Source organism: Syngnathus typhle, linkage group LG17 (assembly GCF_033458585.1).
Source record: "Syngnathus typhle isolate RoL2023-S1 ecotype Sweden linkage group LG17, RoL_Styp_1.0, whole genome shotgun sequence".
NCBI lineage: Eukaryota > Metazoa > Chordata > Actinopteri > Syngnathiformes > Syngnathidae > Syngnathus > Syngnathus typhle.
In genome coordinates, this window is record NC_083754.1 from 3,141,536 (window position 1) to 3,385,523 (window position 243,988).

General features: G+C 43.1%; 20 protein-coding genes and 1 long non-coding RNA gene across 42 annotated transcripts; 10 read left to right on the plus strand and 11 right to left on the minus strand.

The window, feature by feature from the left end:
- The first annotated feature begins 2,281 nt into the window (after window positions 1-2,281).
- Window positions 2,282-17,538, plus strand: bptf (bromodomain PHD finger transcription factor). Its single transcript, XM_061304178.1, has 29 exons — window positions 2,282-3,010; window positions 3,585-4,407; window positions 4,719-4,939; window positions 5,014-5,199; window positions 5,312-5,461; window positions 5,827-5,997; window positions 6,104-6,189; window positions 6,266-6,618; window positions 6,708-6,839; window positions 6,949-7,078; window positions 7,196-7,331; window positions 7,417-7,611; window positions 7,809-9,123; window positions 9,212-9,537; window positions 9,645-9,795; window positions 9,927-10,047; window positions 10,122-10,380; window positions 10,458-10,585; window positions 10,661-10,909; window positions 10,995-12,015; window positions 12,095-13,386; window positions 13,449-13,531; window positions 13,671-13,896; window positions 13,984-14,528; window positions 14,596-14,772; window positions 14,850-15,042; window positions 15,474-15,558; window positions 15,628-15,814; window positions 16,822-17,538. Exons 1-29 carry the CDS (start codon window positions 2,497-2,499, stop codon window positions 16,856-16,858), a joined length of 9,492 nt encoding a protein of 3,163 aa, XP_061160162.1. The 5' UTR covers window positions 2,282-2,496; the 3' UTR covers window positions 16,859-17,538.
- Window positions 17,539-17,852: 314 nt separating this feature from the next.
- kpna2 (karyopherin alpha 2 (RAG cohort 1, importin alpha 1)) lies at window positions 17,853-21,299 on the plus strand. 2 transcript variants are annotated; one of them, XM_061304181.1, is made up of 11 exons: window positions 17,853-17,998; window positions 18,237-18,353; window positions 18,440-18,580; window positions 18,958-19,046; window positions 19,168-19,436; window positions 19,517-19,611; window positions 19,776-20,039; window positions 20,234-20,467; window positions 20,559-20,741; window positions 20,845-20,994; window positions 21,086-21,299. In XM_061304181.1, the coding sequence occupies exons 2-11, from the start codon at window positions 18,297-18,299 to the stop codon at window positions 21,173-21,175; spliced, it is 1,572 nt and encodes a 523-aa protein (XP_061160165.1). In that variant the 5' UTR covers window positions 17,853-17,998; window positions 18,237-18,296; the 3' UTR covers window positions 21,176-21,299. The 2 variants fall into 2 exon arrangements, with proteins under 2 accessions (XP_061160165.1, XP_061160166.1); XM_061304182.1 differs by having other exon boundaries at window positions 17,951-17,994.
- A 176-nt stretch (window positions 21,300-21,475) lies between these two features.
- Window positions 21,476-47,573, plus strand: smurf2 (SMAD specific E3 ubiquitin protein ligase 2). Its single transcript, XM_061304179.1, has 19 exons — window positions 21,476-21,976; window positions 34,819-34,857; window positions 35,419-35,527; window positions 36,852-36,985; window positions 38,676-38,741; window positions 38,908-38,992; window positions 39,080-39,163; window positions 39,231-39,445; window positions 40,126-40,210; window positions 40,313-40,471; window positions 40,574-40,621; window positions 42,929-43,130; window positions 44,175-44,278; window positions 44,374-44,488; window positions 44,652-44,830; window positions 45,116-45,374; window positions 45,449-45,650; window positions 45,788-45,863; window positions 45,986-47,573. The coding sequence occupies exons 1-19, from the start codon at window positions 21,925-21,927 to the stop codon at window positions 46,083-46,085; spliced, it is 2,313 nt and encodes a 770-aa protein (XP_061160163.1). The 5' UTR covers window positions 21,476-21,924; the 3' UTR covers window positions 46,086-47,573.
- A 580-nt stretch (window positions 47,574-48,153) lies between these two features.
- ddx5 (DEAD (Asp-Glu-Ala-Asp) box helicase 5) lies at window positions 48,154-53,282 on the plus strand. 2 transcript variants are annotated; one of them, XM_061304137.1, is made up of 13 exons: window positions 48,154-48,329; window positions 48,951-49,131; window positions 49,258-49,354; window positions 49,449-49,582; window positions 49,653-49,718; window positions 49,903-50,044; window positions 50,125-50,285; window positions 50,367-50,539; window positions 50,621-50,731; window positions 50,801-50,862; window positions 50,933-50,992; window positions 52,222-52,443; window positions 52,591-53,282. In XM_061304137.1, exons 1-13 carry the CDS (start codon window positions 48,277-48,279, stop codon window positions 52,962-52,964), a joined length of 1,836 nt encoding a protein of 611 aa, XP_061160121.1. In that variant the 5' UTR covers window positions 48,154-48,276; the 3' UTR covers window positions 52,965-53,282. The 2 variants fall into 2 exon arrangements, with proteins under 2 accessions (XP_061160121.1, XP_061160122.1); XM_061304138.1 differs by having other exon boundaries at window positions 52,222-52,456; window positions 52,591-52,770.
- Window positions 53,283-53,774: 492 nt separating this feature from the next.
- On the plus strand, window positions 53,775-66,097 carry evplb (envoplakin b). The gene is made up of 23 exons (XM_061304136.1): window positions 53,775-53,887; window positions 54,757-54,942; window positions 57,256-57,355; window positions 57,427-57,581; window positions 57,820-57,943; window positions 58,016-58,147; window positions 58,240-58,281; window positions 58,353-58,514; window positions 58,914-59,021; window positions 59,097-59,192; window positions 59,252-59,362; window positions 59,657-59,803; window positions 59,940-60,094; window positions 60,172-60,269; window positions 60,341-60,513; window positions 60,580-60,758; window positions 60,831-60,969; window positions 61,066-61,259; window positions 61,446-61,596; window positions 61,676-61,759; window positions 61,832-61,972; window positions 62,059-62,151; window positions 62,315-66,097. The coding sequence occupies exons 2-23, from the start codon at window positions 54,908-54,910 to the stop codon at window positions 65,786-65,788; spliced, it is 6,093 nt and encodes a 2,030-aa protein (XP_061160120.1). The 5' UTR covers window positions 53,775-53,887; window positions 54,757-54,907; the 3' UTR covers window positions 65,789-66,097.
- Window positions 66,098-67,942: 1,845 nt separating this feature from the next.
- LOC133170286 (serotonin N-acetyltransferase-like) lies at window positions 67,943-69,857 on the minus strand. The gene is made up of 4 exons (XM_061303072.1): window positions 69,739-69,857; window positions 69,206-69,390; window positions 68,953-69,107; window positions 67,943-68,807 (listed from the first exon to the last, which is right to left on the minus strand). Exons 1-4 carry the CDS (start codon window positions 69,807-69,809, stop codon window positions 68,439-68,441), a joined length of 780 nt encoding a protein of 259 aa, XP_061159056.1. The 5' UTR covers window positions 69,810-69,857; the 3' UTR covers window positions 67,943-68,438.
- Window positions 69,858-69,996: 139 nt separating this feature from the next.
- Window positions 69,997-93,676, minus strand: LOC133170284 (myosin-10). Of its 2 annotated transcripts, XM_061303069.1 has the most exons (42): window positions 93,387-93,676; window positions 92,075-92,452; window positions 90,094-90,250; window positions 84,377-84,404; window positions 83,248-83,350; window positions 82,976-83,005; window positions 81,252-81,344; window positions 80,908-80,971; window positions 80,680-80,778; window positions 80,428-80,571; window positions 80,194-80,289; window positions 79,802-79,920; window positions 79,564-79,716; window positions 79,305-79,478; window positions 79,050-79,223; window positions 78,140-78,254; window positions 77,031-77,224; window positions 76,719-76,840; window positions 76,577-76,646; window positions 76,330-76,490; window positions 76,131-76,239; window positions 75,924-76,055; window positions 75,647-75,853; window positions 75,369-75,506; window positions 75,171-75,294; window positions 74,928-75,099; window positions 73,982-74,194; window positions 73,778-73,922; window positions 73,499-73,705; window positions 73,309-73,413; window positions 73,078-73,230; window positions 72,753-73,001; window positions 72,470-72,682; window positions 72,197-72,409; window positions 71,962-72,123; window positions 71,757-71,885; window positions 71,591-71,679; window positions 71,355-71,478; window positions 71,073-71,281; window positions 70,899-71,007; window positions 70,632-70,804; window positions 69,997-70,554 (listed from the first exon to the last, which is right to left on the minus strand). In XM_061303069.1, exons 2-42 carry the CDS (start codon window positions 92,417-92,419, stop codon window positions 70,398-70,400), a joined length of 5,973 nt encoding a protein of 1,990 aa, XP_061159053.1. In that variant the 5' UTR covers window positions 92,420-92,452; window positions 93,387-93,676; the 3' UTR covers window positions 69,997-70,397. The 2 variants fall into 2 exon arrangements, with proteins under 2 accessions (XP_061159053.1, XP_061159054.1); XM_061303070.1 differs by lacking the exon at window positions 82,976-83,005.
- LOC133170287 (uncharacterized) lies at window positions 71,362-77,325 on the plus strand. 3 transcript variants are annotated; one of them, XR_009718543.1, is made up of 4 exons: window positions 71,362-71,499; window positions 72,103-76,463; window positions 76,590-76,880; window positions 77,059-77,325. It is a non-coding gene; the product is annotated as an uncharacterized LOC133170287 (long non-coding RNA). The 3 variants fall into 3 exon arrangements; XR_009718541.1 differs by having other exon boundaries at window positions 72,103-76,880; XR_009718542.1 differs by having other exon boundaries at window positions 72,103-76,819.
- Window positions 93,677-93,814: 138 nt separating the features above from the next.
- On the minus strand, window positions 93,815-97,102 carry ddx47 (DEAD (Asp-Glu-Ala-Asp) box polypeptide 47). Its single transcript, XM_061303071.1, has 12 exons — window positions 96,928-97,102; window positions 96,649-96,742; window positions 96,346-96,534; window positions 96,205-96,276; window positions 95,942-96,060; window positions 95,746-95,817; window positions 95,552-95,668; window positions 95,194-95,340; window positions 94,909-95,046; window positions 94,752-94,822; window positions 94,555-94,684; window positions 93,815-94,403 (listed from the first exon to the last, which is right to left on the minus strand). The coding sequence occupies exons 1-12, from the start codon at window positions 97,063-97,065 to the stop codon at window positions 94,236-94,238; spliced, it is 1,455 nt and encodes a 484-aa protein (XP_061159055.1). The 5' UTR covers window positions 97,066-97,102; the 3' UTR covers window positions 93,815-94,235.
- Window positions 97,103-97,393: 291 nt separating this feature from the next.
- Window positions 97,394-101,439, minus strand: LOC133170695 (WW domain-binding protein 11). Its single transcript, XM_061303808.1, has 12 exons — window positions 101,246-101,439; window positions 100,807-100,892; window positions 100,677-100,708; window positions 100,495-100,588; window positions 100,215-100,411; window positions 99,973-100,106; window positions 99,735-99,892; window positions 99,467-99,655; window positions 99,166-99,288; window positions 98,818-99,084; window positions 98,546-98,728; window positions 97,394-98,444 (listed from the first exon to the last, which is right to left on the minus strand). The coding sequence occupies exons 2-12, from the start codon at window positions 100,868-100,870 to the stop codon at window positions 97,789-97,791; spliced, it is 2,097 nt and encodes a 698-aa protein (XP_061159792.1). The 5' UTR covers window positions 100,871-100,892; window positions 101,246-101,439; the 3' UTR covers window positions 97,394-97,788.
- Window positions 101,440-102,384: 945 nt separating this feature from the next.
- bglap (bone gamma-carboxyglutamate (gla) protein) lies at window positions 102,385-103,777 on the minus strand. Its single transcript, XM_061303465.1, has 4 exons — window positions 103,617-103,777; window positions 103,132-103,401; window positions 102,841-102,922; window positions 102,385-102,712 (listed from the first exon to the last, which is right to left on the minus strand). Exons 1-4 carry the CDS (start codon window positions 103,672-103,674, stop codon window positions 102,610-102,612), a joined length of 513 nt encoding a protein of 170 aa, XP_061159449.1. The 5' UTR covers window positions 103,675-103,777; the 3' UTR covers window positions 102,385-102,609.
- Window positions 103,778-104,893: 1,116 nt separating this feature from the next.
- On the minus strand, window positions 104,894-107,212 carry mgp (matrix Gla protein). 2 transcript variants are annotated; one of them, XM_061304184.1, is made up of 5 exons: window positions 107,056-107,212; window positions 105,880-105,991; window positions 105,773-105,802; window positions 105,551-105,653; window positions 104,894-105,472 (listed from the first exon to the last, which is right to left on the minus strand). In XM_061304184.1, the coding sequence occupies exons 2-5, from the start codon at window positions 105,968-105,970 to the stop codon at window positions 105,283-105,285; spliced, it is 414 nt and encodes a 137-aa protein (XP_061160168.1). In that variant the 5' UTR covers window positions 105,971-105,991; window positions 107,056-107,212; the 3' UTR covers window positions 104,894-105,282. The 2 variants fall into 2 exon arrangements, with proteins under 2 accessions (XP_061160168.1, XP_061160169.1); XM_061304185.1 differs by lacking the exon at window positions 107,056-107,212 and adding an exon at window positions 106,390-106,933.
- An 11,957-nt stretch (window positions 107,213-119,169) lies between these two features.
- pde6hb (phosphodiesterase 6H, cGMP-specific, cone, gamma, paralog b) lies at window positions 119,170-120,398 on the plus strand. Its single transcript, XM_061303819.1, has 3 exons — window positions 119,170-119,388; window positions 119,914-120,062; window positions 120,214-120,398. The coding sequence occupies exons 1-3, from the start codon at window positions 119,323-119,325 to the stop codon at window positions 120,329-120,331; spliced, it is 333 nt and encodes a 110-aa protein (XP_061159803.1). The 5' UTR covers window positions 119,170-119,322; the 3' UTR covers window positions 120,332-120,398.
- Window positions 120,399-121,655: 1,257 nt separating this feature from the next.
- Window positions 121,656-125,167, plus strand: LOC133170703 (G-protein coupled receptor family C group 5 member D). Its single transcript, XM_061303818.1, has 4 exons — window positions 121,656-121,912; window positions 122,966-124,118; window positions 124,417-124,472; window positions 124,634-125,167. Exons 2-4 carry the CDS (start codon window positions 123,008-123,010, stop codon window positions 124,721-124,723), a joined length of 1,257 nt encoding a protein of 418 aa, XP_061159802.1. The 5' UTR covers window positions 121,656-121,912; window positions 122,966-123,007; the 3' UTR covers window positions 124,724-125,167.
- A 1,836-nt stretch (window positions 125,168-127,003) lies between these two features.
- LOC133170357 (RNA binding protein fox-1 homolog 2-like) lies at window positions 127,004-153,548 on the minus strand. Of its 12 annotated transcripts, none has more exons than XM_061303208.1 (13): window positions 152,569-153,547; window positions 146,025-146,075; window positions 141,816-141,965; window positions 141,269-141,442; window positions 140,859-140,912; window positions 140,595-140,687; window positions 134,853-134,940; window positions 134,651-134,707; window positions 133,538-133,691; window positions 131,803-131,845; window positions 130,119-130,228; window positions 129,829-129,904; window positions 127,004-129,477 (listed from the first exon to the last, which is right to left on the minus strand). In XM_061303208.1, exons 1-13 carry the CDS (start codon window positions 152,821-152,823, stop codon window positions 129,433-129,435), a joined length of 1,350 nt encoding a protein of 449 aa, XP_061159192.1. In that variant the 5' UTR covers window positions 152,824-153,547; the 3' UTR covers window positions 127,004-129,432. The 12 variants fall into 12 exon arrangements, 9 of the variants coding, with proteins under 9 accessions (XP_061159192.1, XP_061159190.1, XP_061159188.1 ...); XM_061303206.1 differs by having other exon boundaries at window positions 134,651-134,704; window positions 141,765-141,965; XM_061303204.1 differs by lacking the exon at window positions 131,803-131,845 and adding an exon at window positions 131,393-131,435 and having other exon boundaries at window positions 141,765-141,965.
- A 1,016-nt stretch (window positions 153,549-154,564) lies between these two features.
- zgc:65811 (uncharacterized protein LOC393524 homolog) lies at window positions 154,565-158,289 on the plus strand. 2 transcript variants are annotated; one of them, XM_061303213.1, is made up of 9 exons: window positions 154,565-154,716; window positions 154,895-154,983; window positions 155,415-155,514; window positions 155,673-155,770; window positions 156,219-156,293; window positions 156,378-156,479; window positions 156,722-156,817; window positions 156,897-156,980; window positions 157,310-158,289. In XM_061303213.1, exons 2-9 carry the CDS (start codon window positions 154,918-154,920, stop codon window positions 157,496-157,498), a joined length of 810 nt encoding a protein of 269 aa, XP_061159197.1. In that variant the 5' UTR covers window positions 154,565-154,716; window positions 154,895-154,917; the 3' UTR covers window positions 157,499-158,289. The 2 variants fall into 2 exon arrangements, with proteins under 2 accessions (XP_061159197.1, XP_061159199.1); XM_061303215.1 differs by having other exon boundaries at window positions 157,640-158,289.
- LOC133170356 (uncharacterized) lies at window positions 157,531-164,678 on the minus strand. The gene is made up of 8 exons (XM_061303202.1): window positions 160,567-164,678; window positions 160,327-160,473; window positions 160,145-160,263; window positions 159,904-160,066; window positions 159,715-159,833; window positions 158,739-159,615; window positions 158,383-158,528; window positions 157,531-158,316 (listed from the first exon to the last, which is right to left on the minus strand). The coding sequence occupies exons 1-7, from the start codon at window positions 161,015-161,017 to the stop codon at window positions 158,443-158,445; spliced, it is 1,962 nt and encodes a 653-aa protein (XP_061159186.1). The 5' UTR covers window positions 161,018-164,678; the 3' UTR covers window positions 157,531-158,316; window positions 158,383-158,442.
- Window positions 164,679-166,409: 1,731 nt separating this feature from the next.
- Window positions 166,410-170,289, plus strand: LOC133170359 (epithelial membrane protein 2-like). Of its 2 annotated transcripts, none has more exons than XM_061303216.1 (5): window positions 166,410-166,553; window positions 167,771-167,882; window positions 168,667-168,775; window positions 169,084-169,224; window positions 169,298-170,289. In XM_061303216.1, exons 1-5 carry the CDS (start codon window positions 166,489-166,491, stop codon window positions 169,456-169,458), a joined length of 588 nt encoding a protein of 195 aa, XP_061159200.1. In that variant the 5' UTR covers window positions 166,410-166,488; the 3' UTR covers window positions 169,459-170,289. The 2 variants fall into 2 exon arrangements, with proteins under 2 accessions (XP_061159200.1, XP_061159201.1); XM_061303217.1 differs by having other exon boundaries at window positions 166,473-166,553; window positions 167,795-167,882.
- On the minus strand, window positions 170,028-174,197 carry LOC133170360 (germ cell-specific gene 1-like protein). The gene is made up of 6 exons (XM_061303218.1): window positions 173,361-174,197; window positions 172,515-172,814; window positions 171,745-171,792; window positions 171,500-171,664; window positions 171,307-171,418; window positions 170,028-171,124 (listed from the first exon to the last, which is right to left on the minus strand). The coding sequence occupies exons 2-6, from the start codon at window positions 172,810-172,812 to the stop codon at window positions 170,677-170,679; spliced, it is 1,071 nt and encodes a 356-aa protein (XP_061159202.1). The 5' UTR covers window positions 172,813-172,814; window positions 173,361-174,197; the 3' UTR covers window positions 170,028-170,676.
- A 142-nt stretch (window positions 174,198-174,339) lies between these two features.
- On the minus strand, window positions 174,340-187,304 carry tcf20 (transcription factor 20). 3 transcript variants are annotated; one of them, XR_009718564.1, is made up of 7 exons: window positions 186,776-187,304; window positions 177,143-185,059; window positions 176,940-177,033; window positions 176,702-176,751; window positions 176,322-176,377; window positions 175,344-175,685; window positions 174,340-175,044 (listed from the first exon to the last, which is right to left on the minus strand). XR_009718564.1 is itself a non-coding variant. In XM_061303200.1 (6 exons), the coding sequence occupies exons 2-6, from the start codon at window positions 184,025-184,027 to the stop codon at window positions 175,658-175,660; spliced, it is 7,113 nt and encodes a 2,370-aa protein (XP_061159184.1). In that variant the 5' UTR covers window positions 184,028-185,059; window positions 186,776-187,304; the 3' UTR covers window positions 174,340-175,657. The 3 variants fall into 3 exon arrangements, 2 of the variants coding, with proteins under 2 accessions (XP_061159184.1, XP_061159185.1); XM_061303200.1 differs by having other exon boundaries at window positions 174,340-175,685; XM_061303201.1 differs by having other exon boundaries at window positions 174,340-175,685; window positions 176,297-176,377.
- A 10,635-nt stretch (window positions 187,305-197,939) lies between these two features.
- grin2ba (glutamate receptor, ionotropic, N-methyl D-aspartate 2B, genome duplicate a) lies at window positions 197,940-238,455 on the minus strand. Its single transcript, XM_061303570.1, has 15 exons — window positions 238,261-238,455; window positions 223,463-223,606; window positions 222,701-222,971; window positions 219,648-219,818; window positions 217,564-217,573; window positions 213,340-213,454; window positions 211,834-212,042; window positions 211,485-211,656; window positions 208,097-208,250; window positions 207,566-207,691; window positions 205,526-205,755; window positions 205,287-205,447; window positions 204,758-204,945; window positions 202,513-202,751; window positions 197,940-200,144 (listed from the first exon to the last, which is right to left on the minus strand). The coding sequence occupies exons 1-15, from the start codon at window positions 238,453-238,455 to the stop codon at window positions 197,940-197,942; spliced, it is 4,590 nt and encodes a 1,529-aa protein (XP_061159554.1).
- Between the last annotated feature and the right edge of the window lie 5,533 nt (window positions 238,456-243,988).

The following is a 243,988-nucleotide window of genomic DNA, read 5'->3' on the forward strand; positions in this document are numbered from 1 at the left end:
ATCCTGGTCTGAAAGTCTGCGTGAGAACAAAATATTTGGACATTTGTGTTTGGTCAAGTTGAATAATTCTCTGTCAATTTTATGGATGTTTTATTTCCCCCTCTTGGATGTTGACCTATTTTGTCAAGATGGTGCATGTTAATTGTACCTTGTTGCCTGCAGGCTGTTTATTATATGTTGCATCCAGCCAGTATTTTAAGATGAAGGATTTGCAAGGGACGAGGGATTGAGGTTCAAGAGATTATCAAATGACCTGCTTATGGAATTCACATTATATATTTAACCTTTTTCTTTTATTCTAAATAACAGGTGTCATACACATTCCTGGGGGCCATACCTTGCATCACTAAATCTGAAAAGTGTGTTTAGTTTGTGCTCTGTGCTAAATAAGCAAAAACAAACAAAAAAAAATCCTCACTTGAAACATTTTTTTATCAATTTTTTATTTTCATCAGTTGTTTGTAGTGAGGGTTATTTGTTTGAATGAGTTTCTATTTGTGAGTCATCCTTTGGTCTTTTGCAAAATCATGGATGGATCTAAAATGCAATGGTGAAGTTTAAATTTGTGCGAGAGGTGTGCGGTGTGTTATTTGCTGTGGACTGTCCCCTCAGTTTAGCTCTTATTTTTCTACCCTGGTTAGTGCTGTTAATCATACTGGAGTTAGCAGTGAGTTGAAGTTGAACTCTTCCTCCTCCCCTGTAACATATTAAATCAAGAGCCTGTGGAAAAGGTCAGGTCAGGTCATACACTTGCATTGAAAATATTTATCTGCCATGCAAAAGGTTACCAATTCCCGCTTGCTTCCCAGTGCCACCTGTTGGGTAATTCAGTTATACAAAATTAAAATATGTATTGTCAGCATGGTGAAATAGCGGTTAGCATATCGCAAGTGACTGTTTATTGTTTGTTGGGCACTTGCTTTAGCTTACATTAATTAGTTAGCCGGCTCGTTAGCTACGATCGACTTCCGCCACTGTTAATAGCCAATCTGGATCTTTTGCTGATTCATCCTGCAGTAGCGGTTCTGAGGGGGCAAAAAGGGCCCCCGATAATCTTAAATCTGTCAAGAGGTCACTCCTAAACACAAAGATTAATCAGTAGTATAAGTATTAAAATAATTATATAACATATAACGCAATAGGTGAATTTTTGATATTTTATAGAGAGAGTTCAATAATAGACTAGACACATTTTACAATATTTTTATTAGCAAATTGAATTAACAAGGCAGGGAAATATTGACATTTTGTGAGGTTCAGCTTTGAAATAAAAACAGCAGTAAAATATCTAACAGTGAAGCCACGGGATCCTGCGGTTTATTGCACCACTGGGAACGGTGGTCAAGAGTACGTTTGTTGATATACGCAACCAGAGGTATAGTTAGGACTTGCAAGAAAAACAATTATGATGAATGATAATGTATTATCATAAGCTAAGACTCCTGGGTCATTTACAGGCCTAATAGCAGCCTGCCAGACCAAGTTTGTGTTGATTGAATGCTTGGGTAGTTAACCTTCCCTCCATACAGCCTGCAATTGTACTTTTATTATATTCTGTACCGTACGTTATATTCTTTGCTCTTAAGCTTGACCACACTCACATGTGTGGTTTACTAATGTGAGCTAAAAGCAGGTTGGCTGTGCCTCACTGGGAAAAATCTCGGTCAAACTGGTTTACAATCACCAGTTTCATCTTGACATTACCACTCTGGCTTTCTGACCTTCTGCAATCTTCCATCAAACTGCATGTATATAATATATGGTCATTATGATTGCTAAAAAGACAATTGTAGTCCATGAAGAAAAAAATGATTTTTTTTTTTTTTTACAATGTCCAGTCACTGCTACATTTGTTTCTCCTAAATTGCATGTGATTTTACTGCCACCTGCTGGTTACACATTGTACATGATTTAACATTACGGTGTTTAAATGACTAGATTTAAATTTCTCTTAATTACACCTCAAATGTGCTAATTGAATTCATTTTGTTGCTTATTATGCTGAGCGTATATATGTGGTTAAATGTGCTTTGATCATTTATTGAATAACGTACAATAAATATAATATAAAATACAATACATTGCATAGCATCAATGGAGGATCACCCGCCGTTGAGAGGATAAAGTGAAAAACACAAAATGAATTAAATTGACATGAAATTATGTCAATAATAATGTCAATATTACTTGTAATAATAAATAAACATTTTTTTCTCGGTTATTGTTACCACTCCGGAGCTAGCAACTGTACCACGTGACCCGAGTGGTAGGGGCCTGTAGTGTTTGTTGAGCCAGAGACAGAAAAGAAAAATGGCGGCTCTAGGCGAACCCGAACGGGACGCCGGGCTAACATTTTGAGCTTTCACACCCGAGGATTGCATGCTCAGCGCCAAGCCCGACAGCTCCGGTACTGCGGGGGGACCGCTTTTCGCTCGCTTCCTCGTCGGCTAAGATCACGCAATCACTGGGATTTGAAACTAATAGCCTTTGCCTATCATGAGAGGGAAAAGGGGCAGGCCGCCCAAACCGCTAGCAACCGAGGAGCAATCGCCAGCTCCGGCTGCGACGAGGGGCTTGAGGCCGAGGAGGAATATTAAACCTCGCTTCCGAGACAGTGGGGACGAGGACGTGGTCAGTCCTGTCCGGGAAACACCCAAGCCGACCAGAAAAAAGAAAGCGGGATCTGTCATCTCGACTCGAGGTAGGGGACGACGAGGCAGAGGTGGCCGCGGAGGAAGAGGGGGTCGCGGAGGCAGGAAGACGCCTGGCTACAAAGCGGTGGTATACGACGACCACGAGAGCGACGAGGACGACGACGCTGTCAGTTTGAGATCGGAGGAAGAAGAGCCGGTTGAGGAGCCTCAGTCCGAAGAGGACGAGGCCCTCAAAGAAGACTCGGACTGCCTTGATGATGTGCTGGACGAGCCGGAGGAGGAGGAGGTGGAGGAGGATGCCAGCTACTGTACGGAGAGTAGCTTTCGGAGTCAGAGCACGCACGCCAGCATTCCGGGTAATTCAACTCCAAATGTAACAATTTTGCGTTCTCATGAGTGACGTGGCTCTTAATTTAAGCCGTTCCCCATCAAAGGCTGCTCTAAGGTTATTGTTCAAAATGGAGAATGCACAATGTATGCAACACAGGCCGCACGCAGTTATCGCAGGCAGGTGGATTGGCAAGTTAGCTTACGGGAGCTACTCTTTGCATGTTTACGTTCTGCTCACATATTTTGTGTGTCCAATTCGAAATATACGAATTTGGACTTGCGTATTTTTGGACTCGTGTGAGTCGTAGATTTGAATGCTAATGTTAGCAAGGAAAATTAGCACATCAATACATACAAGTTAGATGTACTGGTTCCACTCTTGTACTTGAGTAAAAGTAAAGGTACACTGAAAAGTATTCAACTGTAAAATAAAGTTAGCTGTCAGTGATACCGTAGCAAAAAAAAAAAATCATATTTGAACTATTATTAATTTAACTTTGTAGAAGGGCAGTGTGAAGATGAGGTCACCAACAGAAGCTCAGTAACAGCAAATGTTTATGAGGAGAGCATCATTTTCTAATGCCCATGTGTGTCCTACAGGGAGGAAAAAGACCCTCGCCCCCCGACCCCGCACCCTCATCCTCGAGGAGAAAAACATTCCCCCTCTCGAGCTACCCACATCTTCCGAGGATCTCCTGGTGCCTAGCGAAGAGCTGCTAAACGCAACCTCCATCTACGAGGTGCTCCGGAACTTCAGCGCTGTCCTGCGACTGTCCCCCTTCCGTTTCGAGGACTTTTGCGCAGCACTTATCGGCCAGGAACAATGCACTTTAATTGCAGAGACCCACATTGCTCTGCTGAAGGCCATCCTTCATGAAGAGGAAACATCCAACACCAGCTTTGGGCCCGCCGACCTTAAGGACAGCGTCAACTCCACACTGTACTTCATCGACGGCATGACGTGGCCCGAGGTGTTACGGGCTTATTGTGAGAGTGACGCAGAGTACCACTACGTCCTGCCCTATCAAGAACTGGATGATTATCCTTTTGGTCCTGTCGAAAGTAAAATCAAGGTGCTTCAATTCCTGGTCAACCAGTTTCTCACCACCAACATCGCACGTGAAGAACTGATGTCCGACGGCGTCATGCAATACGACGACCACTGTCGGGTGTGTCACCGCCTCGGTGACCTGCTCTGCTGCGAGACCTGCTCTGCCGTTTACCACTTGGAGTGCGTCAAGCCGCCACTCACGGAGGTTCCGGAAGACGAGTGGCAGTGTGAGATCTGCGTGGCGCAGAAAGTACCCGGTGTGACCAACTGTGTGACGGAAGCCCAGAAGAACAGGCCCTACATACGCCAGGAGCCTATCGGATACGATCGCCATCAGAGGAAATATTGGTTTTTCAGCAGAAGGATTATCGTGTAAGTCAAGACCACTTTGGAACAAAGGGAGGCACGATTGGTAGTTACAAGTATTTTACACGAGTTTCTGGACCGGTTTGGTCTGGAACGGGGTCTCCACACAGGCTGCGTATGAGCTGCAATGAAAGGCATCGATCAACATGCCAGTATAATATACATATATATATACACACACACACACACACACACACACACACACACACACACACACACACACACACACACAAATATTTAGCAACAAAATAATTAAACGCTCACCTGTAATGGTTTTATCAGCTTGTCTAATGTTCTTGTTGTCAATTCCTTGCCAGTGAAGAGGACGGGGAACACGAGAAGAAAAAGATCTGGTACTACAGCAGCAGAGCCCAGCTTGAAGAGCTCCTTGAGTGTCTGGATAAGGAGTACTGGGAGATGGACCTTTGCGCCAGTCTGGAGGAGATGAAGGCCGAAGTTCAGACTCATATGGATATCACAGAGGACCTCACTAATAAAGCTCGTGGAAACAATAAAGCCTACCTCACAGCTGTCAACGGTAGGATATTTTTTTTTTTTTTTTATGAAGATTGACATGCCGATGACAATTTGTCCGTGTCTATTTTGTGATAGAGATGGTCACGGAACGTTTAAAGCTCAGACGGGAAGCGCGGAAAACAAACAAGCCAGCAGAGGAAGCGAAGCCGCAAGCAGAAAAAAGTTCCGGACCGTCTGCGGAGGATTCTACCAAAGTCTCATCACAGCCTGGCGACGGAGAACATCAAGACGCTGAGCCCAACGAGGCGGTTACTTCGCCAGGTAAACGAGAAGCGAATGATTCCATGCGCGTGACTTTGATCACCACTCATTCAGATGCAGTCACCGTTCAAATATATCGAAAAACCTGTACATGTATTCTCACACGCCACAGCCGCCGTCATCCCCATTGATACCCGGGAGAGCTGCCTGTCTGATTCTAAGTCCAACTCAGCCCCCCAAGATTCAACTGAAATTCCCGATTCGAATATAGAAGCCGAGGAGGGTCGGGAATCCCCTCCAGTGGCAAACCGGGATAGGACAGGTACTCCTGAGTCACACTGACCCACGCTCAGTAGCCACGTGTAGCCATCTTGAGCATTTGCTCCTCCCCTTATTGTGCAAATGCAATTGCCTGCCCGCTAATATAGGGCAACTAAACCTTTCCCAATGATCCCTTTGCTAGCTCCACTGCTTATTATCCCATTAAGCTTCTTCTACACTGTCCAATATCCTTCACCTGTGAGCCCATTCAAGCAATACCCCGCTGTGCAAATGAAACATATTTTCCAAACCTTCTCCTCAGCCCATCTAACCAATCTCATCAATCTTCAACCTTGCAAATAAATTGCCTGTGCACGCCACTCGGTTCACCAGACTCGAACTCACTGTCACTAACTTTTTTTAAAGACGTGAATGCAAAAGCCAAGCAGAGCAACGAGTCCACGCCGGCACAAACTCTTGACGAGCATCCCGAAGCAGGTTGTGAGGTCACCGACAGCGCGACTCCCAGGAAACCAGAGCAGCCGGACTTGTCTGAGAGGTCCTCTCGCTCTTCTTTTACCAGCCAAGATGGGACAGGTAAGTGATGATGCAAAACAGTAATTACATTTTTTGCCAATCAGAGATGCTTTTGTGGTTTGTTATTGTACTGAAGTAGTAATTTCATTTGCTCTCTGATTGACAGAGGAGTATAATGAACATCTGAAGGGCGGCAGAGCAACCGGATCAGGACTGGACTCTATGAACCAAATTTTCAGAAAGAGCAAAGAGGTGACGCAAATGATTCAATGAAACGGACGGAAATGATTTTTGTCATTTAGCCAACAAAACTTCTCCCGTGTTACAGTCGTCCCCCGTGCGCTCGGAGGTGGAAACGTCACAGTCCAGCTTCTTCAAAAGCGACCTTGCAGTGAACTTGAACAACTTGTTCAAACTGGGTCAGGAAGGTAAATATAGAGTGTACCACAACCAGTACAGCACCAACGTCCTGGCCCTCAACAAGCATCAGCACCGGGAGGACAACGACAAAAGGCGCCACCTTTCCCACAAGTTCAGCTTGACGCCCGCATCGGAGTTCAAATGGAACGGCTCCATTTATGGATCCCGCAGCCTGACCATCACCACCTTGCGTTTTAACATCATCCAACTGGAGAGCAACGTCCCGTCACCATTTATGCACCCTAACTGGGCCTCACACAGGTTAGAACGGGTCAAGAAGATAACAGTCCAATCTTTGTGTCTGATTTTTTTCCCAATATTCTTTTTTTTTTTTCTTTCTTTCTTTCTAGAACCAACTGGAACAAAGCAGTGCAAATGTGCAGCAAAGCCAGGGAATTTGCTCTGGCCTTGGCCATACTGGAATGTGCCATCAAACCAGTCGTCATGCTCCCCGTGTGGAAAGATTCTCTCGGACACACAAGGTGACGTTCGGAACACTATCCCCGAACCGCGCAACTGACAAATAATACGACATCGTTTGTGATTTTTAGCCCTCATGAGATTTTAAAGTGAAATTTCTCCTATCCCCAGGCTACATCGCATGACCGCCATGGAGCGTGAAGAGAAGGAGAAGGTAAAGAAACGGGAGAAAAAACTGGAGGATGAGGAGACGCTGCAGCAGGCTACGTGGGTGAAGTACAGCATTAACATCAAGCACCAGGTAAAATAAAAGTTAAAGAATACAACTAACGTCGAAGCAGTATGTGTGGTAATCTCAATGACAAGGTGGAAGAAAATAATATATCTGTTTTTATTTGTAATGTTTTGTTCTGCCTAGGTATGGAAACAAAAGGGTGAGGAGTACAGAGTGACGGGCTACGGTGGCTGGAGCTGGGTCAGTAAGACTCGAGTGCCACGCTTTCTTCCCAAATTACCAGGAAACACAAACGTCAACTACCGAAAAGAACTGAAAGGTAAAGAATAAAGTAGTGTACCTAACTATTCAACAGACGCCAGCACCTACAACTTGCATATCTATTTTTTTCGTCTTCATAACAGCCAAGGAAAACCGTGCCGACACGACTAAAGAGAAAAAGGCAGAGGATGAAATGCAAACGTCTCGAAATTCCGACGAGGACAAGCAGCAGGTCTCCATGAGTGCCGCAGTGAAAGAAGGGACAGAAGAGGAACAAGAAAAGGTAGAAGAGAAGGAAATGGAGGTTGAACCCAGTCCGACAGCAGCAACAAATGAAGGTAATTGATAGATTTGTAGTCTCGTTATTAAAAATAGTGATGCATCCATATTAGAACAGTGTCTAATTTAAGCGACCCAGTAACTGAGCTTAATTTTTTATTTTTTTGCAAGTGTGACTTTTCATACGCCAATATTTATGAATGATTGCCTTATCACTCTTCAGGCATGACTTTCTTTTATTCTCCTGTTGTTCTAGAAAATATTGAAAACGAGGACCCTTCCTCGCCTGCCACGCAGCCCGTAAAAACCGAGCCCATCCAGAAAGTTGACCCACCTGAAGAGGAGACGCCTTTATACGACGTCGTCAATGTCAGCGAAGGATTTCATTTGCGAACCGCTTATAAGCAGAAGGTGAAGCCTTCCAAATTGGACGGACTCTTGGAGCGGCGTGTCAAACAGTTCACCGTCGAGGAGAAGCAGAGACTGGAACGCCTGAGACAGGCAGCGCTGCTGTCAAAAATGGTTTCCGCAAGGTCCACTTCTGTCGTCAAGACCGAAGCCAAACAGCTGCCCGCTTTGACTCCGTGCGTTAAAAAAGATGACAAGCAAGTGAAAGACGGCGTCGCGAAAAAGCTCCACTTTGATCAGGAACCGAATGAGCCGAAAATAAACCCGGGTATCAAATTGGAATCCGCAGCGGTCAATCGTAGCGGAGGTGCCGAAGTCAACGGAGGAAACACGGGGCTCAACGGTAAAAATCATTTTAAATCGGAAGCGCTGGAAAGCCAGGAGAAAGCTCGCAAACCGGAGGCGTCCAGCGAGAACGCAAAGAAACGTAATTACGAGGAAATGGAGCAAGGCGATAAGCAGGCTGACCAAAGCAAAATCAATGCGGAGCAGGTCAATGGAGACAGTGGACTCACTCTTCCATCAAATTCAAACCTAAGCAATCAAGAGAACAGAGAGCCCGCCAAGCCGCTGATGAATGGAAGTCTCTCCCAAAACGACGCTCGTCCACCTCCCTCGAAGATCCCCAAATTAGAAAATCATGTGTCTGATACAGGAGAGCCCCCAAATGTAGCAAGTAAGAAAAGTTCAGACGGGGCCGTGGTTGCCCATTCCCAAACTTCCTGCCTTAATCGTAGCGAGTCATCCACGCAAGAATCTCAAAACGCCCAAACTTCAAATAATACAGTCTCTTCCACAAAGCCAGTATCAACCGTCTCCCAAAGTTCTAAGCCCGTCAGCGCAGATGTGACCACTACAAAGCTGGCCACCACCGCTAACAGCTCCATGATGATCAGCAAAGAGTATAGCACTTGCGAAAGAGTCAGTCTTCTCAAATTCACCAAATATAAGAAGGCACGCTCCGGCACAGCTCTGCCATCCTATCGCAAATTTGTCACCAAAAGCAGCAAAAAGAGCATCTTCGTCTTGCCCAATGATGACCTGAAGAGGCTGGCGAGGAGAGGAGGTTTCCGAGAAGTTCCCATCTTCAACTACAATGCCAAGCCAGCTCTGGATATATGGCCCTACCCCTCACCTCGCCCTACGTTTGGAATTACATGGAGGTTGGCATCACACTAGATGTTTCATATCTTATTCTCCAATGCTATAAATAGATTTTTTTTTTTGGTGTTCTATTTTCTCCCTACTTAGGTACCGTCTTCAGACAATGAGATCTCTGGCAGGAGTTAGCCTGATGCTCAGGTTGCTCTGGGCCTGTCTAAGGTGGGATGACATGGCCGTGAAGCCGACAGTTGGTGTAGGACTAACGCGGAAAGGTGGGGCTGCTCCTTTATTTGAGAATGGGATTGGTGGATGCAGTGTTCCAATGTATTTGATACATTTTCCAGAAACGACAGACACGGATATCACCACAACCGAGATCATAAAACGCAGAGATGTAGGACCTTATGGCATCTACTCCGAATACTGTATTCGGAAGATTATCAGTCCGCTTGGAAACAAGGACACGCAAAAAGGTAAGGTTTTAAATGCGGGTCGGTAGCTAAATATCACATTTGCTGAATTTGAGTAGTGTGTGTGTGTGTCACTACGTAATTAATGTTCGCGATTGTCCGGTTCACAGAAACTCCCACTCCACAAAGGAAAGGCCTACGATCAAGTGCCTTGAGGCCCAAGAAACAGGAGTCAACAAAGCCAACTGGACCTATTGCCGTGGAGACGTGGATTCCTGAAGAAGATCTGGAGCTGTGGGAGATCAGAGCCTTTGCAGAAAAGTGAGCATCCGAGTTGAACTTTGTGTGTTATTTTGGGAGCTAGCACTAGCATGTCTCAGCTAATAAGGCGTTGAAGTACCTCAATGGAAAAATATTTTATAACCCAATTGCCCTTTTCCCTGCGCTTACAGATTGGAGAAGGAGAAATTACAGGGAGATTCCCCGAAGATGGTCAGTACCCTGAAAAGTGCGGAGGATGTCAAGGCTCATTTGGAGAATCAGCTTAAACAGACTAGACTAGCTGCCCAGCAGGTGAGAAGACAGTCAGGAGAAGACCTTGATTAGATCGGTAGTACAATAACGTTTCACCTAATGTCTCATTTTAGAAACGCTTTGAGCAAACCGTATCCACAGTTGCGACGACGACGACCATCACCACCACCGCCGCCGCCACGTCGTCATCCAGCACTTCAAGTTCTCTTAGTACACTTGTGTCCACCGGCCAGAGGGCAAATCAGGTCACATCAGGAACCAAGATGGTCTTGGCCTCCAAATTGGGCTCTTCAGTCTCCTTGCAGCAGGATAAGAACTTCCACCAGTCTTTTGCTACCTGGGTCAGGCAGGGTCAGACCAGTAGTAATGCAGGTAATCTGTCTTTTGATATTTTCTTTATTTTTTTATTTATTCTTTTAACTATCGATTTGTTGACTGCTTATGGACAGATGAGCAGAAATGCACCAGCATATTCCCATCCGGACCACCTGCAAACCTGAGAACCTACAGTACGCTCCATCCTACAACTGGCAACCTCAACCTCAGAGCTACCAACTCCATTTCATCTGTGCAACAGGTATCGTCAACCTCCTTCAAGCTAACCTCAAGCAAGGCAAATGTGATCCAATCCTGACTATTGTTTTTGCTCCAGATGGTGAAAGCAGGAAGCCAAACACAACCCAAGTTAGCTTCCCAAGGCCAAGTTGGACCTGCAGCTATGTCCGGTCCTGTGCAGACAACTGAAGGTCAGAGAGCTGCAGGTCCTGCACCGTCATCTTGCGCTAGCAGTGCAGCGCCCGGGCAACGTCCGGTGACTCCTTCCTCCCAGCCGAGTAGACCGCAACAGGGTCAAGTCAAGCTCACTATGGCACAGCTCATGCAGTTAACACAGAGTGCTGAGGTGAGGTCGCAAAGATTTTGATGTACACATACATTTTGGGTGTAAAAAATTATTTTTATTTTTTTTTCCCCATGCACCACCTTAGGAAGGAAATCCTGGTCTGACGGTGGTGATCCAGGGTCAAGGCCAGACCGAGGGCCAGCTGCAAATTGTCCCACAGGGTGTAACAGTCATCCCTTCCCCTGGTCAGCAGCTGATGCAGGCTGCTATGCCTAATGGCCGGGTCCATCGCTTCCTCTTCACTCCCATGCCGGCGCCGTCTTCATCGGTTTCAACTTCAGCAAGCACGGCAGCTGTCCCCGCAAAGCCCGCTGCATCGCAGAGTCCGCAAATAGCAACTCCTGCTCTACTTAGGTCCAACGTCCAGACCGTTTCCTCGGCCCAGACCCAAATGGCAGCTCCTATTCCAACTCCAACGCAACCCATTTTTTCGCAAGCGAGGCCAGATTTGGTCACCACCACATCCTCTCCCCAAGTGACACCCTCCGTTCCTACGACTGCGCACGTTTCTCCACCGACTCTAGTACAGTCCCAAATTCCGGCGCCATCATCGCAATTATCCCCCGTCGCAGCCCAGGCTTTGTCCCAAACGCTAGTTTCATCATCCTTAGCAGGCTCCGCCCCAGTCCAACCTGAAGTGGCGACATCTGCGCCTGCGTCACAGCAAATTATGATTCATGCACCCGTGCTGGACCAGAATCAAACGTCAATGGCTGTCGCAGGGCAAGTTACACCCCAATCCCAGATCCCGACCCAAACCTCCGCCACCTTCACGTCAGCTCCAGTCCCGATGCATGTTAGTACCCCAGCTTCTGTTTTTGTCCCCCTCTCAGGCAATTCTACTGTCCAATATGTCAACTCTGCCCAAATGCAATGCATTTCTGCCACTCTACCCTCACCCGTCCAACACCAAGTTCCGACATCTGCCCTCACTCCCGCCTCTGGGCCAGTCATCGCTGTGGTATCCAATCAAATCGGCGTCCTGTCCCCGCCTAAAGCAGTAACCCAAATTCAAAGCGTAGCTCCTCGTCCTCTTCCTGCTGCTGCTGCGGGGAACGCTGTGGTCACGCCGGTCACAGCCACGTATACAACACCTTCAATTCCAGGTAATAAATCCGCAATCACGATTAAAGTTCTTGACTTTTGAAAACATTCATTTCATCTTTTTTTCTTGTCCTGTTACAGCGCTAATTGAGCAGAGGGCTGCTCAGCCCCAGGTTTGGAAAGCGTCTTCATGTGAAGCCCAGGTTCCGGTCCATTCTGTTCAACAGGCAACCATTCCCAGTCCCTCTTCCGTTTGTACCGTGGCATCAGGTGCCACAACGGTTTCCCCGCTGCCTCCGGCGTCTCTTTCCTTGCAATCTCAAGTCCAACACCCAGCGGTGGTATCCGTGCAGCAGGTGTCTCACATTCCTCTTTCTGCTGTGCAGCTTCAAATGAAGGCGTTACCTGTCTCCTCTGTGGTGAGTACGGTTCGACAGCCCCAAGCGTTCAATCAACTGCAGCCCCGACCCCCAAACCAGATCTGTGCACAGATTCAGGTCCAACCTTGTGGCCAAGTCCAAAAAATGCAACACATTCAGTCGCCAGCTCATCTGCAGGCGCAAGCGCAAATCCACCCCCAGATCCGAGTTCAGTTTCAGCCGCAAACTCAGCCGGTATCGCAACCCCTGGTGCAACAGCTTCCTCAAATTCAGCCCCAGGTGCAGTTTCAATCCCCAAAGCCGACCTCGCCCCAAGTTCAACAAAGAGTCCAACCCCAGTACCAGTCGCAGGTACAAGGTGCACTTCAACCTCAGGCTCAGCAACAGCCCAAGGCTCCAATCCAAGCCCAGTTGCACCCCCAGGTTCAGCTCCAGCAACAGAACCAGATGCACCCTGTGCCTCACGCTTCGCAGCAACCTCAAGTTCAGAGTCACTCGCCAATTCCAACCCAAAGTCAATTCAAAGCACAGTCGCCGAGCCAGGCTCCAACTCAAGCGCAGGTGCAAGTCCAGTTCCAATCTCCCACCCAAAGCCACGTTCAAGCTCAGCCCCAGCTCCACGTCCAGCCCTCGATTCGACATCAGCTCATCACCGTTCCGGGTCTTCAACAACCAGTCCAACTATTGTCAGCTCTTCCACCTCACGTCGCGGCCCAGATCCAAGTTCAGATCCAAGCGCAGGCGCAGCAGCAGCAAGGCGGCGCTCTTCCCCAGCAGATCAAACTGCAGTTGCCTATCCAGATCCAGCAAACGGCCGCTCAGATTCCCACCCACCAAATCCAGAACATGGTGACGATACAGGCACCGACGAGCCTGCAGGACCAACTTCAGAGGATGCAGCAGCAGCAGCAGCACAGAGACCAGCAACAGCAGCAACAGCAGCCGCAGCAACATCCTCCACCACCAAAGAAGAAGAAACACCAAGAGAATAAAAGGGAACACAAGGATCATAATCAGTCGGCTGTGAGCGCGGGCGATGGTGTTCATAAACAGGTGAGAAGATCAAACCATCTGCTGCCGCACATTTCTGCACTGATATTTATTCGTGGCGTCAGGTGGGAGCAAAGCAGAGTGTTTCGGCGGAGCAGCTCAAACTGAGGAAAACTCAAGCTGCTGCTGAGCGAGAGGAGAACCAGAGGTTTGGGATTTAAATGTTCACATTTGTTTCTGGTGGCCCCAATGACTTCATTTCGGTTAAAAAAAAAAAGAAATAAAGGATGAAATGATAGCGCCAAAATTTACCCAGAAAATAATTGGCTCTCGTCTACTTCGTCCAGAATGATTGTGTGCAACCAGGTGATGAAGTACATTCTGGATAAGATCGAGAAGGACGAGAAGCAGGCAGCTAAGAAGAGAAAGAAGGACGAGGTGGTCGAGCAGAAACGCTCCAAGCAGAATGCCACCAAGCTGACGGCGTTGTTGTACAAGCACAAAGAACAACTGAAGGCGGAGATTCTAAAAAAGAGAGCTCTGCTGGACAAGGACCTTCAGCTGCAAGTGCAGGTGAGCAGGAGAATTAAAAAAAAACAACAACTTTGACATCATGTCATACTTAATCAAGTTTTCTTTTTTTGTTCTCGTCACACACAGGAGGAGCTGAGGCGGGACATTGCCCGGCTCCAGAAAGAAAAGGAGAAAGCCCGAGCCGCCATTGCCCAGGCTGCGGCCGCGGCGGTCAAGTCGTCCTCCCACTCCTCCCACGCCTCGCACTCGTCCCACTCCTCACACTCTTCTCACCACTCTCACTCGGCACATTCCTCTCACAGCAACCGCGCGTCGGGAACCCCGTCGTCATCGCACAAGCGCAAACGCGAAGACGAGCGAGACAAAGACCGAAACAGGGCGAAGGAGCGCCATCACGACAAGAAACGGGAGCGCGAGCGGGACAAAGACCGCGATCGCTACAAAGACCGGGAAAAAGAACGAGAGCGCGATCGAGAGAAGGAGAGGATGAGAGAGCAAGAGCGTACTCGGCCGCTGGACGCGGAGAAAGGCAGAGAAAGGGACCGAGACAAGGACAGGGATCCCTTCTCGTTAAAACACAAGAAGAAGAAGAAGCTCTCGTCTACCTCAAAGGATCACAAGAAGGACAATAAGCTGTACTGTATCTGTAAAACGCCTTACGACGAGTCCAAGTAAGATCTCGGCTACAATGAAGACTCGGGTGAACGCTTTTGCTACAATTGTGTCTTTTGCGCTCAGGTTCTACATCGGTTGTGACCTGTGCTCCAACTGGTTCCACGGAGCGTGCGTGGGCATCACCGAGAAGGAAGCCAAGAAGTTGGAGGACTTTGTGTGCAGCGATTGTAAACGGGGCCACGAAGGAGGAAGCAAGGAGGAGCTCTACTGCATCTGCCGGACGCCGTACGACGAATCGCAGTACGCCCGCTAGTTTTTACGCTTATCCGCCGTTGGCAAGGCAAAGCCGGGATTTGCCCAATGAGCCGCTTTTTCAGGTTTTACATCGGCTGCGACCGTTGCCAGAACTGGTACCACGGGCGCTGCGTGGGCATCCTGCAGAGCGAGGCCAATCACATCGACGTGTACGTTTGCCCGCAGTGTCAGTCGACGGAAGACGCCATGACCGTCCTCACGCCGCTTACCGACAAAGACTATGAGGGCTTGAAAAGAATTTTACGTTCCTTACAGGTATGCAGCCTCCACGTGTTGACATTTTTAATACTGCCGTATAAGTGACATTTCATCGCCGAATGAAATCGATACATGTCGGGCAATAATGCCAAGTTCTTTTAATAGTTTGATAAGTTGAAATCGTGTACATTTCAAACGGCATGATCCTCATCGACACTTAAGACTTCAGGAAAGTTTTTTTTTTTTTCTTCAATCTTATCCTACATTTGTTGGTTTTGTGCTCATGCCAACTTCATGACAAATGGCGCCATCTTGTGGCATTTGTTGGTAATTATGAACATTTTGAATAGTTCAGAAAGCCTTTATCCTTTGATAGGAGAAAAACAAATATTTCCATTGATGGTCTCCTCATGACGATCACTGGAATGCAGTGAAACATTTTTGTCGGACAGTTTAAAAGCAACTTTGTTTCATATTCCCATTTTCAGTCTCACAAGATGGCGTGGCCTTTCCTTGAGCCAGTGGATCCGCATGACGCGCCTGATTATTACCGTGTCATCAAAGAACCAATGGGTAAGAACCAGTTTCACGTGTTTGCTAACCATCCCCGAAGAATGCTAACGCAAACATTTTCCCTGGCAGACTTTTCCACAATGGAAAGCCGCCTCCAAAAGCGCCATTACAACAAGGTCACAGAGTTTGTGGCCGACGTGACCAAAATATTTGACAACTGCCGCTACTACAACCCCAATGACACGCCCTTCTTTCAGTGTGCCGAGGTGCTGGAAGGCTTCTTTGTGCAGAAGCTCAAATGTTTCAAAGCCGGCAGGTAAGCTTTGATGATTTTTTTTTTTTTTTTTTTTGCTGCTGCACCATTCTTGTTTGCTGGTTGGTGTCACTACTCGGTTGCTTCCATTGCATCACTTTCACTCATTTGTGCCCGCATGAATTGAAAGTAAGACATGCTGTCCTCGCTGCGTTTGGCTAACCTGAGCTAACAGTCCAAAGTTGATGTGCGCATGATTTGCTTGTTTACAACATCCGCCATGTTTGGCTTTGTTCACGTTTGCTCTGCATGCTTTTGATTTATACCATCCCATTTTCTTCTGTCTTGCAGATTGTCAGATTCTTAATTGGGCCAGTCTCCCTGGGAGTTTGGATTGGATGCTTGTCTCTAATAATAGTGGCAAGAGTGTTCAGTAATCACCATAAAGCAGCAGCCGCCGTGTTGACTTGACTCCCATCAGTTTAATGATGACTATGCTTTTTGTCCAATTTGCATGAAGTTATTAGTCCTAATCAAAGAGCGGACCCATTCATTTGCTTTTTTGGCGCAGGGTTTTAAATGCATTTTTACCCATTTTGTGTTTATTCCTGATATACTGTACATCTTGGATTGGTTTTGAGTCAAGTTAAAAGTACACAAAGCTGCATATTTTATTACAGAGATATTTATGAGAGGCATCGCTTGGCTCCACCTCTTTGGTTTGATCAGTGTTTAAGGATAATGCAGGCTTTTATCATGTACAGTGGTTGTAATATATCTTGATGTTTTTTTTTTTTAAACAAATAATGTTTATGAGAGAGAATGTGGGCAACATTTATTGTCATTCTGTTCCCCGGCTTCACAAAAATAGTGTAGTCAGCAAAAAATTACCAAGGAAAAAGGCATTCCCAGTACATTAAATCCGACATGGCTGTCGGATCATCTTCCAGGGAGGCCTTTTTGCATCCACTGTGGGTGTGTGTGTGTTTGTGTGATCACTGTCCACATTTTGACAACATCTGAGATCATGTGAAGGCCTTTCAACTTCGCCCTCTCTCCACGTGTCGTAGGTCTCATAACAACAAGCTACAGTCTTCATCTTCGTAGAGCGCTGAAAAACAAAATGCACTTGGCCAAGACGTTTGGCTTTTCTCGACTGGCCCTCTGTGACACACGTCCTGTGTTGGGGGATGTGCTTATTTAAAGTGCGCAACCAACCACTGCTGCTTTCACAAAGTTGGTCAGGCGCACCTCCAAGGGACCTTTTTGTTTTGTACCTGTCTTCAGAAGCGGAAGCGAATGCAGGAGCCGGCATTTCACAGGAAACTTTACCTCGGAGAACAGACTCTCACGGAGCTCTCATGTTTCCATGGACTTTATTTTTGGTCACGTTTGTTTAGCTCTTTTTCTTTGTTCTTGTTAAAGTCTCTCTGGCCATCCAGATGGTCAATTTGTTCAATGAGAAGTAGGAAACTGAATATAAATGGCTGAGTTTTAATGAGCATACTAAAATATTTTGTCTCCATTTTTTTGTACCATTTTCATTGTTCACTAAAGTGGCATGAGAAAGTTCGGGACTCAATGTCTAGACGGCAGGAGATGCTTGCGATGTTCCTTACCTTCCTCTGCAAAAGTGACAGACTTGAGAATGATGAATCTGTGTATTTGAAGGTTCCTATTATGTTTGTAAAAAAAAAAAAAAATTGTCAGATTTGGACTTACATTTTTTGTATTACAGCTGAGGAAATATGGATGTATATGGAAGTTATTAAAATGCAGAAATATTGCGTTGTTGTTTGGTTCACTAAAATACAATTGCTAGCTGCTGGCAACCAGTTCAGATATAAAAAATGAATGCCACATGTAGCTAAATATGTCATTGTGCAAAAATACAGATTTCATCCAGGAAATTTTGACACCATTTTATTTTTTACCAAAATAGGTGTAATGTGGTATACGTATGGTGTTGGCAATAGTCACAAATTAGGCTAATTTGGTTAGTTTAATTTTTTTTTTTAGTGATTTTGTTACATGTTCTCAACTTCCTGGCGGCCGCGTTCATAATTCTCGCGATAATTCGGTAGTGACGCAACTTCCGTTGTGCGAGGTGTTTCGATTCAAACAGTCCAATGACGGGAGGCAGTTGGATGCTTGTACTCAAACTGTCCAATCAGAACAATTTGTTTCAGCAATTTAAAGGTCTGTGCGTCATTTTCCGCACAGTTTGAACCATCCCGCAAGAAGTAGGTAAGCTAGTGCTCCGTTCTCGTGACATTTTTGTTTTAATTACCGTGTTATTTTACCGTAATTTTTCCTCCATGATTTATATCAAAGTCTGCTTTATTGTCGCTTTGCCACATTTTCACTGCTGTTTTTGTTTAGTCTGTTAAATACTATGATTAATACGTATTGTGTCGTCATGCTAAAGTGTCACGAGGCGTCGCCGAGTGAAAGTTAACTTTTTTTTTTTTTTCTTTTACGGCAGGCTCTTTCAAAACCCAACTTTTTCCTCACTGCCGCCCAGCTTTGTGTAAAATTGTGGAAAATGTCTGAGAACGTCGACCGTCTGAGTAAGTTCAAGAATAAAGGCAAGGATGTCAATGTAAGTAAGCCCTTCAAAGGTGAAGTCGATTGTTCGTTTACACAATGGCGAGACCTTTTTGGTTTTGTTGTACAAATCGCACACAGGAGCTTCGACGCAGGAGAGTGGAAGTGAACGTCGAGCTCCGCAAAGCTAAGAAAGATGATCAGATGTTCAAAAGAAGGAACGTGGCTGCATTTCCCGATGAGCCCACATCGCCTCTTCAAGTGAAAAATCAAAACGGCCAAGTAAGCAACCCAACGCCGTTATTGCTACGTTTTTAATAACTGCTGATCGTCACGTACGATTGAAAAGTCGAAAACACAGCTGCGTTTTTATTGCTGCTTTCTATTTTATTGTTGTTCTAAAACTCCATATAGGTTAGAAACACTTATTTATTTATTTTTTTGGTAGTATGTCACGTAGATTTGTCTGTTGCAGGGATTTCCAACTGTATACCTGAAGATCATGTTATCCAATATCAATTAATTAGTTAAAGTATTAGATTCAGTGTCAAGTGACATGCAATTAAGTTCTTGCCAATCATACTAAGCACAATTGTATTTGTAAAAAAAAACATTAAATTGCCTTTATCCTGCATGTTTGTCCTGTATTGTCAATGAAGACTTCCAGCCAGTGGTCGGTCACAGAGATTCTCACTGGAGTAAATAATGCTAACATCGAGTCACAGCTGCAGGCAACACAAGCAGCAAGGTACATTATTATTATTTTTATATTGTTTGCCTTGTTGTAGTGTGCACCCAGGTCAGCACTGCAAAAGAGAATGTGTTCTCAATTATTCGTGTGTATATATTTTTCTGTATTCTGATTGCAGGAAACTGCTGTCCCGGGAGAGGCATCCCCCCATTGACCAGATCATCAGTGCTGGTCTGATCCCCAAATTTGTGGCCTTCTTGGGACTGTCTGACTGCCCTCCCATCCAATTTGAAGCATCTTGGGCATTAACCAACATCGCCTCGGGGACGTCTGACCAAACGGCCGCTGTGGTCCAGGGCGGGGCCATTCCTGCTTTCATTCGCTTGGTCACATCCCCCCACCAGCACATCAGCGAGCAAGCCGTCTGGGCTCTTGGAAACATTGCTGGTAATTGACATTCATTTTTCAAAAAAGATGCCATCAATCGAATTAGTGTTGCAGCATGATTATTTTCATATTCTGTTTAGGCGATGGCTCGGGTCTGAGGGACAAGGTGATCAAGCATGGAGCTGTGGCCGCCCTGCTCCAACTGCTTGCAGTGCCTGACCTCTCTGCACTCAGTGTGAGTACCTTGGTTGACAATAGAGCAACACCAGACATTTTGAGGCTATAATCTAGTTTTGCACTTGAATAAATCAGATTTATTTTCCAGCTATTCCTTTTGCGGCCACTAGAGGGCAGCCAAACTTTAAAAATAATTCTAACTGATTTGATTATTTCTCTCAGCCTGGTTACCTGAGAAATGTGACCTGGACAGTCTCCAACATCTGTCGCAACAAGAACCCTTCGCCTCCTCTAACTGCCATCGAGCAGCTCTTACCTGCTCTCGTACGTCTCCTCCACCACGACGACAAAGAGGTGCTGGCGGACGCCTGTTGGGGGATTTCGTACCTGACTGACGGTTCGAACGATCGCATCGAAGTGGTGTTGCAGGCAGGCCTGGTGCCTCGCTTGGTTGAACTGCTTGGCAGCGGAGAACTGTCTGTGGTGGTGAGTACTCTAATGCTTCGCCTAATTCACGACAGCGTCATAAATCAACAAATTTCCCGGTTCTATTAAAATACAACTGCACATTTTAGGTTCATCCCGAAATATCAAAGAGCCCTTTGTCAGTATTTCTTTTGTGGCCCGGCGGTTGACACTTTGAAAGCATGTTAAAGTGTCTCGTTTTGTGAACCCTCAAGACCCCCTCTCTGCGTGCACTCGGTAACATCGTGACTGGCACAGACGAGCAGACTCAGATTGTGCTCGACTCCGGGGCGCTGAACATGTTCGCCCCATTACTGTGCCACAACAAGGCCAACATTCAGAAGGAGGCCGCCTGGACTGTGTCCAACATCACGGCGGGAAAGGACACCCAGATCCAGGAAGTCATCAACGCTGGCCTTGTTCCACATTTGGTCAATGTGCTTGTGAGGGTATGCCATCGCTTGTCTTATCATCTGTCCTTTTCCCAACGTCTACCCCAGGATGCGCTTTTCACTCACTTGCTGGCGTTTTTTTCTACAGGGTGACTACAAAACCCAGAAGGAGGCAGTGTGGGCTGTGACAAACTTCACCAGCGGGGGCACTGTGGAGCAAGTTGTGTTCCTGGTGCAGTGCAATGTGCTGGAGCCGCTTATGAATCTTCTGTCCTCAAAGGACAGCAAAACTGTACTTGTCATCTTGGATGCCATCACCAACATATTTTTGGTTGGTGCAATACATTTTCAAATGACCATTGTTTTAATTGCAAAGGAATTGCTTAAGTAACTTTTGACTCATCTTCCCTCTTTTTTTTTTTTCTTCCTCCTAGGCTGGTGACAAAATTGGAGAGTCACAGAAGTTGGCCCTGATGATTGAAGAATGTGGTGGGCTAGACCGGATTGAAGCTCTACAGCATCATGAGAATGAGATGGTCTACACGGCGGCTCTCCAACTGATTGAGAAATACTTCTCTGAAGAGGTAATGGCCTTTTTAAAAATAATTCCCCCCCCCCCCCACCCCCCAACCTTCCTTCACTGTTCTCACTTTTTGCCTCCATTTGAATTACTAGGAAGATGAGTTGCAGTGTGTTGCCCCAGAAGCAACGGCCGACGGTTATGAATTCCAAGTCGGTGAAAACCAGAGCACTTTCAACTTCTAACACTTAGCTATTCCATGCTCCCCGCTACAGTTTGTCCTTGTTCATGTCAATGTACTGTTGTATGTGCTTGTACGTACTTTTAAACACTTAATGAACCACTCGTGTAAATAAAGATGAGACTGTGTATGGGCCTTTTTTTTGAAAATTTGTTTCCAGTGCACACAAAAAAAATTATGACACCCTTTATTCATGCAAATTTGCGATAATAAATAAAAACGCAAACAATTGTAATTCATGATAAACCTGAAAGGGGCGTGGTTACGTGTCCTCTTAAAGCGACAGTAAACGGGGAATCACCAACCTTGAAGACACGCTCAGGGGTTGGCGTTGTGCGAGAAGGTTGGAGGTGTTGTGCCACACGCCAGGGGAAATGTTTGGAGCGTTCTCGGCTCTCGTCAGCTCCCAGCAGCCCAGGCAGAAGAGGCAGGGGCAGCCTCCTCAAGTGGGCTACACGCCGGAGGACTCCTCACTTCAACACCCCGCCAGAGGAGAGGACGGCTCCCAGGATGTAACACCGCCTTAAGGAGAACTCATCTCTTTGCAACAGTGCTCCATTCACGATTTTTTCCCCCCTATTAATTTATTTCCTTGACATTTTTTTGCAATGACAGTTTTGTCGACATCCGGGCCACAATACCTTGACTCCATTCTTGTCTAAAACTGGCGGAGAGACTGATAAATCTTGTTCTCCCCCCCTCCCACCTAACGACTCTTTTTGTCCGCGCCGTGAAGGCTGGAACAAAGAGGTGATGTCTAACCAAGGAGTTCGGCGGAATGGACCCGTGAAGCTGCGATTAACAGGTAGGTGATATTGTTTTAAGCCCCGATAAAGTAATGCCGTTACACACAAGCTAGGAGGGCTCTGTCTATTTCCTGGATAGGTGGAACAGTTCCCATGGGCCACGGAGTTGGCTCATCGCCGCTTCACTCTTCCTTTATTTCCACGACATCCGCTCCAATATATTTGAATCTGACATCCGTGCACCCGTTTTGCTTATTGCTCCATTTTGCTATAATTGTTAATGGCAATTGTCGCCACTTAACCAAGCCGTAAGTCCGAGTCGGGTCCCGCAGGAGTCGAAGTCGCTGTGTTGTCACTATTAAGCAAGTCGTTGTTTGGTCATTTGTAAAAATGGGACGATATAAGTTTGAATAAACAGTTATCACATTCTCCGGTGCAGACAGGCCAGCCGTGCTGTCAAACGAGCTCATTTAAAGTTGACTAGCCGGCCGGCATTAGCTTGCTAGTTAGCTCGCTGTTGGCTTTACAATGTTTGTGACATTTAAATCAGTTGTCACCACCGAGGCCCGCATTTAACCCATTTCAGTAGAGGAAGTTAAAACTGGAAATAAGGAAATCAAATGGTTCAAAACAGCATTGGAAATTTAAAAATAATTATAAAAAATAAAAAGTATTGACATTTATATTTACGTTTAAAATGTATGTAGGCCTACCTGTGGATGAAATGAGGTGGATACAACTTTAAATACGGAATATGAGATGTTTAAAAAAAAAAAAAAGTGTTGATATAATCCCACTCACACTCTTGATCACCAACTCCAAAAATGTTGACCCATTTTTGCCTGGTGATGATGTAGTTGTGCTTCCTCCTGCAGACCTGCACACTCTCCCAAAGCTGTTTGGTTTGTGCCTTTTCAACACAAACATCAACGAGGTTTACATGGGAGCTCAGTGTTTTGACTGCGAGAAAGGGGCTGACGGCTTGTCCTTTTTTGATCTACTTCCAGGACCCGACTTGCACCGCATTCCCTGGGAACTGTGTGTATACGTGTTGCAAGTGCCAAGTGAAATATTTAAGCGATGGTGTTTTGTGATCGGCGTAAGTGGAGACAACAAGGGCTGATCTTAATGAGATGGATTAATGACTTGCACGCGTTTGATTGCCAAGTTAACTGCAGGCGTTCGCTTATGTTTACGCTTGTCATAAATCACGCATGCGTAATGAGAGACCTATCAAATATTTGTAATGTGATATGTAGTTTGGAGTGGACTCCAATGCCTTGTTGTTTTTAATACGGTAGAACTTCCCAGGATGGAAGATTATGTAGAAACAATCTATTCCAGGGTGGCGCTTTCGTCATAAAAAAAAAAAACTTTTAATAAATGGATTTACACTGCATGATTGAAGTAGGATAATTTAGATACGTGTCATGGCAGCGTAAAAAAAAAAAAATCAGATATCCTCAGGTCGGAATTGGAACCTATGTCGTGAAAAAGCCCCAAAAAGATCAGTGTTAATTTCTTGCTGCTTGGGTGCTAAGTGGTTTCAGGAGATGTCATGATTCTGATCTCGAAGAAGAAAAAACATGGTGGCATTCCATTCTGATTTTGTTATTAAGGCAGGCCCTTCAGCACAATATTTGAGCAAGCAAGAGCCATTTTACAACCCCGAGAAGTCCATTGGACTGTGAATTAGTTTGTCACCACCGTTGGAGACTGCAATGGTCTCCTGGAATGCCAGGAATGTTAGCCCGCTGTGGAAAATAGAGCAAGCTGGACCTCATAGACCAGCTTTGGTCCTCCTCCTCGGAGTGACACTGCACACCCCGCCACGCTGAGTAACAATACGAACTCACCACCTTTGCCAACTTTGTCTTGTCATCCTGCTGGCGAGCAACCGTGTCGCTTATGCGGAGAAACGCACTGCAGGAAAGGAAGCGCGATGGGAAGGACGACGTCTGGCGCGAAGAGCCAAACCGTGGCCGCACACTGTCATTATGTGCGTCTTTGTTTAGCGCTTGCACAGCTGTGTATATACAAGGTGGATCACACTTTTTGCGCTCTAGTCATGAACCCCGAAAGAGTGTCACTGCATGTTGATGACTCGCACAAACCTGAATTTGTTTCCAACCTGAATGTGAAGGATGCCTCGCTACATCCAAACAGGCCCGTAGCTGTTTGTGCTGGAGGCGGACCTCCTTGTTGACAACCCCCCCCCCCTTCCTTCCACATGTCCATTTCAACCAGATGTCTCAGATGTTTGTCAGCTATTTAAGGGAGGAGATATGTCAGGCAAGCTGCTAAGACAAACAATTGGGGTGAGGTTTTTCTTAAGAGCAGGCTGCCAGGACAGCTGATCACTCCGAAATCATCGAACGGATTAAAAACGGCACATAGGCAAATGTTATCAATCTTCGTGAACTTCTTATCACTGTTTGGTTCTTTTATTGTCACCAAAGATATAGGCCCCATGAGAAATTTAACTTTGGGGATGAATTAATGGCGCTAATTGACTATATAGTTGAAATAAATGGATGAATCGCCAATTATCCAATTCATCGTGTTAAGTTGCGATGTTGATGAGTGGCAACCAGGCTCGAAGTTGTGTAACAAAAATCTACTTAAAAAAATGTGACCGCTTCAAATCGTCTTTTATCGTGTTTTTTTTTCTCTGATTAGCTCAAAGAAATGCCGGAATGTTTTTTAATTCCTAATTAAGATATATGAGAAGTTTTATTAATATACAAAATGGGGATAACATCAAATGTTTTGTAATTTTGGAGGCTTTATTTTTATTTATTTTTCTCGTCTTTAACCGGGAGTCACCACGTGACTTAACCGGCATATGGTTTGCTCATCGGAATTCTTTGGTGTGGTGTGGATCAGCGCTCAGTGCTCCAATCTCAGTGGGATTCCCTTCCCTAGTATCCTCCACTCGCATTCCCACCTCTTCCTCTCTGACTCACTTGTGTTCTTTCCGATTGGAAGCTTCTCCCTTTCTCCAAAAGCGTTGCGAGGATATCAAAGTCTGGTCTGACAGACAGCTCGCAAGTTTCTGCGTTTAGCGCTTCATTCAAGAAGCTAATCTGTTGTGATGGAAATTTGGTTTTAGGATGAAACCCCAAGAGTGCGGCCCGGTCCAAGCGCATGACCCTTCCGATCAAGAGACTTTTGATGTGGTTTTCAATTCCATTCACTCGCTCACAGCTGTATGGAAGCCATTTAAGATGATGCTTCGGGTTCTTCAGACAGGATTCATGCGCGGTGACTGCACCGAGCTGTCATCAACGTCCAAACATTTCCACATTTGCCTTTAATAAGCATATCGTGCAGCGGATGAAAACAACGGAATAATAAAACGGCAGGCTAATGAGCGCCTATTGCACGCCATTTGTAAACATTTTCCTTCTTCCTGCTGAGAGACTCCAGTAACTTTTTAACATTGTTCCATCAATTAATGGACTCTTTTTCTTTCCACCCACCTGAATGAAGACCGCCTCTGTGCTCACACTCCAGTCGCCCTCTAATGTGGCCATTTTTTTCGATTTATGTTAACCCAGAGCGCTGGCAAACTTCTTTAATTACGGCTTATGAAAAATGCAAATGAATATTATACTGATTGATGTAGTGAGTCAAAGAAGGATCGTTATGTCCGAGTCTGCTAATGTGTCTCTTGTCACTCAGTGAAGTTTTATATTTTTTAGTCGAGTTTCAATTTAAGAAGATCCTACGTTAAAAATATGTGACAGTGTCGGAAGCTTTGCCGGTTACTGATTGATCAGTTGAGATTTAGTCGTTTGCTATCACAATCTTTTTACAGCATGGGGCATATTTGATTATAAAGCAAATATTAAGTTCAGAATTTTTTGACATAGAGCAAGTTCTTGCTTCCTTTGTTTACCCAGACGCATTTTATTATTGTAGTCTGCCATGGAAGGTTATTTCACGAACAGTGACGAGCTCCCAATCTATAATTTCAATTTGCCAGCGTGTCCGGTTTGACGAAGGAGAGAAATGTGATATAAATACGTGTGCGTCTGAAACCTGTATAGACGGAGATTGATTCAATTAACTCTGACTTGCGTCAAACAGACGGGGGTCTCTCACGTCTCCAGTGTTACTTACTGGAAAGTGTGCGTGTGCACGCGCGTGTGTCTACGTTGGCGTAGAAGCCGCAAAAAGGCCAACAGCTGACTGGAGACGTCTGTCTGTGTCTGGGGCCCGACGTTTGAGCCCCTTCAGTCGCCAAAAAAGACGGGATCAGACGAGAGTTGTTTATATTCACACCAGATCACCTTTCAAATGGCAACTCTGCGAGAGTTGAACAAATACACTTGCGAATTCCTGCACACAGAAGCAAACGTTAGATTAGAACACTACGGTTTTTTTTTTTTGTGCTCCAGATGTGCCAAAATCCCCAAATAAGCACTGCAACTCATTGCTCAGTCTGGTTAAACGCTCTGCTGCACAGAAAATTGAGAAAAATTTCGTTTTAACTACTATATATAAATTGTAAATTATATGGATATTCTTAATTTGGAGTGTTTTCACACTGGAATGTGCTCATATAGGAGCCAGCGTTGCTTACTACCGTAATTTTCGGACTATAAGTCGCACCGGAGTATAAGTCGCACCAGCCATAAAATGCCCAAAAAAGTGAAAAAAACACATATATATGTATATAAGTCGCTCCTGAGTATAAGTCGCCCCCATATGCCCCTCGCTAGCTCAGCCAGTGCCCTGGAGCCGTTAAAGTCTTATCACTTTTTGAGAATGATGTCAACGGTTAAATTCCGGGCACACGCATGATGTCACGTCTTGTAGCTGTGTGCGATCCACTTCACGCCATGTTCCTGACAACCACCTCCACACTATAGCGCCATCCGTCTATCTCAGTGAGACATCAAACACTAATTCACATTGACTGCTGGTGATGAACACCTCATATCACACAATGACAGGAAGGTGCAAAGGAAAAAAGTCGTGTTCCTCCTGCCTTTGCCATTTGTTTCCTCATCCATTTTCCATTTGAGGGGATCTCTGAAGCTTTCATCTCCGATTATGACATAACTGTCCTGATTCTTAAAGTCTAACACATTCGTTGGCAGTGTAGACAGTAGGAAAGGGGAGAGTGGAATGATGTCATTTTTATTTCTCGAAGAAGTTGCGAAATCATTCTTTGAAACCCAAACTTCCCGGCGCTGGCTCCAGACGGGGCAGTGGCGCGCTCGCTCGGCTTCTGTGCGATCCGCCCTGGCTCCATGACATCAGCGGGGTCAGGGGGAGCCAAAAGTCCAAGAGAGCCACTCAGCTTGGGTCCCGAGCAGCGGCGCAAGCTTGCAGAAGCCCCGAGGCCCCGCTGGGTTCTTCTGCTCGCTGTTTTCGACTTCTCACGATAGCGGCAGCGGTGACGGCACCGTGGAAGACTTTACTCGCCCGGCTGACTTTGCGTTGGGCACGTCGTCGTGCACAAAGTGGAAAGAGAGATTGAAGCAAGAATGCCAATGTGGCATGGTTTCCCACTATTTGGAGCTGAAAATAGTTGGGGCGGACTCCCCTCTTATGCAATGGCAGAGGACTGAATCACAGAGGGGAAAAGGTGACGTGAGATGGGTGAAATGTTCTCACACTAAAAATGTTGCCAGTCGCTAGTCCTCCCCTTATGTGTGTGCGTCGTGAGTTTCCTCGTGTAGTCCAACTGGTTCCTGTTGAACTCCTGAAATGCCAGCATTGTTTGACTTGCGCACCACTTTGAAAACTGGTTTGTTCACAAAGACTTTTTTTTTTAACCAAAAGAATGTCACGTGAAAATGTAACAACTTCCTGCTAATGCTAGAAGCTGGAAGAATTATTTTATATAATACTGGAGAAAAAAAAAAATTAGAACCTCTGAAGTCTTGCATTCAAATTAGGGGTGCTTGATACCATATTTCTTTCGGACCAATACAATATAAATTCTCAAATCTTGAGTCGTTGCCGATACCGATACCAAGTGTCGATACCGCTAGTAATTCAAGCATAACCCCCACCAAAACAATAACATTTTAAATAAAGACCAAAATATTTAATACCGCCATTTTCCTTAAAAATGGCGGCAGCATTAACCTTCTGTATATCCTTAATGATGGATGAACTGAAACCAAATCTTGACGTGGCATTAAGCAATCTCTCATCGGTCGTTTGCTCCACAAGAAAGTCTTCCCAGACAGAACTTCTGAACGTGAGGCCCACAAACTGTCAAAACATCTCCAAGTAACAGCAATGACCACCGTGAATGAACCGCACAAAATGGAAAGCGTAAAATTACAAAGTCATGACGTCGCTGGACGACCATCGGGTGATTATCCGATGCATTTCGCTTGACATTCGATAGCTGAATTTGAAAATATATAATTCATATATGAGAACACGTGTCTGCTTGCGCTTCCCGAGATCTTTCAACACTCCAGCAGGTGCGGAGTGTAATGAATGATGATGATGATTTATGGCTTCTCTAAGTCATGGCCTTTTGCCCTTTGACCTATGATGAAAAGCGATGTAAGGCTATATTGTGTCTTTTCTACGCGACTAGTCAATGTGATTTTGGGCAGCAGATGTCCAAAATATTTTTTTTCCTCTGTCTTCCTTTACATCAGTCTCGGAACGTGTGAGATAAAGCGGCGTCGGATACCTGAGTAATTGTTTGAAACTAGATATTTTCCCCATTTAAAAAAAGAAAAAAAAGATTCTCCCTTTGGTTGCTCTTTGACCAAAGTGATGCATGGCAAGAGTGTGTTACTCTTTTTCCCTCTTCCTGAAGTTCTAAATCTAGCAAATGGCTGATTTTAGAAGCATTCGAAAGTTTCCTGGCACTTAAAAGTTCCATGATGACTTTTGTATATACTCTATGTATGCTCGGAGATCTTATCAGGTTTGCGCATTTCCATGAGAGGATCTGCGAAGAAAGCCAGGTTATTTCCCCATGTCAGTTTGTCACAACCACATTTCCACAGTCCAGTGAAAAGCTGGACAAAGTTTCTGAAATTCTACCCTGTGTCCTTAAGCTCAGCTTTTTAAATGCAGACGGTGTAGGCAGGTCTTTAAAAAGCAAGTCGCTTTTTTTTTTTTTTTTTTGAAGGACCTTCGCACTGCTCCGTCAGAATGAACTGGTGCAGAGGATTTGAGCAAGGTCCTCCACGTCAGTGAAATCTGATTTATAATGTTTAAAATGTAAACAAATTCCCAGACACCATCCTTTTTTTTTTTTTAGATTTCGTGAGTGGAATACGTTTATTGCTATTTAAATATTTTTACTGTGCAGGCAGTTTAGCTAATCTCAGCTGCACTCGCGAGTTTGGTTTTAGCTTCAAGAAAAATTCACAAAATAATAAAATTAACAAAAATAATATTCATTCAGAATACTTGAAACCTCAGCTGACCAGATCGTAGAAAAGAGTACGTTAAAGTTTCTGGTTTTGCCAAAGAAAAAAAAAAAACTGAGCAGCCGTGTCAAAATGAGACGTCGTAAAAAGTTGTCTCCCATCCACCGATATGAAAATCTCTGGATCATCTTCAGGGTATTTAATAATAAAAAAGAATATTAAAGTCCAATATCTATTGAAAAGTTCATAGTCTAGGTTGTCAGCATACATTTAATTCCTCTTTCTGCTTCACAGCACACTGCAGACTAATATAAAAAAAAAAAAAAAACTTCGTTCTTTCCATTTTGATTAAACGTGAATATGAGCTGTCGCTTGTGGCATTAAATTTAATTTCGATTTTGGGAACTCTTGACAGGTACTTTGACTCATGCTTTTACTAGGATTACATTTTGGTCCCAGCAGTTGATGATTTACATTGTGCAGTCTTCAGGATTAAACATTACTGCCATAGGAGATTGATTAGAAGATGGTTTGAAGATTAGCAACAACGGCTCACTCACACAACCATCACTCTCCTTCCTAAGGTAAAGGGAAGTCTTTTGTTTTTAGCTACATGCTCCAAGAATTGGAGTCAAAACATGGACAGAAAAAGAAAAACAGAGGAAAGGTAGCCAGAGTGTGAAGGAGGTGGGAGAGTAATCCTATCCAAAAATGTGTCAGACTGTCTGGGGTGGGTCATCATCACACTGGACCGGAGGAACCAGGTGGTCAGGAAGGGAGGTTCAAAAGGGGTTCAACCTGAACTGGAGATTTGTGTCGTCTCCCACATGAACGCTTCCTCGCAAACACAGGAATGTCTGACATTTTCCAAAAGACCTTCTTTGCTCTCGTTTGACTTTTAGACAGGGAGGGGAATGGTGGAACATTACCAGGCGGGCGTCTCGGTTCCCACCCCCCCCCATTTCCTCCCCCCTCCTAGTCTCCGGTGTAATGGTTAACCACAGAGACTGGAGGCACTTTGAGTCCACTTTTCCTCCCCACTGTGCTCCTCTCTTTTTTTCCCATGCTTCTATGTTAGCGTACAAATGGATTCCCCTGTCTGCTTATATGACCCAAAAAAAAGACTTTTCATCCTTCCGTCTGATGGTTACCATGACAACGCTGACTCCTTTCCAGACATCACATGACCTCTCCCTTCCCAGGTGTTTGGCTTGCGTCTGGCCGAACGCATTGATTTGCCCGCACAGTGGAGGTCTTTGTGCGCCCGTCTAGGGGTGGGGGGGTGGTGGGGGGGCTCAGGCCATCCTCTCCCCACAGGTGGAACTCGGAACTTCAGCCCAAAGGCCCAACTGGAGTGAAAGTGAAAAGCTTTAGCTATCAATCAGTTTATTCCGTTTTAATTGGCTACAAGAAGAAAATGGCTGCCATGCTCGTTTTTTTAAATTTTATTGCCTTATCGTGAATTTCTCACTGGTGCTCATCCCGTCTGGGTTTCGCTGCCTCTTCCCAGTCATTAGTCGGAGGTGCAGTGCGACCGGAATGAGAAACACAGGCAGCACAGAGACACCCTTCTCTCAGTTTTGCTTGGATACTCGCCGTCGCTATGACGACAGAGGATTTCAGATGGGCCGAGATACGAAAGGGTTATTTGATGCTCTTCCGGAGTGTTTTTTTTTTTTTTTTTTTGTGAGAGAAGAGTACGGCGACCTGTGATTTAGAACATCTCGTTCCGAATATTAGGAACCAATATAAGGAAAAGATACGTTGGCTAATTATTGAATACAATTTGGAATTAAGGTGGTCCAATCCCACAAGGTTCCCGCATGTCCTTAAAAAGAATCTTAAAAGTCCTTAAATCATGAATGTAAAAACTCTGACTCACTGTTAATAAAGCACAGACCCAAGAGATGATTGCCCGAGTTTCTTCACGGTAAAATTAAACGTTGCTTATTTTCCTAGTAACGCTCTGTTCTTGACCTATTCGAAAAATTGTACAGAGCAGCCAAGACAGCTGAGCTTGTATCGCTTTCCCGTTTTTTGATGTGCACCATTAAAGGTTTACCATCACGGGTACTCTCTTGTGGCGCCATAGAAACGTGACATCATGCATGACGGCGGTTTTGGAGGTGGATTTTCCCCCTTGGAGATTTTAATTCAATTCCAATTTGTAAAATGTCATGGCTGATATCATTTTTTTGGGTACTCATGTTTTATGCACTCCAATAATTTGCTGCTATCAAACCTTTTGCTGACATCATGTAAATTAAAAAATCCCTAAATAATGACTTTTATTCAATTTGTATTTTCTTGGAATTTTTTTTTTTTTTTTTTTTACCGCCTTTGAACTGAGGCACCATTCTCAGGCATATTTATCAAATGTTCCCGCTGTCTCTTCTTATTTTCTGTCTCAGCACTGTTTTTCTTACGCTGCATGCCCAGACTGGTCACATGTTGATGCTGTAACCCAACTAGACACATTTTTATAATGGATTGGCTCTTAACATATCACTCATGGCACGCTCCATTACCAATGGGAGTACGCTCAAAGCTTTTCCCATGCAAGGCAGGTTTTTTTTATTTTTTTCATGCCACTTTGCATTTGAACCTCACTCATTGCTAAACAATATTGTGATGATGATTAATATGCTGATAGCGCATGTTAGCATGTGTCTGAAATTCTTGTCAACTTAGCTACCGTCTGGGACAGTAGAACCTCACGCCACTCCTCACTGCAGGCAAAAATGCGCAGCCAGTAAATCACACAGCAGAGGCTGTCTGTGTTTTCATTTTTCCTAGATTTCAGTCAGCAAATTCTTTTTTACTTTTATTGCCTTGTAAACTCGCAAGTTCATCTGCCATATAAAGTCCAATCCTGTTTTTGTTCATGCTCAATAATGGTTAAGTGGTGAAGCAAAGTCAAATAATCCAAATGAGGATAAACCTTTGAATGTCTGACGGACATTTTTTTTTTGGCGGTTCTGAAGTTTCAGACTCCCTGCTGCCACTTGTCTTCCTGCGTCGCCCAGTCCGGTGGTTTTCCAGTTCTCAGCTGTAATTCAGCCCTTTATGTTTTCCTAAGAATCCTATATAGGTATAATTTGAGTGTTCTCTTCCTGCGACGTGGGTTGCGGAGGACTGCATATGTTCTCATTGAAGAAAGCAGCTTTTTTTTCAATCCTGACATTTTTTTACATCCACTCCATCCTTCCAATTTCAAAATGACAATGCGACCTGTATTATCGGAAGAACATATTACATTTATTTGCTTAGAGGTGGTTTATTTATGAATTCACTCGAGCCATTCACGCCCCAGAATGAAAATTTCACGGCCCTTTGGTTATGCTGTGTTTATATTATGTTCCCAGTGTCCACGGCAGGCTTGTTAACCCGAACTTTAGTGTGCTGTGGGACCCGGGCCATCTTTGTCTCGATAGTCCAGTATTTTTTTTAAAGTTTTTTTTGTTAAAGTTTTGTCACGGGCTATCGTGTTATTTGTGATGCGTTTTTTGGTCAGCCAACATCTGGGTCTACTTTACACCTGCTGGCACCATACTGACAGACTTATTAGCAAATAAATCTAGATTTATTCGAGACTTTTTAATTTTCCAGATAATCTGACAAAAATTCTGCTCGCCTAAATTCGTCTTTATTGATTTGATCGATGTCAGAATTTATTTAGCTGACTCAGCTATTGCTAACACAAACAAATTTGGCAATTTTAATCCAAAATAAAATGTCATGCTTGTTGTCAATTTATATTTAGATCTGCCTGCCACCTGTTACCTTACCTACACCCATTCGACTTCCCCTCCCTCAAAATCCAAGTGGTTCATTTCGACACACAATCGTCTGTGCGCCTGGTAATAATTAGTTCGATAGATGGAGTTGGATTGAACAAGTCTCCGGCCGGACCGTGTGTGCTTGAGCACGTGCGCGGCTTGTGTGTTCAGGCCGACTGGAAGCAATGTATACCAGATGTTGCAGAAATGAGTTGGTTTCTATGGAACGTAACACATTCCCAGGGATGTTTGCGGAAAGAAATTCTTCCTCATCTGTCGAGCATGTTCTGCGCACAGCTCCAAGAGGTTATGCCGTCTAGTTTAACTCTTCTTTATGGTTAATATATTAACTTAGTCTCTATGTGTATGCACAGTCTGGGTCTTTTTGATGCAGGAAAAAAAAAAAGTCTTGCGCAGATTCCTCAATGTTTCAACTTGACCTCAAATGCAGGCTGATGTATAGTTGTGTGCGTGTCTGAGTATGTGCGGAATGGGATGGAGACTTAGATAAATATGCAGTGGCTGCAGACTGCATGGCTTAGACTGTAGTCTGGCACTATAGGTGTGCCCTTGACTATTTGTGTGAATAAAGTCTGAATACTCCCACCTGCGCATGAGTCGAGCCAAAAAAAACGTAGAATCAATTCACGGAGCTTGTGAAATGGACTCGTCTGGAATTATGAGGTCTGTTAAATGACATACTTTTAATGTAATAGTACAATTTTTTTTTTTTTTGTAAAAATCAAACTTCATGCTAAAGAGGTCGTTGACCTCTGGGCTAAAGGGAAAGCTATTGGAAAGCTATCTACAAGCACATAGGGTTGGTATCAGATAATTCCCTGCTAGCTTGCAGAGGCATCTGTTAGAAGTGCGCTGTTTATTTATTTATACGGATCGTGATTCATCGGGGCACTTAGGGAGGTGCAGTCATTAACAGCGTGTTCACATTTCACATTTGCTCGGGTTAAAACAAACTGTCTTAATGTGATTTGTTTGGGCAAGTGTGAATGCTATCATTTGTACCCTGGTGTGAAGCAAACAAATCGACTCAAGAGTCTTGGTGAGGCCGATTAAAAATTGAATCGACATTTAATACAACACTTTTTTTTTTATCCATCATTGTACAAATAAGGGCCTAAAATGTTGAGACTTATTTTACAAGCCAACCATGATATACTGTTACATTTCTTTGGAATGGTCCTCTGCTTGGTGCCATCGTGAATAATATTTAGTAGGAAATAAATCTCAATCAATGCCCTCCAACGTTATCAGCTCGTTGCGCTTTACAGCACAAAAGTGCCATTCGTTTCCAGACCATTCATCGCTAATAGAAACTAAGCTTGACTCACTGCCCGTAGCTGTTAATCCAGATGCCCAGGTGGTGACGGAGCTTCCTCATTCGTACACACACACACAAGCCCACACACACACATCCCTCATCACACGCCTTTATTTTTTTGTGTCGTCATGGATTTGTGTCAATGTGCCAAGTTCGTAGCGACGTGCTATATCGATTGTGTCCATCTTGTTTCCTGAAGTCTATGAATGTAAATTTCTTTTCTTTTTTTGACTCGTTTTATTCAAGACTGACCGGCGACTATTCCAGAATGATCTTGCTGATTATCACTGTAGACATTTTAGACATGAGTTACTGGCTAGGATTGTAATGATTGTATTGATATACTCAAACATACTATTCGTTATTTGCATTTGAGTAATTCTTATTAATATGCAATCCTCGTTTTTTTTTTTTCATTTCAGTCCTCTGTGCCAAAAACCTCGTCAAGAAGGACTTTTTCCGTAAGTATGAGCCGAACACATCTTTTTTATTTTCTATTTGGTGTTTATTTATAAATGTGATGTTGAGCTATTTTGAAGTGAGCAAATGTGGGTCATGCTGCTTTGATCAAATTCCTGCTTTCCTAAAAATAATTCCTAGTGTCTTGTAACCACTTTTTGAACTACCTGGCCAAGAGAAGGGGGAAAATCTCCCTGGGAAATTGTGCATTTGTTGTCTTTTGTTTTGGTGTGTTTGGGTCAGGCTGTCATGGTGAATGCGCATGTAAAGGTCCAGTGCTCACACTCAGGTGGTTTCTGTGGTCCTCATTCCTGCCATTCCAATACTCCGGAACTGAGCAAACATTGCGTTTTCGGGAGTCAGTAGAGAGCAGCACTGATGAGTTTGTCATCGCTTTTGTCCTGCGATTGTGTGTGTGTCATCATTGAGGGACATTAAATGTCGACTGAAAATTAACGGGACCTGTCATGTGACCGATGAGGAGAAAACTGTCATTCGGATTTCAGTCCTGGTACTTTTCTGACACATGTATTTAATTTTCTGGTCTTTTCCTCTTCCTGTAGGCCTCCCCGATCCTTTTGCTAAGGTGGTCGTGGACGGTTCGGGACAATGCCACTCAACAGATACTGTGAGGAACACACTTGACCCCAAGTGGAATCAGCACTATGACCTGTGAGTTACATGTCACGACCCAAATGAAATTGTAATTTAATGACTTGGAAATTTCGGGCCGTGTTTGAAGTTTCACAATGTTTGTTTCCCTGTTTTAAGTACAGGTCAGTATTCAAAAAGTTCCAGCTGTAAAAGCTCACACGGTTACGACAAGCGATCAAACGATCTAAAAATGTCCCTTGGAAGTGTATTTCATACACAGAAATAGACTGGAGTAGTATTTTCTTCCAATGACTGGAACACGTGCATGTCCACTACATTTACCCTGATCTCCTTTTCCAAAGATGGCTTGTCCTGTGAAAGTAACCTGGAAAAAACACAGGCAGTGAATGTAAGAGTGAAAGTTTCCAATGTTTATCCAACCAACTAGCATAGCCAGCTGCAGAAGAAGCGCAAGTCAAAGTTTGTTTGGTTGCTCGGGTTACCCGCCTTTTTTTTTTTTTTTTTTACATCGCTGATATATTATCTGCTCATGTCACATTTGACTTTTAGAGGGGGAAAAGTCGTGTGTATGTATTTACATTTTAAGAGTTGGAAGGAGACAGACACAGGCTTAGCATAAATCCGTTGGGATTTGCTGCCAATGGTTATCTTGAATATACACCCTCTTAACTCTCATCTTTAATCCCAATTTAATGGAGGAGAGGTTTTATTCAACCGATCAGCCCAACGAGATCTGCGGCCTTAAATTATACTCCCACCTGTTGTCCTACTTCAGTCTGTCTGTCATAAAACTACTGGCACAGTTCAATCTGGCACAAGTACACCAATAAGTCTCGTTGCATAAATGTCAGTCAACCTGATTAATCGAGGGCTGCTAAATTTGCCACGGGATTCACTCGCTTAATTCAAAAGTCACAGTCTGTCACTAATGCTGCACTTTGTCATCATTACAATTAATATTTGTGTTGTAGGGCATAAATATAAAATCAATCATATAATTGTGTCGTTAGATACATGGCTGTATAATATATCATTTCATGATATGTTGCGTATGACGGAGACTTTACTGTACTTCCCTCCCGCCATGTGTGTGTGTGACCTCGCCGCACTCTCACATCGCACACCAGACAGGCATTTGGCATTGACTCAAAATGTCCAGACGTCTTACTCACAGACCATTGTTTCATATCCCTTTTGGTAACGATCATTATAGTGGGATCCCCTTCTGTCACTTCTCCAGAAGTTTTATTTAGAAGGGGTGTCAAAACATGTTTTAATCTCATTCATAGCTTCACCTGATAAAATAAACAGTCAAGTGGTAGCTGGAAACGAATACAAGGTGATGGAAAGATATTTTCGTGTATTTGTATTTTCGTCTCAGATACATCGGGAAATCGGATTCCATCACCATCAGTGTGTGGAACCACAAGAAGATTCACAAGAAGCAAGGAGCTGGTTTCCTGGGATGCATTCGCCTTTTGTCCAACGCTATCAACCGCCTTAAAGACACGGGCTGTAAGTTTTGATGATGTCATCCAAAGCAAATTCCTAACCGTTAAATCTGCTCCATTATTAGCTAATCAGTGCTAACGGGAGTGCGCTGTTAAAACAAGTGTGGACGTAGTTGCCGTTACAAGTCAACTAAAATAACAACCCCAGGTTAAATGCTACATAGAGCGCTGTCACGTCTAACTCATTCGCTCAGACAAAAGCCAGACCCGGGTCTAAATGGGGGCCGACCTTCAAACCACATCACCCCGTCATTACGCTGAAATTGGCTGGTCAGAAGATGCTAACCGGATTAGCTTTGTTTTAAGCGATGGATCTGGAATGGAAGTCCAATATAGTGTTTCAACACTACAGTAAAGAAGCGCAACCCTAAATTCAGAGCGACTGTAGTCTCAAATTGAATTGAAAGGGCTTGTTTTCCTCGAGTGACAGACGAAACCCGAAGCTTGTCTTGCAGCTGTGAGTGGTTACCTCGACTGCATTTCCTTCTCTTGGCCTAATCCTCAACCCCCATTAGTTTCCTCCGCAGACTGGCAACATTGAAAGAGACAAGGAGAGTGTGGGGACTCGCCTCCCCTCATGTGTCTGCTGATCCAGACAAGCGGTCATTTCACGCAGACTAGCTCTCTTGTTTTTGCTCGACATGCATTTTAAAAGAATGCTACGTTTGTCCCATCCCTCACACCGGGGCTGTGAAACTCTGTCACATCGTAGTCGTCGTTTCCTTCAGAGGGCCATGACTGTCAACGTCTTTACAGTAAAAGTAAAAGCAGTCAAAACTTTTTCAATTTTTTTTTTGAAAAGATGAATGGTACTAATAAGTTTTAGAAGTGAAAACAATTAGTATTGACACATGAAGTCTTGGCGGGCCACATAAAATGATGTGGCGGGCCGCATCTGGCCCCCGGGCCTCGAGTTTGACACATTGGCTTCAATTTAACATTTGCGTCAAATTGTCTCATTTGAGTATAATCTCAAAGCATTCTTCCTGTTCATTAAAAAAAAAAAAAAAAAATGCCGCAATGTGAATGAGCACATTCCTGCAAACATCTTTGTTTGTGTCTCTGTGGCTGCTGACCTCCCGCCAGCCTTGTAATGGTTTGACCATTGCCTGTTTTGGTCCTTGTTTAGTCTAGACAGACATCCTGGGCTGATCTACATGACACCCAGACAACAGAGAAGAGATAGTGGCCATTTTCATGTCTGCAGGCAACATGGACTTTTTTTTTTTGTTTGTTTGTTTTTTCCCCCCCCCCCCCCTTCCTCCCTTACGTGTGTGTGTGCGTGTCGCTGTCTCTATCTCAAATTCCAGTCTTGAAGAACTTCTGACAAAGAGTTTCCAGACTGGGCAATAGTTCATACCCGTTCTGCGACTGAGCGGAATAGTGCAGGCTTTGTATTGACATTTGTCAAATATTTGACCTTTGCATTTGAACTGATGCCTGCTCGGTCCGATTTTACAGCCTGTGGCCATGGGAGCATCTGTTTCGGGACACCCTCAATATGTGGCCTGCAGACAGATGGAGAGATACATTTCATAAGCCTGTTACTGAGATCTCGAGGGAGACGATGACGCTTCTTCATTTATTACTGTTTACATGTATGAAAGCGATGAAGCGTCGTCTCCTCTCCCATCTGATCTTTCCAACTCTCATTTCCTGTTGTCTCTCTAATGCATTTGTGTCCCCTTCCACAGACCAGAGACTAGACTTGAACAAACTGAGTCCAAATGACAGCGACACAGTCCGAGGTCAGATCGTGGGTAAGTTCACAAGGAACCACAAACAAGGATCAGATCACAGAATCAAATCAAAATGTGTTTTCGTATTGGCGAAGTCTGTGTGCCGATATAACGTAACTAGACTCGCGCTATAATTTGTTGTCTACTAATTCCAACATGTGCATCTGTCTGCCATGTGTCGCTTCAGTGAGCTTGCAGTCCAGAGATCGGATAGGCACAGGAGGCCCAGTGGTAGACTGCAGTCGACTTTTCGACAACGATCTTCCAGACGGGTGAGTCTCTTATCATCCGAGGAGACGATACATGAAATGTGGAAAGTCACATCGCTCACCGCTGCGCACGTATGTTTGTGATGCCAGCTGGGAGGAGAGGAGAACGGCATCTGGACGAATCCAGTACTTGAACCACATCACACGCACCACACAGTGGGAAAGGCCGACAAGGTGAGGTTTCATTGAAATCCTCGATAAGCTTTTTGAATTGATTTATTTGCTCTGTTGCGTCTCTCAGACCCGCATCCGAGTACTCAAGCCCCGGTCGGCCGCTTAGCTGCATCGTGGATGAGAACACACCCATTAGCACAAACGGCGCCACGCCCACTACGGCGTTGCCACCAAATGGCGGTGACCAGCGGGCCCAGGAGAGGCGCGTTCGGTCCCAGAGGCACCGCAACTACATGAGCAGAACACACCTGCACACACCGCCAGACCTCCCGGAGGGCTATGGTAACAATTCTTCAATGGATCGACAACTCATCGGAATGAATCGGCAGCTATTTTATTCATCGGTGAATTGTTGAGAGCTCTTAAAATGGTGCAAATTCATTTTCAGACACCAAACTGAATCAAAATCTATTTATGTTTGCGCATTTCCTCTTCCTTTATATTGTCATGCTCTGGTATTTCTTTTGCACTTCTACGATGAATCCAGTCGTCACGTAATTGTATTGTACTAATTGCTCCACTCCTTCCTCAGTAAAGCCGCCAGTCTGAGCCCTTCATTCAATCCACAATCTCTCACACAAGGAGCCTGCAATACTGGCTCCATTCTAATTGAATTGATCTAGCTGTTGAAGTCTGGCTACTGCAATTTGCTCCCCTCCCCACATCTTTTTTTTTTTTTTTTTTGCACGTACTCCAACAATCGCACACATTCATATAAAAAGTAAACATACACAGCAGCTGCAGTCCTCCACACATCTTTGGGAGATTTGTTTATCCTCCCGGGATCTTTCTGCACCGGGGCTTTGGAGCCAGAGCTGTAGAAGGATATCGTAGCCTTGTGTTTGAGATTTAAGAGGCTTCCTATCTTCTCTGGGTTTGCCTTATTCTCCGATGAATCTTCAATTTAGCTGCTTTTGGATACTAATTGAACTGACCGCTTTTTTTTTTAAATCATTTTACAGAACAGAGGACCACGCAACAAGGCCAAGTGTACTTTCTTCACACTCAGACAGGTGTCAGCACATGGCACGACCCCAGAGTACCCAGGTATGTGACCTCTGGGACTTATGGCATCATCACGTCAACATGACAGTCGAGGAAATAGATTTTTTTATTTCGGCATGTGTTGTTGTTTTTCTTCTGTCACAGAGATTTGAGTAATGTGAATTGTGAGGAACTGGGTCCGCTACCTCCCGGATGGGAGATCCGCAACACGGCGACAGGGAGAGTATACTTTGTGGACCACAACAACCGAACCACACAATTCACCGACCCACGCCTCTCTGCTAACTTACACCGAGTCCTTAAGTGAGCTTTCACCTTATTATTGTGAAATGATTCAAGAGTTATTTTTCAAATGTGGTTTTGTTTTCTTTCCTGGATTCAATTGTCTTTGTTTTGCATTTACAGTCCAAGTCCGAATGGCTCACGAGGAGGCATTGAAAGTCAGAATGTGAGGTAAGATTAGTTTTTTTTCTTCATTCCAGGAAGCACCCCGTTGCACACAGCCACTCATTCGCTCCATTTTTTTTTTTCCACTTCCACACTAACATGCGCCTTGTAGCGTTTCAGATCATAAAGGCATTTTTAGCAGGCTATTCGTCACGTCGCTGGCGTTGGCTAGTCATCTGACGAACAACGACTATAGCTTACATCCAGGAAATAGCACATGAATGTAATACCCAAGTCTGTTAATGAATTGTGCGTTTGAGTCACTCTTTATGCATGGGGTTTATGGTCCAAGTCTTTGAGCAGGGCCCAAACACATGTTCAGAATGTCTTTGCCTACGCAGCTGTCCAAACACCTACTGTGCTGTTAACGGCCGGAGATTTTGCCCAGCGGCCTTTTGCTTCGCGAAGATGGAGCGAGCGGTGGACGGGTGCCTTGAAGGGCCTCCTCTGCCTGACCTCATTCCTCCTCTGTGCAGGGACGGAATGCATTGCAGAAAGAGATCCGGTTTCTTCTTTTTCCCCCTTTCACAGGGATCAAAGAACATGCTGGCATTTTCGACTTTTTTTTTTTTTTTTATCTGCCTCCCTATAAAGTTTTAAAAACCTATTTTGGATTATAAAAAATATCTTGGAATTATTATTTTTTTTAAATTATTATTATTATTGAATTGTGCAGTTAGTCGCTTATTGCATTTTGCTCGAGATTACCAAATGATTGATTCAACCTTTACTTGACTGCTCAAATTGGTGAAGCGGTTATTGCAGAACACAAGCGTTTAGAAACGTTACGATATTAGGAAATATGTGATATCTGGAAAAGATATCAAGCGTCGTGGAGTTCCATCAAGACATCTGCCTTTTATCAATTTAGGGATTCCACCCCCCTCCCCTCCCTCCTCTTCCGTCATACCACAAAAATGTTTGATATACTAAGTCTGTCAAATTTGTCGTTTTTAATGCTGCTTTTTATTTCAATGAGATTTTCTCTGAGCATCCAGCAAGGACTTTTTTTTTTTTTTTTTTTGCTACAGCTTCGATTTTCCGCATAATGTTACAAACTTTTCAGTAACTGAATATACCGACATCAAAAGTTATCTCCCACAAGGGTTTAAATTTATAGTATAGCGGACTGTGAATGTTTTTTTGGTGACGTGTCGCAGAAGCAATTGTCTGCAGAGTTCTTCTCGCTAGGAAAAAGAGAAGTCGGAATTTTGTGATGAGGAGAGTCTAGAGGTGAAAGTGCAGGAGTCGTCGAGACGCTTTGCGACTTTTCTCATCCTTCCCCTCCCACCCTCCGAGATGTCTACTCAATTTTGAACGGTGTCAGGCGAATGCCCTTCCTACTTCCCATCCCTCCCTGAGAGTCTAGTCTGCAGGAAATAAAAGGGATTGGAGAGGAGTTGTTGAAAGTCCTTTGGGGCCCTGTGGCTTTCTGGGCTAACAGGAAGTGATTGAAAAGCCTAACTCAATTCAACTTGGCAGACACTACAAACTAAGCAAACTTGTCAATGTGATTATGGATAACGCAGGCCATTAGAAGGATACTTGAGAGCAATTGTGGGCCAATTTTAACCTCTGTCAACTGCAGCCTGTCTGAGTTTGTCTTGAACTGTTATGAAAATATTTTTTTTACGACCTTCGCAGTCACACTGAGCGATGAGCTTTTTACGAGACTGCTCAGAGTTCTGCTTGCTTGCTACTACCCCCCCCCCCCCCCCCCACAGAATTGCAAAATCCCATTATGGAAATGCTTCTATCTCACAAGGTTCATTTGATTTTAGATGTAAGGCCTTAGACTAATTCCAAAGTTAAATATCTTTTATTACCCCACTTTGCATTCATCGGTCTAAAGGTCGGTCATTTTGAAATGGGGAAAACAAAGCGATAGCGTTCCATAAACGTTGTGGATCTATTCAATTTAGGTTCAAGAGGTAACTATTGATCAAGTGTAGCGGGCATTTCCATTCAATAATTTCAAATATCACCACTTACAAGCTGTTTGTAGCTGTGGGTTATTATTTAAGAGACATTTGTTTGGGAATGTTTGTCTACTAAAGTTCCAATTCAGCATTTAAATTCTGTGCAAACTATATAAAGACTGAAATAAAAATAGATATGTCCACTATAGAATTTTCACTTTATACGTCCATTTTTGTAGATTACATTTTTATTGAAAAGTGTCCTGTTTAGGGGTTGTAGCACCACCTCTTGGTTCGGCATGGAATTACGTTGCCATCTGACCAAGTTGCACCCTAAATGTGTCCATAAAGATACACAAGTCTTCTATAAAATTGTCTTTCTTGTGCCCATTAGTCGTCAGAACCCGTTGAAGGATCAGGTCCAGCAGACTCTGGTGTCCACAAGTCACCTCCAAGAGGAAGCAGAGTGTCTCACGGTGCCCAAGTACAAGCGAGACCTAGTCCAGAAACTCAAGATCCTTCGACAGGAACTCTCTCAGCAGCAGCCTCAAGCTGGGCATTGTCGCATTGAAGTATCCCGTGAGGAAATATTTGAGGTGAGGGAATAAGATCAATTATGTTGTCATTATCATATCAGCTCACAAAGGGATTATAGGAAATGTTGACATTAATTAATTATGATATTTTTTTTTTCAACGCAAGATCTGCTCTTAGTTAACTGTTCCAAGTTATTTTTAAATTCACTCGAGTTATGTGAATGTTTTACCTCCATTTTTTGTGTACTCCCATAAACATTGCCCGCTGGCAGTTTGACTGTGACACACACACACACACACACACGTGAAGACTTTTCTGTTTCCAATCTAAATCCGACCTCTCTCCCCCAAGTTGCTCAATGTTTCTACGAGGTGCGGGGCCTTTATCAGCGCAACAACACCTGCAACAGACTACACGACCCTCATAAAATATGCACTGGAATGTGCTGGAACAGCCATGTCTGTTAATCTGAACCAAGACATTTTTGTTGGCTGATCTCACACAGCGAGACAGGCGGGCGGTCGGTCGGGCAAAGGATGTTTTAAGGTTGCGCAAGACTCCAAATCATCTCAAGCGCTAACTCATGACTGAATGGGCAAGTGTTATTCCGTGGGCTGTCAGAGCCTTCTAAATGTGTATTTTTTGGTGTAGATAAGATGCTCCCCCTCACAGCACCTCTAAGCCTCATCTGAAGGCTAGAGTGGAACGTGGCGGTGTTATTACAGCCTTCCGACTGTGTTTGTTAGAACTGCCCCTAATCCACTTTTAATGGACCCTGCCCTTAATACGTGAGCAGTCTGCACATGGGATGAACACCAATTACACTGGAGCGGCAATGAACTAATTGGTCTATACGGGAGAGTGCGACAGTGCAGGACTTTCGGCCTTTTCAATAGATTTTTGTTGGTCTTGTTCGTTTTAGTTGGCCAGTAAAAAATAAAAATAATTTAAAAATATATATATATATATATATTGTTTAATTTTATTATTTTTTTATAAATTAACAACCCTAACTGAAGTGGATGATTAACACATTTTTTATATTATTTTAATGTCTTTTTTTTTTTTAATTTCCTTAATGAGATTGCGTCATTGCATTACAGGAATCCTATCGACAAGTGATGAAGATGAGGCCAAAGGACTTATGGAAAAGGTTAATGGTGAAATTTCGGGGAGAAGAAGGACTTGATTATGGTGGAGTGGCCAGGTAGGAAAGATTAAAAACAAAAGTGCAATACCAGCCTTGTCCCAAATATAAGTACAATATGTTCTTGACGTTCTTTGTTTTGTTTCTCTGCCCAGGGAGTGGCTCTATCTATTATCGCACGAGATGTTGAACCCGTACTACGGCCTGTTCCAGTACTCACGTGATGACATCTACACGCTGCAGATTAACCCAGACTCTGCAGTCAACCCTGTGAGTCATGCACAAAACATGATTTAACCTCTCGCTTCATTGCTACTGAAAGAGTGTATGTAATCTTTGCAAATATCTAAATAGTACCTTTAAATGACACTGCAAGAGATAAGGAAGTTTCCATTTGGTAAAGATATGTGTGTGTGTGTGTGTGTGTGTTTAGGAGCACTTGTCGTACTTCCATTTTGTGGGCCGTATCATGGGGATGGCAGTTTTCCATGGCCACTACATTGATGGAGGATTTACCTTACCATTCTACAAACAACTCCTCGGTAAACCCATCACCCTGGACGACATGGAATCTGTCGACCCGGACCTCCATAACAGTCTCGTCTGGATCCTGTAAGACACAATTTGTTGGAAAAAGGCATCGCTGTGAATTAAAAGTTGAATTCAACTCACTATAAACAACATTTTTGCACACATTTGATGATATGAAACAAAAGCCTTGACTAGCCTTGTCTGCTGGATGACAGCACCCCCTAGAGTTTATTATGGAGCAAAGTTTTGGAATCTGATAATGAAGACAAAATGAAGCAATTTGTGCCATAGTTTTGATGTTATATTAGAATAACTTCTTTCTGTGATCAACTTTATATGGTAATTGAATCTGTCATGGCTCCTCAGGGACAATGACATCACAGGCGTGTTGGACCACACCTTCTGTGTAGAACACAATGCCTACGGGGAGATCATCCAGCATGAGCTCAAGCCAAATGGAAAAAGTATCCCCGTCACTCAGGACACAAAGAAAGAGTACGTCCGCCTCTACGTCAACTGGCGCTTCCTGCGCGGCATCGAGGCTCAGTTCCTCGCTTTGCAGAAGGGCTTCAATGAAGTCATCCCCCAACACCTATTGAAGGCTTTTGACGAGAAAGAGCTTGAGGTACTTTCCCATCGTCATGTCAGTCAAGTGGGAGTGGCAGCTCAAAAACTTGTAAAATGTTCTTCTTTCCACAGCTGATCATATGTGGCCTGGGTAAAATTGACATCAATGACTGGAAGTCCAACACACGGCTCAAACATTGCACTCCAGATAGTAACATTGTCAAGTGGTTCTGGAAAGCTGTGGAGTTTTTTGATGAGGAGCGAAGAGCCCGCCTACTACAGTTTGTCACAGGTTCTTCTAGGGTTCCACTGCAGGGCTTCAAAGCTCTCCAAGGTAAAGTAAGAGCAATGATGAGAAGATTGGAGTGTTTGTTTTTGAAACATTTATGTTTCAAACATCTGGTTGATTGACTCATATGAAAGTCAATAAAAATATCACATTGGGTCCTCTTGGGTTTTTTTTCAATGTAGGTGCTGCTGGTCCACGGCTATTCACCATCCACCAGATCGATGCTAACACCAACAACCTCCCCAAAGCCCACACATGGTGAGAAAAATATTCTTAATATAGAATAAATGTTGACACGGTTTGAAATAGCCAACGTTGCAATACTCCTCTCCATTCACAAGAACTTGCAAAGTTAAAATCATCTTCTCCTGTTTTGCCAGTTTCAACCGGATCGACATTCCTCCCTATGAAAGCTACGACAAACTATATGACAAATTGCTGACCGCCATCGAGGAGACATGCGGCTTTGCTGTGGAGTGACACAGCGCAACAAACAGCTGAAGTTTGATCCTGCCTCTTTTTTTACACACACACACACGCGCGCATCAAACACTTTTTTTTGTTATTAGCAACGACAACAAAAAATATCTGCAGCTGCTAATAAGTCAGACTATTATACTAACTCGTGGAACATGCAGGATTCTCTGGCTCTTCCTCTTTTTCTATGTTAAGCATTTTTTAAAATATCGACTATTCCATGTAGCAAGGATCACTCTGAACTGCAGATACAAAACTGGTGTATTAGCTACAGTACAGGGTCATTTAATGAATGGTTACCGTAACCACTTAAATCTCGATATGGAGTGTGCCTTGGACTGATGATGCCCGGCCAACGGGGAGACCGCGGATGCAACCATGAGACTGAATTTGGCAGACAGATTTCTATCGCTCTCCAAAGACAGCAGCAAGGACCCCAATGAGTCGCTGCACAAGCTGCATTCCCATCGTCTCTCAGTTTGTTTGAACGTGTCAACATGAACAAAGTGCTTGCAATGTGTTATTTTTATATAAGTAACGGGGGAAAATGGAGGAAAAGGACATTTCTAATATATCTAATTTATTGCTGATACATCTCCCCATTCTTTTATTTCAGGAAAAAAAATGTTACTGTTTAAATTATTAAAAAAAAAATAGTAGAAAGATTATTTCCATGCAAAGATGACAGTATTTTAGTTTATTTAACACAACTCTCATCTTAAAGGCTTTCCAATCGCAAACACACAAAATAGCTTTTTTTGAATTTTTGTTAAACTGAGCAGACCCTTTAAAATCCACTCTGGCATAACTGTTGCATATCTGAATACTCGGTTGGACCCTGCTATACTGTTCTATTAATAATGTTCCATTTGTGAAGTTGTTTTCAACCATCCAGCATAAAATTCTTGAATGTTTTCTAAAAGATGCTGTATAGCAATCCCTCTGACCGTGGACTGTTCTTAACATTTGCATAAACTGAAGAAAAAAATAAATCAACTGTTGTTCTTTATTGTAAACAAGTGTATGCAAAGTGACAAGTGTCCTCACATGGTGCTTTGTACAGTCAAAATATATTGTTCATATGTGGATCAAACAACCTGTAATTTATGTTTAATTTAATTAGAAATGGATTTTGTCAAAATGGAGGGGGTGAGTTGCACAAAAGGTTGCATAAAGGGCATATTCATCCACTGAGCAGTCCAGTGCACAAATGGATAGATCACTCTTCCTTTCGTACTTTACTCAATGCCGTCTCATTGCTGCCTCTCACTGAAGAATTGAAGTTCTTATCAAACCAGAAAAGGTTAAGCGATGCAGCTCTTTTTAGATTTTTTTTTTAGCATGATCCACTAGGACTATTATCTCTCCTGGCTGACTGATGCAATTTGATGTATGTAACACTACCATTTTGTAAGAGTATTTTATTTTTGTGTGTAATGAGTTGTAATTAAACTTGCCTTTGTCTAACAATGTAGGGCCTTGTACAAAGAAGTACTGTCTTTTTTACTTTTTTTTTTTAACTTTTTGGTTTTAATGGGAAAATTATTGACTATAAATTTAGGTAGTTTGTGTTACGCAGATGTGAAAACAGAAAGCAGATTTACCCACCCTGTGGTTAACATTTTTTAAGGGTTTGGATTATTTTAATTACAAAAACCTGACATTTAAACAAGGGTGTATTTACTTTAGTGAGAGTAATGAATAATTCCAAACCTAAACAAACAAATAATAAAACTGGTATAACAATGCCGTAACGTTGACGTTTGGGTTGGTCCTAGTGACGTCATTTGTGGTATTTCATGAGGAACCGCATTACGGGACTTTGTTTGGAACATACTCATCCGCCATTTCAGTAGTTCTTTTTGCAAACAGCAACGGGTGGAAAATAAGTCCATAAAGAAATTTTGTCTTTCAACTTTTGGTTTGGTTTCATATAAACACATATTCAAATTAAACCTTTAGACGTTAACAAGGTAATTCACTCTGCTGCTCTTTCATGCCGCTGAACGTAAACAGGAAAAAAACTGCGGATGAATACAGTGGAGGTCGAACTTCCGCTTGTTATATAAGCCGGACCTTCTTTTTCCTTAGCCGGCATTTCATCACCACTGCCGGAGCCATACAAAAAAATCATCGCCGACGAAGTTTAATTATATTTTAATTTAGGTTTAACATTACACAAATACTAACAAACATGCCAGGATATTCCGATAGAGATCGTGGCCGAGACCGGGACAGAGATAGAGGGTAAGTACATTTTTGTCGTTTCCTAAAGACGTTTTTCCCTTCGTGGAAAATGGCCGACCAGGCCTAACCAAGAAAAGAATTCGAATACTGTGCGAACGTGTTTCTTTCTGTATTTAGTCGGAAATCATATATTTGTGTTAATGACAAGATCGCCGGTCAAATTGCCGCTGCCACGTGTATTTTTACAATCCAAGGAAAAAGCTGCCTGATGTGGTTGGCTTGAGGCCTCGCCTGGCCTCGTGCCTAATATGGCGGCTGTTCCTCAGCTTCAAGCTAGCACTTTTGTTAGCTTGTTCGACGTTAGGCGTAGTCTAATTTAGTTTAGGCTTTAGACGCGTGTACGTATTGAATAGTCCCCCCAACACGCACACATGACAAGTGTTGAATTAGTTGTGATTTCGCCCGCCGTTGTTGCGTATTGCTAGTCAGGGTTTTTTTCCGCCACGAGGCAATTGTAACGAAGCATGTCCAAAATGCCAACTGTTTCCATTGTTCCTCATCTGGCTAGAAAATATATGACAAGACATTTTATCACAACAGTGAAGTTGTGAGGATTTATTCATTTTTTCCGCCGATGCGCTCGACCGATTTGCTTTTATTGAGCGACCATGTGTATTTTAGCTACGGTGGTGGCCCTCATCGTTTTGGAGGTAGCCGTGGCGGCGGTGGCGGTGGAGGAGGTGGACCAAAGTTCGGCAACCCCGGTGACCGTCTTAGAAAGAAACACTGGAATCTGGACGAGCTCCCCAAGTTTGAGAAAAACTTTTATCAGGAGCATCCGGATGTATCAAGGAGGCCTTTGGTAAGTCCCCGCGTGGTCCATGTGTTATGCAACACGTGTGCGAGTCGCCTGCACGTGCTGGCGTTATGTAATCGGCATTGCCCCTGTACTTAATGTTTTTTTTTCCCTCGTTGTTCCCACTTGTAGCAAGAAGTTGAAAATTACAGAATGACCAAAACAATCACAGTAAAGGGGAGAAACTGCCCCAACCCGATTGTAAATTTCCACGAGGCAAGCTTTCCAAGTAAGTATTGTCTTGTATATAGTTGATCTCTCTTAAACATGATGCGTTTAAAAAAACATGCCTTTAAATGAATTTTCCCTCCTCTGCAAACCAGCCTATGTTATGGATGTCATCAACAAGCAAAACTGGACAGACCCAACCCCCATTCAGGCTCAGGGCTGGCCTTTAGCCCTGAGTGGGAATGACATGGTTGGCATTGCACAGACTGGTTCTGGCAAAACTCTGTCGGTAGGTTTACATGATTTGAGCTCAAACTGGTTGTCCTTGAATTTGTTGTAATTATAAATCTTCTGTCCAGTATCTGTTGCCTGCAATTGTTCACATCAACCACCAGCCTTTCCTGGAGCGCGGTGATGGACCTATTGTAAGTATTTTTTTGTTTTTAATTTTTGAAACTTTAGATTGATAACAGGCATTCATCTTTAATCATAAACCTTTGCTTGCACATAATATTCCTCCTTGACAGTTAAATTGCTGAAATGTTTATTTTCTTTATGCAATTTCCATTGCTGCTGGTCTTACCGTGGTAACAAATGTTCCCGTTACAGTGCTTGGTGCTGGCCCCAACTCGCGAGCTGGCACAGCAGGTTCAACAAGTGGCTGCAGAGTATGGCAGAGCTTCTCGCCTGAAGACCACTTGTATCTATGGAGGAGCACCCAAGGGACCACAAATTCGTGACCTTGAAAGAGGTAAGCTGTTGAGTAAATTGAAAAATTGGTTTTGTATCTTTCATTCACATAGTTGCATTTGTTAATGTTTCTTTTCAAAGGTGTGGAGATCTGCATTGCAACTCCAGGCAGACTCATTGACTTCCTTGAAGCGGGAAAGACTAACCTGCGCCGTTGCACTTACCTCGTATTGGACGAGGCTGATAGAATGCTGGACATGGGATTTGAACCACAGATCAGGAAAATTGTTGACCAGATCAGAGTACGTTTCTCCCTGTTCTTTGATACCAAATCCCATTTTGCCTGTTAGAATTTGCTCAGTGCTATATTTTTTTTATTGCAGCCTGATCGTCAAACACTGATGTGGAGCGCCACCTGGCCAAAAGAGGTGCGTCAGCTGGCCGAAGACTTTTTGAAAGACTACGTGCAGATCAATGTTGGGGCCCTGCAGCTCAGTGCAAACCACAACATCCTTCAGATTGTTGACGTGTGCAATGATGGCGAGAAAGAGAACAAGTTAGTACATGACAGTGGCATGAAATCATACATCTGAACTCGTGTGAATTACCTTCATTTCTTTTTTTAATTCTTCTAAAGACTCATTCGCCTGCTGGAAGAAATCATGAGTGAGAAGGAAAACAAGACTATCATCTTCGTGGAGACAAAAAGGCGATGTGATGACCTGACAAGGAGGATGAGGCGGGATGGGTAGGTTGGGACGCAGCGAAAAAGCGCAACTACTCTGGCGGCACATTAATGAAATGCTCTTGGATTTAGGTGGCCAGCTATGGGAATTCATGGAGATAAGAGCCAGCAGGAGAGAGACTGGGTTCTTAATGGTGAGGTTAATTTTCTAACAATTTCACAATTTACAGCCCGGGTGTCATAACATCTTTTTATTTGTTTCAGAGTTTAAGTATGGAAAGGCTCCCATTCTGATCGCTACAGACGTCGCATCGCGTGGTTTAGGTCAGTATCCCCCGTAAAGTGCAAAAGTTTGCATTTTTAGAAGAAAGTATATTTGCTTTCTTTAACTCTTCTGCTTCTTTCTGAGTCTCTCCCATGGGCCAAAGGAGCAGTGTTTATGGCAGGGCCTTGGCATGACAAGCCCAGGTGTCCAGAGGGGGAAGGAGGATTCTTGGAGATGTCCTGACTGTCGAGGCACGGGTCTCCCAGTCGTGCACATAAGCAGAGGTGTCAAGGTCCGAGTGCAGCATACAACGCGCTGGCCTTTCTAAAAGTGGGGAAGACCACAGTTCCTCCCCTACACGCTCGACTGTTCTCTGGCAACGGTTTGGACTGCGTCACACACCCAGGCTCTGTAACTGTCCCAGCTGAAAGCCCCGCCGCATTGTATGGACACAAGCGAGTCCCGAGTCATTCCTAAGGTGCTTTCGGTTGCGCAGACGTGTTGTAAAGCATGGGTGGCGTCGCTGTTGCAGTTCAACTTGCGTCGGATGAGCAGCGTCTAAGATCGATTGGAATATCACCTCTGCAATAACATGGCTACTGGCGCTTTTGGTGACAGTGGGACATGATAGTTGGACAAATTCCAAGCTCACACTCCTCCCTCGCCTGCGTTACAATAGTCATGTCGAGACCTGCCAACGAGAGACTGTGATCACTGGGATAAACTTGCCCTGGCGACCGGGGTGCGCTGTTTGTAGGCATCCTGCAAACCGGTTCACATCTCCACTGGGTTGGCTAGGGACTGCCTTGTGAACTTGCTAGCACCTTCTCAACAGAGTGTGTTGACAAGTGGACTTTGAGAGTCAGTCACTGACACTTGGAGGCAGTAGTGTGCATAGTAGCCCTACTGTGTGAATGTGGGGGGTGCGATGGGAACGGACTAGTGAATGCACGCTCCAATGAAGGGTAAGGCTTGTGCTGCGTTTTTGTTTTGTTTTTTTGAAGCGGTCGGGGTTGGTCTCAACTCGGAGGACACCTTGTTGCTTTTCTCCCCCCTAATGCCCCTCGATTGGACGCGACTGGAGTGTGCATTTCCTCTTCCCACTGTAGTCTCCCCCATCCGCTTGAATGCAGTTTCCTATTTAGTTTTTGTGGCCTCTCATGCCTTCCCCACCCCGTGACGCTACTAACGGTGCTCTGTTTGATCTGGTTGTTGTGGTGGCGCTGGCGCACATCTGTGTACCGTCCTCCTCCTCCCTTTTGCCACACCGCACCACACAATCTTACAGATGTTGAGGACGTGAAATTTGTCATCAACTTTGACTACCCCAACAACTCTGAGGACTATATCCACCGAATTGGCAGAACGGCTCGTAGCCAAAAGACTGGCACGGCCTACACCTTCTTCACGCCCAACAACGTGAGACAGGCCAGCGACCTCATCTCTGTTCTACGTGAGGCCAATCAGGCCATCAACCCCAAGCTCCTCCAAATGGGTGAAATCAGAGGAGGTAAATCAAATTGGTGAGATACGGAAACTGTGCTGTTAAAAGCAGCCACTTTTTCTCTGCTAAGAGTCATTTTTACAAGTTACATTTGATTGTGGAGTTCATCATACCCAAGGGTTCTATTAACGTTGTTCTGTGATGGCTTTGCAGGTCGTTCAAGGGGAGGCAGAGGTGGTGATTTCGACCGTAGCCGGTATTCTTCTGGAAGGCGAGATTTTGGCAGAGACAGGGATAGCTTTGACAACGGACCAAACAAAAGCTTTAGCACAAATACTCAGAACGGAGGATACGGCGGGACCGGCGCTGCTACTAATAGTTTTAGTGGCGGCTACAATGGCAATGGACAGCCATTTGCTAACCCGGCGGCATCCTTCGCCCCGCAGAACAACTTCCAAGCCCAGCAGAATGGCGTAAGTCACACCCCATTCCCCTTCCCCCAACCACAACCCCCTCAGCAGCATCCGCCCCAGCCGCATCCACCCGGTATTGCGCCGTACCCCATGCCACCACAATTCCCTCAGTAAACATGCAAAATAATTTATTGCTTTTTTTGACGTTAGTTATACCTTCCTAATACAGGTTTTTTTCTTTATTTACAAAACTGGGTTAAACATCTTTGACCCAGTGAGCATTTTAAGATCTGCAGTGCAAACAGCGTTGCAACCCCCCCACCCCCTCGCCACTCTTGCTATTTAATTTGTTACATTCCTTGGTAATGTTAGTTATGTTTTGTACTAAGTAATTTCAGAAGTATTTTCTTTTCATGCGTATCCTTGAAAGTGATGTTACCTCCTATCATGGAAGTGCACTGCATGATCTTTACAATAAAAAATAAAAGACTACCTTGTGTGTGTGGTTTTTTTTTTTTTGGGGTGGAGCTTAGAAATGATTGTGTTACAATGTCTGGCCACTGGATGTCATGACACTCTTACCTTGAGCTAATGCAATACAAAATGGGAGTCTGTGTTGACAAAGCACTTGTAGCAGTCACAAGGTGATGCTTTAATGAAATTGTCCACCACAAAGGTCAAGTTCCAGCTTACAAAACTTTTTATATAAATTACAAACCTACAATGATCAAAGCAATTACCGGTATTTCTTTACATAGCCTATTCCAGCTATCATAAGCTAACATTTGGGGTACAGTCCAAAGATAGCAATTGATAAAAAAAATTCCATTAAAAACCAAGAAATTCTCGACTACACTTCTAAACTACTGCTTAACTAGAATACCACCACGGGTGTGATTCTTTTCCTATTTTTTTTGTCCTCCCACGGCAAGATATGAATGGTATTGGTTTCCAGAGAACTCGTTGGCTGGGTGTGAACGAGACACACCTACAGTAAGCATGAGCCGGAGCAGCATGGCCGGCCGGGTCGACCCACTGAGGCTCGAAGTCGCATTACGGTGCTTTTATCAGCCTGCTCACTTTTTCAACGCCAACATGTGCGTATTTGTGCCTTTACGTCTGCTATTTTGTTCGTGTCGTTTGGGGGTAAAAATAGTTCCATGTATACCTGTGCTCCTGGCTCGTACCGATTAGCAAACATTTGTTGTCGTGCCAAAAATTCTCGCCATTCCTTCGTAGCGAAAGGCCAGTTAATTAGACATACAATAGTTTGACTACAATATCTATTCAAGTTTTGAGAGGCCTCTTAACTTATTTCGTCAAGGAAGTCTTTTATACTGTATAATACTGTGCCCTAGTATGTAAAATATTCTTGTATCTGGGTGGGCTTGTGTGGAGCAACATTAGTATATAATTGAAGAAACGAGCACTAACCTATGAAGCCTCACAAAAAAAAACTCACTAAGGTCCACAGATGAGCTTTCCATATAAACAATTATGTTCTAATGTTTATCAAAATTAATATAAAAATACAAAGGCCATGAGCTGTCATGTCATCGCTGATAGCAATCCTTTCATTTGTCGAATTACTCGTTCTTCCACATTCCACAATGTTTGCATGCATGCAAGCCCTCATCTTGTGTCATCACATCTCCACTTGAAGTCATCAGGGGCATGTTTCGTCTTTTGGAGGCTCAGGGCAAACCCACTCAGAAGACCTTCCACTGCTCTTGACTTTGAATATTAAAACCCCGTTGCATCAAGAAATTTCCTGTTACCCGCCCCTAGAACTCTTAACAAGTTCAAACCGAACCTACTTTTGTTTCCTAATCACATTACGTGTGATTAAGAAAAAAAGAAGTTGCAGACTGGGGATTTCTGTATGTGACAGCTCGAGAAGTGTGGAACAGGTCTGCCCGGTCTGCCCCTCACTGCTGACTGCTTTTTATTGGTGACACACCTGCAGGCTTGGGCGGAGCCAAGAGACGCACCTTAACTGAGGGGAGACGCCGCCAGAGACACGGACGGAGCTAGAGGAAGGAAGAAAGGAAGGAAGGAGGAGCACACCGACACACACGTACTCCGGTTACACAAGCGGGCCTGAGCAGCTTTCCGTCATGTCGAAGAATCACGAAAGTGTGAAGTTCAGCAGGTGAGTTGGGCCTCCAAGTGTGTATTTGTGTATGTACGTGTGAGTGTGTGTGTGTGTTGTGTGTGTTCGGTGTCTCACTCTGCTCTCACTGGTCTAACCTGTCATGTTTTCTCGTGCATGGTAATACAGTGCGTAGATGTAAAGTACAGTATATAGTGATAATGAATCAACCGACACACATGGTAGTTGTAAGTGTAATCGTTTGTCGTCACGCCAACAAACCAGTTGATCTTAAGTGCCGCGATATCATGACACACTATAACTTCATTGCTATAAAAGGCGTGGGTCGATTCTTGCAAGCAAGGGGCACATTTGATTTTAAAAAAAAATGAAAAAAAGCAGATGGGCCAGTTTACACAGTAGATGAGGTCATAAATAAGTAAATACAATTATTGTATGTAGTCTATTGCGCCAATCATTTTCAGTTTTACATTCATAAATAATAATGAACTAATAGCACATCAAATGAGCAATTAACCAAATATTTCATGAGAAATGGGCACAAAAAATGTAGGTTGAATTTATTAATTCAGAATTAATGATGGTTAAACTCATATTATACATGCACACATGTTTATTTTCCCATTGGATTTTCAATACAAGAGGAAGAAGAATTACATATTCACTATTACTAATTTTATGAAAATGACCGGATTAGGAACAGTTTGGAGTGGTTAGCACATCTGCCTCACAATTCTGAGCGTGTTGGTTGGATTTATAGGATTCCTGATCATAGAAATGCTCATAACGGCCGTATACCGTTAAAAAAAAAATACTACAAGCTTGAATCAAAGAGCACTTGGCCATGACATTGTGTACTTGCTTTAGGACTAAATCACCATTTGCTTACTTAACAATCACCAACCATTCCAGCCTCGATTGAGGCGCCGCGCCGTACATGCCATTTATCTGCACGTTCTTAGTGTGACCTGTCACTCAACTCGAGGCGTAGGTGCACGTCGGAGGTCCCGGTTGTGTAAAAGAGGTGTGACGTGCGACCCGACCCGTAAGATTGAAGCCCGGGCAGTTTCAGGGGTCTCCGATGGAACATGATTAACAGCCCATTTATTTTCATCAACAGCAGTGCTAATGTTTAAAAAGCAGTATGTACACATGTTGGACCTTTGCAGCACTGATAAGAGATTGAGGAGCAATAAAATGAGGCCACCATGAGTCGTCGTGACTCACTCGAGGCGGCCCGAGTCACCGTGGGGGCCCCTGGAGTTCTGCAGGACAAATTGATTATTGACCATTCATTGTGGGTGAATCACTTGGCTGAAGTTGCGCAACATTCCAAATGATCAAGCACTCAGTTGTATTTAAGATTCATTCATTCTGTGACTAAGCCTTTATTTGCAAAACAACTTTTCTCATAGAAATGAATTGAAATACAATTAATCCATTGCAGCACAGTAAAAAAAATAAACTCGTTTTATATCGCGTAATTAACATTGTACTATTATTGTCCGTGCATTTTAAGGGGGCGTGGTCTAGAAAGTGAGCCAATGAAATGTGACTGGCCATAAACCACATATTATACCACCGAGTATTATTAGCAAGCAGGTGCTTAATTAACTGGCTTATGACCGACTTTTTATCTTTCCACGTTGCTGCACATGAATGGCAGCATTCATGTGCATTTCGGTCCGACAACATTCCGGCAGGCGACAGGGGCGGCGATGGCGTACCCCCCCCCCCCACCACCCCACCCCTCCCGTGTCCTGCTACGGGTGTGTCAAGGCACATAGTTGCTTTTCATATCTCAGAGGTGAAAGAACGATAGAGCAAACAGGCCAAGAGCGACAACAGGTCACCGCTTCATGAGTGACGTGCTGATAAAGAATCTTCGTGTAGGCCGAACATTAGCCACCTCGTCTAATGACATCTCGTTTAGTTATAAAAATGCATTGTGTACATACCCAACAAGCAGCGGTGAATTCTTTTAATACCTCAGGCTTATTGTTCAGTTCATACCATTGTCAATCATTATGTCATTAGGTTGTGTAAGTGTGCGTCAAGAAGTGGCCAACAGCAGCAGGCATTTTTATTTCGATAAAGTTCAAAAGCAGGCTCTTACTCTTTTAAGGACCTCAAACAAACCGACTGGTTTGTTCTGATGCTGTCAGACAGTAATTGGTACCTTCCAGCACAAATTTATTCCAAACTAATTGCAAACATGTCAGTTGCACACTGCAGGCTTTTAACTCATTGAACAAATTACACTTTTTTATTTCAATTTGACTCAAAATGTTTTTTTTTTTTTTAATCGTATTTGCCTTGATTTTCATTTATTTTTTTTGTTGTGCTCCACAGGAGCCAGGCCACAGACCTGGCTGTGGTCATTGCTCGCATGCAGAAGAAAGCGGACCAAGTGGAGAAAGACATCCTGAGTGCGGAAAACTTGCTAGCTGTGGTATGAAAGCCTCCGTCGCGCTCGGCTTTGTATACACAAGACTTGTGAGATTAAAGCTCGTCGCTGTGCAGGACACCGAGCGTGATCGAAAGAACCAGACCCTGATCCACCAGAAGGAGAACTCAGACAACCTGGCGGAGGCCGAAGGCCTGTTGAAGGATCTCTTCATGGACGTGGACAAGGCCAAGCGTCTGCAGCACCCCCAGGCCAACGAGATAGAGCGCGAGTGAGTTGACTGGCGCCGGCCGGCTAATGGTTCCTTCCATGCGTGCCAAGTAGACACACCTCGCATACCACATCAAGATAAACCATCACTTCCACATTCCCTTCCACTCTCCACCCACCTCGTCACTATCAAGGACATCATATCTGTGTTTTTGTTTTTTCTTATGATCTCGATCTTCCATCGTAATGTTTTTGATCTAAAGGCTAATAGATAATGAAACCTTGTAACCGATTGGCAGTGTGAAGAACCTTCACGATCGCTGGGTGAAGGACTGCGCCACCTACAGGGAGCTGTATGACCAAGTGCAAGACTTGGCGCCCGTGGCCAGGATAGACTGGGGTCCCGCTCTGGATGAAAAACAGGTCCGAACCTTAACAACCACGCCAACTCCTGGCAACGTGAAAAAAGTCACTTTTTTTCTGTATGCGTTGCAGAGGCGTATAGACACCGAAGGATATGCTCACAGTCTTTCTGACATGGAGAAACAAATCGCAGCTCACAACATCCTGCATAAAGAAATTGAGGCTTACAGTGAGCAGCTGACGCCCAGCACAACCTCTTCACAGGTACATTGCTATCAAATGGAGCCATTTAAAAAATATATATATATATTTTGGAATAAGGTTAGAACCTCCTTTGACCTCTTTATTTTCGACAGGGCCAATATGCCACACTTAAAGAGAAGTACGATCGACTGTTGGTGAGTGGCGTCTTTCGTCCAATCTGTTTCCGTGCGATGGGCTTGACATTTTCCGTCTTGCGTCTTTGCAGGAGAGCTCCAAAATGAGGCGCAAGCACCTGGCCTCTCTGTACGAGTACATGCAAAGCTGTAGAAAAGAACTGGACTACCTGTCTCAGCAGAAGGACCGGATCCTGCAGAGAGACTGGAGCGACCGCATGGTTGACCCGCCCAGCGTCCGCATGGAGTATGAGGTCAGTCTTGTTTTGCAATGGAGCCTTAAGAGATTTCTATCTTCAGTCGTGTGCACACGGCCTCCCTGCTCCATTTGACTGTGCACATTTTCCAACAGGTCTGATTGGTTGATGAATTTGTATTTTGCATGTGCTGTCATTCTTGAACAGCTTTTTTTTTTTTTTAAATTCAAAAGACAATTATGTTTTTCAAAATCAGACAAGATTAATTGAGAAGACACTTAGATCGCATTTAGTCACTCTCAGATTCACGCCTGAAAAATTTGTCTCTTGTTTGTCCGTTTGCCTCGGGGGGGACTTGCTACAAACACGTACAACCGGTGACTAAATTAGCCGCTGGCTACGAACACGACACGACTGCTCCTTTACATATTGTTTTTACTCTTTGTTTGCGTGCAGAAATTCAAAAGCAATGGGCTGCTGTCACATGAAGGTGAAGTCAACCAGCTTCTGGAGGAAGGAGATCGCCTGTCAGTGTTGAAACATCCTGGCGACTCTGCGATCATGGTACGCTTCCACGCTGAGTCAACAGGTGTCATTCTTGTGATTCTTCACACGGATGACTGTAAACGTTGCTGACAGGCACACAAAGAGGCGGTGCAGAACGGATGGCAGTCGTTCCTCAACCTGTGTCTGGCACAGGAAGTCCACCTGGACGGCGTTGAAGACTACAAGAAGGTAAGCCACCGTCATGTGACATTTTCCTGACACTTTTAACCACTGACTGCTTGGTATAGTTCCAGCTGGATGCAGAGACCTTATCCGAGTCCTTAGACAGACTCACTTCCAATCTGGACCCAAACTTACTGGAAGGGAAGAGCAACTCGGAGGCCCTCTTGGAACTTCAGGTACTCTGGCTTCTATTACACTGGGAACTCAATGTAGCGATAAGATAAAACAGGTCAACACATTTTTAAATTAGAGATGCAAGTAACCTTTTGTTTTCGATTTTTTTCTTTTTGCATATCAGGTTTTAATATAATAATGATCTTTTTTTTTTTTAATTATATTTTCAGGCTAATTTTCATACAAATTTTAATATAATAATAATTTCTCAAGCTCTACGAGGATGCATGCAGATATTTGAGTGGCATTTCAAATATTGTTGACTCCTCTGACATGTAAATCCTTCCCCCCCCCAGGGAGATGAGCCAGCAGTAAAGAGGAACGAGCAGCGTCTGGCGGCCCTCAGAGAGCTCAGTCGCAGAATAGCGCCGCTGAAGCTACGCCGAAGCAACCTCACCAAACCCATGAAAGTCGTAGCTCTTTGTGACTGGGACGATAAAAATGTGAGGAGAATTTTACAAGGATGACCATATGAGATAACACCACTTAGTGTCTTTTATTTACAGTTTCCATTACATTCCTTTGGTGAATTTTTAACTTCCTGGGTAATTCCTATAAATTCTTCTGTGTGTTCTTTAGGGAGCAGTGAGGCGTGGTGACGAGCTAACATTAAAGTCCATCTCTGATAATTACAATTGGGAGCTGCAGGATAGCAGCAGGAGAACCAAAAGGCTCCCCGGGGCCTGTTTCATGATGCCACCACCTGACGACGAAGCTCTGGAGAAAGTAAACAGGTGCATGTTGAACCATTGAAGCAATCAGCTTGTAAGAACCAGATGGATTCCAATGAAAAATGTCTCTTCATGTTCAGTTTCGAGAAAAGGCTGGCAAATTTGAAGAGCCAGAGATCGGCCATAATGACCTCACTGAAGAACCCCACCGTGGAAGTCGATCACCCAAAGCGTGCAGGTGAGAAGGATTGCTTTTGTTATTTTTTCTTCTTTTTTACTTTAAAATTGGCTGTGATCGTTGCACCCTAGTTTCCGTACAGAAGCCTCCAGAAGACACCAAAGCTCCACTGCTGGCCCGACACCTAGATGAGCTCAACCACAATTTGGATCTTTGCAAAATGGACATCCAGAAACGACAGAGGGCCCCTCTGGACAACCGCAACCCGGCACTAGACCTGGAAAACAGGCTGCAGGATCTCAAGGTTCAACTTTTGGAACGATGAAATGTCTTTGACTCCCATGATTTAAATGACATGCTTCCACTCTAGAAATCGTCCCTGACGGCGAGGAACCTCGAGTCAGAGAAGGCCGTCGTCCAGAGAGAAATGGACCCCATTTTGGTCAAGAAATCACTTGGATCCACCGCCTCAATCTTGCCACTCAAACTCGCGGCTGCCAACACAAAAATGGATGACATCTACAGTCTTATTGATCTTTATGACAAAAAGTAGGAGGAGCCAGCATGAAGCCGCTGTTGCATGAGAAACATTTTAGTAACAGGTTGCTGCTTTTCCCGCAGAGCTTCGGCCTCCATGTTCTTGCAAAGGCAGATGCAGAAGGTCGAAGGCGTGGTGTCTGGGTTCGAACAGGAGCTCGCGAAAGATGGCGTCATTCCCAATCAAAAAAATGCCCTGATGAATCGCAACCGTCAGCTCCAGGTGCAGTACGCTTACTATATACAAAGGATTTGTTTGGTCAGAGCAAACCGTGGTTCCATTTAAGCTAGAGCACAACACGTTCATGTCATCAAACAGGAAATTCGTCAGGAGCTTTCTTCGAAGAAGGACGAGTTGAACACATTAGGTCGAGACCTGGACGTGACCAAGCAAGCGTGCAGCGCCTTACAGCAGAATTTCAACGAATACTGTCCTGACATTCGCCGGCAGGAGAGTGAAGTAAAACATCTGAAGAACCGCTTCTCCAACGTCAGCAGTCAAGTCCAGGACAGGTGAGGGTTACCAACTCAGTGAAATGCTGAAACCAAAACTGATGGGTTGAAGAATAAAAACATTCCAGAGCCATTTGTGTTCGCCATGTTAAATTCCACAGTGTGCCAGTAATGTCATTGGTATGTGCATGTGTGGTTTAATGACCTCTTAAAAATGCTCTTAGTAATTCCAGTCCATTGCTGTAGGTCTACCCTCATACAGGAAGCCAGCAATAAAAACCAAGACTTCCAGAACGCTGCTCAGTCCTTGGATTTCTTTTTGGTCAATCTACCAAATAACACAATCAGCCCGACCGATAACGTGGCCGAGATAACGGCCAAGCACGACTTTCAGAAGGTGAGCGCAAATGTCCTTTCTCAACGTCACGGTGAATTTTTGATTCTGCTCGGTCTTATCGGTTGTTCTGGATTTTTAGAAAGTGATGGACGACATCAGCAAAAAGTCAGATGATGTTCGTCGGATCAAGGATCTCTCCCGAGAACTCCAAAACGGCTTAATTGTAAGTTGGGATTAATGTTGTTTACTATTTGCACTCGACCCCTGGCCCTTTCTTAAACAAATGAACTTTCAGGAATACGAGATGAAATCAAAGACATACCGCGGCATTTTATACGGCGAGGATGATGTCGACGACGATGATGATCAAGACGACGACGAACCTGTACTGAAAAAGCACCAATCTTCAACGATGGCTCAGGCAGTTCAGAGGAAGGTACTACAACATCGAATCGTAATACATAAATAAATGAGACTTTGACGCTTCGTGCTGACTAAACTTGAGATACGTTTGCCCTACAGGAAAAAGATTTACTGAACCGTTTCGCTGAGGTGTCTGCACAGAATGAGGAACTTCTCAATCAGATGGGAAGCGCTAAGAACATCCTTCTCAGGGTAAAACTCTTTTATTTGGCTAAGAGAGAGAAGAAATGGCTAGCTAAACTGAGAAGTGGCAATTCTAAGAAACATGCTTCTCTGTTTGAAATATGATTAACCCCTGACATCTGCAAAAAAATCACAATTTCTCTCTCTCTCTATTCTTTGATAATGTGGACAGAACCAAGACAATGTCAGCCGAGTAGTCGTCACTCAACAGCTTCAACTGCAGAGCCAAAGGGAAGACATGAAAGAGGCAGAGGAATTCTCCAAAGAACTGAATGAGGAGAAGTCCCGTCGCCTTTATGCTGAAAAAGACTTGGAAACATACAGACAGAGATACTTGTCCTTGAAGACCAGGAGAGGCGTGGAGAGGTTTGAGGAGAAGGAGATGGTGGAGTATTACCGTGATCCCAAACTGGAAGGGGAACTGCAGACTCTGAAAAAAAGGATTCAAGATGAAGGATATAAGAGGTCAAAATTCCAGTCAGATATAGAGATGATCAATGAGAAAATAATCCAAATGGAAAAGCAGCTCTCTGGTGTTGAACCTAAACTCTTAACCAAAGAAGTCACGGAATATGAACGAGACCCACAGCTGGATAAAGACATGGAACGGATCCGAAAAGAGATGCAAAAGCTTCGAGCGGAGATCCAAACAAGAGAGTCTGAGATCATTCATGTGAAGAAGGAGCTCAGCCTCCTGGCTCAGCAAAAACCCAAGTTCCGAGAGAGGGTTGTGAAGAAGGATGTGTTCAAGATGGAAAAGGATCCAGAGATGCTAAAAGCGGTTTTCACATTCAAGAAGGAAATTGCAGCAGAAGAAGCCCAATGTGTGACCATCAATAACAGCGTTTTCAGAATTCGAAGTCAGATTAACACACTGGAGAGAATCATTCCCACCATTGAACCAAAGATAGTCTCCAAGGTGGTCAAGAAAGTCCAACAAGATCCAGAGTCGGTAAGCGAGTCACAGAAACTACACATGGCTTTGGAAGAGGAGAAGGACGAGAATGTTATCTTGATGAAGGACCTGACCAAGCTTCAGCTGAAATACGGAGAAGTGGAGAAACTGCGGCCTAAATATGAGGTCAAAGAGGTGATCAATGAGATTTTCAGCGTTGACCCCGAGACGGAAGTCCATTTGCAACGTCTGAGGAGCGACCTGCAGGACTGTAGCCGAAAACGCACAGCGGTCGAGCAGCAAATCGACGTGGTGATGACCACGCTGACCACGCTGCGTAGTCAGAAACCCAAAGTTGAGTACAAAGAAGTGACCCAGGAGGTTATCAAAGAAGAGAGAAGTCCCGAGGTGGTCAGAGAGTTACAGCGGCTCAGCAACCAAATTTCACGTCTCAAAGTCAACTACGACACCACTCACGAGTTGCTGATACACCTACGCAAAGAAAGAGATGAGCTGAAAGCTGAGAAATCCAAAGTGGAGACCAAGGTTGTGAACAAAGAGGTCATCAAATATGAGAACGACCCCCTCCTGGAAAAAGAGGTGAACAGACTCCGAAGGACTGTGAGAGACGAGACTCAACAGCGCCGCACTGTTGAAGAATCTCTCTTTGACCTTCAGAACCAATATATTGTTCTAGAGCGCCAGAAGCCACAGGAGAAGACAGTGGTGCAGGAAGTGCTGCGTCTTCAGAAGGACCCCAAGCAGATTCTCGAGCACGAGAGGTTAAACAAGTCCCTAGACGAGGAGGTCAAATCCCGTCGGAAACTTGAAATCCAAGTGAGGCAGCTGAGAGCCCAGATTCACGAAATGGAGAACACTGTGGCTCAGATGGATGAACGCCAGAAGAAGATTCAGATCGAATCCGAGCTGCGGCAGATCAAAGCTCAGATCCATGAGCTTGAGACGTCTCCAAAACCTGTTGAGGAAAAGATTGTCATTGAAGAAGTTTTGAAAGTCGAGAGGGACCCAAAGCTAGAGAAACTCATGGGTAAGGTCCGTGCAGAGATGGAAGCAGAGGCAAACCAACTCACTCGCCTCCAGAGGGAAATCAGCAGCCTGAAGATGAAGTTGGAAATTCTGGAAAAGGAAAAGACGACAGAGAAGGTTGTTTACAGAGAAGTTCTCCGCGTGGAGAAAGATCCCGGTGTGGAAGCCGAGAGAGACCATTTGAGAGATCTTGTTGTGCAAGAGAGAAATATGAGACGCGACAAAGAAGACAACCTTCAAAGCTTTCGACTTAAAATCACCCATCTGGAGTCATCCATATCTGTTATTTCCAAAGAGGAGACCACTCTGATTTCCAACAGACAAAACCTCCAGAGGGAGAAGGAAGACCTCCTCAAACAACTCAAAATGCTTGAAACTCAAAGGCAGAACATCAGCATCACCTTCCAGCAACAATCCAAGATGATGAGCGAGAGAACCCAGATGGCTCGGCAAAGAACTATCAAGGCAACTTCTGAGAGCCAACGGCTGGAGAAGGAAATCTTGAGCGAAAAAGGCAAACATCACCAGATGGAAGTGATCATTAGGGAGCTGAAAGAAGCTGTCAGGCATGAGGATCAGGCTGAAACTAACACGAGGGAGACCAACCTTTCGACAAGGGTCACCATCATGGATCCCGACACTGGTGTGAACATGTCTCCTTACGACGCCTATCTGAAAGGACTAATAGACCGCACTCAGTACATCAACCTGTCGGAACTGGAGTGCGATTGGGAAGAAATCACATCCACTGGCCCCGATGGGGATTCAACCATTCTACAGGATCGGCAGACTGGGATGCAGTATGCCGTCAAAGACGCCCTGAGAGAAGGCCGCTTGACCCAGTATGATGTCATGCGCTATAAGGAAGGCCAAATGCCCATTTCTGAATTCGCTCTCCTTGTGGTGGGAGAATCCCAAAGATCTTTCATTCCACCTCCACCAATTACCAGTCCCAGATCCCCCATCAAATCAGTCCCGAGCTCTCCATTCAAATCCATGCCTTCTCCCCTGATGTCCTCCCACACTAGTCTTAACAACCACAGTGACAGTGTTGAAAACCTCTTTGGTATAAGTGATGAGCAATACCCTATCTCCGGTATTTTTGACACGTCCACGGAAAGCCGCATGTCCGTGAGAAGCGCTTTGACCCGTAAGCTCATCGACGCCGATACGGCTCTGAAGCTGCTGGAAGCTCAGGCGGCTTCCGGTGGAATTGTCGATCTCACCAAAAAGGACAAACTGTCTGTCCACAAAGCGGCCGAACAAGGTCTCATCGACAACGCTCACATGTACAAGCTTCTTAACGCTCAGAAGGCCTTCACCGGGATTGAAGATCCTCTCACCAAAGAGCGTCTCTCTGTGGGAAAGGCAGCGCAAAAAGGATACATTCCCGAGGAAAACGCAAAGTGGTATATTGAAGCTCAATACCTGACCGGAGGCTTGGTCGATCCCACCAAAGCCGGCCGCCTCACTCTCCAAGAAGCCGAAGCATCCAACGTGATCGACAGCAAGAGAGTCCAAGAGCTGAAGAACGAGTCGTCCTACCCAAAGGTTCTTGTCGACCCCATCAGCAAAGAGAAAATCTCATACAAGCAGGCGATGGATAAGTGTAAGGTTGACAAAGGCACGGGACTGTTGCTCCTTCCCGCAGCCTCGGGTGATCAAACCGATTCACCATCATACTCCAACTTTCGGTTTAGTTAGACTAACAAGAGAATCTAGATCGTGAGTTTAAGATGAGTGAAATGGTTGCCACCAGATTACACATTGAAATATTGCAATAACACACACATCTTGTTTGGTTTGAGTATGATTTGGGAATTTACTGTAAAAATCAGGGTCATGTCTGTTGTACCGTTCAGCATTCTAAAGTCACACACCTTGAACTGCTTTTTACAGACTTGTTTTTTTTTTAACAATATAGTATTTGTATTTTCAAAATGTATGCATGTATATTGCATAAATGTGAATCATACTTTATATACATAATAATAAATGACTCTCATAATAACATCTCCATGTTTTTGTCCTTCCACCAAATACATATTTTGGTTCACAGAACATGATATTACCCTAATAAAGTGGCCTGTTTTAGGTACACTTGAAAATGGCGGTGTACCTAATAGAGTGTCCGTGTGATTCGCTCGTTAAGTCAGTGCTTCTCAAATAGTGGGGCGCGCCCCCCTTGGGGGGCGCGGTGCTATTCCTGGGGGGGCGTGTGTGACCCTGGGGAACAGGCTTTTTTTTTGGCAGTACTAGAATAAAGTGTAATTGCGCGTTTACTACAGCAGGGGGCAGTGGCGCTCTCATTGTTACTTCTGTCACGTTTGCGACAGTGCAACATTTTACGACTTACAAGACAAGTTAGGATAGTCACGGTGGGGAGGGGGGGCGCGAATAGTTTTCTTCTTGCTAGGGGGGGGCGTAACAGAAAATAATTGAGAAGCACTGGGTTAAATAAAGGTTAACCTAAAAAAAAAAAAAAAAAAAAAAGTGAACCCTGAACTTTGAACCCGCGGTGACCCGTGGTGACCCGCGGTGACCCCGTGGTGACCCCGTGGTGACCCCGTGGTGACCCCGTGGTGACCTTTGAAAACTGAACTTTTAACTCTAGTTAAAAATCGAAAATGTGCACATGACCCCGTGAACTTTGAACCGACCTTTGACCCCTGGGTGAACTTTGAACCGTAAACTTTGACCTTTGACCCCTAGCTAATTACGTTTTTTTTTTTTTTTTAAACCGGCATAGCAGAACGATCCATGGTCTTCAGATGCCGCGCTGTCGCCATCTCCTGGTCAGTTAGTGAAATGCTTTTGCTGATGTTTTTTTTTCTCTCAATTAAAACAAATCAATTAGCCAGTTGGTTTTCTTTATTTAATATCTATTATCAGACAAAACCAAATTGTGAATCAGTCACCTAGGCTATAGCAGAACAAACAATCCATGGTCTTCAGATGCCACGCTGTCGCCATCTCCTGGTCAGCTAGTGAAATGCTTTTGCTGTTTTTTTTTCCTCTCAATTAAAACAAATCAATCAGCCAGTTGGTTTTCTTTATTTAATCTCTGATATCAGACAAAACCAAATTGTGAATCAGTCACCTAGGCCAGTGCTTCTCAAATAGTGGGGCGCGCATTCCTGGGGGGGGGGCGCGTGTGACCCTGGGGAACAGGCTTTTTTTTGGCAGTACTAGAATAAAGTGTAATTGCGCGTTTACTACAGCAGGGGGCAGTGGCGCTCTCATTGTTACTTCTGTCACGTTTGCGACAGTGCAACATTTTACGACTTATAAGACAAGTTAGGATAGTCACGGTGGGGAGGGGGGGCGCGAATAGTTTTCTTCTTGCTGGGGGGGGCGTAACAGAAAATAATTGAGAAGCACTGCGTTAAGTGCACCTGCGTGAAAAGTTTTAGCTCCTGTGGCACGTGAAAGAAGCTAAAAGTTTTCACGCAGGTGCGTTTAACGAGGTTAACTTAGAAAACATATTGGAACGCGGCCCCATGGACTACAGCTTGGCACCTGTGACCTTTGACCATGATATTTCCCTAATAAAGTGGCCTGTTATTAGGTACACTAGAAAATGGCGGTGTACCTAATGGAGTGTCCCTGTGATTCCCTCGTTAAGTGCAGCTGCGTGAAAAGTTTTAGCCACTTTCACGTTCTGCAAGCGCTAAAAGTTTTCACGCAGGTGCGTTTAACGAGGGTAACTTGGAAGACACTCCATTAGGTACACTGCTGTTTTCACCTTCTGATTGGTTGTGAGGTCTATCGATCTTTCTATGGTCTTTTTTTGTTTTTTTTTAAAGCCTACTTGATCATTTTTTCTAGCCTCATTTTAAAAAAAGCCTTTGAACCATATCACTCTAGCCTCTTATTTAATATCTTCAACAAAAAAAAAGATAATTACAAACTGAAGGAGAAAGCACTTTATACAGTAGAAATCATTTCATCTGAATTTTGATGGTAACATATAGACAAACAGCACTACAACAGAAATGTTGTATTCATGTAGTGACAGGAGTGTAACTAAATCGGTGGCTCTGCTAAATCCTTTCGTGTTGACGGTGCTAAGGAGCTGCAATTGAGCAGCTCAAGCCTGTTTACTGACGCACGATACGGCTTATCATGGCTTACAAAAAAGAAAACAGCTTCACACTTGTATGTTTCGACAGACTGACTACCTATGAGGTTTGCCTGCATGAGAATCAGTGCAAGACCTATTTATTCTACTTTTACTTATTTGACTTACTTTTTAGTTTTAAAAAAAACATTTTTAAATAAAGCCAAATGGTATCTTTTAAAGAAAACTAAATGGGTATGAGGATGACATCGATCTACATGTCAAATGATGACGTCATACGTCCATCTGTTGGTCGCTGTGGGCAAGTGGCACAGTCAAGGGAGCATTGGGGAAGCGGATGGCCTCGCTGTTACGCCTCATGTAGGCGTGGCCGCTGATGGGGTACCACATCTCCATAAAGGTCAAGGCGCCCACGGTGATGGCGCAGCGGCCCAGCGGCTTGAAGCCCATCTTGCGGTAGAAGGGGACCAGGGAGTCCTCGCACATGAGCACGGCCCGCCGCACGTTGGGGAGGCAGCGCAGGTACTGCAGGTAGCGCCACATCAAGATGGGACCTTTGCCCTGCTGCCGGAAGGTGCGATGGACCGCCAGTACGTGGATGTGGGCAGTGGAGCCTTGCGGCTTGTGGAGCGTCAAGGCCTCCTATGAAATAAACACATTACAGTGGCTAGAAAAAGTCTACACACGCCTGTTTAAATTCCACTCACTGACATCTCTTGACATGACCTCCCATCACACATGCATCTATCCATCTATCCATCCATCCATTCACCTATAGTTGGCTTACAGTGGCGAGACGGTCGCGGTCCCACAGTGAACTGATGATGAAGGCCACCAGCCGGCCCTCCTCAAACCAGCCCATGGAAAATTCTGGACACAGAGTGAGGAAGTGACGCACCTCGTCCAGGTGCAGCGGACACTCGCCTGACACGGAGATGAACGCTGGAGTGACAACACACAAATCGAATCAAAATTTGGACATCAAAACTGCCTTTTTTCAATGGAGGATGAGCAGGAAGGACATAATGGTGACATCTTACCTTCTCGCTCAATCTCAAACACACTGATGGCATCCTGCGTGTTGAGAGGTCTGACTTCACTGGCGGGAAGTGTGTGTCTCCTCTGGATTCCAGGCGACACCGAGGGCTGGATGGCTTCGCCCGATGGCTGAGCATCCGCTGAGGACATCCCTCCAAAAAACCTGCAGGAGTTGCTCTGATGGACCCTGCATGAATGAAGCAGACCTGCTTTGAGTTTTTAAAGGATGCCTGTGAGTCACGGTCTCATTTGCATTTGAATATTTGACCCCGGGTCAAAGGCCTCAGCTGGTTGTAGTCTTCTGTGGAAGCCTGTAATTTTTGGGGGGTACTCACATGGACGCCATTTGGGCAAAGCATATAATCATCAGTCCCTTCCGCTGACATATTCATTAACGTCCACTTACTGCAGGCTCACATAAAGCAGCTGTTTATAGATCGGAATATACGAAACAGGAAGGAGCATAATACACAATCCTTAAAACAACAATAACACACAGCAGCCTCCTTGGTGGAGGTAATAGCGGCTCACTTACTTGTAAGGTTTTGGATCTTGAGGCGAAGCACTTTTCTTTGTCCGTCTGCCTGCCTGCCACTCTAGCAGCATGCACGTCAGTATGGAGTGATTATTACTAGGAGTCACATGACGGGAGGATTACAGAAGTTGTTTCCACAACTCGGCGCATTAACAGACACGTTATCTCGTCGGCGACAAGACAAAAGCCTGCAAGATGAACAATAGAGTGGCAGCAGACGCGCAACAATTGGAAAACAACACTCATTTGTCTCTAAAATATCATTACATGGATGTTTTATTAAAATACATCTTCACAAAATGATGCGTATATGAACAGTACACGTGGACATAAATGTATTGGAAGGCACAGAAGACGTACGCGAGATCATTGTAATAAGTTGGAGATGTCGTTGAAGCTCTACTTTCTTACACGAGCAAAGCATTCTTGCACAGGGCTGGAAAAATACTCTAAAAAATAACTTATGTATCTCAAATGTACGCAATGGGATTTAGGGATGAGATGAATGCGCTCTACGGGATTGATGTATGTTGCCAATGTTGGGATACCAACCGCTGGTGTCTTCATGTGATGAGGAAAAAGCGTTCATACTCAAGAAGCTGACAGAGTTCCTTTTTTTTTTTTTTTTTTTGAAGGCGGAGCTTTCAAGTTAAGGCATGTTATTCCTGCTGCGGGCTGGGCGTCTCGTTGGCGTTGTTGTCCGTGACTTTGTTTTCCGGCTCGTCGTCCGACAGGAGGTCCAAGGACGACGATCCCTCCGCCGGCAACTGGCGTCTGCCTGAGCGACTGGAGGAAAAACTGATGGGGCCGCCGCGCCTATCACAGCAACAGGAATTTTAGAAATTCAACTTGGTTTTTTTCCATTCTCACCCAAAAAATCTGAGCAAGAGTACCGGAGTCGGTTCTTCAGCGTGTGGACCTCCCGGCTGAGGCCCTCGCTGGCCTCCGTGGCGTCATCCAGCTCCCTCTGCAGCTTCCTCCGTGACGCGTTGGCCCTCGTGGCCTCCTCTTCCGCCTCCTCCAGCTGGCGCTTCAGCTGCTTCATACGAGAGTTGGACTTTTCCAGCTTCGCGCGGACAAAAACAAACACAAAAACGACAAGGTTGTGTAAAAGAATACAAAATATATTTTGACAAATGCAAAATGAGAAAATAACATACTTGTTCTTTAAACTGGTCGGCATGGCGGCGTTCATCCTCCACCTGCATACAAATCTCTTTCAGCTTCTTCTCAGTCCTCCTCACTAACTTGTTGGCTGCTCCGCGCTCCCTGCACAGAACCGAACACGTTGAGGGCTTTGACATCTTCTCATCTTGGTGAATTAAGTATCTTACTTGGCCTCCTGCTCCAGCTGCTCCTCCAGCTGTGCTATCTTGGCCTCCAGCGCCGTGATGGACGCCTTGAAGCGGCTCTTGACGGAACCTTCCAGTTCGCTCAGCTTGGCCCGCAGCTCCTTGTTTTGACGTTCCGACTGCTGCCGAGCATTTTCGCTTTTCTGCGCCGCGCTGCGCTCGGCGCTCAACTCTGTGGTCAGCGTGTCGGCCTGCGGAGACCAAAGGGACCAAATGCAATCCTCTTCTTCAGAACCCTTGAGAAACTTAAAGGTGGCGCCGGACCTGCATGGTGGTCTTTCTGAAGCGGTCGTTAAGGAGCTCCATGTTGCCCTGCTCTTCTTCGAGCTCTTCCTCGAGCTGAGCGATACGAGCCTCCAGCCTCCTCTTCTCATCCATCAGAGCAGTCCTTCAGCAAAAGAACAAGAATGTGAGATTCATCTATTATGAAAATTATATTAAAAATAATAATAAAACACACACACACACAAACTTTGAATGATGAAATAAAAGGATCGTACTTTCCAGACGTGCTGTTGGAGATTTCATCTTGCAACTCGTCTCTTTCTTGCTCGGCGTGGCGTCGTCCTCTCTCTGACGCCGCCAGGTCCTAAATTGTGCAAAAGACCTTCATGATGCCTTCTTTCTTTTTCAAAGAAAATCCCTTTAAGAAAAAGCGCTTTGTACCTCATGCAGCTGCACAATCTCAGCCTCCAAACTCTTGAGTTTCTTCTCGTTTTCCTTGGATAATGCGAAAATATCGTCTCTGGAAGCTCGAGCATCTTCCAGTTCCCTCTGGTAATCCTTCATTTGTGCCTGGAGACCAAGTGTTGGTGTTTAGACGCTAAGCAGGCTGGTGAACGAAGCACAGCGATGTAACCGAAACGTGCACCTGTAACTTGCGCAGCTGTTTGATGGCTTCATCTCGAGCCTTGGTGGCACCTTCGATCTGACCCTCTGTGTTCTTCAAATCCATTTCCAGTTTCTTCTTAGCTGCAGTGGCTAACGCTTTCTGCTTCCTCTCATCCTCCAGCTCCGCCTCCATCTCTCGGACCTGAAAGGAGGAGCCGAGTCCATTTGATGGGCCACTGGGTGTTTGAAGGTCAAAAGCGAACCGGACGTCGCACCTGTTTAACGAGGGCTCGCTTCTTCTCGTCGTTTTGGTCATCACGGCTCTGAAGATCACGCTCGTACTGAGCCTTCATGGCCTGCATGTTGACCTCCAGCCGCAGCTTGGCGTCCTCGGTGGCCTGCAGCTCGTCCTCCAGCTCCTCAAGTTGAGTCTTCATCTCCTCCAGCTGCTGCTCCAGAGTGCGCTTGGATTTCTCCAGCTCGTGAACCTGAGGAGCGCGACGGATGTAAAGATGGCAAATGGATTTTACGGGTTCGCTAAGACTTACATTCTTGCCCACGTCGTCCTTGGAGTTCATCAGATCTTCCATTTCGGCACGGAGCTGCTTGTTGACCCTCTCCAGCTCGTCTTTGGCCTCCAGGGCTTCATCCAGCGCTCTGGTCATGGACAGAGCTTTGGTCTCCTTCTCCCTGGCCTCAGCTTCCGCCCGGTCACGCTCTTCAGCATAGCGAGCTGAAATGCTCTTCTCCTCAGCCAGCAACTAGAGGAAGAACGATATTGATATTTGGACATTAGCAAAATCAAAATTGGCTCCCCAGTGGACGTCTCACCTGGTCAAACTTCTTCTGTTTCTTCTCCAGGTTGGACACACTCTGCCTCTGATGATCCAAGTCAACGGTGAGATCATCCAGCTCCTGCTGCAGACGAGTTTTTGTCTTCTCCATCTTCTCAAAAGCGATGGTCTTCTCCTCCAGACGCTGGCCTGACATCTCCAAATCCTTTTGCAGCTTCTTCTTTGCCTCCTCCAGGCCGTCTATTGTCCCCACGTCATCCTCCAGCTTTTTCTTGCTCTCGGAGAGCTACGGGCAGAAAAAGGAAAGCGGAACTCAAATTCAGCATCGACCAGCAATGTCAGAGACGATTGATCTGACCTACCTGAGCCTGTAAGGTCATCAACTGTTTCTCCAAATTTTTGCGGGCCACCTCATCCTCCTCTTGCTGCTCCTGGATGGCATTCTTCTCCTCCTCTAACTGGCGCATGCGGCTGCTGAGGTTCAGTTTTTGACGCGTCTCCTCTTGGAGCAGCTCCTACGAGAAAATATGATCCATCCTCTGGTCAAGTCACATTTCATTTTCCCATCCATAGTGAAAGTTATGGTGGAGCACCTGTGTGTCTTGGAGCTGACTTTCCAGTCCAGCGACATCTTTTGTCATCTTGATGCCTTTTCTCTCTGCATCTTCCAACATGGCGGACACATTGTCGAGCTCAGTCTGAACGAAGAAATGATCCGTTTATTGGTCGGAACGTCGATTACGAAATACCGAGACCTGGACGAAGCGACACAATGAACTTCACCTGCAGTTTGTGCGCGCGTTCGGCCAGCTCGGCCTTGGTCCGCTCGCCTTCCGTGTTTCTGGCAGTGACCTCCTGCAGCTGAGACTCCAGTTTCTTCCTCTTGTGCTCTGACTCGGTTTTTGCTTGTTGAAGGCTTTTGACCTCGCAAGCCATTTCCTTGTTGGCGCTCTCCTGGCTCTGCTTGGTCTTCTCGAGATTAGCTTTGAACTACAGAGGAAACGTTAGTGTTCAAATTTTTAAAAATATTTTTTAAATAAATGTTCAGGGAAGTCACCGCACCCTCTTGGCCTGTTCGAGCTGCTCGGAGATCTCTTCCAAAGCAGAGGCATGCCTCTGTCGCATATCCTGTATCTGAGCCTCGTGGTTTTTGGACTCCTCCTCAATGGCCTTCTTCAGCTCTGCAACTTCTTGCTCTCGCTTGGTCCTGAATCGCACCAAAAAGTTGAAACCTTCTCCATTTCTGACAAATCCAGAAAGTGTTACCTTAGCTCCTGCTGAGCAGCCGTTGTATCCAAGGTGTCTTCCAATTCTGTCTTTAGGGCCTCCAGTTCTTCACTTAAATCTCGCTTGAGCTTCTCAGCCTTGTTCCTTGCCTGTTTCTCCAACTCCATGTCCTCCTGCAGCTCGGACAGTTGGGCCTGGAGCTCTCGCACTTGTTTCAGGGCGTTGTTCCTCTGGTTGACCTCATCTTCACCCCTGCAAAACATCAGGCAACAATATATATATTCAAATATATTTAACGTTCCAAACTTGTAATAATTACAAATATTGGACAAATAAAATACAAGATAAAACTAGCAAAGATATTAGACATTTTTTTAAAATAAAAAAAATGTATATTTAACATCCAAACTCGTAATAATGACTAATATTGGACTAATAAAATATAAGATAAAACTATTAACGAGCATTTTTTTTTTTAAATAAAAAGAAGTGTATTCTGATACGTCGCCACTGGGTGGCAGCAGAGACAAAGCTACTGTTCTACATCAGCCACATGTGCATTCTTTTATGATGAGACTTTCGCTCCAAATCCCTTCCCTAAACCACTTCAGTAGTTATTTATGGTGAATAAGTGAGTCATATTGATAAGTTGAAAATTGCGTGGACAGCTTTATGCAAGCCATTTTCCCCCTTCCAATTGTTTTGTCAGAAGCTTTTTGCAGTCGTTACATACAGACATATCCTGATGACGAGGTCACCAATCACACAATGACACATTCCAAGAGAGGAAGAATAGGAAAATAAATACTTTGTTGGGTTAGAACCAAGTTATGAGACTTGATGTGTATTCTTATCTATACGCTGTCAGTCCAATAAAATGCAGCAGGTGAGACATGTTAAATATGGCGACGGTGACCGCCATCGTGACTCACTATTAAACTTTAGCTCCGGCTCGGGTAAACAGTATTTTGTCTTCATGCCCTACCTTGCCTGAAGCGTTTGCTGCTCGTCCTCTTTCTTAACAATTTGAGTTTTCAACTCCTCTATCTGGGCCTGGAGCTCAGTGATCTGGTCCTGAAAATCTGTTGTTTCCCCATCCAGCTTCCTCTTCGCCTTCTCCAGCTCCTGACGGGTCTTTTCTTCCTTTTTAAGCCTCTCTGGATTAAACGTTGGACCATGTTAGAAAGTGATGAACTTCATTGACATGGCTAAGGTGGAGCTCCTTTACCTTCCAAGTCGACCATCATGATCTCTTGCTTGTTCTTGACCTTTCCCAGGTTCTTAGCCTTCTCTTCTTCCTCTGCAAGGAAAATGGTCATCTCATTGATACGATCCTCCAGTGACTTTTTTTCCTAAAAAAAAAAAAAGGACGTCTTAGGTTGCTTGTGTCATCAAAAACCCTTTGAGCATCTTTGCTGTCTCTCACCTTGACAAACTTTGTGTTTTGGTCCTCTAGCAGCAAAATGTCCTCTTCATATTTTTTCATTTTGGCTTCAGCCGTCACTTTCTCAAGCTGCAGCTTTTGTCGAGCTGCCTCCTCCTCATCCAGTTGTTCCTCCAGGTCCTACCAAATGTTTATTTAGCAAAGTAGAATATAACATTTTGGAGTAAATAAAAAAAAAAAAAAAAATGGACACGGCACAATATTTAAAGAGGAATATGAAAGAAAAAAATATTTTTATTTCTGTATTGTCACAGGCTTACCTGGATATGCGTTTGCATCTTCTTCTTCTCGTTGACCATGCCCTGTGCCCTCTCCTCTTCTTCCTCCAGCCTGGACTCAAGGTCATGAAGAATCTCCTCCAGTTCTTGTTTCTTAGTAGCCAGGCGAGCTCTCATTTCCTCTGCCTCTGCAAAGAGCTCAGTCTCTGCCTGCAGCTGCTCTGCTAAGATGGTTTTCTCCTCTGTTAACTACACAAAGACAAAACACTGATTGAGCAGGGCAGAAAGTCGAAGTATTATTTACATGAGCATATCTGACCTGCTGGTGTTTTTGTTCCATCTCTACCAGCTGTCCCACCACTTTTGTATGCTTCTCCTTCACTTTGACCAGCTCTTCATCTTTAGCTTGCATCTCCTCCTCTTGTCTGGTGACCTGCAGCAAGGGCTTCACCTGTATTTGGATTGGAATAGAAAGTTGTCATATTGAAGTTCTCCATGGGTCGTTAAAAAAAAACAAGAAACGCACCTTAGTGAAGAGTCTCCACCACTGCCAGTGACGAAGTTTCAAGTAGGCGGCACAATTTCTTTGGAGAACCTTTAGCGCGCTGAGCTGTTGCTGCTTCTTGGCGAAGGCTCTGAAGCAACGCGCGAGAGAGGATGAAACGTAGTGGCCATGTGGTTGCCACAACTCATCAAGCAGAAAGTGGAAGAGATGCAACCCTTACTTGCGTGCTAAATAGCCACGACAAGCAGCCTGGAAGTAAATAATAATGTCCGTGATCTTCAGGTCCCTCTCTTCCTCCAAGTGGGCCAGCACTCCCGCCCTGAAGAAGATTTTACTCTGGCCGATGCGAAACAGGTTGTTGTCAAGCTCCAGTGATTTGATCTACCAAAGAGGGAAATATTTGGAAAAAAAAGTTTGAGTCCACAATTAATATCTACTGACAAGTTTGTAATTGTCTGTTTGCTGACCATTCTCTCGCAGGCCTGCTTGCCGTCCATAAAGCCTTTGGGGATGGCGTTAGGAGTGAGAATCTCATACCTGGACAAATTGGATTGAATTAGCCACGCTAGCTCCAATGGAACACAAGCGATGAAACTGAAAGTAAAGTACCTCTGTCTGAACTCTTGAAAGACAATACGGTTGGGGAAGCCTTGTCTGCAGATACGGATCCCTTCCAGGACTCCATTACATCTTAGCTGGTCCAGAACCAGGTGAGGATCAAGTTTACCAGCCTGGAGGAAGCAGACAAACCAATGCATTATTCATTTGGAGGTAGAGTTTATTAATATGATTTTATATAGATATAAAAAATACTAAATAATACATACATAAAAATAATACATACAATAAGAAATAAATAAATATTAAAATAATAATTATATATAATATGATTAATACAATTCAATAGACCATGTGACTTACTCTTTTCTCATGGTTGGGGATGATGCAGCGGACAAAATTGGGGTTGGTGTTCCTCAACGTGGCCATCAGCTTGGACAGCTGCTCCTTGTAGAGCTGACCCACCGTGCGGAACATGCCCTTCTTCGTTTTGTACGCGGCGCCGAATGCCGTCTCGTTCATGCCGGCAACTTGGTCCAGGCCGACGATTCGGTCCACTGGTGATGCCAAATGTGACTTTGTTAGCAGGAAATTGAGCATCAAGCTGTTTCATATTATGGTATAAATGCAGGATATTGTATAATGAAGATGACATGGAGTATTTGTGTGTGCAATTTCTTTTCCAGTGTTGCAACCACCAAGTGAGACCACAAGCCAGCACCCGCTTTAACCTCAAAGCTGTCATAATACCAGCTAATACTCTGCAAACACAACTTTTGTCTTCCCTTTTTTTTTTCCTTGGTCTTCCCTTTTTTTTTTCCTTGGAATCATCTGCCGATTTTGTTTTTAAACATCGATTTACTATGTTACTGTGGTAAAAGCCGAACATGACCTAAAAAACATTGACAATATTCCTTAAGTATTTTAAGAATTTAAAAAAAGAAAATGTTTCGTACTACGTATTTCGGGAGGCTTAATACTAGAAATAGTTCTAGAGGAGGTCACAAGTAACAATGAAAGGATGAGGAAAATAACAGTGATATTTATAAAATAAATAAAAAAAAAGAATAGGCCATGCCAAGCCAAACAGGCTTTAAAGCGAGCGCGTAGCAGTCAGTGAGGAAAATATGGAGGATGTGCAGTAGCTAGGAGGACAAGTCATCAATCACCTTGAGGATCATGGAGCACAGACACATTGTCATAGAAAGAGGCTCTTTGATACATCTCAATTTCTACAACAACACAATTGCGTTCACACACACACGCAAACACACAGAAGACAGTGGAAGAGTTATAAAAAAGCAACAGAACATCGACAAAAAAGGATTAGTCCGGAAAGCAACACAGACAGTGAGTCTGTCACATTAAGTGTGTTCTTAACAGTGTAAGCATGCTCAGCTCATGAGTAAATACCGCAAGTATTCTTTCATCTCCAAAATGAAGCAGAAAAGGCTGTTGCGGAAACATCTCACCATCTTTCCAGAGTTCAGCCACAAACTTGTCAGTGGACTGATGCAGCAATGTGGCCACGTTGTCATTTAAGGGATCCATGTTCTTCATCAGCCATTCATCGGCTTTATAGTCCACCTGAAGAGAACACATTTGTTTTTCATTTGATTGACAGGTCCCCTGTGTCCATCCCGTGTCGGCTCGTGTTCGGTCGTGCTATGATAATTGGATTAGGCCGTAACACCATGATGTCCGACACACTAAAAAAAGAGCGCTGGATCACAGAGCGGCATTCCGAGTAATTGACACGGTGAAGGAACCTGAGATGTGGAATGCCGGTTCCCCATCTGGGATTCATCAGAATCCCGGAAAAGCAAACTCGCACTGTTTGCGCATATTTTCTCTTCGGTCTCGGAGGATTTATCTGAACGAGTCGAAATGAAACGCGTCTCTTTTCTGTTTGACATGGCAAGCTCGACTTAACAGACCGATACTCATCATTGCGTTCGTACAGATCAATTGAAGTCCAATTAAAACTTTGGAGACTGTCAAATCAACCATCCCTGACTGACGAGCTTCCACATGGGAACGACGAACAGCCAGCTATAGTTTTCTCTGCCCGCTGCGCCAAGGTGAAAACGGCCAACCTCGCTTATATAACTATCGGTACACGAAGCCGTCAATCTCGCGTCGATGTGAACCAGATGTGAGAATCCTCCTCCGGCGGCGGCGGCGGCAGCGGTCTAACAACCGGGCTATTGTATGAAGGTGATGATGTCATTCATCCAAAGTTTCAAACATTAGCCAGACATAGGCCATGAATAACTCTGACAGCTATTTTTAAGTAGTAGTCATACGATACTTTTTTTTTTTTTTTCCCTCTTAGCTATCGTAAAATATTTAAATATCAAAAAGCCCGACGGAATGACGTACCCTCCCTGCGTAGTGGATAATGCAGAAGTCAGCTTTGTCCTTGAGCTGACGTGGTTTTTGGAACTTAGTGTGGGTGCCTTGCTCCTGGAGCACTTTGTCCACAAAGGTCTTGTCTGTGGCTTTGGGAAACCAACATTCTTCATCCAGCAGAGCCAGAATACCAGGAGGGTTATTCTGAAAGGGACAAAGCTTGTTGAACATAAATAAACACCAACGAGTTTGGACATTCCGTGCATACAAACGAGGAGCACCGACCGGCCTCTCGATGAGTTCGATGCAAGGTTGCAGGTCGAGGCCAAAGTCGATGAAGCTCCACTCGATGCCCTCCCTCTGGTACTCCTCCTGCTCCAGGACGAACATGGTGTGGTTGAAAAGCTGCTGAAGCTTCTCGTTGGTGTAGTTGATGCACAACTGCTCGAAGGAGTTCAGCTGGAAATGAGGCGTGAAGGCAGACGTCCAGTTAGTTCGGCAGCGCAAGATGGCCGTGCGCGCCGGGCGGGGGATCCATTTCCACCTCAAAAATCTCAAAGCCAGCGATATCCAGAATGCCGATGAAAGAAGCTCCCTGACGTTTGGTCCTGTCGAGGGCCTTGTTGATGCGATGGACCAGCCAGCGAAACAGTCGCTCATATGTAGCCTTGGCTAGAGCTTCCACGGCAAAGTCAGCCTGTGCAAAGAGCGAAATGATCCCATCACAAGGTGAAGTTAGAGCACTCCTAATTTCTCGCGAGTCGTGTTAAATAACAACATGCCTGTTCCTTGGTCTGCGCTTTCTGTACATAGTCTCGTCCTACTTTTATCCTCGGAGTGAGGATAGCTCTGGTGAACTCCATAATGTTCAACCCGAGCAGATGGCAAAGCTTCTGCGCCGCTGAAAGGACAAAGAGATTTCAGGACAATATGTGAAAAACAATTATGCGGTCAACGACGAACGCGATATTGGATCACGCTGACACTCGGATATGCGGCCTGTCCACAGTTGAATGATTGATCAGAACAAATACCAAGAAGACAATCTAAGTTCTTGTTTTAGTTTTAGGGCTAGGAGCGAGATGGCTTCGACCATCTGTTGTGGTGAAAGGTGAGGGTTGAGTGTCGTTTCATTTTGGAGATTAGCAAACATGAGTGTTGAGTGCGTGCTCACCTGTGTTCTCGGGCATGGAGGCCTGATCCGTATTTCTCTCTTTCTTGAAGACAATGTTGCCAAATTGCAGCACAGCTGAGACTATCTTCAACATGCCTGACAAGAAAAAGACAAACACTCGTTTATTTTAGAGTGAAGGAACATAAGACAAATAGTCAAAAAAAATAAAAACATAAAATTATAAACTAAAAATAATAATCAAATAAAAATAATAATAAAACAACTAAATCTTACAGACAATCTCATCGTGGGAGAAGCTCATGATGTGCATGGCCTCTAAAGTCTCCTGGAAATTGTCTTTGTCTTGCTGACCAGGGATGGGGATGTTACCATTTGACAGGAAGCGGTAGTTGTTAAAACCTTCGAGGAGCAGGTCCGCTGTAACGAGAAAAGGAAGGTTGCTATTGTATTTTCAACTGTTGGGGCAAAAAAGATGGACGTAAATAAATGGCTATGACTGTGATGCTGGCTACAGAACAAACTCACTTTTGAGATGCTCTCCGGCTCCTGCCAGCAAGCGGTAGAAAATGTGAAAAGTTCTTTCATCTTTGGCCTGTCTGATTGCCCGGGACTTCTCCAGAAGGTCTGACAGCAAAAGTTAAGAAGTGAATTGGAACAGGACTCGAGTTTCCGCACGTTGTCAATGCTATAGCAACTACCCAATCATTGTCAAAGGAAACCAAACCGGATTCCAACCAGCATTCATAAGGATACACGTTTCAATATTGGCCCCGACGATGTAGCCGGCAACATCAAAATTGATTCGGATGAACTTGCCCTGCAGGAAAAAATATGATCAATATTTTTGTTAAAAATCACAGATGAATCTTCAAATCCCACTCACAGCTGCTATTTTGTGTAAGTGGCTGCAAATGACTGCTGACAGTGAGAAAACTAAATTCCTGTGTTGAGAAAAACACTCGCCCACATATTTGAAATAATTGTTGTCATCCCTGTGAGTCTCGTGACACGATGGAACATGACAGATGATATTTTCAGGATAACGACAATTTAGTGCTTTATTTGCTGTTGCGCAAGATGCTCTGTGCAGAACTCACAAAACGGGAGGAGTTGTCATTTTTCACTGTCTTGGCATTGCCAAACGATTCCAGGATAGGGTTAGCCTGAAGAAGCTGGCGTTCCAACTCGCCCTGTGGAGAGAGAGAGAGAGGTCAGAGGTCATCTAGCTGGCCAATGACAACAATGCTTTCACCAAAAATGAAATCTTAATTGGCGTTCAAATCAGAAGGAAAAACAATTCAATGGAGAATTGCATTGGTAAAGGTCGAGGGTTAAATGTGTGGATTCAGACGAAAAGCATGCAACATCAAAATTCTGACAGGATACGGTAACTCGCAAGGATAAAAGCTATGAAATAAAATTGACATCAGATCCAAGACCCCCTCTTGAGGTTCTTATGTGGTTAAGGGGGTCCAACGAGCGAAATTGTCACGATAGAAAATGTTTTGCTGACATTGCAAAATATGTTGATTCTAACAGCAGAACTTCTGGCTCGACTTTCTTTCCTTTAGTCAGCATGATGTGATTTTTGTCAAGGGAATTTAACAAGTGAAGAAGGCCAAGACATTCAAAGAGTTGTGAAGCCAAAAAACAACAAAGAATGTATTCCAGCCCATGGTAGTTTGACTTTTATTCCCTTTCCCTTGACATTACAGTAAAAAATGAAATATAGCTCTTTATAGTACTAGAAAAAAGGCTACTCTTGATAACATTCCCTAAAGCGTGCCTGAATTTCATTCACAAATTGTGTTTTCTACTGTGATTCCAAAACAATGTGTTCTGGACATGAAAAAAAAGAAAACAAAAACAAAAAACAAAACACTGATGGACAATAAATCCAGTGGGTTACACTTATGGGCTTCTTTAGTAAATTGAAATGACAAATAAGTCAGTCTGAATGGCTGGTTGCTTTTGAGTGTTTTGAGTCAACTTCTAAATATGATTAAAAATAAATAAAAATAAATACATGCGACATGGCGCATAATTCAGCCACAAGCAAAGCAACTATTAGTCTTTCATGCAGCTATTACTGAAGCTCTTTTGAAGCCGACAATGACATATAATAAGTCAGAAATCAGCACATGTATCACTTCAGAATAGGCAGACATTCCCAAGTGATTTGGTGTGTTTCTCCACTACCTCATATTTTCTCCCCCTACCATGTCTACATTCCTCTGGCTTTTGCTCAGAGGCATCCATAATGTACTGCAGAAGGAGAGCGAGCGGTATGATGGAGGTCAGACTGATGGCAGGGGCGACTACTGAGGCCCGAGGTTTACAGTTACTCGTCATATGAAACGATCCTGTTTGCAAGAAGTAGCAGACTAGGGGACCCTTCCCTCCAGCGGTTTTATAATTACAACAGATCTATTTATTTTGGGATGATTTGGGGGTTAGCTGGATATTAGTCAATTGAGACAATAAAAGCAGTAAGGCATGCAGGGAGATTTATGGACTATCCAGTTCCATGAACCAATTCCCATTTTTTGTATTTGTTGTCCATGCAGCAATAATGTGACCATTGGAAACAAATGTGAATATTTGGTTCTATTAATACCTCACCAGTGAGTGGACATTGTGATTTCCTAGGAACATTGTAGAGGCGATCATTTGAGATCTATATAGTATTGCTGTTTATGTTTCTTACCATGATCAGTTTCTTCAATTAAGCATGCAAAGTCATTTCGGACATTAGAAAATAAGGGCATGCAAACACGCACAAATAAAAATACACATTGAGATAGCGGGGAAATGCACTTGCCTGAAGCTTGAATGCTTTGGGAGATTCTGGCTGTTTGTTACGGATAAACAAATGTACCAGTTATGTCAGACACAAGCCGAGCCACCATGAACATGGCCATGAAAGAAGCTACACACAAATGTATTACGTTAGCTTTTGATTAGCGTGGGACTCGGCAAAATATTCAAACCAGGTTATCAATTTCGTGTCGTAATACGAGGGTTCGATTTTGAGGTTAAGCGGAGAGGATGGATGACAGAGGAAGTAAGCTGGAGTAGGGGTGAGCCTCTTACTGGAATGTTGTGGTCTTTGCGTCCTTTGTGTGAGGAGGCAACGTGGGCCAGGTACTGGATTACTTTTTTGGTGTTCTCCGTCTTCCCAGCGCCCGATTCACCTCTGAAAACAAAAGGGGGGGGGGGGGGATGAAATTGTGGGTTTTCAACTTGAACTTGAAAAAAATAATAAATGAAAAAAGAAAAACAGGATCTTCAGCCATGTGTTGTTGTTTTCTATATAATCACCCATCTGCCGAAAAGGTTTAACTTCCCACCATGTGGTTTTGTGGGCCAGTCTCCAAAGTTTTCCAGTTTCTAATGATAGCCGTGTTGAGCGAGGACCATCGGCACTTCCCAGGGCCTGGAAAGCCACGCTCGCCAAGACAGAAGGCAATGCGGCACTTCAACATGCGGCAACATACCGGTGGCTTTAGTCGAGCTGCTTATTAGCTTCTCTGCACTTAGATGCGAGGGGTGAGTCCGCAAAGGCAGGATACCGACATGGCCAATGTAGGTCATCGCATCCGAACTTGGCTTCATGTTTTCATAGTTATGCGTGAGTGAGGGAAAATATCATGTTGGAATATTTTTCTGGAAATAACCGCCATCCTTACGAGGCTTTTCGACTCCGAAGATTGTAAGTCCGCATTATAAACGTTGACTCATACTCGTAGCTGGATAGAATTCATAACTTCTAAGTGAGAAATTCTACGAGTCGTTCATTTCAAGAGCCGCTCCCCCCGTTGTCATGTTTTGAATCGACAACAAGGACGCGCACAGCTTTTTTTTAATGTATGGGATGACCATCTGGAAGGCTGAAAGTCAGATTTACTGCAGTCTGCAATTTTCGGCAAATCTTTCTTTTGACTCCTGTATGGAGCCTTGGGAAGCTGTAAAGGAGACATCCATCTGTTTGTCATTCTCAACGAACCAGGAAGCAGTCTGCTTGCTAAAAAAACAAGGTCATTTTACAATATGAAGAACACAGAGTACGATCTGGTGAAATTCCCCGACAACGTAAATGATAACGTTCTTTTTAAGAATGCGAGTCTCTTTGCAAATTGGAACAGCTGCATACTTGTTAAATCCAGAATAGGACAGCGAGAGAGAGGAAAAAAAAAAAAGGTCAAGGAGTCACAATACTCACGTGCAAAGAATTGATTGGTCCTCACGATCTGTTGAGATGAGAAAAGAACAGTCATCAGAAAAAAAGCTTAAGCAAACTCAACTTTCCTGCTGGAACCAAAACCATTTGTAAACAATATTGAAATATACTGCGAGTTAACAAGCGGGCTGTTAAACGCTGCAAGAAAATCTTGAGGCCAGTTCTCGACACGTCAACACTGCAACAACATCCATACATGCCACCAAAAAAAGAAGTCAATTACAGAAACCCGCAAAGTAATCTATTCTAATAAGATCCTTCGGTAGAAGTGCCACAACCGCGAGCCGCACGTAAAACAATTTTCCTCCCTCAAAATTGAAGCTGATGATTAAAAGCCTCATAATACAATGACAGCTGTCAAGGATTGCAGTTACCGTGTTTGCGCAACAACCAAAATAATATCCTTCAAGAAGTTTGAAAATAAATGAAAGTTTGTCTAAGCAGTATAAAATAGGCGCCAAAATGGAGCCAGTCTCCTCTTGGTTCCAATATAAACTTGTGACCCAACTGAGGTTTGCTACATGACACTTAAAACTTTAATTGTTGGGTAATACGCGAGAGTCTTAATCGTGCACTAGTTTATCATCATCCGATCCGTTCAATAAAACTTTGGTTTGTGTAAATCGTAAATATACTGTATCCATCACAAAAGTGCCAAGCTTCATTTCTCCATATAGAGTCTCGGTGATTTCGAGTGTTCTTTCTGCTCCCTTCAATGTCTGCTGGAATTCTCACGGCAGGAAGTGAGAAGCTTTTTCATTTCCTGAAAGATAAATTCAGAAACACCTCTCCAGACTTTCATTCCAAAAGCTTCCACATTCATCATCTTACACCGCTTCTGCTGCTGTGTCTATTTGTAGGATTTACAAACCTGAATCAAGTTTACAAAAATAAACATCATGAATTTGACTTTCGTTCACAGTGCTCCCTTCTGCTCATAATTTATCCTCCAAGAGGATTAAGCAAACCTTAATTCTTCACATTCCAGAGCATTCCCACTCTCCCTCCAAGTTTCCCCTTTTTTTTTTTCATTTTGGCATAATAATGCTCCTCGATGGGATTTCATATTTTATTTCATCTATGTTAAGCAACTGAACAAACAAACAGTACTTTGCAGGTAAACAAGGTTATAAACATGTTTTTTTTTTCCTTCCTCTTTGTCTTTGCAACTGGGTACCACATTTCTTCCACGCCGCTGCTCAAGCTCACAATTTGCTTGATAAAAGAAGTTGTAAAATGGCGCTGAATGCAGTGAAAGGTCCATTACCGTGGCAACCACTTCACACGCATCAGAAATTCCCCAGCACTCACGCTACTCATCTCTATTCGATTCGCTGACATTTACCCACAAATACAAACTCGTCAAAAAATAAATAAAAAATCATTCTCCCTGACAAAAAGTTTTTCCACATTTTTGTTTGTTATAACAGCAAAAAAAAAAAAAAAAGAAGCTACAAATGACATAATAAAATGTTTGCAGTTAATGACTAGTTTGGATATTTGCAAAGCTCTCACTTAAAACTCTTTTGGAGGTAAAACGATGCATGTTTCATTAGATTCTTTTTTTTTGTAACCACTGAATGACTAAGCATTAGTCATTCCCATGCTGTTGGACCAGCTGCCAGTTTGGCATTCAACGGCACGCACGAGTGTATGAGGAGCAGGCCAGACAACCCCGCAGAGCTGACTGGCCATTTGTGTGGACCAATTTATGCGTGCATGCTGGAATTCAGCGCTTCCGTCACAGCGGGCGTCATTTTTGGGAGGTTTGTGGGGGGGCAGGTGAGTAGAAGACAATGCGCTGACCGTTTATGTTGCCACTCAGTACCACAAAAATGTTCTGAAATGTCGAGCGGCAACATTTCTGCTTGATGAACAAAAAAGGGAAAACTTGCAACGGGGAGGAATGTGGCACTCTTTCAAGAGGTGACGGATCACAGGGCAAGCGACCCGATTGTGGTGGGAAAAGTCCAGATAGGAGAATGGACAACTGGAAAGATAGATTAGCAGTAGGGAAAGTGGCACATTGGAGGCAAGGCGGAATTGCACAGGACATAAATGTGCTATATATAGAAGAGTGTCAGCCGCTGATCTTATGGCTGCTTCTGCATTGATGGGGACTAGTGACGCCGGTTGGCAGCTGAGATCACAGACCAAAATAGTTTGTCATCAGGGGTTAGGCAGTGAACGTCCACGCCTTCGCGGAAATGAGCACAGTGGGTTTGGGACCCCCCCTGGGTTGTGTGTGAAGGCTTCTAGACACACTGACAAAGAGGAAAGAGAGGAAGCCATTCACACCTTGGCAATACAATTACTGTCCATTTGGGTTAGACAGTTACGATTGTGTGTTCTCTTTTGTTTTTCTGAGCAGTGTGTAAAAAAAAAAAGAAAAGAAAAAAAGGGGGGGGGGGATGTAGCATTAAGTAGAAGATGAGAGTCACATCACAATGAACCGGAGGTTTGAATTAGAAAAGAGGAATTTGTGAATTAGAAGTTTGTTTCGCTTTCGTCTTATTACTTGGCACACTGTGCGCCAGTTTAATTGCACACGGAGAAGGAGAAAAACATTAGACATCCAAAGATAATAATTTTGGAAAAGACGAGTACTACCTGTGGGTGATGTATAGCTTATTTAAATGGCAAGCATGAGTGCAGAACAGTAAATAATGTCACTGGAATGCTAAAATTGAGTTGTGTCTCGCCTTCAATATTTTCTAATACTATCCACAGTTCAGGGAAAATTCAGCCAGATTTTTTTTTCCCCCACAAAACATATTTCTTAAATGGTCTTATATCATTATGGAGGTGAAATAAGAAAAGTCTGTGAAGGAAAAGGAGGAGCTTGTGGTGGAGAAAATCCAGGCCCCACATGTTTTTCATGGTGATTTGGAAAACATCATCGGGCTGAAGGATAAAATCTTTCAAATGTAATGCCTTTATTTCGTGACTCATGAACGAGCCACAAAAAAAAAATTGGCAATATAAAAAAAAGAGCTGAAAAAAATCCATGGCTGCACTTTCTTGTCACAAGTTGAAGCATTTGAGTGGATAACATCTGTTGAGAGGGGGGGGGGGGGCAAGAGTGGAAACAGACGGGATGATGTCACATTTTGGTCTGGACCGTTGATTGTGTTGTTCCTGCCTCACACTCGGGCTCGCTTTAACCACTCGTCGCTATTAACTCTGGACATATGCGCTAACCGGTTGGAACATTAGCTAAAACCATCATCAGCCATGTTTTGTGGTTGGCCAATGAGGCTGTCGCAGGAGATACGGCAGAAAGCGTTTGGCAAAGTAATCGATTGCAGATGGCATGCGTTGGGTGGCTTGTCATTCCACAGAGGCTCTTTGTGGCCCGCCCGCCATCATCCAACAGAACAAGGCTGTTTTCATGTCCGTGCATGTGGGTTCGTGTTGGCACCTTTAATATCAGAGCACGTAACTCTGCAGGGAACCAATCACAAAGGAGAGTGAAGGGAAAATGTTAACAATGATCACTGCAAATGTATGGAATGACCATTAGAATGGATTTTCGAAAATTAATAAATAAATAAATAAATTTGCAAAATTTTGATCTACCGTGTTTTGGTCTGATGTTATATAAATACTATAGAAAGTGATTTAAAAAAAAAATTAACACGAGTAAGTGTGAAGTCTCACACTTTATGACATCCAGTGAGGCAGTGATTGGCAGCCAGGCAGTTTTCTCGCCTCGGGCCAATCGCTGGCTGTCACTGTCGGGTAATTTTGGGTCGATTTCCCTGCCGGCCACCTCCTTTTGTGGTGTGCAAAGCCAGCATTATGATAATACAAAAATGAAGCCGGTGGCAGCCTTTAAAAATGACTTTGGATGCATGCACAAAGCAGGGAATGCCTTCTTCTGAAATCTGTGTTCAAAAGGAAGGCTAATGCTAGGGGAAACACAGAGTAAGCGGATGCTGAGGAATGTGGCTAGCACTGAGGCTAAGCTATAAAAATCACTGCAGAAATACAACTATATGCTGTATGATTTCCACAGCTGTCTGATCCTGAAAGCTGCATCTGCCAATATGTATTACAGTGTGTGTGTGTGTGTCTCACATTTGTCATCTCCTGCAAATTCTCAGGGTACAGCGAGCGTGAGATTTTAAAGGGTAGCCCTTCCTTCCACACACCTGTTTTGTCACTCAAATGAGATGTTGCCTCTGCTTGGCCTCATTACCCCAGACCAGAGAAAGGGCCCGGTTTCCAAGGGGCGATTTTCAGGAGTACCCGTCTGCATCCACAGGTCCCAGCACCCCCCCCTTCAGAGTGCACAAAGCCGCCATTGTGCAGCACAATGCTGGCTGCCCCCTCTGAATTTCCCATCTACCCTCTGCTCTAAGGGATGACACTAAGAACCTCCACCATGCTTAATTTGGACCTGATTTATTATTCTAAGTAATATATCAGTAATTTAGCCGGGAATATTCATAAATCTTTCAATGAGAATTCAAGGAAAGTCACACAATGCATGTGTTCACCTCACCAAGCAACACTGCTGCGAGGTTTTCTTATAAAAAAAAAAAAAGAAAAAAAGAAAAAGAGAAGCTACAACAATTCGAGCAGATTTGTAGTTGTATTTTTCATGCCAAGCAAGGGGGGGGGAACCAAAATGCCTTCAAGGATGTGGGAAATTCTTCTCTTCCAAGCCAGACGGTTTTGTTGTAGGAAAAGAAGAATAAATGAGGAATGGAACAATTCTCAAGTGAGGAGGACCGGCTGTTAAGTCAGAAAACGAGGTAAAGTCGCCGTTCCAAATAAGATTAGGATGAGAAAAAATAAATAAAAATATATCAAAATAAAAAAATATATAATATAATAAATAATAATATAATATAATAAATACAAATAATATATATAATAATACAATACAAATAAGATTTGGATGAGAAAAAAAAAATCTAGACAAAATGGTGGTTGTATTCAACAAATATAAGGAGATTCAGCACCACTAAAGTCCATTTACACTGTCACGCAGCAAGTGACACCTCTATCCGAGTTCCCTTGAGATGGTTATTAGGGTTGGCCACACGTGACACGCACACACACGGTATCCATGGCAATGCACTCCTCCCCAAAGGAGTCCCGTAGTAGCTAATAGAGCGCTAGAGACAACTTGACCGTGACTCAGCGTGTAGAATTTAGCACGACGGGGTATTTATCGAGGGGACGGTGATGACCTCATTCCACTGCCTACCCTCTGTGTGGGCCAGGGGGCTCAAAAGAAAGAACCCCAAAGAAGAATGGGGCCAAAGAAGAATGCTGGCACGGGACTTGTCTCATACTGAGGCCGCACGCAAAAGCGCTGCAGCTGTGGAGTGTCGACGCAACAAACAAAATCCATAAACACCTTTTTAGCGTGCATGTGACTAAGACGAGGGATGACATCATCATTTGAATAATCATGACTGGTCAAATGGTGATGGGATAGGGCTGAAAACACATCAGGTTGATGATCCCTTCAGATCGAATTAATAATGTCACATCCTCGCTAACCTTCTGACCTTTCACACACTTTCTCCGTACACTAATCACCTGAAGTATGCAGCAAAAACCAAATGCTGCTTGCAAGTGAGCTAAACTCTTGAAATGACTCTTGGTGGAAAAACACTTCACGCATTCTGGCACCGAGGTCCAGTTCTGAAAGTGACGGAGCAAGAATGTGTCAGAAGCGGTACCTTGAAGCATGCAGCGGTACGCCGCCTCCGAGATGGCGTAGATGTGAGGTGGCATCTCGTGCCTCTTCTTGCCCCGGTACATCTCGATGATGTTCTCGGAATATATAGGCAAGTTCTTGTAGGGGTTGATGACCACGCAGAATAGGCCAGAATATGTCTGCAAAACATCAAAATGGAGTGAGAAACATAATATTGAGCAGCACTTTAACTTTGTTCTGTTGCCATCTGGAAGGAATCATCAAGCTGTTACAATGAAACTGAAAAGGTTTTGGGAAATTGTCCAGGGCTATTTTGAAGGCATCCATTTTTATCTTCCTCCTTTTAGACAGCCTGCTTTCCATTCATTGGCAAGAGTAGAGTGCAGCCAACCGTTCATTGCCCAACCAACCCGTCACGCCGCTTCACATGTTGACATGTGTATATCATAATTAGAGTCGACTGTGACAGAACTTCGACAAGCAAGCAAGCAACCAGGAACCAGACAGCATACTGAAATGGTTATATAATAGCTCAGTTTGGCGCCCATGGACCAAAAACAAGAGGATGTTCTGTACAAATGATGAAGAACACTAGAAAGGAGTTGATGAAGCATAGAAAGGTTGGGAGAAACCAAGGAATGAGTTGGATGGCTTTTCCAAACGTCCAGTTCAGTAGATGTGAAGCTCTTTGTGACTTTTCTGTCACAACACCAAGATACTAAATGGCGCCTTCATTGTCACTAGTGGCAGCAGACCACACAAATAACTCAACATCATGCCCAGGCCCATCTAGGAAAGGCTAGGTGATATTTCCACTGTGAAATCAGATCCCGTGGCCTGGTAACAGCTGAGCAACAGCGGACGCGACAGCCGACCCCGTCTGCCATCTCTGGACAGGACATGGATACGCCGTCTCCCCGCCGCTAGCCACCCAACGTTTGCTAGCTAAAGTGGCCGGCAAAAGAAAGACACATCAGACGGATGGACACCATGGAAGAACGCTGATGCTTTCTGACAGCTGAGGCTTATCGTTTGATACAAAGGCTTGCTTGTTTCCAAATCCAAGCTACTGTGGTCAAGCCCCAATTCGGAGTTCTGATTAGCCTGTGACGCACCACCTCGTCAAAATAAATCCTTTCAATCGGATGCTACGACGGTGAGCCACAGTTAAACGATGCTGTGCGTCAAGCGTCCACACTATGACCCAAATATGGAAGTCATCACCTAACTTTTAAATCCTCCGCATGAGGAAGGCTTAGAGGGGCTTTACCGCATGGATATAGTTCAACTCCGAGGAGGTAAGTTAAACAAGTGAGCTAGGAAATTATCTTCCTGTCAAAAAAAAAAAAAAAAAACAGTGAGGACACATGCTTGCAATTTGTTTTAGCCAAAATCCAAATTAACAAGATCCGAAGCTGAACATGAGCCATGACAAAACATGGACTGAGCCAACTTGGTAAAAGAAAAAAAACAAATAGGAACTGGTATTAAAAGAAGATCTGAGAATCCGGCTGGTTGTCTTTTATGAAACTTTTTACATCTGAGATTTTTCAACACGCCGCGAATAATATTCCCTCAGGGGACAAGCAACCTACATTCTATTTCTGAAAAGCAGAAAATGGGTCACAATCAGAGATACCAACCTTATTTAACGGTATCGGTACTCATAAAGAAGGCCGATACAGCCACCGATACTTAAGGTGAACAAAATTTGACATTAAATAAATCCGTGAATGAAATGTTATATATCAAAATTCGAGCGTTATCGGTACTTGGAGTACTCAAAGAGTGAACACTGTATTGACATGTGTGGTCAGGAAGTTCAATGTCCCATCCTGTCCCAAACACAGAATGATAAATATTAGATGAAGCGATTGCATAGTAAACGGCTAAAGGTCAACTGCGGTGTGCAAAAAAAACACTGAATACGAGATGACCTTCAAGGTTAATCATCACCCTGTGAAAAAATATACAGCAAACACAAAACCTCCGAAGTTACTCACATAAATGAGTCCAGAGTAGTAGCGGTCCTTCAGGTTGTGCAGCACAGAAGCTTCATTCAGGCAGGTGAGCTCAGCCATGTCCTCCACCTTGCTGAATTTAGGAGGGTTCATCTTCTGGATGTCATCCTTGTTAATCACCACCTTTTTGCCATTCTCGGCCAGCTCCACCACAACCTCCTCACCGCGTTCCTCGCGGATACTGGCCCCCTCAAAACCATGGCGTTCTGAGGGAACCCAAACCAGCTTCTTGGCTGTCCAGTCGGCCTGTGTGGCCGGGTTGTAAACCACGGCGCGATCCACAAACAGGTACCGCTCAGGGTCTTCTTGTCCACTTCGATGCGACATAGTGCGTTGGCTTGACGAGAGCAATGTGGGCACCTAGATGAGACAACAGAATGAATGAACAACAAGTCAGTGTGACTAATAATGTAACCAATATATATGACATTGCTGCCAGTGCATTGGCATCCTATTTATCTATGATCCATGACTCATCCAGTTCAGGGTCATAGGGAGCTTAGAGGTGGGCTGGTGACCTGTCAATCACTTTGGAATCCCAAACACACCCAGGGATGGGTAGAGCCCACACAAGAGTGTCTTGATTGATCAAATGAATCCTGTATATGCTGGAAATTGATCGATAAGCCAGTTAAAGTTGTCCACAAGGGAGTTCAGTGGAGAGTGTGCAGGAGCCGCAGTGTGCGGTTATCATTTTTATTGCGCATTGTGCGTAACTGCGTCGCTCTGCGCACAGTAACGGGACACGAGGACGTCATTAACGGCATAAATAAACCTCCACTGATCAAACCTTAGTCATTTACAACACACAGAAATTAATTGAAACACACACTAATCATTTATACGTGAAAGGTTTGTGAGAGTAGATGACTGCAATGCGTAAACAAGCGACAGAAAACTTGTAAACACAAACAAATGTGTGGCAATAACATGACAAAGGAAATTAGAAGTTGAATAAAGGGGTAATTAATGGCACTGCGGTTGTGAAAAGGGAGCAGTTAATTGGGTGATAAATGTGCTCCCTGGTTGTTTTGTTTCATCCAAAGTACACTCCTGCAGCTAGCTTAAAGTGCTAATTATAGCGCAGGCTGTGGAGTCTTATTCGAGTTCATCTGATTAAACAAGAGGTAGGAAAACAATTAAGTAAGCATTCAAATCTGCTTTCTGAACTCACGTCACACGAATAATTAGAATAGTCCAAGTAAGTTTGGGCAAAACTCCCTCCATCCCGAAATCAGCAGCTCCCAAAACATGGCTATCCGTCCATCACCTGATGGTGATTACCAAAACTCACCTGGTGTCGTTCCGAGAAGCTCGAGTCCGGTTCCCCACGCAGTCCACTGTGCCACTGATGCGCAGCCTCTGTGTAACGTTCTGCTCCACGCACACAAAGGAGATGCAGGCATGTGTTGGGGCTCCGGTATGCACCACAGAGGCAGGACTGCTGCCTCGACAGTGGGGCCCCTCCTCGACCCCACACTTGACCGCCCTAGCCCCCGCCTACGACCGACACCCAACTTCCGACGTACCCCATCAACTGAGGAGCGTGTCACGTGGTCTGTAAAGTATAACTAGTGGTTGATTTGATTGCTTTTCTTACAACTTTTTACTTTCACGCCGCACATTTATTTAAAAGCATATCTATTTTCTTCTTTTTCAAATAACCTTGTTACAGTGGAAGACGCAACATAAAAGATTAAAAAAAAAACTCCAAAAACCAACAGCAGTTGAGATCTTGATTTATTGGTATAAGTAACTTTTGGAAATTGTTTATTATTGACCAAATATCAACATTAACGACATTTGTGCCAGTTTAGAGGGTACATTTCAGCCAACTTAACGGTGCATTCTGCCATCTAGTGGAGAAACATTTATTTGCTCCGCCTGTCACTAGCACTGATGACAGGTGAGCAAATATACATTATATTATTACATTTCACCACAGTGACCCCAGTTTGCTTTCGGGTATGCAGAGAAAGACACATTTTTTAACCAACATTTCAACTGGAAAAATTTTACTATAAATGGAAAAATGCAATGACAAAACTCAAGCTAAAGACAGGAAAACCAGGTATCATCATAATCCAGTTTTGACATGATAAACAAGATATTTTATGTACAGTCTATAGTAAAGTTACAGGCCTCAGCGTCCGCCTCTCCAGGCAGCTCCGCCCCTCTTCTTCCCACCTCCTCGTCCCACTCCCGAGCCTCCTTTTACCTTTTTCCTCACCCCGCTTGCTTGTTCTGTGTCATCCTCGTCTCCGTCTCGGTCTTTGGGTCTTTTCCGTTTCTCACCATGTTCCCTCATTTCCTGAAAAAATAAAACCATATTAATCTGAGGAAATCCAATCATATTAATCACACTGTCTTAAAAACAGAGCCTTTATTATTTGCTAAGTGGTGAAAAATGAAATGCATGCTCGATTCACGCCTTTTAGCATTATGCAACATCGCTGACTCACCAGCCTGGCAAATCGCTGGGCCTCGCTGACCCTCTCCACCAACATCATCACCTCCTCCTCGTGTGTGGGGAAGGCAGGAAGTTTCTTCCCAATCAGGTTTTCAATTCGCTGGAAAAGCTCCACGTCATATCTAAAAAATAATAAAACAATTTATAAAAAGCAAATAAAATCTGATGAGACAAGCAGGTAGTGCTTACTGGGTGACAAATGTGATGGACTTCCCCGATCGTCCTGCTCTGGCTGTCCTCCCGACCCTGTGGATGTAGTCCTGCGTGGGGGTCCAAAGATGCGAGAATCAGCTAAAATCATGAAATCTTGGGACTAAAGTGGAGCAGACTGACAGCACCACATCACCTTGGAGTGCGTGGGGATGTCGTAGTTGATGACACAATCAACGTGTGGAATGTCGAGCCCTCGGGACGCCACGTCAGTCGCCAGGAGCACTGACCGCGACTTCGCTTTGAATTTATTTAGCGATCCAAGACGTTTATTCTAACAATGGGGGAAAGAATGACATATTGAAAATACTGCACAGGAACTAGGCAAATTGCACTTTTTTTTTTAAATACTGTGATTAAAAATACAGACAAATTTTTTGAAAAGCTAACTTATTCAGTGCGTGATGGTATGCCAGTCTACCTGACTCATCTGACCATGAAGAGGGATGGCAGTGATGCCAAGGTTCCTCAACAAAAGCGCCACCCGCTGGGCATTGTTGCAAGTGCCGCAGAAAATAATGAAGGAGTTGCCTGCCAGCTCGTTCAGGATCGACACCAGGTAACAGTCCTGCCAAACACACAAAGCACAAGTCACCTTTATATTCCACCATTAGATGCTTGGAGTGACAGAAAAACAGGATGTGTACACAAACCAAGCGTGCTACCTTGCAGGGCGGTCACTAAATCGAGTATTTTTATTGTATCGATTAGTCCATCGATTAATCTTGTAAAATTATATTTGCAATAGAATATAATAGTACTTTTGACACCTCTACTACCTTGTACTTGGATGGTATGAAGACGTAATACTGCTGCAGCTTTTCTACTGTCGAGTATTTGGTAGAAACGGCACACTTGACCGGGTTTTTCAGTGCGGCTCTCTCTAGTTTCTGGACCTGTAGACAATCAAAAGGATAGTCGATGTGGGCTAGTGCGTATCACTCGCCAACGCGGACCATAAATGAATAGTTACCTTTTTGGTCATGGTTGCAGAGAAAAGAAAGGTGCGCCTCTCCCTTGGAATCACTTTCAAGATTTTATCCACCTGGTTAAAATCAGTTAAATCATGTCATCATGACCCTCTTTAACTGAAACATGAATAGTAGCTGTATTTGCATTACTGTTGAACAACAACAAATTCTGCTTTCGGGAGAAGTTTAATGACCCACCTCAGTCTCAAAGTCCATGTTGAGGATTCGGTCTGCTTCATCCATGACGAGGAACTTGAGCGCTCTCAAGTTGAAGCCCTTTGTGTTCTCCAAGTGATCCATCAGTCGACCGGGTGTGGCTGCAAAATTATGTTTGTATTAGACATTATAACATTTAATAAATACATTTATTGATTCTCAATAAAGTACAGTTTGACAGCTCTATTCCAAAACAAACTGTGGGCACATAAAGCCTTTTTTAAAAATAATTTGACTTGACTTACCAATGACAATGTGTGGTTTCTTGGCCAACACCAAAGACTGAGACATCATGTCAATTCCTCCAACTACGACAGCTGCAACAAAAACATCGGTTTAAGACATAATCATTGTCTATGATTTTGTGGCCTTTGCAGGACGCCTACCACACTTGACGCCAATGCTAGAACCCAGGGCCTCAAACTGCTCCGAGATCTGAAAAGCCAATTCTCTGGTGGGAGTGAGGACGAGGGTATGAAGCCGCTGGGGTGAGGCCAGCAGTGACTGGAGGATGGGCAGAGCAAAGGCACCCGTCTTTCCTGAACCGGTTTCAGCCAAGCCAATGACATCTTTGCCTTAATATCAGAGAAGATAGATTAAAAAAGAACCAGTATACACAACAATATTGAATAACGTAATTTGGTAAAGTTAGGAGAAAGACAAAAAAAGATTTGTGATGTTTCTTTCACCTTGAAGGGCCACTGGTACAGCTTCAATCTGAATCTTTGTTGGACTCTTCCATCCCAGCAGATCACAAGCCTCGCACAGTACGTCGGTGACACCCTATCAAAATTAAATGTGTAAAATGTTGGCTTTAATTGAGGTAATAATTGGTTAACTTTATCAGACATCAACTTTGGACGAGCACTCCCAAAGAACGTTCACTTAAAGCTATCCTGGACACGACTGTTTACTGTCATCCGGGACACCAATTGTTCGGTTTGTTAATTCGCTTCAGGTAAACCTACCAAGTCTCGGAAGGACTTTACCGCCTCACGATTTTCTCCACTCTTGTCATTAGTGTCGTTATCATCGTCACCACTCGACTCTTCGTGTTTTTCTTCGTCTGTGTTTAGCTTGGAGGTTCCCTCGCTGTCGTCCGCCATGCTTTTCGCCCGTACAATCAACGTGCCTTTGTGAGGCTCAGTGCGCAGATGCGGAAATACCTTCAAGATGGAAACAGCAAAGATTCATGGGAATTGGTGTTTTTGCGCAAATGCTTTGCAAACTTGTATTTGATTACATGTTTCACTTTTAAAACAAACAATAACTGATATAAAAATATTTTAAATCTATCATTTGTATTTTCAAATTAAGAAAACGACAAATCACTTTTTAACTTTGCAGTCTGCTAGGAAGAGGCATCTTAAAATTAACTGTAATGCCATTTATAAAGTGCTTTTACTTGCATCACACAGCTATCAAACAGAGAAATGAGTTGAAGTGTTTATTTAGATGCAGATCAAACAGTTTGAGATATCGTTGCCAGTGCAATAAAAAATGTAGATCCTAGCAAAGTTAAAACAACAGTAACTGTCATTCCGGAGAGCAGAGTACAGAGGAAATCAAAAATTTTTGGGGGGGTTGCAACCACTCAATTAGACCTAATTGTTTCAGATTACTCACACAACTACATATTTTATGTTTGGCTGATTTGACCATTAGCATTGCAGATTGAATGAAATGAACATTTAAGACCACGCCGTCATAAAACATAGCAGTCTTGGGTTCTTAACAGAAACAACAGAACCAGTATGGCCTTGAAAATCACTACCTCTATTATGATGCATACAGACAAAAACATGGTTTCAGTATGACCTTGGTGCATATCACAGGAGTCCCTCCATCTCTCTCATGAAGGCTTCATACACCTGGTCCTTGGTCTTCATGCTGGGCTGAGCTACAGCCCCAATTTGAGCTGAGTGAGACATGTTCACAGAAGCAGTGGAAGAGTGATGATGTTTGTGACCATGGCCACTTGCCATACCGTCAACTCCCCTTCTCCCCCCGAAAGCACCTCTGTCCAACGGACCAACCACTGGCCCCGGCGCCGCACCACTCTTGTCCCTTCGCACTCGCAGTGCAGTGGGCACAAACCGTGTGACTTCCGTTTTGGGATTGATGATTTGTGGTTTGGCAGAGATAGTGGCCCCAGAGCCAGCACCGACTGCCACGCCGCCTGCCCCGGCGACAGAGGTGAGGTTGGCCCGTTTTTCAATGGTGGCTGCGTGGAGGTGGCTGACAGCAGAGGCTGCAGCGGTTCCTGGGGGAGGGGGCATTTGCATGACACTGGAGCGCATGGACATTGACGGCGGAGGCATGTTGCCTTGCGGGCCATCCTGGCCTGATCCTGGGCCTTTTTGCCGCTGGACGAGGCTGGGAGGAGCACTAAGCACGTTGCCGCTGAGAGGTGGTGGAAAGAGTGAAAGAGGTGGTGCCATGGGACGGGGAGGCCCTCCTGCTCTTGGGGGAGGAGGTGGGATACCTGGAAGGAGAAGCAAAACATAGACATTGATGAACTCTTGAGCATACATGACTGACCCACCAATTTGCCTGGCTATACTCTATCTGGACCCGTAAGCTTACCGGGAGGAGCTGGGGGCGGTAGCCGTGGAGGGGGTCCACGTGGTGGTGGGCCTGGAGGAAGACCAGGAGGGGGACCAGGCGGAGGACCAGGCGGGCGACCTGGTGGAGGCCCAGGGGGTAGAAGACGAGGTATTGGACCCCTCATGCCAGGAATACCCAATGGCCTTAAGAACGGAGGAGCACCTGAACACAAGATGCATATGATACAAATCACGATAGCTAATGAGCGACGACAAGATTTCAATTAAAAAGCTACATAGATATGACCTAACCTGGTGGAGGTCCAGGTGGTGGACCAGAGGGTGGACCGGGAGGCCTTATAGGTGGAGCTGGCGGAGGACCCATAGGTGGAGGCCCGGTCATCGGAGGACCCTGTAAGGGTGGGGGCTGCCCCAGCGGCCCACTTGAAGGAGGAGGACGCTGACCGGCAGCCAGTTGGGACGTGTCTCCTGGTGGTCCCTTGTCCTCATCGTCAGAACTATCTGATTCATCTGAGAACTCTTCCTCAACTTCTTCGTCCTCTTCAGGAATTGACTGACCTGAGCAGAAATAAACACCATGTCGCAAGGTTATTACATTTGAGAAGAGAACATCCACCCTCACAAGTTCAATACACAAACCTGCCATCTTTAACATCATCGCCTGAAGAGGCGTAATGGCCTTTGTCTTCTTCCCAGACTTTTTCTTTTTCGTTCCGTCACCGGAGGTGTCTGAAGGCATGTCTGCAAAACGTACACTGCGACCTAATTTACAGTAGAAAAATCAACATATTAGTATCGGGACACAAACTTACAAGCAACAATTGTGAAATACCTCCAAAGAATTTAAACATTATCCTACGACACTTGTTTGATTTCTTTTTGATAACTCGAGCGGAACTGACAATGGTGGAGACGAGAGTTGAGAGTTATGTTATATCACCTTTCTCCTCAGCTCTCTTGTCATGTCTGTCTCCCTTTCTGGAGTCATCATCTTCATCCCGCTCGTCATCGCTGTCTTCCTCAGAGTCGCTGTCATTGTCGTCCAAATCGTCCCTGTCGCTCCCACTGCCACTATCCTGATCTCTTCCCATATCAATTAAGCCCTTTTCCAGGCCAGGAATTGAGGGCTCTAGATTGAGGGGGAAAAGGTAGAGCAATATAATTAGTATAATAAAGCAAACATCCGTAAGTTACAATTGAAGACTTACCCAATTCAGTGCCATAAGGCCGCCGTGAAGGAATACCATACAATGCCAAGATATGTGGTGGTGGGGGCCCAGGTGGCGGCCCAGGGGGTTTCTTCCCAGGGGGTAAGCGTGGCACAGGTGGCAACGTAGGCAATATTGGGACAGGTAGAGGTGCCTTCCTGTGGGCCACACAAAAATGAATGGCAGCAATTACTAATTTTGAGCTAATCCAAATCACAAATGAAACATGAAAACCTACCCAAACAACGAGCCCTTCTTCAGTATTGAAGGAGGCTGAGCCCCTGGTAGAGGGATGTCTTGGATGTGGATATTGGATGGTGCATGGGGCATGTCTGGTAAAGGAATACTGTCAACCTCCACAGATTCTGCATTCTGGGGAAAAAAATGAGCCTTTAATTAATATACATATTTAAATAGGTTTTTGACCTTGTGGGGGAAAAGCATCGTCTCATTCACAGGTAATAAAAAAAAAACGCAAACCTTGACTGAATCAAAATAGAGTGACAGCTGGCCCCGTTTACTCTCATATTCTAACTCCAGTTTGCGCAGATCCTTGTAGGTTTCAGGATTCTCCCGCTCATACAGACGAACAATACGTTCAAATGTCTCCCGTAGCTTCTTCCGCTTGTCCCTCAGCACTTTCTCATTCAGCATGGGTTGCTGGACTGGATTGAATTCTATAGGAGAGATTAAATAATATCGTCAGATTTGATTGACTATTGTAGTTGGAGCATTGTGAATGTGAATGTCATTCTCTTACCCATCTCATCCAATTTCTCCATGTCTCTGATGATCTGTCTTGGGTCCTTCATCTTAAGCACTGCAGCTCTCACCATCATTCTCTGCTTTTTGTTCTATAGATAAAATTAATAATAGTAGACAAATGTAACTGGCAACCGAATTGTCTTGCAAATCTTTTGAAAATACAACAAATAATATTACCTTTTTTAACTCCCTTTTCCTGGCTTCTTTTCCTGTTGGGTAGGGGGGTTTAAATGTGTGAATTATTACACTAATATGGTTACAACTGATAATTTATATGCATCAGCATATTCTGCTGGCAGCTACTTACTGGCCTGATCCGTGGGGTTCATGAATTTCCCACTCTTGGTGGAAGAAGTTGAACGTCGTCCCATTGTGATGCTGTGCTCTTTTAGCCTGAGGAGACAAATCCGTCAGGGATGACATAAAACAATTGACTTTTGAAAGCTATACACACAAACAACATTTGATCTTTCCACACATATTACACAGCGGTACATCACAAATTCCACGGCAACAAATGAATGGATTAATGTGTAGCGTAGCCTATAAACAAACTTCGCAATCGAGGAAGGGGTGAACATTTTAATACTATTTATATAGTATAATGTGCTAAAAATATTCTAAGTAGAGCATATACAGATTATTAAAAACAAGCAAGTTCACAAAAACGATGCTAGCAATAAGCTATTATTAGCCTGCACTTGTAGCTAGGGCCGCGTTGGCTTCAACAACAGATAATACATTACCTTATAAAGAAGAAAACCAGGAGAAATATCCCCGAATACGACTGCAGGTCTCAAGGTTCAAATGGGGTAATTTACTCTTATGCCATGCAACTGAAACTAAAAGCCCCCATGACTGAATGGAATTCAACGACTTTTAGCTAGCCGCTCGCCATGTTAGCAACCAGCACTGGTAGCCGCGAGCAAGACCGGAAGTAGATGAGCTGACGTCATAGAAATAAGAGCCGAACGATAAAATACATTGTTGTTATTTTATGTTAATGCTTCTCCGTTTTTTTCATACTGTAAATTAACTTCTTTTCATTTCGGCCGACAGTTCTATAATTAATAGTCTGAATGTATTTGTTGCTCAAGTGATGATACAAATTAGTGCATGTGAAGAAAATACACAGCAGAGGGCGACATTTCATCGTTCCCCAAAAATTGTTTGACAAACTATTTTCCTTTTTTATTGTCATGAACCATTTTGCACTGCACAAAACCTGATGACTTATATAACCAATCACACAAATAAACACAAAACAAAAATACAAAATGATAAACTAGGATAGGAAAATGGGCAAAGATATTCCTGCGTCACCAGCACCATATAATTAATTACAACATATTAAATATGAAAGTATATTTGTAAGATTGATTACGCTACAGAGTTTTCTGATTGCAGAATATCAAGAAACAAGATTACAATAAGCCTTTTCAGTCTAGCAATTCCTGTTGTCGCAGAGATATTTAGGTGTGGTAAACTAACCCATTTTATGTCAAATTCAACATCACATAGTTGACATGTTGTGTTTATAATTTAATCCATTAGCAAATGTTTGGAAAGTTAGATACGATAAGCAACAGACTAGATGCAACAGCATGATGCTCTTGTTGTGAAGCCTTCATGTGTGGAGTTTGCATGTTTACCTGCAGGTACTCTGGGTTACTCCCACATTTAAACGTTTGTCATGAGCCCTCTGATTGGTTGATGACCAGTCCAGGGTGTTACCCTTAGACTATATTGATGCGTGTATGTATTTTAAATATACTTTTTTAGAAGGGGGATAATATCTAATAATGGTATATTACATTGGCAAACACATAGGATGATTTCTGTAACCTTCATTTCTCACACATGAGGAATAATGACACAACACACATTTTGATTTTCATTATTTTTACTTATTCATCACACTACTCTACAGGCTGAAAGAGGTGATAGAATCATAGTACAGAATTGGGAAAAAAAATCTCATGGCAGTGCTATCCCCCGCAGCACTGCTCCACAATTTGATTAAAACATTTTTGGAACTTTTTTTTCTCATGTTACTTAGGTAGAAAATGGGGGATAACATGGGTGATAATAAAATGCAATGTGAAGACATCTAATAAGGGATTGGTCCGTAGTAAGCGTTGTAGGCAGCGACGACTCCATCGGTATCCATCATTTGGTCGCAAGACACGTTGCTCTCGCAGACTTCTCTCAGGCTGATTGAAGATATAGAAGGTATACAACATAGTCATTCCCCAAAGCTGCTTTGTTAAACTATGGTGATAATTATACTGTATGTGACTTTTCAAAACCACTAAAGCAAGTAGTGAGTATGATACTGTACCTCTCAACCTGGGTCAGGGACAGCTCCACAGTTGGTCTTCTGGGTGGCACCACAGCAGCGGCCTGTGACCTGTCCATGAAAACTGCAGCACACCAAGCACATTTAAGCCAAAACTTTTCGTATCGACAATAATGAAAAGACCTACTGAGCAAACAAACCAAATCACCATAACACACTTCATCAATTACAGTGGAAAATAGTTTCATTTGATGTTAAGACAATGGTTGATTCGTAGACACAAATATTGTCATCAAACAGCTATGACACTCAAATGTGACCTTATGACCTTACCATGATGGCGATAATTGTCACCGTTGTTGTAGCCATTACGGTCGCCGTTATCGTAGCGTCCGTTGTCACGTCCGTTGTCGTAGTGTCCGTTGTCACGTCCGTTGTCATAGCGTCCGTTGTCGCGTCCATTGTCGTGGCGACCGTTGTCACGTCCGTTGTCGTAGCGTCCGTTGTCGCGTCCGTTGTCGTAGCGGACGTTGTAATTACGGCGGTGGTCATCACGGTCGTGACGGTCGTCTTCGCGGTCATCACCATTGGAATCCATGGAGTCTGTGTAAAATACAAGACAAAATAATCCAGTCAAGCAAGATTAAAAAACAATTAGGTAGTAAGAAATAAATAAGATGAAAGGTTAATCAAGGACAAGGTTTTGTCAAAGTGATATGCTTGGCCTTAAGTTTCTTTGTCAATGCTGATCTTCTGAAAAAAAATGTCACAATACCCGTTAGATAATCAAACACCAAGCCTATATTTGTATTTCTTACCTGATGACAGACAGGCAAGAGCCAAAGAGGCAAAAACCAGGATGGCCAAAGTCTTCATCTTGAGTGTCAGGCAATGATAAGGCTTGAAGATGGGAATGGCTCAGTTCTTCTATCTGCAAATGTATATGCCAACAACTCGAATTTATAGACGTGGCGCTCTCGATATGATTGGTTAGGGAATCATATATCACACACACACGCACAAACTCCAAAAAGAGAAAAAACATTAACTCTCACATAACTCTCCTACTTTCAAAAGTTGCTCTAAATCAGTGTTTCTCAATTTTCTGTTATGCCCCTGCAGGATGAAGAAAATATTTCACCCCCTTCTCATATCACCTCAGTAACTATAAATAGTATGGTTTGTCTATTAAATTGGAATAAGTACACCTCTGAATCATATTTGATCCTAATTAACTTGTTCCCTGGGGTCACATGCGACCCCCCGGGTATAACATGGAGTACCCCCAGAGGGCCCCGCCCCACTATTTAAGAAGCCCTCCTCTAAATTAAGGCAAACGTGAAATCTAACTGGATTAATTTGGATATAGGTTTTTCCAAAACACTATTTTCCTTCTTCTGAGATTTTGTATTGCATATTTGTTGGTCCCTAAATACTTTTTGTTTTTGTTGTAAAATCGTAATATGAGATTGCTGCAGAATTCTAATCTGCAGGATTGTGTCTACTTTCAGTGAAGACTTTGATGACGTGTCAGTGCGATGATGCCTCAAGAGCATCTTTGGCCATATCAGATAGACTTGCTGCACTGTACTTAGAGGTCACATCAAAGTGCCCTTGGCACAAATAAAACCCAAGTTGTTGCATAATTCTTTAAATTTCAGTCTATGTAACTTATTATTAACTTACATCATTTGGCTGTAAACTCAGCAATGTGATTCTGAAGTCCAAGTCACTACCCTTGCTAGTTACGTAATCCTGGATGTAAAAACTCAAATAGCTTATTCTCTTTTGCTATTCTTGACAATCCCGCTTCTATTTGGATTAGATTCTGGATTGGTCCTGCTGAAATAACACAGGATGTAATTTTCACCGTCTGGGTCAATGTTGGTCCTCGGGTATATTTCGGTGAATGACTTCAACTTTCTTTCAGTTCCATTTTGGGACATCTTGATTGGATCATTTGTGGTGCATGCGGGAGTCCAGAATACAAATTCATTAAAAGCTTTTTAGGCTTTGTGGTTGTATGTTATAGCAATAATCTGTAGCGGTACTTTTATACTCCAATGAAAAGGCCAAAAGAAGATGAAGACGTGCATAAAATAAAATATTTTTATTTTCTCACTGACAGCAGAGCTGCGGGTGGATCAGGAATAGTGATGACATGCGGTTAAAGGAGTAAATGGTTAATATATATATATTAGGAGCAAAACATTAACGCACACATCTTAAATTGGGAAGATGGGATTGTTGGATAAAGCCGTTCTTGCTCCACTGATACAAACAATGAAGCGTGAATAATGATGGGTTGTTATGTACGGGGGAATTCATCATAAAAATAATGACCACATCCTGAAGAGGCCACCATTCTAATTTAAATCATATATAATAAGTCCCTGTTGAAATGTATCTGTTGGAAATGTCGTAGAGATTTTTGCATTTGTTGGTTGACTGTTGTTTGTGCACGGGGGGGGGGGGGGAGTGTGTTTAATATCGACGAGATGAAGATGGTCTCCTCTGCTGTGAAACGCGTCTCGCAGTACTCGGCTCTGGAACGCGGGTCCCAAAGTATCTCCGATAGGCCACCTGGTAACCATGGTGATAGGCGAAGTAGCGGCAGGGAGAGTAATCCTCGCAGGTCTCTGCACGTCTCTCTGCAGGAGTCTTTACCCTCCGACTGAGGAGAGAGGCATTGCGGGTTATTTTTATTTTTTTTCCTTCCTGCTTTAATGACTGCCACTGATCTTAATGTTACCTCATAAAGTAACTGTTGTAGCCGTTTCCTCTGGGTAAATTGTATACGGTGTGTCTCTGTGGCGTGATGAAGGAATTGGCTCGTCTCGGAGCCACAAACACATCTGTCATTTAAGGTAAAAATAACATTTCACACGAGTCGGACGAGCTTTCGAAAGAACATTTTTAATTCATTTCCAGCACGAGTGAAATGCAATTTTTAAGCCTCTGAGCATTGATTTACCTTCACTGGATTCTGTGCTTTCATTGGAGTCTATTAGAAAAGACATGGGAGAATATTAATCATAAATTCTTAGCCGGATATATAAAGAGGTGGCGTGAGTATCGTACCTGAATTTGACCCGGTAGTTCTCCTCCCGTCAAGAGAGGCACACAGTGAGAGCAGGGCACAGAGTGCAAGAAGTTGAAGAAGGCTCTTCATCTTTGGGACTCTTGCCTTGGCCTGGAACATAGGAAAATGTTATTTACAGGGTTCGAATCTTTGCCACTGGTAAGATTCTTTTTCTTTTTTTTTTAACCAGTAATCGATTGGATCTGACTTCAGAGCATCCCTCAAAAACTTCTGCCAGTGTATCTGCATTCTATAGCACGCATCATATATAAACTTCTTTTCTCACGCAGTTGAAATGTCTAAATGGCATCAATATAACCTAAGTTGTATTTATAAAAACCAGGCTGAAAACCCTCAAAGCCAGAGCCAATCCACAAGAAGGGTTTTGGAGTTCAAAATTCTATTTGTGAGGAAGAACCATAAAACAGCACTTGGTGTTTATCGCCGCCACTACCAACTGGAGGAGAAATAAATTATGGTAATAAAAAAAAAAAAGTTTGCACACACACACAGTCACCGGGTACAGTCGATTTGTCCGTCAAGGAGCTTCTGTGAAATCTGCTATTCCTGTACAAAGAAAATTATTTGTGTGTTTCTTCTTTTTTTCCCCTGTATTCTCGTGCAGGAGCTTTTCCTCCCTCCTTCTCTGGGATTTGGATAAGCTTCAGCTTCAGCAGCCTCCCCTTTTTCACTGTCAATAGATGCTTTCATGATAGTGAGCACACCCACCCACCCACGGGATGGTTACACACACTCAGAATGTTTATAACACCAACCCCTCAAGCATATCTTGGCCCCACTTAAAAAGCCACAGCAGTGGGCACAGAAACAGCAAAGTCTGCAGGCCAAGGTTGAAAAAGACGCCACATGTTTGCGCATGTGTGCGCGTGTGCGTGTTTGGAATTGCTGACAACAGTTTTTGCGGAATTTAACAGTCATTTAATTCTTCACAGGTGAGTTTCGGGGGTCTGCTTGTAGTTCGAATGTGTCCACCTCAGTGGAAAATTGCAAGACTATTACATAATACATTTTGCAATATTACCAAATGCAGAGCAGAAATGGATTTTCTTGATATAAAAAGTCAACAAAAACAAATAAATACCAGAACAGCAACAACAATATTAGTCGCAAACAGGACCGGCAATTAATTCAAATATATTCTGTAATGTACTCACCTTGGATTAAGTATGAAGTGAGGCGATATCAGTCTATTTTTCCTGAGGAATAATTCCTAATTCCTCAGAGCAAGTCTTATATACTTACCTCTCCTCCCTCCACCCTTTCACTTCACCCACCGACTCCCCCCCCAATTGCCCTCTCTCCTCCCTCCTCATATGTATCAACCCTCTTTTTCCATCATTTATTCAGACCAGAGTATTAGCTCACTCGCTCCCCAACTCCCATAATTCACCAGTACGGTTGGGAAGAAAAACATTCAGAGGGGAAGAAAAAAAAAAAAACAGAAGCGGGTTAGAATGAAGGCCGGCCTGGCAAGAAGGACATTAAACCTGGCTCATCGCAGGTATATGATAATATTCACTGACGTTCGCCAGCACGACAGCAAATTATATGAAACGCACTCGTCACCACTCACTCCACTTTTAGGCCCCGTAATTCACATGTGGGAAGGCATGGGCAGCAATTTTTGATGATGGAGTGATTCACAAAGCAAGCCACCAAAGATCTACTTGGAGGTGGGGGGGATTTTGGAAAAGTTCCTTTACATTCACGAAGGAACGATGTGTTCTCGTACTGGCACTGATGTCTGTGATTGTCAATAAACGTCACTTTATTTTGGAGAAGAAAAAAAAAAAAAAGATCCCACTGATTTATTGCTTATTGGTGAACATGTCGGAGGTGTAAAAACGTTTCTGCGGTGGCTTCACAGCCAAGCGCACCAACATCGCAACGGTCCAATTACGCTGAGGTCGATGCAGGAGTTAAGATTATGGTGTATATCTGAGAGTTATGTAACGCCAAATCACATTTGGCTCAAGGAGAATAGCTGAGCCAGAGCCGAGCGCTGCCAACAGTAAACAAACGAGAATAGGAGGCCCACTCCATGCCAAGGAGACGCAGACGGCCAGATCAACATTAAGATGGAGATAAAGGTTGCAGAATTTATGAGGAGGGGCTCCGATCGAGATTATTTTTGTATCGCTCGAGTTGTGTTTTGACTCATATGTTGACTCTGGAATCACTGAGTTGATTATTGCCCAGTAAAAATATCTAATGTCCAAATTCAACTCTTCTGAGGGGAAAAGGGAGAGTACCGAGAATCGATCCAATGATACCACATCAGGTTTTCATAATAATAAAGAAAAACGAATAAATACATAAAATAATTCAAATAGATTTGCCAATTATGTCACCCTCTGTGACGTTTAAAAAAAAATTTGTACAAGCAATAACAACATCTAAGTTTCCTATGCCATATTAAAGGCTGGGCCCATTTAATTCAATTAGTTAGCGTCAGTTTAAGTTTTGATTTAAAAGCATAGGCGTGGGTTGATTGATTGTTTACAGACAAGTGACCGCTAGATTAATGAGAATTAATTAACTGGAAATAATGGGAGGTGGCTTTCACACCCACGCATGACTAACAGTACACAATTGTATAAAACAAAACAACACATCTATTTTTTTATTGGAATTATGTCATGACTTTTTCAGAATTTTGTGCTGTTTGTTTGCTGTGGTTTCTCGGTGTTTTTCATTGCAGTTTGTTATTCTGTCGGATTACGTAAAAACTTTTTTTTCTTTATTCTCCAGTGAAGAATCCATTGCTATTGATGACACCCTACCAAGTGTGAACAAGACGAGCAATATAGAAAACCTATGTTTGCACATGCAACCTTTTCACCATATATTTTTATTTTGATGGAGCCTGAAAACAAGTCAATAGATTCCAAGCCAGGAGGCCTGCAGCTTCTCGTGGTTGCACCCCTTCAAGGCCCCACACCTGGCCTCCAGCAATAAACCACAGCTTGCACCCACACAGTCAACTGGGCAGATTCGGAGCAGAGCCGTGCGTCCGTTTCAAGTGTGTTCCTCAGACATTTCCGTTCCTTGAACACAGTCTGGGCATCCCTCTGAGCCCGCCCACTGCCTCGTCTGGCCTTCAAAGCCGCTTCAGTGTTCGCTAGCCTCGTTGCTACCTCACAGTCATCCTACAGAGTTTGGCTGTTGGAGCACAGGCTGCTTTCCAAATGACTGGCTGGGACTCTTATCTTCTTATGCTGTCTACCAGAGTGTTCCTGAACTTTCCACTCTGCCCACGTTCCGGTTTTTACGTAATCCGGATGATGTCAAGCAAACATGAGCGCTCATCCTAAATTTTCTTCTACTCTTTCGGCTAATTGTTTAAATCATTGCCGACTTAATACTTTTGCATTCTGCAAGAAGAGCAAAGGTGAGTTTATGGTTAGCAAACAGAAAGGTGGTTACCACCCACAACGGCGCAAACACCCTTTTTAAATTGCTCACAGCACAACATATTAGGACATATTTAGCTAATGTCTGTAAAAACATAGAGAAATCATCCAACTTGTCTGGGCTGGCTTGTTTCCTCAGGTGGCCAAGCAGGTGAACCTCAAGGTGCTTGGCTGGTTCAAGCAAACACAAAAATTACGCAACAGTTGCTATGTAAGGAGACATTTTGGCCTGCTATTTTTACCACTTATTTTTTAAATGTTTTTTGCAGGTATTCACAAAAAAAAAAAAAGAATTCAAAAACACTGAAAGAAGTGAGTGACTCAGATAGCCGATGAAAACAAGTGGTGATGTCATCATGTTGCCTGAGCGCGCCAATTCATAGCATGATGGAAGTTCCGGGCCAGACTGGATGAAGGACAGACGTTACGCACCACTGTCCGCCTTTGGGAGCCTTTTGGTGGTTGCGTTGTCTCACGGCTGTAAATATTGCTGGCTGTATGTCAACAACAACATGTCGTATTTGTCTTGCACGGGGCAATTTATTTTTGTTTAATGCAATTCAATTATATATCTGTATTGTAGCTGAGAGTTATAAAAAATATAAAAAATATGTATATGTGTTCCTCAATTATATGGAAAGTTTATCTTAGGTAGAAAAGAGCGTTTGCGCCGTTGTGGGCGTGAACGCACGTGCATTGTAATAATGAGATTTTTCAGTGGTGAATTAAACAGTGCTCTGCTGTTATGATGTCAGACTATACTTTATAAGTATTTTAAAATATGGAGTTACCTTTCAACCGCCCTATATTTATGTAACTACCACAGCTATTGCGTACATATTATGTGTCATACTAATGTGTCACAAACAAAATCCTTGGTTGGAATCTGGGCGTTGGCAGATTCGATTCTGATGTCTTACCGATAATGCTACATCCATTATTATTTTCAATTTCACTCTTCACAATTTACTATCATTTATTCGCAGGCTTCATTTACATATCAAGAATGAGCTTTTGAAAATATGACTATATCAATGACTAATATTTAATCGACTCAACTAAGACCAATGTATGATTTAGTTTCTGCTTTCTCTTTGAAAAAAGGGAGTTTTTTCATCACTAATGTCGCCAAGAGCTTGCTCATCAATTTATGTGTCTCTAAAATTGGGTGTAGTGGTCTACTGTTTGAATGGTTCAAAAGATAAGTTATTTTATTTGGGGGGTAAACACCCTGTGTTGTCAGAAATGATTTAAAATGTTTGCGCTCATCAATACCACAATCACCAACCCCAATTTGCAGACTTTGTGTTCCACTCGAGGCTGCCAAAGATACGTATTGAGGTTGTCTGACACCTCGTAGTCGTAAATCTCTCAAATTGTCAACTGGAGTGCCGGTGGGGAAAGACGAGGCAGATGCTTGGATGCTTCCTTGTCGCTTCTAACCTTGTAAACAAACTCTTGCAGCCAACCTGTTGCAGAAATAGGCCATCATATAAAACAAAACAAAAAAACATATAATCCCAGTTAGGAAATAGATTGCACTCAGACAAAAGAATAGTATAAGGATGAATTTGGGTTTATTCTTTTGTGAGGTTTCACAAGATTGAGTGTGTGGGATCCAGATGGATGTAGAACATATAACCCGAAAATCGTTCACATTGTGTGACTTGGAAGTGTTTTTTTTTTTTAATTTTTTTGACTTACTTGTGCATGAATCCACAATGCCACAAGTGCTCGATTGTTCTTTTAACACTTTGCTTTGACATCCCTAATTTGAAGGTCCCACCAGGACATTTAACACGTCTTCAAAGTGTCAATCCAGGTTATTTCAGGACACATTTCAGAAGAAAAAAATGCAGTGCCTCTCAATGTATACAATTTGATCTAAATAAAAATAATTAGTAGCTAAGATCAAATTCTGTTACAATAAGTTTAAATAAATACAAATATTTTAGGGAAAAAAATCAAATTCCAATAGATTTTGATGGAGAAATAGTGCAACAAAAATGAGTGATATTGCATCCAAGTTTTATTTTCCACCATGCCAAAATGCAGTTGCAAAAGAAAATGCTTTGAAACTACATTTTGAAATGCCCAAAATACACAGGGCATTAAAAATTCATAAATTCAAACTGGCTTGCTGACGTTTGGCATAATAAACACTTTCTTTGTCTTGAAAGCATACTTGTTTTTGTTTGCTTTTCTGAGGCCATTCCAGGACAAAGGAAACCCTAAAATATCATTGCCTAAAATTAAAACTAAGAATTTCACACAAAGTACATTGTTTACCATCGAAAACGTTGCATGTCAAACGAGTGAAGCGTCTCTCTGCAGAAGTCGGGATGGGTCGGCTGCGGCTCACCCGTGACCCTCCCGAGGACAACATTGACGTTGGGACATGCGTGTGCATGTGAGAATGTTTGCCGTCCTGTTGCCGCATAGCTTAGCTGAAAATTCACATAAGTGCACCATCCAAGTTTTTTTTTTCCTTTTTTTTTGTGGTACGTCCTGTTTACCTTGGTGCCTCACTTTTCTTCTGTACGGCCAACTCTAACAAAGTCAGCTGCAGCATACGTGAGGCTGCACCCACCTAGCCGGCCCGGAATGTCACACACGCTTGTAAACATTCACAAAGTACAACATCAGAAATCATTCATAAGCAAACGGCCACAGACTGCGGCATAGGTGCCAGGTAGGGAGTGGGCACAATACTTTTGGGCCGATTACACAATTGGTACACAAATATTGCAGTTATTTGGGGGACATTGGAAATACAGTAATCGGCTCAGCTGACTTGAATGCAACGATGGAGCAACACATGTAAACAGATAATATAGCACTTTGTCGTCAGTTTCAGTCACCAGCAGGGGGCGACACTGCAAAACATGTTGGGTGTCTGAAAACTGGGGGATTATTCTTAATCCTTAATTAAAATAGTTTTTGACTCGACTTCCACTTTAAGATTAAGGCTTACTTCAAGAGACTACTATATTTTTTATTTACAAACCATGAAAATTAATTTGAGGTTAATTTTATACTCAATATACTTGCATTCTATAAAAGTTATATTTTCTTCTAAAATATTGTCTGATTTACATTTACACTATATATCCTATTGATTAGCCACATTTTACTGAAGTCCTAAAAAATGGAGATGTCATCTAACTGTAGAAAAAAATACTTTCTCGTATATTCATGAGGCCTAAAATCACTCCGTGTTTTATGTTATACTTAGGTGCATTATATTTTGGAGGACTTCCCGCGCAGACTTTTTTTTTTTCCTCTATCTTTCTATCTTATTGTTTGCTTATCCCAAATCTGCAAGCAAACCGATGCAGTTGCTGCGCTCCTTTTGTCTTGGCTATGCATTACTGCTCATTATCCGACATTTTGGACTCGACATCTCATGCTTTTGGTAAACTAAACTTAAACCTACAGTGCGGATTTGAGCTGACTCGGCACAGCCAGATAAGGAATCAAAAAACCCCCACATTTGAAACAATGTGAGCCAAACTTAATTTGTAATTCTGGTTTTAGGATACAATTTGTCCTCTGTCACTCACGTTTGATGACTTGTTCTGGATTGGGATCATCAAGTCTATTGCTTTGCCTTTAACTATCGTTTTGAAACTTCTCCCTCAGTCTTTTTCATATTGTGGTTGTCAAAAGCGGTGGCGGTAATCACAGATTTGCTGGCCGCTAACACAACAGGCTAAGCGCATGGACTGCAGCTGACCGATGACACGCAGGCAGGCAGGCAACGGGCGACACGAGGCCCTCACACCTGCAAATGCATTTACACACATAAACAAATGCACACATGCTTTACAAGACTGTTCAAGAACTTTATATTGACGTCCGTTCATCTGCTGAGGTCTAACCCAAACCGCCGCTTGCAAAATGCCAGCTAACCCTTAACCGTGCATACCAGACAGCTCGGAATAAAATGAGCGGTTTTTGTGGGCGAGTGTGGGGGTGTAGGATGGCTTTTCTTGTTCTAAACCAGTCGAAACTGAGTCTTGCTACTAAAATAAAGCGATTTACACGACAGTGACCGGGCCGCTGAATTTTATTATGTGCTTGGATTTTGGAGTTTATGTTCATGCGTGACCTTGATGAGGACAAGTGGGATTGAAAATGCATCGAATGTATGTATGTTGACGATTTGCATGCTGTGAATGTTACACACGACACGTCATCGGGACTTTTTTTTTTTTCAGACCACTTTGAATTTGTCTAACTTTATTAGACAAGCTAAAAATAATCAAGCAGGCAATTACAAATCAGTTATTTGAGCTATTTTGTATTTATTTTATTTTATTTTTAGTTAAAATTCAAGATAAAGGTGATAAGGGCATACATTTTATGATTTTTTTATGATTTTTGGGGTGACCCACAGCCCTTTATCCAATTACAATACGTCCGCCCCTGGCGACTAGAATATAGACTGCAACATGTATTGAATGTTCATGTGCCCTGGGACTGACGGCTGAACAATCCAGAATGTACCCCACCTTTCACCCAAAGTCAACTGTTGAGGAATCATGGATCTATTGTGAAATCTTCATCACTCTTTTTTTCTCATTCAAATGCCTAGAGTTGCACACAAAAAATTGTCTCAAGTTTTACCCGTAAATCCCATTTCTGTGAATCCATCCATCCATCCATCCATCCATTGTCTGAACCGCCCAAATCAAGTGGTGCAGACAAGTGGAAGTCCACACCACCAGCTCCCAAAACCACATTTGATATTCCTAGCTGCCTGCGGCACAATGTTTGCACGATGTTCAAGTGTCATCAAGTGCATGGCAGTGTGGAAGCCCCACTGACGTGTCCTCTTTTGCCCCCACCGCCACAGACTTGGATTTAGAAACTGGTCTAGGAAAGTCTGCCTACTCGGCCACAATGTGACGCTAATCTGCCACCTGCTGGTGATAAACAATAGTCGCAATGTTTGGAAATATAAATGAATCCTATGCTGTTTATTGTATTACACATTTATTTATTTATTGCTTGACTTAAATAAATCAGATGAGGACATTATTTCTTTTAATTATTATTACTATTATTTTGTTTTAATCAATTATTTTTAGCACAGTGACCTTCATATTTTGCACACTTTAAAACACCGCTCAACATTCCAACAATTATCTCCAAGAAAGCAATCTCTTCATGGATGGATGCTTTCTGAAGACTCTTGAGCACACACTCAGTGCTGCGAGTGTGGATGAGAGTCTCACTGCTGACTGCGTTTCTATCTGGAGCTTTCCTGACCTCTTGCCGACTGCCTGAGAGCTGTCAGCCAGGACTCGTAATGAGATATTTGCTCTGACAGACGGGGCAAAATAGGCAGCAGTGCAAAGTGCTATGACCTCATCTTCCATTGCTCTTTTCTCTGCTCACTAGTAAAGATTGAATTTCCTTTGCCCTTGAAGCCTCACTTTTTTTCTTTAGTCGACCCTCCAATCTCCTTCACTCTCTCGGAACTTGCTCGGCCACTGTGTTGCTTTAAATGACACCAGCGGGAATGGGAATATTGAAATTGCAGCACAGTCTTCATTTTCTTTCCAAAAACTCTTGCATGGCCTGCTGCTATCACTACTATATCTGGGTAGAAAAGAAACAAATAAAGTCCTCCCAATAGCCCAATTTGAACTTTGGATGAAATTTGCAGGAATTGACTGTATATAAATGTTTTTCATTTATTTACATTAAACAACTAAACTCACAAATGAGCTCCTGCTCTCTAGCGCTGCGTGATGGTGTTTACAGCCTGGAGTCACAGCATTACATTAGATGTGCAATCATTGGCTTCTGGGGCTTTAGTGGCTGCTTGAGTATTGTGTTACGTAGTAATGAGTACATTACGACTAATGGGAACTTGCACGCGCGCCAAAAGAGCAAAACAAACCCTGCTGCTGCACTAATGCCCTAAAAATAGCAAAATGGAAGGGACAGAGTGAATAATAGAAAGAAGGCCTCAAAGTCATCCCCAAAGCTGAAAATGTTCCTCAGTGGGACCTCTGCAAAGCCTCTGAGCACTTGTCACAGCGAATAACCTTTTGCTTACTCACTTCTCCCCTCTAACTCGACTTGCTCTCTTTCTTGAATCCCCTCTCGCTTTCTCTACTGCCTCCGTGCGCCATTAATCCATTCTTTATCTGCAGCGTTCCCATTTTTCTTTTCCCCTTGGGCTGCCGCGATGTTGGCTTGCTGTGTCGTGGAATGATTCGCAAGCAATGTTGATGTGATTTACATATTCACAGGACTCGGAAAAACTTTTTTTTTTAAACTATCCGCATGCTGGAGAATGAATGAAACATTTTTCTATACTGCTTGCCCATGTTGAGCTCAGGTAAATTAATAAATTGGTCATATTTTTGCTGAGACTCACTAAGCCACGCCCCTCAAAGGCTGAAAAAAAAATCTAATTCTGATGCTAATTCCTGTTGTTTCTCATGGACGTTTTTTAAATAAAGGCAGACCATTTGATGCATTGGAAATTGTAGTCCTAATGTTTGTTTACGTCATCACTGGCCTCCACTAATTGCAGTCAAGTGTGTTTCCATTGCTTTGGTGCCAGTTGAAGCAAGTTCCTCCTCCGCACTGATGACAAACGTCATGCTCCCTGATTTAGGAATATCCAATTAGTCTCCCCCTCTGAGATGAGAACGCTCGCCACTCCAATCTAGTAAGAGCTCTCGGTTAATTCTAATGGGATCCAAAACCCAGATTACAGTTCCCACACACTACTCAGAACATATTTTGTGTACAGCACAGTTTGGTCCAAAAATGATCCACTTACTACAAATAATGAAGCAACTGACCATTTAAAAAAGCCAAAACGTCTCTTGAGGATTTACTGTACACTATTTGAATTATTTACTTTTTTATCTTTGTAGGGAATGCTAGAGTGAAGAATACTTTTTTTATCTTTGGACAGTAATGTATGCATTCATGAATATATTCAAACAGCGAATGACATACGACATAAGAAAAAAAATATGCACAGCCTCACTTAGAATTCAGCTCAGAATGGTAAAGTAGCTGCAGACCTGGAGGAAGGTTCTCATTTTATTTTTTCCCACTTGGATGCAGTTAAGACTTGACCTGAGATAATTTATCCAAAAAAATAAAAACAGTGGCTTTAACTAAAACTCGATATTTTTTACACAGTAATCATTTATTTAGGAGATTAAATAGGGTGATTTCGGGAGGGATCATAAATGATTTTATTTGAATAATTTAGCAAAAGCAACATGGATTTTTACCCCCAAGGAAAAGAAACCTTAAATTCAAACTGCATAATTTTGCTTTTGAATGGATTGCACGTAAAACAATAGTGTCCCGATTTCAAGTTAAATATTCAAACTTGAATAAATACGTTTTCCAAATCTGCTTCTAAACATTTCATGGAATGCTAATTTTGCCACATAGTTGACAGTGCAAACATTGACGCAACAAAGGCCACTAAGGTCTTAACGGTCGTGGAAAATGTTTGACGAGCGACTCATGACGACAACACAATGAGATTCAGGGCAATCCCAGGCTCCGTAAAACTCTTACATCACTCTGACACACAAAGGAAAAAGCACAACATCCAAATGGAAACCTAACTGAGCCCTTACAATGGTTAAGAAATCTTTTTAAGTGATTTAACACAAAAGGTGTTGTGAAAGCAAAAGTAGCTGCAGCAAATGAATGTATAGCTGTCCTGAAATTGTTTATATTAACTGAATAATAAGCAAATTTGGAACTTTTTAGGATAGGTTCAACCCAAAAAAGACATTACAATAATGTCTGAATGTTCAAGATGAACTGATAAAACATTGTGCACTTGGCAGAGCAGCAAAGAAATCCCTAATTTGTTTCTTTTAGTGAGAAAGTCGCATTTCAATAATCGATGTGATTGAATTTAAAGGTGAGTATGCGCTGAACACCTACTAAAAAGCTTTATGTTCTCAGGCAAGGCATTTTAATATCTCCTTTGTATGCTAATGCAAAGACAACAATGGTCTGTTGATGAATAATATATTGTCGTGCAGAATGGCCACAACGTTACAGAAAAAATTGACGGCGGGGTAATAATATGAAAGGTCGGCGTGGTACTTGACAAGCACTCATGGGCCTTTCTTATTTTTTTTTTTTTAAATTAGGTACACTCAATACAACAAAGCCCAGTACAAGCAGAATGATAAAAAGCTTGACAAATTCAGGCATAATTTGTTGACTGAGTTCATGTATAGTGCTTTTTGTAGTGCATTCAAGGAGGCCAAGAATTTTTGAAACAAGGTCGCATGCAGCTAAATGAACTCCCTCAAGTGTCCAGAGCAATAATTCAAACTCAGAGGAGACAGTCTGAGCTCTTGAGCTCTTTGCTCCAGATGGCTCAAAGACCACCTTCTTGTTTGTCCAAACATGCTTCAAGGAAAGCAAAGAGTTGGATGCAAGTACTTAACCATAAGCTTGATATCATGTAAAGGAAATTATAAACTTGCCATGCCTGTGCAAGAGTCCAGCATTCTATAAATACTACGAGATTATGCATGCTTGTCATCAAATGTTTTGTGGCAAAATCCAAGACTTTCATGTCTAAGAGAGTTAGTCATTTCAAAATATTTATGCGCCATAAAAGGAGAGTCGGGTACTTCAGATGCACTATGGTATGTTCACACACCATTAAAAGGCAAGCATTAGTTTTTTTTTTTAAGGCGTCAGTCGGAACCTCAGTGCATTCCACAGATAAAATGTTTGTTTGCGTTCACACGCGCATATTGAGAAACTTCTTGAATGAACATTCTGTACTTGTTGTTCAGAGCTGACCGGGACCTCTTGCTGCCTCACACATAGACATCATAAAAAAATTAATAAAGAAAAAATAAATAACAAATAAAAATAAATAAATAAGACCAGGGTAGGACCTCTTGCTTTGACATGATTCCATATATGTCTTAACATCATAGCGCTATTGCCAGGCGCCCGCGTTAATCTAGCGGTAATTAAAAGTATTAGCGCGTTTGTGTGACTGACCTATTGACCTACAATAGAGACCCCGACACAGCATATGTTTGTGACGGCTCACTGACACCGAGTGCAAATCATTCATGGCCACCCACGTTTCGGTCACGTGATTAATAGTCACCAAATCCAGTATCGAGACATGAACTTAGATTTACTATACTCTATCACCACTAACTAAACATCCACACTATGACAATTTCAATGTAATATTTCTTTATGCAGGATATAAAGTATATTTGCATTCCCTGTGTCTACTAGATATGAAGAAGTGGTGCTTCCTGGCTCCTGACCTTTAGAATGAAGATCCAGTTAGCACATGTCGAGGCGTGTGCTAGTGTTAAAAAGGGCAACGCTTTGCGCTCTGCGCCCTACATGAAGATAAAGAGGCTTAGCCATTGTGTTGGCCTCGTTTGGGAGCAGACAACCAGGTAAAAAAAAATAAAAAATCTATGAATTGTAAGTCCAGAGTTTTTTTTTTTGGACAGCATAATTCCCTTAACATTGTCCATTCTAGGTATAAATATTGCGATTTTAATTTGAAAAGTCAAACTATTTATTCGAGTTGTCACACAAAAATATATCTTGACTTCATCTTCCACTAATGATGTCCGAAACACCAATGTGTCTTATAATTAGATTGCTGTGATGTTATGTCAATTAAGCGTAAGACATTTCTTCACGTGTGGAAGGTCCGGAATGAACAACAACAAGCACATGGGAGCTCATCCGACCGAGCACATGGAGCAGAAACCCGACCAGAAGCTTCTCCCCCACCTCCTCTCCATAAATCTCTTGTCAGACGCACTGAGGTTTTAGAAGGATCAACCTGATGGAATCGGTACAGATTGACCTCTGACTTGTGTGCGCACACAGCAAGGCCCGAGGGAGTGCCGCAGGAGTTAAGATGACTTTAGGGGACCACGTGACTGGAAAGAGGTGTCTGAAGGGATTAGTGATGAAGATATAAAAGCATGGCGCAGATAGCAAATGTCACAGACAGAAGCAGGAGAAGGAGGAGAGATCAGTGGTGGCCTCTTGGGATATTTCCATCAGGTGAGGACTAACAACGATGCTTTTGAACTTGCTCAACCTAGATTGTTACTATTCGGCTCAATTTGTAATATGTATCATTTAATTGGTAGTGATAATTTAACAAGGCAAACATGGAATAGGATTGACCTGAGCAGATGGCTCTTCAATCACTTCATCTTCACTTCATTTTATATAGAAGCTGAACTGACTCGTGTGTGTGTGCTGTGTTACGTAACCAATAAGAGGGAATTTAACACCGCAATCCTAAATTAATCCAAATTATTATATGCTGGTCGAATTTATTTTGTCATAGTAAATTGTGCGGTTAATGAAGCGGACGGTGTGCATCCGTGTTGTCGAGGAAGGGCAATTAGTTTGCGGTGGATCAAAAGGGGGATTAGAGCAAATCTGGTAGTTTAAACCCATCTGCATAATCTGTGCAGATTAGTGCAGAGACAGACGCTAACAGGATTATTAGCAGCAGGGCATCAGGCAGAAAGAGAAGAAGCCACAAGACCTGATCTTTTGATTTTTCTTTTTTTTTAGAGAACAATGAACGGCGGCCCACCGGCAGGAAGCGCCCTGGCCCCTGGCGGAACCACTGGCCCAACTACACCCAAGAAAGGCCCGCCCAAATTCAAGCAGAGGCAAACTCGTACATTCAAGAGCAAGGCCCCCAAACCAGGCCAGAGGGGGTAAATACAAAATTCATTCCGTGTTGCCCTTTAACTCATTCCCTGCCAACCCAGTTAATATCTTTGACGTCTATCGACGGAATGAGTTAAAAATAAATACAACCGAAAGAGGAGCGTTCCCGCTAATGTGCTCATTGTCCCTCATTTGCAGCTTCGGTGACGACATCCCCGGCATGGAGGGTCTCGGCACGGACATCACAGTCGTGTGCCCATGGGAAGCCTTTGGCGACATGGAGCTCAGCGACTTGGCCAAATACGGCATCATTTAAAGCCGCTCTCTTCCCTCCCTCCCTCCCTCCATCGCTCCTCGGCTCGGCTCGTCGGGATAAGGTGGCCGGCGTCCCCCTTAATGCCCTTCTCGTCATCTACCTCCGGCCTCGCTCCACTGAGTGGAGAGGGAGCTTAATCATGCTCTTATTTATTTTTTCATATATGATGATACATATCATACTGTTTACAGTATATAATACGCTTGAAAGATTGACGAGAACATTTCACGCTCCCTTTTCCGATCTAATCTTCCATGTATTACAGAGGCCCACCCACCCCAACCCTTGCCAAAGAACCCGAAGAAAAACTAGCTTGATTTGCTTCTAGCGGTTGAATCGAATGTAAATACTTTGTCACGTATCTCCTGTTGTTCCCTTTTTTTTTTTTTATTCCTTTGTTATTGCCGCGTTGTACGACTTCACTGTAACCATCACGGAGAGTATGCAGGACGCTGTAGCGGTGAACATTGCAATGCACTTTCAGATGCTCTCTTCCTTCCGCTATACAGATGATCAATACGGCAAGTGAACGACGTGTCCGAATAGTTGCATTAAATTGCTTTCTTTACACAACTCACCATGTTCCTTTCTTGTTGGAAACAAACTAACGCTGCAAACAACTACTAGTGCATACAAAGTGGAACAAATATACGACAACATAGACAGTTAAAATAAATTAAAAGTAAAATTTAATTAAAAAATATATGAAATTATATATATATAAATAAATGTAGAAAAAAATATATATAAAGCCCGAAGCCTCAGTCTGCGTCATGTCTTTTCAAGGTCTTAACTGTAATTAATCACTAAAACAACATGGCAACTTCCATCCAAGTGAGTAAGCAAAAACAAACGTTCCCACATTTGCGTTGCTATGGTTACTTTTGCTTTTCAAAATAAAGCTCAAGCCTCCGGATCAAAGAACTCAACTGTTTTGGGAACGCTTCAGGAAAAACAGCGGCACAATAAAGGGATGATACAAATAAAAGTCGTAAATAGTTTGCATTTAGAAACAACCCCAAAAGCTATTTACGGTGTTACACGCTAGTTCTGTATACGATTGAACAAATTTGGATGAAGCTGAGATTGAAGAGAACACACCCGCTAACATCCCGACTTGTCTTAACACGAGTTAAAATCGTACGTATGGGCTTGCCCGAAAAGAACAGCTCTCATTTATTGACACAGCAGAGACCTTCCAGCTAATTTCATCACTGTCAGCTATTGTTGCTGTCATGACGGCGTAACCGTGGCGACAACTCAGTCCCCCTTGTCCCTGCTCTTTGGTCAGGTCGAGAGCAGAATCATTGGGGAATTCCACTCGGTCTCGAGAGCGTGCACAGTTATCGGCAAGCATGATTCAAATTCCTGTGGGGGAGCAGGAAAACTAGGGAGGAGTAAACTCTCCCTTTGTGTGTGTGTGTGTGTGTTGTTCAGGTGTGTGAACCCCACCTATAGACAGTGGAAGGTAGGAACGTGTGAGAAGGGATGCAGGAGACGTCCACGTGGCTACACATTGAGTCCATCCATGCATCAACAGTGTGCGTCGCGACAAAACTGAGTCCGTGGTAAGGATTTGTGGTAAGTGGCAGTTTTGCTATTTCAGCATAAATGGAGATTCAAATATCCAATTCCGCATCTACGGATAATCGCCTTTGATCAACACATCATAAACACTTGACGTTGTTGCGGTCGTACTTGACGATGATGTCGTGTTTGCGTGTTTTTACCGTGGTTACTAACTAACATATGCGAATGGTCGTTTGTCCACGTGTGGCCTGGGATTGACTGGCGACCATTTTGGGGTGTTTACTGACCACCCAAATGTGGTCAGACGCTATAAATTTTTTTTATTATTTTTTCATAAACTGCGATTCAACCCATCCCATACTCTTTTTCACAATCCCCAAAAAACAATAGCCTGATCAAACTGGGTCATATCAATCCACTGCTGATGCAAATAAAGACCTTATTTAAATCTGCCAATGAAACAAAGGCTGCCTTATGTGCCTGCGGGAACTGATACTAGTCTACCTACTTATCTTTCCCAGCCTCTTCAAACTGCACTGCAAAACAAATTTCATTGACTCACCCCGCTGTCTCATTTTGGAGGCGAGTCAATAGTGTTCGTTTTCCGTTCTCACACGAAACGGGCGTAATCGTGTGTTGTGGCCCGCGCTCAAACCGCTTTTCCTTGTTCCGACATGTTTATGTTTTCTTTCTGCCGTTGCCTTTCCACTCAACTGTCGACGGCGCCAAGTCGGCGTGATGACACAATGAGACACACCTCTTCATGAATCAATAAATGAATCGATTGGACAGCGCACGATTCATTCAGAGCAGGAGCGGATCATTTTGTGTCCCAAAGGTCAATGACATCACGCTTTAATGACTTTGATGTGGGAGAAACCCATCAAACGCTTTGGAATGAACAAGGAGGAGATTGTGAGCCGGGCTTTCTTGAGTTTAGAGGGGTTTTCTGAGTTCTGAGCTGTTGCTTTGGATTGAGGTACTGCATGTGAGTTAATTGAGAGAAAAAGAAGCAAAAGAAAAAAAGGAACGCCGATGTAACTACGCTGAGCGGCCATTTTGTCTCAATACTTTCCTTGTTGTGTTTGTTTTCACATATTTAAGGACACATAAGGAGGAACCAAATTCCTGGTGTGCACTTCCAAAATGAGTCCAGCCTTTTCACCTGAAGATCCCAAGTTGGCCTTTCCACTTCTCCTTCTCCTCCACATCCCTTTCACATGTTCATCTCAGTCATGGGCAACAAGCAACATCATCAATGGGAGTTCTTCGGCAAACTCCACCAAGGCTATTCCGGGCTGTCGCCCAGGACTAGATCCTGTCTATAGGTACTTGTGTGACCGCAAAGCCATGTGGGGCATCATTCTGGAGACCCTGGCCTCCGCCGGCTTCATCTTCAGTATGTTCCTCCTGCTGGGCCTCCATGTTTGGTCCCTGTGGATCTGCATCTCCTTACGGCAGCAACGCAGCCACATAGGAGGAACGGTGGCCTGCATGTCCATGTTCTTGTTGGCCACTGCCGGCATCTTTGCCATCACCTTCCCCTTCATCATCCAGCTCGGCCCTCAGACGTGTCCCACCAGGCTCTTCCTGTTCGGCGTCTTCTTCGCCTTGGCCTTCTCCTGCTTGCTGGCTCGCGGCCTCGCTCTGCTGGGCTTTGCGGCCGCTCGAGGTTGGGGCGAGCCCGCCATGGCTTTGGGGCTTTTCATCGTGCAGGTGATCATCGCCACAGAGTGGCTGGTACTGGTCTTGGTGCGGGATAAGAAGCCCTGCGAGTACAACCAGGATGAGTTTGTCATGCTGCAGATCTACGTCCTGTGCCTCCTGGCCATCGGCGTGATCCTCTCCTTGCACTTCTTGTGTCGCTCCTGCTTCACGTACAGCTACACCTACGCCGGCGCCATTCACCAGCAGAGCCGGCAACAGGCCGTGCTCCTCTTCCTCACGCTCTTGCTCTCCGCCGCCATCTGGGTGGTGTGGATCGTAATGCTCACCAGAGGGAACGTCAAGCTGAAACGTCGGCCGCAGTGGGACGACCCGGTGCTGGCCGTGGCACTGGTCGCCAACGGATGGGTGTTGTTGGCGGGACACGGCTTGTCGCAAGTTGCCTTCCTGTGCAGGGGGGAGGCCAAATCCAAAGAGGTGCCTCTGAGCTTCGCCGGCTGGACCAGCCCCAGCGCTGACATCCCGGGGTTGAACAGTCCGAAGGCGGGAACAGAAAACGGAAGCTTCGAGAACGATCCGGAAAAGCGAAGAGGTGAGACCATTTCGCCGCTTCCGCTTAACCACAATGGAATTGAATACGGATGGGCCAAGTAACAATATCAGACTGGCCTTATTTCAAGGTATCGGGTCCTCTCCGATACCAGTCGCCGATACTTAAAACAATCTAACACTGAGTGTCTCCTTTTTGCCTCTAGTTGGCGCTACACTGTGGCAATCTTCATGTGTGTCAGAAATGATTATCTTTAATGATTAAAAATATGATACACTACAATCTCAGCTGTCACGTTTAAGTGAGTAACAAATTAAGCGTATGACGTTTCTCCCTTCAGGCAGGCGACACGATTCGAAACTGCGATCGCCCTACGAGTCGGGATTCTCTATGACCGTGAGTAATGAACTGTCAGGATTAACCATCTCGTATTTAATTGCACGCTGTGACCTTTCCTTTGTTAAGTCACACTGTATGCTTCCTGACAGCGCAGTTTATCAAGAGTGTTACCGCAATTGAATTGAGGTTGTGTGTGTGTGTGTGCGTGTGCGTTGCAGGACATTGACCCCAATAAAGACTATAGCATCCCTCGCCCTCAGACCACCAACTACAGAGAGCCATATGATGAATATTATGGACGAATTTAAAATGTCTCCTCTGCACATGAACACAAATGAAAGCTGCTTGACTTGGGATAGAAAAAAAAAAAAAAACTTCATATATTGCTTAATTGTAAATACAGTTGGATGATTTGTTTTTTCAATTAAAATATATACTAGTACTACAGTTTAGGGATGTAGTACTAGTATATAAAGGTACTAATAAGACTGTAAATAATTCTGTCATTGCTTGTCATGATTCAAGAAGCTATTGCAAATGCATATTGTACTCACGGTATTCCAACCCTTGAGCTGTCAATCAGAGGACATGAGCAAAGCAGTAGCTGGAAGAGCAGGCAAGGACATGGTTAGATTCCTCAGCCACCATCCATCCATCCATCCATCATCATAGTCAAAGTTACGCTAGAGTTCCCGGGCGCATAAATGTATAGAGATGTTATTGTTGTCAATAAAAGTTTCTTAATATATAAAGTTGCTTTCTTTTCCTTAAAAATCAAACAAACTGTGCAGATGGTACACAAACAGCCAACTACTTTCTCAAGCAAATGAACCTTACTAGCAGTGCTGTAATTTTAAAGTCAAACCACCAGGGGGCATTGTTTGCACACAACAAGGACTCAGGGGTGATAACAGTCAATCTCAAAGTGGTGATAAAAAAAAATGTCCGTACGGTGCAGGAAAAACAACACTATAAAATATGCTCAACATATTGCATTCTATCGGTTTTACATTTTAATAATCTAGCAGCAACACCAGACAAAATAATGACCTTGTCTGACGGTTACTTGACTCAAAGCTGATATATATGAACAAAAGAAAATGCAATTAATGAAAAATATTTGGGGTTAGTGCATAAAATTACTCGTTCAAAGATGACCTTCTAGACCGCTGAACAGCAAACCAACATTAAGAGCAAAACATTTCATTTGTGCACAAAAATCTAGACACTTAAAATTTTTGATATTAAACCACCATCCGTTTTTTCCTGCATTAATACACAAAACACCGAATGAATAAATAAGTTCACTCACTCAGTTCAGGGCTTTAAGTTTGGTCCTGGATTCATCTCCTCTGCAAGGCGAGTCCACCACAACAGCTGCTTGTCCAATTAAGCCACCATAGCATTGAACTATCAGGCGTTGAATATATAATTTTTTTTGGGTTGAGGGGGGCACAAATGTACAAAATCCTTATGCACTTCAAACGAATTACCAACGCTGTGGAAGGAAAAATTACACAATTACGGACTTCTAGTTTTGACGTTATGTCGACCATGACACTATCTTCTTCACCATTACAGTCTACGAGTTGGGGTGTTCTTTAAATACGGCTGCCATCTTGTGGTTAACATTGGTATTACAACTTTCAATAGCGACAGTCAACATAAAAAATAAAGCCCACTCCAACTGTGGGCGATAGATAGAAACCAGCCAATGCCTATTAACAGTGCTATTTGAATGTAAATGTTCAATAATATATGTACGCTCCCCACTTTTAAAGGAAGCAACTGCAATTACTAAAAATATACTCCTTTAAACAGAAATATTGCTTCCTCGTAATTTGTAACTTGCCGATGGGCCCCAAAATTTCCTGATCGTGCAAACCCGAATCTCGCCCAGTCAAGTCAGCCTGGATAAGCTTCAGCTCACCAATGACCCTGAACAGGATAAGCAGGACAAAAGGACCGGATGAGATAGATGAAGATATCTACTTAATTTCTTTCTATTACAGGGACAGCACAATGTGCAAAAGTCTATTCATGACATCACAAGCCTCCTATCAGACATTCGGTTGCATCTTCCAATCAGTCAGCAAGACTTCCCATCAAAACCGGCAATTGTCCCCTTGGGCATCAATGCAATTAGCAGGCATACAGACAGGACTTGCCGCCACAGCCGACCCATTTACAGCCATTAGCAGCACATTTACAATTTAAGATGCTTTCCAGATTGCCCCCACCTCGCATCCTCCCATAGCAGAAATTAGAAAGGATGAAATGGAGAGGGAAAAAGCTGATCGGCGCGGTTGATTTGGTGCAGAGCCAAAAGTCAAGAAGCGGCATTAATGTTGCACAATGCTTGGCTCCATTTATCATCTGAGTCACATGAGCTAATGCGCTGCAAAGAACGCGATTCACGTGTGTAATCAGAAGACTGCGGCATTCCTCTTTATCTCACACAGCGGTAAATGAAAACTTTTCTCTTGTGCCAAATAGCCTCCTTCACTCACCTCCAGAAAAATTGATCAACACACTCTTACGAGGGCTTTAAAACCCCAGAAGCAATCACTCATATCCACAAAGCTGTATAAAAACCAAACCGTTTATTATATACATTCAATAATAATGGAGAATAAACAGAAGGCAGATACAAGGATGGCAAAAATAAAACATGAGAGAACACATTGTGAAATAAAAAGTCACTTTTGTCAAATGCAACTTGAAATAGCATGTGATACACAAAAAAGGCCACATGCAATTCACACGCATTTCCTTCATCCCTGCTCGCAATGTTCCAACATCCAGTTTGATGTAAGCACAGTGCAAGGACTCAGGGGGGTCAGAGTTGAGGACCGGGCTGTGTGTTAACTTGGCTTCTGTCATTCAAAATTCCTCCCCGGGCTGTTTGAAGAAGATTCCCCTCCAAAGAAAAAGCACAGAACACTTTGTGCACTCAACATATTTTTTTTCTTTTTTTTTTTTTCCCCACTGACAGGCAAAAATTTGAAGGGCTGCCTCAGCACTGTTATCATTCATTACAAAAGAAAACCCACAGGGGGAATGCGGAGGGTGGTGGAAATCCCAAAATGAAACTTTCAACATATCTGATATGACTGCTGATTACCGTGACAACCTCAGAGGCATTTGACTGAGATCAGACATATTATTAAAGCGGACTGAAATCAGCTTTGGGCTCGGATACCACTTTTTCTTACTTTCCACCTTCACCTTCTATCATGGAACGTTGTTCCCTCCGTGCTATAAAATAAACATCTCGCTCGCGCACCTCCATCTTGTCGTCGTCCAGCACTAAGATTTGAATTCATGCACAAAGCAAAAAGTTCTGACATCTGTTCTCTCTCAGGAAAGCATGCATAGCAACACTTGTGGTAATACTTGTAAGGAGTAATAAGACAAACAAAATAATAATAATAAAAATAAGAGCGCACCAAAAATACTCACTATAGCACACAGTGTCACAATCATACAAAACATCCTCACAGGTTTCTGCTCCATGAGCAATTACGGAAAGGAAAAAAAAAAGATGTCCTGTCAGGTATGGGATTAGAAATCCTCACCTCAAATCTTTTACCATCTGCACAATGTTTGCAAAACGCAAGTCCTGTCCCTTTGCCTCTAGCTTTGGCAATTCCAAACACCCCCATCATCTCCCAAAATGTCCCTCATGACTCCAACTTCGGTCAGTTTCGGATTTGCAGCAAAACAGTTTGAATGAAGGGCTGGGGAGGAAAAAAAAAAAAGTCAATTATCATCATGTGAAGAAATATTCACAGGTTCCCAAAAAGTGCTGCAAACATTTAAAATGTCTTGCATGCGGACAGCACTGGACTGTTTCAACCTTGGAAAAAAAACAAAAAAAAACATACATTTTAAACCCAGAGATTAAAAAAATATATAATAGTCAAGTACAGGCAAAAAAAACACACAAAAGAAAGAGAAATATATCAAGTCTAAAATGTGCTTTCTTCAACAATAACAAAAATCTTTGGAACCAAAAAAAGGCAAATATCAACAATAACATAGTGCGAGTATATGGAGGTGGGTTACATGGAACAAACTTGGCCAGGCCTCCTATAAAAAAAATAAAATAAATCATAGGCTGAAAACCAAAAACATTATCAATCCAAAAATCATTGTCATGTCCAGAAAACGTTGAAATGATTTCTTTCATGGGACCAGCAGCATGAGGAGGGACAAAATGCAGATGTTTGCTTTCCCCCTGGTCTTGTCTAGTAAATCTCTTAAAGAGCATTCTTCCTCCCCCTTAGTGTTGTTGAAATGATGTCGACCCAGAAATAAAGGCATGTTAAATAAGTATGGCAGCAAAATTCATGAGAAACAAAATATTGAGGTAACGTAGAAGCCCAAAACAAAATTACATTTCATTGTACCCTTGGGTGAATGGAGACGTTTTAGGGATTCCACCACAAATTGAGCACTGCAAGCCATGTTGGTAATGGTCTGGCATTTTTTTGGACTGCCAGTAAGAAGCTTCCATGTTCCACAGTGCCGAGGGACGTTGCTTTTCTTCATACTAGTGTTTTTAGTGTCTCTTTTACTAGCAGTGCTGTTCTTGTGGCAGCTCAATCACCAAAGGACACTGTGGGAGTGGGTGCACAGAGACTTGAGAGAGTGGCTTAACTGAGGAGCTTGAAAAAAAACAAAAACATGTAGTGTCGTGTGGCGGATCAAGCGGGATCAGTCTCTTTCCAGCAGATCCAATAGTGTTCCTAAAAAGTTAGCGGTCATGAATTGTGCCAAGAGCTTTTTCATTCGATCCTTGTCAGACAGAGAGAAGAGAATTGATGATGTGGCAACGTTCTCTCTTGCCAATAGAAAAAAAAGGACGGTAGGGAGAGGAAAAAATATATATAAAAAGAGGAGGTTGTCACTCTAGTCCACCAGCAGAGAGATGGAAGGGTGCGTCTGCAGAACAAAGAGCTTCAAAAAAAGGCTTCTGGAGGGACAAGAAATTCCTTGGGTGTAATTTGTGGCTTTAGTATGGAGCGAAGCGACTGTATCCCGCCCTGTATAAACTGGCCTGGAACAGACGAGAGAGACTATTATTATATTTGCGGTATCACTGTTGAATATTTTTTTAGAATCGGTTCATTTAACGGTTAATCGAATAATCGCTTAAAATCTTATTTTCAGTATATTAGAAAAAATATTTTAAATTCAAATATTTAAAATTGATAATATTATCTTTAATTTACTGTACTTGGTATTGTTCAGAGATAAAAAAAAACAACTAAACTATATAATTAATATCACAAGACTAATACAAGACGTTTCCATATTTTTATCTATCAAACAGAGAAGTAGATGCAAAGTGTAACAAACGCATCAGCATAAATTAAAATGTATGTTGTGTTTGGAGAGATTCTCTCACCATGGCTCCCACCCCGTAGGCGGCAGCAGCTGGGGCTAAAGCGTGGTATGGATCTGTCGTGTAAACCCGGCCGTAACTAGAAGCACAAAAGGAATATATGACTTCACTTGGATGTTTTCCAAAACCGCTATAGTTATCAAATGGATGTTGTGTTGCATTTTTAATTCCTGTAAATGCACCAAGCTGATGTCCTTTCCAAAAGGTTTGAGCATTCTTAGCCTCAGTCCCACGAGCGTCTCCAGCGCCTCTGCAGTACGGTGAGGTGTGTGTTTGCTGGTGTTTGTCCTCACCTGTCACTGTATGCGGCAGCTGCTGCGGTTGCTCCGGTTACAGCCGCGGGCTGAGTGTAGCGATAAGCAGCGGCGGCGGCGGCGGCAGCGGCGGCAGCAGGATAGCCTCCCTGGAGACATATGTACAACACAACTGAGAAGAAGGAAGGACTCCCACAGGAAGGACTAATGGGGTGCTAAAAAAACAAAACAACGGTCATTATTTCTAAAATAAATAAAATAATAGTTTGGACAATTGAAAATAAAAATCCCAATTACAAAATACAGTGATTTAAAAATCAGAGTCGGCTTCTCAGGGCCCAAGCTGGCATTATGTGCGAGCATGAAGCCAGCGGAACGGAATTATACGCTTTGACTAAACGTTTGCCGCTAATTCTCACTTATGCGTTAGATTAACAGTAAACTTAAACTAACAGTTTGAAGCAAAGTCTAAAAGGCACATAATGCATTTCCATCTTTTCAAACATTTATCACGTGAATTCAGTGGAGAGGGCAAAGGCAACAGAGGGGTAGAATTAGAAAAAAGAATCACACACTCGCAGACAAAACCACTTACACAATCCTACGCTGACACTGAAAAAAATCAAACACCGACTGACTTGACGTGTGACCAAAATTCCGATTTATGAAATGCCCGTGCGACCTGATCAAAGCACAGCACGATAAAGCGGAAAAACATAACACACGCAGCACCGGGGCTGGGTGTGCGGATGCGGGGAGGAGAAGATTGAGTTATTCATGAAGAAGCGAGGCCTTGTGGGTGAGTGCAAAAAAAAAAAAAAAAAGGTGACGGCTGTTAGCAGAAAACACAGCTTGTCTGCATGCAGCACACATGCTTGAATAACCATCAGGAAGAGACCATGTTCTCCATTCTAACTTGAGCCCTTCAGAGCGTCTCACCTTGCTGTGAACGGAACCTCAATTTCATATTAAGGACATTGTGACTTAAAGTTTGTATTGACTATCATTTCATTTTCTAAAAAATTTGTATTCAGAGAAAAAAAAAAAGTCAATTCCTCAAAAACTACTCAACCGGATGAGATCAGGCTCTCTACTGAAATTGGAAATCAAAACAATTTAGTGTTTTAGTAAAGACCCGCAATCAAATAAAGTGCACATTTCAGTGAGTTAGTAAAAAATTTTTTTTTTTTTAAAGTAGAACATCTACTAAAGGACAATATGTTCCAGACCAGCTCAAAAGATGACTGTAAGGTCAGAGTAGGGAGCAACAGGAAAGCAATGCACACTGGGTTTTGGTGTTCAGTTGACCCTACCTGAGGCAATCTGGGACTAAGGACTGAGTCCTGAAACACTAGTCTATAGAGAAAACAGAAACAACCGTTGTCAACCTGGATACACACACACACGCACACATTCACCTGCAAACGCCGCTTCATCCACCCACAGAGCAGCTTGTAGTGGCATCCACAAACTCAAATGATTTCATCACATTCAAATTAGTCTGACTTGAGTCGGACTCAAATTTCACGAGGCAATTTTGAAAGAGTTTGTGACTTGTGCTATGCTTAGCACTCGTTCCACTGTCCAGCGGGTAAGCCAGAACCTCTGTGTTGCGAATGACAGGACCAACATGCTGAATCACACCCAGACTGGAAGAGCGGGAGGAAGCCGTGAAAGGAGGAGGGGAACAGAGCCTGTGCTGGTGGGCGGTGAGTTTACTTACGTATAATTCCGCAGCGCCGTAAAAGCCATCTTGGTACACCACGCTAAGAGAGAGAGAGAGAGAGAGAGAGAGGGAGGGGAAGACCACCGAGAGGCAGAGAGGGAGGCATGTGGAGGAAAAAACGGAGGAGGCAGAGTGGGGCCAGGAGTGCAAAAACAAAATGGTGCACAGTCCCAAAAAAACATAGTGGGTGAGAGGGAGAGAGACAGAGAGAGAGAATTATTTCACACCCATGCAGCATGCAAAAGTAATACAACTCCATTTGAATGACAAAAAAAAAAAAAACAATCAATAAACAACCTGAACAAGCTGTTTTATACACCACGTCAATAGGGGGCGGTAGCGTACCAACCACAAGTGCCGCAGGAACTCATTTAACCTATCTGAACATTCATTTCTAATGTAAAATGGATGCCACTTAAGTCAGTTAAGGTCAGGAAAATAATCTTCTAATGCTCACCGACTAAATTTGAGCATCGGTTGAAGCATAGCAACTGGAGCGCCATAAAAGCCGACATCAAAATGTTCTGTTGCCAAATGGGGCTACGCAAGCTGAAAACTATTGACAGGTCAACAGTTCCCAGAATATTATTTGCGTTTCAGTGGCTTGAAGTGAAGCAATGTTGTTGTACGCAGATGGCTAGCTTGTTCAGCCGCTTACAAATTGCCCTTGAATGCTCCAAACAAAACATTCAGCAATACAATGCATGGCAACTTATTGGACTTAATGGCTCATTATATAATTTATCAACTAGATTAAATTTGTGGGGAAAAATTATATAGTAATTGCATTTTTTGAAAGGAGGGGGAAAAAAAAAAGAACATTTTATGTGGAGGATATTTCTACCTTGTAGCAAGCACAGAAAATTTAAATTGTGCTTGGCCTGGAATATTTGAGTACTCCCATGACCAATATGCAACTATCACAGCAACATTCAGAGTGTCTCCAACTCCGGGGACATAATAAATGCGAATAATTAGGTGTGCAAGGAGTCTGCTTAAGCATAATTACTGGTGGTGGCTGGTTGGCGCTTGTGCAAATTCAATGATGGCCGCATCTGCGGGAATCCCTAGATGGCCGTATCTGTGTTTATTCAAATCAACCTCCGGCGCCGCGGCCTAAATCATTGACGAGCGGCCGTCCAATCGACAATCTGATTTCTGAGTGGAGTGTGAATCGTATTTGAGCTTCTGTATGAGCACAGCTGTGTTAAACAAACACCTGCTCAAACAGAAAGTGGAAATTTCAACTCAACGTGACATTGGCAAGATGTTCATCGATGGATGTAACTGATGTTACTTTGATTTCTTTGTTTTTCAATTTTATTTTATTATAAGAATGCGGGGGCAGCTACATATGGGTGGATTGTGGATTTCAGATTATTTCAATATTTCTCAAATTCTCTTTGGAATAGTTCCAGCTCATTTTTTTAAATGAATATTTATTTTTTGTGATGAATTATATTTGCATTTTTTTCCCCCCTTCAAAGCATTTTAATGGGCAACATTTACAGTCTATGCAAATTGTCATTCTGTTTCTAAATTTCATTTTAGTACATGACTGATGCTGTTACATTGCATTTTTCCTTTTTCCTTTTAATATCACTGATTTCTATAAGAGGTGTATTAAGTCAAATAAGTTCCCCATTGAACGCACCGCCTGCGACTACACAAATCATGTGAAGTCCTCAACTCTGACATACTGTGCACAATGTAAGCATTGTAACATGCTTACCCAGGGTATGCGGGGATAGCAGCCTGAGGGACAGCTGCCCGCACCGCACTGTAGACAGGCCGGCCCCGTCCGCGAAGGTGAGCGCCACGGAACGCAGCTGCCGCCGCAGCTGTCGTGGCCGCCGCGGCTGCCGCGGGGTACGGGAACCCTGGGACTGGACAGGGTGAAAGAAGGGAAGGGAATTGAAACTAGGGGTGTAACGATACATCGATACACATCGATTAATCGATATAATGCTCTACGATTTATTGGTATCGATGCTAAAGGTAAACATCGATTTATATCGCCGTGTTTGACCTCGGACATTAGACGCGACTTTATTTTGAAATCCAGTTCATTGTTGCTTGCTTCCTCTTTCCGGCGTTGTTGTGTTGTGAGCAGAGCACGCGCGTGAAAGGGGAGGGGACAACTAGTCCGCGGCTCCTGGGCTGGTGCTATGGCTAGTGTCCAAAAAGACGAGGAAATTTGCTCCCCTTTAGGCTTCAAGTCATTCGTTTGGAAGCACTTTGGATTCCAAAGAAAAGATGGCTCAAGGGCCAAGACACGTGCAGTTTGTAAATCCTGCCATGCGGTGATCAAATATTCAGGGAGCACAAATCTCGCCGCACATTTAAAGAAAAAACACGACATCAAAGTTCAGTGTTAAAGTAAGCAATTTGTATACTACAATACTCTTGTAATTTCCTAAATAAAGAGTTTGCAGTGCCTTGTTGATTTCGCGTATGAATTGTTATAAATCAGGATATTGTTATATATTTTTTACTAAAAAAAAAAAAAAAAAATCGATCGTAGAGCACTATATCGCGATATATCGTGAATGAATCGCAGCAGGCTTTAAGATATCGGCAAATATCGTATCGTAGTTCTTTATATCGATATTATATCGTATCGTGACAAAACCCGCGATTTACACCCCTAATTGAAACGTAATGTACAAGGATGTGGCGCGGAAGCCCACGGTGAAGAAAAGCAATTGAGCAAAGCGAAGGGAAGTGTTGTACGATCGCCTGCAGGCTTTCATTTTAATAAGTAGCAGCGGGGACAAGTGCTAAGCAAGCAGTGCATTAATCCGACTAGAAGAAATGTGAATAAGGGAATCCTGTGTCGACCTACCGGCATAAAGCTCTGGTCCGTACACAGCCCCGACCATTGGGCTCAATTTCCACCCTGCTGAGAGTCATAGAAAAATAGTGTTGGGGAACAGATGAGGCGTTGCGGTTTATGAAGAGCATCGACACAAGCGTTGAGGATTTGTTTGTTTGGATTATCAGGTGAGCACAGAGCCTCGTCGTTAGTAGGTCAGTGCGATCGTTACCGTAGGGTAGCGTGCTCAGAGCCTCTCCATTAGGGTAGGGGCTGACCATTTTCTTGTTAGTCATCACCCTGGCAGTGGCGTTATTCACCTGGCAATGGAAGGACACACAGTCAAAGACACAAAAAGGACACTCAAGTAGACTTTTGAATGACTTTGTGATAAGGCCGATGCTGTGCCGCGTTGTATGTTTGGAGAATGCGATTGTGTGTGTCTGCTAATCGATGTGGACCCGTGTAGCGGATGCTAGAACTGTTAGCTCCTCGAGGGGATAAAAGTGGGTGGGAACAGTTGTGGTTATTTCGAGTCATCATGCAATTCAGAGCAAGCTGAATCTGATTCACGGCGAGATTCGAGGGCTGCCACAAGCTACGTTGGTTATATTGCTGCAGCGGCTAACATCAAGAGGAGCGCATTTTGGGCATGCACAATCAGATATAATAAAGAGGCTGTCCAATCCAAGATGGCTGATTATCACTCCTCGTCTCAGAGCTTCAAAAGGATCGCGCTACGCTTCTCGAATTTATCCTCATCTGCCTTTGATGAGCTTTAAGGAAAAGAGAATTCAGCCCTCTGCTCCCAAATCTGTCTGTGCCGCAATGCCGGGATTTATGACCTATAAGCACCAAGAGGGGAGAGGCTGACAAAGAAGGAGCGAGACTGAGGAACGAGCATATTTGTGCACTCCTAGATGCTGCGCTCCCATTAAGAGCCCATTAATGGCGAGGATTGCCATCCATATCGCCTCTCCAACTGAGTCATGTTCTTCATCTGCTCAGCTTCATTCACATGGAAATGAGCTTTGCCTCCTTTTGCCCTCATTGCGAAAGACAAGGTCGTTGGCAAATGATCCAATTAGCTTAGCTCGCTAACGCAAGTGCCGTAGGCGGCTGAGCGACGTCAATAGATTAACGCGGAACGTTTTGCATCAAAGCAAACTATAGATGTTTAATTGATGTCATCTTCCATTATGTAGCTGTATTGGTGTAATGTGAAATCAATGCAACCTGACAGGAAGACATGCAAATCAACAGAGACGCGATTGGAAGGTAAATCTGAAAATGTTAAAAAGTTAATAAAAACACTCAGACTTTTGTCCTGCCCTCTACGCCCACCCAGTCCATTGGGACCAAAAAGACAAAATAAAATCACATTTCCATATGAAACCAAATCGGTGGGGTTTACACACCTCAAAACAAATACAAACAATACATGGGAGAGTAAAAGGGGGTGCAAAAACATTTGTTCTACAAAATCAATAATCAATATAACACAGAAATTACAGGCAGCCAAATATGGGCGCATCACATGACCAAGAGTGAGTTAAGAAACTAGAAAAGAAAAAGAAAAACGAGAAAGAAAAACAAAATCAGCCAATCAGCAAGCGTCGGATGCAGCATAGAGACCAATCAAAACAATCGCAGCACTCCCACGTCAAACACATGAGACAAAAATGGTGTGTTGAAGGGGAAAGGATGCAGGTGAGAAGTACAGAGAAAGAGCCAGTCCATAAACAAACAAAAACTAAATAACAAACAAGGGGTAATATTTACATGAATCACACAAAAACATCTAAATACCAAAAAAAAAAAAGATATATAAGTATATGAAGGTGCATCATTCAATTAGATCTGGTGACCATTCTACTGAAGATCTCATGTGGGTGGGTTGAGAAACAGAGCACCAAAGGATGGATGGAACCGAGAGTGAGAGAAGATAGAACAAGAGAGACAGAATTAGAGAGAAAGAAAGAGAGAGCAATTCTCATTCCCAAAAAGGAGAGAAATAAAATGGACATGAGACACTGTGCCAGGCAGAGAACTGTGTGTCACAAACTAAGACCAGTACACTATGACTATCACTACAAACTACTGATACACAGACAATCCACTACAGGAAGACCAAACCAAATGAAGGAAACAAAACGGCAGTAAAATCCCCCAAAACAGCAAAAGCATCGGTTAAGAGGCGCATATGGTTTACAACACTGCCGGCCGGATTAGCGAGCTGGAGGACCATGGCTTCTTTTCTACTGTGATTTTGAAAAGTAGTTTGGAACAAAATAAAAACATTTTTTGGCTTGTCCTGGTGGGTCTTGGTGTTAGTCAACTATAAATGAAGCAAATAAAGCACGACTTGTCCACATTATAGCCTGATAATTTGTATTTGGTTAAATTTATTTGGGGCAAAAATACGATTGTAAACGCTTTTTCTTCATTTCGGAAGGACTATCCAACAGACTTAAATGATTGGGGTTTTGTCGGAAAGGCAATTTTATGTCCAAGGGATTTAACTCATTCACTGCCATTGACGGCTATAGACGTCAAAGAGCCATTTTAAGTGGGCTGGCGGGAAAATGGGTTAAAATCATACCAACGTTTTCTGGGAACCAGCGATTGTGCCAATGTCAACATTTTGAAATGTGTCAAATTTACAAGAATAGAAAACACTGGCAGGTCGTTAACATGAAGAAATTAGCGATCAGCATCCACTGGAGAGAAAAAAAAAAAAATGTTGGCAACAGTGATTTTTTTTTTTTTATCAACAGGATGACTACTTCATATATTGATGGATAAGCAGAAAGACTGTGGAAAGCCGTGTCATTGCATAGAGGCGGGTGATTACATTCGATCATTCCCAGTGAGGTGTTAATGGTGCGGGGGGGATGGGTGCAGAAAGTATTACGGTTACACAATCCGGACTGTCGCATACAGTGTTTCTGTGCGTGCCATGTCGGGACTGTAAATTGAGATGTACAACAGCTGTCCGGCTCGATAAATAAAATGTGAATTTCAACTCATGATGGAATAAGAGTATCTGTACATATTGAGAAGAAGGTCCATTTTAGGGGTGAGGTGGAAAAAGGGGGATCAGTTCAGTGATGAACGTTTGCACACAACTTACCATTGCAGCAGAAACAGCGAGCGGTTACCGTGGAGACTGACAACAACACACAGAAGTCGTCAGGGAAACAGAAAAAAAAATATATATAATAAATAAAGGAACAAATAATCCAGGCAACAAAAGAAAGCTAGATGTCATCCCCCTCACCATCCATGTCAACTGAAAAACCTGATAGCAGCAGTGTTACAGCTCAGAAGAGAATGAGAGAAAAAAGAAAGACAGAAGAGGGAAAGGGAATGGGAAGCCCTCAATGCTTCACGGAGATTTGCGCATTATTACGACAATCAGGCCTGGGAATGGGATGTGTTTATCAAAAAATAAAAAAATCATTTAATTAAATGCAGTGTGGGCCCTACCTCGCTTTTAATTCAAACACTGGTGATTAGGGTAAAGTAGCATTTTTTTAGTCAGTCACCCAAAAAAAAAAAATAATTTAGAGAGATAAAATGATAATTCAATTGTAACAAAGGAGGGCAATTGGTTGCGACGAAAAGTGAAATGAAGAAAAGACAAAGTGACTGGCAATGAAAGAGTTTAGGAAGGCAAGGATTACATGTGACAGCGAGAAGGACAAGGATGGAAAGGCCAAAGTGCAAATTTTCTTTCTACAAACGAATACACATGGTAAACTTTGTCATTCTAATTTGTCTCATCCAGTATTTTGATATCAAAATGAAGCTGGTCCAATCCACATCTGAATTATTTTTGATTTCTGATCTGCCACAAGAATTGCTTATGGTCAACGTGAGTCCAAATGAACAGTGTGTGGCACCATGAAGAAGTGGGAGGCTGAGAAGGTTTCTCTCCACACATACTCATGCAGTGATGATCAAATCTGTCAGATGAGCCCCAGTTGGATGAAATTACGCATGCAGAACGACACCATTTGCCACACTGCTTGTGTTCAAATGCCCGATTCAAACTCTGCGCTGCGGAGGAGCTGGCGCTTCCTGTTAAGACTCCATCTCACAGAAGAAGGAGCAAAACTCAAAAGCACGTGACGGGGGGGAAAGGGCCACTTCTGTGGATACGTTTACAACAAAGAGACTTCTTCGAAGCGCAGAGTTTTAGTCCAGGGAAAAAAAAGTACAACAGAACTTACATAGCAACAATTTTCCCACCTATCAAAATTAGGCTGCATACATGCTTGGTTAGATTCATAGTGGCATGTACCAAAGACATAACAGCAGTTATGCTTTACTGACCTTTTTTTTTTTTTTTTAAATACAAATAAACATTCCAAATAAGAATGTAGTTATTCAGTCCATCTGCAAAGAAAAGACAATTCGACCTATACCCAAGTGCAACATTCCATGCCAACAAAACACAACCCCATCACCAAAACTAAGACGTATCACAAACAGCTTGAGAATTAACATGCAAGGGAAGAATCTGCACACCCTGATCAGATCTGTTACACTACGTCGATATTTCCACAAGAAAGTACTAGTCATGCACAAATAGGCTACGTCGACTTAACTCATGCCAGTGGAACATCGTGAGCCTCCTTGACACACACTCAACATTTCAGTCGAACCAAAAGTATAGCAGAGTTTGTGAATGACAAAATTTGGTTGTGTCGCCAACTGTAAACAAATAGTTCCCCCAACTCTGAAGTGACCAATTAAAGGAAATGTTTACAAGAGCATCACCTGCAACATAGGAGAACTTCCAGACAGCACTGCCGCAAATAGAAGTGCCTGGCCTTGTTTTCTCCAAAGAAGGAAGAACGTGGAACCCAAACCCGACATGTGCCCTGTGCCAGCCCTTTTGTTTCTTCAAGCCCATGCACCATAAACCGACACTATACCCCGGCTACTGCTTCACGGCAGCCCAACATGATGACTACTTGTCACAAAAAGTACAACAAACAGTGCATGCAACAAAGTTCTCTCAGCGGCAGAATTGCTTTCATGCAATTTGGGTTGAGGCACACTCAGCTTAAAGCAATGCAAGGGACAAGACAGGCTGCCACTTCCGAGTAACTTCATCCATATCCATTCAGCTTGCTGATTGACTCAAAGTGGAGCTGACAGAGGATGTTGTACCAGTGGATGCAGGCCGCTATCTTGTATTTGCAAATGCAACGGAAGAACAGAATACAGGACTGAAAGAGGCGGGGTAAAGGGCCCAGCCTTCGTCCGTCATGCGGGTCCTGCTGACACACTCTCACACACACATAAATGGGAGTCAGCACAGTTAGCCCATGCAGAGCTCTTGTCCTGCAGTGACCTGGGTCAAGAGATCCAAAACAGATACAAAAATCAGAATGCAAAACACCTGTAATATTAAGACGTACATCAAGTGAACATGCGCCAGTGCTGCTGTGATTCCCAGCATGCTGCTGTTGCACGAGGTGCCACAATCACCACGATATCGGGAGAGGGGAACACGAGATTTATTGTACACCGAGGGGAAGAGATCGGGAGAAAGCAATCTGCCATGCATTACAATTCCACTGCATTCCTCTCGTGCCCTTGGGTGCCAACCACAGAGACGTCATTCCAATTGGTGGTGTATCAATGTGGCGACAAGTTGCACATCGAAAAGCAGAGGAAACGACAGCTTCAAGAGGGGGGAAAAAAATGCTGCAGAGGAAAAGTACCCCGGCATGCCTTAAATGTGTTCTTGCACCCCCAATCAGTCTCACCACAAAATAAAAGAACAAAAACATATATATATTTATTACAGCGGACCAGGCAGTGGGATATGAATGCTGCATTAGAGCGTTATCAATGCTAGCAATGCTAATGCTAGCTAGCAATCAGGGCTTCTATAGAGAGTTAGAATGGCAGTAGAGACAGGGCAAAACAGTGCAGTGGACACAAATGGCAAAATTACCTCAATCTTACGACCTTCCACCAATGTGCCGTGGAGCTTTTCGCGGGCTTTCTCGGCATCTGCGCTGGTCTCAAATGTCACAAAGCCAAAGCCCTGCGGTGCAAAGAATGGGTCAACAAAGTAGGCAGAGTCTGATTTATCATGGGGGGGGGGGGGGGTGAGCAGATATTTTTCCACATGCATTCATATTCAATTGCAGTTTAAGATCACGACTTCCAATTTTCCCATATTTTTTTGTATTAATAAACATGTACATTTGCTTACCTTTGAGCCCCTCTCATTGAAAATAATTTCTACGTCCAGAATCTTCCCATATTGCTGCAAAAACAACACAACAATTACCACACAAAAAACAAAAACAAAGAAAAATACTTTACTTGGACGTGAATACATATATTTAGAAGGTTCCGACTTGTCAGGTACAACCTTTTGCACTAGAGGCCCCTATTGCACATAGGGCACATTGCTGACATTTGTTTCACCTTTCTCCATCACTCAGTTTAACAGACTGACACATATTTATTGCCCAATAAAGCATCAAGAGAACAACCACGAACGTCCCGTCCCGTCCCGTCCTGTCCCACTGCCTTGCCAAAGAATTACTAACACCGTCTTAAATGTTCTACTGAAACTTTTGTAGGCCATGTAAGGCTACACAGTGACCAGAGTCTTACCCCAAACATCTGTCTGAGGTCCGGGTCACGGAAACGGAATGGGATGTTTGAAACGTGGAGACGTTTGGGGGTTCCTTTGGCCTCCGGTGATTCTCCTCCAGAGCCCCCTGCTGCTGACCCCCCAGTCACACACTGTATAGCCGTCTCCCCTTGGGAGGTCTCATCGGTCTTATTCTGCGATAGAAGACAGAAGGTAAGAAATTTTGGGGAACGTAGGTGCGGTCAAAAATTTGGTAATATCAATAGGTAGCAAAAAAAATAAATAATGTTGAGCCTAAATTGTGCCACCTGATGCCATCTAATTATCATACATTCATACGTTTACAAATCCAATTCACATCAAACTGATTATTTCGCCACATCAGTTAGGAAAACATGTAATTAGAGAGGCTTGTGTTATTTGGAGTGGATTCCAAGTTTCATTCCACAAGGGCTGACAAATCTAAAGTTAGGGTTGACAGTGACCCGAACTTCCAGCAAAGCACACAATGCTTACATTGTCGTCGATGGTGTCACTGGTGGTGTCCTCATGAGCACCAGCGCCTACCTCAGCTGTTCCTTGACCCCCTGCACCAAACATGGCCCCGGGGCCAAATTCTGTCCCAGCTATGCCATTCTGGGGAGGTGGCGGAGGAGGGAACGCTGTAAAGGCGGGGGCCACCAAACCATCCTGTGCTCCTGTTGAATCCTGAGGCCCCTAAAGGAAAACAGATTTAAAAAAAAAAAAAATTCCATGAATACATTCCAATCTATTTCTGCAGCCATGAAATAGTTCAAGCACACATGAATTAATGCGCATTTTGAAATGCAGAGATGGATGGACGTGGAAAAAAAAAAAATCCCAGACAAATTATTCATGACACATTGAAAGGCATCTTGTTGAAGGTGTTAAATACTTGACTACAGTAGTCAATAAATAATAATGGATGAGTCTCGTTCGTCTAAGATATCTTTTGGTATTGCATACGGTTCTTAAGCGGATCGGCATTTTGCAGCTCAGTTGTTTTACCTGCGACACCGTATGTTTTTCTATACGCAGAGCAGATGAAGGGGGGGGGGGGGAGCTTTCAAGCGCGAGTCTAACGACTGTCTGCTGACTTGTGTGCTGGGCCTTGGGGGAGTACACAGCAGCCAAAGTCACCCGAACGCGGCAGCCATCGACACCAACTCGTCAATCAAACAATTCCCATATGGCTCCTGTGACTGTGAGCAAAATTGCACGGCAGATGCTGGACATACTTTGAAACTCATGTCTTTTCCAGCGCTTGGAGACTGACTTACTGACCCCCACTTTCAAGTCACTCAAAAAAACTCCTTCACTGTAATGTCCATCAAGTAAAGGTTACTGCCTATCTCCTTATAAGGTCCATTTAGTGAGGAAGCCTTTCTCACTGTGGGCCAATCACCCACTCACATTCAGAAATGACGAGAACAAAATGTAAAAAAAATATAAAAATAGGACATATATGAATTGTCAACATTCTGACAATAACATTTCGGCAGCTAGGATGTGTTAAACTTATAGTAGGATTTTTCTTCCGGATAAAAAAAAGAAATAGCTCGGGAGTAAGATATAAACAGATTTGTGAGTGCTGTAAATTTGGCAAAATGTAATTCATCAAATGATACAATACCTAACTGCTGTCGAGGATTACGATGAGTTGAAAACATTATCAATCAATCGGTTTTATTGAAACAGGGAAAGGCTGACTGTCAACAAATGTGTTTATCTTATCGTAGCTTGTTCATCTGCTCCTGCTGCCTTTTTTTTTTTTTTTTTGCTCACAGGCACCAAATCAGACAATATAGGACAAAGCATAAGACAAGGAAGAAACCAAGCGTGGCACCTGTCAGCATCAGTCTAAGCACATACAGTAAAAGTTCAAACTGCACAGACGTCTTTGTTGACCATATTGGCTTCCTGAACCAGAACCAAGCGCATGACAACACATAACAGAGCTTATATTGTACATAATCATACTTGTGAATACTGGTGAATGCTTGTCAACACAAGTCGTGACAGCAACTTCAGCTACCTCATTTCACCCTACACGCGAGCCTGTTAAGAACCCCAAAGCTGAGAAGAAGACATGCTAGAACTGAACCGTGAAACAAATGTAATCCCCGGGGCTTGTGTCCGCTATGGAGCGCACCCACACAGACGTTAATAGCAGTGAGGCGTGCAACTGTATAAACATTCAATGCAACATTGTTGCTAATAAAAATAGCCGTTCTCATTTGTAAACAACGACTGAGAACGGACGTGCTGCTTTTAGCAAGTTCCAACATCTGTCCCTAGAAGCAATGTGAGAGCAGGTGCAGCATCAAATGTGACTTCATACATCTTCGTGAACACTTCCGCGGAAACACGAAACTCACGTCGGCTTTTTATTTTTCTTCTTACCAGCAATGCGGTCGGGTAGTAGAGCCCCATCATTGTCTGACCTGGCACAACAACTCTTGACCAGCTCTCCAATTTGACGCTCTCCTCCCCGACCTCCCCTCCACTCCCCTGCCTGGGCTCCAGGACCATGAGTTGACAAGCGCTTCGATCCACGCTGGCCTTCACATTCAAATTGTCCGCTCTTGCTTTGTGTCTTCTTCCAAACACAAGCTTCGACTGTCTGTCACCGTCTTTCCTCTCGGTCTCACCAGCCGGCTCGGCAGCTCTAATCCCTTCAGGCCTTGGCGTCTCTCCCCGCCTGACAGCCGGAGACTCTCCCCTCCTTCTTTTGCTCTCTTCCCTCTTTACAGTGTCTGTCTATCATTCACTTGCTCATGTTACACGTTCCCGCCTCTCTTTTAAACCTAACCTCCTTCTCGAGCTCAGTCTCTCCCAACGATCGGAGCATCGGCGTAAATCCTCCCCGGGTCGGAATCAGAGCTGAGTCTTCTCGATGGGGAGGCAAGAAAAGGCTTTCTTCCATTCACACTGGCGGTGTGAGAGTACAGAAGGCGACCCCCACTGCATTGCAGCTTTTTTTAGATGATTTATTTATTGCGTGGCAGCTCCCAAAAGCAGTGGTAGCTAGCTACTAGCCAAGACTGAAAAGATCTAGCTATGTGCGTAGGCTCCAAGTTTACCATCTTCTGCGGCGGCTGCGTTCAAAACACACAAGGGGATCTCGCAAAAAATGAAGGGGGGGAAACCCCAAACTGACTTGAAAGCATGGTTATTTGAGATGCGGCTCCACGTGTCCCAACATCGTATAGTTGCAGAGATGAGAGAGCAGTTTTCCGCACCGCACTTCCATATGCAAGAGATGGAGCACTGCGGAAAGAAGCCTTGATGCCAAGCTTTCAGACATCTGCTGAGTCTGGCTGGAAGTGAGTCCAGAAGGGATGGAGGAAGGGCGGGGTCAGAGTCGGAGCTGGTGGGGGGAAAAGGGTTGTCCAGCATCAGGGGGGGGGGGGGGGGGGGCAAGGACAATGGGGGCAGTGGATGCCAGTGACAGATAACAGGATGAAGAGATAAATGGATAAAGGGCTGAGTGAAAAGAAAGAGCAAGGGATGACAGGATTAAGGCTGTAAGTGAGGAGGATGAGAGGATGAATGAGGACTGATCTGAAGATTAAGCACATGGAGTGAATTTTGCGATAAACACATGCACGTTATGCACGCGCCATCAAACTCATGTGCTGACTCGCACAAAGGCCACAAACATCGATTGCGCTTAATTTGCCCCCCCCCCCCCCCCAAAAAAAAGAAATAAAAATAAAAATGTTATAGTAACGGATGTTTGTTTTAGCTTGGTGGTGTGCCGGGGACATTTTCTTTTTTAACATGAACATTCGGAATGAATAATCACTAAACAAGCTAATCCAGCAAGGCAGGCTTTGTTTTACTATATTTGCATGGAGTTTGTGTACACAAGTGTGCAGAAATAATTGTCATCATTCGTAAACTACACTTGCCTTTTATCATTCCCACAATCAACATTCCCCACCCCTGATAGAAGGGCAAACAAAAATTGGAAAGAATACTCGGTGAAAGAGAAATGTAGCACGAGATCTAAAATACATAAAGCTGACTTTGAACTTGACAGTTAAATTCTTCCAGGCGTGCCCTGGTTAAGCTCCTGCCATGAAAAGCTAAGAGAGCTCTATTCCCAAGAAAGGAGATGCCAAGCGCAGAGAAGGATGAGGATGAAAAAATATAAGCATATATGGGAGGAGGACATTTTCCATGTTGGGGGGGGGGGGTGAAGTGACTCACAGACCAACACTTCCCTCCTGTGGCACCGTTAGAAAGCTACATCCCAAACACAAGTGCAGAAAATGTGGGACACACACACAAGTGTTTTGTCATTAGCGCACCAAAATAGAAGTTGTGCATACACACAGATTCGCTCACTCAGTGCTGCTGCACAGAAGCAGATAAGAAAATTGTCCGCCGCTCTTCCACAACGCTGCACATAAAAAATAAAAAAGAGAGAGAAAGAGCATCGCATGTGGAGGATGCCGAGCGTACTCTAAAGTAGATGACGGCAGCATTGCGATCTGCTGTCTGAGGAGCCTTTGAAAGAGGAGCTCAATGGCAGGCAGGTTCTTTCATCCTGCCCTCCGAGAACCTTCGTTTATGAGCTAACCAACGGATGACGAAATTAAAGAGAGCCTGGCAGAGTTGCACAGAAAAGTCCTGCTGCAAAACTAAATGGATGAACTTGAAAAAAGTATTCGTTCCAAAAGTGCTCTCCGGTATGTCGAATTAGAAGGACATACTGGTCTTGCCATAAAGCTCTCACTCATCTCTTACCTGATTGTGAGGTGTGTATCCGTGGAAACCAGGATTTAAAGGCTCATTGTTCTGAAAGAGACAGAAGGAGGGGAAAGAGTGCAAATGGTATTCAAGCGGCTGGATTACGAGAAATATATTTTACATTATAACTGTTTGGGGAATTTTTCTTTTCTCCCCAAAAATTGTTTCTCACAGTCAGATTTTCGGATTAATGCCAATGTGTTCATGAGTGCAAAAAAAATAATAATAAAGGAAACAATATCCAGATGTGATTTCTGTCAATAATGAGAAAAGGCACTTCAAATCAAATGGAAGCCATTTTCGATATCCCACACAGTCAGCACATGCCCCAGAAAGCAGTGCTTTATGTTCACTAATTAATTTTAATTAGATTATTCTAGTCCGCCGGTCCCCTCTTTTCTCTCTGACTCTCATCCCGATGTTATTTTGTCCTGGTTAGAGGAACTATTGTGAGGAGGTGAGGAGGAGGCAAAAGGGGGAAACAAAAGAAGGGGGCCTGGAACAATGGCTGAAAGTTAACCAAATGCTGATATTTTGACAGCAGACAGGGAGAAGACACGAGCGCAGTACTGCCTGCTGGCGTGCCTCGCAGAGAAAACATGACCTCCTACTGAGACTCATGCCACAAATCTCCTATGAGGAACAAGAGATGAATGGGGGGGATGGTGCAGTTGGTGATCTTGAAATAATAAAAAAATAATAAAGCAATAAAAAAAAAAAAAGATGCAAGGTTCAAAGCTACAGGAGTAAAAATGACATTCACGCAAAAAAAAAATAAAAAATAAAATGCAAGTGTCTGAGCACTTTTGAGCTAAATAGAAAAAAGCTACCAGGGAGAAAGCTGATGGAGGCAAGAAAGTTAATGGAGTTCAACCGCGACTTGAAAGTACGCACGCTAAAACCAAAATGTGATGAGATACAGATGAGGCGCAGATTGAGTCAGAGGTTAGCTAAGTTCTTTGCGGAGAGACCACGTTGAGGTAAGACAACATTAGCTCACACACATACAGTGGATAGAGAAAGTTTACACACCCCTGTTCAAATGCCAGATTTTTTCGGACAAACCTTTACATGAGGTCAGTTGTTCATTTTTACTTCTTTGCTCAGAAAGATTTTTTCTGTAGTAGTTGTGACGGTTCTCTCTCTCTTTTTTTTTTTTTTTTTTTAACAAAACCTGGCATCAAAACAGTGGTGTGGAAACTTTTCATAGCCACAGTATGTTGAAACTTTATCTTGAAGGGAATTTCACTTTGACATAAACGTCCACTAGTGTTAAAAAGAACAAATTAAGAAATATTAGAACACTTTACTGACACGTTTACAGACTGTGGGACAGAAAGGGGACTTCTCAAAACTAAAGCCATAATATCTTGGTGAGATGAAGGATTTAGATGCAAGGGAACTAAAGGTGCACGACCCCAAAAAAAAAAAAAAAAATTGGGGGAAAAAGATGACGCATTTTCACCCCGTCCTCTCTCGTTCATACAAAACAGTCTTTTCTTTGTTTCTCTCTCTTTCTCTCTCTCTCCCCACTTCCTGTTTCATCTGGAACCAATTTCCCCGCCTCACGCTTTGTCCCCAGGGGGAACACTCTCCTTGGTGCGCCACATATAGAGAGGAATGAGCCGGCTCATATTGGACAACGCGGTGACTTTGTAAAAACAGCTGGTGGCTAAAGACAGGCATTTTGCATGCTGCTAAAAACCTACACTTAGAATCTACGCACTAATATATACGTATAATTATTAAAATTGTTGAATTACACCACGGATAGGATTCATATATCAATTTCTGGCCCTTGGTTCTATACATAATTAGATTTGACATATTTAGTGAGTACATTTAATGGCAGAAACTGAATGTATATCCATTTATGATATTAATATTGCGTAATAGTGCAGGGGTTCCCAAGTTGCAGCAAATAGTCTGTGTCTTGTAGACAACAAGTTCCATTCCCAAATGCTACTGCTAAGGGTGTATGCAACAAAAACCTGATGCAAAACCGCATTACCAATTAAATGTGAACCTAAATTATAGCCGACCATCAAATTATAGACGTTGGTTTCTGCAGCGGGTAGAGCAGAGTGGAAAAGAAGAAACGGGGAGGAACACAAAATGGGTGGGAGGAGGGTTAGAGCAACATCTGGAATCAATCTGGTGAGAAAGAAAGGAGCGAGGGAGGGAGTCAGCAGATGAAAAACGAATAAGGGGGTGAAAAAAAGGAGAGAGAATCAGAGAAGGAGGAGGAATGCAGGAACAAAGTCGAGAAAAAGAAGGGAGAACTCCCAAGCAATGAGCCTGGCGAAATGGAGACAATGAGTCATGGGAGAAGAATGCTGTTCAGATTGATTTTTTATTTTATTTTTAAAGGGATTGGGGGAGGCTGAATTTGAGGCCTGGCTCCACAAACATATATAATACGTGCATGCTGTTTGCCATATGGTAGCGCTTAAGAACATTATGGCTCCTATCCGATCAATTCATGCATTTTCCATAAAGATGGATGGATAGGACTGAAAACTAGACTTGACAGTTTCCACTTAGTTTCAAAATGTAGTTTGCGCAGGAGGCGGGACTCTGGAAGATTGACATTCAGAGCTTTCGGTTGGATCAACAACACACGCTCCGAGGGCGAAGCTAAAGGGCATCGCTCTTGTTTATTTTCTCTCTCGCTGGCCAACATCTACGCTATTTTAGGGAGAAGGAAAGAAGTTAAGGAGTAAGTGGAGGGGGGGGGGGGGAGAGCAGCGGTGGTGGCGGAAGGTAAAATGACATGAGGTCAGCAGATGGTGAAGGGGGTGACGGGTTGTGGTAAAAGGCTGACGAGGGGGTGCGGGGGAAATGAAAGGGGGTGTGGTTGCAGGCATTCTATGGAGCTGCTTTAGGAGATCCACTGAAAAAAAACGACGTCTCACCAGTTCAAAGTCAAAAGAAGAAAATCAAGACAGGTGATACGGCGTGGAGTCTAAGAAACTCTCAAAAGCCAAGACAACACTTCCGCCATATGGCAGCCATGAAGACGGAACATTTGAAATAACGGTGGTTAAAAAAAAAAAAAAAAAGTAGACTTGGAAAGAAAAACATTTATTTTAAATTCCAGTTTCCACCAGTCTGGCTGACTGTAACAATTTGCCATGACATTCTTATTTTAAAAGCATCCATTGAAATGACTTGCACTGATATTTGCTCACAATTTATTTCTAGCATTTCGTTTTGATCCCTGACCAATCGACCAAAAGAAAGAGGAAACTGGGAAAAAAAAAAAATATTCAAGTTGTATTCATGACACTGTAGCAGTCCATTACCGATGACCTCGTGTGAGCAAAACACTGAATTGACATTTTGCTGTGTGGGTGGAGATGGGATCACATATGACAGTTTGGGGGCAGCCGTGGGGAGGAGGCGGCGGCGGCGGTGGAGGGTGGGAGCGCTTGTGCGAGGTGGACTTGCCATAAAGCAAGAGTTAACATGTGAGTGTCATGGGGTGAAAATAGTGTGTTAACAGGAACAAATGGGAAGGGGACATATCGATTTTTTTTTTTTTTTTAGGAAATGTGACTTGCCCGTTGGTGACAGTTGAGCGAATGCACAGAGGCCCGCAAACTGTTGTTTTCATCTTATCGCTGCTGCCGGTTCAAAAGTCAGGTGTGACGCTGACTAAGTTACAGCTCAAAGTTTACCAGTAATCTTTAAACAGTGGGAGAGTACCAAAAGGCAATGAGGGCGGCACATATGTATATATATGCATTCTGCTTGAAGTAATTAAGCAAGATTTTATTCTCATTATATTGGGCCGTATGAGTCATTAGGGGAACATTAACGAAGAGGAAAAAATAATCTAAGCCTTCCGGCGACATACCTGAAATGTAATTTTGTGATGCTGCTAATAAAGCGCTGTCATCAGTAGACTTTTTTTTTTATAATCTGATGTCTGAGGCACAGCGTAATCTTCAGTGACAACTAGGGCGGGGCTATTATGGTAAAAATATTATTCATGGATTGATATTGGAATCACGATTATTTGTTGCATTCAAAATGTTGTATTTATTCACCTCCCAGAACTAAAAAATATCTTGAAAGAACAACCAGAATAGAGATTAGTAACAAAGTAAAAATAATTAGGGCCGAACGATATTAAAAAAAAATTATACAGTTATTGACTATAACAATCATATTAATGAGTACGAAAAACAAAATCAGCTTTTGAAGGGTGATTTTATATACTGCACAAGCGTGTCGTTCTCGTGCAGGTAGCATGTCCGTAATGACAAAATACGACAATCGACCCATGCATATGGAGCAGCCGGCCACTCTGCTTTGGCTACGCCCGTTAAAGCGATCAGTCTGCTGGACGCCCTCCCCTAAACGAGCTTTGATCTTGTTAGGATGACACAAAGCCTCTTTACCGCCAACGATAGTCCAAATCGGCTCTCCGACACAGACACACAAAAGTTAGAACTGTGAAGCCGGTCATTCTGCAGCATCTCCTTGACGGGAGGTGCAAGAAGGATACAGAAGATGGCTGTCCCGAGAAGAACCTAATCGTAAAATCCCGGTGACCCCACGCACTGCAGGAGGGTTACGGATAATCGCAAAGTGTAACGGGACATGGGGGAGGGATGGTCGTTTGCCTGCGAACCAAGAGTCAATTAGCAATTTGGAAATATGCCTGGGGGGGTGCGAGGGGGGGTTATCAGAGGACAGCTAAATGCAAAGGGGGCTATATGGAGGCATGAGTCAGAGCAGCGGGGGGAGGAGAGCGAATCAACAAAAGGCAGAAGAAGCGCCCTGCAGCACTCTCATTTATTATGACAGTGTTGATTAGCGGCCAGGGAAGGTCAGTGTTTCTTGTACCCTCACATCCTCCGTGGGAAGACTATCGGAATGAGTGGCTGCATCTAGGAGCATTCTCTCCACTTATCCTGAGCACACACCCTGCTTCAGTGGTGACCTTTCCGTACCATGCTATTGTGTAGCGAATAGTCAGTCGCTCCAACTGTGGACCAGTTATTAAGACCACGGACAGCGATGGGGACAAATATGATTGCAAATTCTACATTTTCATCCGGTTTAGTTAGCGTATGAAAATAAAAAAATGATCTTCACTGGGAGTTTGACGTCTACCTGTCTTATTTGCATTGTGTTATTTGTTGCATCACTTGATAATATTCACACTGAACAAAGGAAAATTGATAATTTAATTACAAGGAAAAACGTATTCATTTATTTATATATTAAGTATTGTGTAAAAAAAAAAAAAAATCACCTGTATTATTTAATTTGTCAATTTAATTAATTATTATTGGAATGATTCCATATTCGTTTGAATCATTTGCATCTCATTCATGTGAGCCCCTCCCTGCATATCTCAAGTACAGTAAATTTCAAGTCGCTTCTCTAAAGTACTAGCACGGAAGTACTTTTTAAATTCAGCTGACACGCTGTCGATACCAATTCATCAGAGCGTCTCGGCAATCCATCACTTCCATTTCCTTCTTCATCGTGATCACAGGCGTAGGTGAACAATAGCTCCTTTCTTTGTGGAGTTTTTTATTTCCCCATATATCCTTCTCGACAGCGGTCAGTGCAGCTTTTCTTTTCCCCCCCCAACCAAATATCATCTTTCTTTGTCCTCGACTCTGGCCCTGCCGACCCCTACACACGAACACACACGCGCAACCCCCCCGCCCACCACTGTGGTTGGAAATCAATACAAGTGTCAGGGAAAGTCCACCCCATGCCATGCCGCTTGTTCCCACATCAACTTTACTGGCGGCTTTTTAACTTTTCTCCTGTGAAGCACACCCAACATAACTGCACAATATGGGACCTCTGTCATTGCAATTGATCTGCTGTAGAAGTTCAAGTTTTTTTTTTTTTTTTTTTAACCAGTGCTGCACGATTCAATTACCTGCAGATGACCTCGAATCTCATTCCCCTCGATCGTGGAGCAGAAAGGGAATCTTGAATGTGAGCTACAGTGCATTAAATCCAGATTAATTTCAATTGAGATGATGATTAGGTGCAAATGATTTGCAGTCTCAGCACTTGGGTTATGAAAACAGGAGGAAGACCAGTACAGAGGCCCCCCCTTTGCCCCTCTCTCCTTCAGCTAATACCAAAAGGCTCTGTTCTTTGTCTTTCACAGTGGTGACCCTCCCCCAATTCCCTGTCTGCCTCCCTTTTAACACCTAGCGACATTCGGGGGGGGCATAGTACGATTAATAGCACATGCAGAGTGTGCATCAGTTCTTGATGTGGTAGGTGACTCACTTTAAATTGCCAGCAGTCTTTGTAATTGTGTCCGCTGTGAATAAAATATTCCAAGCGTGCCTCGCAATAGGCCACGCAAGGGGAATGGTTGTGATCACTGCCGTCTGTCAAAGTAATGGAGCCTGGATCAGGTTACCTTTGTCTGGCTCGCTCATGCACGGGAAGATGCAATTTACGGGTTTTGCGTTGGTGCACGGTTTTGTTGGGGGGGGGGGGGGGGGAGAAAAGAGAACAAAAGAATGTAGAGGTGACAAAAACAAATGTTTACCTGTCCGATGTCGCCAATAACATTCCCAGTGCCGTCTATCCTTGGTCTCTTGCACTCCGCCCCGGTCAGGTCAGTCAAAGCAACGGCTGCAAGAGCGTCTGGTTCCGGGTCCCCTCGCTTCATCCCCCGGACCGCCGCCGGACCTCCGGCAGCGCTTGTATGCGGCACCGCTGATGTATCGATGTCTCTTTCTCGGTCCATTATCCCCCGATTAACGGGTAGCATTATAGATGCAACGTCGGTCGACATTAACATTGGACGGCAGAGAGTCTTCGCCCAAGAAAAAAAAAAAGATTGGACTGTTTTTCCCCTTCTTCTCTTGTCCTCGTTGTCCTCAATGAAGGATTCGGATGGATGATACGAAAGTGGCTCTTGTAATTCAGGCAATTATTTAATGTCTTATTGGCGTAGGCTACTCAAGGCAGAACATAATGGCTGTGTCAGGATAATGGATAAAGCACAGCGGCTTTTTCCATCAAGTCAAACGCCGCTAAATAAATGACCCAATTTAGTGACGACCACACGTCCGACTCTTGTCTGTCTGACAAGCTAATTAGCTAGCTAACCTTAGCTAGCGCGCTAGCAATACATTCCGCTAGCTCTCTGAATAAACGTGGCTCGGAGAGAAAGAACACTCTGGCTACCAGTGCAGGGAAGAGAAAGAAAAGGTTATCAATTGTCCACGACGAGTCCTAATGTCTGCCGCGTCTAATGGGTGGCTTCTCGGGAAAACCTTTGTGTGGATCCTACCAGGCTTTCACTTGATTCCGTCCGTCCCTTTTCACGCCGTGGGCTGCTGTGGAGTGTGGATGTGGCTCCAGCACGATTTCCTCCGATCTGAATCCCACTTGGCGTAAACTCCTAGTGAGTCTGAGTGGGCTGGTCCACGGTCAGATGGATATCCATTATTGGGCAAGGATTGGTTAAGATGACTGGTCCTGGATCTGTGTTACATGTCGTTTTCAGCTACCCGGAGTCCGCAATACCAATTCAGCCCCCTCCTATTCCATCATTTTATTTTCAAAACGGGGGATCATTTGATGATTTGGGTTCGACCCCCGTGAGGAAAAGCGGTTAGGAAAACGCATGGATAGATGGAATATTGCTCTTTTATTCGGTGCTTCTACCTCATCGAGATATTATAAATAGGGGAAATGGATAAAGCAATAACAAAACAATAGGACATACGTTTTAGTTCAGTAGCTTGGATTATTGTGTAATGTTTACGCACGAATATTAAAAATGATTAAACTGTCACTCAGGAATACGCACTCATTACTTCACGATGACAGTTTTGTCAGTGATAATTACGGAACATATATTTGTATGAAAAACAGTAAACATAATAAACATAGAATAATATAATATAAACAAAATAATTCAATTATGTATTGTAAAGACAGTAAAGTTCGAGTGTTTCTATATTTGCAGACGAGGTATGTTCCTGATTAAATGAATCATAATGATTTTGACAAAAAAAACCTAAATTATATTAAAAAATGACCACGCGAGAACATTTTCACATAATCCAAGACGCACTCAAAATAAAGGCCATGCGTACACGTTTGTTATCTTTGTGCGCCCCCTGGTGGATTTTAAGATGCAGTTTTTCAGTTTTGGGTGTCAAGGAATGAAAATGTGTTGACCTGCATTCATTTGATGCAGAAATGAAATGTAGACATTTTTAAGGCAGAAATTTAATATGGGTGAGAGAAACAGGGTTTGGGTTTCTCCATTTGGAGTTGTGGATGAAGTATTAACAATATTTTTATGGTTTGTTTTAACATCAGTTCACATACAGTACAGTTTTTCAATGAATCCAAAGACAATATCTTCCTTATTAAAAGGAACAGAATTAACCATTCTGGGTGACAACCAAGTCGTTCCAGAAAACTGCGTACAATTGGCAGCAGTTCCAACATCTCTTTCCCAAAAAGAAACCGAACCATCGGTTTCGTTTCTGCCGTTGGCTCCTCCCCTTGCACCTCCACCGCTCAATCTATTGGTTATGCTGTGCGTCAGTCACAGTCGCTCAGCCAATCACATCATTGATCACAGTCTTAAAGGAGGATTTTCTTTTCATCGTTCGTCTGTCGAGTTTTAATTCCGAGACGAGCGTTGCAGTTGTACGCCATCCTACTTACACAGGTACGTGAAAGACGCACGAATGATATTATAATTATCAGACGATGCGCGATAAATATCGAAAGTTTGCCTAGCTGGTGCGTATACGTGTTTTTAACATTGCCATGTGTTTTTTTTCCCACGCGTTGTAAGCATGCGTTCATGTTTTAAAAAATGCCAATAACTGTGGCTTACTCTACAGACTTTCCACATTGTGAATTAAGCATGGCTTTGGACGGATGCGGCCTTGTTTGCAAATATATCCTCATTTTCTTCAACGTGATTTTTGCGGTAAGTTTGGACTATGAACATGATGATTCATCGCTGGATAAGTAATCTGGCCTGGGAAAAATGGGAGTGTAAAAGAAAGTTTCCAAAGGCTGATCAACTGAGTCGGCGCCACTGCTTAGTTTCGTTTCTCTAAAAAAGCAACTCAAGCCCCCCCCCCCCCCCCCCAATCCCACTAAGAGACATAATAGCATGCAAAAAAGTTAACAAGTGCATGTTCCTCAATTTGTGTTAAACAGGAGACAAAGGTACTCGCACAAATTTAAAGTCAAAAAGTCAAAGTCAGCTTTATTGTCAATCTCTTCACATGTCAAGACACTATAAATGATAAATAATGAGTGATAAATAATAAATAAACAAACAAAGTAGTCAAAGTAAATGCAGATATATGTATCAAAGACACTGGATGAAAGCATGCTGCTTTTGCTTTGCAGCTCTTGGGCTTTGTCTTGTTGGGCCTGGGCCTGTGGCTGAGGTTCAGTAACAACACCAGGCCAATATTCGATATAGATGGCTCCAGCACATTTGTTTGTGGTGAGTTTGGGTTTTGTCCTTTCTCCTTTTTAGGGGTGCCAGGCTCTCCGATCAAATATTTAGAGACCTGTCCCGACTCAAGGACGTTTTAAAATGAAACGACTTGTTTTGATTAGATTAAATGGAATTCAGTTTATTAACACTTTTTTTTTTTCAAGGTGTGATAATACTGATCGTGCTTGGCACAGTCATGCTGCTCTTGGTGACGATTGGAGACTACGGGGCCTGCAGTGAGAATAGATGTGCTCTCCAATTGGTGAGATTCCTAAAAAGAAACCTAATATGGTCAAGTCGGAAACACCGCCTTGTTTTGGAAACCAGATCCTCTCGGCCCACAAATTCATTTGTGTGCCTTAAAACAGTCATGATGGTCATTTTTGAGGGGCTTTAACCTTCTGAAAATGATTTCCCTATGCGTATGACGAAACTCACTCAAGTGACATCTCGAGAGGATATGGAAGAAAAGCCCCAGCGCCACAAGTTAGAACAAGTTACCTTGATCCCTGTTTGTCTTTTATCTGCAAAGAACAAAACTGTAATCTGAGCAACAGGGGGAACGTCCTCCGCCTGGCACTCAGATTGTTTGATGGTTCCTGCCCTCGTCTCACGCGATGCTATTCTATGCCACTGAACTCCAACTACAAAAATGAGATTGTTAAAATAATGTGTAAGCCAGACAATCCAGTGTCCACTTTCTCTTTCAGTCCTCTGTTCTCTTGTCCATCCTGGCGATTGCATTGGTTTGTGTCGGAGTGGTTGCTTACGCCCAGAGGCAAGAGGTAACCAGCAAACTAAGACGTCAATAGAAATTGGGTATTACGGTCAAACTTTGAAAAAGCAAACATTTCCCTTGTGATTTGAAGGTTGGGATGAGGGTTGCGGAGTTCTACACTAGCATCTACACTCTGTTTGCAGCCACTGGAGACGCCGGCCTCGGTGTCACATTACTCTTCGTTCATGAGATGGTGAGAACAAATCCTCCGCTTATTTTCTGTACGGTTTGTTATTCTGAATTAGTCGTAACACACTTTTGTAGCTTGACTTCACAAGTTCCCCAATTTGAAAAAAGTACAGCTGTCACAAAGAACTCATTCACTGCCAGTGACGACTATACACGTCAAAGATCCGAGAAAATAGTTAATTTTTTTTTTTTTTTACCGGTCAGTGATGATAATCAGCTTTAATTTCTTCCTCCGCCATCATGTAGCTCCATTGCTGCGGTGTGACAGGCATCACCATGTTGGAGCTGGTAAAAGAGACTTGCCCTCGGCCTCAAGGGTTCTTCGAGCACATCGCCATGTCTGTAAGTTGCCCACTTCAGAGATCATGTTAGGCCAAATTCTTTTTGTCTAGATCTTTAGTTTCTGCTGTTTGCTTTCCAGACATGTCCTGGGGTTATCACCGATTTCTTCACCAGTAGTGCTCCAATGGTGATGGCTATCTTCATTGGAACAGGAGCCCTTTTGGTAAGCAAAAAAAATAATAAATCAAATTAAAGTGTGGGTTTTATAAATTAACCCAGGATTGAGAGTAGGAAAAGTTGGTCCCCGGCCCCTTAATGCCAAATTAGATTTTATTCAATAAAACCTTGATGAAATAAATAAGATACTCAATGAACGTTACGATTTCAATAGATCATGTAGGTTAATGTTATGAAAACAAATCCCCTTTTGAAAACTGGGACAAACCTAGAAGAGAATTCATGATGGATCTCAGTCACGTTGAAAGTTCTAATTCTGTCCCCCCTTCTTTTCTTTCAATCACAATTTCACGCCCCTCCATCGCCCTTCCAAAGTTCATTGCTCTGATATGCAGCATCATCCTCAAAGCCAAGCTGAATGAGTCGAGCTCTCCATCTCCTCAGTACATCGTCTTGACCAACGCGTCTCCATCCCTGCCTAACTTGTCCCAATTTGCCTCTGACCAAGACCCAATCGTTTTCCCTCCTCTCACATTGGCCAACACTACTGTGGTCCAGACTTAGTCTACTCCCATTCATTTCTTTTTCAAACCTAATTCCACAATTCAAAACGTCATCACACACTAAGACTTTTTGGCTCTCACCATGACTGCTTCTTCCCCTTTGGCTTTAATTTCCCCTCTACTTTCTGTGTCCATATTATAGATCATTACTCTGGTGTGCTCCATTATCCTCTTGAAACAGATCAAGAGAAACCTGCTGGGCTACGCTGTCCGCTACTCTGCTGTTCATTAAGCAAATTTCAAAATGTCAACGCCACGTGTGCTCTTATATGGGATTCAATATTATTATATGCAAGTGCTCGCTTTGAATAATCATTTGTCGAGTTCATATGGGATTTACATTTCGGGTAACACAGGGAAGCTAACAGTTGAAACTATGGTTAACCATTTAAACACTGTATGGAAAATGTCAAATTTAATTTGAAAAGAAACTTACTGTAATAAGACAACTTAATAATTTTGTTGAAATTTTAGTTTATATACAAGTATGTAACTTTAATAATTGTGTCACACTGAACATTTTTCTGTCAAATTTGCTAAGTCTTTTATAGTAGTTAGTAAAGTTATTTTATTTGTATAACCTGCAATTATTTTTAGGTACAAACTAAAATTGTTGGATTTTGTTGAAGGTCAAATTTTACAGACCCTGCTAGTGACATTTCTGTTACATTTTCTTCTTTTGGGAACCCAAAAGACTCCCTGCTGTTCAATGCCTTAGAGGAGTGCTTTTGTTTTGCACTATATTGAAGAGACCATGTTTATCTTAAAAAAAATAAACAGTTTGTAATACAATGGGGAATACCTTTTGCATCTTTATTGCTGTAAGAAGAAAGATACATATTTGAGTGTACTATGAAACGTTAAATGTCTTAATGTCGGCCTTACGTGGTTTCTTGCATCAGTCGTCCGGGACCACCATGTAAATGTCAGGGTCAGAGGTCATCATCATCCGCAGTGAGCAGGACACATTGAGGTTGGGAGCTCCAAAGAGTTAGGTTTCAAAAGGAAAAATTGAGGTCCTAATCCAGAGTCTATAAAGACACATTTAATTAAAGTCAGACAATAAATACAAATAGCAGAGGAAACAGCTAGTACAAATTCACATTTAAGGCACTTGAAGAGTCAAGAATATTTCGCCATCTAGTGGAGATCTGGCGAAACTTCTACAGTTTACCAAAATATGCTGGACACGGGTTCATTTCTCTCTCGACAAGACACAGCCACAGGAAATACTGTCTTACCGATTATTTCATCAAGCTTGTCCTCTTCATAGTCACCACGCTCCAAAACTTCATATGGATGTACTAACTGACCCAAAAAAACGAGATGGTTAGGATGAGCATTGACCTCTTGAACATCATCCATCTCTGTTTGTTGGAATTCAGAACGTTGAGATGGGTGCTGAGAAAGTGGGTCAACAGGTTTGTTAGGGGGCGGAGCCACAGGATATGTTTGATAGTAGTCATAAGGGTTGGAAGGGAATATAGGAAAGGAAGATTCCTCAAAATAAGAAGCCATAGGAGGACCGTCTGATTCTAGAAGGTCATCAAATTTCCCATTTTTATCTGGCTCCCCAAAAGAGGGATCCGAGGCATGGGCTGGAATATATGGAAAAGGGGAATAATAGTAATATGGATTATATTGTAGGGATTGAGATGATGCCGCCTCAGCTTCAGATTGTTGATTTTGGCGGAAAAACTCTGCAAATATGTTGGAGTATTTTTGCGACAGGCTCGGATCAGAATCTTTAGTGGGGTTAGATTGAGGGATTTCGGGGTGATGGTTGCTTGGAGGTTGGGAAGTGGCATCTTGAACCGGGGAGCCAGCAGTAACGGGCTGTTCGGACACTCCTTGCAAATGAGAAATTTCAGCATTTGTTGATCCAGATGAGGTTGGAGTAGTGATGGGTTCAGGAGGTGACGATTTGACAGCAGGAGATGTCGCTGGGGGGGTAGCGCCGGGAATCCTGCGCCGATAAGTTGGGTGAGGGTAGTAAGGAGGTGCCAGGTAAAAAGGTGGAGGCCATCCGAGAGACTTTCCAGTCTCTTCAGGAAAGATAGGGCAGGTCAAAATAAATGTACCCTCGTCAATCTGAAGATGAAGTGTGTGTTTCCCATCCTGAAGATAAAAAAAAAAAAGAATTTAGATGACTATCAAATATCAGACTTTAATGTTTTATCATTGTAGAATTATGAAAACAGAAAAATATAGGATCACCTCTACCGTGATACCGCATGTTATGAACGGAGCAGCTATTAATATTTCTGTATCTCGTCTGTCCAAAGTGTAACCACACTGCTGAGCCAGCAATAACACCGGAGTCCATTCTCCACGAACTGCAGAACGATTAAACCGAGAAATGTATAGACAAGTCAAATATTACATTTACGTTGCTTACTGACTTACCGTTGACCTTTACATCTTGTGCGGCGGGAAGATTGACATTCATCCCACGAGGGGAACAACAGACCGATGAAGGGCTCATGTTGGGAGGCTTGCCGGCAGAGAGAGGACATGACATCTTGACCGGAGTCCCCCTCCATTGCAGAGGCAACATATAACTGCCCCCCTAGTCAATGCATATTATTTTTGTCAGGGCATTGAAGATGGATTAAAAAAAAAACAGATCTAAAAAAAAATATATGACCTGCTGTGTGACATGACAGGCATTGTATTGCACTATCAAGCTGAGCTCTGTCCACGTGGTCTCCACAGAGTAGCCACATTGAGGTGGCAGATGGGAGAGGCTAAGAGATGATTCATTCCCTGATAGAAAAAAAAAAAAAAAAATCAGCAGAATATACAAGTTTGTGTATACAGTGGGCGCACCTCGGTCAAGCAGGAGATGGAACGCTCGTCTCCTCCTGACAGTTAAAGTCATGGCGCCGTCTCCACAATCCACCTCAGGCTGAAGCTTCCGCCAGATCACCTCGGAGCCACTTAGCCGCTGACCTGGCATCTTCACTTTACTCTTTCCTTGTCACATAGTAAATAGAAAAATATCACGCTGTGAGTCAAGCGCTTGTTAGCCGGATTTTTTTTTTTTTTTTAAGAAAAACTATTTCATACCTGTAACATCTGAATGAGACTGACGGTCCACATGATGTCGAGGAATGTTTGCTTTAAGTTGACCGGGGATGAAGAACTTCCCATAGACCACGTGCTGGATTTGACCCGAGGTGCAGTCGTCAGGAACACCAATCTCCTCCCTTCCCGTTTCAGAAGAATTTCGACTCCTTGTTGGGCCATTTTTGTTAGCGTTGTCCGCTACTGCTGTAGATGTAGCAAATTCTACTTGCCTTCCCGAAGGTAATTGCCGCCGAGCGTCTTCTTGACTGAAATTATTTTTGAGGCTTTTTGTCGTCACGCCGTTATCCTCGTCGATTGGAGGTGTCAGATTTAAATTGGGGTGAGAGTAATAAGAGGTAGGTTTGCAAAATGCATGGGGTAGACCTAAGGTTAAGATGGTGGAAATAAAGAGGGCAGCGATGGGAGAATATAGTTTGGGTTTCAAATGCATTGCCAGGTTTAGTTTTTGTGTCTACGTGGCAAAATACTGGGGATCATGTGACTTAAGGGAGCGGCTTTTATGATTTCTTGGCGGCACACCTGTTTGCTAATTGGCCCTCAATTGACCATCCTCTCATTTTATTCCTAAATTTTATATTTTCATCTACTATTATCAAGAAAATTTGCAGATTTCTTTTTTAAACTTCTATTGTTGAATTTGTTTTTGGTGACAGATTTGTGCTCCACATTTCAGTCAACTCATCAGTAACATACTGAAAATGACAAATAAAAATCTATTCTGATAGTCGAATTTTCAATTTGCGCCCCTTAAATTCCCAGTAGCTCCTAGTAAACAAACTTTGTGTTATCCCTGAGTAGGGCACATTTTTTATGAGGTAATGCTCCCTTCTGTCCACTAGAGGACGCCCTGCTGCATTTTATATATCCATTTAGCAGTGTTGTTGAGAATGTAGTTGCTATGACACACTAGGGATTAAAATCCCATTGACCATGAGGTGGAAATTGTAAATTGAACTTGATAAGATCACTATCTTCCACTATCTGACAATTCAACACAACCAATCATGCAGTTGTCATTATGAAATCAAGATGGCTCCAGTGTGTTATTATGCCAGTTTGTTGGGAGTGACAGCGACAAGTTACAACCGTATTTTTTGACTGAAACGAGATCTGAAGGTTGTGTGTGTGTGTGTGTTTGTTGCAGGAAGGGGGGGGGGGGGGAGGTTGATCAGTCGACTACGGGTGCGGCAGTTGGATGACTCACATTTTAGAGTTGCCTAGCTACGGCTTGGAGTTGTTTTCATTTGAACTGAAGTGAGAATACAGCGTGCATGTCTGCATTTCATTGAAGGGGAGGCGAGAGAGCAAGAAAAACAGAGAGAGCAAGAGAGAGAGAGAGAGAGAGAGACTTTGTGGGCACAGCCTAAACACAGGGGTGGCTCTCAGCCGGAAACAGGCGGAGCAGATATGTTCCCGAAAAGGACTCAAATCACGTGAGGAGAAACTGGAGTTGAATGTTATGCCGACACAGAAAAAAACACAGCAGTGGGGGTGAGGTATCGTGAAGCTTGGATGAAAAACCACTGGCCGGTAACCATGGAAACGGGTCAGCCTGGGCAAATGTGTATTTTTTTTTTAAGAACAGAGTGTAAACAGTGGCTTGGACGCCTCACATTTGCCCTAGCGAAGGCCGTGATGTAGAAAAACACAAGGGCCTCATGTCAGCTCCACAATTAGTCTGTTGTTTTGAATAGTTTCCCCAATTTTTTCATTTGATTTAGTTCAAAGTCAAGCAGCCAACAGGAGAGATGGAAACAATTAGAGCAAGGCTTCATTTGCTTTGCTTCATGTTTTAATTTGATTTTCATTGCTTTTCCATTGAAGCTTTCCATCACTTTGTATAGCTTCTATCTTTCAATCATTTATTTATTTTAGCTTTGCACTGGGAAATCTTTGTTTGCCATTCATACAAACATCCATGCCGCCTGGAGTGTTTTGAAAATGTTTTGTCATTTTGCTGAAGAGTGATTAAAGGTTTTGTGGCTGCGAGAAAATCGAGGGGGTTTATTACTTGTGCTTATTGTGGTTTTCCTCAGATTTGAGTTCAAATTAGCTGCATATAAAGCACTGAGTGAATTTTGAACGCTGAACCTTTGACTGCATGGCACGCGTGCTAACCAAATGTAGCGCTGCTAATTCGACTAGTGTGATCTCAAGTTTTCCTACAATAGTAAATTTTCACAAAGCCCCGAACGCCAACATAAATAACCAAGGCGTGGGCGCAGAGAAATTAAAGCAATGACCAATCTTCTAAAACATACTTTAGTAAAAAGAAAAAAAAGATTTTTGCGTCACTCCCTTAGTGAATGAGTAAGTGTTTGCCTTTGTTTGTCTCCGTTGATGTGTCACGAGCCAGATGTGTATTCCGTATGTGGGTTTGAGATTTTGCGATCGTGCATATGTGTCACTCGGGAGCAGTAGCAAATGATCATCAAAAAAAACGAGCTCGCCCACACCGGAAGCAAGGCGGCGAATGCCGCCATGGTCCAAACTGAACCTTTGAGGTAAGTCTAAACTCGCCCTCCCTTCTAATTCATAACCTCCCACCTCAAAGTTTAAAATATTCTCAACCACCACTAGACACTGAGTACTCATCTGTGCTTTGGCAGGGTGTGACGTGCAAAACAGCAAAGGAATGAGTGGATTGAAGAAAGAACCACAGGCGAGGAGTTTTACTATTGTGTAACGCTGCAGTCTCATTGGCTGTGCTCGTCTGGCATGTGCACACTGCTTGACTTCTCACAGACATTTTGAAAGGCTCCCTCCTTTCACAAACATCATCAAGGAATTATCATCCGACAAACATTCGTCATGTTCTACCCGACCTTGAATAGCAATGAAATGAAAATCTCACAACATGCTAAAAGAGAAGCATTCTGGCTCTTATTTTGTTGTTCCAAGCTACTGGAATTCTTATTGTGACAGGGGATGTAACTCATTCTGGGGAAATATAAAAATGTCAGAGTTGCATAGCTCAATTCTGTGCGCTGAATAGTAGATTGTGCCCTGCGTTCACTTCTGAGAAGTTCCCACAAACAGGAACTTACTTTGTAAAAGAACCACCCTCATCCAAGCATGCCTGAGTGAGGGTTTCATGGATTCATCTTTTCCTTCTTCTTCATGTGCACACAGCGTTTTGGTATCGCACACTCGCACACAATATCACACTGTTGAAACTCTGTTTTATGAGTCTGGTTTTTCCGGTATTCATTGGCGTTGCAATATGACAAAGAGCTGTTTGTTGAGCAAGCTACTCCATTGGTAGACTTAATAGCTACACAGGCATGTGATTAGTTGACTTGTGCTTGGTTTCCCAAAAAAAAAAAAACAAAAAAAAAGTCTTGTGGACCAAGTCTCTGCCCCACCCCGCCTTAGACAAGTAGGCATTGGTAGTAGACCACTTCTTGGATCATCCAAGTGGCTAAAATAATGAGCACATCCGCCGGTTTGATTCAGGGTGTGTTTTATTACGCTTTACGAATAGTACTGAGCAAACCTCGCCTAAAGGTGGGGTCGACACACCCAGGACTCAATCGGGTCGGACCGCATTCTCTCCTCTCTATCGTGTCTCGCACTTGTCACACTCTTCTTAACACTCAACTCCTCATAATATTCGCTTGCATCTCACAAGGCAATTCTAATCACAGATTTCTCACCATGTCGTTTATTTAGTCTCACGGTTGTGATGTCAGCAAAGCCCAGATGGAATTGATGAACGTTTTCAAGATAAGATGAATGAAAAGATACAGTGTGTATCTATGCTGGGGGTACGATGAGAGAATAAGCATTGCCATTTGAGAAGTCAGAAATAAACCTTAGAAGTCATTTCGGCTCTTGTGTTTGCATACTACCACGAGATTGTAAGGTATGTGTGTGTAATTGATAACACCTTCACAATACAGTATGCACAGGTGTAGACTTTTATCAAGCAAGGGATTATATTTTGGTAACACTATTAATGATTGTAGCCCCGCAGCAAATATTAGGATTTTTGCTGAGGATTGTTTTTGTGCAGTATTGATTAGCAGGTAGCGGTGAAGGCCCGGGCACCACTAAGTAATTTTTGTTTAATTATTATTATTATTTAAAAAAAAAATATATATATATATTATATATATATATACCTATATATATATATTTATTTATAATTATTATTATTTATTCCGTAAGGACTCACAGTTTAGTTCAGTTCCCTGCTCCTCAATTTTCTGGAATTCCTCCCTCACGTGACCTGCAGCTGATTCCGCTGATGGCCCTTGCAAGAATTCCGCCTCCCCCTACGTCACACGAGGATTCTATCCTCATTCACTAGAATGAATGTTGCACTCATCTGACCTGCCTTCAGGTCACTCGTAAGGTCACTTTCCTGGATGTTCAACAAAGCCCGTTTCTTACTGAGCTGCGACTGTTAGCGTGGGTTTGCCAAAGGTCTGAATGATATTTTTCATCAGGATTCCTTCAAGGACGCAAATGGTCATAAAGACGTTTTAACAGTCAACAAGATTGAGAAGAAAAACTGTTTGTAACCGTTTGCAACCTTGACGAAATGCTAACATTCGCTACATACGCCAACACTTGGCTTATAATTATTCCGCATAACATTTACCTCTTTATATGTGTCTAAAACAACTTGTCTAAACGTATCTATTGTACTGTTTACCTAACCTGTGATAATCTTTGCTATCACGCTTTCTCAATTTATGGTTGGTATGTTCTGCTGTGAGGATTTGACATTCCACAATAAATACCACGTTCATACTTATGATTTACATCTTGAAGATGACTACAGTTGGAAAGAGCTCAGGGACAAATTTAAAAAAAAAAAGAAAAAAAAAACATGCAATGATGAGCCTGCATATATTCAGCAACATGATATGATTTCCAAGACGTTATATTTTCCCTTTTACTAAAAGAATGCGTTGCTGCTACACGTGGGTGAGGGATGGATGACTTTGACTCACTGGAAACATTAAAACCATAAACCACAAGATATAAACGAGCAATGCGGGGAGAATAATTAATTAATAGTCCGAAGCCGTCTCCTCCTGTTCTCATTACCTTCTCTTCTCTAGCTTGACACTCCACCCGTCCGTCTTTTCCCCACCCTTGTCGTTTTTTTTTTTCCCCCGCTCCTTCTTTCTCTTTCAAGCTGTGACATGCACTCATTTGCCCCCACCTCTTTCTCGATTGCAACCAACAACATTCTTTCTTCCTCAAACTCCTTCCTCTAAAACAAAAGCAGGAAAAGAAGGGTGTTGATCGGGAAGAAATGCTACTGGAAACTTTATTTTTTCTCAGAGCTTGTGTTTATAGCTGCAGCAATGGCACACTGCATGAATACAAATAAATAAATAATGACCGGCCACAACACTAGTAGATTTTAGTAAATTAAAAAAAAATCGGAGACACTCCCCCACTATTTTGTCATCCTCCAGTTCAAATGCAAACGTGGAGAACTTGTGTAATGACTGATACTTTTACCCGTATAGTATTGTGATTATGATTCGGGCTCGTCTGTCACCATGGCAACCTGTGTACATTCATCAATGTCCACTGTTAGGGAGTTCCCCCACCAAACCTCAGTGAGTCATCTGCTGGCCTCCCAGAACAAAAATCACCATCAGCTGAGTGACAAAGTCAGGAGACACCAAAAAGGAGGAAAGTATGTTGTATAAGAGTCCCCGTGCATGTGTGTATATGTGTGCGCGTGTGTGTGTGTGGGGAGAGAAGCTGGGCGGGCGGTGGGGAGTTGTGGGAGTGTGTGGTGGACGAGTAGAAACTTGGGGTGGGTTAGCCGAAGTAAAATAGAGTATATTCGTTTTTGAGTCATAGGAGGGGAGGCAAAGAGGGGTGTGGACTTAAAAAAGAAGGCGGGGCTAAAGCAGGCGGACGGGTAGTCTCATGTTTGTACTTTGCCAGGCTGAGTCTGAAAATACTGTTCGTGACAGACAGACAGCCATCAAACAGTAAGTTGAAGATTTCTATTTAAGATTTTCTATTTATAAACAATTCTTATTAAATTGTTGGTTATGAGTAGTTGATGGTGGTTTTTTTTTTGGGTGTCTTTTAAATAATGTTAATTTGGGAGGTTTTGTTTAACTCTTCTATTTTTGGAGTCGGGTTTTGGACAATTGTTTTAAAGTTATGTGTTTTTGATGAAAGTGTAAAAGAAAATTTATTGGGTGTACTTTTCCATGTTGAGTAGCCAACTTCTTTTAAATCCTATTTCGGTAATGATTGAAAATATGACCCTCTGACAGAAAATGTATTTGTACGCCCATCGCCTCAGGCAGAGATTATACAAGACAAATATTTGACGACACAATCTTTCATTTCACTGTAGGCAGATAAAAGGTGGGGAAACATCCATGTAGATGAGTCGGGCGTGAACACGTGTTTCGGCGTCTGCATTAGCGTTCTTGGCGGTGTGTGTGAGTGCGTGAGGCAAAGAGACTCGGCCCAACCCTTGACCACTCCTTTTTTTTTTTTTTTTTACTGTGGAAAGAAGCAGCACATTCCAGATGTGACTCTTCCATACTTCACACCCAGTCTGTAAAAAATAGATTGAAATGTCATGAATTTGTATGTAGAAAATAAAACCCTAATTAAATATTTGATCAGAGGACTCAGTCAGGGTGGGGCCACCTCGTTAATTTTGATACACACTACAAGGCGACTTGAATGGATTTGAAATGTTCTGATGTGGTTTTGTGCTAGGGGTGTGAGTATTTCTCTGCAGAAATTCAAACTAGAGGAAGGATAAGTTTAGGCCCAGTCACACGAAGAGGGGAGGGGGGGGGGTGAATATTCTTTACAGTTATTTTAAGGAGTGGCAGGTTTCTCGCAGGCGTCAGCCGGCAAGTCCAAACTCATCTTCCCGCCACTCAAAGTTTCCTCAAGTATAGTCAAGATTTAGTTTGTTGTATTCACTCCTCACATCTAAACACTCACGCTTCGGATATAACTCAAAAGTAATTAGAAGTTGGAAAAACCAAAGAGATGAGCCCGAGCCAGCACTTGGGCCTCGCTCGGTCGTCGGGTCACGTGTGTTTTTATGAAGATAGGCGTGTGCTTTTCTCGCGGGTTGACATTACTGGCTCACGTTCAGCAGCCATATTTGACTTTTAAAGTGTTTGGTGACATATTCATTTGAAAAAGTCGCACTACTGCTTTTTTTCACCAGCTTCTCGGTCCTTGTCTCACGCAGCACCGCCATCATGCTGATTCTCCTCGCTGCCATCTTTGTCCTGCATATCATTGCCATTATTCTACTCCTGGTGGCAACCATCGATAATGTAAGTGCGCTCTTACGTACCTGCGCACACACACACACACACACAGCTTCATCATAGCCGTAAGGCTTAAAGACATGGCAAACCATAGCAGACTGCATTGGTATGTTTTGACGACAGCAAAAAGAAGCCCTGACGAGTGATTGATTGGCGATGCTTTCCTATAGTTGACATCTCATGATGAGAGTGAAGCACGCGTGGCGGCGTCTTCCTCTTATTGCTTCTAAATTGTAGCTGACACTCGAGGGAGACGACCTGCACATACTCGTCATTCACGCACAAATATGTGACATTGTTGCGAGCGCTACGTGCCACACAGAGACTTGCGGAATGCAACACTGGCCGACACATTCCGCACTTGGATTTTTGATTCCAAGCAGGTCCGAACACAAGGAGTAAACACTTGATCACGCAATTTCCAAGGACAAGCGACGGTGACGATAATATTTTTGCTGAAATAGGAGAAAAAGTCAAACAATGAAGACAGCAGCCAATGGCTACCGAAGGCCCAAACCACACCCGAGCACTCGCTGACATCACTCCCAAAGCCGACCGAGCCCTTTAGAAGGCACACGTCACACCAGGGTTGTTGTTGTGACTTGACACAGTGCTTTTTCTTCATGACCAAAAACAAACACACACTGAAAAGTTGGAAGCTGGAACGGATTAAAGACATTTCAATTCATTTCAATAGCAAATCTTGATTTGATAGTGAGTCAATTGAACTTGGTCACGGTGCAACTATTTTTATATTAGACAATCAAATTGTTTCTACAATTTTCCTCAGGCTTGGTGGGTGACTGAAACCGTATCCACTGATGTGTGGTTCCGGTGGGTATTAGTGAATGGAGAATGGAACGCCACCGACCTTCCAACAGGCTCACACTACCCACAGGGTAAGATACACACACACACACACACAAATCAGCATTAGCTAGAGGGGAAACCTGTTCTTCGGCACACACACGCTACTTTCCAATTCTAAAAGTCCTGGCTCAGCCCGAGTGTGCAAATCAGCAGCGTCAAATATTTTAACCTCATTGGCCTTGCATTTAGTCAAACGAATTCAACCGCGTCAAGCATTTGCCACGCGTTTGTCATTCGACAGATATTTTTAATTTTTAAGCCATACATATTTTTCTCAAGACCAAAGCATTCTATTGCACATTTGAACAGGTATTGCTTTTTCTGACTCCCCCTACAGACTACCTCCAGGCAGTGCAAGCTACCTCAGTGCTAGCCTGTATATTCTCCATCCTGGGAATCTTCGTCTTTGTAGCTCAGCTCTTCACTTTGAACAAAGGACAGAGGTTCACCATCTCTGGCGTTTTCCAAGGCCTAGCCTGTAAGTTTGTTCTCGGATAGTACTTTCTTTGTCGTGCGAGAACAACAAACAAATAATTCCGCCTCCTTCTCAGGTCTCTGCATCATGATCGCCGCCTCCATCTACACAGATCGTTTCCATCTGGACGAGAGTATCGGTTCTTACGGTCACAGCTATATCCTAGCATGGATCGCCTTTGCGCTCACGTTTATCTCCACCATCATTTATTTTGTGCTACGCAAGAAGACAGCATGAGAAGAAGACCAGAAACAAAACCCATCCAACCAAAATGGTTAGGTTGGATTGATTGTTTGAGCGAAAAACCTGATCTTTAGTTACTGAGCAATAGCAGATTGCAACATTCCACAATGGCAGGAGAATAGAGGCACAACCAATTTAAGTTGTATTGGTGTGGAATATTATTTCCACAAATGTGCATATGATGCGAAAAAGAAAGTAAGAGCCAGCATCAATTTCTGGAACAAAAAAAGGATTTAACAGTTAAAATGTACGTCATTTTAAATATGGATATACGTAAGTGGATTTTAAAAAAATTATTTTTTTTTCCCCCCATTATTTTATTGTAAGTTTATCAAGTTAAATTCATATATTTTATATGAGCTTTCTTTGTGATAAGTGTTACTAAAATTCATTCTGGTGCTGCCCTATGACGATGGCATCGGTCCAAAATGACATGTTGGTAGATTTAAGGATGACTTGATGCCAATATATTTTCCAGTAAACGATGATGTGTGCTTGTTTAGGAATTATTTAATATTAGAAAGAGTTTAAGTTTAATATGTTCAAAGATACAAATCTTTCAGTTATATAAGTCCCTTCTAAATGATCTTTTGAATTGAATGCTTTAGGATTTTCTTTTTTTTTTTAAATGATAAATTTTACTATGGTAAGAATAATTTTCACCTTCTAAATGTCATATTGCTGACTTAGAAATTGACACTGCCTTTACATAATTAAATGTAAATATGTTTCCTGTTATGCTTTGTATATCTAATGCTGTTCTGTTTTGTTGTTTTTCATCATGGATGATTATTTTTACGATAATAAAAAGAGATTCCCGACCAATGCTTGTAATTTGTGGGTTTTGTTCTAATAGATCATTATCCTTTCCATCCTTGGGCTTTGGCTGGTTATATCCTGTCATTAAAAGTACTTCCATTTCACCCAAGTGCATAATAAATGCTTTCAGAGCTATGTTTTTCTTTCTCTGTTATGAATCGGTTAATGGGTTTGTTAAGTCCATTTCCCGCCTGGTTATTCTTCTTTGCATGGTAAAAAAAAAAATAATAATAAAATGACATCACAGAAAAGGTTTTAGCAGGAATAAAACTTTGGTGTACTCATCAAAACAACATGGAGCAAAAACATCCAATTTGGAACCAGACTTGATTTGATTCCCACCTGAGTTCTAGAACTGTTCACATCCGGCCGAATGAACCGTACCATAAGAGTTCAAAGAGGGCCATAGTATTCCTGAGGTGTGTAAAGGGGAACTATGTTCTCCTGTCTATGGCCAGCAGGAGATGATCTAGGTAAGTGAGATGGAGATGCGAGGGACGAGCGATGCAAAGGAGACGCAAGGTGAGAAGACGGAGGAGGAAAGGACACAGAGTGAGTTAGAGGAACACAAAGGGACGGCTTACCGGGCGGCGGTGACTTGGTTGGTGGTTGATCGTAGTAGGGGGACAAATGAGAGATTGGCGCATTGGATTGGTGGAAAGCATGGCCCATGCCAGAGTTGGGTATGGAGAAATAAGGTGCCGGGGGCAGGAGTCCCACAAAGTTGAAAGGGTTGAGGCTGGAGTTAAGTCGGGCTCCCACCATCAGGACATTTTTGGTGTAGTTGTTGAGGGTGGACACGCCAGCTGACATGCAGACAGTGAAGGCGAACCAGGCCACACTGAAAAAGACACAAATGGAACCGTGTTAACTTTGAAAACTTTATGAACGGTCTCAATGTGTTGCTCCACCATTCGTGTTGAAATTTCCGTAGCTTCCAAAACAGCAACTATCTGTGAGTCAGACTTTCCATGCCGGCCGGTATCTATATTTTAAAAATCTTTACGTGTGTAGAGGACTTACTAAAATGCCCAAGAATAGCCGTAACTGTGAGGCTTGAAGTCTTCTGGACCCATGGACACTGTGGTCTGAAACACCTGCATGAACATCATGTGACCCACCATTCCGAGCAAACCTGGAAGAATCATGGAAAAAAAACTGAGGACATTCCACAGAATATCGCAGATATCAAAGTGTGAGTAAACCAATTTTGCACCTCCCAAAACTGTGAAGACAGCAGCAAAGGCGTTAAGCAGTTGGCCCCAGCGTTGAGTGGACGGGCAACAGGCCCTGATGCACAACTGCACGAACAGCAGGATGCAGCTGATGAACAGCAGAGCCACGTACATCAGCTCCAAGGACAACGACAGCCACATCATGACTGAGGGAACGTGAGAAGAAGAAAAAAAAAAAATCATTAAAACATATTTGCAAATAATTTACAATGTAGATGCAAGTCACCTTTTTCAGATCCCGGAGTCAAAGTGTAGAACCCTCGACATTTCTCCTCTGGAAAAGAAATTGGAAGTTTTATAGTACAGCGGAAAGCCGTGAAGTCATTCATCCAATTTGGAAGTAGTCTGGAAAATATGCTTCTGAGGTCAGATGATTTCACATCAGCTTATAAGTACTCCGATGATATTCAGCCCTTGTTTGCGTATACTACTGACCTTTTGCTCTTTGGATTTCTGATCCATGATTGAGCCATACTGCTAAAGACTAAATCTCCACAAGCAAAACACACACTTGAGATAATCCCTTTTAGGATGAGCGCGCACACACACACACACACACACACACACAAATTCTAATTTGTTAATTCTAATTAATCCCTATTATCACCTTGGATTTCCGTTCCCCGTATGACCCAATTTGTTGTTTTCACTTCCTGTTTGTGTGAATCCTCATCTGACACCTTGGCAATCACAGTAAATCCAACGTCTACAGCATGAATTGATAATTTTAACAGTTTTTTTTTTTTGTTTAAGGCCAGAAAGCAAATCTGAAATCTGATTGGTCACATTGTGACTATAATTTAATTTATATCAGCTATCGCTTTGATTTTGAACGCCTCGGGCAAATTAGATACATCAAAAACAATCAACTATACAAAAGGGAGGAAAAAAATGTCATTAGATTTTATCACTCAAATATTCAGTAAATAGAGCTGATCTGTTATTCTTGCCACTTCACTTCTTTCACTGTTTGTGTGTTGTGCTTTGAGCGCTCACCCCACGCGTCCGTGTAGATGTTCTCCTCGCACATGACAAACAGACCTGTGTGAAAGACGGGGAAGACGAAGCGGTCGTCTCCCGTCTCCCAGGAGAACTGGATGCTGGACGAGTTGGACACACCGGGAACTGGGATGCATTTGCTATGCTTGATGGGTGAACACAGAGGTTTGGGTACCTTCTGTTTACCCACACACCAGTTGGAGGACGTGATCGCCATGGCAGCCAGGAAGAGAGAGACGACAGTCTGGATGAAGGAGAGCTCGGGGGAACGCATTTGCTGAAGGAAAGCCATCATACCTGTGTGAAGAAACACTTTTACCAGAAGATAAGGAATTAATGCCTGAGGTTTGTTGTCTGTCTATATGTGTTGCTCCACCTTTTGTGTTCAGTTGCTTAAAAGGCTTACCACACACAGATGTTATTTCTCAGCCCGTCTATGGATGGTTGCAGATATTTTTGCATTATGTTAAATGAATTTAAATGATCTAAAGCTACGCAGTGTGGTTATAAATCATTGTTACAGATTTTTTTTCCTAAACCATCAATACGTTCCCTTCTGTGTTATTACACAAAGTACAAAAGTAAGGTCGAATTTGGGCTGTGGGTTGAGTTTGGTGTGCCACAAATTATACACGATGCTACGTTTAACAGAAATATAGAAATAATTTAACGTCTTGGATGATATGGGAAAACCTTGGTGGGAAAATAGCAAACATCTGGTAATTAGAGGGTTAATTAGGGGTAAAGTTGGAGAGAAAATATCCAATTGTCCACCAGGTTTTGACATAACATATATGAATAAAAACATTCAATTAAAAATAAGGAAAAAAAAAATGCACTCACCGCCTGCAGCGTCTCTACGGGTTAGTTTCTCATCGCCGCTCCACTTTCAGTCTTCGCTCATCACATAGTGAGGAGGAGTGCCAAATGACGAGGCCTGCGTTCAGACTCACACTCACGCACACACACTCGTCTTCCTTAATCCATATTAATCCAAAACAGACAACTCTTTTCCATCTGTTTTCATTTTGGCTATTCCATTCATTTTCACTCCAATTCATCATCACCGCCGCCTGACCCATGTGTGGTCTCCTTGCCCTGTTTTGATATAGCATGACCTTGACGTGATGAAAACATGGCAAAAAAAAAAAGAATTATATGAACATTGCTTTTCACTGCCATCATGTTTTCTGAGCCCCAATGGATTCCTGCACTCATTCCACCCTAAATATTTGGGTTGAAAAGCAGAGGATAGAAAATTCATACTCCGAGTAAAACAGCGACTAGTTGGCTTTACAGGGGGGGGGAATAGAGTACAGGTTAAAAAAAACACACCAAAGAGTGCACTTCATGCCCCTTACCGAATACGTTACGTATGGAAATAAAATGCTAATACAATCTTTTGCTAGATGCTAAACACTGAAATCAACATAAAAGGAAAATAAACAGAAACAGCTAATTTCATAAGGGGTGGCATCATCTATTTATTGGTTAAATCCTTTAGAATTGTGTGCAGAATTGCCAGTTGATTCATTGCATTTTGAAGCAATAGAAGCAAAATGGCGTAAACGACTCAGCGGCGACTTGCAGAGGCGCTGTGGAATCACTGGCAACTCGCTTGGTTCTGAAAAATGGAACAAACTTATGGGGAAGTTGCATTCACAAATACTTGCGAGCATTGTTGGGCTAAATATAACACTGGCACGGAAACAGAAGCTCAGAACATTCGGAGATTCTCGCACCCCTTTCAAAATATTTAAAAATAACAAATGTGCATGGATATTCCCCTAGAATAGAATAAAACATATTCCAGGAAAAAGAGCATAGTTGAAGCATTTAAGTGTATTCATAATTCATATACATAGACAATTTTTTTGTGATACATGGTTCTGATAGTGTGACTGCCATCTTTTAGCTTTTTTTTTTTTTTTTTTTAAAACAAGAATAACAATAAAAAAATGATCTGGACAACACCATGTACGACTTAGTTTAAAACCGGATGGCGATTGCGTCTTTAGAATGGATTCTCAATCTCCTGCTGTGCTACACGCTGCAAAACGACTTGCTTGGTCCCCATTGGCCCGTGCAGCCAACTGGCCAATCACAAGCTTTCCGTCAGATCCTCATGTTGTTTAATTCCTATATAAGCGTCCAGCACACAGTTCCCCAACTCCGGACAAGTGCTCAATGTCCTTCATCTTAGTCCCGCTCCACATGGCCTGGACATTGGTCCTTCGTTTAACCTTCTCCGTGCACATTAGGAACATTTGTATTCCCCAAAAAAAGGACTGTGTCCATCTGATTTTTCAGGAATACTTGCTGTACCGTAAAAAGCTCATGATGAAAAATAAGAACACTTTTCAAAAAGGACCAGAATGGTATAGCACTTTCTCTTTCTCATGCACACACACACGCACACGCACTTACACGACATTGAAAGGCAACAAATGTCCGTTCTCCAAGGCAATAAATGTCTTTGTGGCAAACTCGACCCTGACATTCCAGGACATCAATTTGGCTCCTTCCTCTCCGGGAATGAAAGAAAGAAGGGGGGGAAAAAGCAGCCAATTAACGTTCTGACTGAATATCAAGTGAGATACATCCATTTCATCATCATGGGTAAATACTGTTGAGGATACAAAAATAAAAATGAGGGCTGAACTATGAATTCTTCATGAGATAAAATAGTATTTGCAAGAGAAAATCCCAGTTTGTCTTTTCTCAGTTTGACACCCTGTTTTCTCCCAACAGGCTTCCTTAAATCTATCCCCAAAAAATCCCAGACAAAAAAAAAAAAGTGATGATAAACAAGGATTTAACACTTACAGGGTTTCGTAAGGAAATCAAAGTAAGCCCAGAGAAGAAATTTGCTTCTTTTGTTCTCGACTGAAAAGTTCATTTGTTCCGCTGTCAATCCATTCCACTTTGACCTCCGTTAGTGTTTTCTTTTAAAAAGTTTTTCTCCTTCCGCTTTGTTCGTCGACGCTGCGTGGGTTTTTTTTTTTTTTGTCTTTCAAGTAAAAAAGCAATAATAGCGGCTTTTCTTTAAAGTCTTGAATGGAAATGATGCTGATTCACGTTGAAATTGTACATTCCCTTTTGTTGCTTGGCCTTGTGCAAGTCGTTTATCACAACAAGTCTCAACTCTTAGCTGACTCTTGTCCAAACCTGAACACAAGAAGAAAAAAACATTGCTGTACAAATATCACAGAATGATTCAATTTGTTGCAAACCACAATTTCGATGAAAATCCGGAACGGTGGTGCATGTCGCTGGCAAACATACCCCTGTGCCATTTCTTTTTTTTTCTGGAATGGGTTGCAGGTATCAAATTCAAAATGAGTGAATATTTGCAAGCAAACACAAAAAATGTAAACAAATCTGTCAGTTTGAACATACGTGTGGCGCATTCAATTAAATATTGGAATAGATTTAAAAAAGGACTTACAAATTGTAGTCATTCGTTGGAACTGCGATTAGTATTTCAAAAGGAGGTGATGGTATAAAAAAAAATGTGCCCAAGTAGTTATGACTCTAGATAAGAATAAGGAAGCGACAAGATGCTGGCTGCCTTGACAACAGGTAGCTTCCCACCTGGAAGAGCAACCTTGAGACCATAATAATCAAATCGCTACTAGGAGGTAAAGAAAAAAAAAGATAAAATAAAACTGACAAATGAAATAATGATTGCAAAATGATGACATAATGACAAATGAGACCAATAATAAAGGATTCCTTTGAGCAAGTTGTCGAACAACATGACGTTGAGGACGACTTACAGATTCCATGCTGAATAAGTCTCACCCTCTCTCAGACTGCTCCAGGTACACTGACTTGACGGGCCGGAGGTTCTGGGTAACCTGGGGGTGGGAACAGTTGATGAAAAAGTTCGATAAGTAAACGTATGAAATAATGTTGACTAGCTTGTCTTCCTCTCTCCCAACCAAAAAGCTAAAAGTCAGAGCAAGTTCTTATATTTTACTACATGATTGTATTTTCTATTTAAACCACATTTTATAAATAGAGAAAACATGAGAACACGTCTTTTAAAGGCAAAATACGATATCTTGATAGATTTAAAAACTAGAAACATCCAGACATAAAATATTCTTCATAATCCACAACACTCATCTGAGACAGGTATGAAATTTCATTTAATGTTAAAATTGCTTTCGCTGTTTTACCTTGTGCTTCGGACACCGCAGTGAGAAGTTATCTTCATTGAGGGAACAATCTGGAAGGGAGAAGAAAAAAATATGAAGACAAAACATGTTGAATTCATCTTTTAAGAATACCAGTTGTGTCTCTTCAAAACAAAAATAACCTTGAACAAAATTACTATAACTATCCTGAACATGATTAATTAATTTGATTTATTTTTGCCGAGTCAGTTTATTTATTTTTTTTAAGCCTTTTGCTCACCTGTTTCAATGGCACAAATATAATGATAACGACGTATACAGCCTTTACTGTAGCAACCCAGGGTGGAGCCGATCATCTCGCAGTATGAACAGCTCTGAGACACAAAAGCAGAAATGTCCATGAGCAGTGAGCACGAAGCAGCTTTCTTAGAAACTGCGGCGATAAACAAATTTAAACAGATCACATGTGTTTACAGTACTTACTGTTTCCCCGGCACCATCGAGCGCCTCCTGCAGGCCGTAAAGTCTCCCATTGACAAGGTATACTCCACTGGTCCACACGATGCACGCCTCATGAACCCACAACTCTTCTGGGTCCATAGGCATCTGAGGCAACTGGGCGAGTTGTGCCAATGGTCCCAAGGAGTCCAAAGCTGGCGGCGGAGGTTGGAAGGGGAGTGAAGCCTTACTGTTGGATGGTACCATTCTGGGGGAGTCCTCACTGGATTTGTGCCTCCGTTTGAAACGTGGATGCGAGGTTAGCTTTCGGTGTTGTGGTCGTTGTTGGGCTTCCTCCGCCGGTTGCTCTGGTGGCTGTATGGGGAACTGCTGCTGCTCCGTGTCAAAGTCTGGCTCTCTTTTAAGCTCTGGAATCGGTATAATATCAAGGTTCAGGTCCCAGGATAAAGACGGGGTTTTATTGGCAGTGTAGGAAGAGGTAAGGGTACTAGACTCGCCAATCAGATCTTCTCTAAAAGCTAAGGGAGGAGGTCTTAATGTGGCGCAAAGAGATGCAAGATTGGAATCCAAGTTTACGGTGCAGTTAGTTGTAGCCACAGGTCTGGGCAACGGAACATGTTTTTGTAAGTTCTGCAAAGTATCTAAAGCATTTGAGACAATTTGTGGATTTGGTCCAGTTTTGGTTGTATGACATTGTCTAAGCTGGGGCTGGTTTTTGGGGAGCTTTGCGGCATATTCGGCGGGATAGTATGGACCGTAAAGATCTCCGAGGTGTTTGTAGTTGGCCCATTTTTGACAGAGACAGCAAAGCTGGCGGCCGGAGTGTTTGGATTCTGTAACAGCAGGTCCAGAAACAACATAGCCAGATGACGGAAGTGCTTTTCCTGACTGAAGCGTGGTTTCCACCTGGTCCGTCTCCCTCGCTTCCGATTCTCTTTTTGAAAACTGTGAGTAAAGAGTTGAGGTCGGTAGAGAATCAGTTGCACTTCCACCTATTTTCCCTCCGATCGCACTACGCTCTCCTTTCGATTTGTCATCCTCTGCGTTTACGATCGTGCAGACTGAGCCGATCTCTGGTATTTTGTTCTCCACGTGAATGTGTGGAACAAACAGGCCTTTGAGATTTGGATCCAGGCATCCTCGATTTATGCTGTTAGAGCCTTTTGCCCCTAGCGGCGTTTCTGGGTTATCTCTAGCGGCTGATTGTGATGACGGTGCCCCTCCTCTTCTCATTCTTTGACGTCCTCTTCTTTCCGGTGAGACGTCTTCATCTTTCATCCCTTTGCGCCGCCGTCTCACGGGTTTGACTTCGATCTCAGGTTGAATTGGTTCGCTGTCGACATCCACTTTTATTTCCTGTGTTAAAATGGGCGGCATCGGAGGAGGAGTGCTTTTGTTTTCCAAGATGGAGGTGGCTGTGCTGGTTGTGGTTTGAACTGTGTCAGGTATTGTAAGGGCATCTGGAACGGGAGTTGGTGGCGGCTGAGGATTCTGATTCATGGTCTGGGCTTGAGACTGGACCTGTGGTTGGCCTTGGTTTTGGACACGTTTCTGTTTATTGACACTTCCAACGGGTCTGCCCTTCTTTTTGCCAGATGGAAAATAGCCTTTAGGCACACCGTTGTCTGGAGTCTTACAATCTCGTGTCGACAGATTTGGCCGAGGAGAGGACATCTGGTGTCTGCTCAGAACATGTCCTTGAGACTGGCTATGGTGGGGCGAGGTAGCTCTATAGTAATCACTGCCGGCGTAATCATCAAATCCCATGCCAGATTCTTGAAGTTTCTGCCGAAGAAGGTTAGCAGCAGATTGTTCTCCTCTTCTTGTCTCAAGCTGCTGGTAAGTATTGGTGAAATGTTGAATGTCTGACAGGGCAGATGAAGACGGAGGCGGAGAACCCTGGACTGGACGTGGAAGTGGTGGAGGAGGGGGTAACGGTCCGAGCAGTGCAAAGTCCTCCTTGTCCCCAGACGCTGACACCACAGCAGCTCCTAAGCCAAAGTCAAAGTCTTTTTGTTTATGAGTTTGTGTTTGCGGATTGCATGTGTAGCCAGACAGTGGCAACGGGCCAGTCTCATCTACACCTCTGAAGGGCATCATGTCATTTAGTGAGTGAGTGTCTTCAATATAACCATCATCTCCTCCCGCAACTCTTGGAAAATTGATCATGTCTTGGTCCTGTGGGTCACTAAACGCTGGGATTGCTGCATTTGCAAAGCCCGGGTAATGATTTGTTCCATCATCAACATGGCCAGCAGGCTTTGAAACACTTGGTGATATTTTCTGAACGATCGCCTCTAGTTTCAAACCACGTCCTTTCTTTGGAGGCAAGGCTTTTGTAATTCCACTTGATGGAGAAAGAGATTTAGGGAAGGTATTCTCACCAGGCAAAGGGGAAGAGAGGCGGGGCATATCCGAAGAGGAGGATTCGTCATCATTGCGATGGTTTGATTCCGAGTGCGCCCCAGCAGCGTTTGAATTGGCGGCAGCTCTTTGCTGAGATGCATCCTGCAGTAACCTTTTGGCAGGAATGGGAGAGATAAAAGAACGCACTCTCCTTCTCAATATGAGAGGATTTGTCTCTCCAGGACCTCCAGATTTAGTTTGGCGCTGCGCCTGCGGTTGAGTAGAACTTAGGTCAGTTTGAGGTTTGGATGAGTTGCACGGAGGAGGAAGGCAGGGTCGTTTAGTTTCCTCAAGCTCTGCTGGAGCCTTCGAAGGAGTGCCTTGTGAACCTGCAGGAAGAGATGATGGTGGAGGAAGTCCCTGTGTCCTGTAGCAGGAATCCGTTTCAGTCATTCTAACAGCATCTCTGCCTGGGGGTGTGGACTCCCACATTTTCATGTCATAAAACCTGCTTTGTTGATGTAGCAATGTTTTGGTTGCATGTTGATCACTATGAATGTCTGCTTGAGGGACCATCATCTGCCTGTGCTCCGATTGACTGACTTTATGTCGTCCTGGGGAAGAAACGGGCAACATCATCATGTCCTTAGCGGATCTATTCATTGCTTTCACCCAGTCGTTCAGTTCATGTGGATGCTGGAAAGGCCCACGAGGATGAGGATACATTTGAAGCTTGTTTGTAGTTTGAGCCTGGGGTGATAAATGATGGTATGGATGATGAGAAGGAAAATGAGAGTGGCCACGAGGTATACTGCTTTCCCTTGCGTCCCCGAAGCGATAACCTGGGAAATTGTTGGCGTTGCTTGTTGCTAAATCCACACCGTGAAGATATGACTGGTGTCTTGATGGTGATGCTAAAGGATTTGCGCTCAGAGAATGGGGCGGCAGGTGCCTGTAAGGGTCAGAATTAAGCACAATGGATGAATGCGCATATTTGGAAGAATATTCCATATCGCTCTCATTTGTTCCACTACTGCCGTGACAATCGGGATTGGGACCAATCTCTTTGGGTGCCGTTTCAATTTTGAACACTTTCTTCTCTAAAATGTCCTTTTTACTCAGGTCAGTGGCTGATGCTGGAGAGGAAAATGGCTGCTGAATCACAGAGGCCGCACTCTGGTTTTTCTCTCGCTCCCTTTCCCTCTCTGGTGTGCCCCGTCTATTTGGTGACACGTCACAGATGACGGAGCGACGTTCTGATTTCTGAGAATCCGCTTGACCGGTACACCCTTTGAGCGGCTCGGGTTCTTGCAAAAGGAGCTCTTGTACGGCAGAAGATGAAGCAGACATATTGGGTAATGTTTTTCTTTGTGGAAGAGAATAGTCAGCTAAATTGATATGTTTCGGTTGGCTTGGCTGTGCGTCAGAGTCTCGTGGCAAATGATCTTCAGACAAATCCATTTCTTTTTTTGTACTATTTTGCAGTATCTTGGGATTGGAAACATCCGTCTTAATTGAAGATTGAAGACCTGCTGCAAAATTGCTTTTACTTCCAAGTCGATGATTCGGATGTTGGGGCTTTCCACTAGTGCCCATTAGGGACAAATTGTCAGTGGCTCCACCTTCCATCATCCTGGTGGTTTCTGTCATAGCGTATGGGTATCTCGTTTGAAACTGTTGTTGAACTTGGAGATGTGCAGGAAATGCCTGTTCTGGTCTTCCGTAACGTCGATCTAAATTATAGCCCTGAAGAACCTCTTGTAAGAGACTAGGGAATTGTTGGATTTGAGAAAGGTCCTCTTGACCTTTCGTTGCTTGGACCTTCTTCCCGAATGCTTCCGTTAGAGAACTTGATTCTTTTGAATGCTCAGTACCATAAGCGGAGTGCGATTGTTGATAGTTTCTGGAACTTGATTCCATTACACTTGCTGGGCCAGTCCTTCCTTTCTTCATCATTGACAAATCAGAGCCATATGTTGACTCTCCAAAACCATACTTGTGAGATCCAAACTGGTTGAGATTGTGGGCCTGTTCAATATTTGATTTTGGATGCTGGGTGGAATATCGACTTAAGTCAGTACCTTCCTCTCCATTATTATTCATTGATTCTTTCAAATAGGATTGTTTCTCCTTCAAACAGGTGTCTTGAGGTTGCTTGCTTTTTTCAACCTGACTTCCCTCTGAACGGGCTGAAACAATCACACCAACGCTTAGCTGTTCCTCAGACGCGGGTTTTTGTTCATTCTCGTCATGTGCCGTTGAAGCAGTGTGCAGCAAATTTTCTTTGTCCTGTCCATGCTTAGTGCTGATTTCTCCATCTCGAACCATTTGGCTATTACCTTTTTCCATTTTCTCAACCCCGTCTTCGTGTTCGATTTTGATCTGTTCATTTTTTATTTCGACGCTCTTTTTATGGCCACCTTTTGAGTTACTATTTAATAAACTGGGATGTGAGACACGGTTCGGTTGGGCGGGAGGAATAATACAAGAGGTGGATGAGGAAATAGGAGATTTGGAATGTGAATTTGGGTCAGCACCTGACGACGGACACTCGGACGGAGATGCTAATGTGGAAGCGGTGCGAGCGTTTCCTTTTGAGACCATTTCTTTTGGTGATGACTTACAAATCAATGTTTTAGCATTTAATGCTTTTCCAGGTGGTGGCTGGGTTTGACTGTGAGGGGGATGATAAAAAATGGGTTCCGATCCACTGCTTGCACCACTCATCCGCCTCGCTCTTGTATGTGAGCCCTCTATTAAATGATCCTCTTGCTCTATCTTGGTCTCAGCTGACAGATAGGAAGAGTCTTCATTGGCAACGGTTTCTAAAGCAGCACTTTCAGCAATTCCGAGAACGTTTCCATCTTTAACTGTGCCGGTACCTGACGCTGCACTTGCATTTCTACTCCTTGGTTGCAATGGGGGAACACTGTGTGTTGCTTGTTGCACCGGTCCACCGTCTTTGCCCTTCTTCTGTGACACCACATTGTCAGTCCGAAGCATGTGTTGAATGGTGTTTGGTAAATTAGCTACCTGGGAGCTCAAGGCGTTTAGACTATTTAGTCCTGTATCGTGCATTTTCCCAACAGGGGGTGATGAATAAACAGATGGGCTTTCCTCTCGGGGCACTGAACCAAGAACGGTTTTGTTGCAGCTTGTTGGCGGGACACTGTTTACTCCAACAGTACTGATGCTATGAGCTTTGTGAGCGCCACTGCTACCACAACTACTGATGCTACTGTTTGAGTTGGGCGTTGGACTTAACTGTGACGCAGCCCGGATTAATCGATGACCATGACTGCTGGTATGGACAGTAGACGAAGGGTGGGAAGGACCAGAGGGGTTGACGTAGGTTTCGGAAACACCCATCAAAGGGGAAGGCGTGGAGCTACAGCTGGGGGAGTGTACTGCTGAGGCAGCTGGGGACGGGTTTGAAATTGGACTGAGGTTTTGGTTCATCTGACTTTGTTGAGAATGCAGTGGGGATTTGGCTATTTCTTGAGATGTTGAAGGCGGCATACTCGGGGTAGAGCCTTGGTGATGTTTACCGTATACTGAGGCAGGGGTTGGGCCTTGGTGTTGCGTCTTCACAGGGTTGTCATAGCCCACGCCTAAATTGTGCTGTGTGTTACAATGCTGCAGTGTGCCTTCCTTGTGAAGTGTTTGCATCTGTGAAATATACCCAGCGTAGTTTGATGCATGGTACCGCTGTTGAACACTCTCCACTGGCCCCGTATTGTTATCACCAGCGGAACCAGAGGCAGAGTTTGCACTTGAGTTGACACTGTGAGAACTGTTGACTTTGGGATCAAAAGTAGCGTTGGCAGTCCCATCGACATATCTCTGCGGAGGGGGGCTGTACATACCCGATGACCCTGTGGACGCGCCAGCCTGCGGGGAGTACTGTGGGTACTGAGGGGTCAGTCTATGCCCAGAGTTTGGGTAACTCCGATGCTGCAGTCCATGATGGACTGGAGAGAACGTTTGTCCATGTTGGCGGCTCAGAGAAGCTGGCATGGCCTGCATTGCAGCGTTCTGGCTCATGTTGTATTGATGAGGAGAGAATGCTCCAGATCCTCCACCTGACCCAGTGCCGGGCCCATAATCGACTGAATACTGTGACATGATCCCAGATGATAATACAGATCCAGCGCCAGAATGTCTGTACTGGGGAGGTATGTGTCCATCAATATTAGGGTAAGCAAATCCTGCTCCGTAGACCAGACCTCTTCGGGCTTTGTCCTTCCCGGCCAATGAAAAATAATAATCCATTGTCTCCTTCCTGTAAGGGTTGTTACTGCTGCTGTGAAGGTTACCCTGTGGGGGCGGCGGTTCTACAATGCCTCTGTTTCGAGCATTGTAAGCAAGCATGGGGCTGGCTTGATTGGAGTGCGGATGGCCTCGATGGAGGCTCTGCTGTTGCATCGCTGCATAATCTTCTGTCATCCTTGGGGAGACCTGGGGGTCTGCAGTTTGCGGGGGATATAGAGGTCCACCTCCACCCCTCATGCTAAAGCCCGGCGGGAGAGAATGGGGGGTGGGGCTATTAGAAAAATTCTGCATGTTTTGTCCTTTTTACTTAAAGAAACACAACACTGGTGTCTGTGGCAAAATGCCACCCGCATCTGAGTGGAGTGCTGAAAGCAGGTACCATGGATGCAGAAGAGAGCAGATTTTTTTTTTAAATTAAATGCTTTGTTGAATCCACTAGAACACTGAATCACTGGGAATACAAGTACCCAAACAGATGATGGTTGTATCAAAAAGTAAAAATGTTCTCACTTCAACGTGGCATCGGTATATGGTCGTTTCCACATTAAAAGGCTCACATCACAGTGGGTTGTAAAATGTGTCGTTAATTCCTTAGCAGTTTAGCATCAAGAACATGATATGGACGGCTAACACGTCACTATGTAAGGCAACCTCAAAAGTCTCACTTGCAGATGCTGTACCACAACAGCTTGGGTAAACATAGCTGTTTTAGGATAAAGGTGATGGAAAGGTAAAATTGCAATTGCGCAAAAAATATTTGTTCCATTGAGACGGAATTGTGACAAGATTTTTTTTTCTTTCTTTCTTCTGTTAATAGGTGTTAATTTTGCCAGGATGCGAACCAAAAACGTCTTGGTGGATTGGAGTCAAAAAAGAGAAGTGAAAAGAGACTTTTACAAAACACTTTCCAGAACTCCATTGATATGCTCATCCACTCTTAGATGCAGTGAGACACTTTAGCTCTTTGTCTTTCTTGGTCATTCTCATTTGATATCATTTTTTTGTTTGGCTTTTTTTTTTGTCTGTCACTGCATGTATTCATCTGGGTTATAAGTCTTTGGTCCCTCTTATTTCATTATTTCTGGGCATAGATTCCTCTTGATGCTCTCCTGGTACTTCAGCATTTAGCCCTCTTACCTTTGTTATTGTCTGTCAACCATCATTTAATTCTACCCAGCTCCATGGCAACTTATTTCCCAAAAGGAAGGTAATCCATTTATTCCACTTCAAGTTCAGTTCTTTCAAACTCCAGTTGTTTGTTCCTCAGTAACTCCATGCAGATGAATTCATTTTCCAGCAGCTGCTGACCAGAAGATTAGAAGTCTGCAGATACAAAAGATAAATATCAAAGTCAGCATGTGAGCGGCAAAACAAAATATCATACAAGTATTGCCATCATATGAGAACTAATACACATTTAAATGTAAGCATACCATGAACATTATATTATAGGATTTAAATTATGTATACAAGATATGTCAAATTATATAATATATTCATTCTTTTATTTTTCAAATATGAACAGGATTAGAATAATTTTGCTGAAGAGTAAATGGAAACCCAAGCACTCTTATGACAAACATAAACAGCAACCAGCCACCTTATTATTATCACTTACATTGCAAAAGCTCCATCAAATGGTTCTTCATTACCAAAGCTAACAATGCTGAGTTTTGATTGACACTGTCAGAGAATTACTAATTAAGCAACTCCTCTGTGTATGCAGTAGAAAGATTTGCACACATTTGATCAAATAAATATATACAAAGAATTTACTCCGCCTTTTAGGAAAATGAGGATTTTCTCATGGACTTTGACAGTATTTACAGGAATTGGAACAAAACCTTAGCATTTCCTATTGACTGATAAAGAGGTTTGGTGAGCAGTGGGAGCAAGCAACTATAAATATAAAGTAACATTCATCATCACATAATACTGCCACCATTGCAACTGCTAAAATAAACAACTTCATGACGCCAGGCCTTATTATGGTGTCACTAAATGTAATCTTTATTGTGCGTTAACTTCTTTTAATTATAATGGCTCACAACTTGCGGGATTGCACCTTTTTTATGGGGCCAAGGCCCATAATTGCCTCAAGTGACACGCTTGCATTGTCTCTTTTTTGTTGTTGTTTAAACCAACACAATGCTTAATTGCCCTTTAACACATTTGCACAATTGTGTTTTGTAAAGTACACCATTAAGCATTGTAATTACACTATTAATGTAAGTGACACCATTTCCCTGACTGACACTTTCTTTAACAATACATTGCAAATGAGTAAACACCAAAAACCCAGTGATGAGCAGATTACAGGAAAAACAAACACAATGCCTGTATCGGGCAGTTGTGCCTTCAAGCATGCCACTGGAGTCTGATTCAGAGAAAAATCTGTGCAGTTGGAGGGATTCCATTGATCTCCACCCTTGTATCTTGAGTACTAATTAATCACAGTAGCTCACTGAGCACGACCAACAAATGGAAGGGAAAAAAAAAACACACCCTGTTGTAATGTCAGCCAGACATGACAAGCATGTCAGTAACAACTTAAGCTTTTGCACTGCTGCACCACTTTTGGGCCAAACATTATGCTGTTTTTTTAGCAGCTGCATTAGCCAAAGAGAGGCTTTACGCATTCCAATTAGCTTAGTCGTGCTGCCCTTTTAGCATGGTAAGGTTGGCGTTAGCTTATACCCTGCCAATTGGGAGCTAGTAATGCTACAAGCTGTGGTTAGCATCTTAGCAAGACAGCTAATTGGGGTTGATTACGCTCTTGCGCGTTATTTGGGAGCGTACACACAACGATAGCCACGGCAGGCTAAAATGCTGCGTTTGGCTAGAAAACATGGGTGATTGGGTGCAGATGTTTCTCCTCTCACAATTCAGCGGTGCTGTAATAAACTGTTTTAGCTAGTGTTTATGGAAAAAAACGAGCAAGAGACGCGACGTGAGATAATTAGCATCACTCTCCTTGGCGTTTTTCAAGAGCTAACGTTGGTCAGGGAAAGCTAGCTAACACCTTCCACACATACTTACCTGAAAACGTAGCAATACAAGGCCCAGCTTGGAGTGAAAGGCTCCTTTTGACAATCCCGCTGTTGTGGCAGGAAACCCCCAGTCTGTCTTGAGTCGAACGCTACGCCGCTTTTTCCTCCCTCAGACGTTTTGGGTCTAGGAAACCCCGACCATCGGCGACCAATTTCTGGGTGTGGGGGGGGGGGGTGAGCCGTCACGACAGTCGGATCCCGGGCCTCTCCTCCGATTTGCCCCCTCTTTTTTCCCTTTTGTCCTCACCTCCAGAAATGATGAGAGCGGGGCACAATCAGGGTGCCTGTGGGTCCCGTCAGCGGTGAGGTCCACACACAGCCGCCCCCCTCTCCCTCTCTCCCTCTTTTCACACACCGCTGAGGTGATTGCTCCGATCTTCAACTAAAAAAAATGAAACAGAAACCTCTGGATGGTCTTCCGAAGCGTCCAACGTCACTTTGCGTCCCTGAAGTGCATTTACATACCTTCCATCACATGCTGATTTCTCTCCAAGACTATTTTTTTTTTCTTGCAACAGAGACTGCCTTGACTCTCGCACACAAAACACACACATTCCCTGCACCCCCTCCCCTCATCTTCCACATCACATCCCTCCATGTCTTTTGTTATTGCTCAGATGTTCCTCTATTTCTACCATTAAAAAATAGATCATTTGGACTAAGTGCGTCTTGTTTTTATCTATTGTGTTATTTTTCTCCTTTGTCCAGTCTACAATAGATAGAAGATGCATAAACTGTAAGACTGCAGTGTTGTTTTGGTTATTATGTTTTATTAATGCTGGAACACAGACCTATTCTACTAAAAGCAGCTTTTGCTTTAATTGGACCTCAATCTTTCATGAATTTTGATACAACATAATGGACATCTTAATAAATTAGTTGCAATTTTGCTGGCACTCAAAACCTTATGCAAGAGATTTTCTTGTTCATTTATAAATAATAACTTTATAATAACTGATTTTGGTACTTAGTCATTCAAAAAATAAACATGTCAAATGCTTTTCCAGGGAGACCTACCCCCTTGATTTTCTTATTTATTTTTTAAATAAAAATAATGATTTAATTAATCACAACAGTTCAAGGTAGCCAATCACAGGCCACATACAAAAACTTTTATTCATTCATTAATTTATTTATTTGTAGTTATCTATCTGAAAATGTAATTCTGTCAAATGCCCTTGTGGGGGAATCTGAGCATCTTAAAATGAGTTGGCTTATAATATCAGCCTTGTTAATGGCATTTTATTTTCTCTTAAAGCAGATTTGATGTCTGACACTTTGAAAACTCTCTACACACTGCACCATAGAACATACAAACCACATATACATGCAAACACGTTTACAAATCCACCAATCAAACAGGGAACGGTCGTTTAAACAATTAACCTTCCGAGGGTCACTTAACCTATCAATCAAGGCTGAATTCCCTCTTCCTAACAACAGTTCAATGCGTTTCTTTCACTTGCAGACAGACGTCTATTTCTATCATAGTTGCCATAGCAACTGCAGCGCAGTGCTTTAACTGTGGATAATTTTTAGGCAACCGACATTTGCAGCTCACATGCACATTTTAATACACACCCACCATTCAGCTAGAATCCTGCAACCGAACAAAATGTGTGCAACATGTGGTAATGCACTTGTTGTGCGAGCGAGCTGAAAGAGCTGAGAAGCAAAGATGCGCCGTGCATTGATACGCTGAACCAGTAAGTCGGCCAGCCAGGCCTATCCAATCAACAGCAATGCCTGCTGGGATACACAGAGTCACTCCATCACTGGCAAGGTCACAAAAAAATAATCAAATACAATGGCCTTAGTTTCTGTTTTGTTTTTAATAGAGGAAATAAGCCAAGGCTAGTCCATCAATGATTCTTGTTCTTTAGCTAAGTGTCCACTTGATATGTCACCTTTACTTGCATTCATTTGCATCAAGTGGATGGAATAGCTTGAAGTGAATTCATTGTGGTGAAAACATGCACAAAATGAGTTTTTGTGCATCATGCTGGTTTGCTGTTCAGCAGCTTTGTGACACATTTGAATGGGAATTTTGCGCAAGAGAGCCCTCCCACAGAAGGACAACAAAAGAGCAGTATATGGTTATTTTTATAGTTTGCTTCAAACCGCTTGTGGTTGAAGAGTGGATTTTTTTCTATTTACATAAGAGCAAAAAAACAAAATGTTCTGTACTTTTTAATGTCAGTCAAGCACAACCTTCAACACTGCAGCTCATACCTTTCTCTATACTTTTATTTTATTAGAATGAACTTGCCACTAAGCAGATGTTCAAGCAGTTTCCTTGACGACCACCTGAAGTCAAATGACTGAGCAACGGGTACACCGACAAACCACTTCCATTATCAACTAATTTCAAAAACACAAGCTGTATTTATTCTGTCTGTATAATATTTTTGGGATTGTTTTTATTTTGCTCGTACAGCAGCACTGTCTGCATAAAAGGCAGCAGCATGTACCACTACTACATAGTGCTTATAATGTTATGTACAAAATCACAATAAAATAATTTAAAATGATAATAAAATAATAATAATAGACATGTCTATACATGGAAATGTTACTGACAAAAATCCAATAAAGTATATAATCAATACAAATTATAGTGACAACATTTTCTTCGGCGTTAAATTCCAGCGAATGCGGGTTTTAATACCAGTAACCAACAGGGGGCGCACTCACCTAATGTCCCAGCAGCTCAGCAACGCTGTTGGATTAATTCAGTACACGTTGGCTACCAGCAGGGGGCGGTCTCGCCTAATTTCTCCTCGCTTCTTCAACTAGCAGACCAAGGCTGTCTTTCTGCCACACTCGCCTCGTATCCTAGCAACCACAGAACCCTGCCTCCAATCACTACGGATACCGGGAGGGATGGAGGGAGGGTGTGAAAGAGTCAAAGGAGGAGGAGGCGGAGAAGAGGATGGTGAGGTATCAGCATCCAATGCAGCAAACCTGAAAAGATGAGTGCCAGGTAACCATTCAAACGAGGTTCCTGTTGCGGAGGCTCGTGCTGCGTGCTCAGGGTTGGAAGATTGATCCATGGAACCGAGGCTCTAAGGGACAGATTGGAATCATATTTCAAATCAGTGGTGATAGAAAGTGAAGGGTAAAAGTGAGTTATTGCCCTATTAAAATACTTTGTCTTATGGGCTCCACAGCTCATACCCCGCCGTCTATCCTTTCTTTCACAGTTATCCAAATCATTTCAATTATCATTACATTTTTTATTTATATGTTTGTTTGAGATAAATAAAAAAAATCACTCTTTTGTCCTTGTGACTTTTCCATCACAGGTTCCAGAATGACTGGATTCTACCCTGGCATCTCTTGGGCCGACTTGACCTCCGTCACTTTTTTATTACAACAGGCACCAAAGCAATTGGGGCGGGATTAGGTCGGGATCAAGTGAACTATGCTAGCCTTCACTGCGCACTTGCAGCGTGCCACAGATTTCACGAGTGACAGCCACTGGTTTTGCAGGGATTCCAACTGTGAATTGCATGATGTGGTAAAAAAAAAAGTTTCAATTGTTCTGAATTGTCTTAGGAGTGAGGACAAAGCACATAATGGCATTAGATGGAGCATAATTGTGACCATGTCGTGCAAATTAGCCCACACACGTTGAAGCACACAAGCTTTCACATATTTCTCATGCAATGTGGCGCTGACCTCAGACCCGGGATGCTGTCGTCCTCCTCCTCCCCCAACTCCCACGGTGGCTGTCATGTGAGGCTACGCAACAGCGATAGACGAGTGACAGGGTTTTGTCGGCAACACTGAGCTGCCGTCAATGTCAGGTGGATTCGCAAAAGTGAAAGCTGACAGCAGCTCACCAAATTGAAGTTATTGCGTTGAATCTTACATAAAAGCCTTGATGAGCTCTGAGATTTGGACCAATGCATAATAGAATTTGAATATATCCTTAAGTGTGAGTCTACAAAATAAAAAGAAACGCTTGCTGCTGTTGCCAGGGCAACCATCTTCCTCTACTGTCTACGTTAACCCTTTCTCCCTCAACACATCCCTTTCACATTCTGTCTTTTATCGTCGCCACATTCTCACACTTTGCTGATGTCCTCTCACTCCATCTGTCCGTTTCTTTACGGTCGTGTATCCCTCTGCTCAACCCTTGAAAAAAGTTGAGCTGTTTGCTCTTAATGTTTGATTATTCAACCCTCTCGTCCATCCTCACACCTGCCATTTTGTCTGCATTGTTAGCACTGACTCATTCCGTGTTAAAGAACAGACACTTTGTGCCGTCCGGTGTTAACTAACGGAAATTTCACTGGAGGTGTTAGAGGATGTGCTGCTTTGATACACTATATAAATGATGTTAAAGAATAACGGCGCTTAAAAGACGTGAGTGTGAAAACGCAAAGGCGAGAGGTATTGTTTGCTGTTTGCGAGGAGGACCACGCAAAACAACAACTGACTTTCCAATAACTTTCGGATCAAGTCGAGTCCGTTCAGACAAGATAATCTGTAAATTATAACGTATATGCATTTAAATTACCGTATTTTCCGGCCTATAAGGCGCACCGGACTATAAGGCGCACCATTAATGCATCATGTCAGATTTTTAATCCAAATCAAATCATTCTCCATTTTATCTTTTTTATTTCAACTTCAGACGGAACAAATTACTTTATAATCATAAAATAATGATCCATAGTCTTTTTGAGTCATGATTCATAGTCTTCAGCGGGCCACTTATGATTGATTTCATGACACAATGCTTTGGGCCAGTTTAAATTTAGGAATTTGGTCCATATATAAGGCGCACCGGACTATAAGGCGCACTGTTGGTTTTTGAGAAAATTTTAGGTTTTTAGGTGCGCCTTATAGGGCGGAAAATACGGTAGCTTATTAAAGTTGATACTTTTTATTGTTAGTATCATTTTTTTCTTTGAAAGCAGTTCATTGTCCTCCCCTTTCCCAGGAGCCTCTCTCATTTCCAACAGCAAGAAGCTGCTGAAGGGCGACGGAGTGCGCCAGAAGCTGCAGGACTGGGAGCTCACCAGGCCGCTCCTGGCTAACAACAATTTGAACAACAACAAAATGCTGCTCCAGGCTCAGGTTGAACTGCTTGGATGCTTAGCTGAGCCCTAAAGATATGAATGAAGAAACAGATTGTCACAGATTTCCTCAAACTTGACAAAAGATGACTAAGATTATTGGATGGAATTTATCGGACAATTATGATGTAGCCTGTATTATATTCTTGGTTCGGGATTTTAAAAAATCGGTCCTCAGTGAGGGCGTAGCGTGCAAGCGGAAGCAGAATGACAGATAACTACTCATCTTGCACGAACACCGAGCGGCTATTTCAGTGCAGCCAATCCCAGAGCGTCTCCGACGTGAAAAACATACGGCCTGATCTTCTTCGTGATTCAGGTGTTTGACTAGAGGTGGATTCAAAATGGCACGAGGTCAAAGCGGCGTCACGAAAAGCGCTAATTACTCACACTTTGCATTTTCGCTAAGCTTCAAAGATGACTAATGAACATCTGGCGTTTTCACATCCTGCTTAAAAAGGATTTTGAACACTCGTCAGTTTTGATTGACTCTGGAATGTTTGGCTTGTATTCTTTATGGAGCTCCCTGATTATTATTCATACATTTAAATACATTTGCAAGTGCTACAAGTGAAATACATGACACTTGTGGCAACAGAATAAACGTTCTTCTCAATGTCATGTGGAGAAGACTGGAAGGTTTGCATTCTTCTGACATAACAATATGTACATATTTTATTTACATCCTCAGCCTAAGATGGGAGCAGGATTATTTCTGTTGCCGAGCAAGGAGAAGGCAAGAGCAGCATGAGAGCAACTCCGAGTGGCCTGGATGGCATCACACAAAGCTTTGTGGAGTGCCAGCAGCAATGTGGATGGTGGAGGGGATGGACCCAGACCCACCCGCTCCACCATATGGCCATGTTTCTGTCGCACGCCGCTCCTCTGCTCATCTATTAGTGAGTAGAAATTAGCTTAATGTTAACATGTCATGAAAAATTCCATTGACATGCTAACATTTAGCAGTCGCAAATTTTACAAACCTTTAAGCTGATAGCCGAACACAAATGGTGCAACAACACATGTAGACAAACAAAAAATACAACAAGCATTGATACTCACCGGCATTTATTCTTTATCCCCGTGAAGTGTTCTTCTTAAACGGGGAGGAATTATGAATGGCATTCCCGTTCTATGAGGAAAAAGTGATTTGAGATACAACCATGGTCACGGAACAAAGGAAACTTGCATCTCAAGACAACGACACTAAAACATTCAAAAGCTTAAAAAGACTCCGCACCATTTGCATGAAACTTATAGCATTTTATTATTAATACTCAACACATTTTGTTCATGTACAAAGAAAAAGAATAGTCTTATTTAATTAAGCACTTATAATTGTAGGTGTTTATCCTTATTAGAAGTACCATAATAATGCATTTTTGCAGTTTTTGCCATGACATGATTAATTTTTATTGAGATTACTTTGATTCCATAGAAAAAAGTTAATGTATTCTCTAATAGTATTTACACAACCTGTACAATATTTTTTATGCGTGGAATTTCCGTGATCATGATGTAAACATATTGGCGTTATTTCAAAGGGCCACAACGAGAAAATTGTGGCCAAGAGCAAATTGAGCGTATAGAATTAGGTATACAATTGATCATATTTTACATTTTGCCGAGACACAGTCAATTGAATCAGGTCGTGTATCTTTACTTGGAAATGAGTACTTTTGTAAACTCACTCCCCCTCCCCCCACCCCCCATGTGGAATACATTTAGTAGCAACCCCTTCTGCCACTTTTAGAAATTAGGATGATGGAGAAACAGAGCAGTTTTACCATTACTAAAAATGATATGCATTTGTATAAATTAACACGCACACCCCCACACAAACAACAAAACATCAAATGTTAGCAAAGATATTCTGCAAAAAAAACTTGGGAGGATAACATTAGTATGATGTAAAACTAGTATCACAGTTTAAGTCTTCCTGGCTGCATGTGATGAAATCCGGTGCTAAACACCGAGGTGCTTTTTTACAAATACTCCTGACAAAGATCATTCAGAACAATCCCGTCCCAAAACATATTTTAACTGACGCCGGTCATCCGCTTGTCATGGATGTCAGCTGGGGGGGGGGGGGGGGGGGTGACAAGCTCCAGGATGTTCCCGTAACTCAAAGCTAGCCCAACTCGTGTTTTGTAAAAAATAAAAAGGTGACAGGTTTTTTTTTCCCTTTTCTTCTTAACAGGAACCCTCTTAAAATGTTTTGGCATGATCGTGTGCAGAGAAGCCAGGCTGGGACCAATTTGGGTTGAAGGGAAACAAAAAGATGTGATGAGGCATCTTACTCACTGTCCAACTGGCAGCGGTGCTCAATGATGGTGTGTGTGTGTGTGTGTGTGTGTGTGCATCCTGACTTTCCAAACAATAGCCGTAGACGAGCCCTCACTAGCCTTTCATGGCAACGGCACAAAGGTGACTTTGTTTGGTCATGGGCCAATTGCAAATAAGGAGGAGAGATGCATCGTAATGTGGGGAAAAACTTTTTAGGCCACCACCAAATTTGTTGTACTGTCCATCCTTCCATTTTGGAGTTATATGAAAAGTCCACATGGAGAGAAAAAAAAAAAAAAGATGCATTTAGCATCTATTTAGTTAGCTTTGTTACACAAATTAGCCTATGGCAGGTCATGTATTCATGATTGTGTTTTTGTCTTAATAACAATAACTTGATTAACTTAGATTTACAGAATAACATGATTAAAATGATATAAAACATCTTCGCAATCCGTAATGGCTTTAAGGTAGCAACAGTTTTAAATGTTAAGGTTTCAAGAATCCAAAAAAATATTGCCCATCTATCTCATGCATGAAGAATTTTGTGCAATACAATTATGCACAGCCCATGTACTGTATATTTCCGATTTATTAATCAAGCATTTGGAGTAGAAAGCAAATGGGAGAAAAAAAATCCAACTCCCAAGCATGAGTTCAGTGTCAGTCTACTAACCTGAGCTAAAATAAATCAACAGTTGACTCTTGCCAAGCAAAACAAAAAAGCAAATGCTTTTGATAAGGGGTTGCACCAATGCATTTCAATTTCAAATCAATTCCTTTTCCACGTTATTGTGGCGAAAATCCTCAGCAACATTAACAGCATCAGTGTGCACTTGTGTGTTCTACACACATACACAAATTTATATACATACATCTTTCTTTACCACAGTGATATCTATCCCAATGATAAAGAGGGAACAGGATAGGCCGGGCCCACGATGGCTCTAAATTCTGTGTGCAATCACCATTAAAGCCCAGCTTAAAAAAAAAATGACCCCCCTCCCCCTTCCTCCCCCGAACAGAACACAATGATTTCGTAAGATCTGAACAAGGATGGCTGCCTAAAATGAAAGCACACAATATGCTGCTTCTATCTTCAAATATCATACATGTAATATTGTATTATAGAAATGTGTGGAGCGAGAAAAAGCATGAAGTCTAGCTCAGCTTCAAAAGAGAGAATCTAACACAATTCAAGGGAAACTTAGAGCTAAAACTAAACTGTCCCTCTTTAATATCACCAGACGTGTACACCTACGCTAAATTATCAATTCCTCAAACACTTGAGCGAACATATGAAAAAAAAAAAAAAAAAAGTAGAAACCTTAACATAATCCAATATATTAAATCGGTAAACTATCGTAACACGAGTGTAAAACAAAGAGGTTGACTTCCATCGCTTAAAATGAGTAATGTTGGTGTTTCTGCACATTTGTATCCGTCTTAATTTTTTTGTAATTTTTTTTTTTTTTTTTTAAATCAGTTTAATTCTTAAATTGCTGTAAAACTTGATGGAAAGTTACATCCTGTCTGTCTGTTTACTGTACAAAGTGAAAAGAGGTTCGGAATATACTATTTACAAGTAAAAGCTTAAACGTACCAACGCCGACTCGGATGCCATCGTCAAAGTGTTACTTCTTTTCTGGAGATTCCTACTTGCTTCTCAGATAACACTTGATCTGAAAATGTGTACATATAAAAATTCCAGAGATCTCAGTCTATTTATTCAGAGTCATGGTCGTACGGGTGGTGTATTGATTTAAGGCTAACAACTATCAATCTCACGATTACATTGTTATCTGTGAATTTATGAATAGTAATCAGCAAATCTATGCAGGGGAAAAAAAGAAAAAAAAAAGTGCTGTTATCATTAAATTGTGACTTGCATCATCCAAGTCACGCAACACACACTCACCTATAACAGCGGTGCATTTAGATGAGGTTATAAGATAGATGTCAGCACTCTGCACACTCGGGCAGCTCCAATCTTGGCCGAGCACTCCTGCGCAATTTCTTGCAGCCCTTGAACTTCTGACACCGCCAGCTAATTGAAGATCAAACCTTTAAATAGCTCATAGACTTTTTTTTTTTTTTGTATTCTGTACAGTAAGATGAGTCATTAGCAGACAGCTCCTGTGAAGTGGGAGGGTGTGTGTGTGTGATGGAGATGATAAGGCATGTCTACTGAGTGCCTGAACCTACAACAGGTAAAGGTCCTGTGCAATAATGAGGCTTCGCCAGCTTTGAAAAATAGAAAAAAAATAATAATTATCTACATCAGTCAAAGCTGATACCTCAGCGACCGTTCTTCCGCTCAACGTATTATGACTATCATTGATTTCCCCCCTCGGTTGAATTTTGCCATCCGGGCCCACAAACGCGACAGATGTTGGGACACTAGTGAGAGGCCAAACGGGTGGTGACTATTACCATGTAACCTGAATCAAAAAAGAAGCGAAGTAGAAAGGCCGCCGTGCTGTGAAGTGGGCCACTTGCCAGACAGTGTGGGACATCCTGAATAGAACTGGCGTACAGGTTCATAAAATCATTTTTACGAAGTTATAAAACTCTGCAGCATCTTGTATCTAAACCACTGCCGGGCGGATTCTCCAACCGCTTGTAAATTTTTTTTATACTGCAGTTTTTTGTCCTACGTGAAGAGAACACCAAGTCATGGCGCCGTTGCGTGACCATGTGAACAGGAGGACACTTCCATTGGAGACCATTAAGGCACGTCCTTTTCTCTCAGCTTCTGCAGCTTTCAGGCTCTTGACTGAACAACAATTTGAAATAGCTCAAAACAAAGTATGAGTCTTTAAGATCCTTTTTTTTTCCCCCCGTAAGGAGAAAATATGTACTGTGAAGTAAAACGTCCTACAGGTAACTAAAGAGTTCAGTCTTTGCTGGCTTGGAGGTTGAAGAACCTGGCCAGTACTCAAACAGGGATGGAATATCACACCAATTAAAAATAAAGCATTTAAAAAAATAATAATAATAATTATAAGCAGTGTTAACACAATCGTTATTCACAATGTTATTAATATTATTGTTGATCTTATACCCTGTTTTTTTTCTTTCGAGAAGAATATCATCATTCATGATTGTATTTCTTTTGGTGTCGGGGGAGGACGAGGACAAGGGAGGAGAACAAAAGTTTAAGAGGAGTGTGTGGGGGGTGGGGGGGACAAGTCATCCGTGTTGCCACTCCATCAAGGCGACAATGTCTTCATGGAGCCCAGATGGGCCGCTCGCTCGCTAGCTCTGCCCGCCCGCCGATCTCGCAGTCTTCCCTCGTAAGCGCTCAGCGGGAGCTCTCGGGCTGCCGTCGAATCTCACCAGCGCTCACACTTCCCATATCAAATTAAGATGAGCGATAATGGCCGACCGCGGCTTCACCGGTGGATGAAATGCGAGGCTTGAGCTGAGTGCATTTTCCCAGTTTTGTTTTTCTAAACTGCGACTGGACATAAAAGTAGAGTAGCTTTGGCCATTTGTGAGAGAGGGGTCACCCCCCTCCCCCCCGTCTCACCAAAGGTGTCCTGATGTTTTGTGTTTACCAAGATTTGCTTGCAAAATATAGATTTTTCTATTACTCAAGTTTGCATCCTGTTTCTGACACCACGTTTGGCTCTCGCCTTGCTTATCTTAAATTCCAGTCTCAGTATGGGATAGAGATGCAGTGTGTGTGTGGACAGTGTCTTTAAAAACATCCCTGATCTCCTAACACACCTAACACAACTCTATTCCACGCCTAATCCCAAATCCAGTCTCGGTCTCTCACACGTCCGATTCGATACTGGAGAGTTTCTCGTAGACGTGGCCGTTGCTTCCGTTGAAGGGTCGCGGCGGGCCCACCCCCAGCATGGAGCCGTGGTGGTTCAGTCCACCAAGGCTGAGTTCTTTCGGGAACCGCGGGGGCACATTGGACATTGGCGCGGCGGGTGGGGGCAGATAAGACGTGGTGCTCAACTGGCTTCTGAAGTCACTTCGGCTGTTTTTGGCAACCTGTTGCTGCTGCTGTTGCTTTTTCATGTAATATTGTTTGGCTCCGTGCAGCAGACATTGATCGTCATCAAACGTGGGTATAAAGGGGTTCTGGTTTACCCGGTCCGGATAAAGCGATTTGGATAAAGAGAATGCCGCCCCGCCGCCACCTTCCATCAAAGACCTGTCCCTGTCTCTCATGTCTCTCTCTCCGACGGAGCGACGATGGAGGCCCTCGCCTCCTCGGAACAGGCCCCCGAATCGGCCGTCACCTCCATAAAACGAAGGGTCCCGGTCTCTTTCCCGTTCCCTCTCGGAACCCCCGTGACGCTCAAATATGTGCGCAAAGGGGCTCGTGCCCTCCATGTAGCGCTCCTTCTCCTTCAAGCTAACGCTTCGGGGAGGTGGTAGCATGCCTCCCATACCCGGAGCACCCATCCCACCAACTCCTCCCATCATGCTCCCCATGCCGCCCGAGTCGTCCTTCTGAAGGTCAACAAAGGCGTCATAGGAATGCTGCCGCCTGAGTGGCTTGCCGAATCCGCCGCCCTTCCTCCTCTGTTGGGCTTGCGATGGCGGCTGGGAGATTGGAGCCCCACCTTTCCCTCCACCAATCTGTTCCAAGAGGTGGTTGTTGTCCTCGCTGATGTCGTAGAGGTTTCCCGACTTTTTGCAGCCTTCGCAGCGCATACAGGTCGCAGAGCTCGGGCGGCTGCTTCCTCCGCCCCCCGAGGTGCCGCAGCTCATACCGTAGCCTCCTCCGTGCATGGACATCTGCTTCATTCCTCCTCCAGACCGACAGTTCCTGCACTCCCACTCTCCGCCCGCCAAGCCAGATCCACTGCCAGTTTTCGAGTCCGACTTTTTGGGTTTGCCCTTGAGGAAGTCCTCCACCGGAACCAGAGAAGTGCAAGTTGGTACTCCGCCGTCCCTATTCCCAGTGCCCTCAGTCAGATCGACATGTTCCCATTGAGGGACGCCCTCTTTTGGACGGAATTGGTCCAAATAAAAGTCCCTCACGCTTTCCTTTTCTCTGAACAGATAGTTTGCGTCATTATTCCCTCCTCGCTTCCGTTCCGATGGCAAAAGTGGGGGCGAGGCCGAGCGATGGTTGTGGTAGTGGTGGTGGCTTATGTGGTACGGCTTTCTCCTGTAGCCCAGCTCGATCTCATCCAGCTCACGTCTGGACTTGGCAGAGGCCGGCCTCTTTTTCAAGCTATCGCGGTATTGTTTGCGCTTCTTGGCATTTCCTTCCAGGTTCCCGTAGGTCACCGTGTGCGTGGAAATATCGGAGACATCCGATCGTACATTCCCGTCATCGTCCCCTCTCCCTCCGCAGTAAGTCGGACCGGGGATGTAAGTGGAACTGGAGGCTCCTCCCTTGAACGAAAACTTCCCGTACAAGTCAGGAAGACCGCTCTTAAATCCTTGTCCTGAGGGGGGAGTCTGTCCGGACAGAAGGTCAAACTTGCTCATGTTTCTGTGGGTCAGTGCCGAGCAGGGTTGGGTGGTGAAAATGGGCGGCGCCCCGCCTCCGAGGCTGTCGCAGTCAAACATGCCGCCCTCCAGGGAACTGGCGCTGCCCAAACTATGGGGCCTGTTGGGAGGTGGTCCACTGAGCCCAAGTGTGGAACCGTGATGGTGCAGGTAGTGGTCCTGGTACAGATTACTATCCTTCATGTGGACGTTACCAAACGTCCTCTCCACCTCACTGATGTAATCGCTGAACATGTTCTCATCCGGTAAGTACGGCGGCTTGCAGTCCGAGTGTCCCGCCAGGCTGCGTCTGTGTTCCGAGATGTCGTAAACGGAGGATTCGCGTCGAATGAAGTCCAGAGCGCTGTGCGGCGAGCCGTTCACCCCGGAGGCCATGTTCTTGGCCGTGCGTAGCAGGCGCAAGATGTTGGAATGAGTGTTGTTCATGGTCGCCGACGGCGAGTTCAACGCCGAGCTGCTTTTCTCTTCAATCTGCACGCCGTGAATACAGCTGTAGATACCCTGTGAGGGGAAAGAAGCGCCATTAGCGAGGGAAAGGAGACGGTGACAAAAAGAGAAACCGTTTCATTTGCCTCCGCTGATGCACCATACGAGCCAATGTACAGGAAAGCAAAGCAGGCTCGACAGATGGGACAGTAAGGGTACATATCAATTGCACGGAATGATTTTAGTCAGGACGAACATAAATAAAGCTTGGAAGAAAGTCCACGAGTAAAGCGGATACATCAGGCTGGAAGTCAAAGGTCACATGGCTTTTGAATGCTCTATTTTTTTTTCCCACTTATGTACGACCCTGCTTCAATCAGATAAATTTGAAAGTCAGACACTAACGTCTTTGCCTCACTAACAATCATTGCGAAGCTCGGTGTGAAAGCTCTTACGCACACAAATTGGCACCATTAGCGCACGCTAGCAAATGTCTGAGATGTTAATACGGATGAAATCAAATCTTTGAAATCACAGGTTTCATATGCGGCAGCTGCTCTTTGATAAAATGGACTACTTTGCTGCTGGCCCTTTTATTAAAGTAGCTGATTATTTGGGCAGGCTCGGCATATAGCAATAACAGTGTTTTTGTTTTTTTTTTCCTCTCGAGGGGATCACGGTAAAATCTATAAGTGATTAAGCTGGTACAGAGAGGCAGGAAATCAACAAATAACTAGCTGCTCCCTGTGTACGAGTGCATATAAAGTGCCGACAAGCACAAGATCATAATTTGCTTGATACACGATGCAAATGAAGGACGACAGGAAGGGAAAAAGGGAGTAATTAACAACCCTAATATATTTATTGTTCTAAATTCCCAAATCGATATTTTTCATTAATTTTCAGCAACGGTACAGGTTGGGGGCTCGAGGAACAGGTAGCCTGCGGGAACAGGCTAGAAAAGGCGCTAACCGACCATGAAGTCATGCGACGCCCGCCGAGGGTGACAGATGACTCATTTTCTCCACGCCCAAACTCAAATGTTAATTGCAGCAATAATAATAACATTTATTGGATTAAGCTGTGAAATGAGAAAAGCAGACGGGAAAAAAAAGAAAGAAAAGAGTCAAGTAAATAGAAGGGACACAATAGGTTGTGCAAAAATAAAAGATATAATTTCCACCGTCAGCTGTTTTACTAGGATTGCCATTTGCATATGCAAATAAATCGCTCAATGAATATGTTTCCATACAAATGATCTGGCTGCGTGTGGACTTTCATTTAGGTAGCAGCAGAAATGGAGGTAATTTGGGTCAAAAGAGAGCAATCAGTGAATGTTACGGGGAAACATAATGGCCCTCACATCGCGATTGTTCCCATAGAAGTGTTAATGCGGCAATCATAAAAACAAGTGCGCTGAACAGCCTGCGCGTGGAAATTTAATACAATGTCACCTGACATGTTCGCAGATGACATTTTATGTTCAGTCTACTAAAAAGTCGTGTCAGGCAGAAATGATTTGTTCAATGTTATTAAAGAGGATGTTAACAACATGAGTACAATTTAATGAGAAACAATTCAGCGTGAAATTCCGCAATTAAAAAAGGAGAACAGGAAATATTGTCGCTGCTAATTTAACTATACAGTGATACTTTTTTTTTTATATTGGTGAAATTTTCCCTTCAAAATATGGCACCATTTTAAAGAACAATTTATTGCAAAGAAATATTGTTACAAAACGAATCATCTATTTTCCTTACTTTCTTGCTGTTTCGTTGGACCCGTGGTTTAAAAACATAAATAACGAAATATGAGAAAGCGGGATTGTTTTTCTGCGGCCCCCGTGCCATAGCAGCATATCAACGAGAAGGAGCGAGCCGCCGCCGCTCGTGGACCCCTGCCGTAAATTATCCACGTGCGTTTTTAGCCTGCAGCACTTCACCTTCAGAGGCACGCAGTGAATTACAGCGCAGCCGTGTCAAAACTATTGGAATGCAAATCAAACACCTCGGGTGACTTTGCGATCGAGTAATCCACCTTCCACTGATTTTGCTTGAGTGATTCATTGATTTGGTCTCAATAGTTTGACAATATTTCATTTATGGGTACCAGAATGGTCTTAGTAAAAAAAAAAAAAAAAAAAAAGAAAGGTTCTATGAAGCCAATCAAATTTGAGGGGGCCTAAGGTAGAGCCCTGGGGATTAACTGGTGTAAAGATGCATCTATTTAAAGATGGGCTTGTTTGTATTGAGTGCACACTATATGGTAATTTGCTGACATTTTCTTGTCATTTTTTTTTGGGCTGAATAATGAATTAATAATGAATATTATGCTAACTTTTTTTGCATATCGCTCACACTTTCATTCCTGGGAATTTTCAAAGTTTGCCGAAGGATATATACAATTCCTTAACAGCGATGAGGATGAAAAGCCTTAATCTCACCCTGCTGACGGAAAAGACAAGGCCAGGGCGACCCGAGCAGACACCCATGAAGTAGAACCTCAGCTGCCAATAGAACCAGTGTTCGCAGATGAATGTGATGAGCGACAGTGCCATGGCGGCCCCCAGCATGTAGAAGACCCCCGCCATGTTGTCCACGTCCAGCTGGCTGGACATCACCTCATTCTTTTCGTGGTGGCAGATTCCCGTCAGCCACAGGGACTCCAGCTCCTCCATCTCACCTGGATGTGGTGAAACGATGAAGAGGGGAAAGAAGAAAATGGAGGGAGGGCAACAACAAGGAGAAAAGGGGGGGGGGGGGGGATCAAGATCAAACAGTCAGTTTGGACCATGGCGCAATGATAAGCGGGGAATAGTTTTATAATTCATGAGGGAATGTGTGCGTCCGTGTGTGTGTGTGTTTTAAGTGGCAAGCAGAAGGGATGTGATGCAATAACATGATGCCTGTTAGAGGACACCAGGGAAGAAGAGAATGATGCAACAGAAGAGGAGCGGGGGGGGGGGGGGGGGAAGATGGCAGGAATATTTGTCTAAATTCTAAACTAATATTCGCCTGCTTTCTGGATGACATAGGATTTAAATAAATAAATAGTCACATATTTTAAATAAATAAATACATAAATAAATAAATACACAAATAAATACCTATAGATAGATAAATAAATAAATACATAAATAAATAAATGTATTTATAAAGCCCGTAATCACAGAAACATCTCCACGTGTCTGATCTTTTTCTCGGCCAACAGGAGGGGAAGCAAGTGGGGGTGAGGCGTTGCAATGTCACATTGAAATCCAGAGCAGAGGGGAGACACGGCCGATTGGTTCTTGTCGTACTTTTGAAAGACATTGTTCAAACACACAAAAACAAGCTCGTAGTACAACAAAAGGGAAAAAAACAAAAAAACATTTGCCAGCTATTTTAAATAGTCAAGTGTGTCGCTCTTGTTTTAAGGTGATAAAAATAAAATCAATGCTCTTTTGTCATGTTGAAAGCGATGACCCAAATTCACACACACAAACAAACCTGGAAACCCAAACCCATGCAGGGTCGAAATACACCGGGAGCGATGCTGGCAACGCTAACTGGGACGCACGATAGCCGGCCCCGGAGGGTCTATGGTTCAGGAGCTGACATGATGGATGTTTTAGTGAATTTGGAAAAACCAAAAAAAATAATTTTAACTATTACTGACACCATTACGCAAACATCTTAAACCGTTTTTTTTTTTTTTCTTCAATTATCCTGATGGTCGGTCACTTTGCTGCAAGTCAATTTAATTTTTCCTCATCATCTTATATGGCCTCACCTTTACTTTTATTATCCATTGTGATAAAGAACATATTTCTTCCAAAGGGTTTGCAATATTAATGCGGATTTTATTATTCATTTTATTATTTCGATTTAGTTCACCAACCCGACATGTGTGTCTTTATAAAAGATTGTTTACTAAAAGACTTAGACACTTGTGAGCGGGTTCAATTTCCACTTTGTCTTTATGTACTCTGTGATTGACTGGCAACCTTTACAAGGTGCGGCTGGCCTTTTGCCTGAGGTCGGCTGGAATAGGCTACAGCTCTTTATGACCCGGTCCAAGCTAAGCAGTATAGTAAATGGATGGCTGCTAGGCTCCAAATATGGTTGTCCAATCCCCTGAAAGCAGGGACTGAACTCAACCCACAATTAAATCGAATTTTCTTCCCTTTAGTCATTTGAAATCAGAAACTATAATCCCCAAATGAGCAACCCCCGTCGAGTAGCAAAAAGATGTCGTCGGAAACCAAATAATACTGCGAGCTGTGTTTTGCGTGCAACCCAAAAACAACGCAGCAGTGGCGGGCAGACGACTATAAATCCGACGTAACCTCCGAGTTGTGCTGAGGGGAGACGATAAATCCGAAGAAGACGTTTGATGTGTGATCACAATGAGCTAACGCTATCTCGCTTTTGAAACATTTAGAGAGTATTGGCTTGCAGTCATTCCGAGGTGTTAGGAGGTTTAATTTCCCTCAAGAGCTGTCTGAATCCTTCCTTCCTTACGGGGTCCGCCATAATCGTCTTATTTGAAAATTCAATGTGAGCGGACCTTTCAATAAATCAGAGCCTCCACGTGAACAATCTGCTCCCTTCGCTTCTGATGTAAGGCGGATTGCCCTTGGTCCGCTCGGCGCATTGAGATGTGGAGAGAAAACAGATGAGCGCCGCCCCCCCCCCGCCGCGTCTCACCGTCTCCAAAGAGCTGCAGGATGGCCAGGTCCACGTGTCTCTTCCAGAGCGACTCCTTCTGGATGGCGATGCCGTAGCCGGTGGTGGCGAAGATGTAACCGCTGCCGATGGTCACCAGTTTGCAGCCCTCGTCTCTGCCGGCCATGTAATTCAGCACGGCGGCGTCGTAAATGAAAGCGTCTAGTTTGCTAATGAAAAAAGAAGCAGCCGGAAGAGAGATAGGGTTAGACTTAATTAGCACTTAGGAGCAAGACATCGCAGCTACAACATTCCAATTAACCTGCTAAATAGCACTAAGCTGGTGATAAGTGGAATAGACTTCCAGACAGTTTGCCGTGGCTGGAGCAGCACACAGTGGGGTGAGGAGAAAAAAAAAAAACATTAAGTACAAAATTAAAATGAAAAAGAGGGTGGCGGGTTAGGAATTTATCAACAATATGCTTAAATGGTCTGTAGAAATGGGAATAATGGGAACACAAGTGTGCACTTTGTAGAGATGGTCACAAAAGTAGGTACACCAAGATCTCACCCAGCTTTGAGGCTCTGAAGAGACTCCTTGACATTTCTCTGATGAAACTTGGTCATGTAGGAGTGCATCTCGGGATAGTTGTTCCTTATGTTTCTCTCCGTGCTCCCATTCGGGACCGTGCCGAACCGAAAGGGAGGCGAGAAGTCGTTGGGGCTTTGGAACTAAAGACGGAAAGCAGAACATGTGGAATTCTTCACGAGGAGCAAATGAGAAAGACGAAAATTAGACGGCCATCTTACCTTTTTGTCCGAGAGTCCCGTTACCTGGTCCACGTATTCCTCCTGGATCATGAAGGCAGCCAAGTTGGCAGTGTAGGAGGCCAGGAAGATGACAGCAAAGAAGGCCCACACTGATACCATGATCTTGCTGGTGGTACCTTTGGGGTTCTGCACCGGCACAGAGTTGTTGAAGACCAGACCCCACAGCAACCAGATGGCTTTGCCAATGGTGAAGGATGGACCGTGCGGCTCTGAGGTCAAATACAGCCAACATTTACGCTTATCTGATGTTCAGTCCCTCTATAAACATTAGTTTTCACACCAAAGTATGATACATCAATGTGATGTTTCCTAGCTTAATGCTAATAATGCGAAAAATAAAAATAATAGTAGGAAGTATAATAATAATAAATTATATTTATAACGCACTTTACATTCAGAGGAATTAATTAATTATATTAATTATATAAATAATTATTAGTTATTAATTAATGCTAATCATGCTAACAATAATAATAGAAATAATAGAAATAATGATAAAAATAATAATAATTGAATGTCTTCCTTCCACATTTTATAGTCTTTTACCAGTTTGTTATGTTTGCCAAGCCTCAACATTCAAATGTATTAAAAATAATTTTGTCCACAGTGTCCAGCGGCAGCATAATAATAAAAAAAAATAAAAAAATAAAAAATAAACTAGTAATTGAGTAGATAAAACGCAGGTACTGTAAGTCTGGTACAGTTCGCTACATTGTAGTCATCTGCATGAATTGAGTGACATGTCCATTTATTTGACACACTATCAACTCTATGGCGATTATGATCACGAATTGTGGCGTAATGAATAAACTATTTAATTAGTTCTGACTCATGAACTGAGAGCAGACTGTCTCCCTCTACTCATTATGGAGTGATATGGCAGTTGGATTGTAATGTCGGTGTGAGTAAGTGTGAACGCCAGCGTGTGTGTGTGTGTGTGAGAGGGAGAGAGAGAGAGAGAGAGAGGGGACATGACAAGGAGGCAGACAGTATCCGTGCCCTCCATGTGGGTTTGCATTGTGATGTTGTCCATGGACAAACAGACTTTGTTGTGCCAAATGTTCTCTTTTGTAAAGTTTGTGAGAGAGTCAGTTACATAAGTGGAGTGGAGACTATGAAATCTGCAGCCATTGATATCCACTATTGTTGTTTGGAGTCTTTTGTGTCCAAACTTCGATCTGTGTGATTGCAAACTCCTTTGGTGCAACATGCAGATAAAAAAAAAAAAAAAAACGGAGGCTCAGATAGAGGATGAGAACATCCTTACGTTCTGCTGAAGTTGGAATGGAAAGAAGAGCGAGACAGATGTCTAAATATAGCCATGTGAGGTGGCCTCGCGGCTTGGAAGATCTGACACCAAACTAGCCCCCCTTTCGCTGTCAGTGCGAAGAGGAATTTTTAAGCAGCATGGAAATGTATGCAAATAACTTGCAAATGGACCGTGTGGAGGTAAGAGCACTGACGCCGCGTTGAAAGCGGAGCACACAACACCTGTAAATGATGAAAAGGGCAAACGTGAAGGAGGAGGAAGAGAAGGGGGATGAAATAAGCAAGGGCTGCTGGTCTCCGTGTGGAGGCGGGCTTTGATATTTTTGCGCATGTCTGCAGCTCTCTGTACAAAATATATATAACAAAGATGGGTGGCAAAAAATGCAATGAATCACTTTATTACTTTTTATGTTAGTTGTTTTATTATTTATTTACTTATTTTATTTTAATGATGTTTTTTTTATTAATATTATTATATTTTTCATTTCATTTCATTTCATTTTTATACACTTTTTATGTTAATTGTTTTATTATTTATTTACTTATTTTATTTTAATGATGTTTGTTTTTATTAATATTATTATATTTTTTTATTTCATTTAATTTCATTTTTATACATTTTATTGACGCTACTGTATAGTAATTGACGGCCGCTAAAAATGAAACATTCAAAACACGCTAAGTGATGCAAGCCGGCACATCTTCTTTGTGCATTTACTGTGCATGTTGATTTTGGGGGCGGAGCCTCACCTCTGCCGTCAGCCAGACAGCGGTTGTAGCCCACGGGGCTGAAGTACTCAAAAATGAACACGGCAAATGCTGACACCAGCAAGAGCATCACGAACATCATCACCCACACATCCGCGCTGAAGGGCTCTGGAGGCCAAGCCGGCAAAAAGAGAGAGAGAGAAGAGGGGAAGATGAAGGGAGACGAGTGAGAGGATGGGTTGAGGCAGGCGGTTTGGACCCACAGTGATAAGAAAAAAAAGACACCAAAGGGAGGTCGTGGGGAGACAGAAATTTGAGGGGAGATGTTGAGAAATGAAGGGGAGAGTGTGAGGAAAAAAAGCGAAAAGGAGATAGGCGAGTACGGTGTGCCAGATTGAGAAAAGGAAGGACGAGTAGGAGAAATGAGTGGGAAGAAAAAAAGAGCAGAGTGCAAGAAGAACAACACATGAATAAACAGGAATATAATATTTGACTGAATGCATTGCTATGTCCGGTAGTTTGATGACAATATCCAGAACAGAGGAGAAAAATCTAAATAATATAATTGCTCACCTAAGAAGGCAGAAGGTGAAACGGTGCCGTTGCTACGGGAGACCATGACACTGATGCCGGTCTCGATGAATGGGACGGAGAAGTCGATGACCTCTGACCTTTCCTCGTTGATGGTCAAGGAACCGACGGCCATGTGGGCATTTTTTAACACCACCTGGACAATAGAGGATGGAGACTTTTTCTGTTCCGGATTTCAAACTTTATCGACCCGGGTGTATATTTTGCATTGGGGGGGAAAAAAGTCTCATGGCACATAAACAAAGAAAAATGTCACAACAAATGGATACACAGGTTAATTATGTAACCTCAGCTATCTAGTGGTAGAGCATTTAATGGTTTCTGCCTGTCACTACGCATCGCTGGCATAGATTTATCGCGTCAATTAAGCAGAATTGGATAATTTGCCGTGGCACACCTGATGATCTCTCTTGGCACATTACAGCAATGTGTCACGGCACGCTGGTTGCCATCAAACACATGAACGTCTGTATAAATTAGGTCCAGGTAAAGTGGAAAATGGGTGAGGACATTGGAAGGCATATGGATCAAAATGGTCAGCGGTGAGCTCAAGACTTCAGAAATTGCCTGTATAAAATATAAATCAGTTGTACTATAATAAAATCATCATGTACTAATAATTAACATTTTTTAATAATATATAAAAAAAATATATTGTTTTGATCTGTGGTGTCATTTAAAAAAATGATTTTAATATAAAAAATAAATTGTCTGTGGTGTCATTAAAAAAAAAAAAAAAAAATCATGCCTGTTGTCGACGCTTCTGTTATTACCCCTGGAGATGAAAGATGTTCAATGATGTAATATATCAGGGGTAACTATTAGGTTTTTAGAGCTTAGACCTTGCAATCAGAGCATAATAACAACCGTCTAGACATCGATCACCCCACTGATATCCAGCAACTGCACAGAGCGAGTCAGCTTTAAATAAATAAAAAAACAAACCTGGCTTCACCGCTAAAAATGAAGAAAAAAAAATGCAGTTGGTGCATAAAGTGTCATTTCTGAATCCAACATGTTTATTATTCTTTTTGCATCGGTTAAGATCTCCACTGCATCTTAATGAGAGCTGATTGGCCCTCGAAAATAGACCAATCAAATTGTTGTTCTTATTTTGGATCTCCTCAAATTGTTTGTCATGAAATATCTGTAATTATAGTAGAGGGAGTTGGACTCTCTTACTGCCTATCAGGGGAGGAGAGGAGGACAAAAGTAGGTTATCACATTAGGTCAGAACTGCATCCCAATCCCTGTGCTACTTCTCCGTAGCCCGCCCGCCAAAGGTAGTATATTTAGCCCCCAATTTGTGTTAAAGTGGCCTGAGACTATGGAGTTAATAAAGTGTGCACGAGTCAAAGCGCCAGCGTGTGCAAAGAGAGTTTGTGTGCTTGTGCATGAGTGAGTCACGACTGAACCTTTGTTCCCCACCTGTGAAGCGGACGCTCACAGGCAGAAAAACAATCGACTCGGCCGTAGCCGTCCCGGTCGACGCCGTTTGTGTGTGTGTAGCGGCGAGTGTGTATTTGCAGACTCATTTGTCGGGAGGAAGCGTCGACGCGCATGTCCACCTGTGTGCCTAAACGCGTGAACGTCACCCCAGGGGAGAAGTAGAAGGCCGTGCAGTAGTGTACTCACTTCCCCTCTCTCTCTTTCCATTTGCTCTCTCCATCTCCCTCCTACGACATGTTCTCTCCGTGTTATGAAAGTGACCCATGTGGGTGTTATTGAGAATGAGTGAGCAAGGATGGGAGTTTGTGCGAGCGTCTCAGCTGGTGTGTGGCCTAACTCATTATCTTATTGCCAAGAAGATTTTAGATGAAAAGTATGAATGGTAATGTAATCTTTGACACTTGCTGAAGTGAAGAAAAACTAGAAGCAATTATTGCACGCCTCCAACCACTCCCCCCCCCCCCCCACCCTTTCTCATTTTGATCTATTGTCTTATGAAAGTGTGACAAATTGTGTAAAAGGCCTGAAGTGATCTCGGAAAGTGTTGAAGAGCGTGCTGGGGCACGTCCCCAAATGTGTGCATGTGTGTGAGCAGCAGTCCAGATCTCAGTCCATTAAGAGTTTGAAATCTACTGTCATTTTGGCCACGTTCCAACTGGAGAAGGACAAAGATAGTCTACATCAGCCAGGGGATGCAACAGCATGGTGTGCATGTGGTAAAAAAAAAAAAAAAAAAAAGAATAAAAATAAATAATTTTTAAAATCTGCATAAATGCAAATTTGCCAGTGAAAACCTAAAGAGTCAACTGTGGTTATAAGTTGTAATATTACCATTCACCACTAGATGGCAGACATGGCTTAGGTGCGTTTATACCAGGTCTTATATTGCTCTACAAAAATATTTTTCTGTGGCTTTTTTTAATGATATTTAATGACTAATACTTCAATAATGATCAAGTTTATTTTTATGAAAAAAAAATACCCATTTTGATTAGCTGTTCATCAATAGTCACCATTTCAAACCGTTTGTTTTTAGATTAGGATAGTGCTTCTTATACATGCATTAGGAAAAATATAAGTTGCTCATCTCTGGCTTATACGCTTTTGTGTATGTGTGTGTGTGTGTGGAGGGGGGGAGAGCAAAATAGCGAGTTTGACAAATGGCGCCTCCTCCCGATCCTAATGACCATTTATCGGTGAGGCTGGGAAGAAGACAGCACATTATGACGCTTTTAGCAAGGGTGATGGCGTTTATTACAGGTGAGCACACTTATAGCTTGGTGCGCACTAAAGACAGCAGCCGGCCCGGCAGGGTAACTTAAATGGCTTTATATAATAGTCTAAATGGGTCACTTTAATATAAATTGATTAGCAGGGGGGGAATGGACACATTATCAACGGTGCCCGTAACTTGTGAAGGTTACGCAGACCTGTGGTGAGATACAGCTACGTTTTCAACCTGTGACCTTTGAGCTGCTATTGATCTGCTTACTTTTTCCTTCATTACCAAACGACAGCAAAAGTGCTGTAGCGGGTTGATGTACGAGAACTGACAGCGAGCTTTGACCGGGACCGGGGTCTATTATGGGATGTTAAGAACCCACTGACCGAATGGCTTTGGGCTGCTTAAAATTGAAGGTATGAAAACAAATTTCCATGAGGAAATTCATCCTTTTGACGGCAAAGCTAAATATAGAAGAGTTCATTTGGCCTTTGGGAAGAAAGGCAGACACTTTTTTTTTTCCTCTCACCTTCGCCCACACGGACATAATTGCAATTCTGGCCAGGTTTATTCAAACCAAAACAACGTCCGTACATTTTAGAGCAGGAAGGGCATTTTGGAATAAATAAATAAAAATCATCGCTGGAGCTTTTCTCATAAAGCTGGACTCAGATTGGAAAAAGAAAAAAAACTCCTTACCTCTCCCACCAGGCCGTTCCACGATCCATTAATCTTCTTGCCATGCTTGCCGTTGGTAACCAGATACAAGTCGTAAGTAAACTTGACCGACTTGGCGATCTTCTTTAAGATGTCAATGCAGAAACCTTTACAGCATCGCTTGATGTAAATCCCCGACTCCTTGGTCTGATTCCTGCATACGTCGATGAAATTAGAATGATTTCCATTGCCCTCAGGCAAAGGATGTTGTAATTAAACGGAGCGGAGTGGAGATTATTTAACCTAAACTAATTACAATTTTATATCAAAAGCGTTAAATAAGCTCGATGTGAGCAAATCATTCATTCGGGCGATAATTGCAGCATCTCACAATGTTTTGATTTGTTTGCGGCAGGGCACGGTGTTCCTCATGCAAGTCCCGCTCAGCGGGTCCACGTCCTCCACGATGACGAAAGGAGCCTCCTCCAGCGTCACGATGGACAGGTGGTCATCTTCCCTGGTTGCAATCCCACCGTAGAGTTCATAGCGAGGCCACACGTGGTACTTCATCGAAAGGGAGCCGTTCTCCCATTTGCCTACCTGTAGGGCGAAAAAATACAAAATGGCGATTTCAATTGAGAAGCAACGAATGCCGAGACAGAAAATGGATGGAGTGGGAGAGTCACATGACCGGCTGGCCATGGAGCTCATTCAGATGCAAACTGCTGCCTCCTCTGCGGAGGGAGGAGGGTCCAGCTGTACGGCTGAAGGAGCGGGCCAAGCCCTCGTGGCTCTCCTCCAACCAAGAGTCATCAATTAGTCCATTTCCCCAGTTGCCGGTCACATGACGGCACTCTGCTGATGCCAATTCCTTCAAGTGTACTTAGGGAGAAGGAACCGGCTTTAGAGCCTCCAATGGGAGGCCACGCAATGGGAATCGTAACAGGAACGACGGCACCGGGTTGTAGAGTCATCATTGCACTGCGGGGAACTTGGCATGATCTTCGCTGAACATGAGTCAGAGTAATATAGACAAAGACGCAGATGGGGCGCTGAACATGACTGGACAGTCTTCACACTCATTCAGAAGGTGCCAGAAAGGACGCTTGTAAGAGCTCGGAACTCATTAGGATCCACAAAAGCAGTTCAGATGGAAGTCAAGCTGAGAATTAAACATGAGTGAAAACGAAAGGGGGGGTTAGGGGGGGGGGGGGGCGAAGACAGCGGAGACAGAAGGGGAGACGCTCACCTTGTTCTCTGATCAGAGGACAGAATATAGATTGGAGGGGTAGAAGATGGAGAAATACAAAGAATAGAGAAGAGGAAGAGTCGTAGAAGTCAGCTATGAGGAGGAGGAGGAGGCGGGTCCATGCAGTAACTTTACAGGTGGCGTTTTGGGTTCATTTTAGAATGTGACAGTAACATCTGGATTCTCTCCATCAGTTAGACATTTTCCTTCATTGTTTTATGATTAGAACTCAATTTGCACAGCTCTAAGATTTGTCAGGGGCCCTTAAGTTGGTCATTACTTTTCTTTTTAAAACACCATGAAAATAAAAAATGAAATAAAAGTGACAGGGATGGGGGTTGCTAATTAGCAGCTTTGGCAAATATTCATTCAGAAGCTCCACTTGCCGCAGCGTGCTGCAGCGTGCTGCTCAAAGGCACCTTGACCAATCTGATCATATCTAATCAGTATGGCGCCTGGAAAGCTTTGGGCTTAAAACGCTTGAAAACTCCAAAACGTGATGATGAGCGAATCAGATCTTTGTCTCTGCATCAGTCGCTCCAATCGCTCACTTGCTGTCAATTTCCGTCTCGTAATTATAACACAGGAGCTTGTTAGTTTGTCTGATTGTTTGCTTTTGGAAAATTCAAAAGTCCACCACAAACTTACCCTGTCCCACTGTCTGTCCTTGTTGAGCAGAATGATGACCAGCTTGGGGTGCATCTGGTAGCCATCTTCACTGAACGACAAATTTCGGCCCTCAAACGTCACATTCATTAGGTACCTGAATGTAGAATTTATTATTATTATTTCATTAGGTACCTTAGTGTAAAAAAACAAATTTTAATATTATTATTATTCGAGTGTATTTTACAAACTCAACCGACAACTCATTCAGTGCCATTGACGGTTGTAGACGTCAACGATATAAACTGGGTTGGCAGTGAATGAGTTAATTAAAAAGCTGCATCCACAGTGGGAGAGTACAAAAAAAAAAAAGAAAAAAAAAACACTGCCAAGAGTGCGATATGCTGATAGAGAAGCAGCAGTCGCATCACACAAGGGGAAACAAATGTCAAGAACACAAAATGTGCCCAAAAAAACACACAAATTGATGGTTGTCACCCATTGCTACCCTTTATTTCTCTCCCGTTCTTTTTTTACCTGAATGCATCAGCAGGTTGCATTGCGTCACACGCCTCGTGATGTCACACTATTTACGTAAGCGTAAAAGCTAATCGCCATCCTGATTTCACACCCCGTTTGAAAAGCACAAGCCAGACGAGGATTTACTGTCCCACTTTGTACCGTGACAAGCTGAACTCAACTTGAGCTCGCTGGAGTTGAGGTCTGCTCAGGGACATCTGAATTGCACACAAACAAATAATTGTTTTTTTTTCAGTTTCTACGAACAAATCCGCAAATTAACAACAAAGAAATCCCTCACCGGAATGAAGAATGAATTTAAACGATTCCCTTGCGGTAAATGCGCATCTATGTCTGCTTCTGTCAGTGTGTGTGTTTGTGTGGCGGAGGAGCAGAAAGCCAGCATTGTTCCTGTCAGGTAAAATAATTTCACACACACTCATGTTGCGATTATAGTGAACGTGTGTGGGTGTGTGTAAGAGTGTGTACATGGGAAAATTTGTCAGGTGATCTCAAATCACACACAGCCACAAACACTCCTTTTGAAAGTGTGTCCTTACATGACAACCGGAATGTGCTCGAGCATGGAGTCGAAAACTCTAACGGTTCCTCGGAGAGATATAAACAGGCAAAAAAAAAAAAAAACACTCTTTCTGGATTCTTTCGCTCTTCACCCTTTACTCTCGGTCTCCTCTGTGACAGTTTCCATGGAAACGTTCTACCTCATAACCATGACTACCGTATATACTGTATGTAGATGAAATATGGACGAGAGGAGAAAAATCAATCCATCCATCCTACGTATCGAGATCAGATTTACAGACTGGAATGTTTTAGCCAATCATCCGGCAATTATGCTAATGCTAGCATATTTATTTGATTTCCTATATTAATAATTGATTTTTTCGACCGGGATAACGGCGTTCCGAGTGTCCTGCACATAGCCCCATCCCACAGAGCTTTGGCACCGGTACAAAGTGCATAGAATAAATCAGAGGCCATTTACAAAATGACTTGACGCCGTGGCCCCTTTAATCTCGACGGAGCGGGCGATTGGTACCAACCATCCTGCGCAAGGGGGGGTCGGTATTGTTTGCAATGGCATGTTTGCGAGCGCGTGTGCGTCCCACACCTCCCTGACAGCGGTAACACAAGCATATGTGTGTTGCCATGGTACCCACAACCACTGCGACTTCCGAGCCAATCTGCTGCGTCACTATGGTAACGGTAATCTCTCGGAGGGTGGGCGGGAACGAGACGGAGAGAGTGTGATGGGATTCAAAGGAAAATAAGGGGAAGAGGACTGCTTGTCACAATTTCAAGTGTCTTCTTCTTACATTATATTGTTGAGAAAAAATAATTATATATATATATATATAATATATTATTATTATAAATATATAATATATACACAAAAATCCCATTTCTAGTCAGTTTGGTTTAGTATGATTTTTTTTCAAGTTTGCATTTTCAAGTTATGAAAGGCATTGAAATGATAGGTTCCCTTTGTGAACCACTTTTTCTTTTGTCCCAAATTAATCTGGTCAGATCCCGCAGGTCCTGCTGCGTGTCATCATGCCTTGCTTAAAACTAGATGACAGAGGTTGCCATGGTAACGCTCAGTGTATTCCTTGGAGCGCAGCCTCCTCCCTTTGTGTTGTGACGTGAAATCGTAGCAAATGATATTGAGTTGGGCACCCACTAAATGCCACCATGTGCTGGCAACATCATCAATTGGAATGAAAAGAAGTGTCGTGTTGAGCCTGTGAGGAAATAGAAGAGCAGCGGCTCTCTGCACGTGTATTAAAAGTACAGCAAAGGCATTCAGGAAACAATTGATGCTCGTTTCCATTTACATGGAAGCACAAAAGATAAAAACACACAAACAGCCACTCACTCGACAAAATTCACGGGTTGACACAGATAACGTTTCAGCGCATGTCCTCATGTGAATAATGAAGGAGGAGTGTGAAATATTGATAAGTCGGTTTCAATAAATTAACCCCAGAATAAATTAGTCATGAATTACGCTCCTTAGCAATTACTGTGGCTCAATGTACTTATTAGATTTGCATAAAGGAGCCCATTGGAAAATGGGCCATTTGTCACTGTGGGGAAAAAAAAAATAGTAAAAATATATTTACACTGTAACATACTGTACCGTTACTGCATTCTGTGTTGCGTCGCGATAGATAGCTAGCTAGATAGCTAGATAGCTAGAAAAACGGTGGAGCACCATATGTGGATAGACAATACAGCTAAGTCATATATTCCTTATCCTCCGCAAAGAATGACTAACATTTGGGCAGGTGAGCTGAGATCTGAGGCGTTTCAGATACATTATACTGCCCCCAGGTGGCCAAGGGGGCACACCAGGAAGAGCAAAGCAATTGAAATTCAATTAACGGTGTTGCAAAAAACATTTGAGTCCTTTCAATTGTATCCTCCCAAAATAGTTCAATATTAACAATGATGGAGAGCTATTTTTCGTCGAAGTACTTAAACAGGGACATACAAAATGCGGGGTTAAGATAAGACGACAGGATACTCGGAAGCGGAATAAACCCAGAAGAGAGCAAAGTGGGAGGAAAACAGGAGATTACAATGAAAATAGAGAGCATTAAAAGACTAAAAATAAGCAGGAACACCCTGATCGAGTTCCAGTCAAGAGCAAAGGCTCGCACACACATCGACATGAACACACACACATACGCAGGTGCATATGGCACACACTCGTTGCGCAACTCAGTAGGGTTAGAACACAGTTTTACAAACACACACACCAAGTTCAAAAGGGTCTTCAGAAGCACTTGACACCTTTCCAAGTTCAAGCTCATTTGGAACGTGTCCACGGCATGCGAGGTCAGCGGCCCCGCTGTCAAACTCATGATCCCCTCGCTCGTGCATTGTCCGTTTCCGTCGCTGCCTCGTTCTGTTCTTATGCTCGCTTTGCTTCCTCGTGCTCCTCTTCTTCCCTCTGCTATCTTTTCTTGTCAGGATACCCCAGAGCTGCGTACTGTGGATTTTATTCACGTAGAGTTGTGACCTTCTCATAGTGTGCTGCGGTTTCTTTTTTTTTCGTCCTGCCCTGGTTGCTTCATTTTGATTATTTATGGATATAAAAGATCATGAATACTAAAACTAACTTAGCCAAAACATTGGGAATTACTTCACACTTGCCGGCTATTTTAGTCTAGTAAATAATAATAAGAAAAAACCCTGCATGATAGCTTATAACAATTTTTTTTTACAACTTTAAAATAAAAATGGGTTGACAAATTAAAAAAAAATAATAATAAATTTAAATTGAAAAAAAATGGTTGACAAATTTTCATTATTTTTAAAAGTATTCTGTCAATAGTTTAAGTTTTTTTACAATTTTTTTAATTCAAGTTCATCAATTTAAGACGTGGCGGGACAATAAGAAATTTGGACAGCACTCATTGGAAACATGTTTTGTTTGTTTCTAAACTCGCCCAATAGAGTACAAACCAGGTCAGTTTGAAAAGTCCAACCTTTGGCTGCAAATGTGAACGGAGCCATTTCAAAGTCATGCGTCACAGCTTGAAAGCAAAAATCGAACAGGTTTTGTTGACCCCGCGGTTCTCGTCGTGATGATTGCCTGCTCTCCCTGAACCGATGTGATTTCCCCGCAATTGAGCAAAAATATGTTCCACTAGAAACGGAGCGCGCGCTTTTATCGCTCAGATGCGGCTGCTCAGAATAACAAGAAAACAGGAAATAGACCGAGCGAGCGCTTTCTGAATCATGCTCTTTCTATTTCTACAGATTAATAACTACTCCTAATTAGTTTTTGAGAGTCAGAACAATTTCTAATCCAATTCCCATAGTTTGCCGATTAGTCTTCCTTTCAGCTGGCGGGTTCAATCAATTTTCCATGGTTTGTTTTCAGGACCTATTTCTTGCAGACACTCAGAGAATTAGTTATGACTGATAATCAGGCCCGTTTGAGCTACAGACGGCTAGCGAACGAAATAGAAGATCCAAAACCAAGTGGGGAAAGCAACCTGAACAGCAGCAATCTGGGAAAAGATGCTCTCGTTTGAAAAATGCGGCTAGCGATGCAAAAAATGCTCCCACAAGTCTTCTCCGATTATGTTGAAATAGGCTGATTGATTCGCATCCTTTTCATTCTGAAACCATTCAGCGACCTCGCTGTCCTGCACAGAAGCATTTATGCGTCTGCATTCATTTCTTTCACAGGAGAGTAAGGCTGCCTTTCATTGAGTCGTTTCTCGTTCAATGACCTAGCAACGAACCGTCATGGCCGCCCATGCTGGCGAGCGGCCGTTCACTTTCGACTTCATAGACCGCATCCGATTGATAATCTCTTAATGGAGCACTCGAAGACAAAGGTTATCGCCGCCTAAATTTGGTTACAGCAGCAAGGGGGCGAAGGATCTTAGCGCGGCTTGGGACTGATCTAATCAACGACAACGCTAAGTTGATTATAAGATTGCGCGTCCAAAGCACACATGCTAGCTGTGGAGCGGATGGAGAAGGAGAAAGCGCACCCGCTTACCGGCCACTAAGCACACTTGCAAAACATTAAGAGATCTTGTCCGCCACACCCCGATTTTTTGTTTTTGTTTATTATTATTATTAAAAGCTAACAGTGTTACTAGCATTAGCTTCTGATAGCTAGCATTTGTCTATGCAACACTTTTAAATAAGTGTCAAGCATAATTTGTAGGCTTTGTGCCATTTCTGAGTGAATATAAACAAAATAATCTGTAAGGGCACGCACTTTATGAGGTAAAATAGAAAAAAGGAATAGAGTTGAGGCATGTTGTCCGAGCGAGGTCATAATCCGTGCGTCGCCAAGTGCAGGTAAAAAAAAACACACTCAGCCTTCACTGATTTTCTTGACTAAAATAAAAACACACACACGGAGACACGGCGGGAGAAGACACGCGAGGTGATACCGCCCCTGGCCCGACCGACCGCGGATAATTCTGTGCCGAGCTCTGGAGCACAGCGTGACAGGGGTTTTTGTTTGCCCACTGAAACGCCATTGGGACCAATTAGGACGCAGGGAGAGGAAAGTACCGCCGAGCGTCGCGCTTCACAGCCGGTTCAAAAGGGCCGCCGCTGAGACGGACAGCTGAGGGGGGCGGGGTCGGATTTTGGCGGCAAGGCGCCTATGAAGGGAGGCTTTTGTGAGGGCAGGCTATTATTACATGGAGGGAGGATGATCACAGTATGCGGGAGGGGATTGAAGGTGTTTGGGTATGTGCACCGGCATCTCCTGCAACTTTTAGTGGTTTAGGGAGTGGAGGTTCGAGATCGAAACCGCCACTTTAATAGGAACGCCTGCATGGAATAATCCAGTATTATTGTGCATGTTTTTTTTTGTACTGTACTGACAGCTGCAGCCAATATTTCTATGCACTATTTAACTACATAGGCAAATAAACAAACAAAAAAAAGTTTGTTTCATTTATGTACAGGAACGGTGCAAATAGACAAAGCGTTTCTAAATCCCGCTCATTCCAAAGCTGCATTTTAATAACTACCCCCTAATTGGGTTTGGAGAGTCAGAATGATGTCTAATCCAATTCCCTCTCAATATTATACAAGGGGCAGCTTTACAATACAATGAAATGAAAGCACAATAAGAGACAAATAACTAAATGAACACCCCCATGATTAATTTTGCCAGAAGGGTTATGATTATGGTTTGTCATTTCTCCAAGGACATTCCTGTTCAATTACAATGAACTCCACCAAATGATGACGCCAACGAGGAAAAGAATATATTTCGATAAGGAAATCGAGCTTTGCTCACCTGAGGACTTCATTAGGGTTACCCGAGATGGGGGTCTTCTTGTCGGGAGCTCCGTGGCACTCGGACTTGATCAAGGTATGCGGTCCTCGGTCCATCATCATGGTGGACGTCGCCATGGTTATAATAGCCACGCCGTCACGGACGCGGGCCTCCAGGCCGTAGTCCCACTCGTCGTAGGACACGGACAGCAGCCCTTGATTGCAAGCAGAGAAAAAGAAGATCCAGAAGGCGCCAGATGGATTTATCTAAACAGAGCCAAAGTTAAGGAAAGATTGAAATCCGAAAGGTAAACAGTGCAAGATGACGAGCGAGGTGAGAGAGAAGAGGAGAGACGATTCTGCTTGACTGTACAGCGAGGACACGTTTTTGAATAGGCTCCAAGACTTTGTGCATCTATCACCTTGTTCTGTTTGTCCATCTGTCAGTCTGAAGCACTGTCGCTCTCTATTTGTTAGCCTTTGTATTGTCTCTGCGCCTGTTTATCCTGTTTATCTTCTCTCTGTGTGCCCGAATGCTGTTCTCTCTCTACAATCTGTCGTTTTGGGGAAGGGGAAAAAAAAAAAATGTCCATTTTTCCCTTTATATAACCTGCACGTCATCCATCGGCTATTAAAAGTGCCGCTTTCGTTTCTATGTAAACAAAAGTTATTTTGTTGACGTATGGCATTAATCTGAGATAATTGAAAGTCGCACAATGTGAGGGGTTGATTTATTTTGAAAATGAGCTCCATCTATTCGAATACACTGGGCATTTTGGGTAATGAGATCCATTGATACAATCTGCTGTTATTGACCCCGTATGATTAACTCATGACGGATCGCCGGCGGTAATTGATGAGACGGCGGCTTCTGCAAAACACTGATTTGAGCACGGCACATAGATCATGTTGAAATTAGCGATCATTTCGGACTGTCAGGATTGTGGAAGGTTAAGCGCAAAGATGTCTATTTTGTAAACATCCATCCCTTTTGTTTCGTTTTTCTACACAACTTGTCCTCATTAGGGCGGTGTGTTATTTAAGATGCTGAAGAAAAAGTTCAGTCAAGGTGGAAGTTACATTTTGACCAAACTTTAGATGGAAAAACATCCCTCAGTAGGTGTTATTTGGCTTTCTTGTGAAAAAAAAAGTAAAATGATCAATATCAATGACACCACAAATGCGGAAATTTCAAATAAGGTAAGTGAGAGGTAGGAGGATTGTCTCATTCTCAAATTCTCCACTGCACGCGCCCTCCTGACTTGTGGAGATAGCTTCTAAGTGGTCTTCTTGTTTGGGCTCACCTCAGGGATCGGGGTCACGGCGCTCTCAGCGAAGACGGCAGCGCCTTCAAAACAATTTATCAGGCTATCCGTCTCTCGGTTTGCCTTTTAATCTGCCCTGCTGGCTCTCCATCAGATTGTCCGCATCCGTGTGACAGTGTATGACCGCATGTCAGCCAGTGCAGTAGCATGTCAGCGTTCAGAAATAGACAGGCGGACTGCCAAAATGTCCCCCCCACTCCCTCCCTCATGGGGGGCTTCACTATTGACAGCTCTCTTCCTCCAGGACCGCGGCACTGTCGACACGTTTGCAACACACTTTTTACGAGATGTAAAATAAATTGCTTTACGTGCAAGGACCCAGGAAATAAGCGCACATCTCTGAGGGTACGTTTAAAAATGTCACAACACAAATATGTCGCAGGCCAGTGTGAAAGGAGGGCAGCAAAAATTGGCAACATTGCTTTTTTTTTTTCATAGCTAATTTGCATTTGTCAAATATTGGTTGCTTATATGATCTGAATGGAAGCAAAAAAAGATTCTAGATAACACTTAGATTTTTATATTAAAGACTAAATTACAGGATGAATCAAAAATATCTTATTCCTTATCTCGGCCAGGCTGGTTTGGAATTGGAACATTCTGCCGCTGCTGCTCTATATTGCTATAAATTGTACCCCCCCTGAATTCTCACGAGGGTTGACGCGTCCCTCCGAAGCACCCGCCCCGTGGCTGTGGTGTCCTTGATCAAGACATCAAAACCCTAAACTGCTCCCTGGTGTTACATAAGTCACTCCTTTCCCCCCCATCATGTGAAATTCAAGTATTCATGACAGTGAAAAACAAAACGATAGAAGCTACGAATTTATTTTTTTTGGTCTCCCTCTCTGCGTGATAGATATACTTTTTGTCATGTATACTGGTGCAGTCTGCATTTGATTTTTCATGCATTAAATGAGTAGCTAACATTTAGTCTTCTATCTGTCATAACGTCCCTTATGATTCATCTGGCAATATCTCAGTGTTAACTGAAAAATCACCCAGGCACCAAGCACATGAGCGGCTCGTGATTTTCTCGGTGGCTTCATAAATCAAGAGGGAACTTGTGGCATTTGCATAACTGATACGGTCATATATCCAATTTGATGAAGTGGAGGGAAGGGAGACAAACTCACTGATAGACATTTTTTAAGTTGCCTTTGGAGAGTTGAATGGAGGACGTGCTGCTAGCAAACAAAACACACAAATCAAGCTCGTCCAAAACATTTACAGTAAATCATGTGCAGAGGTACAAAGTTTGATTTTTTTTTTTTTAGTGTTCCAGAAACTGCAAGTGTGAAAAACATGACGCCGCCTCCTTGACTAAAGTCAGGCAACGTGTTTTAACACAGGAAAGACAAAGAATCCAACCTGTGAATCCCACTTGGTGCCAAACGAACTGAATGCTGGGAAATATTTGGTTGGGAAATAATAAAGTGTCTGATTGGCTAAATGAAGCAATTCAGTTTCATCTTATTCTAATAATATGCATAAGCTAAAGCAAAGACGCTCAGTGAGACAGGCAAAAAATAAAAAAAGTTCCATTCCGCATTCCGAAGGTCTGCACTAAATCAAATCCATTGGCGCTATTTTGTTTTTGAATTACGGAGGCGCTAAGGCACGACCAAGGTCGCCTGCTTCAATTCAAAATGTCTCCCCATGAAGGTTAACATCCCTTTCCAAAATGATGCTCTTCAAAATCTGGCATCTAATCATTATTGGGCTTAGAAGATCCAAAAAAAAATTCCCCGAAAGACTGCATTAAAATTTCCTACCTGTCGGGAACTCGGCAGGAACCACGTCAGTGTCTCCAGCGATGAGCGAGGGCACAATCCACGTGTAGCCATAACCGGTAATCCCGACCGAATGGCCCACCTCAAAAATAGTGTTGGCTTCTTCTTTTGTGCAGTACAAAAGAATAACGGGACTCTGGAGTTTCTTTAGCTGGTTCTGAATCTTGGAATCGCCGTCATCTACAGACATGTCAAGGAGTAAAACTTCTTCCAGTTCCCAGCCTACAAAACTGTTCTCGATGGTGCTTCGGATCTGGAGGGCGGGGAGCACAAAAATAATTGTTCAGATTGACCAAGCGGACCTGAATTACTGTTTTAACTACTGAATTTTTTTTCTGCCTCATTAGAGAGCAATGAAACATATTAAAAAAAAAAAAAAAAATCAGCAATGGACAATTAATTAGCATTTGTAATGATTTTACTAAAAGAGTGCTCATGGTTTATCCCGATTTTTATTTGTTATTATGGCTTGAAGACGGCGAGTGATAGAGAGACGGAGCTCATTCCACCGTTGAGGTAGCTGGAATAAATTCTTATCGACCCGGACAATCAATTTTGGAGCACTCCAGTGTGCCGTGATTTGGAGCCAATCCATGGAAGGGTGAGGATTTCAATTTCGGAATGCCGACTTAATTAACCGACTGGGAACTGTGAATGAATTGACTGGGTTCATTTTTATCTCCAGCGAGGCTAATATTTAACATTTCAGTGATGCTCCTAATGTCTTGTTCTGAGCCGCGTTACCTTGGTGACAAAGTCTTGGTAGCCCGGGTAATATGTGGTAACGATGGAGAAGATGTACCAGTCATACTCCTCCATGATGTTGAGCATGACTGACGCTTGCTGCTCGATGGAGGGGCCAAATTGAAAGAACATGGAGTCGTCATCCTGTAAATGAGAGCGGGACAAGGTTAGGGAGCAATATTTGGCCCCAAGCTTTGATTTACCGTCGTTGGCTTGACACAATGTATCCCGGTCAACATGTTTTAAATTAGTTGCCTTTTTTTTTCTGTTCACAGAGGACACCGGTGGCGGGAAACGATAGCGCTCACGATTTTTATTAGTTGCCTTTATGACTCCTTTAATTGGTTTGTACACGGGGTTGGCAAAGTTTTTTTTTTTTTTTTTTCCCCAGGGGACTTCAAAGTGCTGTTGCTGATCCCATCCATCATTTTCATCATTTAACGCCAGCACACGCCTGGAGAAAAAAAAAAAAATTTGAATATAGGTGTTAAATATGGAAGACCATGATCTTGATCTGCAAGGACACCTCATTTAAGAGAAGCTAAATAAAGACAAACGGGTTGAGAATCTTAAACGGTGAGATAATCACAGCCTTGTTGAAAGGAGATATTGATCAGCAGAAGTGGGGGGGGGGGGGAGGTCAAAGTCTCGACAAGACTGAGATGAGCTTGACCCTCAGATGTGAGCAAGGTCTAAATTTTCAGGAGACAGGAGCAGGCAAGTAGTGCAGATAATAACCAATTGCATGAACTGAAAAGATGCTGACACAGACAAAAAAACGATGCTTTTAAAATCTTGGCCGCCTGCTTTTTTTTTTTTAGTAGGACTTTAAAAAGTGGACATGTCCAAGAAACAGTATCTGTATGCTGACTCGATTCAACCGCTGAGATTTCCATGTGAGCAACTACTGAAGGGCTCTTTGTCTTTTTTAGGACCATCTTTGAGCTTCTCTTCACATCAAACGGGAATGTCCCCCTCCCTCTCGCACATAGCTTGATCCGCTACCTTGTTTCTGCATTAATGAGATCAGGGCGATGGCGTTGAGGTGGGAGCGTTGGATTTGAAGTGCATCTGGCAAACAATGCTGCTGATACACGTGATGGTGGAAACGTGTCGTTCTCGTGTGCCGTGCAAAACAAAGCGCCAAATGAGTCCGTGTTAGGAAAAAGCATGAAATAATGATGCTGATGTTAGAGTCGTGTCTCTTTGCTGACTACAATCCATTTACTCCTCAATTATTCTTTTTTTTTATCTTGCTCTGTCTTAATTATCCATCCAGAACCATACATAGCTTCTTTTTTTTTTGCTGCTGCTTTTCCATTTACACCAGTAGAAAGTTATGCCAGGGCAGAGTTATAATTGAATTTCCAGATCCAAATTGTTTCCTCTGGCTTGATTCATCTCTCTGTTTTACTATTCTTAAGAGCAGGATTAATCTACTGTCCAACATTTAGAGAGCCAAATTCCCATCAGCTTTTAAGAAAGACTATATCTAAGACCGATATTGGTGGGGCAAACAAGAAAATTGCTGACGTAAGCCGATTTGAGCGTAAGGAACCTTGAGGAAAATGAAGTGGTGCAAAACACCTCTTTGCTCATTTACAGCAACAATAATTAGGCTCTGGCCACATTAGCACCTCTTGTTGGCACAATGTGATCGATTAGCGAGTATTAAAATTCCCACAGGGGGTGAAGCGGGGCCAGCGAGTCACTCATCCGGATTCGGGAAAGGGGCCAGCGAGGCCTTGGATTCGCTTCCGAGTCGTCTCTTACGTCAGCACTGGCTTCAATGCGTGCAAAAAAAAACACTTCAGCCCACAAGTGGGATAAATGGCCAGTGGAGATATGAGTATATGAAAAGAGTGAACAGAAGAGAGTGAAGATAAAAGAGGGATCAAATTGTGAGAGGGAGGAATTAAATGAGAGAGAGACAGAGGATGGGAAATTGAGTTGTAGCAGGAGAAGGGAGGGCGGAGGTAGACGAGGTGTGATGCCTCCTGAGGGACGGACGGCGGCAGAGGACAATGTGACAATGGAATAAATAGACAGGAGGAGGCCAAGCTGGCACTCGGCTCTGATCCTGTGTGGCGCGACAGAGCAAGCCAGAAGTCAGGAGCGGCATGTGTGTGTGTGTGTGGGGGGGGGGGCTGGACAGGTAGGCTGAGAGAACAAAACGGAAGTAGAAATGCCGGTTGAAATGTGTGCAGGCTGCATTTCCTGACCACTGTTTGGCGGAGGTAATAAAGTTAATCCAACAAAATACTGTAATTTGAGTTTTTTTTCTGCATTGTGTCATACTGGGACGTCCATGATTTAAAAAAAAAAAAAAAAATTGGCTGCTGTGCCGTAATCTCTGGCCTGGAGCCTCCAAATGAGTGCACTCATATACTCCTTCTTTGGCTTGGAGGCGAGACAGTCAATAAGTTAGGTAATATTTCAATTACACACACACACACGAGAACATCACCGAGTGCTAAAAAAATAATCCTGCATCCAATTTGCTATGGATGCATGCACACACACACACACACACACAAAAATGCACATTGTAAAAATCTCAAAATAGTGAGGCACATGGCCTAACAAACATTTTTGTAAATAGAAGCTTTCTGCACAATTGATTTTGACTCCCATTTCCGAAGTAGCCATGCACAAAAAAAAAAAAACTTGCGATGACGCTGTGGGCTGCTGGGATTTTTATTTTTTTTTTTGGGGGGGCAACGCATATTTCTACCCTGTCTATAAAGGCGCTTTTGAACTTGAGAGAGGGGTGGGGGGGGGGCTGCTGGGTTACTGGCGCTGGTATTGACACTGCCTGATGGAGGAAGAGAGAGAGAGTGGGAGCGAAGTGAGACGGAGGCAGGGCGAGAGGTTGGACGGCTGGAAAAAGAGAGCTGAGTGGGAGGCGAGGTGGGAGAAAAGGGAGTGTGGGGGGGGGGGGGACAGCTGGCCTTCACTTGAATATAGTCAATTGAAAAGACAGCAAGCAGGAGAAACTTGCCACGGGCTCTTTCGCTCGCACACACTCATGGACGGAGTGGAGCTACACACACACGCGGTGCTAAAATGACGTATTGATGACGAGACCTTCCCATCCTTTCTGCCGCTCTTCTATCTCTACCTCAATTAAAAGCCGCTGCTCGTACCTTATCGTCCCTTTCCTTATCACCTTCTCCTCCTCATCCTCAGTCAAACATATACGCGCTTAATTAGCTCAGGCATTTATCACAGCATCGCCTAATTAACACTGACCCTATTCTAGGCCCTATTTTGAACCTTAATTTAAAGCTCAGAGACGGTCGTTGAATTTATTTGCCTCGCTCTAAAAGGAATGAGAAGGTGTCATGAAGAAGACAACAAGAAGAGGACGGTTTTGGTCCATGTCTTGACACGGTGGTCTAAATGTAACACGCAGATTATTTCTCAGTGGCCCATTTCGGCTCTAAGTTTAGCAGATGAGCCACTGAGGAGCATCTGCAGTCTTCTGCTCCTCCTGTTTGTGTCCCGGCTTTTTATTGAACCGTAATGGTGCGTGCTTTTTCAGGAAATGCATTGCTCGGTGAAGTGGCGGGCCGAGATGAGTCTTTGACATCCCGGGAGAAAACTCCATGCTCGCCTAGTTTTCCGTATCTCATTTTTAAAGTCGGGCCATGTTCCAGAAGCATTTTAAGGGAATCCGGATTACACAGGAGGTGCAGCCCACATTTGCTGGTATGGGATTTAATTTAATAAAGGAAACTGGATTCTTGAATAAGAGGCTGATACAAAAAAAAAAAAAAGATATGGTATTGGTTACTGGGACTCCATCTGTTATGTGTGATATTGGCTTGTGTCAAAATGATATCAGAGGTTTTGACTTTGATCAGATAAGGCTTCTCAGGCTAGCGCCGCGGTGTGTCGTTTCGTTCAGTGTCAAGTCGGTATGTCGAGTTTGAACACATTTCCCATGTTGTCACAATGCATTTACAACCCCCTGGCAAAAAAAAAAAAAAAAAAAAAAAAAAATGGAATCGCCAGTGGCAGATGAAGTTCATTCAGTTGTTGACATGACAACAAATTGAAGTCATTTCAAAAGGCAACTTTCTGGCTTTGAGGGGAAAAAAAATGGTGGAATCGATCATATCAGAGGAAACAATCACCTCACATATTTCCAAAATAAAAAATACCTGTGTATATTTGGAATCAAATCTGAGAAAGTCCTGTCACGTGAACCGATCAATCACAGCTTGTTCTCCTCTCCTCACCCACCATCTGAGCTCCATGAGGATACGCCACATCCACAAAGCAAGGGCCAAGCACGCATTTAACCTTACAAGCTCTTCCAGCCCCCTGGAAAGAAGCGAAGCATGGAAGCCAATGATCTCACGAGGGCAGGGAAAAGGAGCGAGAGAGTGAAAGGGAAATGGAGTGCGAGTGCTTTGTGTGTGCTTTTGCTCGCAACACGATAAAGGCTGGTTCTCAGTCACTGTCAGTGGAGAGACCACCCTAACCCTCCCTCCCCCGTCCCATCCCATCCCATCCAAAGCAAGGATGAGCTCCTCTATATCTTTGCGCTTCAGCCTCTGTGCAATTCTCCACATTTCGAATTACAGCCATTTCGCTGCCTCGGTGATATGTGGCTAAAAAAAAAAAAATGCTTCATATATTCCACAACGGCAGGTGTACAGAGGTAACGGCTCAGATAAAACAAACAGGAGGAGGAGGGGGGATTGTGTGTGGGGGGGGGGGGAAATAAATGAAGAGGGTAAAATTTAAGAGGGCTTAAGTGCTCCGCAGACCACCCCGCATTTACAATTCCCCCATCCAGCCGGATGAAAATTCAAATCTCTTTTATTGGCGTGACAGCGACAGGGCTGTCTGCGCCACGGCGCATGTCGGAAGACGCACAAAGACAATAAGACCGTGTGTATTCTCTCATCTTCTCCCACCTCGCTGCCTCGGCTTCATAAAAGCTGTACACGCACTCAAAGTCCATTACATGATCAACTGAGCTGGGGGAACATCCCAGGCCATTTTCGGACAAATGATCTACAGTCCGGAAAAGGCTAATATGTCAGCCAAAGGTAAGCAGAGCTGCATTGTGTTAGCTACAATGTCCATTTGATTTTAATGTACCCCTAAAGGTCGGGCCAATTATTGGAGAACATTTCCCAGAACCAAAACGGTCTAATGTCAAGGTTACCTTTGAGGATAACAACCCAAGTAACATGTATCATGTCACATCCAAAGGTTGAATCCATTCTCAAAAGGCTTTTGGGATCAGAAGAATCAAATTGCCAACATGTTACCACATATTGGTACTCAAAATTCAGAGCTGAGGATAATTAAGAGTCTTCAATTAGGCCCTGAGAGGGAAAACATGATCCACACCAAGATGAGATATTTTCAAACAAGCCATTCTTGGAAAAATGTGCTGATGGTTCCTCACCTTGCTGCCATTCTAAAAATCCTTGGGAATTTGTTAGATTTCTTGGGAGGACCACAAAAACAAAACTGGCATAATTAACACTGCATAAAATAATCTTTTGTGTATATTGTGACCAACATCCTTTTACGCCCGTTTGTAAAATCTTTCACCTCAGCAACCCTGAAAAAGATTTTTAATAGCTACTGGGCCAATCAGTGTAAATATTAAAATCTATATTAAATTAGAATATAATTAAATATATTAAAATATAATTAGGATAATTTTTTGTTATCCTAATTAATTCACACCTGACTTCATACACATGACAGCTGGTTTATTGACTGATTAACCCCATGGATGTAATTAATTTTGTATAAACAGAAGTGAGGCATTGTTTTCAACATTTGACAGCCTGCTCTGCTCCCCTTTATCTCCCCCACGTTGTGGCGGCACGTGCGTGCACACATTAATGAATGATTTACGACAGCAAAACACACACGCCGTTGCAGGTATGTATTCACACACACACACGCGTGTGCAAAACAACAGCTGCCACACTAATGCCAGTTTGGCATGAAAGCCTTTTAGATCTTCTCTGCTCTCTGTACAGTGTCAACCAACAGAAGCCCAACCCTGCACGCGCATAATATGCATGTTATTTACACCTGCTGTTTATCGAACATATTAGCGGCCATCTTTTGTGTTAAAAACGTCTCACGCATGCTTGCGCTTGAGCGTTGTCTTCCCTTTTAACTTGTCCTGATTGCTTTTCTTCTACTCCCACAAGATAAGATGATAGCTCCTATCCCTCACATCTCCAGTATTCCCGCATCCAAAGCTCTGAATTCTTGATTAAAACGTATTAATTTTGAAAAGGATGCTAAAAATAATTCCCAAAAAAAAGCTAATCAGCTTATCCAGGGGGGTCGGAGCTTTAAATCCGAAACGTAACAACAATAACATTATTTATAAGACGAAGGGGCGAAAAATGTTTTATAGTGATAAGTGGCACATTGTTTCTCAACTTGAGCGTAAAACGAGCGAGCACAGTTAAACTCGAGTCAGGACACATGTAAAGCCTTGCAGCGCTTCCAACGAGATGATTTAGATAAAGGCAGGCAGGCTAATGGAAGTACAGTCGCAGCATTGTGAGGCTTGTGCTTTGAATTATGGCAAGTTTGCGTGATGAGTTACTTGGCCTCAGAGAACGTTTTCAGGTTATGAGCGTTGGCAGCAGCCACAATCAATAGCTGAGGCTTGGGGAGCAGGACTATTTACTGAGAAGGTCGGTCGGCCTTCGCTTCACAAAATCAGGTCACACAAAAGGTAAGGCTGTTAACCCCAGTCATATGAAACGGAGAATAGCCTTGAGGGCGCGCAGAATTAAAAAAAAAACATGGATTGTAAATACAGAATGAATAAAGTGTTTTTTGGAGAGTGACCTATGTTTAGTTGAAATGAAGACGTTTGGTGACATCACAGCTGAGGTGAATGAGAATCATTTCAGTTAAAAAAAAAAGATAATTAAATAAATAATAAAAAATGAAAGATAAAATAATCCATTTTGATTTTTGGAATTTTCAAAGCAACACAAAAAACACACAACAAAGAGCGTGATCACATCAGTAACCAAACAGCAGGTGCAATGGTCCAAAAAACTACAACTGCTATTTACAGCTTTTGATGAATTGAAACAGATGAGACATGATGGATGCACACTAACGACATACTTTCTCACTGTAAATGGAAGCAACCTGATGGTTCTAAAAATTAACTACGTGTTAAAGACGAGCGTCTTGGTAATCAATGGGACTCCCGAGCATATATAATGTCACAAACAGCGTAAAAGTCACCTGATGTGAAACATCTCGACAAGCTCTTCTCAACCATAAATGATCACCTCCTCGGGATTCTCATTAGACTAAAGAGACGAGGTGCTCCATCACTGGCATTTCATTTCCAAGCCCGTCCTCTTCAGACTAATGTGCTCCACATGCATCATGAAGCATGACTTTGTGTTTGCTTTGTGTGACCCGTGCGGAGCAGGGGCCGCTCCTCCTCAATCAGGAGGAAGGTGGAAGGTAAACAGACGGCGGCGAGAAACGTGTCTGGCCAGGTGAAGAGGCCGTTTGACTTGTTGAATTGGTGCCACTTTTTGCCTCGCTTTACAATTTTCTTTTCAGGCTGTGTCGCTTCATGTGTGTTCTCTTTCAACCAATCTGCAGGGGCCGGCACATGTGTCACGACATTTTCTTGTCAGCTTGCACCTGCTTATTAAAAAAAAAAAAACTGCAGGATCACCAGCGGAGTTAAGGGGGGGTCTCTGGGGGCATTGGCTCCTTCCAGATGCCAGGCCAGATAGAGTTTGCAGAAGAATAAAAATTCTATTGGTGGATTCCCACCAAATAGCCTAACGCCGTGTGTCTACCTCCTTTTAGAAAACACAAAACGTCCCGTCTTGAATCCAAGTGTCATCCTTGCTAACCCCGTTTGACCAGAACCTTATCCAAAGCCATCTATCCGTTTTCTTTCAACTTAAAGCCGACCCTCTCGCTCCCGTAGCGTTCCTCATTGGATTAGCTCGATTCCTCAAATGGATTTGTCTCAGCATTTGGAATGAATATTTAAAGTGGAATTTCTAAACGTATTATGTTTCAAATGGATTATTAGACACAGTGCCCAGCTGGAATTCATGAAAGCGAGAGTTTAGCGTGTTGATCTTTTCATATTGCCGTGTCTCGTGCTTTAGCTTAAACACTGAATGCTTATTCTCTCGCTTTGTCTCTGGCCATTTGTCACTCTGTCCTACTTTTGAACCCAGTTATTCTATCTGTGTCCTCCCTCCAGACCCTCACTCTCCTTCTCTGTCTCGGAGCCAAGCCGCCCCCTTCGTAGCCCTTCTCGCAACCTCCTTCCCTTGTCCTGCTTCTCCATTTCCGCCCTCTCTCAATAAGTCTCTCTGCAATGTTAATTCAAATTGCCTGGTCGGGAGGACAGTACAGTTCCAATAAAGCCGGAAGCACTTAGAAGAACCTAATCAATCTCTCTTTTGCTTTCCCTTCCCGTTTTCTCATTCTCTGGCTTTTTTTCTCACCCTATTTGAAATTCCAGCGATACGAGGAGCAGGACTCTCTTGGCTTTTAATTTGCCATCTCGTCACTATGTTCTAATCAAGCCTTTCTCGGGCAAATATATCTTCCCCCGCTCTTCACTTAAATGCCTCGCCGCGGTTTCGAAGGCAGTTACGGGGCGGCGAGTCGGCCGTAATCGAGCACACCGTCGGCTTTGTCCAAAGTGAAAAGGTTTTTTTAAGCCCGAGACGTTTTGTGTTCTTTTCATTTAGCTGAAGAAGGAGAAGCTGTGAATTCCAATCTATGACTTCTATCAACCACACTGAAATCTTGTTGTTGCATTTACTCCGTTATATTTCATCAAGTGGCTGCAAATAAATAAAATTATCTGATATATTTGAAGTAGATAGTGGGAAAAAAATCCATCTGAATTTTGGTGGGACTACTTGAGGAAATAAAATTGAGTAAATTCCAGAAAAACTTTTTTCAGTGTAAACATCAACTTTTAGTGAACAAAACTCTAAATTATTTTTTTAGCTAATTAAGTGTTCGGACAAAAGTTTGTGCTCCATTAGTGGAAAGTCTTTCCTCCCTCACAGAATATTCGCCAGCCGCTGCCTTTTGGTCATGTACATGCGCAACTCTCCTTCGACATCAACTTCAGGCCAGTCATGTTTAACCGCGGACAGGTGGAGAGGACGAGACGAACGAGAGCGGAATGGCCAACGACTCCCGAGCTGCTTGAGAATACTTGGAGAGTGACAGGAAGCGAGAGTGAGGGTGAACATAGATAAGAGGCCGAGCGAAATACTTCTAATTCGCAGGGACAAGCTGTGTTTCCGTGGCAACGTGGTTTCAAGCGTAATAGCCCTGCTGAGGATGCCATTAGTGGAGAACAAAAAGAGAACGCTACTCGGCATTTATAGGAAGTGCGCACATAGATGGAAAAGTGGAAGGAAAAAAACAAAAGCAAAACATCCACCTGCATTTACATTTTGAAATTCACAATCCGGTACAATAATCAAAGCAGAACTTCAGTGTAGTTTTAAAATCCCGACAAATTCGACTTTAGAGGTTTTGTTTTCATTACTATGATGGCAGGATGTTTTAAACGACATGCTGTTCATGTCTGGAAAATGAAGCAGATAATATAAAGTGCACGCATGCTCTCCAAGGCGGGATATGAGACAGCATGTTGGTATTACTGTAGGCAGCAGGCATGTTGCTCGCGCTCTGTTTTGCTCCGGGCCATCGATGACAATAACCTACTTTCCACTGCAGGCCCCAAAAGTCAGACAGACTTAGTTTATAACAGTGAAACGTGTTTTTTATTCTTCTAAATCTACCGTATTTTCCGCACTATAAGGCACACCGGATTATAAGGCGCACCTTCAATAAATGGCCCATTTTAAAAATGTGTCCATATATAAGCTATATACATTTGGCCCGCGGGCCGGACCATGGACACACCTGCTGTAGTGGCTCAATATTGGTCCATATATAAGGCGCACCTGATTATAAGGCCCGCTGTCGGCTTTTGAGAAAATTGGAGGTTTTCGGGTGCGCCTTATAGTGCGGAAAATACGGTAGTCGAACATGTAATCACTAAAAGGTTTCACTAAAAAATTGTGACCTTTTCATCACTTCATAATGAACGACTAAAGTGACTTCTGTCTATTAGCATGTAGCATCAAATGCTAGGTCTCAAGCCTGTTAAACTTATCAGATTTTCCAGATGCAAATGAGTGTCGGTCCAGGACAATGAATGTCAGATAGCAAGGCTCTGCACAAACGTCGTTTGGGCTTCCGAAAAATCCCACAACGGCAAAGATTAGAATTCAGATGGAAAAGTCTGCCTGGGGGGGTTCAAAAGAGTTGAAGGTGAATCGCTTACAACCTCAACAAAGACTTGTAAGCTTGTGTCTAAATATTGCCCGGAACCAGACATGCATGTGTACTTTGTGGTCTAACAGTACTTCATGGTCTGAGTCACATGATGTGTGCGCCGTGTGGGTAGTATGGAAGCGAGCGAGAGAGAGACGGACGAACGGACGGAGGGATGTTTGTGGTAATTTAGGAGAACAAGTGAAAGGAGGGGCAACATTTAGATTCATCACAGGAGCTCACCTTGCCTCAACCCGCGTGATGTGAGAAAAAGGGGAGAGAAGCTGCAGCCAAGATTAAAAAAAAAAGAAAACAAGAGATGCAATGAGACAGAATGGGGTTGAGCCAAAAGATCTTTTCTGTGTTACAGTACTTTTTTTTTAAATACTTTTGTGGTTAAACACAATCTGAATGTATAAAGGGGGGGGTTAAATATCCTAAGTAAATATAACTGCAATTTGAGATATAAGTGATGAAAAAGGTACATGAAATAAATGGGACAGCAAAACATTGCGATATAGTGTCAGAAATCTGACATCAAACCAGCATCACGAGACCAAAGCACATCTCGCAAGCGCTCCGTTCAGTTAACATCTACTAATTAATTACATCATTTCATTGCTTTGCTTTTTATCTGCGTTGTTTTGACTCAGAGAGTCTGCTCACGGGGAGCGATTCGGTTAATGAAGGTCTTGGCAAATGCTGGCGTTGGGTCTTTGAGGGGAAAAGTTCAGCTATTCTGCTTGCAAGACGTGCAGATAGCGGCTGGCAAAAAAAAAAAGAAGGAAGCAACTGATATTTTCGGCGTGCTGTGGGACGAGAGGTGAAGGAGACCTTTTCGTGTGGTGAAAAAGGGGGAGAGTGGAAGTGCATGTCCACTGGGAGCCCAGAGACACAAGTGGCGGGGCTGGGATGAGAAAGATTGATGGAAAAGAAGCCAGGCAAGATTTAGACAGCACATCTTTGTGTGAAGAATAAACTCCTGCAAAATGTATTCCACTCTATTGTCTTCTAGTGGCACGTGAACGTGGCGGAGCAAGACGGAGAGCGAGCGAGTGTGTGGGTAGCGTGGGTGGGTAGGTGCTTGGCCAAGAGGGAATTAACACTTGCGCATCTGCTGCAAATCGCTCCGTCTGCTTCATGTACGCTGCCCCAACGTGAACCAGACCTTACCGGGAAGCCGGAGGAGATGGGAAAATGGCTTTGCTGTGGAAATGGCCAAGGAAAGACAATGCAGAAAAACAAGCCAAAGTGGGGAATTGAGGAAAAAAATAAATAGTGGACTAGACGGAAGAATTCAGATTTATACAGTATATACAGTGATTTTTTGTTATAATAATAATGATATTAATAATTTTCCTTTATACTGTACACACAAGTGCCTAAAAAAATAAGTGTAGGAAATTGTTTTGGTGTGTGATCAAATTTATTTCAGTCTAATTTTGTTATCTTGTATTTTCTATTTAGTCAATTTAGTTTTTTTCTCATCTCCAAAATAGCCACCGTCAATCAAGTGCAGGGGCGAACTCTCCTTCCGATATAAAGCAACGAGAGAAACAAAAGATTCGCTCCGAGTGCAAGTGATGGAATGGAGTGAAGAGGCGCTGTAAAAAAAGTTATGGGACGAGTTTCAAAGTGGCCACGTTCTAAATGACCAGAGTAAATTGAGACCAACGGGGTTAGAAAATAGGCCATATATATTAAGGACTCAAACTCCATTTTGCAAACTCTTTTTCCAGGAAAGGGGAAAACAGAGTGGGCTGTCACATTTTCGAAACCAGGACAGCACGAGCCTTGCAGCCAGCGAATAAAAAAGAATAATAATTCTTCAAAAATATGATAAATATATGATAAACAATACCTGCCTTACTTCCAAGTACTCAGTACTCGCGAAAGCAGCCGATACCAATGGCGGCTGATACCAATGATTGCAAAGAGAGATTATTTCATGTACTACGACACGAAAGAAAATCCAGAAATAACTTTTCTGAGCGTAAGGCGAAAGCACACAAAATGGACCGAACAAGCGGGTAATGGAGATAGGAAGCCGAAAGAATCGAGAGAGGGACATGAAACAAAAAGAAAGCGCCAAAGGAACGCTTATCACATACAGATGCGGTTAATTGTGTCTGTTGAAGCAAGTATGAGGCGGTGCCGAGCAGGAGACACATTATATTAAATGAGTTCAGTACCTCAGTGATTACCACAACAATCACTCCTATTATTGTAGGACATTAATTGGGGGAAAATAAGCATGTACACACCCGAGAGGAGGGGGGGGGGGGATTTTTGAAAATGAAATATTTACATTTGATTCTGCTTTTGATTCCTTTCCATCTATTCAATGTATACGTGTGTGTGGATGCATGCCAGCACATATTTGCACGCATGCATTTGTTATCCGTGTTACATTACATTTTCCTCCGGGTCATGGCGGTTGGCTGCGTTATCGTTTTTCTTAATTGCTGACGATCTTGCATTCAAAGCATATGAAGGAATGGATGCTATCTGTTTGCTCCAGCGGCAAGCTCTCCAGATGAGCCGGCTGTTGATACAAACGGGGTGGCCCTGGGGGTGATCAGCGACAACTACGGCTATTTGTACCGTTACAAAGCCATCCGTACCTTCTAGACAAGAAAATGGCTAAGCATGTTTTGCTAATATGAGTATTAGCCATAAGCTTTAGATGTGTTGATTGTTGACGCTGGTGCACACGGGCAATTAGCAAGACAAAATGCACAACGGTGCCGGAAACCACTACGGAGTTCCCAAGCATGCACCTCATCATTATTTTAGCCTATGAATGGATGAATAAATAAATAAATACATTTCAAAATATAAAATTTCAAAGTAAATTATGATATGGAACATTTGAATAGGCTGTTGATTTTTTTTTTTTATTCCAGCATGAAGCCTATTCAGCTTCATTAGACATGTAGTTACTCATATTTCGAATGTTCATTTTTCTCCTTGGAGATGGATGAGTCAAAACTATTAGACTAACTCACTTTGACTCTTCATCCCATGTTAAATATATATTTGATGGAAAGGTCTTGTACCATTCTCCATTTTTTTTTATTCTGCCCATCATAAAAATTTAAGTATTTTATTATCGTCTTTCCGTGTCGTGCCATGTCATTTCTCTTTTTGCATGTGGGATAAAATACAGTTTTGTCTTTTGCCAATTCCAATACGTGTTGGTATTCTTAGGATCAATAAGGCGGGAGCTGCGTCCTCAGTTTAAAAAATGTGCGCGTCCGAGTGGTTTTTAATTTAACCTCCCCTCTCAAAAATACTAATTTAGTTTCTTTTTGTGGTATCACAAAAACTTGGCATTTCAACAGGGGTGTGTAGACTTTTTATATCCACTGTATAGTTTTATTACTTACACCTGCATGACCACATTTTAAATTGTTCCTGTTCCATTTCATCCTCACTAGCAGCATTTCCCCCTTTTCTTTCTCTCTTCCTTCTGCCAATCCTCCTCTATCTTATTTACGCCAGCGCACCGTCTCAGCCCATTAGTCGGACACAAATCCGCTTGGAGACAAAGCCTTAATGCGGCCCTGTCTTAGTTTTCTCAAGTCCTGGTAATGCCAGGAGAAAGCTCTCATGAGAGGTGGACTCTGCTGGTGGCTGGGGATTTTCTTCTTTTTTTTTTTTTTTCCAACCTTTTCAACCAATCTTTTCCTACTGTCTGGTCAACTCAGACTGTATGGACTTAAAAAAGTTTCTATGATTGCAAATGCTAGTGTCGATTTGCCATGCGGTAGTTCAGTTTGTCTCTTTCAATAAATGACATTTTTCGCAGTGGAAGGTGACAAAAATGCAAGACTGTGTGTGCGTGAACAATAAAACGGCTGCAAATAGAAGAGGACTGTTCCATTTCATTTCTCTCCATAATTGTCTAATCAAACGGGGCAGAAGCACAAGCTTCGGTGGCACTCGATGACCTCGACTTGTCACTAAAGCTCGTGTGTGCTGGTACAACTGATGACCTGGACTTGATGGCACCAAAACGACAGGGAAGTGGCACGGTAGGTGGAAATGCAAAAAAAAAAAAAATATTTAAAATCACAGACCGACCAGCAGACTGCCGGCAGAAGGAGCAACACGACTCAGCATATTCCACTTAATATCTCAAGCAGATGGATTTGCGCAAGTATGAAAGGGATGAATATTTTGAGGAACGGGTTTAAAGTCACAATCCGGGCAGATTCAGATAAAGCATTCCCTTTTTTTTCTTTTTTTTTTATCCCCTTAGGCGAAGCCTAATAACTTGGCAAAGCTTTCTTCTCTGTTCTGGCGCAAGCTCCAGCTGATCGCATTATTAGCATCTTTGCTAGCAGTTGTTTGACTTAACCCGGACCTCATCCAGGCCTACTAAGAACAAAAGTCTGATCATTATTTTCTTCAAACAACAAATTGCGTCCTACCTTAGCAGCCATGATCATGGACGAACCCCCGCGAACGCCGAGGATGGGAATATGAGTCTGGGCCGAGATGAAGTCCAGGATCTGGGCGATGGCCTCCTGGTCCGTGTCATCTCCAAACACCACGCCTTGCAGCCAGTGCTCCGTCATTAAGTCACAGATGCTTTTAATGATGCTTTTAGGGTCCGTCTCATTCATGGTCAGGATCTCCACATTGGGCGCCATGTGGAGGAAGTCTTCTTTCTCCCGAGCTCCTGCCAGCGCCATCTCACTGGAGTTGCCCACCAGGACGACAGCGATGCTGAGGCCACGCATTCTGTTGGGAAGGGCCATATGGTGCGGAGGCGGAGGAGGGATGGGGATGTAGTGGCCGCCGCCGCCTCCTCCGCCTCCCTTCTCTCTCCGGGAGTGACAGGCAGGAGGCAGGTGAAGAAGGCAGAGCAGTAGGAGAAGGACACCAAGTGTGCGGCAGTGCGGCGATGAAGGCGGGGATGGACGGAGGTGGAGGACTCGCCTCCCTTGCTGCTGGACAACAGAGGTGCAGATCCCAGCGTGGATGCAAAGGGGCGAGGGGCAGCCGCTGATAGGCATGGTGGAGAAGAAGCGGGGGAGAAATACCTGGAGACACAAGAGAGGGACAAGGCATTGAGAAGAGAAAAAAAAATTCAAAATGGAAGAAAAAAAGTGAACCCATAAGGCATGCAACATTGATCGAGTAAAGTGGATTGCCGAGAGGCAACATGGCTTATGTGAATTAGTGCATGTCAACGGCTCTCCGCAGACCCGATGGGGAAGAGTGAAAGAAAAGAAAACCCTGTGAGGGGAGGGAAAAAAAACAGACAAAAAAAGAGGGATAGGAGAAACTGTCACACTTGGCGAACATGAATAGTTGATGAAACATGATACGATGATGCCATATAGTTTACATAGAAGCAGCTCAAGAATCAATATTTCATGTGGGAAATCTCTGAAGTGAAATTATGTTATGTATTTTGAAGTCATGAATTCTTCCAGTGAATAAAATACTATTATGTCATGGAATATGACAATTTAAAAAAACTACTCCAGATCCCCAAACAAATGAAAACTATGAACAGCGATGAACTGAAAAACTGATTATTAAAATTATGGAATTTTCCATAAGTGCTGGAATGTGGTCCCCATTAGCCGTCAAGCGCCGTAAAAATAGATGAAATAATATAAGTAATTAAAACGTGAGCCTGCTTACTTTTTTATTCTTAAACTTTATGCATCCTACCAGCATATTTATCACATGAGTAGGTGGGAAGATGTTTGCTGCAGCTATGTGGGCCGAGATACCCAGGACAGTAGTGGTGTAACTGTTTAGAAATGTGCATTTAAGAGGCAGATGGTTGGAACAAAGCACCCCCCAAAAAACAAACAAAACAAAAAAAACAATCAGGAAAAAATAAAAGCTGACAGCTAATGACACATAAATTGATAGACAGGATAAAGATAAAAAAAAAGGACAGAGAATGAGAGGAAGATAAAGGGACTTATATGCGGGGATGACAGAACAACTCCTTTAGGGAAAACTAATTGCCGGGGGTTCGTCAGCTCTAATTACAGGTCCCTGTGTTCATAGTCAACTGCACACGCCTCCCCAGGAAGGACGGAGAGGTGGGAGGGAAGGAATTATGGAGGAAAGTGACAGAAAGGGAGGAAGGCGCAGTGGGAGGAAAAACAGGGAGCGTAAAGCAACGAGGACCTTGGTGAGACACAAGGAAGATCAAAGTAAAGAGAAGAACACGCCGGGAAGAGGAGAGAGAGGAGAAAAAGAAGGAATTCAAGACAGATACGGAGGAGCGAGAGCGGAGAGAGAATCACACAGTGCAGGCGCTAGAGCTGGTGATGTCTTCTTTGAATCTGGACTTCTCTGGCAGCACTCTGTTTCCATGGCAACAATTAATAGAGAACTACATGTACTCGCATACAGGCACATTTGATGGACACGGAGATACATAACATATATTTTTCATGGAATTAATTTTCCGCAGGCCTCTAGATGAATTTTCACAGGACCCACTGATTTGTAACTATTTTTAATATGCACTAATATAGTCATTCATTTGAAATCAAGTTTCAGAGTTTTTTTAAATCTTTTTTTATTTTTTTTAAGTATAATCTGCGCGAGAACAATCAGTTGACACGACTTTCAGCGGGCATAGAGGGTACAAAATGCAATGACATGACAACAAAGTTGGCCTCAGCGCCAATGTGTGTACACAGATTAGCAAACAATCCTGTGAACACACAAGGGCCACAAAACACACCACTTTATACATATTTACCCGCCAACTAAAGTCACCGGTTTAGTTTGCCTGGTCACACACACACACACACACTTTGAGCAGGTCATACACTCACACTTTAATTATCCTCATTTATGAAGATTTTCATTTTAAGTAATTTCATCATTCTTCTGTCATTTCTTTATGCCAATTTGAGAAGAGACACTTATGTTTTTAAAGTCGCACCCTATCCAGGTTAAGGAAATAGTCAAAATGGTTAACTTGAAGTGTAGAACTCTTCAAGATAATATTAAAGCAAAGAGGGCTTATCTTGAAGAGCCAACAAGTCATCCACTGGAGTTCTATTCATTTTTTTTTTATGACCGCTTCGGCCTCTGATGCCACACAGATGCAACGGCCAATTAGGTAAGAACACGATGTTTCAGGTAGTTACTCAGACCAAACAGAAAGGAAAAAAAATATATAGCCACTAAGTGGGCCCAAATGAACAATGAACTGAGTCATTAATGAATGTCAAGGCCAAACACGGCTCATATTTTAGCAGTGGAAGGTGACAAAGCAGGTGATGTGAGGCCACAGCTCTGTAATTGGCGGCGCGCTAAAATTCCAATTTATGTCAGCTATAAATCACAAAATAATAGCCAGAAAAGAAACACATTCCTGCAGGTGTCCGGCTATTACAGCGCAGGTCATGAGTCAGACGCCACAAACGTGCCCATGCAACAATTTGTCAGTCAGCCAAACAAGCTTGACTCTTTTCACAGGTAGGGGTGGGGGGGGGGGGGTCGCCCGCTTCTGACTATAATATGTGTAAGTGAACAGTACTCTGTTCCTATAGCAACATCTACTGCTCTCACTGTAATAAATCCACCACAGGACAAGCTGCGGAATCGTTTGTGCGCTTGTGGACTACATGAATGTGCGTTAGTGTGTAGATGATGAATTTGGTTTGAAAGGTTTGCGAGCGGTGCCATGCAGCCGTAGCTCCCTAATGCATTTTTTAGAATTGACATTTACGTTTGTTTCCTTTTTTTTTTTTTTTTTTTGTGTGTCTCCTCAAATGAATGAAAAGCCATAAAAATAAGTAACCTTGGCTGTGATCTCTGCTATGTGATCGTTTTGTTATGGGAGTGATTTAACAGGAAAGACGTCACATGACAAATAAAAAAAAAAAAATGTCAGCGGGTCACTACGCCGCATACTGATTAGAAATGAGCCGGACGTCGGAAGAGCTGCTGGACCTGCACGAAACATGATCAAGCAAATTCTGGCTTGATGTGTGAACTCATTAAAAATTGCTCTGCTAAATATTCATGAAGCCTATCTGTGGAGGTGGAAGACGCGTGTTGTTCGGAAAGGAGCCACTCCAGCAGCCCCCACAGTGAATCAGAGCAGCCAGCCTTCACGCACACATTCACCGAGACTCCGGCACCAATCTACTTTCATTACGCTGTCTGGTTCCAAAAAAAAGGAGAGTACAACCAAGCTGCCATCACTCTCTTCCTTCCCAATTCCTTTCATTTGAATTCTATTTCGCCTCCACTTTATCATTTTGTCTTTTTGAACAAGGCTCCGTCTCATTTCTGCTACTTATCTCCCGCTCTTTCATCAACATGTACATGTTAAGTGTCAGGTTTGTCCATGGTGGTATTAGCATAAAAAGTGGAGGATGGTCATTTTTCATCGTGTTTGATAAGAGGACAGCGACACTCCATTCTGCATGCGGTGCTTCATTTGTGATTCCAATTGTCCTTTAATTGAAATAAGAATGTCATGCTGAGAGAATCATTTATCAAGATCTAGGAAGGAAGAAATAAGTTTGATGTCATGACGCACACTCGAGGTATATTTGCAGATGCTCATGGTTGTTATTATTCAAATAATTATGGCGCAGGGAAAGAAGTGAGGGTATTGTGGCTTCTGTTTGCACAGGGGCCATAATTAAGCCACTGCACTTATTCCCGACTTATTTTATAAATTGAGGCGCCGCATGCGTTTATAAATGGGCCCTCACCAGCCACAACATTATGAAGAACTATTATATGTACAATATTGAGTTCAAGAAATCGACATTAGCCAAGAAAATAATTTTGAGGAAATTATTCATCAGAGGAATATTCTTGAATTTAGATTTTGGAGTCATGTCAAATTGCATCGCTTCATACTCAAAGCTGTTCCTAAAATTTTGGTTACTTCTCCAGTTATAAGAGGGTGTGCACAATTGCGCAACCTCTTCACCTCTTGTTTTTATTTTTTATCATTTTTTATTTTAGATTTCTTTTTCCCATGGAACTGAACAGGTTAAACTTCACTTTAATAATACAAAACAATCATTTATATTGGTCTCACCACAAAAATCTGGCACTCAAAGAGGGGTGTGTAGACTTTTTATATCCACATGGAGAAATGTGAGCCAGGTGTTATAAACTGGGCACCATCAGAGGATTTTTTTTTTTTATATATATATAAAATAGAGCCCTTGAGAGCAGACCACAAAGTTCATGGTGTGCCCCGAGCAACATTTAGTTCCATTGTTTACACCTGAAGTGTAAAAAAAAAAATCTCATAAACGTTAACCTAAGAACCCTTTCAAAGACCCCGTTTACCAAAAGACTAATAGGGTTCTACTTCTTCTGACAGATGTTCAAAGCATCCAGGAACCTGCTCGATTCCCGACATGGCTGAACTAATTCTCTCTTCTCAATCTCTTTTTGTGAACAAGCTGACCTTCACTATGCCGCAGCGACCCACCAAAGATAGAGCAGCACTTCTTCCACTTCCTGTCACCTTGATAATATTTTACACAACCCCGCTTTACCAAACACTAAGTAACAACATCCTAAAGCCACTTTCCAAGATTACCGTACTTACGCCGCCCACTGCAGTATTTTATTTTACTTATGTGCAAGCTGGCCACTCTGACAAACAGCGGCTGCGGCCCGCCGAAGTGGAAAACCGAGCCGTCTGTGTAAAACTTTTTTTCTTGTAGGTGCCCATGCCTGCCTACCCAAGCTAGGGTGGGATTAAATGCGGGGGGGGACATCCATTTTAGACGTCATTATCCCTTTGGGGAGTCTCATCGTCATCTTGCCAGTCGAGGGAGAGTGGCTGCAACAACATCCGGGGCAAGCGAGAAAATTCCAAGCTCTAATAGCGAAGGCCGAGCCCCTGCGGCTTCTAATCACGGTCTGACTCGAGAATACCTGGGACTAATTGAAATGGGGTAAAATTAGCCAGGGAATTGATAGCTGAAAATGAAACTCATCAGTCAATATTCAGCCATGGCTTTCCTCTGGTGTGGCAGATCTAAGTTCGGGTTTTACTATATCACGAGTGTGCGGCATTACGTAACAATTGATGTAATATTGTGAACTTGCTGAATTAATAAGCGATTTAAGTCTGTTATATTTTTGGAATATTGCTTTGTTTGTATTCTCAGACACGGCAGTAGCGGATTA

Excerpts from the sequence above, each read along its gene's own strand:
- LOC133170360 (XM_061303218.1), bottom strand. The coding sequence starts at position 172,812 with ATGATGGCTTTCCTTCAGCAAATGCGTTCCCCCGAGCTCTCCTTCATC. Across the intron at positions 171,793-172,514 it reads CATCTACACGGACGCGTGGG|AGGAGAAATGTCGAGGGTTC; the intron begins GTGAGCGCTCAA and ends TTTCTTTTCCAG. Across the intron at positions 171,125-171,306 it reads GGCTATTCTTGGGCATTTTA|TGTGGCCTGGTTCGCCTTCA; the intron begins GTAAGTCCTCTA and ends TGTCTTTTTCAG.
- LOC133170703 (XM_061303818.1), top strand. The coding sequence starts at position 123,008 with ATGAGTCCAGCCTTTTCACCTGAAGATCCCAAGTTGGCCTTTCCACTT. Across the intron at positions 124,119-124,416 it reads CGATCCGGAAAAGCGAAGAG|GCAGGCGACACGATTCGAAA; the intron begins GTGAGACCATTT and ends TTCTCCCTTCAG. Across the intron at positions 124,473-124,633 it reads AGTCGGGATTCTCTATGACC|GACATTGACCCCAATAAAGA; the intron begins GTGAGTAATGAA and ends TGTGCGTTGCAG.
- evplb (XM_061304136.1), top strand. The coding sequence starts at position 54,908 with ATGTCGAAGAATCACGAAAGTGTGAAGTTCAGCAG. Across the intron at positions 58,282-58,352 it reads AGAAGTACGATCGACTGTTG|GAGAGCTCCAAAATGAGGCG; the intron begins GTGAGTGGCGTC and ends GCGTCTTTGCAG. Across the intron at positions 61,597-61,675 it reads CCAAGCACGACTTTCAGAAG|AAAGTGATGGACGACATCAG; the intron begins GTGAGCGCAAAT and ends CTGGATTTTTAG.
- bptf (XM_061304178.1), top strand. The coding sequence starts at position 2,497 with ATGAGAGGGAAAAGGGGCAGGCCGCCCAAACCGCTAGCAACCGAGGAG. Across the intron at positions 6,840-6,948 it reads GATTCTCTCGGACACACAAG|GCTACATCGCATGACCGCCA; the intron begins GTGACGTTCGGA and ends TCCTATCCCCAG. Across the intron at positions 15,043-15,473 it reads GAATTTTACGTTCCTTACAG|TCTCACAAGATGGCGTGGCC; the intron begins GTATGCAGCCTC and ends TCCCATTTTCAG.
- kpna2 (XM_061304181.1), top strand. The coding sequence starts at position 18,297 with ATGTCTGAGAACGTCGACCGTCTGAGTAAGTTCAAGAATAAAGGCAAG. Across the intron at positions 19,437-19,516 it reads GGCTCTTGGAAACATTGCTG|GCGATGGCTCGGGTCTGAGG; the intron begins GTAATTGACATT and ends TATTCTGTTTAG. Across the intron at positions 20,995-21,085 it reads AGAAATACTTCTCTGAAGAG|GAAGATGAGTTGCAGTGTGT; the intron begins GTAATGGCCTTT and ends TTGAATTACTAG.
- LOC133170356 (XM_061303202.1), bottom strand. The coding sequence starts at position 161,017 with ATGCATTTGAAACCCAAACTATATTCTCCCATCGCTGCCCTCTTTATT. Across the intron at positions 160,264-160,326 it reads CCATCTCCTGCTTGACCGAG|GGAATGAATCATCTCTTAGC; the intron begins GTGCGCCCACTG and ends TTTTTCTATCAG. Across the intron at positions 159,616-159,714 it reads CATGCGGTATCACGGTAGAG|GATGGGAAACACACACTTCA; the intron begins GTGATCCTATAT and ends TTTTATCTTCAG.
- LOC133170284 (XM_061303069.1), bottom strand. The coding sequence starts at position 92,419 with ATGTCGCATCGAAGTGGACAAGAAGACCCTGAGCGGTACCTGTTTGTG. Across the intron at positions 80,779-80,907 it reads CGGGGCCAATATTGAAACGT|ACCTTCTGGAGAAGTCCCGG; the intron begins GTATCCTTATGA and ends TTTTGCTGTCAG. Across the intron at positions 73,706-73,777 it reads AGCTCGAACAGGCCAAGAGG|TTCAAAGCTAATCTCGAGAA; the intron begins GTGCGGTGACTT and ends TTTCCTCTGTAG.
- LOC133170695 (XM_061303808.1), bottom strand. The coding sequence starts at position 100,870 with ATGGGACGACGTTCAACTTCTTCCACCAAGAGTGGGAAATTCATGAAC. Across the intron at positions 99,085-99,165 it reads GATGATGTTAAAGATGGCAG|GTCAGTCAATTCCTGAAGAG; the intron begins GTTTGTGTATTG and ends ATTTCTGCTCAG. Across the intron at positions 98,729-98,817 it reads ACCACCTGGACCTCCACCAG|GTGCTCCTCCGTTCTTAAGG; the intron begins GTTAGGTCATAT and ends TCTTGTGTTCAG.
- mgp (XM_061304184.1), bottom strand. The coding sequence starts at position 105,970 with ATGAAGAGCCTTCTTCAACTTCTTGCACTCTGTGCCCTGCTCTCACTG. Across the intron at positions 105,803-105,879 it reads AACTACCGGGTCAAATTCAG|ACTCCAATGAAAGCACAGAA; the intron begins GTACGATACTCA and ends CTTTTCTAATAG. Across the intron at positions 105,654-105,772 it reads AAGCACAGAATCCAGTGAAG|ATGTGTTTGTGGCTCCGAGA; the intron begins GTAAATCAATGC and ends CTTAAATGACAG.
- LOC133170286 (XM_061303072.1), bottom strand. The coding sequence starts at position 69,809 with ATGCTGCTAGAGTGGCAGGCAGGCAGACGGACAAAGAAAAGTGCTTCG. Across the intron at positions 69,391-69,738 it reads CAAGATCCAAAACCTTACAA|GGTCCATCAGAGCAACTCCT; the intron begins GTAAGTGAGCCG and ends TCATTCATGCAG. Across the intron at positions 68,808-68,952 it reads ACCGCGACCGTCTCGCCACT|GAGGCCTTGACGCTCCACAA; the intron begins GTAAGCCAACTA and ends TTTATTTCATAG.
- LOC133170357 (XM_061303204.1), bottom strand. The coding sequence starts at position 152,823 with ATGTTAATGTCGACCGACGTTGCATCTATAATGCTACCCGTTAATCGG. Across the intron at positions 134,708-134,852 it reads TCTGAGCACGCTACCCTACG|CAGGGTGGAAATTGAGCCCA; the intron begins GTAACGATCGCA and ends TATGACTCTCAG. Across the intron at positions 131,436-133,537 it reads GCTATCCCCGCATACCCTGG|ACTAGTGTTTCAGGACTCAG; the intron begins GTAAGCATGTTA and ends TTTTCTCTATAG.
- ddx5 (XM_061304137.1), top strand. The coding sequence starts at position 48,277 with ATGCCAGGATATTCCGATAGAGATCGTGGCCGAGACCGGGACAGAGAT. Across the intron at positions 49,719-49,902 it reads AGCGCGGTGATGGACCTATT|TGCTTGGTGCTGGCCCCAAC; the intron begins GTAAGTATTTTT and ends TTCCCGTTACAG. Across the intron at positions 50,540-50,620 it reads GATGGCGAGAAAGAGAACAA|ACTCATTCGCCTGCTGGAAG; the intron begins GTTAGTACATGA and ends ATTCTTCTAAAG.
- smurf2 (XM_061304179.1), top strand. The coding sequence starts at position 21,925 with ATGTCTAACCAAGGAGTTCGGCGGAATGGACCCGTGAAGCTGCGATTA. Across the intron at positions 36,986-38,675 it reads CCGCCTTAAAGACACGGGCT|ACCAGAGACTAGACTTGAAC; the intron begins GTAAGTTTTGAT and ends CCCCTTCCACAG. Across the intron at positions 40,211-40,312 it reads CACGACCCCAGAGTACCCAG|AGATTTGAGTAATGTGAATT; the intron begins GTATGTGACCTC and ends CTTCTGTCACAG.
- zgc:65811 (XM_061303213.1), top strand. The coding sequence starts at position 154,918 with ATGGCTTTGGACGGATGCGGCCTTGTTTGCAAATATATCCTCATTTTC. Across the intron at positions 154,984-155,414 it reads TCTTCAACGTGATTTTTGCG|CTCTTGGGCTTTGTCTTGTT; the intron begins GTAAGTTTGGAC and ends TTTGCTTTGCAG. Across the intron at positions 156,818-156,896 it reads TCGAGCACATCGCCATGTCT|ACATGTCCTGGGGTTATCAC; the intron begins GTAAGTTGCCCA and ends TTTGCTTTCCAG.
- tcf20 (XM_061303200.1), bottom strand. The coding sequence starts at position 184,027 with ATGCAGAATTTTTCTAATAGCCCCACCCCCCATTCTCTCCCGCCGGGC. Across the intron at positions 176,378-176,701 it reads TGCGGTGTCCGAAGCACAAG|GTTACCCAGAACCTCCGGCC; the intron begins GTAAAACAGCGA and ends TCCCACCCCCAG. Across the intron at positions 175,686-176,321 it reads CTGGAGCAGTCTGAGAGAGG|GTTTGGACAAGAGTCAGCTA; the intron begins GTGAGACTTATT and ends TCTTGTGTTCAG.
- pde6hb (XM_061303819.1), top strand. The coding sequence starts at position 119,323 with ATGTCACAGACAGAAGCAGGAGAAGGAGGAGAGATCAGTGGTGGCCTC. Across the intron at positions 119,389-119,913 it reads TCTTGGGATATTTCCATCAG|AGAACAATGAACGGCGGCCC; the intron begins GTGAGGACTAAC and ends CTTTTTTTTTAG. Across the intron at positions 120,063-120,213 it reads CCCAAACCAGGCCAGAGGGG|CTTCGGTGACGACATCCCCG; the intron begins GTAAATACAAAA and ends CCTCATTTGCAG.
- grin2ba (XM_061303570.1), bottom strand. The coding sequence starts at position 238,455 with ATGAATGAGACGGACCCTAAAAGCATCATTAAAAGCATCTGTGACTTA. Across the intron at positions 223,607-238,260 it reads CCATGATCATGGCTGCTAAG|GATGACGACTCCATGTTCTT; the intron begins GTAGGACGCAAT and ends TCTCATTTACAG. Across the intron at positions 212,043-213,339 it reads AGGACAGACAGTGGGACAGG|GTAGGCAAATGGGAGAACGG; the intron begins GTAAGTTTGTGG and ends TTCGCCCTACAG.
- ddx47 (XM_061303071.1), bottom strand. The coding sequence starts at position 97,065 with ATGGCGGACGACAGCGAGGGAACCTCCAAGCTAAACACAGACGAAGAA. Across the intron at positions 95,818-95,941 it reads ACATGGACTTTGAGACTGAG|GTGGATAAAATCTTGAAAGT; the intron begins GTGGGTCATTAA and ends GATTTTAACCAG. Across the intron at positions 95,669-95,745 it reads CTGCAACCATGACCAAAAAG|GTCCAGAAACTAGAGAGAGC; the intron begins GTAACTATTCAT and ends GATTGTCTACAG.
- LOC133170359 (XM_061303216.1), top strand. The coding sequence starts at position 166,489 with ATGTTTGTACTTTGCCAGGCTGAGTCTGAAAATACTGTTCGTGACAGA. Across the intron at positions 168,776-169,083 it reads AGGCTCACACTACCCACAGG|ACTACCTCCAGGCAGTGCAA; the intron begins GTAAGATACACA and ends CTCCCCCTACAG. Across the intron at positions 169,225-169,297 it reads CGTTTTCCAAGGCCTAGCCT|GTCTCTGCATCATGATCGCC; the intron begins GTAAGTTTGTTC and ends CCTCCTTCTCAG.
- bglap (XM_061303465.1), bottom strand. The coding sequence starts at position 103,674 with ATGAAGACTTTGGCCATCCTGGTTTTTGCCTCTTTGGCTCTTGCCTGT. Across the intron at positions 102,923-103,131 it reads TGACAATTATCGCCATCATG|TTTTCATGGACAGGTCACAG; the intron begins GTAAGGTCATAA and ends GGTGTGCTGCAG. Across the intron at positions 102,713-102,840 it reads TCCCTGACCCAGGTTGAGAG|CCTGAGAGAAGTCTGCGAGA; the intron begins GTACAGTATCAT and ends ATCTTCAATCAG.